The sequence below is a fragment of the Fusarium keratoplasticum genome, chromosome 13 (assembly GCF_025433545.1).
Source record: "Fusarium keratoplasticum isolate Fu6.1 chromosome 13, whole genome shotgun sequence".
NCBI lineage: Eukaryota > Fungi > Ascomycota > Sordariomycetes > Hypocreales > Nectriaceae > Fusarium > Fusarium keratoplasticum.
In genome coordinates this window covers 774,601-1,054,060 of record NC_070541.1, presented here as the reverse complement: position 1 = coordinate 1,054,060, position 279,460 = coordinate 774,601, and the positions used below count along the sequence as shown (strand labels likewise).

General features: G+C 43.7%; 61 protein-coding genes and 2 pseudogenes across 63 annotated transcripts, besides 2 other annotated features; 30 read left to right on the top strand and 33 right to left on the bottom strand.

Annotated features, from left to right (window-relative positions):
• Nucleotides 1-633: 633 nt before the first annotated feature.
• NCS57_01466300 (uncharacterized protein) lies at nucleotides 634-1,155 on the top strand (the record flags this gene model as incomplete). The annotated part of the gene is made up of 4 exons (XM_053064259.1): nucleotides 634-651; nucleotides 717-722; nucleotides 863-910; nucleotides 1,093-1,155. 4 exons carry the CDS (start codon nucleotides 634-636, stop codon nucleotides 1,153-1,155), a joined length of 135 nt encoding a protein of 44 aa, XP_052906542.1.
• Nucleotides 1,156-1,651: 496 nt separating this feature from the next.
• NCS57_01466200 (GH18 domain-containing protein) lies at nucleotides 1,652-1,872 on the top strand (the record flags this gene model as incomplete). Its single annotated transcript, XM_053064258.1, has 2 exons — nucleotides 1,652-1,768; nucleotides 1,822-1,872. 2 exons carry the CDS (start codon nucleotides 1,652-1,654, stop codon nucleotides 1,870-1,872), a joined length of 168 nt encoding a protein of 55 aa, XP_052906541.1.
• Nucleotides 1,873-2,864: 992 nt separating this feature from the next.
• Nucleotides 2,865-5,750, top strand: NCS57_01466100 (uncharacterized protein; the record flags this gene model as incomplete). The annotated part of the gene is made up of 3 exons (XM_053064257.1): nucleotides 2,865-2,995; nucleotides 5,269-5,361; nucleotides 5,417-5,750. The coding sequence occupies 3 exons, from the start codon at nucleotides 2,865-2,867 to the stop codon at nucleotides 5,748-5,750; spliced, it is 558 nt and encodes a 185-aa protein (XP_052906540.1).
• An 8,330-nt stretch (nucleotides 5,751-14,080) lies between these two features.
• NCS57_01466000 (uncharacterized protein) lies at nucleotides 14,081-15,350 on the bottom strand (the record flags this gene model as incomplete). The annotated part of the gene is made up of 3 exons (XM_053064256.1): nucleotides 14,081-14,154; nucleotides 14,465-14,708; nucleotides 14,769-15,350. 3 exons carry the CDS (start codon nucleotides 15,348-15,350, stop codon nucleotides 14,081-14,083), a joined length of 900 nt encoding a protein of 299 aa, XP_052906539.1.
• A 2,827-nt stretch (nucleotides 15,351-18,177) lies between these two features.
• NCS57_01465900 (uncharacterized protein) lies at nucleotides 18,178-20,664 on the bottom strand (the record flags this gene model as incomplete). The annotated part of the gene is made up of 4 exons (XM_053064255.1): nucleotides 18,178-18,602; nucleotides 18,661-19,004; nucleotides 19,060-20,595; nucleotides 20,651-20,664. The coding sequence occupies 4 exons, from the start codon at nucleotides 20,662-20,664 to the stop codon at nucleotides 18,178-18,180; spliced, it is 2,319 nt and encodes a 772-aa protein (XP_052906538.1).
• A 12,593-nt stretch (nucleotides 20,665-33,257) lies between these two features.
• Nucleotides 33,258-37,135, bottom strand: NCS57_01465800 (Chitinase; the record flags this gene model as incomplete). The annotated part of the gene is made up of 8 exons (XM_053064254.1): nucleotides 33,258-33,608; nucleotides 33,664-33,777; nucleotides 33,843-34,105; nucleotides 34,198-34,336; nucleotides 34,400-35,814; nucleotides 35,862-36,475; nucleotides 36,536-36,593; nucleotides 36,646-37,135. 8 exons carry the CDS (start codon nucleotides 37,133-37,135, stop codon nucleotides 33,258-33,260), a joined length of 3,444 nt encoding a protein of 1,147 aa, XP_052906537.1.
• Nucleotides 37,136-38,412: 1,277 nt separating this feature from the next.
• NCS57_01465700 (uncharacterized protein) lies at nucleotides 38,413-42,684 on the top strand (the record flags this gene model as incomplete). The annotated part of the gene is made up of 8 exons (XM_053064253.1): nucleotides 38,413-39,027; nucleotides 39,211-39,237; nucleotides 39,293-39,384; nucleotides 39,440-39,539; nucleotides 39,786-40,472; nucleotides 40,566-40,608; nucleotides 40,668-41,750; nucleotides 41,807-42,684. The coding sequence occupies 8 exons, from the start codon at nucleotides 38,413-38,415 to the stop codon at nucleotides 42,682-42,684; spliced, it is 3,525 nt and encodes a 1,174-aa protein (XP_052906536.1).
• A 303-nt stretch (nucleotides 42,685-42,987) lies between these two features.
• Nucleotides 42,988-43,737, bottom strand: NCS57_01465600 (uncharacterized protein; the record flags this gene model as incomplete). Its single annotated transcript, XM_053064252.1, has 1 exon — nucleotides 42,988-43,737. The coding sequence occupies one exon, from the start codon at nucleotides 43,735-43,737 to the stop codon at nucleotides 42,988-42,990; it is 750 nt and encodes a 249-aa protein (XP_052906535.1).
• Nucleotides 43,738-66,355: 22,618 nt separating this feature from the next.
• Nucleotides 66,356-66,960, top strand: NCS57_01465500 (uncharacterized protein; the record flags this gene model as incomplete). Its single annotated transcript, XM_053064251.1, has 3 exons — nucleotides 66,356-66,586; nucleotides 66,640-66,791; nucleotides 66,846-66,960. The coding sequence occupies 3 exons, from the start codon at nucleotides 66,356-66,358 to the stop codon at nucleotides 66,958-66,960; spliced, it is 498 nt and encodes a 165-aa protein (XP_052906534.1).
• Nucleotides 66,961-68,562: 1,602 nt separating this feature from the next.
• NCS57_01465400 (YCII domain-containing protein) lies at nucleotides 68,563-69,164 on the bottom strand (the record flags this gene model as incomplete). The annotated part of the gene is made up of 4 exons (XM_053064250.1): nucleotides 68,563-68,598; nucleotides 68,670-68,833; nucleotides 68,890-68,945; nucleotides 69,004-69,164. The coding sequence occupies 4 exons, from the start codon at nucleotides 69,162-69,164 to the stop codon at nucleotides 68,563-68,565; spliced, it is 417 nt and encodes a 138-aa protein (XP_052906533.1).
• Nucleotides 69,165-69,533: 369 nt separating this feature from the next.
• NCS57_01465300 (uncharacterized protein) lies at nucleotides 69,534-70,177 on the top strand (the record flags this gene model as incomplete). The annotated part of the gene is made up of 3 exons (XM_053064249.1): nucleotides 69,534-69,741; nucleotides 69,795-69,982; nucleotides 70,031-70,177. 3 exons carry the CDS (start codon nucleotides 69,534-69,536, stop codon nucleotides 70,175-70,177), a joined length of 543 nt encoding a protein of 180 aa, XP_052906532.1.
• A 349-nt stretch (nucleotides 70,178-70,526) lies between these two features.
• NCS57_01465200 (uncharacterized protein) lies at nucleotides 70,527-72,007 on the bottom strand (the record flags this gene model as incomplete). The annotated part of the gene is made up of 2 exons (XM_053064248.1): nucleotides 70,527-71,352; nucleotides 71,454-72,007. The coding sequence occupies 2 exons, from the start codon at nucleotides 72,005-72,007 to the stop codon at nucleotides 70,527-70,529; spliced, it is 1,380 nt and encodes a 459-aa protein (XP_052906531.1).
• Nucleotides 72,008-73,931: 1,924 nt separating this feature from the next.
• Nucleotides 73,932-75,687, top strand: NCS57_01465100 (putative proline-specific permease put4; the record flags this gene model as incomplete). Its single annotated transcript, XM_053064247.1, has 3 exons — nucleotides 73,932-74,088; nucleotides 74,144-74,760; nucleotides 74,815-75,687. The coding sequence occupies 3 exons, from the start codon at nucleotides 73,932-73,934 to the stop codon at nucleotides 75,685-75,687; spliced, it is 1,647 nt and encodes a 548-aa protein (XP_052906530.1).
• Nucleotides 75,688-79,325: 3,638 nt separating this feature from the next.
• NCS57_01465000 (uncharacterized protein) lies at nucleotides 79,326-81,099 on the bottom strand (the record flags this gene model as incomplete). Its single annotated transcript, XM_053064246.1, has 3 exons — nucleotides 79,326-80,810; nucleotides 80,867-80,974; nucleotides 81,043-81,099. The coding sequence occupies 3 exons, from the start codon at nucleotides 81,097-81,099 to the stop codon at nucleotides 79,326-79,328; spliced, it is 1,650 nt and encodes a 549-aa protein (XP_052906529.1).
• Nucleotides 81,100-82,334: 1,235 nt separating this feature from the next.
• On the top strand, nucleotides 82,335-84,787 carry NCS57_01464900 (annotated as a pseudogene). Its single transcript has 11 exons — nucleotides 82,335-82,801; nucleotides 82,861-83,152; nucleotides 83,213-83,393; nucleotides 83,450-83,586; nucleotides 83,642-83,706; nucleotides 83,763-84,061; nucleotides 84,114-84,174; nucleotides 84,240-84,388; nucleotides 84,463-84,575; nucleotides 84,632-84,701; nucleotides 84,765-84,787.
• Nucleotides 82,335-84,787: a sequence feature.
• Nucleotides 84,788-85,749: 962 nt separating this feature from the next.
• On the top strand, nucleotides 85,750-86,853 carry NCS57_01464800 (Abhydrolase-3 domain-containing protein; the record flags this gene model as incomplete). Its single annotated transcript, XM_053064245.1, has 3 exons — nucleotides 85,750-85,869; nucleotides 85,931-86,593; nucleotides 86,665-86,853. The coding sequence occupies 3 exons, from the start codon at nucleotides 85,750-85,752 to the stop codon at nucleotides 86,851-86,853; spliced, it is 972 nt and encodes a 323-aa protein (XP_052906528.1).
• A 406-nt stretch (nucleotides 86,854-87,259) lies between these two features.
• On the bottom strand, nucleotides 87,260-88,141 carry NCS57_01464700 (uncharacterized protein; the record flags this gene model as incomplete). Its single annotated transcript, XM_053064244.1, has 1 exon — nucleotides 87,260-88,141. One exon carries the CDS (start codon nucleotides 88,139-88,141, stop codon nucleotides 87,260-87,262), a length of 882 nt encoding a protein of 293 aa, XP_052906527.1.
• A 621-nt stretch (nucleotides 88,142-88,762) lies between these two features.
• On the top strand, nucleotides 88,763-90,773 carry NCS57_01464600 (uncharacterized protein; the record flags this gene model as incomplete). The annotated part of the gene is made up of 7 exons (XM_053064243.1): nucleotides 88,763-88,793; nucleotides 88,855-89,453; nucleotides 89,516-89,621; nucleotides 89,662-89,805; nucleotides 89,856-90,163; nucleotides 90,218-90,379; nucleotides 90,432-90,773. The coding sequence occupies 7 exons, from the start codon at nucleotides 88,763-88,765 to the stop codon at nucleotides 90,771-90,773; spliced, it is 1,692 nt and encodes a 563-aa protein (XP_052906526.1).
• A 1,540-nt stretch (nucleotides 90,774-92,313) lies between these two features.
• Nucleotides 92,314-94,088, top strand: NCS57_01464500 (uncharacterized protein; the record flags this gene model as incomplete). The annotated part of the gene is made up of 4 exons (XM_053064242.1): nucleotides 92,314-92,553; nucleotides 92,609-93,613; nucleotides 93,678-93,787; nucleotides 93,842-94,088. The coding sequence occupies exons 1-4, from the start codon at nucleotides 92,344-92,346 to the stop codon at nucleotides 94,086-94,088; spliced, it is 1,572 nt and encodes a 523-aa protein (XP_052906525.1). The 5' UTR covers nucleotides 92,314-92,343.
• A 77-nt stretch (nucleotides 94,089-94,165) lies between these two features.
• NCS57_01464400 (uncharacterized protein) lies at nucleotides 94,166-96,207 on the bottom strand (the record flags this gene model as incomplete). Its single annotated transcript, XM_053064241.1, has 6 exons — nucleotides 94,166-94,377; nucleotides 94,424-94,657; nucleotides 94,717-95,080; nucleotides 95,137-95,273; nucleotides 95,328-95,921; nucleotides 95,982-96,207. The coding sequence occupies 6 exons, from the start codon at nucleotides 96,205-96,207 to the stop codon at nucleotides 94,166-94,168; spliced, it is 1,767 nt and encodes a 588-aa protein (XP_052906524.1).
• Nucleotides 96,208-96,854: 647 nt separating this feature from the next.
• NCS57_01464300 (MFS domain-containing protein) lies at nucleotides 96,855-98,600 on the top strand (the record flags this gene model as incomplete). The annotated part of the gene is made up of 3 exons (XM_053064240.1): nucleotides 96,855-97,105; nucleotides 97,156-98,170; nucleotides 98,226-98,600. The coding sequence occupies 3 exons, from the start codon at nucleotides 96,855-96,857 to the stop codon at nucleotides 98,598-98,600; spliced, it is 1,641 nt and encodes a 546-aa protein (XP_052906523.1).
• A 742-nt stretch (nucleotides 98,601-99,342) lies between these two features.
• On the top strand, nucleotides 99,343-100,348 carry NCS57_01464200 (FOX-2 multifunctional beta-oxidation protein; the record flags this gene model as incomplete). Its single annotated transcript, XM_053064239.1, has 2 exons — nucleotides 99,343-99,396; nucleotides 99,452-100,348. 2 exons carry the CDS (start codon nucleotides 99,343-99,345, stop codon nucleotides 100,346-100,348), a joined length of 951 nt encoding a protein of 316 aa, XP_052906522.1.
• An 879-nt stretch (nucleotides 100,349-101,227) lies between these two features.
• On the top strand, nucleotides 101,228-103,444 carry NCS57_01464100 (Cutinase transcription factor 1 beta-like protein; the record flags this gene model as incomplete). Its single annotated transcript, XM_053064238.1, has 1 exon — nucleotides 101,228-103,444. The coding sequence occupies one exon, from the start codon at nucleotides 101,228-101,230 to the stop codon at nucleotides 103,442-103,444; it is 2,217 nt and encodes a 738-aa protein (XP_052906521.1).
• Nucleotides 103,445-105,721: 2,277 nt separating this feature from the next.
• On the bottom strand, nucleotides 105,722-108,024 carry NCS57_01464000 (uncharacterized protein; the record flags this gene model as incomplete). The annotated part of the gene is made up of 6 exons (XM_053064237.1): nucleotides 105,722-105,825; nucleotides 105,888-105,901; nucleotides 106,361-107,011; nucleotides 107,070-107,468; nucleotides 107,538-107,705; nucleotides 107,783-108,024. The coding sequence occupies 6 exons, from the start codon at nucleotides 108,022-108,024 to the stop codon at nucleotides 105,722-105,724; spliced, it is 1,578 nt and encodes a 525-aa protein (XP_052906520.1).
• Nucleotides 108,025-108,615: 591 nt separating this feature from the next.
• Nucleotides 108,616-110,138, top strand: NCS57_01463900 (putative n-ethylammeline chlorohydrolase protein; the record flags this gene model as incomplete). Its single annotated transcript, XM_053064236.1, has 2 exons — nucleotides 108,616-108,924; nucleotides 109,008-110,138. The coding sequence occupies exons 1-2, from the start codon at nucleotides 108,697-108,699 to the stop codon at nucleotides 110,136-110,138; spliced, it is 1,359 nt and encodes a 452-aa protein (XP_052906519.1). The 5' UTR covers nucleotides 108,616-108,696.
• A 2,010-nt stretch (nucleotides 110,139-112,148) lies between these two features.
• Nucleotides 112,149-113,555, bottom strand: NCS57_01463800 (uncharacterized protein; the record flags this gene model as incomplete). Its single annotated transcript, XM_053064235.1, has 1 exon — nucleotides 112,149-113,555. The coding sequence occupies one exon, from the start codon at nucleotides 113,553-113,555 to the stop codon at nucleotides 112,149-112,151; it is 1,407 nt and encodes a 468-aa protein (XP_052906518.1).
• Nucleotides 113,556-114,499: 944 nt separating this feature from the next.
• On the top strand, nucleotides 114,500-115,245 carry NCS57_01463700 (Hemerythrin domain-containing protein; the record flags this gene model as incomplete). Its single annotated transcript, XM_053064234.1, has 2 exons — nucleotides 114,500-114,862; nucleotides 114,913-115,245. The coding sequence occupies exons 1-2, from the start codon at nucleotides 114,527-114,529 to the stop codon at nucleotides 115,243-115,245; spliced, it is 669 nt and encodes a 222-aa protein (XP_052906517.1). The 5' UTR covers nucleotides 114,500-114,526.
• Nucleotides 115,246-119,417: 4,172 nt separating this feature from the next.
• Nucleotides 119,418-120,579, top strand: NCS57_01463600 (NmrA domain-containing protein; the record flags this gene model as incomplete). Its single annotated transcript, XM_053064233.1, has 4 exons — nucleotides 119,418-119,522; nucleotides 119,585-119,814; nucleotides 119,881-120,224; nucleotides 120,329-120,579. The coding sequence occupies 4 exons, from the start codon at nucleotides 119,418-119,420 to the stop codon at nucleotides 120,577-120,579; spliced, it is 930 nt and encodes a 309-aa protein (XP_052906516.1).
• A 1,854-nt stretch (nucleotides 120,580-122,433) lies between these two features.
• NCS57_01463500 (uncharacterized protein) lies at nucleotides 122,434-123,393 on the top strand (the record flags this gene model as incomplete). The annotated part of the gene is made up of 2 exons (XM_053064232.1): nucleotides 122,434-122,466; nucleotides 122,518-123,393. The coding sequence occupies 2 exons, from the start codon at nucleotides 122,434-122,436 to the stop codon at nucleotides 123,391-123,393; spliced, it is 909 nt and encodes a 302-aa protein (XP_052906515.1).
• A 1,077-nt stretch (nucleotides 123,394-124,470) lies between these two features.
• On the top strand, nucleotides 124,471-126,055 carry NCS57_01463400 (Amidohydro-rel domain-containing protein; the record flags this gene model as incomplete). The annotated part of the gene is made up of 2 exons (XM_053064231.1): nucleotides 124,471-124,906; nucleotides 124,968-126,055. 2 exons carry the CDS (start codon nucleotides 124,471-124,473, stop codon nucleotides 126,053-126,055), a joined length of 1,524 nt encoding a protein of 507 aa, XP_052906514.1.
• A 533-nt stretch (nucleotides 126,056-126,588) lies between these two features.
• Nucleotides 126,589-127,844, bottom strand: NCS57_01463300 (Aldehyde reductase II; the record flags this gene model as incomplete). The annotated part of the gene is made up of 4 exons (XM_053064230.1): nucleotides 126,589-126,896; nucleotides 126,959-127,087; nucleotides 127,145-127,303; nucleotides 127,574-127,844. The coding sequence occupies 4 exons, from the start codon at nucleotides 127,842-127,844 to the stop codon at nucleotides 126,589-126,591; spliced, it is 867 nt and encodes a 288-aa protein (XP_052906513.1).
• A 460-nt stretch (nucleotides 127,845-128,304) lies between these two features.
• NCS57_01463200 (NmrA domain-containing protein) lies at nucleotides 128,305-129,411 on the top strand (the record flags this gene model as incomplete). The annotated part of the gene is made up of 4 exons (XM_053064229.1): nucleotides 128,305-128,406; nucleotides 128,458-128,684; nucleotides 128,760-129,106; nucleotides 129,158-129,411. The coding sequence occupies 4 exons, from the start codon at nucleotides 128,305-128,307 to the stop codon at nucleotides 129,409-129,411; spliced, it is 930 nt and encodes a 309-aa protein (XP_052906512.1).
• Nucleotides 129,412-129,815: 404 nt separating this feature from the next.
• Nucleotides 129,816-130,673, bottom strand: NCS57_01463100 (PepX-C domain-containing protein; the record flags this gene model as incomplete). The annotated part of the gene is made up of 3 exons (XM_053064228.1): nucleotides 129,816-130,168; nucleotides 130,235-130,343; nucleotides 130,395-130,673. The coding sequence occupies 3 exons, from the start codon at nucleotides 130,671-130,673 to the stop codon at nucleotides 129,816-129,818; spliced, it is 741 nt and encodes a 246-aa protein (XP_052906511.1).
• A 53-nt stretch (nucleotides 130,674-130,726) lies between these two features.
• Nucleotides 130,727-131,659, bottom strand: NCS57_01463000 (PepX-C domain-containing protein; the record flags this gene model as incomplete). Its single annotated transcript, XM_053064227.1, has 2 exons — nucleotides 130,727-131,170; nucleotides 131,246-131,659. 2 exons carry the CDS (start codon nucleotides 131,657-131,659, stop codon nucleotides 130,727-130,729), a joined length of 858 nt encoding a protein of 285 aa, XP_052906510.1.
• A 466-nt stretch (nucleotides 131,660-132,125) lies between these two features.
• On the top strand, nucleotides 132,126-133,216 carry NCS57_01462900 (uncharacterized protein; the record flags this gene model as incomplete). Its single annotated transcript, XM_053064226.1, has 5 exons — nucleotides 132,126-132,382; nucleotides 132,442-132,603; nucleotides 132,670-132,756; nucleotides 132,825-132,893; nucleotides 132,955-133,216. 5 exons carry the CDS (start codon nucleotides 132,126-132,128, stop codon nucleotides 133,214-133,216), a joined length of 837 nt encoding a protein of 278 aa, XP_052906509.1.
• Nucleotides 133,217-133,262: 46 nt separating this feature from the next.
• On the top strand, nucleotides 133,263-134,060 carry NCS57_01462800 (uncharacterized protein; the record flags this gene model as incomplete). Its single annotated transcript, XM_053064225.1, has 2 exons — nucleotides 133,263-133,798; nucleotides 133,859-134,060. The coding sequence occupies 2 exons, from the start codon at nucleotides 133,263-133,265 to the stop codon at nucleotides 134,058-134,060; spliced, it is 738 nt and encodes a 245-aa protein (XP_052906508.1).
• Nucleotides 134,061-137,175: 3,115 nt separating this feature from the next.
• Nucleotides 137,176-138,238, bottom strand: NCS57_01462700 (NmrA domain-containing protein; the record flags this gene model as incomplete). The annotated part of the gene is made up of 3 exons (XM_053064224.1): nucleotides 137,176-137,498; nucleotides 137,580-137,991; nucleotides 138,065-138,238. 3 exons carry the CDS (start codon nucleotides 138,236-138,238, stop codon nucleotides 137,176-137,178), a joined length of 909 nt encoding a protein of 302 aa, XP_052906507.1.
• Nucleotides 138,239-141,617: 3,379 nt separating this feature from the next.
• Nucleotides 141,618-144,006, top strand: NCS57_01462600 (Fungal-trans domain-containing protein; the record flags this gene model as incomplete). Its single annotated transcript, XM_053064223.1, has 8 exons — nucleotides 141,618-141,641; nucleotides 141,690-141,713; nucleotides 141,778-141,899; nucleotides 141,991-142,409; nucleotides 142,460-142,758; nucleotides 142,819-143,250; nucleotides 143,304-143,545; nucleotides 143,616-144,006. The coding sequence occupies 8 exons, from the start codon at nucleotides 141,618-141,620 to the stop codon at nucleotides 144,004-144,006; spliced, it is 1,953 nt and encodes a 650-aa protein (XP_052906506.1).
• A 3,885-nt stretch (nucleotides 144,007-147,891) lies between these two features.
• NCS57_01462500 (uncharacterized protein) lies at nucleotides 147,892-148,455 on the bottom strand (the record flags this gene model as incomplete). The annotated part of the gene is made up of 1 exon (XM_053064222.1): nucleotides 147,892-148,455. One exon carries the CDS (start codon nucleotides 148,453-148,455, stop codon nucleotides 147,892-147,894), a length of 564 nt encoding a protein of 187 aa, XP_052906505.1.
• Nucleotides 148,456-157,510: 9,055 nt separating this feature from the next.
• NCS57_01462400 (uncharacterized protein) lies at nucleotides 157,511-157,890 on the bottom strand (the record flags this gene model as incomplete). The annotated part of the gene is made up of 3 exons (XM_053064221.1): nucleotides 157,511-157,613; nucleotides 157,738-157,804; nucleotides 157,860-157,890. 3 exons carry the CDS (start codon nucleotides 157,888-157,890, stop codon nucleotides 157,511-157,513), a joined length of 201 nt encoding a protein of 66 aa, XP_052906504.1.
• A 1,480-nt stretch (nucleotides 157,891-159,370) lies between these two features.
• Nucleotides 159,371-160,995, bottom strand: NCS57_01462300 (General substrate transporter; the record flags this gene model as incomplete). Its single annotated transcript, XM_053064220.1, has 2 exons — nucleotides 159,371-160,778; nucleotides 160,835-160,995. 2 exons carry the CDS (start codon nucleotides 160,993-160,995, stop codon nucleotides 159,371-159,373), a joined length of 1,569 nt encoding a protein of 522 aa, XP_052906503.1.
• An 807-nt stretch (nucleotides 160,996-161,802) lies between these two features.
• NCS57_01462200 (Six-hairpin glycosidase) lies at nucleotides 161,803-164,307 on the top strand (the record flags this gene model as incomplete). Its single annotated transcript, XM_053064219.1, has 1 exon — nucleotides 161,803-164,307. The coding sequence occupies one exon, from the start codon at nucleotides 161,803-161,805 to the stop codon at nucleotides 164,305-164,307; it is 2,505 nt and encodes an 834-aa protein (XP_052906502.1).
• An 11,314-nt stretch (nucleotides 164,308-175,621) lies between these two features.
• On the top strand, nucleotides 175,622-176,719 carry NCS57_01462100 (Zinc-type alcohol dehydrogenase-like protein; the record flags this gene model as incomplete). Its single annotated transcript, XM_053064218.1, has 2 exons — nucleotides 175,622-176,383; nucleotides 176,441-176,719. 2 exons carry the CDS (start codon nucleotides 175,622-175,624, stop codon nucleotides 176,717-176,719), a joined length of 1,041 nt encoding a protein of 346 aa, XP_052906501.1.
• Nucleotides 176,720-177,222: 503 nt separating this feature from the next.
• Nucleotides 177,223-178,299, bottom strand: NCS57_01462000 (Epimerase domain-containing protein; the record flags this gene model as incomplete). Its single annotated transcript, XM_053064217.1, has 1 exon — nucleotides 177,223-178,299. One exon carries the CDS (start codon nucleotides 178,297-178,299, stop codon nucleotides 177,223-177,225), a length of 1,077 nt encoding a protein of 358 aa, XP_052906500.1.
• A 2,579-nt stretch (nucleotides 178,300-180,878) lies between these two features.
• On the bottom strand, nucleotides 180,879-182,491 carry NCS57_01461900 (uncharacterized protein; the record flags this gene model as incomplete). Its single annotated transcript, XM_053064216.1, has 11 exons — nucleotides 182,405-182,491; nucleotides 182,305-182,349; nucleotides 182,163-182,253; nucleotides 182,084-182,106; nucleotides 182,003-182,021; nucleotides 181,828-181,950; nucleotides 181,715-181,775; nucleotides 181,524-181,661; nucleotides 181,204-181,466; nucleotides 180,972-181,143; nucleotides 180,879-180,915 (listed from the first exon to the last, which is right to left on the bottom strand). Exons 1-11 carry the CDS (start codon nucleotides 182,456-182,458, stop codon nucleotides 180,879-180,881), a joined length of 1,026 nt encoding a protein of 341 aa, XP_052906499.1. The 5' UTR covers nucleotides 182,459-182,491.
• A 445-nt stretch (nucleotides 182,492-182,936) lies between these two features.
• On the bottom strand, nucleotides 182,937-183,698 carry NCS57_01461800 (Methyltransf-25 domain-containing protein; the record flags this gene model as incomplete). The annotated part of the gene is made up of 1 exon (XM_053064215.1): nucleotides 182,937-183,698. The coding sequence occupies one exon, from the start codon at nucleotides 183,696-183,698 to the stop codon at nucleotides 182,937-182,939; it is 762 nt and encodes a 253-aa protein (XP_052906498.1).
• A 306-nt stretch (nucleotides 183,699-184,004) lies between these two features.
• On the bottom strand, nucleotides 184,005-185,702 carry NCS57_01461700 (Sugar porter (SP) family MFS transporter; the record flags this gene model as incomplete). Its single annotated transcript, XM_053064214.1, has 1 exon — nucleotides 184,005-185,702. The coding sequence occupies one exon, from the start codon at nucleotides 185,700-185,702 to the stop codon at nucleotides 184,005-184,007; it is 1,698 nt and encodes a 565-aa protein (XP_052906497.1).
• A 9,087-nt stretch (nucleotides 185,703-194,789) lies between these two features.
• NCS57_01461600 (DAO domain-containing protein) lies at nucleotides 194,790-196,131 on the bottom strand (the record flags this gene model as incomplete). The annotated part of the gene is made up of 2 exons (XM_053064213.1): nucleotides 194,790-194,982; nucleotides 195,032-196,131. The coding sequence occupies 2 exons, from the start codon at nucleotides 196,129-196,131 to the stop codon at nucleotides 194,790-194,792; spliced, it is 1,293 nt and encodes a 430-aa protein (XP_052906496.1).
• A 1,000-nt stretch (nucleotides 196,132-197,131) lies between these two features.
• NCS57_01461500 (uncharacterized protein) lies at nucleotides 197,132-198,490 on the bottom strand (the record flags this gene model as incomplete). Its single annotated transcript, XM_053064212.1, has 1 exon — nucleotides 197,132-198,490. One exon carries the CDS (start codon nucleotides 198,488-198,490, stop codon nucleotides 197,132-197,134), a length of 1,359 nt encoding a protein of 452 aa, XP_052906495.1.
• Nucleotides 198,491-201,029: 2,539 nt separating this feature from the next.
• Nucleotides 201,030-201,614, bottom strand: NCS57_01461400 (uncharacterized protein; the record flags this gene model as incomplete). Its single annotated transcript, XM_053064211.1, has 1 exon — nucleotides 201,030-201,614. One exon carries the CDS (start codon nucleotides 201,612-201,614, stop codon nucleotides 201,030-201,032), a length of 585 nt encoding a protein of 194 aa, XP_052906494.1.
• Nucleotides 201,615-202,509: 895 nt separating this feature from the next.
• NCS57_01461300 (uncharacterized protein) lies at nucleotides 202,510-203,163 on the top strand (the record flags this gene model as incomplete). Its single annotated transcript, XM_053064210.1, has 1 exon — nucleotides 202,510-203,163. Exon 1 carries the CDS (start codon nucleotides 202,519-202,521, stop codon nucleotides 203,161-203,163), a length of 645 nt encoding a protein of 214 aa, XP_052906493.1. The 5' UTR covers nucleotides 202,510-202,518.
• A 6,321-nt stretch (nucleotides 203,164-209,484) lies between these two features.
• NCS57_01461200 (uncharacterized protein) lies at nucleotides 209,485-210,738 on the bottom strand (the record flags this gene model as incomplete). Its single annotated transcript, XM_053064209.1, has 1 exon — nucleotides 209,485-210,738. One exon carries the CDS (start codon nucleotides 210,736-210,738, stop codon nucleotides 209,485-209,487), a length of 1,254 nt encoding a protein of 417 aa, XP_052906492.1.
• A 6,137-nt stretch (nucleotides 210,739-216,875) lies between these two features.
• On the bottom strand, nucleotides 216,876-218,050 carry NCS57_01461100 (annotated as a pseudogene). Its single transcript has 2 exons — nucleotides 217,845-218,050; nucleotides 216,876-217,785 (listed from the first exon to the last, which is right to left on the bottom strand).
• Nucleotides 216,876-218,050: a sequence feature.
• Nucleotides 218,051-220,230: 2,180 nt separating this feature from the next.
• NCS57_01461000 (MFS domain-containing protein) lies at nucleotides 220,231-221,944 on the top strand (the record flags this gene model as incomplete). Its single annotated transcript, XM_053064208.1, has 3 exons — nucleotides 220,231-221,600; nucleotides 221,650-221,718; nucleotides 221,773-221,944. 3 exons carry the CDS (start codon nucleotides 220,231-220,233, stop codon nucleotides 221,942-221,944), a joined length of 1,611 nt encoding a protein of 536 aa, XP_052906491.1.
• Nucleotides 221,945-239,656: 17,712 nt separating this feature from the next.
• Nucleotides 239,657-243,668, bottom strand: NCS57_01460900 (ABC transporter CDR4; the record flags this gene model as incomplete). Its single annotated transcript, XM_053064207.1, has 3 exons — nucleotides 239,657-239,662; nucleotides 239,716-240,694; nucleotides 240,745-243,668. The coding sequence occupies 3 exons, from the start codon at nucleotides 243,666-243,668 to the stop codon at nucleotides 239,657-239,659; spliced, it is 3,909 nt and encodes a 1,302-aa protein (XP_052906490.1).
• A 485-nt stretch (nucleotides 243,669-244,153) lies between these two features.
• Nucleotides 244,154-246,645, top strand: NCS57_01460800 (uncharacterized protein; the record flags this gene model as incomplete). Its single annotated transcript, XM_053064206.1, has 4 exons — nucleotides 244,154-244,233; nucleotides 244,308-244,957; nucleotides 245,056-245,090; nucleotides 245,215-246,645. The coding sequence occupies 4 exons, from the start codon at nucleotides 244,154-244,156 to the stop codon at nucleotides 246,643-246,645; spliced, it is 2,196 nt and encodes a 731-aa protein (XP_052906489.1).
• A 2,016-nt stretch (nucleotides 246,646-248,661) lies between these two features.
• Nucleotides 248,662-249,714, bottom strand: NCS57_01460700 (A-deaminase domain-containing protein; the record flags this gene model as incomplete). The annotated part of the gene is made up of 1 exon (XM_053064205.1): nucleotides 248,662-249,714. One exon carries the CDS (start codon nucleotides 249,712-249,714, stop codon nucleotides 248,662-248,664), a length of 1,053 nt encoding a protein of 350 aa, XP_052906488.1.
• Nucleotides 249,715-251,299: 1,585 nt separating this feature from the next.
• Nucleotides 251,300-252,227, bottom strand: NCS57_01460600 (uncharacterized protein; the record flags this gene model as incomplete). Its single annotated transcript, XM_053064204.1, has 3 exons — nucleotides 251,300-251,605; nucleotides 252,098-252,134; nucleotides 252,190-252,227. 3 exons carry the CDS (start codon nucleotides 252,225-252,227, stop codon nucleotides 251,300-251,302), a joined length of 381 nt encoding a protein of 126 aa, XP_052906487.1.
• A 2,580-nt stretch (nucleotides 252,228-254,807) lies between these two features.
• Nucleotides 254,808-256,833, bottom strand: NCS57_01460500 (uncharacterized protein; the record flags this gene model as incomplete). Its single annotated transcript, XM_053064203.1, has 4 exons — nucleotides 254,808-255,162; nucleotides 255,246-256,526; nucleotides 256,602-256,659; nucleotides 256,743-256,833. The coding sequence occupies 4 exons, from the start codon at nucleotides 256,831-256,833 to the stop codon at nucleotides 254,808-254,810; spliced, it is 1,785 nt and encodes a 594-aa protein (XP_052906486.1).
• Nucleotides 256,834-257,198: 365 nt separating this feature from the next.
• On the top strand, nucleotides 257,199-258,767 carry NCS57_01460400 (uncharacterized protein; the record flags this gene model as incomplete). Its single annotated transcript, XM_053064202.1, has 1 exon — nucleotides 257,199-258,767. The coding sequence occupies one exon, from the start codon at nucleotides 257,199-257,201 to the stop codon at nucleotides 258,765-258,767; it is 1,569 nt and encodes a 522-aa protein (XP_052906485.1).
• Nucleotides 258,768-259,908: 1,141 nt separating this feature from the next.
• NCS57_01460300 (MFS domain-containing protein) lies at nucleotides 259,909-261,686 on the bottom strand (the record flags this gene model as incomplete). The annotated part of the gene is made up of 4 exons (XM_053064201.1): nucleotides 259,909-260,299; nucleotides 260,371-260,477; nucleotides 260,534-260,668; nucleotides 260,742-261,686. The coding sequence occupies 4 exons, from the start codon at nucleotides 261,684-261,686 to the stop codon at nucleotides 259,909-259,911; spliced, it is 1,578 nt and encodes a 525-aa protein (XP_052906484.1).
• Nucleotides 261,687-269,284: 7,598 nt separating this feature from the next.
• On the bottom strand, nucleotides 269,285-269,671 carry NCS57_01460200 (uncharacterized protein; the record flags this gene model as incomplete). Its single annotated transcript, XM_053064200.1, has 1 exon — nucleotides 269,285-269,671. The coding sequence occupies one exon, from the start codon at nucleotides 269,669-269,671 to the stop codon at nucleotides 269,285-269,287; it is 387 nt and encodes a 128-aa protein (XP_052906483.1).
• A 941-nt stretch (nucleotides 269,672-270,612) lies between these two features.
• Nucleotides 270,613-271,736, top strand: NCS57_01460100 (PKS-ER domain-containing protein; the record flags this gene model as incomplete). The annotated part of the gene is made up of 2 exons (XM_053064199.1): nucleotides 270,613-270,955; nucleotides 271,006-271,736. 2 exons carry the CDS (start codon nucleotides 270,613-270,615, stop codon nucleotides 271,734-271,736), a joined length of 1,074 nt encoding a protein of 357 aa, XP_052906482.1.
• Between the last annotated feature and the right edge of the window lie 7,724 nt (nucleotides 271,737-279,460).

The following is a 279,460-nucleotide window of genomic DNA, read 5'->3' as shown; positions in this document are numbered from 1 at the left end:
TAGATGCGACTAAGCTTTGAGAAGTCTACACACTGGCATTTGTTCCAGCATACGACGCTCTGTGGAACAAAACTCATTCAGGGACGATTTCTTTTGGCATGGCCGATGCAGTTTTTATTGAACAATCCCTCGCCTACAGATGAGGTAGTCGATCAAAGCTGTATGGCGACCTCACTATAAATGGAAGGTACCTCCAAACGTGTAGCGAGGTTTCTAAGAGTGAGAGTAGCGCGTCAATCGAGGACTTGTAAGGCAACTTTTGGTGGACATAGTAATGAGACAGCAAGGCTAGCAAGCCTACGCACTGTCGGGTAAGTCCCCAATTATTTGGGCAGGATGAGAAAGTAGCCAAGATGCCTACAATGATCTACAAGAAAAGTATGGGTATGAGAGAAAAAATCATCTGCATAGGTTTTCCGTCAATTCCAACCCCTGCTCATCATTAGCTACCAGCCCTAACATTTGCAAGACCATAGGCAAAGCCAAGGCTAGGAATCCGGATCTCGGGATTGTCATTACCCTTGGTGGTTGGACTTTTGGCGACCCCAACCCCTGGTGAGCCATCCTCCCTTCGCTCGCCTCCGCGAAGGAGAACACCTTGATTAGCAAACTTTTTGGAATTTGTTTCCCATTATGTTTACGAAGGTGTCGGTAAGTATCATATATTATCATACCGCAGAGGACTCATATCTGGTACTAATTGAGTACTTTTGCAGATTTCGGTGAGTGTTACATCGGTGGCCTGTTCATGTCCTGCCCTCAGGTCATTTCACCCTAGCCATGCGCAACAAGGGTGACGTCTCCGGAGATTGAATTAAGACTGGTGGTATCCTACGCAGAAAGATTACTAACATTGTCACAGACTGCGAATGTCCCAGGACTGACTACCGCAGCGGCTAAGACGGGGATGGTAAGAACTACGTGGCTCTCATAACAGAGCCGCGGGAGGCCATCAACCTGAGTGGCCCCGACTACATTATCACCTTTACCGCGCTCTCTTCATACTCGTACCTTCACCATTTCGTTCAAAAGGGCGTGGAGGCCCATGCTGATTGGATTTAACTCGTGTCCTAGGACTTACACAGCGACTAGGACAGCGATAATCCCACCGGAAACCAGGTTCTGTTTCATACCGACCTGACTGAAATCGACTAAGCCTTAGACCTAGTAAGTGTCACTGGCACACTTAATAATAATGTTGCACCTTTGACTCACACATGAGCATTTTTAGTTCTGGTGTGTTGGCCTTCAGCCTTCTAGCATCGTACCAGGCTTGGGCTTCTATGGTTGATCCTGTGAGCTCGAATCTGCCTCGTGCTGGAGGTCCGGCTTTGCCTTTAGATGCCTGGTACAAACTCGGCTAGAATTCTCTCATATTCTGGTAAGTAAGCATGAAATCACTTGAGTTGAAGGAAAGAATAGTATCTCTTCCTAGTTTCTATAGAATAGAGATCGTAGAAAGACTATATAAAACTGGCGGAACTCCCTATTTTAACGAGGCTGCTGCTGCCTGATACATGGTCTACAATGACTGCAGCTGGATCTCGTCAGTTCAGTATCGAGCCAAATAGAAGCATCATATTTGCTGATCATCTCCCTAGCTTCGACGATGCCGAGACTTTCCAAATGAAGTTCGATTATGCCAGAAAAAATGGGTTTCCATGGTCTCATGATCTGGGCTATCAAGCTCAACGTCCTAAATCTCGAGGCCCTGAGGGCTGTATACAAAGGCGAGCTTATCGGGCACACCCAGGATCCTTTCTCGCTGGTGAGCCTCGAGCACATCTTCTCTGCTGAAATGCTCGCCCTAACAATGCCGAGATCAACTATGCGCTCATCAACTTTAGAGGCAATGCCGATGCTGGTGACTGATCCCAACCAGACTTGCTTTGGCTTCGTCCTCGTCACCGGAGACCCACGCGTGGTTTCGTCGCTTAATAAGCGCGAGGACGAGTCTGAGCCTCTCTGGTTTTCCTCGACTACCCTTCGGACGTGCTCAAACAGCCCAACAACGAGACCCAGACAGCCAGAGATATGTGTCTAACCGAAGACGTTACGGGCTGCTTCCGAGTCTCAGAGAGAGGTGTTGAGCGCACTATTGTTGAAATGTCCGATAATGTGAGTTGAACACTTCAATCTCCGCTTCCTAGCTAATCTTGCTGACGCATGTTTGCATTGTGCGCTCCCAACTCCTTAGCCCAAGCCATCTCACCGAAAGAGCCCAAACGTCGGCAACTTTCCACTAGCCTCCGCCTGTTCTATTTTTTTACTACACTCTTTTCCAGATCCAAGCCTGCCATCTTCCCACTCGCGCAGAACTGTTACGTCAAAGGTCTCTCACTTTACCTTCGACATGAACCTGAGCCACGCGTGACAGGATGCTGGAAACACGAAGATCCGCGACGACTACTCCGACGTCTGGGGCTACTTGAACGCCGCTGTCGGCAATTCCCTCTTCTGGTACACGGTCGAAAATTACGAGTTTAATAGAGAAAACTCCGAGCTTGGCTTGAGAGCCCATATTAGGGGCAAGTTCAAAGCCGATTTAACCTATAGCTTCTCAATGATTGTAAGTCGCAAATCCCATGCCTAGCACAGACTACATGCTCGCTGATCTAATGGGAGCAATACTGGCCTCAATGGGAAACGTGCTCAACATCAAACACGTCAACGGCGGGCTCAACTTATAAGGAGAGTTTGACCCGAACTTTTCCGTTAGAGGCGTCGGTGAGGTTGACTTCGACGAGGTCAGAAAGGGCAACCCAGCATCCACCTAGATCAAACCCATCAAGCTCAAGGGCCACACGCTGCAACCAAACAACAAAACTTCGATAGCCCTCCAGCCGTACTATAAGACCGGCTAAATGCTTGCGTCCTTTAACGACACTGGTGCGAGCGCCGCTAGCACTAGCGCGTCCTACTTTGACGGAAAGCTCAACACCCGCATCCGGTCCGACTTTGGAGTCTTCAACATCAACTTCCCACCCACAGCGATGTATTCGTTGAGTGTCGTTGGCTGAGTTTGTTGCTCTGACGCTTCGGCGCGTTGCCGCTCCTTCTCTCGTCCTTTCTCTGCCTCGGCGCGTTGTTCTGCCTTTTGCAGGAGTTTCTTCAGCTCTTCTTCACGCTTTGATCCATCCATGATGCGTAGGCTTGATGTCGTCGTGAGAATCGATTCAGAAGGACACTTGCATCGCAACCCACATGTTTTGAAGTTAAAGGAGTGGAGCCGCATTTCGTTGCGAGGGGTTACTCGACAGGGCCTTGAGTTTGACCCACCCCCTTGTGCTTGGACAACCAGGCACCAGCGAGCACGGGTAGTGTCGGGAAATGCACTGCATAAAGGGCGTGTAAACCGATACAGCGATATGAACTCACTTGGATGCATAGATGGAAGTATATGGACAGGGGCTGACAGATACACACAACATTACACACAACAATTTATGGAAAAATTATTCTTAGACGGCGTGACAGGAAGGGCCGAGCTCAAGCCAGATTATCAGTGTCCGCCCGTTTCTCGTGTGGCGCGTGGTGTTTCTAAGGTCTGAGTCGGACTGAATGATCAATTCTTGGGCAAAGCCTCGGTGATATGCATTCACGGCGGGGCGAATCGAAGCAGTTTTCGCATACGATCGAGACAAACTGCTACCGAGCCTACCTGTCGAACGAGCTCGTCGTATTTGCGGGCCGACGAAGTGGCTGCAAGTTCTTAGTGTTGACCGGCTATTGGACAGATTGAACACTTCTGGCCTTCAATGCGTGTCTGGGAATTTCGATGCACGGGCTCTCTTCCTCAAAAAAAAATTAAAATTTCGTGACAATTTGTACGTGTGCTAGTCTCTTGGGGCCAGAGACTTTTATGGTCATCCTGCGTGAAGCCTGTTAGTGAGCGAGACCAATCGAAGCCATGTGACGAGGGCAGTACCCAAATTACCAAGGCTGCGCGACCACAGGGCGTCCTCTCCACGCACATTGGGGGACCGACGATAGTGGTTACCTCGACCTTGCACAAAAACCCGCGCTCAATTGCCGTATCTGCTCAATATTGGTACTTTACGGTCTTGTTTCAAAACCGCCAAGGATTTACACTTCTTGAATGCCCTCCCGCCGGGACTTCGATTTAGTGGGCGCTTGCCCCCGAGTCCCTCTAGCCACCTATTTCTTCTCTAAACATCGCTCATCTGTCTCGTGTTTATCCAACATGTCGAATCGAGAGTGACGGCGGTTTTATTAATTTCTTTTCATCTACTAGGCAATACCGTTTCGACAACCGCGTCCCTATCTGACTGTTCCGCAGCGCGCTGTAGCGTGTGTCTCGCTGCGTCATCGGCTGGGCCCAATCAAGGCCCAATCAAGGCCCGTCAGCGACCCATGTCTGCCTTGGACCAGCAGAAGCATTCCTCAACGGCGTCGTTCGGCAGAAACGGTAAGCACTCTCAGTCGACCTCGCCCGCCACATCCCACACACTCCAAAACATCGTGGTACTCCCAATAACGTCCAACAACAACCCCATCTATCGCTGAAACGCCTACAATCAAAAGCATAACACCGCGGAATTACTTTGTGTGGATCTCATCCCTGCAGCGCTGCTCACAAATCAAATGCAATCAAACAAACAGCCAAACAAATCAATCAAATATGCCAGAATCTTATATCAAATCAAACAAATGGAAAACACCAGATTTGAAATGACATTTGATATATTTGATACAGGGTATAAGGTTAAGAGTGTAACCTGCCAGGCTGGTGAGCGTGTCTTTGCTACTTACCCGGAACCTGATGGATGCCAGACAGTGGTCCCGACCAATCAGAGCTATTTTTCGCGACATCTATTAGTGAGCTACGCTTAATGACTACACATAAATTAGCCAAGGAGAAAGTAGCTTCTTACCCTTCCCCGTCCGTCGCCCCCACAACATTAAACCGCGTCGGTGCCAGCCTATTTACTTCTCCCCGACGCGTGCCATTCCTTCCCAATCGACGCCTAACCCGATGGAATCTAACGACATCATACTTCCTTCTCCACCCTCTGCCTTTGCCCTTCTCCGACCACCGCGAAATTTAGCGAGTTAATTTAAGCTGACGACGTAGGTGGCTTTACCTAACCACCCTACTATTACAGATCTTCCGCGGGCAATATAGAGGAACAAACGATATGTTTTGGAAGAGTCCTTATCCCGGAAGGGTTCGAAGGGCCGGAAGAGCTAGATCAAGCGCCATAGATTCTTCCTCGTTGAGATTGACGCTAACGATGTCCCATTGAGTCCTTACTGGGCCTATCGTTTTTGCGACGCGAAGGGCCAGCCCGAGTTCTTCGCCGCTGCTACTACGAGTTCAGCAGCTAATTACCTCCGCAAGTATGAGAATACGACGTCGCGAGCTTAAGCATTATTAACCACATATAGGTCACAGGATCTTCGAGAGCAGTCAAGGTGCCGATACAGACCCGTCAACCGAGGAATCTGACCGGCCCAAGCGACGGCGCTTGCAGTACAGCACCGTGCCGCGTGCCAGAGTCAAGGTGATCCGAGAACTGAGCCTGGGACTTCTGGTCAACACCAATGCTCCCTTTTCTTTCTTTAGCGATGCGTTCTTTCAACAACTCGCCTGGCGACTTGACCCTCACCTATCTGACCAGATATCATGGAGCCGTCTGCTGGATGACACGTACAGGTGCAAGAAGGATGAGGTCAAGCAGGAGCTTTTAGATGCCCTTAGCAAAATTCATCTGGGGTTCGACCTGTAGACTTCACCCAATCGGCACGCTGTCATGGCGGTTCCAGCTCATTTTCTTGGCCGCGTAGGCAAGCACTAGTCGCGTCTACTAGCACTTCGACGCCAGCTCGGGTGTCACAGCGGGGAAAATCTTGCGGTGACGCTTGGGCGAGTTGTGCGTGAATGGAAGATAGAGGATCCAGTCGGAACAGTGATCTCAGACAACGCATCTTCGAACGACACCTGCCTTCTGAACTTCTACGGAGATCTTAACGCAGAAATGGGCCCAGCGGATATTCGGGCGAGACGTATGCGCCGCAATGGGCATACCTTGAACCTGGAGAAAGAGAGGGCAGGTGGGAAAACTCCATAATATTGTCAAGTTTATTAGGTCATCCCCTCAGAGGTGTGAGCTCTTTAAGAGGATTTCGCGCGAGAACGATAAAGTATAAGAATACCTCTTGGCGAGTAAGTCAACGGCGGAGCTCGAGGTCGTCATGAATAATAATACGAGATAGAACTCTACTTACCTTATGATCTCTCGAGCACTCGTTAAGCAAGGAGATATTAGGGCGTTCTTGGTTTATCTAGAAGTGGAGAAATGGCTACCCGAGGCTAATATGTTAAAGGGGGATGACTAGAGGCTCTTAGTAGAAATTAAGTATATCCTTAAGCCATTCTATCTACAGACCATAAGAACGCAGGGGTAGGGTAGCGAGGGAGGTAATGAACGACTTTGGGAGGTAATGATAGGCATGGAATACTTACTTAAATACCTAGAAGATCAGAAGCTATTCTATTAGGCTGCCCTAGATGAGGCAGTAGGGGAGAATACCGATTTATAGGTTAAATTACGCCGAGGGCGACTAGACTAAAATTAGTAGCTTCTTGCTTAATTAAGGGATTATGAGATAGATCTATATCTATAAAAGTTAATAGAAAGCTCTTTGCTAAGTCGCGGCTCGGGATAGTGTAATAATAGATCAAGTAAGTTATTAGGATTATCGGGAATTAATGATATAGGAAAGGACTATTAATACTATCTAAGACTCTTAATTATTACTACCTAGTAGAAACTCAATGAGTATTATACTAAGCTTAGAGAGTCGCTATTATTCGCCGCATCTATTATCTTCTATTCGTCGCTTAGTATAAGCTATCTAGAGGTAAACTAGGCATTAGAGGAGTAGCTTATATAGGTAAGGGATACTAAAATTAGACTCTCTAACTACCTCGACTACTAGTACTATTGCGACGGGCCGGTGGATGAGTAGTAAAAGGCAATTATGGAGATAGTGGCACCCCTAAGTATGCTAGGGAAAATATCTAAAGGTAGTATATTTAAGCAGTGGGTTAAAAGTAGGATAGCAAAGGCTATGGCGATGGGTAGCGAGCTAGAGCAGTATCTGCGGCTGGAGCTATAGGAAACCGAGGATCTAGTCGAGTAGTAGATAACTCGATAGGGGTAGTTTCCTATGGTTAGCTAATTAGCTTTGGATATACTTATAATACCGGCGATAGTAACCGATTACGAGAGGTCATTTAGCCTAGCCAAGTTGATGTTAATGTCGCAGAGGCTTTTAATGACGACGGAAATACTAGAGAAGCTATAATGCCTTAAGAACTGGGTGAGGTATGGCGTAGTGAAGCTCGGCACGGCAGCGGGAGGGAGGGATAAACTCTAGCGGGAGATTAGAAATGGTAGTAGTATAGAGAGCATAGAAACTGAGATTTAAAATACTTGAAATATTTAAATAAATATTTTAAATAATAAATCTAACGTTGAGGGCTATTAAATAAATTAAATATGACCCTGGATTTAATTTATTTAATTTAAGGGCAGCGCTGCCTCAGAATACTCTCGGCTATCCGTGGGTCTTTGGGAAAACAGGACCCACTGGGTCCTTTTTTTAGTCAAGCCCACGGGTAATCAAGTTCACATCTCTCCAGTTGCGAAAAACACACTACAGCCCGTTGAAAGTGAAGGTAGTTGACGCAACAAGGTTGTCATGCAGGTGGAAATCAGACCAGTTGAAAAGCTCGCGAGGTAGCCAAGCAAGCCCCGTTTAGTGCATAGTCCGTTTGAAATCAAGGCCCTAAAGACGTTTGCCCTAGAGGTTCACGTATTAGCCCTTAAATATTTAGGACCGCCTCGCGACATAATAGCAATTAACACTCGCTTTCAAGGACCGAAGGAGAATCGTACCTATGATTATATTCCTTTGGTGGACTTTCTAATTAGTATCTCGATAACTTCCTCGCGCTCGGACAAAATCGATAATAGAGAGCCATCTATTAAATTCCTATCGCATAAAGTGGTTGATATGGGCTGTCGGTAGAACCTAGTAAGGACGGTGGTTTCCGCTGGGTTATGCTGTAGATGGACTAATAGCTATGAATAGTTTCTAAGAGATGTGATATTCTTCTTAGACGCTAAAGCTCGTCTAAGTCGATGCATCTAAGGCGTGCCTAATTTGAGCTTTTATAGATTCAAAAGCTTTCTGAAGCCGCTTGAGCTGCGGTGTAGCCTTCGATATAGTTGTAATACCGGCGTTGCGATACTAACGAGCAGCGACGATCTATGCATCGAGCAAGGAAGGCGGGCAGGTTAGCCCTTTAAGTTATGGCTCGCTAAATAATCCCTTATTGCGCTTAGCGGCTATCGCAAAAAGTTCTTTATTAATATTATACCGCTAGGTATATGCGATGCCTCCTCTCCGTAGGGGGTGCGTTTTACGTATTTTAACCCGTGCGTTACCTGCCTGGCCGGTAAGATTCTAATCGAACTGCCCTGATGAAACTAAGGGTGCCTGGCGGCTGTGTCGCAGAGAGCTAATCTAAGGTTCTAAGCATCGGCTTTTAAATAAAAATATACTGCTACCGTAGGTAGCTGTATCCTCAATGCCAATATCTATCTATATTCTGGATAGGTTAGCCTTGGACTAGTCTAGCACTTAATGGAGGTAAGCCGTTATCTTTGAGCGATACTTATGAAACGCCGATGATCTTGCTTCTAGTTTAATATTTTTCGCACTCATAACAATGAACATCCCTTGGAACTTCATAAGCCCGGGGTCTTCCGTGCTCTTGGTCATATGCCGCTAAATTTCCTCTAGGTACTCGTGAGGGAGATAATAATGTATGTCTATGTTGTTCTGGACGATGCCCGAGCACATCCGCGTTCCTCGGGTCCCTAAGCCACGAGTCTCCATACTCATCCGTATCCAGGTCATCCTCTAGCCTCCAGGCCTCGACCAGGCTAATATCCTTACAGCCCAAGAGCAGCTCGTCGTACAGGAGGCTATATGCCTAGCGGAACTCGGAGGAGACGAGCTGCGGGACCTAGTCCATATGCAGCTTAGTTCCCCGGTAGTTAATCATCTGGCCGTCGAGTGACCAACGAGCCTACTCCTCCGCTTAGGCATCGCGGGAGGCAGAGAAGAGGTAGAGGCGCCACTGCAGGATATGACTAAAGGGCGTCTCAGCCATCTAGTAGAAGTACTTCTGGCATAGCTCCTCGAGTAGGTCTATAATCTCGGCCTCCCTATCTCGCTTCGTAAAGCAGACGAATTCAAACAGGACGAGCTGGGCCGTCTAGATAAGGGCGGATAAGTCGCTATTAAAGTTGCCTGGCTCCCTCTAGGTACGCCGCGGCATTATCCTCGTCGCCGTCGGGGACTACTTACCATTAGCGCCCCGTCCGGCTATATAGACATCCTTCCGGCTAAGCATGGCGCAGAAGCTCAGGACGGGAGACTCAAATAGCTGACCAAAGAGCATCTAGTAGACCAGGGCAAGATATAATTTCCGGATGCCATGCTTCAGTATCAGGTCATCCTCCTCCTTATCCTCGCCCTCTTCCCCCCTCTGCCCCCTCTCTTCATCCTACTCTCGCAGGCGGGAGATAATTACTTCCATAGCACCGGCCTATTACTCTATTATCTTAATAACGTCCCGTGGGAGCACCTAGTTATCGCCCTCCCTAGTAAAGTAGCCGTCCTCGCAAAAGATAACGCAATAATAGAAGACTAAGAGCTACTTTATCCTCCTAAAGTATTATATTAGGGTTAACTAGTTCTTAAAGCTACGGAAGCTAGCTAAAGGGTTTCTAGTCCCCGAGGCCGCGGCCTCACTAAACCGGCTTAGCCTCTTAGCCCGCTGCTCCGTCAGCTTCTACTCGGTCGACCTATTGCTATAGAGAGCATAGGCATCCCGGAGATAGACCTCGGCGGCGGCTACTATGCGGCAGAGGTCAGACTCTAACCCTCGCGAGGCGGGCCCCTCTCCCTTATCTCCTCCCTTATCTTCACCATTGCCATCTAGGCTCCCAGAGGCAGGCTTCATCGGCGGCGGTAGCATATATAATAACCATATCTCTAAGTCCCATAGACCTTATAGGTAGTCTAGGAAACCAGTGCGGATAAGCTATAGCACTTAGTTTACTTACGCGGCTAACTTACCCTCCACGATGCTACCCTTCTCCTCTATGTCCCGCGATGCCTAGATATAATTAGCCCGCATACTAGCGAACCACTTCTTCTCCTCCTCTATTAATAGCGGCCTAGATAATAATAATACTAATACCCCCGCTACTACTACTAATACTATTACTAACGATAGCGATAGTATATCCTAGACTATAAAGTAGTTAATAAGCCCCTTTGCCATGAAGTATATCTATAGCTTATATGCCTTCTATAGCAGAGGCCCCCCGTCTCTACTATGCTTAGACGCCTTCTTCCCATATACTAGCATATAGCTATGCATCTTAGCTAGGCATTGCGTGCTATAGCCGCATTCGCCATAGCCACATTCGCCATAGCCGCCGGCTACATAGCTATAGCCGCTAAGGAGGGTAAGACCTTTAATTAGCCTGCATAGGGGGTTAGTAGCTCGGTTTCTGCCGCTCTACTTCTTAAGCTCGTCAACCGGCAGTAGATCATATGCCGAGAGAAGCTTAAGGGTTAATTATAGCGCTTCCCTAGCTAGCCGATGCGGCTCGGCCTATAGGTACCTCTCCTAGGCCCTCTTATTTAAGACTAGGCAAGTCTTATATTATAGGTAGATAATAACCCGGTGGTCTAGGTTATAATAGAATAGTATATTAATCCCTATAATATTAATTATTATATATTTAGAGGAAATAAAAGAGGGATTAGATTATGGTTTTTACTTATTTATAATATACTTAATAAGTAAGTAAACTATCCAAGCGAGTAAACCACTTTTCCTAGCCCTTATAACTCTAAACTATAATAAAAATACAATAGATCAATTAATTAATTAAAACTACTTGCTATACTCTTCTCTAGAGGTCTTAATCACTACCTAACATATTCTTATATTATATCCGGGCTTACTATATATTCCATAGCGCCGAATGCCCGGTCTGACTAACCTTCCTCGACCACTACTTCTCAACGATTCCGCAGCTACCTATGCATTAATATCTATCTAATTAATTACTTGCCTTCCTTCCTCTATTGTTATTACCCCTCTTTTCTATAGCTGGCTTTTTTTTGCCCTCCGGCGCTGGCTTAGTATCTCATTTGCCTATTAAAGATCTTATACCTTAGCCTTTAATAAGGCATTCTTATATAATATACTTAATGTTCCCTTGGTTAGAGACTTAAGAGTACCTAGAATTAACTCTAGGGAGCTACTTTGATGTCTTTTGATTCGTTACTCGAGGTATTTAGACTAAGAACCGGCCTCGAGTATTATCTTTGGGGTCTTTGAAGCCTAAGGGGTCGAGGGCCTAGCCTCCTCCTTAACCAGCGTTAGGGTCCATAACTATATATTAAGCTTTGAGACTATACTTTCTGGGTTAAGAGGGATAAGCCTAGCCCCTCTGAAAGATAACCTAATATTTTATTCCGTTATGGTAGCTTAGTAAGCGGCATAAAAGGCCGGGAAGAACTTAGTCTTTAAAACGTAGGTAATAGAGTATCTGATTAGATACTCTATTTCTCGACTATATGCCTTCTTTAGTAGGCTAAAATACCTGACGTTAAGAGGCTAAAGTAAATAAGATAAATAAGGCGGCATATAGAGCGTAATAATCTAGTTCTCCTTATAATATCTCTTAAAGTCGATAGAGTAATAACTTTTATGCCTATTAAGGATTAAGAGATAATAGCGACTAATTAATCGCTTAGCTATATACTGATTAAAGTGCTTTAGCTACTTAAAGCCTATCTCATTATCGGTCTAGTTATTTTAAGAGGTTATAATTGCCTAATCGCCCGGGAGGTTACTACCTCGGTACTAGTTAGCGAGGTAATATTAACCCGCGCCTATAATAAATGGCTAGACCGCCTAGCCTTCTGCATTAATCGCCTAAATTACTGTGATCTATTCCTGGTTTCTAGGCTATATTAATTTTATTTATCTATGTCTTTCTAAACCTATGATAATTATTCCGCTTATAATTATACCTATAAGGAAGCTAGTCTTATTAAAGTTATAGATATTATCTGATCGGATGCTATATTTCGCGATCACGTTCGCCATAAGCCGAAACTAATCGTGAATAATGGTTGGATCTTCGCACTTGGCCCTCTGGTAGTCATATTTACGAAAAAAACGCGTCTTTAGCTTTTCCTATCGCCTGACGAAGTTATGAGCCTAGCGCTTGCCGATGGGTAACGCGTCGCGGTCAGCGAGCAATCGATTAGCCATTTCTTTAACCATACATAATCAAAGGGGAAATCCTCGCGAATCTAGGTCGATAATAAATTGAACTATGATCTGTTCCTCTAGATCAGATAGTCGGCGCGAATTTAGGATAGCATCGCGTCGAGATTAGATGCCTTGCTGCCGGCGATATAAGGTTATGCGATTAACCTTATATATATCCGCAGCGCGTCGGAGGCTTAATTTAGGGTTATTTTGAATGGCTTGAAGTGCAAGAAGCATTCTAGCTTTATAATTTGGGTCTGACATGCTTGGTGGTTGATAAATCAATTGATTAAGTGAAAGTTAGGTATAAGAGGGAAAAGTGGTTCACTCGCTTGGATGGTTCACTCGCTTATCAAGTACGTTAGTCTATTCTATAATTCTCTTTTTTTTCCTTTCTTTTTATTCTCCTTCTTTTCCTTCTTTCCTCTCTTTCTCTCTTTCTCTTCCCCCCCCCCCCCCCCCCCCGTTTTACCCGCCCCCTATTATTTATATTAATGCCGCCTCTTCCTTACTGCGTTACTAAGGAAAATCCTAGACTAAAGTACGCCTCTAACCTCACCCTACTCCTTTCTCTATGCTCTATCTGGCTAGTCTTCCTAGCCAGCTGCTTCACCATCTCTTTCTTCCCTGCTTAGCTGCTTACTTTTTGCTTTTTCCCTATCCTTATTGCTCTTAAAACCTAATACTACCATTAGTTAGAACTTTTTCATCTTTCGCCGAAGGAGTACTCCACTATGCCAAGACCTAACCCCAAAGTACCTCTCCCCGCCGATTTTGCCCTGCGGGGTACTTCCCCTGCCCAGCCATAGTGGTTAGCAAAATGCCGATAGACCATCTTGCGCATCTGATCCAGGATTTCAGCTTCCATGCCCGAGTCACAGGTCCGTAGAGAAACATCCAGGTCCTTGGCTCGATAGTACTCCCGATTGATCGTTTTCACACCTTCCCAATTGCTGAAAACACCCTGTAATCCGTTGAAGGTAAAGCTGGTTGAGGCGATAAGCTCGTCATGGAGGTAAAAGTCCCGCCAGTTGAAAAGGTCACTAGGCAGCTAAGCAAGGCCTGTCTGTTGCATGCTGCTTCCAAAGTCTAGACCTCGAAGTGGCTTGCCTTTCTGGTTTTTGTATGTCCCTTTGAACATCTGAGACCGCCGTGTAACGTGGTGGTAGTTGACGCTTGCTTTTAAAGACCGAAGGAGAATCGTGACTATAATCATATTTCTCTGATGGTCTTCCCAGCCAGCATCACGACTAGCGGCTCTTAGATATATAAAACTGATGGCCGAAAGCCATCGATTAAACTCCTACCTTATAAATTTATTAATGTGCGCAGTAGGTAACACCCAGAATAGGCGGTGTGAACCACGTGGATGTGATACCGGAGGCTGTATGCCTACAAAGAGTTTCTAAGAAATTCGGTATTCTTCCCGAGCACCAAAGCTAGTGTGAACAGAACTATCGAGAGCGTGTCGAATTCTGTACTTTATGGCCTCGAATACTTAGCGAAGCCGTCTGAGCTGCGGCGTAGACTTGTTAGAGGTCGCTAGCCCGGCATTGCGATATTGCCGAGCTGCCACGATCTAAGCATTAAGCAGCGATGGTGGGCATATTAATCCTTCTAGATGCAGCTCGCCAAATAAACCGTGATTATATTTAGATGCTATAGAAAACAAATCCTTGTTTATGTTATATCGTTGAGCGTAGGCAATGCCACCTTTGCGTAGAGGGTGCGATTGACGAGGCTTAACTCGAGCGCTACCCGATTAGCCCGTCAGTATCCAGCTGAAATGCTCCGATGCTATAAGCGGGTTCAGGGAAGTATGTCTCATCGAGTCAGTCCAAGACTTCAAACATCGACTTTTGAACAGGAAAGTGCTACAGCCCGAGGTTGCAGTATCCTCAAGGCCCATATCTATCCATGTGTTCGACAAGTCAGCTTTGGACCAGTCAAGCACTTGGTGAAGATGATTTATTATCTTGGAACGTGATCCCTGCAGTGAGAACGACTTTGCTTCCAGCTTGATGTTTTTTGCACTTAAAACAATAAACATTCCACGGAACATACTCATCTCGGGCTTCTTGGTCTCTTGAGCCATGTGTTCCCAGATGGCCTGGAGATATTCTTGGGGGAGATAGTGATGCATATCCATCTTGCCTTGAACCTTGCCACCGCATGTTTCTCGCTGGCGACTATAGGCATTGCTCTCCACGTCGTCAAAAGATCGAGGATGATGTTGAATAATGTCAGGAGGACAAATGTGACGGACTGCTGGTAGAAGAAGTCGGTCGATCCATGTACGACGCTCGTCCTTAGTAAGATACGTGGTTGTTCAGTAGACGTGAGATATTCCAGGAAAGAATATATATACACCAAACTGGGGAGATTGTCTTCCATTGCCTAGCCGAAAGTGGGGAACGAGATGCAGAGGGTCCTTCTGATGAAAGACGTGAACACTGCTGCCGAAGTTCCTCGAAGCTGGAGGGTGATACGAGATATAGAGACCACGGTTGATTGACAAGCAAGAAGCCCATGAGATGATACTGTCAACGTCCCAGGTTCGTTCGATAGCTGGAGCGCCATCTTGAGACATCTCAATATTCAGTATAGGGCGGTCATCTCCACCGCTCAGGATCGCGGACCAATCGAGCTCTGTGTTTGTGTTCATATTTCGCCCTTCGTCCTCATCTTCAACTTCGTCTGCCTCAGAGACAGCAGACGCAGTGCCGATCGAGTCTGGGACACCGAGGCCCCGCCAATACTCAGTCATTCTTCGAAGGCTGAACACATTTTGCCCGTCTGACGCCGTGCTTGTTCCCTCTCGGCAGTCGCACTGTCGACTCCACGTTCTTTCCAGAAAGGCCCTTGCTAAAGCGTGATCCGATTCCAGGAGAGCAGTAGGACCATTTTCGGATTCCTCCTCAGATTGAGCGTTCGAGAGATCCGACTCCATGTCAGAGTCCGGTTCAAAGCTGGTATCTAAACGAAACTGAAAATGCGAAGCTGCTTCTTCTGCGATATGAGGTTCTGCAACTCCTTGCCACGTGCTCGAGCCGTCACCGCTTATACAACGATCCACTGGGTCTCTTCCCTCACATTCTGAGGTTCCCGAGTCGTTCAGTTGCCCAGGGAAGGGCTGCACGCTGTCATCCCCAGCCGTGTCAAATGGCACGAATGCATTGGGCGGAGAAGATGGTGGGCTCTGATTCGTCATGCCATCATCGTCAAGGGAAAACCCGTCGCCGTTCGGTGCGGCCTTCATCAAGGAGAGTGACCTTACTCCTGACGATTCTGGTGTTGTCGCGCAAATATGATTCCTTCCGTATTCCGAGCCTATGTCATGCGACGGTTGCGGTGCCCAGTGGAGAGATAACGGATAATTGGCAGTGGGAATCGCAGACGGGATATATTGTGGAAAGATAGCTACGGGTGCCGTATCTTCGAGTGTGAAATGAAGCGAAGACTGGTTAGCCGTTGTACCAATTCGGTGTGCCGAGTAAGCGGCAGCAGCAAGGATATCAAGGCGATTCACTAATTGCGAATCAGTTCGCTGAGAGATTGAAGCCGATACCGTTTCAGCAGTCTGGTGGTTGTAAGGTCTGAATCGATTGTAATTACGCATAACGGCGCTTCGGAGTCGTCTACGAGCGCGTTTTGCGGCGACGTCATGCATTGCTTTCTCTCCCTAAGAGGCATATTTCCGAGGCCGACCACGCTTTTTGGTTGTTTGGGGCATTGCTGGTGACATGTTGCCCAACGGTGGTTGCGGTCGTGGTGCTTGGTTGTCAAAATCCTCGTGAGATTAGCTTGGGCCCCTGAGATGACCGCGAAATCTTAAATGGGCTAGTACTATGACCGCGAAATTCAAAGGGGTAGGTGCAATGACCGCTAAATTCTGACTGGCTGGAGCCCTGACGGTGACACCCCAAATAGGCTATTGCAATGACCGTAAAACTCAAAACGGAAATTTACGCGAGCCTAACAGCCTCAATGTCAAGACACATCACGGGGTATAGACTATTTATAGGACCGAGAGGTTTAAGGGAGCGCCGTTAGTCCTAGACCGCGTCGTTCCTACTATGGTATGAGGCATAAAGTATGTTAGTTCGCCCCACACAACAGCAGGGGTCAGAGAGGTCACTTTTCGCGTTCTTCGCGTATCTCAACCTAACACCAACACAACACATTTTGAGCCCTTCTTTGATCGCGTTTTCGCTATGGCTTCTAGTCAGGACCTCGAGCTGCAGCTACGGCAGCTTCAAGAGCAACAGCAGCTTATCTTGCAACGGCAAGAACAGCTTCAACAGCAGCTCCAAGAGCAACTTGCCCGGCAGCATCAGGAGCTTCTTACGCAGCTCAGAAGCGCCCCTCCAAGAACCCCCTCGCCGCAGCCTTCAAACCGCGCAAGCAATACAAGCCGCGATACCCGTATATCGATTCGAACGCTTCGATCAGCCGGTTGGACCTATCAACAAATAGCTACGCATCTTCGCCTTACGCTTCGGCAAGTCCAACACGCAGCTACAACCCAAGCAACGCCTCGGCGCCCCTCTGGCCGGCCTCCCTTGCTTACACAAGCTCAAGTAGAGGAATTAATCGAGTTCGTATGTGCCTCTCGGAGAGGAAGGCGGATGGCTTACTGGCGGCTTCCACAGGAGCTAGGCTGGGACTGCTCGGTCTATGCTGTGAAGAATGCCCTTCGTCGGGCTGGCTTCCAACGATACGTAGCTCGCCGGAAGCCCCCAATCACAGAGGCTACCCAGCAGAAAAGACTTGCCTTCGCTGAGCGATGCGTTGACTGGACTCTTGATGATTGGATGGCTATTTTATGGTCTGATGAGACCTGGGTTACAGGGGGAAGACACACACGAACCTGGGTCACTCGTAGGCCCGGCGAAGAGCTTGATCCAACCTGCATCGTTGATCGGCATCAACGGAAGAAGGGGTGGATGTTCTGGGGCTGCTTTTCTGGGCTCTCAGGGAAGGGCCCCGGGGTCTTTTGGGAAAAGGATTGGGGCTCGATACGGGCTTCTAGCTATATAGAACATATCATCCCTATTGTATATGGATGGCATCGTCTTCATCCGGATAAGGGTCATATCTTTATGCAAGATAATGCTCCTGCCCACGCCGCGGCAGAGACTATCGCTGAGCTTGAGGCTCGAGGTATCAGGATCATTGAATGGCCGCCTTTTTCACCGGACTTGAATCTAATCGAGACCGTATGGAATAAGATGAAGGATTATATAGAGAGGCATTTCCCAGAGCAGCAGTTATATGACCAGCTAAGGGCTGCAGTGAAGGAAGCTTGGGAGGCAATTGATGATAGCTTCTTTATTGAGCTATTAGAATCAATGAAGGACCGTTGCCAGGCTGTTATTGATGCTAATGGAATGCATACTCGATTCTAGATGAAGACCATAGCCAATTTTGCAAGAAGCTACATCGCGACCCGGGAAAGTGACCCCTTTGACCCCTGCTGTTGTGTGGGGCGAACTAACATACTTTATGCCTCATACCATAGTAGACCGCTATCGGTCCTCTATCCGTCGGTCCCTCTAGGGTAGGGTGCTCCCCTTGCTTAGCTATTATTTCTTTTTCTGCCGGGCTTCCCCGCCTGGCATATGTCATGGTCGTGACAAATACAATGATCCTTAGACACTTTAACTAAGTGAAGTCATTCATCAGGTTTAAAGTACCTAACTCTAGATGCGAAAACAAGCCGGTTGAATTGGTTTAATGCTACGGTGAGCATAGTATGACCAGGCCCTCATCTACAGTTATCCTCTATATGGTTTTCCCTCAATTGGCTCCGTAATCTCTTGTTCCTCCACGCCAAACGCCAAATGACCGATGTCACCTTCGGACCTTTCAGATGAGACCTGTCCCCATTTCAACTTCCTCGTCGCCATTTTCTCCAATATGTCGGCATCGTGACCAGCTGCGGCCGTATCTTCTACAGGCGCCACTGATGAGTTGGGTGATGCATCTGTAGACATGATGGGTATGCAGTGGCAAGCAGCAGAGATAACCTTTGAGTTGCTAGCCCCTAGAACCATGTTTCCCGGCAGGCGAAACATGGCCACGACCACCGGGCTGAGAGCAACCGATATTGACGTTGCAAGACCAATGAAAATGGCGACTGTGGAAAACTGGAGTCCGCGGTTGATCTTCCAGACCCCATATGGCCATTCTGGATCACGGTCTGATTAACAACAGTCAGAAAACCAGCTTCAAATATTCTAGGCTATGGGAACACTCACATTCGTAGTTGCTGACGTAAAAACAGTTTGAATAGACCCAGTGCAGTAAGCCACTGACAGCAAGGAGCGGGATTGACCAGCGATAGGGCAGCTGAAGCCGGTACGTGGAGCGTTGCTGACCCCTGGGATGCGTAACGCGCAAGGACTGGAAGGCGACGCTGTAACGAGACCATTCGAACTCGGCCAGCATACGGGTCAAGAGCCCGTTGTAAGCCATATAGCATATTGACAGGATGAGCTGGGGCGTGTTAGCGATCATGGTTAGTTCCGCGAAAGACCTGGTCTCCAGTCCCGGGGCTATGACGGCCACGTTCGCTGGGTGGTGTGCAAACCGGGAGGCACCTCTGCGAAGTACGGCATTAGCTTCAAGATTGGAAATGCAAGCGAAAATGGACTTACATAGACTGTTCCCTAATAGCCAGTACGAACATGGCCGCACCGAGAATGAGAGAGCTACCAATGAGAAGGTATGATAGCGTCCATATATTTCTCGGAATAGCGTTGCCGGCTTTGCGGCGTGAGGCCGTCTGCCATCGCCGCGATCTCCCTGAGGTCGCATAAATGTTACGCAATCCATTCGATGATTGCCGCTTGCTCTCCTCTAGGTCCTGGGCACTCAGTGTACACAGACCCTTTGTCTCACTGCCAGGCACCGCAATGAAAGAGGCAATGGCGTCTCCTGGTGTTATCAGAGGCTGCTCCTGCCCCCAGATGCTAATCGTCAGAGTGAGAATACAAAGAAAGCATTTGAAGCCACACATCACACAGACGACCAAAAGAAGTGAGTTGTTGATGCTTAGTCGACAGGGGGCTTGAAACTTTTCCGACAGGCAGTATTGGACCTGCATGTTTTGGAATTCATAGTGATATGCGCCTTCACTCATTGTCAGCCTGCCAGTGGTTGGGTCAAGTGCGCCCGCAGAGAAAAACAATCCGTTATCTTCGCGAGGATCCGAAATGTATTCGTTTTCAGTGTTTTGAGTGTTACTTGTCATGACTCCGTTGCCAGTGCGCTGGAATGACTGTTGCCACCACAGCGTGTTGACTGAGTCAGAATCGTCAAAGTTAGCGGTGTCTTTCAGGACCTGGTCACGGGTCCATCCAGTGCTCGATGTCTCGGTATCGTTGCTCACCACCATGACGACGTGACGGTGAGCTGCCATTATGGCGTATAGATCGTTGTAGCGGCGCATACAATCCTGGAATGCCATCCGCTCCCAGTTGCCAGTGGCCGGTTGTGAGACTGACTGATAGATATCGGTGATAGTCTTGTTCATTGTCTTGTGAGGCCCAAAATATTCGCTGTTCCACAAGTCCATCACGCCTGGGACTGTAAATGGATCACCGTCTAGGAAGGACTCTGCGACCATGACCACCTTGAACCCGTTGGTAGCCTTCGAATCAACTACGCAGCCGTTGAATATTAGGTGTAACGGCACGGAGCTGAGCGCGAAGAGAAGCCAAAAGGCAATTCTACATCGAGATATGAAGCGGAAGTTCCGGATGGACTGGACCCCGATTTCGACCCAGTCGCCGGAGCTATGAGCCCGGTCTACCTCGCGTCGTGTCGGCGCAACCAGGGTTTGCATGAAGAAGTTGGATGATCCGAGGATGCCCGTCGCAATAATGTTGATGGCAAGATGCATCCACAGGTTCGCTCGTGACGTTTTACCACAGCTGCCGCGGTAAAGAACTGTCTCTCCCGAGAGTGTCCCACCATCATTGCTGATTACGTAGAGCGATACGAGTAGTGCCACAATAAGAAGGCTCGTCAAGGTTGCGATTAGGGCGGTAAGAAGTATTGCAGTTCGTCTCCATCCTATCAAGGATGACATTGGTTTTCCTGTAGTCATGGCCCGTCTGAGCCAGGAGTCAGTTAGAAGGATGAGCAGATTTGAATCCTGAGACGTGGGAGAAAAGCCCAGCTGTCCCGAACTCGGGTTTTTGGTGGCAGCCAGCTGAGAGGTAAAAAAGAAATAATGTGGCTTACAATAGAGTTGTCATGCCAACCGCAAGCAGAAAAGGCGTCCTGTGCCAAGCTGAGCTGGCTTAACGCTGACCAATAGTAATAGAAGACTCTAAGCGAGCTGAACGCTAGCTTGTGACAAGGCAATCTTAAGATCTGGGCAAATCCGCCCCCATTGTCTAATTTGCTAGGGAAGTTACTAACTGCAGTCTATTGTCAAACGCTAGCGAAGCGATTTTTATTGAAGTGGGCTCCGTACAAATGCCCCAAGGGTGGTCACGTGCCTTTAATAACCGACCGGGAGAGCTCCGGCTCGTCGGATAGACTAGACCCAATTAGGAAGGCCAGGTCGAGGCCTAAAAGGGAAAGAGGCGATAGCCTGGTAGGAGTATGCAGCGACTATATATGTTGCTTATAATTATAAATAATTTAGTAGTAATATTATACTTATAGTGCTATATATTAAATTTAAATTTAATAGAGTTAATTTATTTTACCTTATTTTATAAGGAGTAAAATTAATTTATACTTGTTATGGCAAACGCCCAGGTCACGTGTGCCTCCACAAAAGACAGCCAATCCAAACCAACGACTCACGGTACATACCGTGAGCCCAACCCGGGCTCACGAAAGGACTCACGACTCACCGTGAGCCGCGACTCACGATCGTGAGCCACGATGTAGTATATAGAACACGCTCATTATATAGCCTTAAATCCAAAGTTTTATAAATATTATTATCCCCGGTAGAGTAATACTAGTTACCATATAGTCCTATCACATATAGTCTTAGCCTTATATCTCCTAATAGGCTAGGCGAATTTAAGCCTGTCTTAATTATTCTATATAGCTTTAGCGTATTATATAGATTCTATAGATACAGCTATATTAATATAGACTCTTCTATTAGCTATAGACGCGATCTATTTCTAGCTATAATAATATTACTTATAATATAGTTTAAAGCTAGTAGAGGTAGCGTCTTAGTTTAATCTAACTAGCTAGCGGCATTTGCGAGGATATTAAGGTAGCTTATTAACTCTATATGATGCTATAGCGAGGATAGAGGCCGCAAAGCTTTTATTAGTTAGGGGATATAGACTTAAAATCAGATATCTCCATATACCGAGCTTTAAAGCTATTATCAAGCGCGTTTAATAATAATATCTTGCCTTACTTTCTTCTCTAGTATATTATACTTTCGAGGTCGCCTATGCTTCTTAAGTACTTCAGGCATAGTAATTAAGATATAATATTATAATAATTGCCTTAGACCGTCTTAAAGTTCCTAGAGCTTAATGAGATACGCTTACCCCTAAGTTAACCACGAAATCCTAATTAAGCTAGTACGTGACCGTGAAAATTAAATAAAGTTAGTATATAACCGCTAAATTCTAGTTAGCTAGAGGTTTTAAGCACTAAGTCTAAAATAGGCTAGTATATTAACTACGAAACCTAAAAGGGTAATTTTAACTAACCTGATAACTTTATATATAAGGCATATCACGGGGTATAAAATAAAAGAAATCTTAAAGTTTTATAGTAAAAGGCGGGTTATATTCTACTATAGTAATAGCTTATAGGGACTATTAGAAATAAATTTTAGACTAAAGCTATAGTAGATAGGAGAGAGGCTTAAGAATATAAGAAAGCTAAAGTATGTATTTATATACGTAAGTAATATATATAGGCTGCTAATAAAAACGGGGAAGGTAAGTTTCTAGAGGGGTATAGATATAGGGGAATAAACCGGAGATAAGAGGTATACGTGAGGGGTAGGCAGGGGTACGTGGTAATTTAGGGTATGCGATAATTAGGAATAGAAGAGTAGGAATTACAGCCTAGCCCCCCATGCTATAGCGGTTTAATATATAGAATTAGCTCTATATCTAGGGGTGGAAATACCTAGTGCTATAAGTTAACTAAATCCTTAATAATATCTAGTATCTCGGTAATCTAGTTATTAATATCCCGGCGTTGCTTCTGTGTAAAATGCTAGTAATAAAGGGGATCGCGAAGATATGCCCTTACTTGCCTAGCTAAGATAGCTATCTTATAGTCGAGGCATATAACTAAGTTTAATTATATAAGGTAAATAAATAGCCTAATTATTAGTAGTATATTATCTTACGCGGGCTTAGCTTTATTTATCTACCTCTTAGGCGGCGAGCTTAATATATTATTATAAGTAGGCGAAATATTATCTTTATTAACTCTAATAGCTAATAAGTCTTTACTAATAGATTATAATACTACTTTAGCTACTATGGGACTACTTATAGATAATAAGTTAGTTCTTAATTATAGTTATTTATAGCCTAAAGGTAATTCTATATAATTTAATATAAATAGCCGCTTTTAAGATAATATAATATTATTACTAGCGGCTAAATAATCTAATTTGCTAGGCTTAGACCCTATAGAGATATAGCTAGTTCTATTACCTTCTTCCTATAAGAAGGCATACTAGCTTATTAAAACCCAGCTATATGCTTAGAGTAATACGGGTTAAAGATAGTCTAGGTAAGTACTATTAAGACTATAGGTTATATACTATTATATAGGCCTATGCCTATTCTACTATATATAAGCTACTTTATATACTACTATCTTAATAGTATTATTAAATTTATTAAAGTATATAATAGTAGTATAAATATATTATTCTATAATAGTAATTAAGATTTAGTAATATAATTAGACCTTAATGCCTAATAAGATACCTAAGGCGGTATTATAATATTATTAAAGCTCTTTAGTAAATATTAAGGTAATCTAAGATATTAATTTTAGGCCTATTTATAAAAGCGGCGAGAAGAGAAGTATTTTAATAAACTCTTATTAAAAATACTAATATAATATTATTAATATAACTAGTTATATATAAATAAGATATTAGAATATAAGCTAGGAGATAAATAAGGAAAAGAAATATATAATATAAAACTTATTATTAATTATTAATTAAGCCTTATAATATTAAATAATTAAAAATATTTTTATACCTTATATATAAACCCCTTACTCTCTTAATAAAATATTAAGATACTCTAGTATTAATAACTCTAAGATTTATATATATTAGCCGCTATTAATATTATAAAGTATTATAAGTACTCTTAGGAAATTATTATATATCTCTAAGTAAGACTAAGTAGCTCTAATATCCTAGGTACTTTAGTCTTTACTCTATGCCTAAAGTAGACTATTAATAGGAGAGATATATGCCCTTAGGAAGAATTTAAGATAGGTATTTATTAGCTTATTAGTAGGGTTAGATATAAAGGAGTAGCCTAGTATTATTATTAATAGCCTATCCCGGATCTATAAGAGATTAATATATATAGGCTCTTAGTTATATATTAAATAAGAATAGGATACTATAGCTAAATATAGTACCTTATGAGCTAGGCCGTAGAAGTTTAATATTAATAGTTATTAGTTATTATCCTAGGAGAGTATCTTATTATTATCGCTTTAGTAAAAGTAAAAGGTTAACCCTTAAGACCGCCGAAGAGTATTACTATATAAGAGGAGGCTTAAGAATTCTCCTATAAGTAATAGTATACTATCGTATATATACTCTTATCGCTCTATATTAAGTCTTTATAATAGCCTATAATATAGCTAATGCGTAATATTATTATAACTTCGCGAGAAATATAGGGCTATTACCTCGAGAAAGACTAGCTAGGAGTAATATATAAGTCTCGCTAGGATAGGAGTAAACCGGTGAGGCTAGAGATATTTTTTACCGTTAGGGGTTAATAACCCGTATATAGCACTAAAGTAAATTAGTATTATTAAATTAGCGGCGTTACCCTTAAAGTCTTTAGTAATAATAAAGTAATAAAAATATAATAAGATATTAGTAATGAGGTCTTAGGGGTAGTACTCTTAGCTATCTAAAGACTAAGTAGAAGTTATCTTAGTATTAAATTAATCGCCTAAATTTATAATTATACTCCTTTAGCTATTATCTTTTATTTTATCTTATTACTTACCCTTATCCTTATTATTTCTTTTATCCTTATTATTTTTATTTTTATCTTTATCTTTACTCTTATTCTTATCTTTATCCTCTTCCCTATTTAGCCCTTTATCCTTATTATTACTAGTATTTATATTAATAAGTCCCTTAGACCTCTAGATATTATTTACCTAAAGCTTATATAGAGCTCTAAATTAATATTTATTTAATCCCTAGCCTATAATTTCTTATATAATTATTAGTAATAGATAGAATAATTAAAGCTAGAAGTAAATAAAGTACTTTAATTCTTTCTAATAGACCTTCTTAGAAGATAACTTAGTAATTAGCTTAAATAGCGCCTTATATAGGTGATCTAGAAACCTACCGCGAAGTTATCTTCTTAGGTAGATATTAGTTCCCTAGATTATCTCGCCGTATTAGTTAAGGAGGCGATCTAGTGCTATTACTATTAATACTAATCTCTATTTATTTCGCGCTAGGCTATAAATTACTTCCCCTCTTAGGATACCTAGCGGCATAAGATAGCTAGTCTTATAGTTAGGTAACTCTGCGAGTAAGATAAGAATATTATGATATATATCTTTAAGTATTATTTTTTAGCTAGTATACTATATTTAATTAATCTAGAGAGTAAAAGAGGTTAATATCTTACTTATAGGTAGTCTCTAATAGCTACTCTATTAGTTCTCTAGATAGGTATATTCCTTTATAAATAGCTTTTAGGTAAGTTATTTAATAAGATTAGGACTAGCCTATAAAAAGATATTATTAGGTATAGACCTATTACTAAAGGAATTATTAGCGCTAATAAGCTATAACCTTCTAATATTATTAAATATCTAGCTCTAAAATAAAATACCTTATTAGATATAATTTTATAGCTAATATTATTAGGTTTATTTTTTAATTATAAGCTCTAACTTATTATAATATTTAGCCTTAAGATAATCCTCTAGAACCTTCTTACTAATAGAATAAAGACTATAGTATTTATAAGAGGAGGCTATATATACTATAAGGTAAAGGTAAGGTTATAATCTATTAGATCTAGGGGCTAAGGTATCTAGATCTAGGAGATTTAATAAGGATAAAAGGGGCTTAAAACTATACTAAGTAGACCTAGTAATATTATATTTCTTACCTAGATACTCTAATATATATTTAGGACTAAGAGCAAAGCTATACTTAGTATATATAATAGCTACTTCCGGCAGATTATAATAAAGACTAAGCCTCTCAAGCTTTTATAGCTTTACTAGGGATAGAGTAAAATAGCTATATTATTCTTATTAGTTATTTCTATTCTTATTAATAGAGAAGCGGGTTATTATAACTAGACTGATAGGATAGATAGAATAAATAGGTAGAAGCTAAGGAGATATTATATATAGAGAAAATAGGTATATAAATATAATAGAAAATAATAAATATTAATATTAAGTTCTTAAGTAATAAAATTATTAAATTTAATAAGGGTTAGAAGATAGAAATGTAATATATTTTATATTTTAGGTTTTTTAATTTTATTAGCGCTTTGTGAGAAATATAATGCGTTTCTAGAAGGGGAAATATAAGATAGAAATACTAGATAGTAATTAATTAGAAAGGGGAAATGCATTGCGTTTCTAGTATATATTCATAAGTAGGGGCCTTTTATTCCTTTTATCTTTTTATTATATTTTATATATTCTACCTAATTCTTTTTTTCTCTTTTCTCTTATATATTTATTACCCTAACCTTATACCTATCTACTCCCCTTATCTTCTTTTCCTTCTCTCTTTTATACTCCTACCTAATATTACTTAACTTAACTACTATTTATTTATATCCTTATTATATGCCTTACTATTTACTTCCTTGCCCTTATTATTATCTTCTATATTAATATACCTTTCCTACCTATAGATAGCTCTTTGCGTATTATACTTTACCTTAGCTCTAATATCTAATTTTAATTAGACTAGCTTTAAACTAAAATATTATAGCTATTATTATTATTCTAGCTATATTATTAACTTAGAAATCTCCCCTTTACTTTATTAAATAAACTATTCTCCTCTAAAGCCCTTATAACTTAATTCTTTAATATATTAATATTATAATTTAGTAATAAGTAAAATACTTATTTCTTTACCTACTTATTATAATATTCTCTTATATTAATAATATAATATAAATCTAGCGTAATCCTCGCCTTTTTAAATTACGCCTAATTTATATTATATTATTTCTCTCTTTACCTCGCCGCCTCTATAGCTATATAAAACTAATATTTACCGCCTTTATATACCTCTTAGATAATTTCCTCCTATAGTATATCTATATTAATTTCTTTTATCTTATAAGTCTATCGCCCTAACCCTAGTCCTATTACTCCCTTATTCTACTTACTTATATCTACTCCCTAGTATTTACTATATATAAAAAAACCCTATATATATTCTATACTTATAACCTACTCTAGCTAATTTACCTCCCTATCTATCTCTATACCTCTTATTACTTAATTCTCTCTTTTTTTAAATTACTCTTTTCCTTTTAAAACCTAAGCCTAAAAAATAACTTCTTTACCTTCTCCAGCGATAATATATATATATAAGTAATTATTAATACTATAATACCCTAATATTAATATCCCCTTACCTAAGATCTCTACTAGCTATTTTATATCTTATCTTTCTCTTACTTAATATATATTTCTTCCGAAAGAAAGTATTTATAATAGCCTCTAAAATCTTCTATTCCTCTTTCCCTCCTTAGATAACTTTATATCTAAAGTCTTATATTAAAAATCTTCCTCCTTAATCCCCTATTAGTCTATACTATCTTATAGTCTATTATAATATAATCTATATTATTATTAATTAAATCTAGCTAATAGTAAAATATATAGCTATTAAATAATTACTCTTAGAGCCTCTCCTTAAATAGCTTAACCTCTCTTACTTCGCTTATAGCCCTATTTATTACTTAGCTTTAAATTAGCTATATATTAATTTCCTACTCCCTTATATTTACCTCCTTATTCTCTTTACTTACCTCGAGATCTTCTAATTTAGCTTCCTCACTAGTGTCCTAATATATATTATATTATTCCTCCCCTTTCTTATAGCTATTCTAATTAATATACCTATCTATCTCTAAGTCTAAGACTATATATTTATATACCCTCCTGCTAATAAAGTCTTTCGCGGACCTATAATTACTAAACCCTATTAATCTCTTTATTTACCCCTTAATTATTACTTATATTATTATTACTTTACTTTACTTATTATCTCTCCTAGCTTATTTATTTTACTATATATAATTTATTATCTTAAATAATATCTTTATATATATTATTACTTAAAGATCTAAAATATTAATTCTTAACCTAAGTATATTAATAGCTATAATTACTTACCCTTTATTATATTACTTTTATTTTATCTTATTTATTTAAGCTTATAACCTTTTTATCTTATTATCTTAGGTATTAATATCTTAATAATAAGTATTATAATTTAGCTTAGTTATAAGAGTATTAATTACTATAATTATATTATAATATATAATTATTTTTACTAGCTATAGATATTTCTTAAGTTTTTAATCTAGAATTTCTTAAACCCTTATTATAATTACCTCGCTAGCCTCTTTAGGGGTTATTACTATTAGTATTTATATATTATATATAATATTTAAGTATATTATACTAATTCTAATTATAGTTATATCCTCTAGTTATATATTAATTAGCTTAAAAAACTCTTTTTTTTTACTTAGTAGTAATATTATTATTAAATATATTATTTATACCCCTATTAGTACTAGCCGCCTAAGCTCTCTTAGCCTTAGTTAAAAGTCTTATATACCCTCTAAGATAATATAAGCTTTATTAAATATATACCTATTAAGTTATATTATTACTTAAAGCCTATTTATATAATTATAAAACTACTTAGTTATTATAGACTTAGATATAATAAAAATAAATAATACTACCCCTAGGGATTAATTATTATACTACTTAGTATATAATATCTTTATCTTTTAATAATATTTTATTAAGTCGCCCTATAGTAATATTAATAAAACTATAACTATAGTTATACCGCCTAGGTAGCTTATTATTAATAATATAAAACCTAAATTTTTCTTATTACTTATTCCTATTATTACTATAATTAAGCTCTTATTTATTATAATTGCCTTAAGTGCCTCCTGCTATATACCCTAGAATATAGCTTACTCTCTATAGAGATAAGTAGGTTTATGGTTAATATTAACCTAGTAGTATAGCTTTTATCTCTTTAATTATAATTCTTAAAGTACTTTATAATATATAGATATATTTTTTTACTTATAGCTTAGCGTAAAAACCTTACTAAACTCTCTTATTATAAATAGAAATCTTAATAATTAATATTATTTTTTACTAATATATTAAAAATTAATTTAGTACTTATTAGTCTTAAAAGCTCTTTTAGTTATTAGTTATTTATAAATTAAGCCTATAATCTTAGACTTATAATTAGCTTATAAATTATATAAATTATCCCTATTATTATTACTATTACTATTATTATTATCTAAGTTTACTTCTTATAATAGTCTTATATAGGCTATAGATATATTCTAGAAGTATTATTATTTAATTATAGTTAATATATACCTTTAGCTATTAATATTAAGCTTCTGCCTATATATTATAATACTAAGCCTTTAGATAATATATACTAAGCGTAGTAATATTTAATACTCCCTAGGTCTTAGCTTCTAAATATCTTATTTGCTCTCCCTAGCCTAGCTAGCTTATTCTTAGCTAGCCTCTATAGCGCTATTAGTTTATTTATTATCTTATAGGCTATTACTCTCTAGTATACCCTCTATAGCTTATAAATTAGTATTAAAGCTAGATTAGTCTTATATATTAGCCTAGATATCCTCTTAGAATAATAAAATAAGTTATAAGAAGTATATTAATAAAGTATTAATTTCTTATAATAAGAATTAATAAATAGTCTTAAGCCTTTTAGATATTAAGAAGCCTTTATATATACCTATAATAATTATAATAAGCCCTTAGCCTATTAAAATATTTTAAATTCCTCTATTAGCTATATTATAGTATTAAATTATAAGAAGCTTATATACCCTTAGGGGAAACCTATTACTTAATTATACTAGAAATAATAATAATTCTAAAGCTTTCTTTACCTAGAGATTATATTAATATACTACCTTTATATTTAACTTTATACTATTATTATTATTACCTATTAATTTAACCTATATAGCCCTTAAGCTATTATCTTATAATATTTTTTAAGTAACTTAACCTTTATTTATGCCTTTATTATATTAAAATAATTTATTAATAAATAAATAATTAATTATTTTATTAATAATATTATCTAAGAGCTTACCCTATAGGATCTTAGGTAAGCTAAGCTTAGCTAGATATTTATTAAAAAACTCTCTATAAAATAATAAGTCCTTATATAATATATCTTCTAGCTAGTAGATTATTATTCTTATTATAGCCTATATATTAAGAATACTAAGATAAATACCCTTAAAGATAATATATTCCTTATCTTAGCTTATTAACCCCTAAGATATTATATTATTATATATAGCTATATTAAAATTTTAGAGTTAGATAATAAATTATATTAGTATTATTTCTTAGCTCTCTTCTCCTTTAACTATAAACTAGCGAGTTATCTTAGATATAAGTATAAAGTTACTTAGGCTATTCTCTTTTACCTCTTCTTAGTTTTAGCCTTATTATATCTTTTACTTAATAGCCTTAGCTTACTAATTAATTATATACTTAATAATATAGAGATAAGATATTACTATAATTATAGAAAGCTTTAAGATAAAATTTATATAGCCTTCCTAAGTATTATTTATATAAATACTTAGAATAATTAAAAAACTAATAAAAATACTATTATATTCTATATCCTTAGTAAAATAATTAAGAATAAATATATAAAGTTTTAAAATATTATTTTTAAGTAAATTAAGAAGCTTAGAAACTTTAAGAGCCTCTAGGTTATTATTATAATCTTTCTAAGTATTTATTAAGTTATTTATATACTTTATTATTATATTATATATATTTTATTATCTTTTACTTCGCTTAAATAATAACTAATTTATTTTATTTTTAAAAGATATATAATAAATAATATAAACAAGTAATTATTTAACTATAAGTATATATTACCTCTAAGTCTTAGGCTTAAATTAGAAATAAAATAACTTATTCTTCTCTTAAGTAAGCTCCTTATAGTTAACCTTAAATAAAGTATTTTAAGAGATATTTTTAGGTATAAGAATAGCCTTAGCGCGGTTAATTATCTAATTAAATGCGATATATATAAACTATAGTTAAGTATTATTTAATTTATTTAGGTTATTTAGATTAACTTTATATTTTATAGAGATTAAGTCTCTTAGAAAGTCCTTTTTCTCGCTAAATTCCTTTAAGTAAAGAATAGAATTAAGCTAATAAAGCTATAGATTTAGCGCTATAAAGTTATTCTTTATATTAATATACCTTACCTCTTAGCTCTAGATATTATTACCTTTTCTCTAAAATATATTAATAGCTATTTAAAGTCTAGCCTATAAGCTATAATCTTAAGACTTTAATTAATTAAGATCTAATCCTCTTATTACCTTAAATAACTTATTACCTAGACCTTATAAGAATAATCTTTAATAATATACCCTAGTCCTCTATAGATTATTACTTTTTTCCTCTTTAGCTATAATAGCTAAATAATATCTATTCTTAAGATCTAGATCTTACTAGTATTTAATCTTAAGATACTCTTAAATCTATTATAACTCTATACCTATATATTAATAATCTAATAGAGATATATTATATTCTATAATAAACTTATATTAAATACCCCTTATACCTAGTAGACCTAATCTTATAATTAGTAATATATTATTAGGCCTTAATAATAGATTATTATAAGCTTTTTATTAATTCTAAAAGACTTTATAATTAAATACTTATTTTTATACCTTCTTAATTATTTTTATATTAAAATAATATAGAATATTATAAAGATATATCTTAATTTACTTATATATAATTATAATCTAATATATTCAATAATAGAAAAGCTAGAGTTCTAGGTTATATATAAAGTATTTTATTATAAATAATTTTAAGAAAATAAAAATTTAAATTTCTTTTTTAAACTCTATTAGCTATTATATAGTCTTAATATTAATTTAAAACCCCTTTATTTTATATTAATAATTTAAGCTAAGTATAATAAAGCTAATAATTAATAACTATTACTATGCTTTATAAGTTAAGAAGCTTTATTATTAGCTATAGCGGCTAAACCTATACTTACTAACTCTATTACTTAATAATTATTAAAGAAAATAATCTTAATATAAATTCGCCGCTAAAGTATAAAATTTATAAATATATATATTAATATTAATATTAATTAATTTATAGATATTTATTTTATATTCTTTTTTATTTTTAGCTTATTATAATTATTATAAGGGGCTATTTTATTGATTATTAGCTAATACTTATTTTAATTATTAGTATATTTATATTATATAAGCGCTAAAGAATTTCTTATATAAAATTAATTATTAATTATTAGCTAATATAAGCTATAATTATTAGGGATATAAGTAAAATAATTTATAATTATAAGACTTATAGATAATTAAGATATAAATAGAGATAAAGGTTAAAAATAAATACCTAAGAAAAATTAGTTTTTATAAAAAAATAATAAAAAGAAAAAAAATAAAAATTAAAGCTTATTAGCTAAGAAGTTACCTTAGTTATAGCTAATATAGTAGTTAATATAGCTAAGTAGCTAGGTTATAGTAGTAATTAGGGATTTTTAATATAATACTAGTTATATTAATTACCTTATTAAAATTTCTTTTTTTTATCTTTAAATAATTCTAGAAAAATAAAGGAATATAATATAAAAAAAAAAAATTAATTTCTAAGATCTTTATAGCTTAATATAATATATATCTTTTTTACGGAATTATAACTATATTAAAACCCTATTTTTTAAAAACTATTAACTAATTAAGAAAAAAACTATTAGCTAACCTATAGTCTATTAGTATAAAAAAAAACTCTTATATAAAAAAACTATTAGCTAGCCTGCCGATAGTTTTAATAGATAATAGGATAAATTACCTTAAAATAACCTTAAATCTAAGGGTTAAATTAATATCTTAAGAATAAAATATATTCTAGGTATTAAGTTAATTAAAATAACCTAATTAAATATTTTTTTATTTTTTTATTAACTTTTAGGCTCTTAGAATAATAAGAATCTAGTTTTTTAAAAAACCTAGGGTTAATAAGATATAAAACTTAGGCTTTATAAGTAAGCTATTAGCATTACGCTAAATCCCTATATAAAAAAACCTTAGGTTAGCTAACCCCTAATTATAATATATAGTAGGGTATTAAAATTTAGTATTAGATATAGCTATGTTTAGTATGTTTTATTCCTCTAAGAAACTATAAATCTATATCCATCTTAATACCACTTCTATATAAGTAGCACGCTCTCTAAGTATCCGCTTCATGCAGCCCAAGCACCTATGACAACATCTCCTACTTAATTTAGGAGCTCATGTATCGGCAAGTTCATCTCAAGGGCGTACCGTAGGAGCGTGCTTAGCCTTGCGAGGAACAAGATGACATCCTCATCATTGTTGCCTCGATATCTATTCCGCGCGTTGCGCACCCACGTCTGCACATAGTCCCGTGCGAAATTGACCATCGCTCGCAACTCGTTGGCTATGAATTGGTTCCACGCCCCGACAATTTGAGACCGTGGCTGGTTTGGAGGCAATAAAGACATCTCCCACTGCTCCAAGTAATCAAACTCTCGGCGGAGACCTCTGTTGATGTGCAAGATTCTACTCCAAACTTCATCGGCCGCCAGATAGTTGATGACCGTGATAACCTTTACAAGGGTTAGCCAACTTATCACGACTCATGTTTGGCTCTTTTCAACGTACCTCGCGGAGGACCAGCAAAAACTCCTCGTTGTTGTCGAAATTGTTCAAAAGGTCTTCCATCGGTCCGTCTCGCATATACCAGCATCTGCGGTAGTTAAGATCTCGCCTCCAGATCTGGTCCGCCAAATCGAGATTAGCCATCACATGCAATACTTGAAACGACCAACAGGGCGACTCACGCATGTCTTGACTTGGTTCAGGCCTGGGTTTAGTAGTACAAAGACACCGCGGTTGTCACTACTTCCCAGCGTGTGAAAAATACGGCTGAGTGGCTCCGTCGGTATGACACCGTTGTCAAACGCAGTCAGAGTCTGGCCATTTAGATGCGGCAGATTATAGTCCAAAAACATGGTTCCGGTGACAAGGTCTTCTCTGATGGCGCCGCTGGCCAAGGCGGCTGTGAGGAACCTTGCGATGGTGTTGAGCTCGACGATGTGTTCAACTGGGATGCAGTGTTAGCGCCTTGGTCAGAAATTCATGATACTTCTTGATAAAGAAGCCGTCATCGCCACGTCATTAACTTCAACAACTTACTATTCACGCCGGCCACGTTGGACGTAATCGTAATTCTAATCGGATAGACATCAACACAACCAGGCGTGTTGGCAGGAATGTAAACCAAAGTCCAGATGGGATGTCCTGCAGGCCAGTCTCTTTGCCCTGCCAGAGGATACTAACATGCAAAGTCAGCGTCCATCCATCTTGTTGGTGAAAAGAAATGCGTCAATATTTTCACCTCCTGGGACCGAATCACCACCGTAGACCCATCGGGGTACGTTATTGTGAAAGGCCTTGGTTGACCTGGCAATGGATCATCTGCCGCTCGATCCTCCAGATGCTGATAGGCTACCCCATGCGTATCAGAACTCTTCTCGGGCCCAGGATCGACACCCCTGCGATCAAAGTCCTCTATTTCTCCCTTTGAGCAATAGTCGCCACCGCCTGGGCAGCAGTACACGGTGCTGCACTCGCAATTCTCTTCCTTGCCCGAGACCATCTTGTTCCAGTCGGCGAGGTTGCAGACAATGAGGTCCGCCAGCTGATGGTAGCCATAAGTGGCAATCATCTTCATCTTCTGGATGAACCTGGCAAGCTTCCCCCATTCCAGACTCGGGAATTCCGGTACAACTTCATCGTTCCATATCGTTCGTTGGTTCAGTGTTGCCTTGCCCTGCAACAACACATACATCAGCGAGATGATCAGCTGTATGTCGTAGGTCCCAGCGCCCTTTTCATCCCGCCTCTCCTGGAGTGCTGCCGAGTGGGAATGGCCGTGATGAGGGCTTCGGCGTCCAAAGAGGTTACCATGGCCATGTTGGTGAACATTGTGAGATCTTCCTACAGAAATTTCCTGAAAGTCAAGAGACCGTTTTGACCAGCCATCGCCCAAGCCAATACCACCAATTTCTCTGTCAATCTCACATATGGGACGCTGGACAAACGCTGCCAGCGCATCCCTCAAAGTAGGATCATGCGGAGACTCGCGTTTGGTGATTGTTGTTGACTTGGGGAGGCAGCACTTGGACTTTGCCCCTCCGAGGCAGCCAGCACCTACGCCCTTTTCAGTGTTCCAGAAGGTGTCCATGGCGACTCTGACCCTATCATTGGGGCAGCCGCTACGGCAGAAGCTGTCATAGTCTTCAGGAGCACCAGGGCCGACGTTGTCGTACCACTTGCAGTCTCCCCAACGTTGATTCTCGTCTTTTTTCTCGCAGCACTTGCGTTCCTGCAAGGTATCCGGTGTCTCGGGGCCCCAGTTACGAGCATCGCAAGTAGCACCTCCACTACCCGTGGAAGATGAAGCCACTTTTTCCAAGTCGGGAGCACAGGCAAACTTGTCGCATTTGGGACCTTCAGTCCAGAAGCACTGGTCATAGAGCTTGGTGTTGCTACTGCCAGTGGAACAGCACGCAGACTGGTAGTTGCTGCGACAGTGCTTGCTGAGAGATCCAATCTCAAATGTGCCCTCGGGGCACTGCTGCTTACACTTGCCATTGTGATGCGTGTACCAGCCACATGTTGGGGTGTCTCCCTCTGGGGGGCAGCATAGTTGATGAACACCCTCGAAGCAACCGGTTTCATCCACCATGTACTCGTTCTCGCGGGCTTTGTCGTCCTTGCGCAACATGCGGATCCAACCGGATGGGCACGCTAGGAATGGTCAGCAGTTGAACGAGCATATCGGGTTCAAGACTTACACTGTCCACAGTTGGTCCATTTGCATTGGGCATGCTTGGTCTCCTTCTCGTCCAAACCATCATCTGTGACCGGCTGAGGACCTCCTATACCAGACTCAGAAAACTTGCGACCGGCAGCCTTGCCAATGGCCTTTGAAAAAGTGCCGTCTTCATCATCTTGAGATACAGCCCAGACCATGACGCCGCTTAGACACTGCTTCTTGGCAAAGTCGACCTTCATCTTGAGAGTTTCCTCGTCATCATAGGCAACCCAATTGTCATCGTCGAACACGAGAGTCTTGACGGCAGCCTTCTTTTCGAGCTGGGGTTTGGCGTTTGTCCTCTTGATGACGTCCATAATCTCAGAGTTCATCATGACGCTGACTTCGTTGCTGCACTTTTGCCTCGGTGCTCCAGACTCGTAGCGGCATCCAGACTTAAGGCAATCCCGACTGGAGGCCGTAAAGGCCCGGCCGTAGAAACCTGTGCCCAGAACGATCTTTTCAGGATCCATCTTGTTGCGCCAGAGAAGGGTCATTGTATCCTCAATCTCGGTGAGGTTGGTGTGGGCGTTGAGATATGGCCCAATCGACTTGATAGGCTTGTCCCAGGTTCCATGGAGGTCATAGGTCATCCTACATATTATGTTAGCAATCCTACTAATGAACAGCGGGCTGATACGCATCATAACTTACATGTTGAAAAAATCGACATGAGGCTCCAGCCTGACAATGTCAAAGTATTGCAAGTACCCTAGCCAAATAGTAAGTGAAGAGTCCCAGAAAGAACATACCGTATAACTTACAGTATGACGCCGGCAGAGTCAAAGAGAGCTCATCACGGCCGCTCGACTTGAGAGCCTTTTTGAGATTGGCAATGAACTTGGGAAAGTTGGCGTAATCCTCCTTGCGCCCGCTGCGCTCATTGGTGACGGGGTATTCCCAGTCGAGGTCGACGCCATCAAAGCCATAGACAGTCATAAAACTAATCAACGACTTGATAAACATCTGTTGATTCTTCTCCGATCTTGAAATATCGGAAAAGGTAGTCGCGGTTGGACCAGGGTCGTTAAAGGTCCATCCGCCAATAGCAATGAGGACCTTGAGATCAGGATCCAGTTCCTTCAACGCGGTGAGACGCTTATAGTACGCCACATCTCCGGACGATGCAGGTCGGACTGAAAAGGTCAACGCGTCGATGGTGGCAAAGGCAAAGTTTGATGTGAGTGTAGACACCACTTGGGATCTGCTCTGGCTTGAAGGCGTGGCAGGACCGTCTGGGAGCCCAGCCTTCATAGTATCCAACAACCCTTTGGATCTTTTGGGACGAGTCACAGCTGGGAGCCTTAACCTTGTTTTTGCCGCAATACTCATCTGTGAAGCCACACCAGCCATCCTTGGAGCAGCACACGTTCAAGGGGCACTTGGACTGTTGGACAAACTCCTTTCCGAAGCCGCCAGGATCGCATTCAGACTTTGAGTCGCAGTTGTTGACACAGACTTCTTTTTCACAGACTTGGTATTTACGTCAGTACTCGTTCATTTGAGGGGTAGAGGTGAACTTGCAGTCTTTGCCATAACCACAGTAGCCGTACTTGCTGCAACAGCCATTCTCGCAAGGCTTGGTTTTGCTACACTCTGGAGTGTCCTCTGCGTAGGCGGGATGAAAAGTCAAGGAAAGGAAAAATAAAACAAAGACCGACAAGTTCCTCACGCTGAGGCGTGACAACATCTCCATTGTGAAGATGCCCTTTGAAGGTGACACGGAAAGAAAACGGGTTTGGTAGGCAATAGAATCTCGAGACTGATCTAATAAGGCAGACAGATATACAGTTGCCTTTCGTAAATAACTGCCGTGCTTCCAGAGATGGACTCGCATAGCCAACATTGCTTGATCGACCAATAGTCTTGGCAACGTTAGAGAGTGATTGCTAACGGCCTGTCTGTCGACAATTTCCGGCTCCTTCCAATCACTCTCATACTTCCGTGCTCAGGAGCAACCACTCACGTCTTCAATCCCTTTTCCATTGATTGCAGAGGACCGTTTCAACATGTCATGGACAACTACCAACACTGGTGTTAGAACCAACAAGCTTCGGTGCTGGAACCAACAAGCCTCGTATTTGAAAAAAATAAAATTTTCGACATCATCTGCCACAATTTTTGCAGGGCATAAATTAAAACCTTTTTGCTCGCAGTCCGATCGTTGTAACCAAGAGCCGGGATTCCTGGTCCGAATCCCAGCACGCCCCATATGACCTGAGACGGCCCCACGCGGGAGATTCCCACGGCCCGCATCCCTCCGAAATATACACCCCTGCGTCCCTGTCTAAGTGTTTTGAATGAATTAGACTCATTTTGGTATATCAAAGTGAGGCGAGCTCCGGTGTCTCAGATTAATATAGTGGGCCTGACGTGATGGTGTTTCGAAGTCTCCTCTCCTCGCCAGGGCCCCTTGTTGTCAACTATCAAGTCAAGTCATCAGTGCTTCAAGGCTCTCTCTCGGATATCAACTCACCGTTTGCTGTTTGGAATTCTCACCTCAACTTTCTCGATAGATCTATCTTTTCAAAATGCTCTGTCCGATGGCGCTGCCCCCAAGATTGGGGCTCGTCGTGATTCTCCTTGCGCTTCTTGGCTTAGCTGCAGCGACGTCTTCCAGCAATGCCAACAGTCCACGCAGTAGCAGTGCCCCAGAGACAGTTCAAGATGCCAAATCTATGGTTCATCAGGCTCTGAAGGCTCTTGCAGTTGTCAACAAGGACAGAATCAACCATCCAGCCTTTAACAAGCACGAGTTCAAGGAAGTAACGGCAGAACAACCGGCGGCCCTGCTTCGGTACAAGTCAGAGCCTGCTTCCCTTTCTCTACGCAATACTGCTGGGGACGATGACAACTCTTCATCAGGGTATCGCATCCCCACCGAGCTCTCTCATGCGGCTCGTGTCCTCGCCGAGTCCACTCCCCAGGAACCCAAAGGCAACCACAGCCAAGTTGCCGAGGCCGCTCGCAAGAAGCATTCTAAGGAAGGCTCTACTGACACGAATACTCCCAAACCCCGAAAGACTCCAGAGGGACTACTATCCAAGTTTGCCGACAGCCCCAAGGAGAAGCGTGCTTCTGGATACTGGATGATCGACGACCAGAAGCACCCGGGCGAGAGCCCCTATGCAACCCCCGACTACAAGGTCTAGCGAAACGTCAAAGACTTTAGTGCCAAGGGAGACGGCAAGACAGATAATACAGCAGCTATCAATAAGGCAATCGCGGATGGGCTGCGTTGCGGTGAAACTTGTCACTCAAGCACAACCACTCCAGCCGTCGTCTACTTTCCTCCCGGCACATATCTCATCAGCAGCTCTATCATCCAGTACTACAATACGCAGTTCCTTGGTGATGTAAGACTTCCTCCAGTCTGAAATGGTATGAGTAGCTAACACTGATGGCATGTAGCCTATTAATGTTCCAACAATCCTGGCGGCCTCCAGCTTTGTGGGACTCGGCGTCTTTACTTCCAACAAGTACGTTGCAGACGACGTGGGTTGGTAAGTATCCCTGACATTACTTTGGTACAAGTGAACACAAAACTAACTAACACAGGTATCTCAATACAGCCAACTTCCTACGGAGTATCAGGAACTTCAAGATAGATATCCGCTTGACCGACCCGGGGGCTTACGTCTATGGCATCCACTGGCAAGTTGCATAGGCGTCATCTCTCGAAAACATTAAGTTCTACATATAATATAACTCGGATATCCTAGGCAATACCTAGCAAGGAATATACATAGAAAACGGCTTAGGCGGGTTCCTCGCCGACCTCACCTTTATGGGAGGTAACTTTGGAGCCTATTTTGGCAACCAGCAGTTTACTACTAGCCATCTCGTCTTTATTAACTGTAAGACCGCAGTGCAGGTTTACTGGGACTGGGCATGGACTATGTAGGACTTTATTATTGAGAGCTGCGAGTCTGGTATGGTCGTGACCGGAGGCTCTGGCGGCCCGAATAGCAAAGGGCAAACTGTTGGCTCTCTTGTCCTCGCCGATTCTATTATTGCAAATACTCAGAATGGCATCGTCACTTTGTTGCATGCCGAGAATGTAACCTCTCTTCTCGTCCAAAACGTCGGCTTTTTTAATGTTAAGACTGCTATCTCAGATTCGGCCGAGAATCGCGTACTCCTTGGAGGAGGCGATGAGGTTCACCTGGATAGTTGGGGATTTGGTAAGATTACTGATGCCAAAGGGATCAGCAAGTTCGTCAACGGTGAAAGAGTTCCTGCCATGAACCGAACAGAGGAGCTCCTAGGCATAGCATATGATAAGATGAAGCCAAACCTCTTTACCAGAAGGCGGCCTAAGTATTATAATGTCCCTAATAATAAGGTTATGAATGTTAAGGCTCTTGGGGCTAAGGGCGATGGAAAGACTGACGATACTGCTGTTCTTAACTCGATCCTAGATGGGGCTGCTAATATATCTTCTATTGTCTACTTCCCCTATGGCGTGTATATCATTAAGGATATACTATGTGTTCCCATGGGCTCTAGAATTATTGGTCAAGCATGGTCGCAGATCATGGCCACCGGGTCCAGGTTTGAGGATGAGCGTAATCTGCATATCGCCGTGCAGGTTAGACGGCCAGGAGACGCACCAGGCATTATTGAGATCTAAGATATGCTCTTTACTGTCTCTGGACCAATAGCAGGAGCTATTTTTATGCAGTGGAATGCCCAAGAAGCGATTAAAGGATCTGTGGGAATGTGGAGTGAGTTTTCTCTAGGATATTAAGTAACCAGCAAACAATAACTAATCGTCACGATGCAGATTCCCATTTCCGGGTTGGAGGCGCCGCTGGATCCAACTTGCAGACCCCAGATTGTGCAAAGAGCACAGGTTCTGTTGACCCCAAATGCAAAGCGGCATCCATGCTTCTTCACTTGACGTCGGGCTCGACGGCCTACCTTGAGAATGTCTGGGCATGGGTCGCGGACCACGACATTGACGATCCAAAACAGACCCAGATAAGTGTGTACGCAGCAAGAGGCATCTTAATCGAGAGCCAGCGAGCTTGGCTATGGGCAACTTCATCCGAGCACAGCACCCTGTACCAATACCAGCTTACTGGAGCCAAGAACATCCTCATGGGCATGATCCAGACCGAGTCACCTTACTATCAGCCTGTACCCAGAGCCCCTTCGCCTTTCCGCATTGGCCACTTCCCCGACGACCCCTGTTTTCAAGACTGCAAGACTGATCGCGTGGGTTGCTACAGCTCTTGGGCGCTACGCATCATAGATTCTTCTGCCATCTACGTACTGGGTGCAGGGCTTTACTCGTGGTTCTCCGACTATGATCAAAAATGTGTCGAAAAGGGCAATTGTCAAGATCGCGCTGTCGAGGTTCAGCAGAGCGACGGCTTGTGGATCTACAACCTCTGCACCAAGGGCACTCTCGAGATGGTTTCGCCATACAACGGTAACGCGACACTTGCCAAGGACAATATCAATGGCTACCGGTCGTCCATACTGGCCTGGCTCGAGGGAGCCAGTGAGGTTTCTGGACCTCGTCCAGTTCCAGGATTCCAGCTATACACTGGAGACGGGCTGCGAAACGTCGACGTGCCCGACGCGTGCAAGAAGGCGTTGAGCTCCAAGATCATCTGCGATCAGTACATCACAAGGTTTCAAGAGCCATCGTACAGAGGCTCACCGGACAATGAGGCTCTTACTGAGTCCATCTGCGGCAAGTCCTGTGGCAAGTCTCTCGCAGATTGGTTCAACGGCGTCGAGGCATGGTGCCATGGGTACAACATTTCTCGGCAGCTGCCCACGACACGGGGAGGACGCATGTGGGCTGGAGTGAATGAGACATGCGTCAAGGATAGCAAGACGGGAGAGTACTGCAATGGTAAGTGACGAGATGACAAGCTTGCTTCTGAAGCATCTCCTAACGCGTGCATACAGACATCATTGACAAGTTCACCGAGGTGGATAGAATCGACGAGATGCCTTATTCCGAAGTGTGCTCCGAGTGTTACATCAAGAAACTCGCCATGATGCAGAGCGGTTCATACTCGGCCTACGACGAATGGTTCCAGGATGATCTGAAGCTCGTGTACAAGACATGCGGCAAACAAGGGCCAACAGACATTCCACCTTCGCTTGATCCCGTCCCAGAAGACGAATCATCCACGTTTTGTATATCCGACAACATTTACCGCACTAGTAAAGGCGAAAGTACCTGCGAGAAGGTTGCCTTGAAAAACAACCTTTCTCCTGCCGCCTTGTACAACCTCAACTCGGCCATCCATGATTGCGGCAGTATTCCTGCTGGCACTGAGCTCTGTCTCCCCCTCGCATGCGCCAGACTCGTCAAGTACTCACAAAAGAGTAACTGCACCGCCATCGAGAAGAACGAGGGCTTGAGTCCCGGCAGCTTGCGGAGATTCAACCCCTGGATCAACCGCGAATGCAGCAACCTAAACTCTGGGGGAAATTCTTTTTGCTGGATCCTCTGCGCAGAACCTCAAGATGGAGAGATACCTCAATTCGGAGCCGGCGATGACACTGTCACTCCGCATCCTAGCACCGACTACACTGCGTTCCCAGTAAATCCCCCAAACAACGCGACGGCTGCCCAAGATACCACGACGCAGTGCGGACGATGGCACGTGACTGAGGAGGGCGACACCTGCGCTTCCATCTGCATGAGCACCGGCATACACATCTCTCTATTGTTGGCGGCTAATCCGTCTCTCGGCAAGCAGTTTTCAGAGTGCAGTGCGAAGCTTGTTGTTGAGCGGGCCTACTGTACAGGACCGACATATGACTGGGGTAAATGAGGTACATTAGATATATAGGGTATGTACTTAGGCATTATGAACATGGCAGGATCACCTTGGTGGTGTTTTACGAGGGGTGTACGTTGTCATTGTATTGAAAACTGTGCTGGTGATTGTCATGACGCTTCTCAACAAAGGCCATCTCAGCCATCATTGACATGTTTGAAAATACCTTGTTTGTCTGTGTATTCAAGACGCCGTTCAACACTGTTGGAAGGCAAACATTCTCTAATTAATAATTGTGCCAAAAACTATCCTCTTCGCTACCATACCCAACATTCCGTCCCCTTAGGCAGAGGAAACTCAACAACGCCAACCATACCAGTTCCGAATCCTCTCCGTCTCGCCCTCCACTCCCATCTCAGTAATATCCATATCAGGCCAATCCCAAGCAAATGACCACAACTGCCCGCGAATACCAACTCGCATCCAGAGCCTATCTTCCCCTTCTTCATTCTCGTGCGAGAACTCAGTCACGACCTTGACGTAAAGATCATACTGGGCGCGGTCAAAGGATCTTTTGGCCCTGTTTACCTGAAGGAAGTGGTCGATGCCCTGCTGGTCCAGCATGATACAGACGCAAAATCGCCCCATTTTGATGACGGGTTGTGGTGGCTGCAGATGATGCTCAGCGACCCAGGCATCAAAGCGTCTGCCCACTTCATCAGGGCTTGCTCCATCCAACGACGCGGCATCTTGTATGATATCACAGTAGAATCGTCGGGCAAGTTCCTCATTGGGGCGAGGATCGAAAGGCTCTTGGCCAGGCTCACGGCGGCTTCGCAGGTCATCGAAGACGTACTGGCGTGCGAGCTGGTTGAGTTCCTCGACAGCTCTAGGAAACGTCTCATCCGACTCGGGCGTGTAGACGGTGCGGAAGATGGTGAAGCCCCAGGTGAACGGGCGGTCGTGCCAGCGCGACCGCTGGTTCAGATCCCTGAGCGTCTTGCGTACCCACCTCTGGCCTTCATGACGTACGAGAAAATGAGGAGGAGTGTTCGGAGGAGGTGAGAAATCAAGTAAAGATTCAGGAACGGGGCCAAAGTCTTCCATGACGATTCGGTATGATAGTGTGAGTGCGGTGAGTGCGGTGAGTGCGAATTGAGAGGGATGGTGAGAGGGTGGTGACTTTGTGTTGGCCCTACAAGAGGCAAAGTGGCTTATTTAAAACCCGAGCCGCCCATACGATGAGTTGATAGCCGGGGTTTGATTAAGGGAGAGAGGCCCCGCTTTCAGCAACGAATGTGGTCTGAGATATCTGTCCAGGGAAGAGGTTGGTTGGTGAGGGCAGCCAACAGGGAATTATAGTGCCAAGCTCAAGCAGGCGAACGAGCCACTGTTATCAATAACCTGAGTACTAATTTGGGAAATGAATAATGTTGGATAAGGGCATGTACACATGATTAGTTAGAACCGGCAAAAGGTCGTTAAAACCTCGGCGAAGCCCCGGACCTTGGGCTGCCTTGGTGGGCAGCCCCTGAGGCAATTAGGAAAGAGGGGAGAGGAGAATATATATAATTCTGGCTTAACCCTAGGTATTATTCTCTAGCGATTTAAGTAAAATCGCCTATATAAATTATGTTTTACTATCTATGCTTTAAAGTAATATTACTTAGAGTTAAATTAAGTTACTAGTTAGTCTAAAATTTCTTAATACTAGGGTTAGGATTAGCTAATAGCTAATTAGGGTTAAGGTTATAGAGGAAAGGGGTTTATAGTTAAAAAGGACTATATAATAGTAGTTTTAATTTATTTTATTAAAAGCTTTAGTTATTAATTAAAGGTAATATAATAAAATATAAATAATATTACCTAACTTAATAAAAAGTACTAAATACTTATTTATTATAATTATAAAGTTATAATCTAGCCTAATACTAGTATTAAGTTATATTTCTAGTATAAGTATTAAATAATTAATAATATAATTAGGGTCTGGGTTAGGAGAGTTATAAATATCTTTATTAAATTTAAGTACTAGCTAGAAAATATAATATAAATCTATTAAAAATCAACTATAGTAAGATATAAGATAAAAATAATATTTAATAATAAGAAAAATAATAATAAATCTACTAATTTATATTAATATTATTTTAATTATAATTTATAGCATATATCTTACTTTTTTTAATATCTTTTATAATTAAATTTATTATACTAAAATATTACATATAAAATAATATTATACCCTTATTAATAGCTTATATTAATAACTAATAAAAATATAAATAAATATATAGTATTTTTATTATTCTACTTAAGCTAATATAATAAAAAATAAATATATATATTATATTTTACTTTTATCCTAACCCTATTATATATTATAATTAGGAGTTAGCTAACCTAAGGTTTTTTTATATAGGTATTTAATATAGCACTAATAGCTTACTTATAAAGCCTAGGTTTTATACCTTATTAATCCTAGGTTTTTTAAAAAACTAAATTCTTATTATTATAAGAGCTTAAAAGTTAATAAAAAAATAAAAGAGTATTTAATTAGGTTATTTTAATTAATATTATACTTAGAATATATTTTATTTTTAAGATATTAACTTAACCCTTAGATTTAAGGTTATATTAAGGTAGTTTACTCTTATTTAAACTATATCTTTTTTATCCTAGCCCTCTAAGACTAATTACTAATTATATTTTACTTAAGATAAGAGTTATAAACTTAGGGTTAAAATTTATAAAGTCTTTTAAAACTATTATTAGCTAATATATAATTTTATAATTATAAAAACCTCTATTTATTTACTTTAAATAAAGTATTTTACTTATATTTTAATTATTTCTTTATAAGTAATTTTATTAAAATTATTTATATAAATAAGTATATAATATCTATATATTTTTATAATATTACTTACTACTAGGCTGAGTTATTAATTAAATAAATACTAGGGTTAGGGTTAAGGTTATATAAAAAAAAGAGTTTATTATTAAGTAAGAAATTATAATAATATTTATTACTTAGTTTTATTTAATAATTCAAGATTAACCTAAGTATTTCTTATAAGTAATATATAAATATATATAATTTAATAAAAAGTATTAAATACTTTTTATTAAAAATATAATATAATACTTTAATATATATATATAGTAAGTAACATAGTTAAGCGAGTAATATACTTTTCTTTACCCTAAGATTAAAAATTATAATAAAAATACTATAAATTATCTAATTAATTAAAATTACTTATTATATTTTTCCCTAAATATCTTAATTACTATCTAATAGGTCCTTATATTATAGCTAGGCTTACCGCAGATATTATAATACTAAATACCTAGTCGCATTAACCTTCCTTAATTACTTTATCTCGATAATTTAGCCACTACCTATATATTAATATCTATTTAATTAATTATCTACCTTCCTTCCTTTATTATTATAACTCCTCTTTTCTATAGCTAGGTTCTTTTTACCCTTTAGCGCCGGCTTAGTATTTTATTTACCTCTTAAAGGTTTTTAACCTTAGCCCTTAATAATATAATCTTATATATATTTCCCTTTATTACCTTTATAAGAGATTTTATAGCCTCTATAATTAACTCTAGGGAGCTATTATAATACCTTTTAATTTATCTTTCGAGGTATTTAGACTAAGATCTAGCCTTAAGCATAGTCTTTGGGGTCCTTAAGACCTAAGGGGTAGAGGGTTTAACCCCCTCCTCGGTAGGTATTGGAGTCTATAGCTATATATTAAGCTTTAAGACTATAGCTTCTAGGTTAAGGGGAATAAGGCTAGCTCTTTTAAAAGCTCCCTTAATATTTCTTTTTATTATAATAGCCTTATATATAATATAAAAGGCTAAAAAGAACTTAGTCTTTAAAATATATATAATAAAGTATTTAATTAGATATTTTATTTCTTAATTATAAGCTTACTTTAGTATATTAAAGTACTTAATATTAAGGGGCTAGAGTAGATAAGAGAAATAAGATAATATATAAAGCTAGATAATTTTCTTTTTCTTATAATATCTCTTAAATTTAATAAACTAGTAGCTTTTATAGCTATTAAGAATTAAGAGATAATAAGAATTAATTAATTAATTAGTTATATATTAATTAAAGTATTTAAGCTACTTAAGATTAGTCTTATTATTAGTCTAGCTATTTTAGGTTATTATAATAGCTTAATTACCTAAGAGGTTATTTTCTTAGTATTAATTAGTGAGGTAATATTAGCTTATATAAATAATAAATAGCTAAATCACTTAGCCTTTTATATTAATTACTTAAATAACTATAATCTATTCTTAGTTTCTAGGCTATATTAATTTTAGCTTTAAATACCTTTCTAAGCCTATAATAATTATTCTATTTATAATTATACTTATAAGAAAGCTAGTCTTATTAAAGTTATAGATATTATCTAATTAGATATTATACTTCGCGATTATATTTACTATAAACTAAAACTAATTATAGATAATAATTAGATCTTTATATTTAGCTCTCTAGTAGTTATATTTTTAAAAAAAATATATCTTAAGCTCTTAGTATTACTTAATAAAGTTTAAAGCCTAATATATATTAATAGGTAGTGTATTATAGTTAATAAGTAATTAATTAGCTATTTCTTTTATATTATATAGCTATAGGGGAAATCCTCGCGAGTCTAGGTTAAGAATAAAGTAAATAAGTATCTCTTCCTCTAGATCTAATAGCTTATATAAATTTATAGTAATATCGCGTCGAGATTAAATGTTATTTCGTCGCTAATATAGCCTTGGCTTAGAGACTTAGTAAGTCTTTATAGCTTTTTAGATACTTAGATATAGATTATTTTAAAGGGCCTAAAGGGTAAGAAGGGTTCTAGCCTTAATATTTAACTATGATATATTTTATGGTTAGGAATTAATTAATTAAATAAAAAGTTAGATATAAGAGGGAAAAGTGTATTACTTGCTTAACTATGTCGCTCGCTATATATGTATGTTAGCTTAATAAATTTAAGAAATACTTTTAATAAATATAATACTTAATAAGTAATAAGCTAAGAGAGATTAATAATTATTATATTAATATAAGTTTAATTAATATAAAAAATAATATATTTTTAATAAATAGTAATATAGCTATTAAAATATATTTAATATTAAATAAATATAGCTATGCTATATATAGATACCTTATAATAATATAAGATAATATTATTTATTATTAAAAAAAAATAAAATATAATATTATAGAGGTTTAATAAACTAAGGTTTAATTATAGACTTAAATAGGTAAAAAATATATATAATATTAAATTATTAAAGATTATAATAATATTAATAATATATTTAATATTACTAATATTATAAATTATAGTAATATATATATATAATAAGTATCTTAGTTAAATAAATATCTTAAAAATCTTAACCTTTTTTATAAAAATCGCAATAAAAATATAATAAACTATTTAATTAATTAAAATTACTTATTATACTTTTCCCTAGATATCTTAATTATTATCTAATAGGTCCTTATATTATAGCCGGGCTTACTATAGATATTATAATACTAAATACCTAGTCGCGCTAACCTCTCTTAATTATTACTCCGCGACGATTTAGCCATTACCTATATATTAGTATCTATTTAATTAATTACTTACCTTCCTTCCTCTATTATTATAACCCCTCTCTTTTATAGCTATATTCTTTTTGCCCTCTAGCGCTAACTAAGTATCTTATTTGCCTCCTAAAGGTCTTTATTTTTAGTAACTAATAATATAACCTAATATATAACTACTTTTATCCCCTTCTTAAGAGACCTTAGGGCTTTAAGGATTAACTCTAGGGAGCTATTTTAATACCTCTTAATTTATTTTTTTAGGTATTTAGATTAAGATTAGGCCTTAAGTATAGTCTTTGGGGTCCTTAATGCCTAAGAGGTTAATTAATTAGATACCTCCTTAACTAGCATTAGCGTCTATAGCTATATATTAAGCTTTAAGACTATATTTTCTAGGTTAAGGAAAATAAGGCTAGCTCCTTTAAAAGCCTCTTTAATATTTTTTTTTATTATAATAGCCTTATATGCTATATAGAAGGCTAAAAAGAACTTAGTCTTTAAAATATAAGTAATAGAATATCTAATTAAATACTCTATTTCTTAACTATAAGCCTTTTTTAGTATGCTAAAGTACCTAATATTAAGGGGCTAGAGTAAATAAGATAAATAAGGTAGTATATAAAGCTAGATAATCTTTTTTTCCTTATAATATCTCTTAAAGTTAATAAATTAATAACTTTTATAGCTATTAAGGATTAAGAGATAATAAGAATTAATTAATTAATTAATTATATATTAGTTAAAATATTTAATCTATTTAAGACTAGTCTTATTATTAATCTAGCTATTTTAAGTTATTATAATTACCTAATCGCCCGGGAGGTTATTATTTTAATACTAATTAGCGAGGTAATATTAACCTATATTAATAATAAATAGCTAGATCGCCTAGCCTTTTATATTAATCGCTTAAATAACTATAATCTATTCCTAGTTTCTAGGTTATATTAATTTTAGCTTTAAATACCTTTCTAAGCCTATAATAACTATTCTGCTTATAATTATACCTATAAGGAAGCTAATCTTATTAAAGTTATAGATATTATCTAATCAGATACTATATTTTGCGATTATATTTATTATAAGCCGAAATTAATCGCAAATAATAATTAGATCTTCGCACTTAGCTCTCTAGTAGTTATATTTCTAAAAAAAATATATCTTAAGCTCTAAGTATTACCTAATAAAGTTATAAGCCTAATATATGCTAATTAGTAATACATCGTGGTCAATAAGTAATTAATTAGCTATTTCTTTAATACCACGAAGCTAGGGGAGAAATCCTCGCGAATCTAGGTCGAGAATAAAGTAAATAAGGATCTATTCCTCTAGATTAGATAGCCGATATGATTTCTAGATTATATCGCGTCGAGATTAGATACCCTTTTGCCGGCGGCTAAGGGTCTTCTAAGAGACTATATAGATATTAGCGGCGCGTCGAAGACTTAATCTAGGGTTATTTTAAAGGGCCTAAAGCGCAAGAAGCATTCTAGCCTTATAATTAGTTTATGATATGCTGGGCAGTGAGGAATTAATTAATTAAATAAAGATAATATAGGTTAAGGGATTTTTGAGATACTTGCTTAACTGAGACACTTGCTATATATATATGTTATTATAAAAAAAAATTACTAATAGCTAAGCTTAGCTTAAAGTAAAAGATATTATAATATTTTAAAAAGGTAATTTAAAAAAGGATATTAATTATAATTTAATATAAGTTAAGAAGCTAAGTTATGTCATAGCCTGGATATACCCAGGGTCACGTGCCACACGTACCTATAATAGGCACCTAATCCGCGTATATAATAAGCCACTCACTATTACGACCATAAGCAATCACATACTACTCACTATAGGCTTAGTGAGCGGTCTAACCTCGCTTACTTAGACCTTAGCAACTAGCTAGGTATATAGAATATACTTATTATACTCTTATATATATTAGCTACCTTAGCTATTAATATAACTTAGTTATACTTAATATATTAAGTATATTACTAAATATAACTTATACCCCCTTATTTAAGATAACGCTAATAACCCTCTACTAATATAAACCCAGTACGACTAGTTTATCCCTTAGGAAAAAATATAATTATTATATATTAATAGCTCTTATTTAGTAGATTACTTATATTACCTTAAATAATATTAAACATAATAGCTACTTAGGCTACTCCCGCTAATAACTATTAGTAGGCTCTACCTATTAACTATCTACCCGCGCCTATCGCACCTATTCCCGCTAACCTAGACGAGGAAATAGATAACGCGGATAGCTCTGACGACGAGGAAGTCAAATAGCTCTATGCCTAAATTACCGCTATGAGCACCGAGATAGATAGACTCCGCGAACTTATCGAAAAGATAGGCGAATCCTAGCGCGCTTAGAATATATAGTACCTAAATAGTATCTAGGATATTAATAATATAGCTATTATTACTATAAGGGGAAAAGATATAAGAGAAGTCCTAAAACTAAACCTACTAGAAATATTCAATAGGACCGCATATAAGCTACTAACTTTCCTTATATAGCTATGGGCCTTTATGACCTATTACCTAACCTAGTTTACCCTGGCCTCTAGTAGGGTCTAGTATGCCGCGGGAAGGCTTAAGAACTACGCCGCTATATAGTTCGAACTAATTATAAGGGAATACCTTATTACCCTATTCGCTAAACTCTTGCTATGAACTAGTAATCTATACTTAGACTATAAAGCCTTCGAAGTAGCGCTCTGATAGGCCTTTAGGACTATCGACGAAAAGGCATAAGCTAAAAGAGAGATTAAAGCACTCTGATAAACCTAATCCGCTTCGGAGTATGGAATAAAGTACCTCTAATTGGTATTGAAACTTAACTAGGACTAGTAGCCGCTAATATCCTTTTTCTTTAATAGACTTAAGAAAGAAGTATAGGCCGAGCTCTATAAAGAAAATTAGCTAAATAACCTTATTGATTATATCGGTAGGGTAATTAAAATTAATAATTAATAATTCTCTTAGAAGAAATTATAGAACCCTAAGTTTAGTAGTAAAGCTAATAGCCCCCGCTTCGATACTAACTAAGGCAAAAAGAGGTAAAATAATACCTTATATAGCACTAACCCAGGACCTATAGAGCTAAGAGTAGCCTAACGAGGGACTAAAGATATTAAATATTACTACTACTATAAGAAAGGCTATAAGGCAAATAAGTATAAGAAGAAGTAATATAATATCTAGGAAGGATACTATAAGCCCCGGGAATAATAATCACTCCCCGAAGGTAAGAAATAATTAAATACTACTAACTAGGACTATAGGCTATAAATAGCTATACTACCTAGACGCTTGGGATATCACGAAGTAGATATAATATCATAATAGATAAAAGGAACCTCTATAGACCTAAACCTAATAATAAGAAAATCTATAGCTAGGTAGGATAAAGGGCAAAAGCACGGGAAGAGGATAAACCTATATAATAATAATTACTCCCCGAGCCGACGATATAGGAAAAAACCAGACTAAGTAATATAAACCAACGAATAGTCACTATTGCGATAACTAGGCGACTTAAATAGAAAGAAATAGAAGTATAAACGAGATAAAAGTAATAACTATTATTAATAATAATAGAATAAGTAGACTTTAAGGAAGCCACTATAGAAGGTTTTAATTATAAGAAATAGATCATAGGGTATAATACGATACCCCCCTATATGCCCTCTATTATATATAGAAGGGACTACTAATAAGACGATCCCACGCGATATAACTATAATCTATATCCATGATACTAACTTAAAGCATTACGGGAATATAACGAAATATATAAATAATAAAAAAGGGAATGCTATATACCGCGACGCATAGACCGGATCTCTAGAAGGGATACTAGAGACCTAGCCTAAACTAACTTTAAATATAACGCGGCAAAGTTATAGAAGGAACTCTAATAGACCTAAAAGGAATAATAATAAGAAAAAAGGAAAACCGATAAAAAACTATAAGGGGAAGAACCCTATCTATAACTCTATAACGAAGATAGTAATTATTACTAGAATAATAAATAAGAACGGTATATCTACATGGCATAGGAATATATAGATATAGCGCACATATAGGAGATCTATCTCTGAGCCTACTACTAGGAACTAGCTAAGAACCTATGATATAAGGAAGTACTATTTAACCCCCGAGATAATATGCGAATATACCCTATGCATAAGGAATATCCTAGTATCTCATAGATATCCTATTAATACTACTAGTATAAAGAATATAGGGAAGAGAAATAGAAATAAGATTACTTCCCCGTTGCCCTATTAGCCTAGCTAAATAGTAACCCCTATATATAGTATAAGACGGAAGGGTACTAAGTATTTTATTAGTATAACTCTATCGGAGTAATATGCGCATAGTACTATAAAGACCTATACTAAGCTATCTAGAAATAAAAGTAAGTAATCCATAGGGTTAAAGACTAGCAAAAGAAGGTTAGCTAGGAAGAACTAAGAGAGCTAAGTAATGCCCGGTATAAAGCAGATCGAGAGGTAAAAGAAAGCTACTAGTAATAGTAAGATAGCTTTAGGAATAACTATAACTACGAGGCATATATAAATAGTAAGTATAAGTTTAACTACCTCGGCTATACTATTAAGAAATCAAAAAACTAGATACCCCATCTAGCATAGGGTAATAGATAGATAAATACGGGAAAGTATTACCCTAGAAGGCTCTTTACTCTATAAATAAAGTATATAGGTAATAATACCTAAAATTAAAAATATGAGTTAAGGGAGAATAGTTAAATGCTTTAGTAGATAGCGGAGCTAAGTAGAACTACTTTAACCCGACGATAGTAAATAGACTTAAGCTACTATAGAGGTATAAATAAACGCCTTATTTAGTTATTAACCTAGAAGGAACCCCTTTTAATTATAATAATAGAGTTATTAACTATAAGATTAATTACCTTAAGGTTTTCGTTAAAGGAAAGAACTAAGAGATATTATTTAATATTATACCTAATAAGTACTATAATCTTATACTTAGGTACCTATGGTTATAACGCTATAACTTATATCTTAACTAGAGAACTAGCTAAGTACTCTCTTTTAATAATAAGGCATCCTTTATAATAAATAATAACTTAGGATATAATATAAGATCTTAAACTTCTACTAAAGATACTAGAGAAGCTAAGAAGAGGTAAATATAAGATACCTCTTTACCTAAAAGGATATAATATAAATACTATAATAAATAAAAATAATAGGCATAGTAAATAATCATATGTGTTATAAAGTAATTCTATAAGTTAGAAGAAAACCTTAAGTAAATTAAATAGATACTAGGGGAAGAATAACTTAAGAATATTTTATTATAATACTATATCTATAAGAAGCTCTTTATGGAAGAACTTAAAATAGGTCTACCTAAGTATATATACTATAACCTAGAAATCGAGTTTATTAATAGGAAGTAACCTAGCTTTAATAAACTTTACCTACTTAATAAAGTATAACTACCTATATTAAAGAAATATATCGAAGATATATTATAGAAAGGATATATTAGGGAAAGTAAGTTATCTATTAGATACCCCGTTATATTTATTCTAAAAAAGAATGGTAAGCTCTAACTCTATATTAACTTTAGAATACTTAATATTATTATAGTTAAAGATTAAATATTATTGCCCCTTATTAGCGAATTAAAGGATTGACTTTTTGGAATAAAGTACTTTACTATATTTAACCTCAAAGGAGCCTATAACCTTATCTAAATTAAAGAAGGATATAAATAAAAAACCGCTTTTTATACTAAGTATAGATTATTTAAGTACCTTATTATGCCTTTTAGATTTATTAATATACTTACCGTATTCTAATAAATAATTAATAATATACTATAAGAATATCTAGATATATTTATTATATATTACCTAGATAATATCCTTATCTTCTCTAAAATAAAAAAAGAATATATAAAATATATCTATAAGGTATTATAAATACTATAAGACGCTAAGTTATTAATAGAACCCGAGAAGAATAAGTTCTATGCCTCGGAAGTAGAATTTCTTAAATATATTATCTCTTATAATAAAATATATATAGACCCTAAGAAGGTCTTAGTAATTAGGGATTAAAAGGAATTAATAAATATTAAGGAAGTATAAGCCTTCCTTGATTTCGCTAATTACTACTATAGATTCCTCTAATAATTTAGGAAGATTACTATATTACTAATTAACCTCATGAAGAAGGATAAAATATTTATATTTAGAGATAAGGCTAGAAGAGCCTTTAATATAATTAAGGAACTTATCCTAAGCGAACCAGTCCTTAAGATATTTGACTTATCTCGATAAATTAAACTTAAAATAGATGCCTTAGACTTCGCACTAGGCGCCTAAATTAGATAATAAGATAACAAAGGACTCTTATACCCTATCGCATTTTATTCCTATAAGCTATACAGAGTAAAACTTAATTACCTTATCTACAATAAAGAATTCCTTATAATAATTAATGCCTTTAAAGAATTCTAGTATTATCTTCTAGGAAGTAAATATTAGATTAAGATATATATAGATTATAAGAATATTACCTACTTCGCGAAAACCTAAGAACTTAGTAGATAATAACTATAATATACCGAATACCTTTTAGAATTTAACTATATTATTATCTATATTAAAGGAACAAAGAATAGCAAGGCAGACGCTATTAGCCGATGACCCGACCTAGATACTAAAAGGATTAGAGCAAAAGAATAACTCTTATAATTCACATAGGAAAGATACCTTAAGTAATAGATAATTACTTATACTAAGTAATAAACGCTGCTATACTACCTGACGGATAAATAGAAAAATAAGATTATCGCTAATATTACCCTTAGCGAACTTAGGAGACTTATTATCTAACGAGTAGACTAAATAGGAAGTTAATAAGGGATAATTATATACTAGAAACGCATCTTTATACCACGGAAATATATAGAAGAATTTATTAAATATTACTACTAGACTATAAAATATAATAAGAAACTTAATAATAGAGATTTCTAGGAAATAATATATTAATACTTTATATAAGAAGACCTTATAGTAAGATTAGATAATTACCTCGATTATAGAATATGCTATAACTATATATAGCTAGGAGATAAGCACTTATTAAAGCTATATAAATATAACTAAACTATAGGGATACCTTATATTACTATAAGGAATACCTATACCGTGGAATAGAATAACCTACTCCTTAAATAAATCTAGGAATATAATATATAACTCCTAGATAATAAGAAGATAAATAAGTAATAAGTTCTAAATAAATTATAATATAATTTAATATATAAAATATATAGCTACTAATTATATAGATACTAAGGAATTAATAAAACTCTAGAATAAATTAAAATAATATTTATATTCCCTAGAATAAAGAAGATTATCTTAATAATTATTAATTAATATAACCTCTATATAAGAACTAAGGCATGATGCTATAAACCCTATGGGAAATTATAACTACTCCCGGTTATAGAGTAATTATAGGATTTAATTATTATAGACTTTATTATAAAATTACCCCTATTAGAAGAACTAGCTACTAGAAACTTCTATAATAGTATTCTTATTATTATAGATAGACTCACGAAATTTTCCTATTTTATACCCTATAGAGAATTAATAATTATAAAAGAATTTATATACCTTTTCTACTTTTATATTACTAAAATATATAGTATATTACTCGAAATTATTATAAATTAAGGACCTCTATTTGCTTTAAAATTTTAATAAAGCCTTATAGGATATTTAAGAATTAATTATAAACTCTCTACTATATATTATAAGGAGATAGATAAATAGACTAAATATATAAATTAAATACTAGAATAATATCTCTAATATTATATTAATTATAAATAAACTAACTAAGTTAAGAAACTACTAGCTGCCTAGCTAGCCTATAATATAGCTATAAATAAAAGCATAAAGATTATATTAGCCTATGCTAATTTTAGATTTACGCTAGATATATACCGATAAATATAAGATACTATTATTAATCCTAAAGCTATCCTTATTAGCGACTAACTAAGAAACCTATATAAGGAAATATAAATAGAACTTAAGTTTATTAGAAATAAAATAATAAATTATATTAATAAGAAAAGGATTAAGGGACTAACCTTCTTAGAGGGGGATATAATCTACCTTATAATAAAAAATATTAAAATAAAATAATAAAATAAAAAACTTAACTATAAATATATTAGACTATATAAAATTAAGTAGAAGATCTTAAAATATAACTATAAATTAGACTTATTACCTAAGGTTAAGCTCTATCTAATCTTTTATATTTTACTACTTAAATTAGTATAAGATACTATTTAGGTTAAAATTAATAATAAACCAGAAGCTAAAGTTAATAGACTAGAAGAATATATTATAGAAGCTATCCTTAATATAGATAAAATTAATAATAAAATAATATATTTTATTAAATAAAAAAACTACCTAGACTTAGAAAATATATAAGAACTACTAGAATACCTCACTAATATATAATACCTTCTAAGGAACTTCTACTAATAATATCAGAGGAGATAATAAAATCATTAAGGAAGCCTAAATCTAAGATATTAGTATAAACCATAGTCTAGATATCTTCTATAAGTAAGGATTCTCGCTACTCTGATTATTTTAATTTATCTAAGGAAGCTAGGCCTTTGCGAGTTATCTCTATACTACGCGATACTAGCTGCCGCTTACGTTTCCGGCATGACTCTAGCTAGGAAAGAGACTTATCTAAGTCTTATTGCGCTTTCCGCAAGGCCTCATGACGGGAAGTAAGTAGCTCCTTAGTAGTGGCCTCCCGCTCGTCTAGACGATGAGCCTCCTCGATAATACGGGATACTAATGATATTAGCAAAGGGCCTAGGCAAAGGATAAGAAATTACGCATAAGAATTTAGAGGGACGCCTATCGCGTTATAAGGACGACCCAAATATATATATAAACCATACTTCTTAGAACCCGAGATTATCTTATAGATAATACCCCATTTCAAATAATAAGAATAAGGTATTACTTCGAAACTAAACTAGTTAATCCCTAAAGTAAGAATATAGCGATTTTTAGTAAAAAAAGGAGTATTAGATTTCTTTTTAGTTATATGGCCTAATATCGCGTTAGTATCACGCGGAAAATAAAAAATATAGGTCGAAGTTAGTTACTTATAAAGAAATAGCTATAGTCATAGGAAATAGCCTTAGGGATAAGACTAATAGAGAGGGGATATTATATTATAGCCTAGATATACCTAGGGTTATATACTATATATACCTATAATAGGCACCTAATCCGCGTATACAGTGAGCCGCTTATTATTATAACTATAAGTAATTATATATTACTCACTATGGGCTTAGTAAGCGGTCTAACCTCGCTTACTTAGACCTTAGCGACTAGCTAAGTATATAGAATATACTTATTATACTCTTATATATATTAGCTACCTTAGCTATTAATATAACTTAGTTACACTTAATATATTGAGTATATTACTAGACGTGACTTATACCCCCTTGTTTAAGATAACGCCAATAACCCTCTGCTAATATAAACCTAGCACGACTGGTTTATCCCTTGGGAAAGAATACAATCGTCACAAGTTAGGTAAAATACTTTAGCTCTTAGGACTTATTTAATATTTATAAAATAGCTAAGTAAATATAAGTAATAATACTAATAGGTAAATAGACCTAATAAGAGAATAAGTAAGTAACTTATAAATATTTATTATTATTATAATATAGATAAAGTTTTAATTATAAGGTAAATTATTATTATTAGTAACTTAATAATATATTAATAAAAATACTTTAAGAATTAGCTAATATTATAATATTAAATTTAAATAAAATACTAGTTAGGTATAAAAAAAAGGTATTAATAAATAAATATTAATTTATTAGCTATTAATATCTAAGCTTTTATTAATAAATTTATTATATTAAATATAAAGAAGTATTTTAATAAGAGGCTATTTAATTTATTAAAAAATAATAAAGCTTATTATATAATATTATAGAAAAGCTAAAGAGAGATATATTTCTTAGTAATTATAATAATAATTTTTATAATAATAAAAATAAAGAAATAAAAAGTAATAATACTATAAATAAAAGCAAGAATAATAAGAATACTAATATAAATAATAATATAATAAATAATAAAAATATAATTATATTATAATATAAAGCACTTAATAAGATAGTTTTTTTTATTTATTATTACTTTAATTTAAGCTTATATTAATAAAAATATTTATATAAACTTTTTATTATATTTTTATATTATACTAGGTATTTAATTATACCTACTTAGCTATATAGAGCTGTATTTATATATAGAGATATTAGTAGTTATATTATAATAGGGCTAATTATTTTTTCTAAAATTAATATTTATAAATTAACCCTATAATTAAAATAAGGTTAGGATTAATATTATATTTATATTTTAAGAGGAATATACTAAATAGATATATATTAATATATATATTATTATAAGTATAATTATTAAGTAAATAGCTTATAAGAAAGGCTAATATAAGAAAATAAGTAAATAGCTATTAATATAATAAGCTAATAATAAAAAAGTATTATTTTATAATAATAAATAAATTAGGGTAAATAATTTAACTTATATATTTTATAATTAGGTTATTAAAATATAATAGTTATTAAATTAATTATTTAAAGAGTTATAATATAAAATTATTTAATAAATTAATATAAGCTAAATTATTAATAATATAATATAGCTTAAGGTAAATTAATTATTTATAATTAACCTAAAAAAATAATTAATTAAAACCTAGGTTAATAAAAGTAATAAGATTAATAAAAATATTATAAAATTAAAGAGTAATTTTAAGACTTATAGCTACTTTAAGAAGTACTTTTTATATTTATATATATAAGCTAAGCTATAATATAGAGGTCTAAAGGTAATAATATTATAATATTATAACTTATAATAGCTTATTTAAAATATATTTATAATAAATAAATAAATTATAACTATTATTAATTAAGATAAAATAAAAGTAATTTATAATAATATTTAAAAAGTAATATAATTTATTTTTAATTAGATTAGGTAAATAATAATAATATATATTATATAATTATTAAATATTAAGTAAATATTATACTATTAGTATAAGCTAGCTAAGGTATAAAAAAGTAATTAAAGTTTATATAAAGAGATAAGAGCTTATAAATATAAAATATAAAATAGCTTAGTAAATAGCTAGTATAAGTAATATAAATAGGCATAGGGGTTAAAATTAAGGTAAAATAATATTAATTAATTATAATTAAGATAAGATAATAAATCTAAGAGCTAATTATAAAATAACTTAAAAGCTAAATAAAAGATAAGATAAAAATAATAATAACGTATATGATAAGCGAGTGGGACAGACAAGCGAGCGGGACAGCTAGACTGTGCACTAAAACTAGGATTTTTAAACTTTAATAAAAACTTTAATAAAATAGCTAGAAACTTATAAAGAGTATTTCTAGCTATTTAACTTATAAATAAAGTATATCTAATTTTTATAGATTTTTAAAAAATCTCCTTTATAGAGAAATAGCTATTTATACAGTGCGAATATACTTTTTCTAAACTACCCTATAGGGTATTTTTCTAATAATCTATAAAAATCAGGGTTGATAATATATTATATAACTAAGCTAACTTCTAATTTTTAGCTTTCCTTAGCTTAATTTGAATTTTCTAGAATTATTTAAAAATCCTAGTTTTAGTGCATAGTCTAGCTGTCCCGCTCGCTTGTCTGTCCCACTCGCTTATCATGTACGTTATTAATATTAATATAATAATAAATTAAAAGGTAATATTATATTATATATATTAGCTTTCCTAGGAAGCTATAATTAGAAATAATTATAATATTTAAGGAGATTAATAAGCTATAATATTAGTTTTAAAAGGAGAAAATATAAATAAAAAGAGGCTAAAATATTAAGCTAAATATAAAAATAAGTATTAAGTAAAATATAATAATTATATTTTTCCTAAGAGGTAAACTAGTCGTGCTAGGTTTATATTAGTAAGGGGTTATTAGCATTGTCTTAAACAAGGGGTATAAGTTATATCTAGTAATATACTTAAGGTAATTAAGTATAACTAAGTTATATTAATAGCTAAGGTAACTACTATATAAGAAAGTAAAATAAGTATATCTTATATACTATATAAATTGCTAAGGCTTAAGTAAGCGAGTTAGGGTTACTTATTGCGCTTATAGTAAGTGGTATATAACTGCTTACGGTCGTTAGAGTAAGCAGCTCACTTTTAATATAGATTAGCTAGATATTATAGGGTACCGCGTATCACATGACTCTAGGTATGTCTAGACTATAATATTATTAAGTAATAATTAAGATATCTAGGGAAGAGTATAATAAGTAGTTTTAATTAATTAGTTACTTTTAATAGCCTTAAGGGCTAAAAATAAAATAAGATAGGGTCTTTATAATAAAATATAAATTAGGTATAATTATAATTTTAAGGCCCTTATATAGATTAGGCATAATTAAGATTTTAGTATAATAAAAAGAGATTAAGATTTTACCTAGGGATATAAGGGTAGGCTAAAAAGAAAAGAGAATATAAAGATAATAATAAAAAAATAAATATATAAGAGGGTAAGAGGGCTAGCGCGACTAGGGATTTAATATTTTAATATATATAATAAGCCTAGCTATAATATAAGGACCTATTAGGTAGTAATTAAGATATCTAGAGAAAAAATATAATAAATAGTTTTAATTAATTAAATAGTTTATAGTATTTTTATTATAATTTTAATCTTATAAGATAAGAAAAGTATATAGCTTACTTATCTATATAGCTTACTTATTAAGTATATTAATTATAATAAGAAAGAGGAGCTTTAGGCTTTTTTCCTTAGTATAATTATTATTATTATTAATTAATTATTTACCTTTATTATTTTTTATAGTATTAAGACTATAGGATTATATATAAGATTTCTCTTTTAAAAGGTTATAAAAGAAATATATATTAAAAGATCTAGCTATATAGTATAGTATGTTTTACTCTTTAATAAAATACTATTTTAATTATTTTAAGAAAAGTATATCTTAACTATAGCTATTAGTTCCCTAACCCTAAGACTTATATTAATGCATAAATGTATGCTTTGTAAAGGTTCCTAATATTAATAAGGCTTATTAGGAGATATTAAAGCTTCTAAAGCTAAGAGAGATATTAGAAAAAGTCAGGAAGTGAAAAAAAGCAGATCTATTTCATAAGTAGTAATTAGAGATTATAGGAATGCCAGATTTAATATTCTCATAATATTATTATGTTGTTAAAATTGATGTTATTTTTAATGCTTCAAATGAGCGATGTTCGTGATGATGGGCGGTTTCTGGGTGGTGGGGCTTAGGGACTAACCCGAGCCCGAAATGCACCTCTGATGATAAAGCTAAAATACTCGCGCAAGAGTCCTAACCCTCTGAATAACTGATATCGCCGGAGACCAAATGAGGGTCCGTCTCTGGGCCTTAACTGGCAGCTGAAGAGTGGACTTTATGGAAGCTAAATTACATAGATTTGCACGTTCACTCGCTGCTGGGCGTGAGAAGCCTAGACCGTAACGTTGCGTAACAACGCCTCGCTGTAGCTCCAACGTCCTCCTCAACATCAAGTCGTTTCCTCCTGGATAGCTCGAAGCCCTACTGGTGGATGGGATATCGATCGCCTTTGAGGGTTGGCTTGGCCCTAGCCTGCTGGGCGTTCGAGGTTGCTTAGTTGTCCATGAGGAGAACTGTCTCTGGTAACTGGTAAGGAGCTTTTCAAAGTCTGCGGGCCGAGCCCGTGAACGTTTGGGGACATTTGCAGAGCCGGCAAGGACTAAAGGGTGAAATAGCCGAGCACTGCCAGGATACACTTCATGAGGTACGGCCCATGACCTTTTGGGACGACGTGTGACAACATTTTGCTCGCCTCGGATTTCCACCCTCTCTTGTACGTGGCACCCACATGCGGGAGTGCCATATGCCATCCGTCCGACTATAGTGCCGTCAAGCACGAGGAATCCAACGCCGTCTGGTAAGCTCCTTTGATATTGGAGCCCAGGAATACGGTACAGTTTGATCGAATGATCCGCACTCTTAATCATGCGAAGAGTATCCTTTCGGAGAAGGAATCTGTACGCAAAATGGCCTTTGCAACCGTCGCAATGAACCGTTCCCACACCATCGTAGTACGCAAATGAGGATCCCGTAGGGATCGTGGAAAAAGTGAGGCGGGAGAATGATCCAGCAGTTCCGGCCAGGGGATCGTGGAATTTGAGAAATTTCGCCAGTTCGAGGGTACATTGATATCTGGACTCCTCGTCTCGTGCCGCCTTATACAGGTGCATAAGGTTACGCAACCTCGCTTCAAAATTGTGGATCGCTTTGTTGTACTCATTGAAAGCAAGGGGAGCCTGGGGATTCCTAATGAAACGAGGGACCGCAAAAGTCCGCTTAAGTGCTGATATGAGGTCTCTCGGATCAACGAGTCCAGATTCATCAAGCAAAAGGGTAAGGGTCCCTTGAAGGTTGGAAAGAGGCACTGATTCGGATATCTCACCGGATGGTTCCCAGACAGAGAATGAATCAACATGACCAACACTCTCGAGTTCCACAGACAAGTTGTTGCCCCTGACATCAATCGTCTCAGATACAGGCGGGGAGACTTGGGTTCCGAGATCCCACATCCATGGGTGCATTGACCCATAGCCCGAGCCCCAGCGCAGTGCCTGTGAGCATGTAGCTGAGCCCGAATCAAGGATATCGCTTATCAGGAGGAGGGGAGAGTAGTCCCCCCGCTCGAGGCACAATTTCATGACCTCTATGCACGCCGCGGCAGGGTCATTCGGAAGGTCAAGTCTTCCTCGTGAGGAGGGCGTGAGGTTGAGGAAGCCGACCATGGCGAGGAATCTGTCTCGATAGTTCTGACATTCCCGGGCAGCGACAAAGCACAGTGCCTCTCCAAAGGTCAATGCCCGTCCATTGTGAACACTTTCTCTCATATCGGCAAGAGGTCCCGTGAGCGGAATCGGAGTATCACTGAAATGTTCCAGCGTTTCCTCCGGGTTTGATTCGAAGACCTTCCGTAGCTTTTGCTGAAGGCCATCCAGTAGATAAGTAAATGGATTGTGCGACTCTGTAGGATTTCCAACGATGACGTCATCCGCCGTGTAGAGGAAGGCCCGGGTACAATTCGCGTACTCGAGGGAAACCCACATTCGCGTGAACCATTGGGCGCGAAATACATTGCCGAGCGCGTCATATTCAGTGTCGTAAGCGGCAGCCCCCGCGATTGTGTCGGCAAGGACATCGGCCAAGTGAAAGATAGTAGTCGTGGACGAGCTATAGATCTCGGGGAGAAGTAGAAGCAGACTTTGCTGGACATCTCGCGTCCATTGGGGGACACTGAGGTAGTCATGCCAGATCTCCACAACCTTGGATGATGGCTCAAATGTCTTTGTAATAACTGGGAGCATTTCCAACACTACTTCTAACAGGCAGTCTGCACCATGGGAAGAGGTTTGCCCGGTGAGGTGGGCTTGGGAAATTGCAGGATGCCAAACGTGCGAGATTGAGATGAAGGGAATCTGTGCCTCACGAATGCAGTCGAGATGCCGGTTGATGACAACAATTCGTGGCTTCTGTACTCGGCCGTTCCCAGATTCCTTGGAGATTGGATCAAGGGCAATGGTGCGAACAGGGGGGTTTGTGTTAGAAAAGTCTCTGCCGCAGTGCGCACATGGTGTGTCCGGCCCGTTCTTCCAGAAATATTTCAATAAATCCAGCTTACTAAAATGGTTCATCTCCGAGTCGACCGCAACACTAACCAATACGTTATCAAAGAGCCGAGTCCTCTTCAGTTGCAAAAGTCCCTGTTGGTCCGGAAGGTTGAACGGTAGAGAGAGATGAGATGAGTCTGTGTCTGGAAGGCGAACCCGCGAGAAATAGGCGTGGAAGGCTCCAAAGTTGAAGTCGTTCTGTCTTCGACCCTCGGAGTCCTGAAGAATGGCCATTTTGATTTTGTAAAGTCAAGTTGAGGATTGACAAACTCTACTGTATGCGAACCCCCGCGTTTTATCCTGACACTTTCGACTTCAGCTGAAAACCCTCGGGTTAGTTACTCGGGGAACGCTCCCTAGGTTCCGCGGTTCCGACTTCTGACCACTCAGAAGGGGTTGAAAAAAGCCACCACCACCAGCTGCCGTATAACCATGTCTCACATTTGTGGGCTGTGCAAGGCTGACATGAAGAACATTTCTTCTCCTTCATTCTCAGTACACCGCTCTGAGTAGAAAAGACGCCTTCCGGCAGCGGTTTCTGACAGCTCTTCGAAACCTCATCACCTATCGTGTCCTGGCCGTTTCGCTTCTATACAAGAATGCCTCTTCGTGTCTCGGAGCAAACGCCTCTCCTTCGGGAGGACCGCTCTGCCAGTGGCGGTCTCTTTTTCACCAAGACTCGAGAATATTCTCTTTTAGCTCTTGACGGAATCATCTTCACCGCATTTTATCCTACAAAACTCAACGTGGATTGGCTGGCGCGAAAACTCGACCCTTGGGGTAGATCACCTGTACTTGACGTTTACACATTATATAAATACCCCTAGTTTCTTTCTAAGAAACCTTTTGCTAAGTAGAGATCTAACTTACATGAAATATTAGTTAGCCCCTGAGGAGCCCAAGAAGACCAACTGGGCCGATTGGGAATGAAGGGATGGGTCTCGACTATATGATGCCGTGGATCTCGGATGACATGGATGGATGACTGGGCGGGCTTCTAAGCAGATACTATGGCTCGTATATCCTGAGGATACGTGTCGTGCTGCCATTGAGGCGAGTGAAATCATCCCATGGTAAGCAACGCTGCAAAGTCCGTTATGGATGCAATGGGTGTTATGCCGGGTAGAGGTTGACAAGGTGGATTTATTGGGAAAGTTCGCGATCCTTGTCTGATAAAGCTATGATTACCATCTGAAAGGCTACGCAGCGGCTGGAGTTGCTTTGTGGTGCTTGAGGTGCTTAATGCCAAGGTTGTTCCGTGGCACTATGTCTATACCTGGCTGAGATAGATGTCATAGTTGGTCAAATTAGCTCTATCGTCTCCGCCCCCAGTCTTGTATTAAAGTTGACGTCATTCAAAGTTTGACGGACTAGCAAGGCGACTCAATCCCGTCTCATGCTGGCACCACCGGGAACGAGAAGCATTGCTGTCAACATTTGGCCAAATTTTCCAAATCTTGTCGCAGCAAGATACCCAATGCAGCAACTGAGTATTGGATCGCCATGGCCTACTTGTCTCTCTTTCTGAAGTCCCGCAGTGGACTCCCTCGGTTATTGCGACGATCCGTGTGTGTTTTCGGACAGGCCAACAGGGATCGACAGGAACACGACCTCTGCCCTGTCAGCAAAGGGTTGTGTATGTAGCACCACAATGAGCATCTAATCTTGAGGTTCAGAAAGAGTCTAGGCATGTAATTGGGTCAATCTGATACAGCCCCAGATTAAGGACTGTCTGTCAGGACCTAGGGGATGGCAATTTGAGGTGACATTGTAGCTTGGTGGAGAGCCCCGCCCGTCAGCAAGTAGCTGAGTTTGTGTGGACTGTGCTAGACTATTCTTAGCTCCCTATCCATACTATCAACGGTGTGCGGGTGTTTGTTCATGCAAATCCCATGAGCTGTCATAAGCACAGCCCCGCCAATCAAAAGGTATTGATCGTCAGTTGAGTCGTCGAGCGCACTATGGTTCTGTTCTGGGAAAGAGAGTCCAACTGCCGTGTCTCGGCGCACAACTTGAAGATATACCGCTCAGACAAGTTTGGAGCCCGGTATATAAAGAAGCCATGACTACCATCCAAGGCTCATTCTTCATCACCATCCACTTCACCACCCCCAAAACACTCAAGAATCGCAACTAGACTTTCATCCCGTCAGTAACAATGGCTCGCCTGACCCTCTCCGCTCTGGCCATCCTGGTCTCGACCTCTCTGGTCACCGCCCTGCCAGCTGCCCAGCCATTCTCGGTCGAAAGCTGGGTGAATGATATCATTGCCAATCCCAACGGCAACCATCTATCTCCCGAAGAAGCTGCCAAGCAATACTCTCAGCCCACTGATGGTTCTTTGGACAAGCGCGCGACTTGCCACGACACTGCCTATGCACCAGCCAATGTTCGTTCAACATCCCACCGCCCTCCCAACTGCTGAATCGCTGACCAAACCAGGTTCCCGATGCTGTGGCGTGCATCAATCAGCTCGCTGGAAAGGGCGAGACGGCCTGTGTCATTGCCGGCGCGAGCTCGCGCTTTTGTGAGATCGGCGGAGCTGCAATCGATGGATTCGTTCCCGCCGGCGCGGAGGGAACCCAGGCTCCCTGGTGAGTTGTTCCAGAGAGTACATGTACGAGACCAGTAGCTAACCCCAGAATTAGCAGCGAGATTGCTCGCGCCGCGGGTAGGATTATGGATACGTGCTTCCGTGCGGACAACACGGTCAAGGGATGGGAGGCTGTGGGCAAGATTGTTGTTCACCTTTACTCTAAATAAGTAGCTGATGGCTGAGTGAATGAGAGGCTATATCTGCTGAGCGAATTAGGGTTGGCATTGTTGTTTCTTTCTTCTTGTTTTGTGCAAGTAGTCTATCTTTCTAGAAAGTCCGTATATTCGTTACGGCCTCGCTCGCGGAAGATAGTCTCTCTCGAAACGTCTTTCCTGCTAGAAATACCCAGTTTGAAATGTTAGAAGAATTTAATCCTCTGCAAGGGCAGGTCGTTAAAAGCATTCATCCCATCAAGGCTGTCCAGTTTCAAGGTTTGAGAAGCAAATATTCCCACACGATAATACTTTCCTGGCTGCTCGCTTTCGTGTATGATGAGTACCCATGCATAGTGGTTGGCTACGTCCAGTGGAACACAGCATCTCTCACAGTAGCCGCATGCCGTGTAGTGATTGTGCTGATCATGTATACACATGAAGACAACAGGCCTTCGAGTCATCTCAGCAGGATTCTCGATCCTCGAATAGATAAGTTAAGTAGCCCACCCACCAGAGGACTGAGCCACTAGTCTTTGTGTGGCTCTCTGTTAGCTGACTTGACCTTCTAATCCAGGCTGCAGCATCCCTGATATGATATTTTCGCTCTGCACAGCCTACTGAAATTCTCTTTTCTGTCTCTGCTTCTTTCTTACTTTTTCCTCAGAACGTGGATCTGATACGGCAGTCACCGTCAGGGGAGGCACCGAAGGCATCATGCTGGTAGAATTCCTGGATGACAAAATGTAGCGGAGTTTGGAGTGAGATGAGACATCGGACCGTGCCTCTTTTCTTGATGTCGCGTAACCTGGAAACGGCTGGATGCGATAAGGAAGAGGCTGACCTCATTCATATCACCCTCGGCGGGGAGTACATTTGAAAGTTGCCACGACAGCGGAAGAGCAGTTCTCTGAGAAGGAGGTGCATTTCCAGGAGGAGTATGAGAGTTATCTGTCACCGAAGAAGGCTCAGTGTAGGACACGATTCAATAGCAAAAGTATATGATTCAATAACAGAACATGAGGCTCTCGGACAAATGAATACAACCCTAACGGCTTCTATTATCCAGGCCCCTCATTGTCGCCCCCATCACTCCAGTCCGTCGAGCTCCCAATGATAAAAGAGACGCACCCATGGCCGCCATTATCAACAAAGCTGCCTCCATAGGTCTCATCTGATGTGACCCCCCAGTCGCAAGTGGTGAGGCTGGCAAAGCCCTCCCTGCAATGGTCACCCAGCACGAACTCCTCCCGGGGCTGACACCCAGTCTCGTTGTAAGCGAAGCTTACCGAGATGACCAGATCAGTCCGGTTGGTCAACGGGGTGGCCACCCAAGACTTGAAGCTCTCATTTCTTGCTACCTTTATCACAGTCCCGTCACAGAATCCGTCTATCGCCTCCCGCTCTTGGTCTCTGGAGAAGGGCTTGCTGATGTTGAAAGCTCCATCGTTGCAGTGCCGAGGGGAAATTTGGGGTATTAGACGGAGATACATTCATTGCACTCGGTGACATCGGGCGTCATCACAGACGAGTCTTTGGAACAGGGTAAAAGTTTTATCAAAGAATAAAGAAGATGAGTCTCTTTAGCCCATACATAGCCATTAAACCCAGCATCACTCACTTGGTAAGCGGCTCACGAACAGCCGCAACATACTAAAGTAACACAAAGTGAGAAGGTTCATCCCTCTCGTTGGGGTAGAATCTGAATGATAATGTAGACGCACTGGAAGGATCTGGACTTTTTCAAGGTCCCAGACGCCACTAGTGGCGTAGACGTCGTTCTCTATGATCTCGCGGACCTGCTCAGCCGTCTCGGCAGAGTAGACAACGACACTGCCCTTAAACTGGGCGGGCTCTCCATCAACAGGATGCTTTTCGAAAATGGCACCTAAACAACAGGTGGTTAATTTAAAAAGACTTGGATCCGCTGTTGTGTAACCTCACCTCCGGCCGGCAGTGCTCCAGACGCGATCAATGGTTTGATGCCTTCGTAGTGGATTCTATCAACAACCCTGGCGTCAGTGCGCGAAAGACGTGAAACGGGAGGCAATGACCTACGGCTTAACCTTCTTCCTAATTTCCAAGACATTAGCCTTGTCTGGCATAATGGCCAGCCACTCCTTCTTGGTAGCACCAGTCGCCATCGTGCGCCGTCCGTAGGCAGAGACTCGGCTGGCTACGGAGGGCCGAAGGATTGAACGCAGAGCGGAAGTAGACATGGTGAGCCTAAGAGATACAATGATAGAATAACCGGGAAACCCGAGTGACGATTATTCCAATTGACCAAAAGGAAGCACAATTCGAGTCTTTATGGGCACTTTCCTCCTTCGATGACGTTCCTCCAAGTCTCCGGGTCTAGCGGATGCCGGAGCCGGGAATCGTGGACATGAGGACGGTGGCTCACGGCGGAATGTGATCCCGGGACAACTGCGGAGTGTGATCCCGGGACAGTACGTACCTGCCGGGGCGCCATTCCGGGCTCTGGCCTCGATATCATATCGGACATCATAACTTAATAAACTCAAGGACTCGGAACTAAAGGGACACTCTCCTAGATTCAGAAAACATCCGCAAGCATTCGCAACACAATGTCACTCTGTCACTCCTCGGCCCGCCTCCTGACTGCCAGGCAGTCCCTTTCTGGCCTGCAGCCAGCCCAAGCCTCTCGGTTGCTCGTCAGCATCAGTGTTCGAAGCCATCGTCCAGGTTTCAAGGCAAGCACACGTAGTCACTTCTTCAGCTCGGTGCCTTTTCACGCCGCCATGGAGCCGGTCTTCTCCCCCAAGGCCGTCACTCGTAGGTGTCCACCCCCTGCATGACGAAGGTAAGGAATAACACGGCATCTTCAGCAATAGGGCCCTACTCTCAGGCCATTAAGGCTAACGGCCTGGTTTTCGTCTCCGGACAGATCCCTGCTGAGACGACGGGCAAGTTGATCGAAGGTACAATCGCTGAGAAGACACACAAGATGTGCCAGAACGCTCGAGCAGTCCTCGAGGCCGCGGGCTCCAGCCTTGACAAGGTCGTCAAGATTACGGTATGTTGAGTATATCCATAGTTGATATATATACTAATCGATGATGAGGTTTTCTTCCAAAATATGGATGACTTCAAGGAAATGAATGACGTGTATGCCGAATATTTCCCCCATAAGCCGGCTCGCAGCTCCTGCGAGGCCAAGAGGCTTCCGGCTGGGGCGGACATCGAGATGGACATTATTGCGTTGCAGTAGATGTGGTGTATTTAGATGTCATAAATACCATGAACACTTTTGCATGGCCGGATTGATTAGCTGCTAGTATTTGCCAGGGGGTCGGAAGGAGTTCGTGATTGGCCATCAATATGGTACAGGCTGTGCGACAGCAGGAGAAGAATACAGGAGTCCAATAAAGCTAACCAACATCTTGGGGGAACATCTCTGGAAGAGGCTTGTGGAACGCATATAGATAGGAAGACAAGAAAATTGGGAGCGATAGTTGAAGGACCTCTTAAATTATTGCTTCGCTAATATATCCGCGATGGGCAAGAGCTGAAAGGCGTGTATGGCAAAGTATCTTCATCCCTTTGGTGTCAACATTCTCCTAGCCAAAAACACGTCGTCGAAACTCCTTCTTCAGTGCATCCACCATGTGCTGCGTCCTCTCGACAGCTCCCCGATTCTCAACTGCCCGACGGTAGAGGTATCCCATGCATTCCGAGACAGATCCCCAAGCCACGTATTTAAACACCCCCGGCGCTGAGTCCTTCTTAGTCTTTGTCGAAGGATCGGAAATGCATTGCTGGCAGCTATCCACAAGAGCACAGCTCAGCTCATCAGCCATGCCGATGATTTGGCCGCACTCCAACTTAGTCGTGGGTAGCCCGTCGGCGATCCTCCGTCGGTGGGTTGCCATAGCCTTCTCTGCGCTGGCAGCATTGTGGGTGGCTAGCATGAGAGCCGCAGGTGGGAACTCTAGGTCGCTGGCACCCTTGGTCTGAGGAAGCTCCCGGGAAATGATCATGTGGGCAATGTCGTTATATGACCTATCTGTATCCTCCTTGGTGTCATGGATCAAGGACCGGACCTCATTCTCGATGTACGCGCCGCGAACGAGCTTGACGCCTAGTGCCCAGCCCTCCCGGGCAGCTTGAAGGATATGCCGCTCAGCGTTTTGTCTAGATCCCTTCAGGTACGCCTGGATGGTATTGTAAACAAGAACATCTCCGTTGTGGTTATACTTCTTCATCAACTCGATGACCCACTCATCGAGGCCGACCTGCAGGATTTGTTGCTCGGCGTCGATCCACAGGCGGGCCCCGCGCTTCTTCGTCTCGATGCAGATCTCATCAAGGGCGTCTGAGACGGCGCTGGGAAGGGGTCGTCGGGCTTGCAAAGCGTCGAGACAGACAGGCCCAGCGCCTGTAAGTCTGAGGATGAGAGTTAGCCTCCAGGGGGTTCGGAACAAGGCTTTGATAGGGGGCGGCTGGTTCTAGAAACCGAAGTTGGGGTTCTTTAAATCTCGACTTACTTGACCGAGAGGAAATCATTAGGAGAGAGCATGCGTATCGTTTCGAGGTTTGCTTCTTTCCACTCATCAATCATCCGGTAGCAAGCCGGGCTATACTTTGCGTCGCCCGAGTGAACCGCCCCCTCAGCAGGCTCAAGGACAACCTCCTTTGCGAACCCCAGTATGACCCCCTGGTAGCCCAGCTGTCTCAGCTCAGCCATTGACCGGGCAACCTGCTCCTTGGTTGAGCCAGCGCAGAAGTGGTTGTAGATGGTCCACCTGAGCACCCGGTTCAAGACTGGGTTACGGTCCGGGTTCAACAAGGCTGACTTGGACCTTGTCATGGCATCGATCACAGCAAGGGAGGGCCGCATGAGCCAGTTCTTTGACATGAGAGAGGTCAGAACCAGCGACCGTAGCAGCGTCTTGTTCGGCAATCGAGAGAGGGCAGTTTTGCTGGGCTGTAGGGTGCCCTGCACCTTTGTTGCAACTCCAGTTGTGAGTCGCTTCTGCAGCTTGGGAGCGGACCGCGAAAGCGGCGGAGCCTTGCCACTGGAGAATCTTGTAGGAGACATGATCATCTGGGTATACAGACTTAAGGATACGAGTGCGAGATGTAGGTGGTTGGTACCACTCCTCCAACATTGGGACGGCAGAGCCGGTAGTTTTACATACACAGTCAACCATCGGCTTATCACGACCCATCCTCTAGTGCCATGATGAAAGTCGTGGTCGAAGGAGGCAGCGGGATTCCCTTCCGCATGCACATTTACACATGATCTTCGAAGAATCCTGTTCATATCTGGAATCCGTCCCGGAATGTCTTCGGCTGGGAGATCCGAAGCCACCGGGTGGAAGCGGCAAACTACGCTACCCTCAAGGCAGAAGCAACACCGGGATTGAAGTCGTCACGCGACGACTTGCGGAATAGCCGAACAGGCAACTTCCCAGTAGGCTCGGGAGCCTGTTCCGGTGCGGACCCCCTCCCCACGTTGAGAAGTGATATCTCAAAGAGCCTCTTTCAGTTCTCTAGCCACCTGACATCTGAGAGTAAATGGGCTTTGAAGTCTGGAATTAGCTCTCTACTATCCAGTCAGTCAAGATGATGCGCTCACTGAACATGTCGCGGAGCGCCCGTGTGGCCATTAACCAGAAGGGGACGGTTGCTCGTCTATGGCGTTGTGCTTCACATAGCCAGTTTTAGTTCATTGATAGGATCGCCGTGCCGCCAACTGAAATCCTCTTAAAGGGAGACTTGTAAACCATTAACGGCTGGGCTGGGGGACTGTGTTCAAGAAATCGCAGAGGGTGTTGGTAGATCTCGGAGTTGAGAGGTTTGATTCAATCAACGCACACGCATTGAAAATCCAGCCAACAAAACAAAGTGAAAGGAGGCACCTGAAAGGTCTCAGTTGGAATCACAGTAGTAAAAGAACTTGTAAGCTCCCTGCCAGTCACTGTTGCCAGTGGGGGGTCTGAGCTCAGGTGTCCCTTCCCCAGATTCATCACTCATGGTCTCGGGTCATAGACAGTACGACCTTCCAACTCAAAGCCAAGTTGGCCAAATCGCCGGATGAAAATACCAAGGACCTCATCCAATGCTCCATGCACCTCTGGCACTCCAGCCGATCTCGGATTCAATGATCCTCCAGCTCGGAACAAGAGCAGCTCCCTCCCAGCTTGCTATTCCTTCATCGACAGATGCAGAACCTTGCCCCGGACTTCAAGATAAGCCCCCTTGTATTCCCCATACTCCCCACAAGCGCCAACCCCGGTGATGGATGGCTCGGGAGTCGCATCCGGCGGGTTGTCTCGTTGATGAGGGTCCACAGTGGACAGGGTCAGCGCCATTCCTATCAGTGAGGTATTAGGACCACTCCCGGATCAAGTAGGCTATCAGTCATCCACGTAGTAGCTTTTTCGTGGCATGACAATAGGAGACCAAGTTCCAGCCAGTGCCACCTTTGCGCAGCTATGTCGGCCGCGGTGAAATCGTGATCTGAGAAGATCTTAACATCTTGTAGGCCAGTTGAAGACTGGCAACTCGCGCTGTGATCGGCGAAGTTTTACCCATTCATACCTGAATACCAGGATGCACCATCTTTCAGGTAGCCTATGAAGCAGAGGCAATGGATGATAACTTCCACGAATACCGGAGACGCCGGGTAACCCGGCCAAGGCTCCCGGACTTACACGCCACTTCAGTTACATAGTCTGAGACGCTTCCCCCTTTCTAGACTTAGTCGTCTGGGCATCGCCTCATAGCTGAATGGATTTCTAGTACCAACAGATGATAAGGGGTCCTCCTTGTCTTCCAATATCCGAACACGGAGGATAAAAAGGGACAGTCGCCTCCGAGTTTGCCAACTTAAGTTTTGGTCTTGTTTCCCCACTACATTATCTCTCCCTCATTCCTCTTCCCCCTCCCTCCCTCGACGAAAACTACTTCTATCTACAGATCAAGTCAATATTGCTCTTCCCTTAGCTGCTCCACTAGCCATGGAGGCCAAACACGAAGCTAAGGACGCCGACGGTCCGGTTGAGCTCAGACCTCAAACCAGTCGCCCAGGAGAGTCAACAGAGTTCAACCTCGCCAACCGGCATGACCAACTGGAACGAGGCCTCAAAAGTCGCCACATCCAGTTTCTCGCTCTAGGTACATGGCATCTCCCCCTTTTTCTCTAAAGCACACTCTTACAGCTGCCACTTAGGCGGTGCCATTGGTACTGGTCTCTTTATCGGTTCAGGGTCCATCCTCGCTCAAGTCGGCCCAGCCCCTCTGTTCATGGGCTACCTCTCCATGATCCTCGTCATCTGGGTCATCATGAATATCCTGGCCGAGATGGTCACCTACCTTCCGATGCGAGGCATCAGTGTCCCATATTTCATCGCCCGATTCGTCGATAAGAGCCTTGCTTTCGCAGCTGGCTGGAACTACTGGTATTCATACGCGATTCTCGTTGGAGCCGAGGCCGTTGCGGCCAGCATCATCATCGACTACTGGAATCCGCCGGCTCACGTTGCAGTTTGGATTGCTGTCGTCTTAGTCGTCAACCTGATTCTGAATATTGTTGCTGTGAGCTACTTTGGCGAGGCTGAGTTCTGGTTCGCAAGCATCAAGGTCATCACCATCATCGGCCTCATTATACTGGGAATCATCATCTTTTTCGGTGGAGCCCCGGGGCAGGATGGCGTGCTTGGCTTTAGATATTGGAAGGACCCGGGGGCGTTTATTGAGTTTAAAACCGGTGGTTCTTCAGGCCGTTTCTTGGCCTATTGGTATGCTTTTATCAAAGCGAGCTATGCTTTTCTGTTCTCCCCAGAACTGGTAAGTCTTGAGGCTCTTCTACTACCTGTGTTTCATACTAATATCAGCTTGCAGATTGCAATTGCCGCTGGAGAGACGGTTGCACCACGGCGTAACATCCCCAAGGCTGCTCGCCGTTTCGTCTGGCGCCTGGCCATCTTTTACGGCGTTTTATCCCTCATTATCGGAATCATGGTTCCGTCAAACAATGATAGACTACTCGGAGGCTCATCCGATGCGAGCGCAAGTCCCTTCGTCATTGGGATCCAGATGGTCGGCATCCCGGCTCTGAACCACATCATAAACGCCGCCATCCTGACGTCCGCCTGGTCTGCCGGAAACTCGTTCCTATATTCAGGAAGCCGAGTCTTGTACTCGCTGTCTCTTGAACATCAGGCCCCTAAGCTCTTCTCCATTACCAATAAGAATGGAGTCCCCTGGGTTGCTGTCCTGACGACCTGGGCAATGGGCCTCCTGGCCTTCCTCAATGTTTCGAATTCCGGAGCTGTTGTTTTCAACTGGTTCGTCAGCATAGCCATCGTATCAGGCCTTCTGTCGTGGATCATCGTCTGCGTCACATATCTGCGTTTCCGACGGGCGATGGAGTTCAATGGACTGCTCCAAATTCTGCCGTACAAGACGCTCTTCCAGCCGTACGCAACTTGGGTCACACTCGTCATCGTCACTCTCCTTATGCTCACGAATGGGTTTGACGTCTTCATCAGAAGAAACTGGGATGTGCGCAATTTCTTGGCCTCTTATATCACGCTTCCGATTTTCTTGGTCTTGTATCTCGGTCACAAGACTTGGTCTCGGAGTTCGTTTTGGATCCCGACAAAGGATATTGATGCCGAGACTGGGCGGAGGGAGATGGACGAGCTTGAGACCATGGATGACTTGCCGATGGCCAAGAATAACCTTCAGAAGTTTTGGAACTGGGTTGCTTGAGTGGGCTGGTACATGATTGTACGGTTGAGAAAGGAATGCTAGCTAGTTTCGAAGTCGTCCTTGCCCTCGGGGACAATAACAGAAGTCGCCAACATATAGCTCATAGTCTTAAATGGTGATTTTATGGGGAGGACCCTAGGAAAAGTCTCTTGAGGGTGTGCCGTCTTATGATTGTGATGATGGACGGGTCTTCTACTTAATCCGGATCCGTTGCAATCGGACAGAAAGCTGGAGCCAGACGTATACCAAACGAGCCACCAATTGAAACCCAAATCCTAGTTCCCTATCTTATCGTGAATGAAATCTGCGGCCTGAGAAAGGGTGGCTTCCGCCTCGGGTGCATTTACGGCCATGAAAACCCATACGTGCTGCATCCCCTCGACCACTTCTAACTGCACTTCAACTCCTGCCGACTTTGCGTGCTTTGCCAACAGAGTTGAGTCATCCCGTAAGACCTCTAGCCCACCTGCTGTTAAACACATGGGCGGGAGTCCTTTGAGGTCTACGGAAAGCAAGTCCACTAGCGGCTCGTCTAGAAGAGTATCACCCAAGTATATCTTGAGCATGCCTTGCATGGCTTCTAGAACCACCGAGACGTCCTGGCTCGCGTTCGTCTGTCAACTCTCCCCGGGCATCCTTATATCGACCCAAGGGGAAAATGCAGTAATAGCTGCCGGAACTTCCAAGTCAAGCTGCTTGGCCGCAAGCGCAACCGACATAGTTAGATTTCCTCTAGCAGAATCACCCGCGAAAGCAATATTATTGCTAGAGAAATATTTTTCTTCGATTAGCTACCTATATGCGGCAACTATTTCGTTGATTTGCTTGGAAAATTGGTGTTCCGGTGCTCGTATGTAATCAACGATGAGGGCTCGACTTCTAACCCTCTTGACGAGATGCGCCACCATCCCGCGATGGCTCGACGGTGAACCCGCTATGAAGCCTCCTCCGTGCGTATATAATATCATACGGGAGGATAAAGCCGACAGCGGCGAACACTAAATCGCCGGTCGAGCTGTTCTAGGACATTTAACCTCCTTATAAGTGACGTCTGTGGGTTCTGCCCCTACGCTGCTAAGTTCTTCTATGAGTAGTCGATGTAGGTCGATATTCACATCCCGTGCTCCGAGAAATTTTGAAATCGATGTTAAACATCTTCTATAGCTTGTGACTCGGGACATGGCATCTTTTGTGACGATTCAGACAGTTGTAATATTCAAGTAGTCAGACTAATGACTCGTGTTATGATGTAAGTTTTTTGACTCCTTTGATTCTCGTTACATCCAACTAGTCTATAGAAAACGCAAGTGCCTCATTCCCCTTTACAGTGTGACGATGAGGCCGAGACCATTATCAGGTCCGAGAAATGGCTTTCCTATCTCGGCGCCTGGTACGCCACGCTGGTGAGCCCGAATGATCAACTCTTTTATCCTCGGTGTAATTTGGATGCAATGATAGCCGAGGAATCCCCCGTATCCCCCAGTCCGATTTCAACCATAGCCTGATGTAGCCGCGGCAACCATCAGCAGATTAGTTCCTTCAACACAGCACTGCCATCCAGTGAATTTGCCATCCAGTGAGGCTAAAACGAAAAGAGGCCTGCTTTGAAGTTCTCGTATTAGTCCATAGGTCCTACCGGTTGATGTTCACGTGGACCAAATCGAGCTGATAGTCAACCTACTTTAAAGACGCCAAACTGTCGTTTCCATATCCTCTTGGGATGTCAAATATACTGCTGGAAGTCCGACATCTTCCTTCTTCGCTGAGTAGCTTTCTCTCGGTAGTCATTGCTGCAATATATCTCCTTTGCCAGAAGATGAATCAGTGGATGAAGACGAAGTTGAAATCTTCACACAAACGGACCCAAAGAACTGCCGAAGTTATTTTGAATTTTTTTCGGAGGCCATCTGCGATCGACAAAGACGTCGGAGATGCTCCTCAAATACTAGAAGTTAATTGCGGTGGGTGGGATTAAAGTTGTATGCCAAATCGTTACGGCGCGCGCCTGATAACGGGTCATAACGAGGCATTGGAATTGCTACCCTACATGAATCACAGGTCAAGGTAGAATTACAATATAAAAATGCTATGTATTCAGTTCGGCACAACTACAGCGTCTAATTGGTATTCCCTGCCCTACTAAAACAAGAGCCTCCTGTAGGTGATCTAATGAAAAGCGATGCGTTATTAAATCTGCAAATTGTAGTTCTGTACCACACTTTTCTGCGATGTCCACTGTTTGCTTGTACCTCTCGACGTCCAAGCCCAAGCTGCCACTAATACGTAGATTGAGGTTGTCGACCCGTACCGGGTCAATTAAAACCGTAGAATTTCCAGAGTATAGGCCTAGAATTAAATACTTTCCTTCCATTCGAAGAAGGTTGAGGCCCTCGGGGAACGCGGCCACTGTTCCAGCTGCTTCCACGACAAAGCTTGCCCCATGGCCTGCCGTGAGATGTTTAACCTGCTCCAGTCTCGATTCCGGGTTAGTGTTGGCGACAGACATCGTGCAGGTCGCGCCGAGCAAAACTGCCGCTGCAAAGCGATGGTCGGGATCTCCGATCACGATAACAGAACGGGCACCAGCAAGGCTCGCTGAAAGTGTGCATGCTAGGCCAACAGGGCCTGAGCCTTGTATGACAACCTCGTCGCCAGGGCTAATGGTGCCGAGCTGCTTTAAACCTCTCAAGGCCGTGGGCATTCCACACCCAAAGGTAATGACGTTCTCGATGGAAACAGCGGTAGGTACTCGAATATAAACGCACTTTTTGTCGAGTGTTGCATATTGCCTGAACCCGCTCCATTTGGCTTTCCAACAGGCGGCGGCCAGTTGACGTCCTTGAATCGCAATGGATTCGAGGTGCCGCATTCCGAGCAAGTACCGCAAGGTGCTTACGGCATCCAATAGAGGGTGTCACCTTTGTTCAGCGATGCGCCTACGCTGTCGGCCTTGACTTCCTCTCTGAGGCTTTCAATAACCCCAACTGCTTCATGTTCAAAGCAAACTCCACTCCACTTGACTGGGAGGTCGCCCTTCGGTCTCTGCACATCACTGTCACAGATTCCGGTTATGGACACACGCACGAGGATCTCATCAGGCGCCGTTTGTCGAATTTGTTCCTCAACAATCTGAATAGGCTCGCCTGGTCGAGTAAAAACTGCAACTTTGCCGTATCGCATTATTGCCTTGTGTTTTTGTCGCCTTGTGGCTTTGTCGTGTCAGATTGATTCTTTGGATGATGGGATATGATAGCTAAGTTACTGCCTTTGGAGAGATGAGAAAGCAATCTAATCTACCTTGACGCCCGAAAGCTAAACGTGAGTCTGACGATTATGGCCTACGACAGCTACCTTTGATGTATGGAAAGCTCTACTCTGTACCTTGGGCAGTCCTTGACGGGAAGCCCAGGTTCTGGTGAACATGATTCACCACTTGAATGCAAAATTGAAACACGCCATCAGATCACAAACGCTGCGCAGAGAGCTTTTCAACCTCTTCAATTGTTCCTAGCGCATCTTTTTAAAGTCTCTTTAGTAACAATCTTGTCCTGTTCAACACCGGGACTCCCTTTTCGATACGGCGTCTCAGCGCAGAACATACCAGAGGCATTTCTGCCCCGGAGCATTGACCGAGTCATTTACACCTCGTTAGAAGGGTACTGGATCTCGTTCAGAGGATTGTATTCCTCCTTGATCGATCTGACGCTGGTAAAGCGCTGAAGATGAGCAACAGTGCCGGTCTTATCGTTGGTGCCGGAATCTCGGCTACCGCCGAAAGGTTGCTGCGCGACGACGGATCCCGTGCACTTTGTGTTGATATATAACATGCCCGCAGCATGCTTGAGCTTCGTCTGTGCTTGTCGTGATGCATATGGGTCCATTGCAAAGATGCTACCAGTCAGACCGTAGCGCGAAGTCGTATCAACAAGCTCAAGGGTCTTCTCCCACTCGGCATCAGGATAGACATAAATGCTTAGGATAGGGCCAAATAGTTCACGGGACATGATGTCATGTCGCGGGTTGGACGTCTTATAGACCGTCGGATGAACAAAGTAGCCGTCCTCCTTGGAGGCCTTCCCTCCTGCAATAAGCTCAAGTTCGGGGTCATTCTTGGCGTCTTCTATGACCTTATTCAGTTTATCGAATGAGGCCTCATGAATAACCGGGGTGATAAAGTTGTCGAACTCCTCCACGTTGCCAACCTTGAGCTTGGAAAGCTGTTCTTGAAGGTGATTTTTGAACTCTGGCCAGACGGATTCTGCAACGTATACCCGAGAGCACGCGGAGCACTTTTGGCCCTGATATTCAAAAGCTCCACGGATGGTATGGAAGGCTGCGCTCTTGACATCAGCCGAGGGATGGACCACACCCCAGTTCTTGCCGCCGGTCTCGCCAACAACTCGGGGGTACGAGTTATAAATGCCCTTGCCCACGCCGTCTCCGATCTTCTTCTGAATCCCCTTGAAGACTTGGGTGGACCCGATAAAGCTGATGGCGGCGAACTCGGGCCGCTTGAGGACGGTGTTGGTGATCTCCTCGGCATCACCTGGGAGAAATTGGATCACATCTTTGGGAAGTCCAGCCTCCAGGAGGATCTGATGGATGAGGTAGGCCGAATGCATGGCGTAGGCCGAGGGCTTCCAGATAACGACGTTACCGAGCAGAGCAGCCGGCCCGATAAGTGTTGCGCCAAGAGCAGTGAAGTTGAAGGGAGCGATAGAGTAAACAAAACCCTCCAACGGACGATACTCCATCTTGTTCCAGTTTCCGTCGGGCTGCTCTGTCGGCTGGTACGAGTAAAGCTTCCAGACTTCTTGAACATAGTAACGGAAGAAGTCGACGGTCTCGGTGGGAGCCTCAATTTCCGCTTGCCAAATATTCTTGCCTTGACCAAGCATGGTCGAAGCAACAACGTCGGATCGGTATTTACCAGCAATGAGCTCCGAGGCCCTCAGGAAGATAGCGGCGCGGTCTTCGAAAGGAAGAGCCTCCCAGGCAGGCTTGGCCTTCAATGCAGCATCAATGGATGCATTGACCTGGTCCGGCGTAGCACAGGCATACTGAGCTACAGTCTCGCTGTGCTTCGATGGATTCGCTTGTGATTGAAAGTCACTGGATTTCAGCTGTCAATTTTTTCTGGGGTCAGCCAAGGTCTAATCTGGTTCAAAGCAGCCCATACCGTAGTTCCATTGACAGTGACTGGGATCTGGACAGGTATCTGGCCTTTAAGCCGTCTCAAGGCCTTCTGGAGTGAGGCTCTCTCTGGAGAACCTTTAGCGTAATCGAGCTATGTAGTTAGATAGGTTAGATAACTAAGGCCGTCTAGATGTATGTAGAAAGGGGAGCCTCGCGTACGAATTTTTCGTTCTGGAACTTTGGAGGATGCAAGACGGTCAGTTGTCTCCGGCCCATGGGTGACGCCACAGCCTTCTGACAAATGGTCGCCCGGGCGTTTCGCGACAGGTTGAATGAGCGCATCATTTCAGTCGAATCGGAGAAAATACAACAAGGTAGTCAGCTCAGCGTCAAGGTCGGGAGTCAAGGCCGGAATGAACCACGTTGTTCGTGAACACTTCTTTCAGTGCTGGCCGAGAGGGAACATTGTCCTTTAAGCATTGCACGCCTAGAAGCCGCCAAACTTAACTTGGTGCCTGCCCATTCGGTGCTTGATCCCGAGCTGATTCCATAGCCTACCCACCACCCAGCCCTGAAGCCTCCGCTTCTAGCCGGCCGTGCGTTTTCGGTTTCGCCAACCGGAAACCCATTCCGAGTCGGATGTTTAGATGCAGACACGATAGACAAGAATCCGAAGATAACGGAGGGAACTTCCGGTTTGACCTTGGCCAAAATTCTCCATCGAGAGGGCGACTTTTGGGCCGGTATAACCCGGCAGCTTGTTCCTGTACGTAAACATACGAGCTCTTGTTTTCAAGGTGCCTTTTACCAATCACCATAATTCTTGCTCTCTGCGGTGCCATTAGCAAGAGCCCGACTTCACCTCGCTATGTCTCTGAGAAACGTCGCCCTTCGACAGGCCTAGGCACCGCCTCCGCGGTCGGCTCCTGTGCTGCAGTACCAGCTTACAGCTGGCATTGCGGCAAAGGCGCAGGATGCAGTGAAGCCCAGCGGAACTGCCCTGTCCAGGGCCTCTAACAAGACTTTGATTCGGTCACTTGTCTTAACTTCGATAATGAGAAGAAACTGGATTATGCGGCCGTCATTGAAGTTCCTTGGCCTGGTCACAACGGCAAGGATAGTATGGTTGAACCCGGATCGAAATCCTGTGCTGAATCGATCGTTGCGATGGACCATCTACAATCATTTCTGTGCCGGTACAAACAAGGCATAAGTTGCGGTGAATTTGGTATGACAGTTGCTATATTGTGTGCCCTTATCTCTCAGCATGCGTCATTCGCTGTTGATCAAGGTCTGCTTGAACACTGTGCTAGTCACCTTCTAGTGCCTTTTAGGGTTAGCAGCTCTCAATGGAGCATCCTCTGTACGAAACCCCAAGGAGAGAAACAATTCCATTTCTCCGTTCATGCCGCCGTCTTGCCGAGCCTCGAGTGCGCTGACTCGCAACTCTGACTCAAGTGGCCCCTCTTCCCCACATCACCCAAATTAGGCATACTAACTCTCGTGATTAGATTGTGATTGTCACCAAGGTTTATCTAGAGGAAGGATATTTACTGCTGTTGTCTCTGGTCTTCAACGTGGTACTAGCCGCTGTGTCTCTGGCACAGACTCTCTCGAGATTACTCCTACAGCCTATTTCGCCCCACCTTCTACCTACTACCCTTCTCACTATGGCCCTTACCAACGGACCTAGTGTTGATGGTTCGCACACGGCCGAAGTACCCCCAAGCTATGGACAATACCCGCTATATGATGTCTCCCGTAGGCCGCTTCACATCATCATCGTAGGTGCAGGGGCGTCCGGTATTGCTACCCTGATACAACTCAAGGAAATTCCCAACATCACCTACCAGTGCTTTGAGAAGAACCGGGATGTGGGTGGCACGTGGTTTGAGACGCGGTACCCCGGGGCCGCCTGTGACATAGCCAGCCATGCGTACCAGTACACGTTCGATTCAAAGAAGGACTGGAGCAGCCAGTGAGAAGAGTCTTTGACATTTGCCGCTGAGTAGTGCTAACAACACATCTTCACATCAGCTTTTCACCAGCCGAGGAAATTGGAAGCTACTTTAAAGGTGTAGCCGAGCGGAACAACCTCTATCCTCTGATCACCTTCAACTCCGCCGTCGTGGGTGCCACTTGGGATGAACCATCGGGCAAGTGGCGCGTGCGTGTCTCTAGATCTTCGTGTCCGGGCACCCCTACCAGCGAAGAGGAGCATAATGCAGATGTTCTTATTAATGCTGGAGGTATTCTCAATGACTGGAAGTGGCCCAACATCGAGGGCCTTGACACATTCAAAGGCAGATTGCTCCATACTGCCGCCTGGGTACCATTAACATAGTTGCACCGCAGTTGAGGGGAGCCATGTTTGCTAATCAAAATGTAGGATCCAACGATAGACTTGGAGGGCAAGTCGGTAGCGGTCATCGGCTCTGGAGCCAGCAGCATCCAAGTCGTGCCTGCGATTCAGCCCAAGGTGTCCAAATTGGACGTCTATGTTAGGTCGCCCACCTACATCCTCCCCACAGTCGGTTTTGGCATTGAATCCTCTTCCTTTAACGAGCCTTGTGAGTCTAACAGATCAGGATCCGCACTACCAGCACTTTGCACTGACTTTCAACAGACTCGGCAGCCGATATCGAACGCTTTACCAACAATGGCGAGTATTATCGCAGCTTTAGAAAAGCTATCGAGCAGCAGATGAACGAGAACTTTGCCAGTAACTACAAAAACTCCAAGGCACAAAAGGACGGCAGGATGGTGAGCACACACTGCAATGTCTGTGTTTCCGACACCTTTGCTGACAAGGCTGCAGTGGGCGGAGAATAAGATGAGAGAAGCCATCAAGTCACCAGAATTGCAGGAAAAACTGATTCCCAGGTAAGTCGATTGTCCGTGCCTGAAGTCCAGAGAGAGTTTCTAATATACCTGAATAGCTGGGAGCTAGGTTGTCGCCGTATCACTCCCGGCCTTCCGTACCTCAATGCCGTCCAGTGCCCAAACATAGATGTAATCAGAACTGGCATCTCGAGAGTCACGGAAAATGGCATCGAGACGCTGGACGGGCAGGTTCGCGAGGTAGACGTCCTCATTTGTGCCACAGGGTTCAACACATCCTTCTCGTCTCGATTCGAGATCCTGGGCCGTGACGGTGTGAGCTTGAAAGATAGATGGCGGGCCAAGGGCCCCGAGGCATATCTTAGTCTCGCCATCGCTGGGCTGCCAAACTATTTCAGTGAGTGCTAAACCGCCGGACAAGGCGTAAGTACGTACTAATTTCCGCGCAGCGATCCTTGGCCCTAATTGCCCTATTGCGAATGGATCCTTGGTGCCATGCATTGAGTGGAGGTGAGCTATATCGAAATCTTTTTGTGATCAGTCCCAAGGTCTCAGCCGTTAACAATCCCGTCAAGCGCTGCATACATTATTCAGGCAATTCAGAAGATGCAACGTGATCAGATCAGGACGCTTGAGGTCAAGCAGTCAGTCCAAGATGCATTTAACGCCTATATACAGGAAGTGCATAAAGACATGGTCTGGCAAGGGTCTTGCCAGAGTTGGTGTAAGTGCACTCCCTCTTCAGACTACGAACATACAGGGAGAGTGTGACTGATATGTTGAATTCCATCTACTTAGACAAGGATCGCACCACCGGCAAGATAACTGCTGTTTGGCCGGGCTCAAGTAATCACTTCATGGAGTTGATTGAAAGTCCTCGATATGAAGATTTTGAGATCCAGTATATTAATGTACGACCACTGGACCGTGTACGCCTTGGTGCGTTGACTTCACTGACTTTGCGCAGGGCAACCCCTTCTGGTTCATGGGCAACGGCGTCTCGCAACGAGAGACGATTAAGCAAGACTTGACCTTCTGTACGTTGATGACCAGACAGTAACAGAGGATTTCTACTTGGCAACTAACAAGTTGTTATACAGATCTCAATACGGTTAAGATGTGAAGGCAATATCCAATCTCTGCGCTGTTGGTGAGTTGAGAAGCGGTGGCCTGGTGGTGTGGTGTTGTGAGAGACTTGTATGGCAGGCAAATGACATAGGAGATTTGTATGGCGTCTGATCACACCTGTGTAAATTCGGTGCCGAGGAAGGTTCTCGCTGCCAATCGCGGGAGATTACCAAGAAGTTGGTGATAATTTTGTAGAGGTGAAGGCTTCATCACAACAATAACCATAGTACACAAGGCTCCATTTGGTTACCTGCCTTGCACCGTCCTTTTGTCGCCAATTAGCAACCTTAATGCTTCTGTTCTTAATAAGCCAAGTTACTTTTGCTGAAATGGGTGCTGTGCATAACTCAAGGGGTATCACGTGAGTAGGCCACTTAGGTCAAGGGGCAATGGCGAGTCAGTACGCTGTGTCAAGGCCCCAGTCTAAGCCCCCCCATCAACAGAGTCAGCTTGCAGAGTCAGAATCAATTAAACAACACGACAGCACCAATACTATTCCGACTTCAGCATTCCCACGAGCAATCGCAGCCTTCTAATAGTCTCGAGGACCTATTGGAGTACAAGACGCCCCCCCGAGAAATATTATTACTTTTTTCCCCAAATACGTCAGCCAAAACGCCCCATATAGTCCAAAAGGCTGCACTTACAATGTTGGCGACAACCTCTTTCCATCTAGGGATTTCCGACAAGTTCAGGATACTGGCCTGCTTAACCCTGCTTTACGGTTCGTCCTCAGCCCTTGACAATGGTTGGATTACATGTCGATCGAACTTCTAGCTAACTCGTACGGCCAACAGGCTATGTCTTACCTAAAGCAAAGCTTCGAGCTTTGCTATTGAAAGCCTTCGGAATCCAAGGACCAAACCTCCAGCACATGCTAACAAATGCCTCGGTGAAGTGGTGGGCTTACTATTCCCGAGATATGACCTGCTCCCGCTCATTCATGATACGCATAGGATGTCTGCTTTTCTTACGATACCGCAATTCCGAAATGTCACCAAGAGCCATCTTGCGGGCCCTCAAGACCTCCTCAAGGGTTGTTCAACCCTGCTTGAAGAGCAAGGGACAACCGAAAAGGCAAGTTAACCAAGCATAGCACTAAATGTCGTAGGTTATGATCTAATTCCTCTGATTACAGGTCGTGAACGACCGATTTAGTGGCATCTACGCCGCCAAGTTCCCCCGTTCAACTCACATCATCATGTATGTACATGGCGGCGGCTTCGTGTCTGGTTCTCCGGAGGGGGCCGTAGGCTGGCTGCTCCAGCTGACTGTTGAGCTCCACGCTCGCGGTATCCTTGCTGACGTCTTCTGCGTCCGCTATGACCTTGCTCCTGAACACCCTTTCCCAGACGGGCTGCGGCAGATCGTCGCGGCATACGAAGAACTCGTTTCAAGAGAGGGCAAGCCCATCATTCTGGCCGGCGAATCGGCGGGCGGCAACCTCTGCCTAAATTTGCTCCGTCACCTCGTTGATCCTCACCCGGAGATTCCACCGGTGAAAGGAGGAGACGGCGGCGGGAAGGTTGTCGCCGCCTGTTTGACGTGTCCTTGGGTGGACCTTCGCAACGAGAGCGAGTCTTTTCAACGAAATGCCAAGTACGACTGCTTGGAGAAGAAGGTTTTGAACAAGTGGCGCGAAGCCTACTTGGGAGGGCTGCGACCCAACGACAACTGGACGAGCCCCGTTGACTTCCCGGGAGATTGGCGAGACATGCTACCACCGCACGTGCTTCTGGTAGCAGGCGGACTAGAGGTTTTTCTTAGCGACATCCTGCGTCTGGCGGATAAAATAAGAGAGGTACCTATGCCCCGTAGATGCCCTGTATTCGCACTACTAGCCGCCTCTGACATGATCTTCGTTCTCGGTAGGGCGGACACAGGGGTCTCGATTTACATGTTGTCCCTCTGAAAGGACATGTCTGGCATTTGGTCGACTTTGGAGGCATAGTTCCTGGCAAGGAGGCAGCCAAGGCCGATACGGGCAATGCTGATAGCTATATGGGCGTCACGTTGCATGCGGATTGGATTGCCGAGAAGCTCCGACCCGCAAGTGCGTAGTTCATAAACAGCATAAATCAGATGTAATGTTGTCTCGCTCGATGTTCGTGGAACATGGCTGCTTCGCGAGGGGGAGTGAGCCGAGGCCCAGTATGCGGCACAAGTTCCTCTTTTCAGGCGAAGCGTCCTTAAGAGCACAACAGAAGTCATGGAATTGTGCAGCACAATGTCACAGATACGAATATGAAGTCCTATGCTAGATAAATGAAACCCCCAATCGATGGTCTTGTGATGCCGTGCGGGAATGGGCCACTGAGTTCCAATTGGTCAAATGGGCAAAACAAGTCAAGCGTCAAAAAATTGCCTCCTTTCTGCAAAAATTCAACTTTGTGCTGCAAGGCACTCACTATGGGATATATGTCTCTCCAACAGTAATGAATCTTTCGTATTCGAGGTGACGAGCAGCCTACATTGGGGCCTCCAGTCTGCTTCCCTCCGTCCCCGGAAATACTGCCGGCATTCCCTGTAGCTCCAGAAAACGTGCCCTTGCTGCCATGACCACCTTGGTTTCCTCTGGGTGTGTCAAGACCCAGAACCCCCCCTTAGCAATTTGTTCTAGTATAATCCTGCTCGCCTCCTCGGCATCCATGCCTTCTTCCTGCGCCATTCTTGCTAGCTTCGCTCGATATGACTGCACCCGATCAGCCCCCCCAGGTGTATTAGGGAATGAGTTGGAGTCAAGGATGTCGGTACGTAAAAGACTAGGAATAATGGAAGATACGTGAATGTTTGCTTCTTGGATTTGAAGTTCCAAAGCGAGTCCCTCTGTGAAGCCTTGTACGGCGTGCTTGGTTGTAGCATAGACTGTCTGCCCAGGGAGAGAACCAAAAGAGGCCAGACTAGCTGTATTAGCGATCCAGCACTCCTCGCCGGATGCTAGCATCTGGGGGAGGAATGCCCGAACACCATGGATTACGCCGTGAACATTGACGTTGAGCGTCGCCTCCCAACGAGCGGCCGAGACCTCTGAGATGTAGCCAAGAGTTTCAATGCCGGCGTTATTGATCAACAGGCGAACCATCCCGTAACGCGAGAAGACATCATCTGCAAACTTATCGAGATCGGTCGGTTTCGATACGTCGACCGCGACCGCTTCGGCACGGCCTCCAGAAGCGATGACATTAGAGGCGACGGACTGGGCGCGATCGTATGCTATGTCGGCGATGATGACGGTCATTCCAAGGGCCGCAGCGAGCTTTGCGAGGCCGGCACCAAGACCACTCCCACCACCAGTAATAACAGCTACGCCGCCCGAGAATGCATATTCTGGTGTTCTTGGATGTGACATAGCTGTAAGAGAATGTTTAAATTTGCTTATTCCTCCGCAGAGGAGGGATTTTGGTGCTGGGGGTTTCGGCTCTGTTAGAGTTGTGCAACACGCTCTTAATGAACTTGGGCGTAGTGGTAAAGTCGAGTGTCAGTTTACCATTATATGGTAAATCAGAGATGTACTTCTTAGCCTATACTGAGTCATTGGCTTGACTCAGAGAGTCATATCGCCGGCAGTACGGCTATCATATGCCCTTGATTGCACCGCCGGCGGTGCAGGTAAGGTTCCCCTTTGAGCTCCGACAACTTCGTGAATTTCACCAAGACCCATAGACTCAAGCCCTCCTATGTCCATGTCCTATGTTTTTCAAAGCTGACATACCCCTCGATCTAATCTTGCATTCGTGCCTCGGACCGAGCTGAACAATGCGGCTTCCGATGTTCGGTCAGAGAACGTACGTGTCAGTTGCGCGAGTCAGCGGAACGCCATGCCGCCTGCATTTCTCCACTCCGCGTCCGAAATGGACACGACTGGAGGCTACGTTGAAGGTGAATAGGAGCCAAATAAAATGTCGTTGGTCGTTGGTGGTCGATTGCTTGCTTTCAAGGAGTGGCTGTTTATTTGCTTTGGTCTCAGAACATGTCATTCTTCGGTCCCTATCTTGAACCTAGTAAGTCACCCTCAATCTCCTGAAGCTTCCGTTCCTTTAAAACAGTTTTAACATCTAGCAGCCCCTAAAGGCCTTTCGGTATGGAATTGGATGTTTGAGGGAAACCTGGCACTGGGCTTGCCCCCAGCAGCTGGCTCCGAGCCAGCCAGTGCCCGTGGGTTCCGCGACAGTACGACGGGGGCATTTCTTTCTTACAGGGATTTGAAGAGTATTGCTACTAGCACCTCTACACTTCTTTCCAGAGACTATGACCTCAAACCAGCGCAGACAGTCGCCATAGTTAGCAGAAATCTGTTTTGGTATCCTGCCGCAATGCTGTCTGCCAGCCGCCTCGGTGCGGTCGTCACAACACTGCCTGCCGAGGCTAAGAAGGACGACCTTGTTCATTTCTTCCGCAATTCTCGCGCAGTTCTAATATTCTCTGATGACACGGCGCTTGATCAGGTCAAGGCAGCTTGCCAAGTAGTTGGTCTGTCGACGAACAAAGTCATTCGCCTGGAAGGATTGAGAAGCGAGGACAGCACGTTTCAGGCTTTACTTCACCGAGCGGAGGCCCTTGATCCGGCTACTTATGCTAGACCATGGGTCCCGAGTAGCCATGGCGATTCGCCGTGTGCATTTCTCTCTTTTAGCTCTGGAACTACAGGCAAGCCAAAAGCTGTATGTTGGAAAATTCCCCATGTCTACCATACTTGCCGACCATTCAGCTTACCTTACTGTAGGTCATCATCTCTCATGAGAACCTAATCAGTCAGGTGCGCCAAATGCGCCAGATCACGCCGGCCAATCGACGAAGTACCCTGCTGGGCATTCTGCCGTTCTTTCACAGTAAGAAGTACAATATTCCGGGAGAACGATGACTGACCAGGTTGGGAAGTTACTGGCCTAGTTCACTTGCTTCATTTGCCAATCGCTTTACAGCAAGACATGGTAATAATGGCCAAGTTCAACATGACGCGGATGATGCAGACCATTGTCGAGTACCGGTGCGACGAACTGTGGCTTGTACCCCGTGAGTCAACTGACGTCTTATGCCAAGAGAGCTCTTGCTGACACCGAAAGCTTTGTTGATCCGACTCTTGAACGATCCATCAGCGCAAGGATATGACTTGTCGTTTGTAAAACAGTTCAATACAGGAGCCGCCCCCCTTGCCGAACAAGTAATCGCGCAGCTCGAGAACCGATTCCCCAAGGTGTCTATCCGCCAGGCTTGGGGCATGACTGAAACCACCTCTTGTTTGACAGTGACACCTTCCGATATCGCCACCTGGAGTAACGCAACAAAGGTTGGGAAGCTTGTTCCTGGAACCGAGATTCGTGTCGTCGACCAAGAGACAGAAAGAGATGTACCCATAGGGCAGATCGGAGAGGTAAGTTGTACGAGACTAGAGCGGAAAAATGAACCATCTCTAAAGATATTATAGATCTGGGCCCGGGGCCCTCAAGTGACAAAGGGATATCTGGACCGCCCAGAGGAAACTGCGGCTTCTTACGTCAATGGAGGGTTCTTAAGGACTGGGGATCTTGGGAGCATTGATGAAGAAGGATTTATAACAATCCATGACCGAATCAAAGAGATGATCAAGGTAATTGTGCCAACCTCGGCCAGTGGTATACAGAGCTGACAGCCAGTTGTAGGTTCGGGGCCATGCCGTTGCCCCCGCAGAGCTCGAAGATCTTCTCCACGGACACCCCAAAGTCAGGGATGTGGCTATCATCGGAATCCCAGATGACTACTCTGGGGAGATCCCTAGAGCTTTCATCGTCCTGAGACCGGGAATAAACAAGGACTCCGAGATCGAGCGAGAATTACAGGACTTTGTAACTTCTCGAAAGGCAAAGCATAAGAGACTTGCTGGAGGCGTAGAATTTGTCTCTGAGATTCCCAAGAGTGCGTCTGGAAAGATCCTTCGACGAATAATCAAGAACTACTGGAAACAGCACCAGACAGTTCAGGGTGGTAGACATGCCAAGTTGTGAACAAGATCAATCTAGAGCTAGAGGACTGTCATTTGGATATAGATAGAGGCAAACATTTCAAAGTCAATAATCTCCCATACTGGCCAGTGCGGGAGGTCACCTGTGATGGTAGGTCTTGTCATATGCTTCCGCCAGCCGGGTCGAGCCCCTAAGGGAGCAACTACTGTTGAACCCCTTGTTATATTACCTACCCTTTCGCGGTAATCAGAGTGTCCCTTTCCGGCTCTCCACAACCGACGAGACAGGGATTCGAGTTCTGGTGGAATGTGGTGGTGGGAATGCGGAGAAGCCGAGTCAGCGAGGTCAGTCAGCCGAAGCCACTGAGAGAGAGTGTGAGGGACTTGACCCATGAGCTGTCAGAAACCTTGGCTCCGTACCTCGCCCCACTGTTAGCCCAATAACGGATAACTTCCAAAAGTGCGGTTACAATCATGTTATCCGTCAAGGTCTAATCACGAGAGTACTCATTGCCTCTGCAAATAACAGTGTATTATGATGCATCCCTAAGATAAATGGTTGTGGTTGACTTGTAATCCCCGTTGTGGCCCATGCGGAGGGCTCTGATAGCTCATGGGATATACGGTGAAACCTCAAGCAATTTGCTCGGCTATAAAGACACGTAGCTCGGCTAGGTGAAGATCGAGACACATCTACAAAGCATCCAGCTGCGGTCGTGTGGTTATGATTACCTGCCAGACAATGAGTAAGACACCATGGCGACACATGAGAAGTGTTATCCAAGAACGCCATTTTGAGAGAGCCTTTATCGAGCCTGCTTGTGCCGAAGATGTGAGCCTCAACTGTATCCCTTTAGAAGATGCAGGAGATTGGGGAGCAGCACAAACGATACCAAAGAGGGACGGGCTACAATCTTCTCGGCGCTATAAGGGATTCTGCCTTGTCATGCTTACGGTTTGAAGCTGATCTTTTGTCCCATCACGCTTTGATAGCACACTCTCAGTCCCTCAGCCGCAGGACTATCTATTCACTCAGGTATCCCACCAAGGCCGGCTTCAACGATAACAGAGAACACAATACAGCCGCAGGACACCTGAAACAAACGAGGCCAATCCAAGTGCCAAGTCGTACCCTATGGGAGAGATGGGATACAAGGGCCACAATCAAATCCTTAAGCAATAGTTTCGTATCGCCAAGTAAAATTTACTCACCTTCTCCGGTCCAAAGGATGTCCATCTGGTATCATTGGTCGACATGTGGTTGATACCAGAAGCCATGGCATCGGGACGCAGCTTGGCCGATGGCTGCGGGGTTTGGCGATGAGAATGCGGGGGTATCGGGGTCTGTCTCCAGCCTAGACTTGTTTGGGGAACGTCAAAACAAGCGTGGCGAGAATCTGTGTCTTCTGTCATGGCGACACCTTGCTCTTCCAATCTCGCCCCTCTTCTGCCAACATCCGAGCTTCCACGGAACGATTCGACCCACGGCTCTACCCACGACCCTGTAGAGAACCCGTCGCTCTTTACGAGAACTGTATTATCCCTAACGGACTGGAGTCAGGCCTCAGAGCTCTTACTAGTAACCAAGATCAGGCGGGAAAGCCCTGACGACAATGAACGTAGACGAGACGCCTGGCAGCATGGAAATGGCGAAGCTACGACGGGAGAGGAAACGCCAGACAGACAGAAATGCACAAAGAGAGCATCGAAAACGCCAAAAGCAGTACATCGAGGAGCTCGAGGCTCAGATCACCCTTCTCAAATCGCCCGGTCCGTCCGAAACGTCCCAACTCGCCACTCAGAACATCAGGCTGCGGGAGGAGGTAGGCCTCTCCGTTGATGGTCTCTATTTAGAGGGGAGTTCTAAGTTGAAAATAGCTCAAACAAATGCATAGCCTCTGGGACGAAATGGAAACCATCCTTCAGCGCCAACGCGAACTCAGACAGCAGTCGATTATCAGTCCGTTTCATAGCTGCGGGAACCCCAGCGACGACGTAGATCGAGACAACGACCCCAACTCCCAAGCCTTCACCGCGGACTCTTTACATATTAAAAATGACCTCTCAAATCATTTTGCGCCTCACCAAGAGCCGAATATGACCCACGAGGCCTCGGAACCAATTGGACTTTCTGGGCTGGAAGACTTCATGCTGCACGAGCCTCCAACGGCGAGCCATATGCCTGAGACCTTGTGTCAAGACACTGGCCTGGATTTAGACACCAACTTTGACATGCTCGCAACAAATGACGACTCAATCGATAGAATACTCATCGGTGAAAGCCATCTATTTGATGAGAGTCACACAGACAATATTTCCGTGACAGAACCTTCGCGGACCGCCCAAATCAGCCCAGGAAACAATCGACAACAATCTTCAAGTGCTTTGGATCAGGTATCGACCATCACAGTCCAGACGAACTGTTCCCGATCTCATGGTGAAACTTGCGCATTGACACAGAATCCGAGGAGGTCGAAGCGCGCTACAGATGTCACGCCGTGTGAACAAGATCAAACATCGTGGGAACACTATGCAACTCCTCGTCAACCCGACACCCTGGATGGGTTCATGGAGCTGTTTGGAGCTTACGTGGAGCACTGCATACCCGCACTCGGCCCGACGATATGGTCCATCGATGGGGAACCTCAGACTCCCATGCTTCTCTCCCCGCCATCGCCCAGAGACCAACCCCTTCACAACATGATCGAGCGTGCCAGCAAGAACCCGGTCGCTATAGGACCACCAACGCTTGTCGACTTCTTATTTGATAACCCGACAAATACGCTGTCGGTTGACCTAAAGAAATATCTGGCACCAGTGCAGAAAGTACGGCGCACCTCCGAATTCCTCGCAACTTATTGGGTGCTGTACCTGTTTCTGAGAGTCAGTTGAAGTCACACACAAACCCGAAACTTTTCTATCGTTTTGTTTACTGACATCAAGACAGTGGCAGATTCTCCGGACTGACGAGGCCTACCAAAGTCTTCCTCCGTGGTTCCGTCCAACACCTCTTCAGCGTACCATTCTCCATCCAGTCACGGCAGATCTCATAGCATGGTAGGAATGACTCGCATCAGACACCTAGTGAGCCCTCGAATTAACAAACTTTAGGCCCGAAATTCGCGAAGGTCTTATCCACATGTCTCTCGAAGATTCAGAGGCCTTACAGGAGGTTTCCGCCGACGTAGGAAAGTATCTCACAGTTGATATTTCGGTGGCAGAACATGATCTACTGAATGACCCCCAGCAAATCGCTTCTCAGATCTTGAACCTCGCCAACTGGACGCTGGACACGAAATTCTTCGACCAGTACCCCCAGTGGAACGGTATCGCTAGCGCTAGACGAAGTAGTGTATGATGTTAGACTAATAGAACAAGATACGTGCGAGAACTCAATTGCACTGAAAGGGGACAGCATATGTTTCTAGGAAACCACTAGTAAGTGAACAATGGCTTTTGAATGTGCTCCAAATCCAGATACCATGCAACGTCCTGCCCGTCTACCTCTAGCAGTGTGAAGCCGTTGCCCATAAACTCGAACCTGTTGCGTGTACGATAGCGGATATTGTAGTCTTCAAACCGAGGATGCTCGAGCAGCAAGCGCCAGTGGACCAAGGATCCTGGATATTGAGCTGTAATCTTACCACCTGGGCGACCTTGGTTATACCAGGATCTGCAACCAGCTGCCCAGACCCTTATCCAAAGTCAGCTTAATCCACTCATGTTGGTAGATGTCAACTTGCGTTCTCTCCAGCCACTTGTGCACATGCTCGTTGTACTCGGCAACGGCCTCGGGCTTGACGTCCATGGCCAGGATATTCTCGGTTTGGATCTTTCTGATGATCTTGCACACGTAATCCTGTGCAGCCTCCAAGACTGTGATGAAAGATCCATGTCCGGCTGGGCAGTTTGGCCCAAGAGACCCAACTATACACGAATAATTAGTTGTGTGTGTTCGAGGCTGGTATTCAAGACAGCCAACTCACTCAAGAAATTGGGAAAGCCGCTCGCAGCGACCGCAAGGTAAGCCGACGGATCATCCTTCCAAGCCTCACCAAGCGAGACGTTCTTCCGACCAATAACTGGGAAAACTGGCTTGAAGCTCACGTCAAATCCAGTGGCGCAGATGATAACATCGGCCTTGTACTCGGTTCCATCGGTGGTCCGCAGGCCGTCCTTGGTGAAGGACTCGATTTCACCCTCAGCTAGTTCTACGTTGTCTTCCAAGAAAGCCTCTAGAAAGCCCTCGGCCGGGCCGAGCCGACGGCAACCCATTGGGAACGTTGGAATAAGCCGTTGGACGAGCAATTTGTCATTTTTCAGGATTTTCTTCATCCGTTGAGTGACGAACTGGACAAGCAGCATGTTAGCAGAGGATGGCATTAGACAGTTTGGCTCAGACTTACATCGCGACCTAGCTTTTGGTGAGGATGGTTTGCAATGTTGTTACGGAAGCTGGTGTTAATCTTTGTCTCTATCTCCTTTCGGTGAGCCAGGTATGCCTGGGGGTCCTTTGCAAAACTGTCTTTCTGCTCCTCTGTGTCTACATATGGGCTTAGCTTCTTTCTTCGACGACTTCTATCATGTAGCTACTCACAGTCAAAGTTGCGTCCCTCAGAGTCCGTGAACCCATCCATCGCGAGGCCAGGACCAATCCACTGGGGTGTGCGGTAGAACGAGATCAACTTCTTCACTGTCGGCCTAATGGCTGGTACAATCTGGATCGCAGAAGCACCAGAACCGATGACAATGACGGTCTTTTCTTTCAAATCGAGGCTAGTGTCATAATCGGCCGAATGAGTGATTTTTCCCTGATAGGCGTCGCGGTTGGGGATGTCGGGCCACTTCCATGTGTTCAAGACACCAGTGTTGGCGATCAGGAAATCGGCTCGGTCTTCAAACGTGCTCTCCTCGTTGGACTCGTTGGTTTGAGAGATGGTCAAGATCCACTGGCCAGTTGCCTCATCCCAGACGGCCTTGTCAACTCGATGCGACAGCTTGATGTACTTGTCCACGTAACCATTCTCGGTGGCGAATTCTTCATAGTATGATTGGATCTCGGCAGCTGGAGAGTAATACCTCGACCAATTCGACTTGGGGGCGAAGTGGTACTGATAAGCCGGAGAGGGAACATCGCAACGACAGCCTGGGTATTTGTTGGCGTACCAGACACCACCGGGTTTGGGATATCCTATGAGCGAGCACCAAGTCAGGTGATGGGATACAGATGCATCAGTAAAAGAATACATACTCTCATAAACAATCAGGTCGATCGAGTCTCCAAACTCTTTCTCTTTTTTATAGCACATCATAATACCAGATGCTCCTGCTCCTATGCAGGCAACTCTCAACTTGCGAGGAGCCCACAGAGTATGCTCAGAAACGGTGTAAGGGGCAGTTTCATCGTGGTTGATGGGCGTTCCGCCAACCCTGTTGTCAAAGGTGACGGAATAATCGTTTTCAGTCGGAGCTGTCATTGTGAAAGACGATGTGGTACAGGAGTAATGCTGATTAAAGAGAAGATCTATTTGGACAGAGAATGTTGCATCTATACTCAAGGGGGGGCTGCAACAGACACGATATCCGTTATATCCGCATTGGACACCGTATCTAGGGAGCGAGATGCCGGGTTGTCAGAGCAATGACTCGGAGCTTGGTCAGCTACCCCCGCAATCCTGTCATGATGGTGGAGTTGCCGGACTGCCCCAGGTTGAGGAAACCGAACTATCGGGGCTACCCTAGCCGAAGGAAGCATGGAACCGCGCGCTGACTCGGCATAAGAGTCAGCTTCTTTGCAAGCAGTCAGGCTTGCCACCCACACTTCCCCGCAATCACAAGGTCCATCCTCGGCTGTGCGATATCTTCCCCACGGGGTTCATCCTAGCCCTCGTCTCGTGTTGTCCGTGCGTGAACCGGATGTATAGGGTAGTCAATGTCCTACACCGGCACACCAACTCATCAGCACGCACAAAGTGTAAGCTATCGAACACTCGCACGACCAAGCCAAAGACAGAGCCGCAGTCACTGAATCCAACTATATTTTGTTTCGCCTCCTTCCATTTGTTTCTTGATTCTGTTCTTATGACATTTCAAGCAAGATTCCCCATTTACAAAGCCTTTTACTATGGATTTCAACAAAGAGGAAAAGCCAATGTCTACTATTGAACACGTTGAGCAAAGTCACATTGGCACGCAGCAAGACATTGCCGATCTTGCTGCCCGCCAGATTGAGTATGAGAAGAGCCTCAGTTTCTTCGAGACGGTGCAGGTGTTCTGGCGAAGCACTCTCTGGATTCTATATGGCCAACTCGTCGTTTTCGGCTATGGCATCGATGGAATCATCGCGGGTAACCTGCTTGCAATCCCCAAGTTTCGGTAGGCTTCTTTGTACATTGTTTCTGGGTCAGGACTGACAATATCACCAGAGAGGATTACGGAACCCTTCTTGGAGAGGGCGACACCGCAAGCTGGATTATCCCGGCAACTTGGCAAAGCCTTTACGGTGGCGTCTCCCAGCTGGCTGCCATTCTCGGGGCTGCCTTCACCGGTTGGATCACCGATAGGATCGGACGTCGATACACCAACATGATATTCTGCGCCATCTCCATTGCTGGGGTTGGAGTTCAGTACGCTTCGGTCCATAACGGGTCACTTGCAATTCTCACAGCTGGAAAGGCAATCAATGGTCTCTCCATTGGAGCATGGCTCATAATTGGACCTCTCTATGCCTCCGAGGTTGCACCACTGAAACTGAGAGGCTGGCTCACGGCCATGACAAACTTTATTCAGTTCTGTGGCACTCTTCTCTTCACCGGCATCATGTATAAGTTAGGCCCTAAGAACGATGCCGACGCCTACATCATCCCATTTGCCTGTCAATGGATCATTCCGTGCTTAGTCCTTCCCACTGCCTGGATCTGGCCCGAGTCACCTGTCTGGCTCGTCCGCTCCGGACGCCGCGAAGCTGCCCAGAAGTCACTTGACCGTCTCCATGGCAACAACCCGGCGATCAACAAGGACGCTGTACTGGCCATGATTGAGAACACTGTTGAGCAAGAACGCGAGCATCGTTCTCAGACAGCGAGTGTGACCTACGCTTCCTGCTTCCGATCGACAGACAGACAGCGGACTTTGATCTGCATGTTCATCTACGGGTGCCAATATCTGAGCGGCCTCATCTTTGTCCTCGGTTATCAGTCGTACTACTATCAGCTTGCCGGGTTTGATGCACAATTTTCATTCCTGCTTGGAATGATCAACAATATCAGCATGTTCATTGCCAACATCCTGTCTTGGCCGCTACTGACCATCGTGGGCCGCCGACCTCTTATCATCTGGGGCCAGCTTGCATGTGCCATCACACTCTTTATTGTGGGAGGAGCCTCTATACCAGGGCATAGGACAACAAACCTTGTCACCATCTCTTTCATGTTTGTCTGGGTATGTAGTAGTCTCGCTCTGAAAGCAACGAATCACAGCTAACAGTATTTAACAGGGCTTCACCTATCAGATTACGCTGGGGACAGTTGCCTGGACAGTCGTGGCAGAGATTCCCAGTTGGCGTCTTAGGTCACGAACCCAAGGCCTATCCAACATTGTTCTCTGTGCAGTGCAGTGGGTAGTGGGCTTTGTGTTCCCATATATGTTCAACCCGGATGCCGGTAATCTCGGCGGCAGGGTTGGGTTCATCTTTGGTGCGACAACCTTTCTCGGCTTTGCGGGATCTTGGTTATGGCTGCCCGAGACAAAGAACCGTACTGTTGCTGAGCTTGATGATTTGTACTCCGCAAAGGTCAAGCCGCGTCATTTTCACAAGACCTTTCTCACACATGGTACTGGGTCCGATGAGGGCAATAACAAGACTGAGTAGAGAGATTGTGCTCGAATTCCTTTAACATATGTTTCAATGTTCTTAAACCATTGACTTCATTATCACATTTCAATATATGTCGAACGTTTCATAGTAGTAAGGACAACTTCAGGACATTATTTGTGACCGAGGCTAGCTCTTGCAGAAACTCCTAGTGATGAACATACTTTTAAACGCGAATTTGTCATTGCCATTTGGTCCAGTAACGTAGACTAAACCGTACTTGCATTCATCAGATAGCCTGATATAGTATGCATATTTCTGTAGAACCTTTCACTCAACTCCAAGGGCTGCCATATTGGAGCATGGTTCCAGCAAATCAGGGTCCCAGAGAAGTGGCTACAACGGGAAACAAAGGTACTAAACACATAGATTAGTGATCTATTTCCCATGCAACCCGGGGATACTACTCCCAAAACGCAGTAAATTCCAGACGTGTCTTTTCAACGGAGCAACATAACATGATCGAAGCTGACTCGCTGGCTGACTCGCTGGGTCGTTCTCCAGCACCATGTCCATTTAGCGGCATGAGTCAGTTAGCCCTGATTGGATTCAACCCGAAATGCGGGGAATGTAGGCGGAGAGCGCGGCACTTGATGATGGTTGAAGAGAACCCGAGATACGAACCTTTAAAACCATTGCTGTGGTACTACCCAAGCCCACCAACTTGGTTTTTATGTCCGGATACCTCTATATTCTCCCTTCTCAAGTTTATTAGCGTACAGAGAGCGTCGAGTTCATCATGCTTTCACTGCCCAAGTTGACGTCCCTGCAAAACCGTGTTGCGATTGTGACGGTGAGTATCGACTCGTGGCACTACAGCGTTTCTGGATATTGATATGCAGTGGTAGGGAGCCGGGGGTGGTCTTGGAAAAGAATACGCTCTCCTGCTTGCTTCATACGGGGCTCGCGTGATCGTAAACGACTATGGTGGCTCTCTGGATGGTCAACGCGGAACCATTTCTCGTGCTCAAGCTGTCGTCGACGAGATACGAGGAAAGGGAGGAGAGGCAATTGCTGATGATCACGATATCTCCATCCAAGCCGAGGTCCAACAACTTGTACAGAACGCCATAAATGAGTATGGGACAGTACATATCGTGGTCAACAATGCGGGGACCGCTGGCCAGGCCAGCTCTCACGACAATGTGAACGTCGACTCATTCCGGCGAACCTGGGAAATTGCTGCCTTGGGAACTATTCTTGTCATCAGCGCGGTGTACCCGACCATGGAGAAGCAGGGCTACGGCCGCATCATCAACACTTCCTCCGACAGCATCTTCGGCATGGGTGCTGGTGGTGATGGAGGCTACGTGTCCAGCAAAGGAGCCACATACGGTTTGACCCGAGAGCTTGGCCGAATGAGCGTCAGGCACGGTATCAAGATCAACGGAGTTTTGCCTTCGGCTGCGTCTCGAATGTCCGACCTCTCGCCTGTTGTCAAGCGTATCACGAGACAGTACTTTGACACTCACCTTGTGGCAGACTTTGTGGTAGCTTTGGCCAGCGAGGAATGCCCCGTGTCTGGGGAATTGTTCAGCGTTGGTGGCGGGAGAGCTGCGAGAACAACCTTGGCTACTGTCCCGGGACATTCTGGAGAGAATACGCCAGAGGGCTACTTGGCCAACTTTGACAAGGTTCTTGGAACAACAGAGGACCTTTTTGTACCGAAGGATACTCTAGACCAGGTTTCGTATGCGATAAGGCATGCAACTGGCATAGATGTAGATGTCAACTCTTTAGAGTGATTATCACTGGCAATCTTGCATACATGGAACAAAACAAACAGTTCATTTATGTAACGTACAAAACTGGCCGATTGGGTCCAAGTTGTATTGATAGCTGAGGTAGCTATTATATAACGAAGTGTGGCGACTATGTTTTATATACTTGCGTCTTCTGAGGGAACCACTACGGTCCCGGAATCATATCCTGGTGATCAAGGAGCTTTGGAACCCATACACGTCGTGATCTGGTGGTGATTGGCGCCTAGGTCCTACCCGAGTTGAGGTAGAAGGGGTCTCGCCGGGCAGTCTCGGATGGTCTCTTTAGCGAATTAGACCTCTGGATCTGTAAGTAGAACAGTGACTGAGGAGTCAGGAATGCTTCCCCCTTGAATTCACACTGCCGAAGTGAGCCGCGGATCATGTGGCCTATAGCCGGTGCTGACTCGCCGATATGGCGATGACTTAGTCAAGTTATCTAAGGTTATCCCCGGCCTGCGCCCATCCCACATCACCAAACGCTGAAGCGGCCGAGCTCTTGGTAATCATAACCTTTCCCACACGTGGCTTGCTTACCCTTCGCTATTATCTAACCCCTGCTTCTTCCTGCGACTACCCTTTCCACATCACCTTTCTCGGTGTATCATGGAACAGACCGAGATCTCAACCAACAGGGTTACACCACCTGGGCCCAAGCCGTCCAAAAAGGGCTGCAGGAGGGCAATAACAGCTTGCCTCAATTGTCGCCGTCGCAAAGTACGCTGCGATGTGGCTCACAGAGGGGGGCCATGCACCAACTGTCTTCTCGATGATAAGCGATGCGAGGTGGTTCCAAAAAGGCACAGAGGGTAGGAAACAAAATCCGTGTTAGTTATGAAATAGTACTGATTCCAGAAAAGAGCTATGCTCGGCCGTGGCATAAAGGCTGTCCCTATTGAGGAGTCACGTTCACCAGAATACAGCGCCCAAGAGAGCTACCCGTCGACTGCAGAAACTCAGACAAACAGTCCCATTGTCAAGACTGTTTCCAACCCAAGCCCTGAAGAATTGGCGGTGGCAGCGGCGGGGGCTACCAGCCTAAACATCATGGACAATGAGACTCACCTATCGCACTTATCGCACGACCCTGCTGGCCCAGATCAAGTGCCTGCAGAAGATGATTCTACCGAAGAGACGATCGAAGAGATGACCGAAGATCCAATGGGCCTGGAGAAATTGCTGGAGTTAAATATGGAGAACTCTATTCGTGCCGCTCTGGGTGAGGTGTACGATTCTAGAATCTTCGGTTTCTTAGCAAGCGTCCAAGTTCCTTTCAGTTACTATCCCTTCGTCGATTTCGCTTGTTTGGGCGCTCTCCCATCGACAGATGTTGCTTTCCTCGAATCTCAGGGTAGCCTGCATCTCCCTGCCCGTATCCTGCTCGACGAATTTATGCAACATTACTTCCTTCACATCCACCCGGTCTTACCCCTTATCGACGAAGGCGACTTCTGGGCAGCCTATCAGCAGAGATTAGGGGGGTTCTCCACGACGACACTATCCTTGCCAGTTCTGCACGCGATGCTATTCGCATCGTGCACTTTCGTTTGCGATACCACCGTGATGCGGCTGGGTTACTCCGACATTCGGTCAATGAGAGCATCATTCTTTCGACGAGCCAAGCTCCTGCTAGACTTTGGGGCAGATTCATCCCATCTCTCTTCAGCGCAGGCGGCCCTTCTTCTCTCATTTTCATCCATGTCAGCCAAGAAGAAAGTCGACACGTCGTGGCTCACTAGCGCCATCGAAAATGCCAGACTCGCCGACGCCCCCCAGTACTCTGCAACATCTGTCTCGGTCGATATTACACAGAAACGTCTACTCAAGAGAGTATGGTGGTGCTGTATCATTCGGGACCGGTCTCTAAGCCTCTTAATGAGGCGTCCAATTCTCATAACAAAGGATGACTTTGACTTCACAGCCAATCGTCTTGAACTCTGTGACTTTGAGGACGAATTCGAAAGATCAAAGGTGTACAACGCTGCTACGAAAAAGACACTTGCCCGAATTCTCATCCGAACAGTTGACCTCTTCGTGGCCCTCACAGACACATTGGCACTGGTATTCTCGTGTGATTGCACCAAGGCAATGTCTCCTGCGCGAAGTGCCGAGGTCTCAAAATGCGTCCATCAAGGTAAACAGCACCTGCATAGGTGGTATACAGACACAAGTAAGGAGCTGCCAGAGCAGGTCTTTGTTACGATGGCGACGACAAGCTCCTTGGTAGAACCAGAAACGCCCCACGATTCGATTCAGCTCTACATGAATCTCATGTTCATGTACTATCACACTGCACGCATAATTCTTTGCAACTTCGAAGTGCTCCATCATTGCGTCTCCCAACGATCTACTGGTATCTCTCAGTCCTCCCTACCCGTCATCTACAAGAACTTGCACGATTTACAAGATGCGACTTGTGGCCTCTCCAGTTGCCACAGCACACTCGTCGAGCGAGACCTGGTCCAATGGCTTCCCAACTCTGCTGTTGGCTGTACAGTCCTGCCCCTCATCCTCAACATCATCGACGATAAATGTTGCGAATCCGCATTCCAGTTCCAATCCCGCTTAGTCGAAGATACTTCCCCAAAGGGACGCCAGTCAGATATCTTGGTCACAGTTATGAAAGTCTATCAAACCAGATATGACAGTGTGGATTGGATATATGACATCGTTTGTTATATCGTCGACCTTGTCATGCCAAAGCCCGATGACAAATTCACAAGTTTCGACTGGATCGACATCCTAGCCTTTCAACCCGCCCTATATCTTCGGCTCATGTTGAGCGTGGATATCTGCCTAAGCAAAGGACGCTTTCCGCATCATGATGAGTTACCTCATCGTCTTGACGACGCTTCTCCGCTAGATATCGATCTGCCGCCCCTGGAACATTTTGACACGAGCGAGATGGAAAGTCTAGGCTCAACCAGTGGAGTCAAAGAGCACGATGATTCTCTTTCAATCATGGCAGATTCAACACCGCAGCATCCATGTAGCAGCTCCGAGGACGGCCAACCTACACTCGATGATTTTGCACACTGGGATTGTCTAGGCTTATTCGGCACCCTGATTGATACTTTATAGCGCTGCACTTGCATATGTAATATGAGCCCTTTCGTGTTGCTATATTATGTTGCCAGGCGTGAGGAGACTCTGGCTCGTCCAGGTTTCTGCATACGGGGCCAGGTTGATTCAAATGCACGAATTCATTCATTGTGGTAAACCTCACGGGTGCCGTGGGGAAGGAACCACTGCACTAAAAAACAGGTAATGCACCAAGAATTACATACAGCGGCTTCAATTCAGTATATATATGTTATTTAACAGTCACTTAAAGTCTTTCACTAACCTATGACACTATTTAACCCAAATATCTATAGCTCTAAAGCCTTCAACTCGTCCTCTAGAAGTTCCTTTTCTAGAACCTTGAAGGTAGTAACAATATAGCCGGTCTTAGTAAATAGTTAAATCTTTTATAATATCTCGGGTAATACCTATATATATCTATTAATCCCATTAGTATCCGTCCTTGCATACTGGTATAGTCCTATAAGGCTAGGATCCTAAGATGGGCAATAAATTAATATACCTATATAGACTACGTAAAAGTATTATTAATATAGGCTCCTTATTAATAATTAAACCACTCTCCTTATCTAAGTCTATATTATTCTTAATATCCTAGGAATCTAAACTAAGCTTAATACTCTTTTCTTTTATATACCTTTAATAAAACGGTTTTATACTTTACTTAGTTAAAGATATCTGGATGTCTTTCGTCAGCATCAACGGCAACTCTTTTGTATCTGGCCTCCGCTTCGTTAGGGACGATGGACATGCCACCTCTCTTGGCTACATCCACGCTGGCAATGAGGTCAAGATTCAATTCTCCCATGACCGAAAAAGCGATCCCTATCTCATCTCTGGATGGCGCCTGGTTATTGATAGATTCGGATTCCGAGCGATCGCTGTTGTGATAGATGAAGGCACCATATCCCTACGGGCAGGGGAGCCGGAGCAGTCCCCAAAGTGGTGTTTAGACGGCCAGGAGAACGAATATCAGTCGTCAAGGCGGAACTCGATGTAAGTCACATTTAATCTGCCATGCACACTTAGAACCCCAGTCACTAACCGCAGTTGCCTTCTAGGCCTTCAAGGTTGTTTCCCTGAGCAGGAGCGCGACTCCCACTGCCTCTAGTGACCAAAGATTATCATGGCGAGCCAGGTGTCTCTGGAGTCCGGATGTGCCCCCTAATCACGTCCACTTCAATGGTACGTACGATGACTTTCCGTCCAAGTCATCCAGAGCCTCCCAGTCACCCTCTCCACGATTATGATAGGGGGCCCCTACGGAGATGATCTATCCCAGCTGATTGAGATTGTGGTCCATATGTTTGGCGTTGACAAGTTAATGGGATTCGAGTTCTTTTACACAGACCCCTCCAGGAATCATTCTATAGGGCGTCTTGGCCCATATGGAGATGGCACCCAGTGGAGGACGAAAGCCCCGTCGGATGATTATAGGCTCTCCGTGGCTATTGCGGGTCCTGAAGGGGAGAGGATCCAGGGTGTCGGGGTTTCTACCAGGCAAGGCGGCATTTGCGGCTTAAAGGTATGCTTTCCAGCCATTCTCACTTGCAGTTGATTTCTGACCATGTTAGATCAGAACAAGTCGTCGTGGGGAAATGCTTTTCCTACCCTCACCGGACCTTCGAGAGGAGAATTTAATAGCCATTGAACGCTGTGGTTCCATTAGTATTGGCTTTTATGTTATTGATGTAGGTTCTAAAGCCTGTGCTTCCTCTGGCGTTTATTAACAATACTAAAAGTTCCCATTTCAGGCTCTTGGGCTTATGTCCATCAATTCACGAGGTGATGGCAAGACGGTTTAGAGCCTATAGAGCACTATATATACAATTTAGAGTTTAATATAACTAATAGATATCTTTATAAGCTAGATTTAAAGAGACTATCTTACCTCTTATTCAAACTTGACTTGTTACTTTAACCTCTTTTTAAGGCAGGGTAGAAAACATGTACTTAAAAGTCTTTATGCTATAATACGTTGTGCTAGGGATTACTGATAACGGCTAATGCTTATGACTCCAGACATAGGTCTACCTGCAATTTAATAATCCTCCGCTTTCTGGACTCTCAAGTCCTGCAAGAACAATGTTTGGATGACAACAAGTAAGAAGACGGAGGTGACCTACGTGCCCGAAACATTAGCTCTCCTGCATCTGTCAAGCGAGTGGTGATACCTTCTGAGGTTCCACCCAATTCATCCAACAAGGTCACGGGGAAGTCAACCCATCAGATCCAGGCTGCATGGGTTTGACTACACAGTGTGCGATAAATTGATCAAAAAGGCGGAACAGTTGGGCCTAGTTGCGAGTGATCATACGTCTGGTAATCGGAATCTGGAAAGGGCCAGTTGATGGCTTTGAGCAGGCCGTGGGAATCTTCTGTACGCAAACGGTCAGCTATATTCCTGCCTCGTAAGTTGATGGGCCGGTGACGAACTTACCTGAGGATATGAAACTTTATTAGATTCATGTAGCTGCGGATGACGCTGCAACTGAGGATTCCCGTCGGGGAATCTCTAATAGAAACGCGTACTTATGGTGGAAATATGCCAAGGGAAGCAGAGGAGAAGTTGGCCTTTGTCGTGGAAGTTTCTCCTGCATTTCTATCCTCCGGCATCTATGCCACCGTGACTCATAACTAGCGGTTAGTCTCAGCAGTGTCAGTTTGTGCATGTCTAGTTTCTACGGTTGATGCAGCAGAGGTGAAGCTTTTGATACAGGCCAACAATCAACGTGGTGATTCCTGTGAGTGCGTGCATTGACGCTCCACGTTTCCTCAATTATGTCTACCAACATCACAAACCAGAATTCTTCAGAGCTCAACCATCCTGTATTGCTGTAGGCCGCTGTGGTTGTGTGTAACTACTAGAGTTGGCCCTGGAGTCTCAATTCCAAGTATCTTAGTGGCACATACAGAATGCCAGTGAAAACCAGGGCAATCTCGAAGCCAAGGTCGCCCGTATGCTGCGCAATTGGCCCTACGAACCAGACTTGGGCCATGCATGGGATTACCAAACCAAAACTCAAAAAGGCAGCCCCAAGTGCTGCAACACCAGCCGGGAGAGCCTTGCGATTGTTCCAGTCCTCCACATTGTAGTTCGCGACCAATCCTTTCCTGAAAACGAAATGCTCCAAGACGATGATGGCAACGAAAGATGAAGGCCAGTACCCAATGATTCCCAGAAAGTTGCTGAGAGAGTCCATGAACTCTGCAGCGACCTTGATCGCAATGGGGATGATGACCGCAGTGATTATCAAAGTGTAGACAACGCGGGGAATTCGGATCCGCGCGAGGTAGAGCAGGGCCTGGAAATTGAGAGAGAGGGCGTAAACAGATCCAGCTACATTTCCAAGAGGGCTCAGAGCAAGAAGCACGAGTAAGAACTTGCCAAAGCGACCCGTCGATTCAAGCATGGCGGCGAGAACACCTCCGACACTGCCCCGATCGTATCCATCTTGCCAGGAGGGCACGTTCGCAATTGCGCCGCCAATGGCGGCACCCAAGATCATGAGGGGGATGCTGCTCATGGAGAGCCCAATGTATGATGGGACAAAGATTGCTCTCCTAGAGTCAGTAGTCAGCAACCAGTGTACCAGTCGATATGAGCACACGGATAGCATACTTCTTAGAACGAGCATCATAGTACGTAGTAAAGTCACTTGCGATCGCCGACCACGGAAGGAAGAATCCTGCAATAACTGCTGCAAACGAGAAGACGGCCGTGACCGATGCCCCCGGAGCGTCGACCTGCTTGTGCATGTGCTTGCCACCGCATCCAACAGCCACTATGATTGCAATCAGAGTTGGAATCCATGCAAAGAGATCAAAGCGGTGGATCCACTTTGCGCCGAGGAAGATGAGAACCAAGTTGATCAAGGCTATTATGACGATTCCGCCGTCGATGGAGAGAGCATCTTTGTTGATGGCTGATAGGGTCTGACCGCCAAGGATAGAGCCGAGGATTCCGTATCCAGCGAGGGTACACATGTTCAAAACCAGAGGGATCGCGCTTCCGTAGATTCTAAGTAGAAGATCTTGTCAATACGTCAAATGGCTTTTTGTGATACAAGGGGTGAAGGACTTCACTGACCCAAAGGCATATCGAGCATGAATCATCTGCCGTAGGCCAAGCCTGGCTCCGAAGATACACATGAATGGAGCGGAGAAACTTGTGAGGAGTCCGAAAAAGACAATGACGAGGGCCGCGTCTCGAAATCCGAGGCCAAAGGAGATGGTGCCAGACATCCCAGTAGATATCCTTTGTTATTACACGGGGGGTCAACCAAAAAGAGCGCGCAGCAAAGACACAACAGGGTGAAGATATAAGTGACTTACGAGATGAGATTGAAGTTCATGGAAAACCAGAGAGTAAACAACTTCAAGTATCGACGGTCGGTCTTGTGCTCAACAGGGGCGGGGTCGCTACCCTGAAGCTCAACACCGAGAATAGATGATACTCTGTGCCAGATCTCTGTAAGTCCACTGGTTTTGGTACCGATATTTTCCCCCTCTACTGTCGGTCGTAGACCGGATTGGATTGACTTTGAGTCACCGGTGGCCGTTTTGAGGTTCATCATGTTGTGCAAGTCGGGAGTAATCGACGGGGCGTCGATAATGAGGGGCACGGCTGTTGGCTTGGACAATGCTACAGACCTGCGAGACGAGATATCGCTTATATAGAGTCTTGTATGTGTCGCCAACCTTATCATACGGCCCTGTAGTGTCTTATCTCTGATCTCTTTCAGTCCATCTCGGAGGAGGAGGAGGACCAGGGTCCAGGTGGCGTGTCCTGCCAGAAATTCCAAAAGAGCAACCCTAGACCAAACATGCGCGATTGGTTGATAATGACCAGGTAGCCCCAGGTCCAATCCACAAAATGGCATTTGCAGACCAGTCATAAGCAATGATACCGGCGTCGTACAGAGCCCCGCAAGCTAAGCCCCAAATAGGCAGTGATAGACCAGATGGTGAGCAAGAGTCCGGATCCTCTCACGATAAGACCCGTGGCACCCACCACAAGTGTCATCAACAGTCCCGGAACTAAACTCAGACAGGAAATTGTAGACCAGTCACATCATCCGCAACAGATCGAGATATCGCCAAACGGAAATATAGTCCAGAACAAAAGTCCAGACCTTTTCCAACAGACATCGCAATTATTGCACAAAGACTTCTTACCATCGGATTGTCAGCCGGTCCCCGTGAATCGATCCCATTCTATCAAGAAACATTCACCAGGCCCAGGAAACATGTCACGTCTCATCATCTACAACGCTTCAATCCTCACGCTTGATGATCATGATACGTTTTACTATCCCGGGACTGTTGAGATTGAAGGCCAGTTCATCTCAAAGGTCTATGCTGGCAACCCTGTGCAGTCACTGCGAGATGATCCCTCGATCACATTTCTCGATGGCACTGACAAACTGGTCATGCCTGGCCTGGTCGATCTGCACTTCCATACTTCGGTCGCAAAGGTGTGAGATGAGATACCCCACGAGCGAGTTCTCAATGCTAAGCCTTCGACTGAGAAATCTGGCGGCTGATGAGAGACGTGCAGGGATTTGGGGACGAGCTTCCATTGAAAGAATATCTTGACCAAGTCTGGTACCCCAGCGTACGAGCCTTGACCAAAGAACGAGCATTCACCGGCGCGATGCATTCGTATTGCTGCGCCATCAAGTCCGGGACCACAACCGTCAACGACATGTACCGCTTTCTTGACTCACTCGCCGATGCAGCGAGCAAGATCGGCATCCGCGCAGTCCTGAGTAACGAAGTGGCCCTTGCCGAACACCAGCTCGACTCGATTGACGACAATGAGGCATCATTCGAGTCGAATAATGGGAGAGAGTCAGATCGCATCAAGGTCTGGATGGGTCACGAATGGATGTGCACGTCAAACCTGCAGCTCATGGAGCAAGTCGGTCAGATGAAGAAGAGACTGGGCACCGGTCTCCATATCCATCTCTCCGAGTCAGTACAGGAGGTTGCTGATGTCCGAGCAAAGTTTGGAAAATCGCCTATTGAGATCGCGTACGAGACTGGCTGCTTAGGTCCGGATACGGTGGCTGCTCACTGCGTGCATCTGACAGATCGTGACATCTCATTGCTTGCAGAAACGGGTACTTCCGTTTCGTACGATCCGGGCTCCAATGCAAAGCTCGGAAACGGCATCGCCCGCCTCCAAGATCTGCTTGCTGCGGGTGTCAACGTCGGTATGGGCATCGACGCTTTTGAATGTGAGAACAGCCCAGATATGTTTGAGCAGATGAAGTTTGGCTCGCTGATTCAACGCGCCCTCCATAAGAATGCTTCCTTGGCGAAGCCGCACGACATCTTGCGCATCGCAACGAGGAATGGTGCCAAAGCTCTCGGTATCCACGCCGGAATCATCGAGCCAGGCAGGAAAGCGGACGTTATCGTGCTTGATCTCACCAAGAACCAGATGTTTACCCCCCTACTTCAAGACCCTGCTAAGCGGAAAACAATGCTAGAGAGTCATCTGGTCTTTGGATGCAACGGCTCTGCTGTTCAGCATTCCATCATAGATGGAGTATTGGTCATGAAAGACTTCAACGTATTGGCTGTGGACGAACAGTCTTTGCGTAAAGAGATGGACACCATGTTTGAGGGGATTGCTGAGGAAATGAAGAAGCTCGTTTTGAAGCCCCGTGAGGTGTTCAACTAGATAGATCATTCCTGTATTCAGAAATCAGTATAAAATCATGTCAATGTCCTCGTCTGTCGTGTCTGAGTTAGCGCGACCTCCCAAATATTGACCCAGCTTAGACACTCACCAACAAAAGAATCCCACAATACAGTGAGATCAGAGTCACCGTGTCGAGTTCTGTGTGTCCAGAGTCTTTTCAGAACCTGGATGCTGTGCCGAACCGTCACGAGCCTATACATCTGGTCCATCGCCTCCAACATACTCCGTACTTGGTACCTATCTGAAACTTGAATGGCACCACAGCCGGCTGAAAACAGGGGGAATAGCAAGACAACGCCAGGGCAAGGTTTAATGGCAAGTTCAACTCCCTCGAGAAGGGATATGATCCGGACCACAGCTTCTTGTATCTCGATGGCAGACGGCGGCAGACGGAGAAGGCGCTGCTGTATATGCAGTATTGCTGCTTGATGGTACGCTTCGTTAACCCTAAGATATTCGTTGTATCGTGATCCAGAGGCCATCTCCGCCGAGATTTTTTCCACCCTCGGCTCGACTTTGACCATCGCTCGAATCCGTTCGATCAAATCAAGGGAACTCTGCTCGATAATCTTCACCTCTCCATTGTCGCTAGGAAGCGCCTGTTGTTTGTACCTGCGCAGCAGTGTCCCAATTTCCTCGAATACTGGTATCAAATCCGTTGAATAGGCCAGAAACTCGTCAATGTAGCCGGGCCGTCTCGTGTACCCCGTCATGCAAAGTGCTTGCTTGGACGCAAAATCTGTCGGAGGTTTTCTAGACAAGTTGGCTAGAGCTGCGATGGAAACGAAGCATCGAGACAGGAAAGCTTTGGGTTGGCTGTCAGATGTCAACGTCCACGAGGAAATGGCTTTGTTCAGCAAAGAAGCGCTTCCTTCGAGATGCATCCGCCATGAAGTGCCTTCACTTCCTCCAGCAATGACCCCGGCGTAACAGAGCAGAAGAACAGTCGCAATGATGGGCTTATTTGAAGAGTTGTCGAGATAGACCAGTTTTGACCGCAATTGTTCCACAGCTACTGATCGTAGCAGGGCGAGCTGCCTCTCGCTCTGGTCGAGGCCAGTGTTGAGTCGGTGTAGGGCACAAAGATAAAGTAGTGAAGCCATGAGATGGGAAGTTTCCATTGCCATTGGAACGAAAGTCGTTAAGAAGGCTTCTTTCACCACCAGATCGCAAGATAAGGAGGTAGAAACCCGCTCGAAATATTGAAATAACGGCTGGTACGCAGGGGGCAGTCCAGGGAAGGAGACTGGCGTTGACAACGGCGTCAAGGCATGTTCTGGCCTAGCAGGCCCCCCTATTCTCCCGGCAGCCATGTCCTCGGAACATGAGCTTAAGATATTCGTTCGCGGAAGAAACAAGGCCAAATCGATATCAACAAGCCCACTGGCATTGGCGCCATGCCATGAGGTAACCGAGGATAGGCGCGCATCTTGACTTGGAGTCACTGGGCCTGGTCGATAGATTGTGAAACCGCCATCGTTGGAAGTTACAAGGGGAGACGAGGTTGATCGTGAGGCGCGTTTCCTCTGCCTGGAAGGGCCTTCCCATCGAATCCGAAGCCCATATTGACAAGCTCGTCCACGGGTCTCGCAAAGACTACATATTGGCCGTCTCTCGTCGCATTTTTGATGATGATCCCCACACTGAAAGCAGCCCGATCGACTCCGCTTGGTGTATCTCTTCTTTCTGGCCGGAATGTCCATTTCTAACTGAAATAATAAGAGGGAAATATGTCGTGAATTTGAAGCGCGTAGGAAGTGACTGAAAGATAAGACGAGATAAGGCAGTGATAAGAGTCCAGTGGGGCGCCTTATCTCGGGTTGTCTATAATTTGAATACATACTAGCGTACAGGACCTGTGCCCCTATCTTTAAGAGGTTACGGACGATCCGGCAATTAACACCACTCTAGATCTAATCAAGTATTCCACTCCCTTCCCCAAAACTCAAACACACATTGCCCTATTCCTAGACTCAGTCATCTTCAGTGTTAGCCAGCCTGGTAGACCGCCAGCGCCGCCACGTGCGGGTTAATCTGGGTGAGGTTGTACGGCGTAACATAAAGGTCTGTATCCGTCAACGCCAGGAACATGGTCCCATTGATTGCCGGGTCGCCTGCCCAGGTCGAGACGTTAGGCTGGATCGTGTAAGCCGTCCTGTCGTCTCTGCTGATATTCTGCAGCGGCGAGTATGTGACGTTGAGTTGTGAGACCCAGGCGGCGTACTTGGGCTCCTTGACATTGGTTGACGTGATGTAGCTATTGTTGGGTCCGATGGCTTGGCCTGGCGCATCCCATTGCAAGAATACTTGGCGGCCGGCGTATGAGAGAGGAATGCTGCGGTTCTGAGTGATTGCTGCGCCACAGTCCAGTGTCTTGTCCGTTGCGTTGATGCATAACTCATCTTCGGGGATATCGGCAGTGGATAGAGTGTTGGCGTATCCGCCGGTCGTCTCATTCCATACATCAGACCCGTTGATCCGAGCCGGATTGGGCTGGTTCAAGATGTGCAGCGCGGGAAAGTTTTGCCAGACCAGTCGGGTTTGATTGTAGGGGCAGCTTGAGATATAAGGGGCGAGCAGAGTCCAGGCCCAGCTCTGAGGGATACCAGGCGTATGCCACTCGGGCATGGCAAACTGGCCTCCAAACTGGCGAAAGATGAGCTGCTGCCGGGCTTCGATTGTGATGCTCTGCAACAGCATCTGTGCTGCAGGACCCGAGTTGAGATGGGGTAGGAAGCCGTAGACGCCAGACTCTCCCCAGCGAGTAAGCTTCTGGTTGAAGTCGATGAATTCTCGAACATTGGAGACTGGGTAGTTGTAGGTGCACTGCTTCGGTGCCTCAGGGCCGAGCATATGGCTGATGACGGTAGCGTGGCCAATCTCCTGGTCAGCCATGTACTGGATGAGAAAGCGGTCCTCAGCGTTAATTCCATAGGCCTCAAACTCTTCCTTGGAGAAGGTCGCCAGCCCCCAGTGGAACAGATCAAGCTCGATCCACTCCTGGTAGAGAGCCAGCGCAAGAGACTGGTAGTCGAAATCACTCTGAACCCGGTACACTGGAGCAGACCCATTGGTGCCAATGCCTCCACTGGGCGTGTAAGGTGCTGGCTGAGGGCCGTGGAGCTTTCCATCTGCCGGGTACTTAAAAGAGTCTGGAGGAGGAGGCCGAGCAGGGACTGAGGATGCAAGAACGGTGTTTGACAGTGCCCCAGTAGTGGTTGGTTCAGGGCCGGTATATGTTGCATGGGAAGAGACATCCGTGACAGGAATCGCCGGCGGGACAAAAGACGCCTTTGATGAGAATGTGGTCTGGGCCTTAGATACCACAGGCACAGCATCGATATGGCCGGCGAGAGCGAGCAATGCTACGCCTCGAAGCAAGCTGTTCATGCCCATGTTTCGTTCAGAAATGCTTTTTGTCACAATGACTGGACAACGCTAATTTGAACTATGTTAGAACGGCTCAACAAGCCATTTTATAAAATCCAAGTCGATCCCAACTCCCATCCCCTTCACGCGCAAGGTCCACTATGATCCGTAAAACTTCACTTTGATGACTGGTCGGAAGTGATTCCGTCATTGAGTACTCCAACAAATGGATTCATGACCAGTGCTGGGGTCGTAATGATGCAGTCAAGGCCTAGTCACCACAATAGTTAGGAAATGCTCCGGCAGCGAGCCGGAGAGCCGAGCTTCATGCGCAATTTTGGTAATGCCTTCGAATGCTATGTCAATGACAGCATGATAAGAAATATCAAAATTATGCGTTCTAGATAATTTAAGTACGGTAGGAATCAGGGTTTAAAGGGCCGCTAGTTGATTTGTATGACGGGTTGATGCGAAGGGCATACATCTGACTTGACAATGGCGTCATTCTTGACGAACAAAGAAGAAATTTCTTGTGGTTTTCAGCAAAAGTCTCTAATATCGATCGCCAGGAAACCTAGATACGTCAATGGATGGGGTGGCCAAAGATACCTGCCTCCTTCCGATGCCCTCCATATTTCCCGATGTGAACATTGGCCTCTTTCATCCACATTGCCCAAGTCTGACACGGCCAGTCTGCCAACCTATTACAACAAGCTGATTACAACGCTGGCTACGTAAACATCACGTCTAGAATGCTGCACTTGGCGTCGTGAGGTTGTGACGTGATGTAACCCTGGTGAATCGCCTGGGAGGGATTAGAATCTCGTGTCCCATCACTGGCTGTTTGTTACATTCTGTCACTGCCGCTTTCGTGATGTTACTCGAACCAAGCCCATCATTCTTGTGTAATGCTGTCTAGCATCATGGTTATATGTGAAGCTGCGTCCCGTGGGCTCAGGGTGAAATGCGGAATCACAACTTCGACATTATACTTAAAGATGTCGTTGACCCGTACTCTTTTGTTGACTCCGCTTAGAGCCGCTATTCGGCCTCAGCATTTACGTGCCGCACAATTCCCTCTTCGGATCCATATCGCAGCCATGTCCTCAGTTTCAGATGCTGTAATCAAAGATCATCGCGAGCTTGAGCAGTATTACAATGAGGTGATCAACTCGGCCGACCGCGACCACCAGCAGCGGTTCGGCAACCAATTTGTCTGGGAACTTGCTCGTCACTCAATCGGTGAGGAGCTTGTCGTCTACCCTGCCATGGAAAAGTACATGGGCACCAAGGGAAAGGAGATGGCCGACCATGATCGCCAGGAGCATCACCGAGTAATAGGTTGGCTTCTAGATTGATCGAGCATACATTAACCACATGACAGGTCAAGGAGCTTTTAAAGATGTTTCAAGGAATGAGTCCCCAGGATTCAAACTATGTTCCGAAGCTCAAAGAGATCTGGACTCTTCTCTCCAAGCACATCGAGGAGGAGGAAGGTGAAGACCTACCAGCGCTGGAACAAGCGCTCAAGGCCGAGGATGGGCAGTCCGAGTCCATGTCAAGCAGCTTCAGCCGCACAAAGATGTTTGTGCCAACGCGCAGCCATCCCAGCGCGGGAGAGAATCCGCCATTCGAGACTGTGATGGGTCTGATGGCGGCACCCATGGACCGGCTTGCCGACATGTTCCGGAAGTTCCCAGATCAGAGCAAGGTTTGAAGGCGTTGAGTGAGGCAGGGAAAGAGGAATGGGTTGGGAGGTTTTTGGTCCAATTATTTTGGAATATCACGTCTATTCTCACGATGTTTGTGGCTCATGGTGGTGGAAGTGCAAGGAGCGGGTCGACAACGTCGCCGCACCAAGACTACGCAAGCACGACAAGACATGAACAAGTGATCCGTCCGTAAGGTCATCAGATTTTGATTTGTTCGAGGGGTAAATACTGAGTATGATGTCTGCTCGCTTATCTAAGATATAGAGAAGGAAACTAATCATTCTTACGATGATATCGTCGTTATGGTGATCTCGCGAAAACTCCCCTAGATTGAGGGCTCCGAGAGGCTGGACTTTCCCTCAGCTGCCCTTTTCCTAGCTACGCACAACCAGGCTAGTTCTGAAAAGGCCGTGGAAATGCAGCGCGTGAGAATCGCTAATGACATCCCTTTGACGACTCTGGAGTGTGGTCAGATCCACGGCATGGCTGACGAGCCGAGCTGCGGACTGCTCGAGAGCCGCGAACGGTGTCTCACTGAACCATCCACCAGTACCTTTGCCGCTCAGGGTGTTTTTAAGTATATTGCATGGGGATTCGTTGCAGAGCGTATGGGATATCTCCATCGGCGGGCAATTGAGAACCGTGGAGTTGTAGAGCGGACACAGCATATGATATATGCCTTGAAGGAGCTCCGTCGTCATGTGATAGGATAGTTGTCTAGTAGCAGTATGGAAACAAAGCAAGAGATTGTTCCTTCTATCGATTCCCCTTTTCACGTGCTTGAAAAACTAGGCACTAGCTGGCGGAAGGTAAGCGAGAAAGCACTGAGGAGAGGGCAAATGTTTGTATTCGATATCTTCAAGCCCAGCCCCCAAGGCACATTTGAACCCCTGGCATTCCACATCCTTTGATTAATACTTCCAGCGTACAAAATCAACTTGAGAGTACTGTAGACTATGCTACACGCTTCACTGCAACGCAATCACATCTATCTCGATGGAGGCACCGGCTGGTAGTCTCGCGGATTCAGAAGCTGTGCGGATAGAAAGATGGGGGAAATGATTGACGTATAAATTATTCACCTCTTTCAAGTCAGCCCACTGCAGAATGAAATACAGAAATAATGTCAATTATGCTATATTGAGCGTGAATGGAACACGTTAGCGTTAACGGGGTCGATGGTGGCTTTGTTACGAGTGAGTAAAGGCCGGAATCGCGTTCCGCTTGTGCTATTGTCTTAGCGAACCTACGGAACTATATTCCGATTGGCTCAATAATAGGGTTGAAGCTCTGAAGATAATACAAGACCTATCCCATCAGTGGTCTTAAGGCTCTAAGTAGGTCACGACGGGGGGTTGGGGCTAATTAAAATGCATTAAATGAAAGGTACTTAGCGCCGCACCTAAATTATATGATGATAGAAGTCCTAATAATTTTAACTATTATAAATCGCGATATTATATAAGCGGCAGCTATACTAAGTCTACTTATGCTAGTTATTGCCGCTGAGCTCCCTAAGAGGCCTTATTTTCCTACCTCTTGACCTTACCTGCCCCTGCTAAAAGCCCTTATAAGCTAGGTAGCTTAACTTTACCTTGCGATTAATATGATTAACCTCTCGATTAATATAATTACGCTATAAATCAGGGCTTTAGAGATTACTCTCGTCGCCCGCGCGGTAATATTGCTATGACTAACTTTTCTAGCTATAAGCGTTAAATAACTCATTATAAATATACTCTCGCTACTCTCTCTAAGTTATAAATCGCTTCTAGCTCGGCTAAGGACCTCGTAGCTAAATAATATAGCTATTTATAAGTATAATATTAAGGAGGAAAGTCTAATAGAGAGCCTACTAAGGGCCGCGGCGCAGGGGATAATCATAAGCATAATATAACCTTAACTAATCGCCTCGATTAATATAATTCATTTTATTATTATAGCCGGCGGTAACCTTAGGGATAGAGATATCCCTAATAGCCTTATCGCCGAAGAAGCGGCATATCTATTAGGCTTTAGGCTTCTTAGAGGTAGGCTTTTTTTTATAGCATTTAATACGCTCTTAGCCGGAAAAAATAATAGTAAAAAAGAGGATAAGGCAATTATCTTTTTAAGCGATTTAATTAATCTTATGAGATAATAGAAAGATAAATTAATAAGGGATTTATATAGAAAAGTATCTTAGTATAATATTATATTATTAGGCGTAGGGATAACCTTAATCTAGTTAAAGTTATAGCTAGTACTAAGCTATTTATCTCCCTTAAGATCATAAATAAGCTCCTTATAAATACTATTATTAAGTCGAGCTATACTTATAGCTCTGTGGCTATATATATAGAGGCTATGGAAGAGATTTATAGATGAAAAGAGGTTATTAATAAAGATATAATATATCACTTTTAGTAATATATTTACTAAGGCTATAATAATACTTTAGGTTAAATTTAATAAGATAAGTTTATTTATAGTATCTCCCTTTATATAGCGGGTATAATAATACTTTATAAGAGGAAGCTTAATATTAATAGCATTATATTATGCGCTTATAATATATTAGAACTAGTAAATAAAAAAGCTATATTATATAATAACCTAGATCTTAAAGCCTCGAGGAATAGGCTTACCCTTAATAACTATTATATTATTAGACCTGCCTATATAGCGGATTATATATTTATCTATAGCGAGATAAGAGCCCGGGATAAAGATCTCTATCGACGTAGCTTATATATAGTTAGACTACTTATTATAAGCTTAAAATACCTTTAGAAGAGGCATAGTCTTATCTATCTTAGTATAGTCAAAGGGGCGAAGATAGTAATAAAGGATATAAAACTTTTAATAAGGTATAAACTTAATAATAAAATATAAAAGGTATTATTCCCCTAGCTTTAAAGTACCTTAATAACTTTAAATAGTCCTTTCCTTATATATACCTATATAAATTAGTACTATAAGCTATATATATACTTTTATAATAGAGGTCCCTTATTAAGCTTATAGCCTTATATTTTTTATTATTAGGTGTTTTTAGCTATTAATAATATTATTTTCCTTAAGCCACGAGAGCTAACTTTAAGTATATTAGACCTATCTCTTAATAAAGGAAATAAAAAGGAAAAGCTAGAATAGCTATAGCGGCATTAGCGGCGGTATATTAATATGAAATTTATATATTTCTACGGGGAAAGATTTAAAGTTAGTGCCGCGGTCCTTTTCGGCCGGAAAAATAGCCACCTAGGTAAGGTTATTAGGGTGCATTTAGTAGCTATGATCTTCCTTAATAAAGCTCTTATTATCATAGGCATTAAGGGCCTATGCCTCTTATGGAATTAATAGGGAATTTATCGTTGACTTGAAAATGATTTTTATAGTGTTTTGGCTGTGATAGCTTTATTGAGCTAACTTTTCGTACCCCGCTTATACTAAGGCTATTATGTGTTTAATATGGGGTGAGGTATGGCTTGGAGCCTTAAGACCACTGATGGGATAAGAATTACATAAATACTTATTAAAAGGTGAGGATATAAAAGAGAGGTTATTTTTCTTTATAAAGGTATTTTTTATATATATTCTAAAATATTTTATTTATAACTTTTTTTTTAAATTATATTTTCTTATTTCTTATTAGCTTATTTAGACTTTTATTTATTAAAGCTGATCTTAGTTTTTAGCTAGAGATACTCATATAGCAATACAAGTACTTTAGCTATGCCTCGTCGACTCTCCGCCAATAGCCGCCTAATCCCGCAATTCCTCAGAGTTCTTGTCGCAGTCAGGTCCGGTCTCCGAGGAAGCCGGCAGTCTAGTGTACATGGGCTAACACCTGTCAACCGGACCCCCATACCACGGACATTTGCTGAGATATCTTTCTATCTCTGGAGAATAACGGTCCATACCGGATGTAAAATGCTCCCGAGGTGTATGGTACCAAACTCATGAAAAGGAATGATGTGCATGTTGAATAATCAAGCGCGCGTTGGTCAAGTGAAATGTACATATGACAAATCCAGAACCCCACGTAGGTGATTGAAGCACATAGAATCTGTCACAGATCCCATTGTACTATATAAAGGTCTTTGTCTACACTCAGCCATGATATTCCTTCAGTCAAGGATTCTGGCTTGTCAACATCGACGCATCTGGAGCCACACTTCTCCGCTACATCTTTACAATGGCGGTCATCGCAGTCGCGGGCGGCACCGGCAGCATCGGCCGATCAATTGTGGAAGCAGTTGTTGAAGCCGGGAACTTTGAAGTCATCGTTCTCAGTCGAAAGGTGCGTGACGTGGGTGGGCTTAGCAAGATGTCACGCTAACGGGCTTCTTCTTTCTGATTCAGGCCGATCCAGAGCTGGAAAGATTATTGGGTGCACGCATCCTGGCCATCGATTACTCCGACACCGCATCTCTCACCAGGCTGTTTGAAGACGAAAATGTCGATACGGTGCTTTCAGCGCTGAGCGTCTCGACGCCCCTTGAATACGAGAGCAACTTAATCCAAGCTGCTGACAAGTCCAAAGTTACCCGCAGGTTCATCCCGAGTGGCTTTGGCGCCAAGTATGGACCTGAGTATGCATCCCTCACGTCGGGTTTTGCCCGACAATAGAACATGTTGAAGCTGATGGGACCTTCTAGACAGAAGTTCTTCGCCTTGGCTGCACCAAAAATCGCGGCCGAAGAAGCCCTCGAGAAAACACAGCTCCAATGGGCCATCATCTGCAACGGCTTCTTCCTCGATTACTGGGGTATGCCTAAGGTGAAGTCCTACCTGGGCCCTTCGGTCCTGGTACTTGATCTGCCAGCCAAGAAGGCTGCCATTCCAGGCTTGGGTGACACTCCAGTTGTATTCACATACTCTGGTGATGTTGCTAAGTTTACAGCCGCCATTCTTACCCTTGATAAGTGGGAGAAGGCATCGTATGTGATTGGAGACAAGGTTACTTGGAACGAGTTTGTCGCTACTGCTGAGGAAGTTCTTGGTGAGTTGATATGTAACACATGAGTCTCCACATCCTGCGGGCCATTATCCCATTGTGGTTTACTCTCAAATAATTGTATCATGGGAGCTAACAAACTTCTTTAGCCGAGAAAATCGACACTGTCCATGATTCAGTCGAACTGCTCAAGTCTGGTCAAATCACCGAGCTTCCAAGCCAGGTACCAGCTTATGCATTATTGCCCAAGGAAGCCTTCCAAGGCATGTGTGCCACTTTCGGGCTCTTCTTTGAACAGGGACTCCTGGACTTTCAGCAAGAGACGGCTGTTAATCGCCTGTTCCCAGACATCAAGACAGAATCTGTCAAGGACATGCTGGAGCTTGGTTGGAAGAATTAGGCAATGGAGATCAGATTAAGTTGAAGAGAACCCTACGTTCACTGCCCTCTGCAGGAGGAGAACAGTACTTGATATGATGATCAACTCATCCCCACTAACAATCTGGTTTATTTTTCTGATAGACCTCGTGAAGCAAGCTCTATCATGGCCGCGATATAAGTAGGTGCTCTTATTAATTAAGCTAGAAATACTTTACACAACCTCATCTTTGCAGCACTTGATGCCGCACTGACTGTATTTGTATACCCGGTACTGCCAGGTTGGCTCTTCTGGCGTAATTCTTCATCCAAGAGAAACTTGATCTTCATCCAGGCATCGTGTAACAAGGCCCCCAAGATTCATAGTTAAGGAAAAGTCCTTAAAAGCCAAAATAAAGGTGATCTTAGATCTAGGGGAGTTTGGCTAGCTTCCGAACCAGTCGTTGACGAGGCGACAATTCTCGAGTGTGAAGGGCTACGACTACAGGATTGAATTCTCTGCTGGCATACTTGGTCCACAAATCTACATGCGTAACCCTGACCAGTTACGCCGGCCTCCTCGGAGCCCGGGCTGCATGACGCGCGCGCTCTATTAATAATTACCACTGGCACCAAAGCAGGGGCAGCTAACCTTATTCTCAGGTAAATTGAGCCGACGACTGAATCTGAATGAGGTAGTGAAACCCCAGTCCTTGCGATTCCTGTATCGGTTTCGGTTTCGGTTTCGGCCTGTGTCCTTAATTTCAAGATCAATTCTTCAACGCACTAGGCTGTTCAAGCGATGTAGAAGAGGTCTCACTATTTGACTTGGGATGAGAAACCAGATCGTAGCTGGTGGTGATTTTAGATGCAATAATGGCGAGTCAGGGGTTTTGATGCCGTCATATGTTGATAACTGTGTCTTTTGTTATTGCAGATGATAAATGCTTTATGACTACTGCTCCCTTATATTCTGGAGGGCTTCCAACTTTTACATAATACCTTGTGTATGGCTGAGAACAAGGCCGTGGTCACCGCTCAGGACCTGTTCCAGGACCCCTAGTAGGGATAGACCCCCCCACTTATAGCTGTCTCGGTTAATGAGATTGTCGTAGGTACCAAGCAGAAGATCTAATTTCCCAGGTCGTTCACCATGTGACATTCTGAAACGTGAAAGGCCCATGACGACCACGGCTTCCAGAGGGTATTCACCCTTCAGTGCTTTGAATTTATGTCTCAGCCGATTTCTCAAGGGGGATTGAGTCTCATTTCAGTCGTCACTTTACCAAGACGGCAAGCATTCATTCCGGCATAAAGCCAGAACAAAAGATGAAACACACCATGATGCCAAGATCCGTGGTGGGGACTATGGTTGCCTGAATAAAGTAGTTAGCGAGCGCTCCTGTGAACTCTCCAAGTATGAGTGTAAGAATCCCATCTTATCCGAACCAGATCGAGGAATTGACCGAGTGGGATGGGCTCTGTTCCTGGGAGTGGGATATCATCGGAGGCAATCTGACGCCGGCGTTCATGTTAAAGCGGAGTTGGATCATCTGAGTTTGGGCGATGGCGGCAGATTTCCAATCATGGGGATCAAACTGGATTTCTAATTGTCAGAATTAGAAATGCATAAGAAGCATCGACTGCGAAATACAGACACCGGCCTCCTAGGAGCCCGACTACCACGGGGCATTCCAGCTTCGAGTTTACGCTGCTCTGTTCTCATCCTTTGTTGTTGTTCCTAGAGGGATAGTTATTATCAGCTCGTTCACATATAATATCTCATCCTGTCCTCTTACATGAGGTAGTCCATGCCTAGCAGTATTCACGAGTAGTACCTGGACAAGTCTCTTTTGTTTTCGCAATTCAAGTTTGACCATCATCTTCTCTTTTTACAATGGCTACATTCAAGAGAGTTGCTCTTCTAGGAGTAAGTCTTAATCTGGCTGCTTATACTGTAATCATACTGAATCTCGTCCAGAAAGGTCTTTTGGGCTCTGCCGTCCTTGAGGAACTCGTCAACAGTGACTTTGACGTAACTGTCTTCAGCCGCAGCCCCCCATCCGGAGAGACGCTTCCCTCGGGCGTCGCTGTCAAGCAGGTTGACTACACCTCCAAGGAAAGCCTTGTTGCGGCCCTGAAATGTCATGACGTTGCCATCTCAACTCTTGGACCCCAGGCCACTCTCAGTCAGACCACCATAATTGACGCTTGTATCTCTGCTGGAGTCATACGTTATGTACCCTCTGATTTCGGCTCATCGACGACCGACCCAGAAGCACGAGGGTTCCCTGTATACGGGCCTCTAGTCCGTATCCAGGACTGTCTGAAGGAGAAGGCCCAATCGGGAGAGCTGGAGTATACTATATTCTCAATCGGCATGTTTCTAGACTTTGTCATCAATACTCCGGCCATTATCGATCCAGATACGCACACGGCCCAGATTTACGACAAGGGAGATGTACCGTTCAGCACAACAAGTGTGGCGAGCATCGGTAAAGCCGTAGCTGGTGCCTTGAAGAACCCCGTCGCAACAAGAAATAAGAACCTTTTCATTCACGATGCTCTCATAACCCAGGCCAAGGTTCTGGCACTTGCGAAGGAAGCCTCCCCGCCTGGGACGAAGTGGACCGAGACTTCCATCGATGCCAAAGCAGAGTTGGAGAGAGCCTTGAAGCAGTCAATCGAGAATCCCATGGATATTGAGGCTCTGATGCCCTTGCTCAAGGCTACCCTCCTCACCGGCGTGTATAATAGTGGATACAAGGAGGTTGACAACGAGCTTGTGGGCCTGCCTCTGATGACGGACGAGAAACTGAAAAATTTATTTTCCCTCAGGTATCATGGGAAAGCTTGATTGTCGGAGTAGACTAGAATTTCTGGTAGTCAAGGTACTACTTCAAAAGTTGTGTGGTTTCATCCATTATCGGGATTATATTCGAATAAGTGTTGAGCTTCCAGCTCGTGACGACGCCCATTCCAATGCCTCAGGGACACATTTGGCGGGTAGAGTCTCGAAATGGCGGTCCTCCATTAGAATGTTCATATCAGACTAGGAACTTGAAGAATATGAAACGAACAGCTGGGTATCCGAGACCGTATGTGCAGTTTGCCATTATTGTCGGGATGGATGGCTTTCAGCTGCGTCATTTCTAAACCTACCCTGCGTTTGCTGCTACGCCTGCATATTCTCCTTCACCCCGACCCCAGCCAGCCTCCTTTCCTCGACGAATCACATGCAAACACATTTCTACTCAACGCCTTTCTCTTTCCATACTTGAGCGACAGAGTACATGTGGCAGGGGTTTCAATGTTAAACATTGGGCCATTTGCCTGCATCTTGCCACTGCAATTGGCTGCTGGCATTGCCACGGCGGGCAAGGTATTATCTATGGCTAGAAGGCCAACAGTGAACATACCTTTTCTTCGGTAGCTTTGCTGTGGCAAAGCGAAGTACTCTGTTAAACATGTAATGCCCCAGCAATCTGTACTAGGAGCCGCTCACCGCAACATACGATCCGGACGTAGCCTCTAAAATCCGCGACGCTAGAATCGGTTAGATAACCAAGGCATGTTGTAATCTCAATGTTTTCGAGTGGGGCGGCCTCCTTGGAGACCGAAACCTTGATGCGAGTTGCCGATGGCGGCCCCGTAAAGAGACCAGACTCAGTCAGGGGTCCACATGCTAGGAGGCGCACGTCTCTGTTGTTGTTATTTCCGAAACATGACGGCTTACCAAGACGCGATGCGGCGTGGTTACACGATGTGCCCAGTCAGCAAGACAAAGCTTCATCCGTATGTTTAACAGCACGACATGTTCGGTCGTCTTGGACTATAGATAGTTTCTCCCTCCCATATATTCACCGTTGGAAGAACCCCAACAAGCACCCCAGATATCAACAATCGTATTCATTTATTTCATCTTCCCATCTCCATGCAAGCCCATCTATCTTCAAGTCAGGAAAAGAAGCCATATTCACGGCTCATCTTGAAAGGAGGCACTGTACTCTTGCATGATGCCGGTGACCATGTCCGGGCAGTGCAAAAAGACATTCTCATTGAGAATAATCGAATTTCCAAAATATGTTCAATCATTGATGACTCCGCTGATGCCGACATCATCAACTGTCACATGAAGATTGTCTCTCCTGGATTCGTCGATACGCACCACCATCTTTGGCAAACCCAGCTAAAGGGGAGGCATGGCGACGAAGTCTTGCTTGAGTACATGGCTTCAGGAAACTTACAGTCTTCTAACTATACCAAAGAAGATATATACTGGGGCCAGCTTGGGGGCTGCCTCGAGGCAATCAATGCCGGAAGCACAACTGTCGTTGATCATTCGCACATCAACTGTTTTCCTGGTGCTGGTAAGTCAAGATTCCTAGAAGAAACATATGTTATACAGTAGTTAGACTAATACTCAGTTAGCATCAACGGCTATCTCAGCTACTGTGTCCTCTGGGTTGCGTTCCATTTATGGATACTGTCCAACTCCTAGAGTCGCTTCCTGGTCGCCGTTTGCACTTGCTGAAGACGTTCTCGCCCCCTGGGTTATGGAGAACCTGGAGGATCTGGCCCAGAGAGCACCTTTTGGTCATGGCCGCGTTACCATGGGACTGGCGTTTGACCAGTGGTTTTTGCCACCATCTGTCATCCAAGACGTCTTCCAACGCGCCAAGGAAGCCGGTATTAAGCTGGCAACCACTCACGCGATCCGCAATGCGCAGATTGGGATGACTGACCTTGTTGAGCTGGTCAAGGGACTCGGACTACTTGATTCTGGCATGTTGTTCAGTCATGCCAATGGCTTGTCTGCGGGAAGCATTCAAGCCATAGCAGATGCCGGAGCGCACATCAGTAGTACCCCTTCAGCCGAGATGCAGATGGCTGCCGGGTATCCGGTATGCCTCGATGACGACCTTCCCCACGCACAGAAGCAGTCAAGTTTGGGCATTGACTGCCATAGCAACCAAGCCTCAAGCATTGTCTACGAAATGAGATTGGCCTTGCAGGCATCAAGAGCGAGGCGCAACCAGAAGAGTATTGATCAAGGAAAGGCTCCCAGACACACCTCGAGTACCGTGGAAGACGCTTTCAATCTGGGAACGATTCAGGGCGCCAGAGCGATTGGGATGGAGGATAAGATTGGCAGCATCGCAGAGGGCAAGTTGGCTGATTTGGTCATCTTTGACGCCAATACCCCTGAAATGCTGTGTGCGGCCGAGCAAGATCCGGTAGCGGCAATCGTTTTGCACAGTAGCGTCGGCAATGTAGAAATGGTCATTGTGGATGGCATCGTAAGAAAACGGGGCAAGCTACTGGATGTGGTAGTAGACGAGGAAATGAAGTCTACTGTTGCAGGGAAGAACTCTCTGCAGTGGACCGAGGTTGCCAATGCAATGAGGAGGTCGAGAAAGGAGCTGCTGGAGCGCGAGGCTGAGGACCAGGATCTTGATGAGGTTAAACGGGGGGTGATCCGCAGCTTCTACGTTGACGAGTCTAAGCTGGTGGGTTGATCTCGGGGCACCTAAGTAAGTGGTTTCGAGTCATGTTATAGGATGTGTGTAATACATGTCTCTTTTCTATTTAGATGTATATCTATCCGCTGCTGAACAAGCAACATGTCCCTGATGAACCTTGTCCCAATCATGAGCAAATGGACGCTAAAACAATATCCCTTGTAGATGTCGCTGCCATGGCCCTTGCAACTTCCTAGAGTGTCTGAATGTGGCGTGTCTCTGGCAGTTTGCTGAGCATGAAAGGCTCTGCTTCCTATCCATACCTTTGAACGGAATCCGAAATGCACGAACCAAGCAAGCTACCCTGAGTTGAGTAGGCAATACACGAAATAAAACTTTTCATTTGTTAATCAATGAGTTTACCCAAGACTATACATCTCATAGTCATCGCCCTGAATGGTAGTTACGTGGTCACCCCTCAGCTAGGTAGTTAAACTAAGGCAAGATGGCAAGCCTCGGAAACTTGACCCATGCATTATTGTTGAGAAAATCAGTTCCCATCATACAGTTCTCAGCCCCACACGCCCGGCTCAATCAGACATGCCACTCCATTGCTTGACGAGACCCTCCAGGCATTCTTTCAACGTAGCCCAGCGTGGCACACTGATCAGTCGCAAAACCTCACCAGATCTCTTGTTCGGCACCTCTGTCCGATCAGGCTTTGTGTCAGCAACATCGTTTCGGAACTTTTTCCCTGGGGACGTGTTTCGGAAGATGCTCAAGATGTCGTTAATTGTGAACCTCGCCGCGTACGCAAAGAGCCTCTCGGACTTGACATCAGAGAGTAAAAGTGCACCCACATGTAACGTGGACACATTCTTGACCTCGCAGAACCACTCTGTTACTCATGTAAGCACCTCGATCAATGCCAGCTCACCGTCCCATCCGAGATGAACTTACGGGCTGTAAAAGCGTTGGCAACATCGTCAGAGTCATCGCCATCCCAAAGCATTTTCAACACTCGGTTTGCTGCAGAATAGCCTTGCTGTGCCGGACACAAGGATTGGCCGAAACAAGGACTCGGAATAACTAACAGAGTTGAGTCAATAACATCTGGGTATATGGACCAACAGAGCATATACTGACCGACATTCAAAGCAAACTCGGGGCTTGTTTCACCGTACCACCTCCAGAGCTCTTGTTCAGCCTTGGTTTTTCCAGCAGCATAGACAGTGTGCCCTCCAACAACCCCCCCTGGGAGATTCTTGGAATAGGCAAGAGCCATCACTTGGTCATTAAATGTGTCTTGAGTTAGCGTTCGGGTTGTACCCGGTTCGGGACCCGTTACGGCGCTGGAAGAGGAAGTATAGACAAATCGCCGACATGTATGAGAATTGGCCGCTGATCTGGCAACTTCCATGGCAGTTGCAATGATGCGTGGAATGACTACGTCCGGATTCAGTTCCAGGCTCGTGTCAGCCGCTACGTGAACGACCCCGTACGCCCCTGAGATGCGACAACTTTAGCCACGCCCACTATCAAAAGTATACCGGGCCCAATAAGGGGAGAGCCTACCAGATACGGCGTCGTCGCAACTTCTAGGCACCGTCATGTCTGGAACTTGAGCGAGCTCGAACACCTCAGGGCCGTATTTCTCTTCAAAGTAGTTGACTAGCCATGCGCCTCGTTCCTTGTTACGCACGATCCCACGCACTCGGTAGCCCAGATGGAGCAACTGATCGCAGATGTGGCTTCCCATAAAGCCATTGGCGCCAGAGACTGCAATGAGCTCTCCAGCCGGGATAGCGATTTGAGATGGCTTGAGGTTTTCAAGAGTCGGCGACATGTTGACTTTTGCGACGATGTTGGAGGCGACAAACTGGCAAGTCCTCACCCTTGATTGACCTTGGTTTGTCTGCCTTCTTTTATCTATACATTGGGCCTGGAAAATTGCCCTAGGCATGGGATGGAGCATTGCAGCCGGCCTCCTCGGGAGCCGGCACTTTGACCCTTGGCAACTACCGGTGTGCAGGTTCTCGGGATATTTAGTGTCGAATGTTTCATAATTTTCCCTTCCAAGCAAATAATTCGAAAGATATTGAGCTAATTACGTCATTGTCACTGGCACACGATAGAATCTCTTGTCTCGGGCTCCACGGAAACCGATCTCTACGTCCGTAGTCAACCGAGGATCCCGAGTAAGGCATCCCTGTCTAAACTTGAGACATTAAAACTCCCGCGTGTTCCTCTTCTTGGATATAGTTGTGAGCCAATAATTCCCATCGTTTCTGTCCAACGCTCTCGATATGTCTGTAGCCATCGCCGGAGGGTTTGGTGGCCTGGGCCGTGCCATTGTCGAGGCTGTACTTGCTCAAGGCAAGCACGGCGTTGTTATTCTAACAAGAAAGGTGAGACTTGAATCGATCGTCCCAGGAAGTGGAACCTAATCAGCAACGCAGGCGCGAGAAAACCCGTTCCCGGCCGCCCGGGTCGAGGTTGTGGACTACTCAAACGTTAACGGGCTCACCTCAGTACTGGAGAAGAATGCCGTGCACACAGTGATCTCGGTTGTCAACAATATCACTGGTGACAACAGCTCCGAGGTCAACCTGATAAACGCTGCCAAGATGTCCAAAGTGACCAAGCGTTTCATCCCCAGCTATTTTGGCGCCCGTTACTCCCCAGAGTATGCAGATTTCTTACCCTGTTTTGTCTGAGATACATGGATTATATAGCTCACCAAGTCCTCACTCTTTGATAGGCAATATGAATCTTTCCCGCCAGCAATGGCTAAGAAGGAAGCACAGGCCCACCTAGTCTCGTCAGGCCTTGAATGGACAACGGTGTACAACGGGTACTTTCTAGACTACTTCGGGACCCCAAAGGTCAAATCTTATGTTGACGACATTGGCTTATTTATTGACATGGCCGCCAACGCCGCCGTGATCCCTGGATCCGGCAAGATTCCAGTCGTTTTCACGCACACTTTTGATGTTGCCAAGTTCGTAGCGGCCGCGCTCGACCTACCCAAGTGGACCGAGGAGTCCTATATTATCGGAGACAAACTCACTTGGGAAGAGATGGTCAAGGTTGCACAGGAAGTCAAGGGTAAGAGCTGATAGTTTTCAACATCTATTCGATCTAACGATTCTGTGACAGGCGTCAAGTTCCACGTCACCTATGACTCTGTCGAAAAGTTGCAGTCGGGAAAAACGACAGAACTACCGTGTCACCGGAAGTTTTATCATCTCTACCCGCGAGAGCAACTACAGTTCATCTCATCTGCCTTTGGTCTGAACTGCGAGAGAGGTCAGGCCAACTTTGCTCCTGAGCATACACTGAATGAAGAATTCCCCGGCATCAAAGCCAAGACGGTAAGAGAGGTCATGACTGAAGGATGGGGGACCCAGTGATAGCCCCGATGAGCCAAGTACTTGGGGAAGCAGACAAAAATAGAGCCGTTCGCAGCATGTGGAATTGGAACAAAGGCATTGAGCATCTATCTCTTACCAAGTGGAGGAAAGGGACCTGGAGTGTCAAGAAAAAGAAAATGCCGCTCACTAACCAACCAATTGTCCCAGGGTCTCTTTCAGCCTACATGATACTTGTGGAGCTTTGAATTTCTTTCCCGTAAAGCTTCAAATGGATATAGACTTAAGAGCTTTTCTATTATAGCCTCACACAACTCGCATGATCAAAGTGTTCCATACTTCAGGGGCTAGATTCTTGGTAGATGACATGTAAGAGAAAAGCTCAGCTATTGCAATCTAGTCGGTGCCTTACCAAGTATTCAGCCTTTTCGTTCTAACTCTCTAGCTCATACAACTGGTAGTACCAAGTACGATTGATATTTTCCGCCCGCATAAGTCTTGTGGTCCCCTATATTCTCATTATTCGCTGATGCCCCCTTGATACGATCCGTCTCGGGAAGACACATGTCATGACCCGCCACACGTAGCATGATGCCTTCACCAGTTTCAAAGGTCATCCCCATGGGCCACAAGGTGATTTCCAATCTTACGATGGACCCTGGGACAATCAATTTTCGCCGATCGTGTCGGTAGAAGATTTCCTGCTCACTAGAGAGAGTGTCGTCCTTGGTGATGCTGTGCGAGGCTCGTAGGAAACCCTGTGGACCCAAGTATTTTGCTGTGTTGACATTTGGAATATCTTGCATTGGTATTGGGCAGGGTTAGTTCAGATAATCCAAGTGCTCACCGTGCTGCGATATCTTACGGATCTGGACGGCAACGTCGAGATCGTCGAGGTCTTCGCAGGACATCCAAAGGCATACTTTCGCATAGCCCGCTATTTTGGTGTACTTGTCGAAATAAACAGTAAAGTCCTGCGCTGTTGAGCGTTGCCAAGTGAGGGGGCACGGCAAGTGATGACATACCGAGCTAGCATACATGTCGTTGGCTGCGTAGGACACGGAGGATTCTGTTCCCACATGCTGCTCCTGCAATGACATGGTTGATACGTCGAGGTAGAGTCGTCTCAACTGTTGTCGGGACAAGGGCCATTCCGGTTCCGGTCTTTCGCGGATCGTCGATGAGATGCCGCCGCTCACTTCAAACCCCAAGAGAGAAAGTCGTACACGAGGGGTGTCCTTCTCCCAACCATTGTCGATGCCCTTGAGATACCGATCAAAGTACCTCTGAAGATCTCCAACCATCTCTGGCCGGTTGAGATCATACCATTCCTGGGAGGGTGGACTCGAAGCCACTTCTAGGCAGACTTTGCAGTCCAGAATGTATGAAAGGCGCCGCGACTATGAAGCTGAGAGGAGTAGGAGGCGACGACGGACATCGGCACCGTGATGTTCTCGGTGTGGATGTATTTGCTGGCCCAGTATTCGTCGTACAGGGGATGCTTTGGAAGCATCGCCGGCATGTTCTCAACCGTATTTGGGCCGGCAAAGCCAGCCAAGAGAAACTTGTGAAGAGCCGGGTTATGCTTCTTGCCCCCGCGTGCCAGAGTGTCCCTGTAGATGTCGTTACGGGACTCCCAGGGCGCCAGGGCCTTGAGGGCCGGATGCGCCAGGCGGGACGCAAAGTTTATCTGAGAGATGGCCAGCCATGATGTACCAGCCATGTCGATGCATCCATTAGACCACGCCTGCTTCGAGGCCCAGTCAATCGCATTGTAGATGTCTTCAGCCTCTTGCTGGCCCTAGAATACCAGGTCTCCTTCGGAATGCCCAGCACCTCGGGCATCCACGTTAACGATGGCATAACCACGCCGTACCCAGTCGGCAGGGTCGGGGCCTTGAAACTTGTCGTATCCGGACGTCTGATCCAGCCGTAGGCCGGCACGGAAGGGCGCGAGGCTCTCGTATTGCTCTGTGCCAGTTCCAGTCTTTCCACAAGGGCTCCATGGAAGAATGGCAGGCACTTTGTGCTGATGATCCGACTCGACAGGTCGGAAAATATCAGCGTAGAGGATGACGCCATCGCGCAGAGGAATGCCTACGTCTCTCTCATATATGGTATCTGAAAGAAATGGCCGACGCCCAGGAGCGCGCATGTGACCCTTCTTGATGGTTGTCTTTTCGGGCATGAAGCCATGGTAGACGTATGCTTGGTGGTGTTTGGGGTCAGGCAGCTTCTGCCATTCCAGATCCGGGAATTGGAGCTTCAGGTTCTCCGTGGTTGAAGACATTGTGACCTTTGAAAGGTAAAAAAGTATCGAATTCCGCCGGGCTCGAGACTGTTTGCGAGGATCGAAGATGTCGTCTACCTGATTATAGGATTGTTCCACGCCGTGACACGTCTACAGCAACATAGATTAGCAATCCTAACGGGGCAGGTCCCACCGCATCATCTTGTTCGCTTGATTCTCCCACAGGTAAATGAGACCGGACATAAGGAAAAAGTGTCCCGCGCCTTGCATGCATGCGGGACGGGACGTGGGGATTACGGGGCCCCCGCAACAAACCCCGGATCCTAACCCCGACCCGGGTGTGTGTCAAAGGTATGTGTGAACAGAGACGGTGGCATAAGAGAGCGTTGCACATGTCGTCTACTTGAGAGCGACCCAGTGCATTCCTACGCAGCTCACGTCTTGTCTATCTTTCTACAACCATTTTACTAGTCACACCTCTTCAACAGTGCAGCTCACAAATGACATGGATTCCCAACATGCCCTGCTCAAGTCAACAGGTGCTGAGAAGCCGTCGAGCTGGGTGCCACTCCTGGATCAGCCCCTGCACGCTGTTCGCAAGCTGCGCCTCGTCTGTGTCAGTGCTGGCTTTTCTGGCTTGATTCTCGCCCACAAGATCAAGTATGACTTGAAGATGGATGACTTCATCCAGCTCCAGATCTACGAGAAGAGCCCTGATGTCGGTGGTGCTTGGTATGAGAACCGCTACCCAGGGGCAGCCTGGTGAGTGACAGGTCCCCTTCTGCGTCCTGATCCGGCATTTGCTGACCTTTGACTGGTAGTGACGTTCCGGCTCGTGAGTCTTTGTATTACTTTGTCATGGCAGCCCGACTAACCGCCCATCAGCAGATTCCTGTGTTTCCTTTCGAGCCGAACCCAAACTGGACTTCCTTTTACGCATGTGGACCCGAGATCTGGCGGTACATGAAGGACACCTCTGTCAAGTGAGGTCTGGAGCAGTTCGTCAAGTTCAACGCCAGGGTCACAGATTCTATCTGGGATGAGGACAGCGGCAAGTGGAAATTGAGCATCAACCAGCTGGGAAACGTGATTGAGGACGAATGTGACATCTTTGTCAATGCATCTGGTTTTCTCAAGTAAGATGTTACCAATTCCCCTTACACGAAAAAAACTCGTTTAGTTTCTTCTAGCTGATGTCTCCTAGCAAGTGGTCGTGGCCTAATATCTCGAGACTCCACGACTTCAAGGGGAAGCTTCTACACACTGCAAACTGGTAAGTTGACAGCACAAAAGGATCAACCATATAGTTCCTGAAAACTTAACTCAGAGAGCAGGGATACAACCTATGATTGGACGGGCAAAAGTGTTGCTGTGATTGGCAACGGTTCGTCAGCCATTCAGCTGGTACCACATGTGCAAAAGACTGCCAAGAGGGTGGTCAACTACGTCCGAAATCCCACTTGGGTAGCAACCAACTACCTTGAAGATTACGCCAACGGAAATCACCATTACTCTGAAAAGCAGAGGAAGAACTTTCGGGAGAATCCGGAGTTGCTCTTCAAGCTGCGGAAGACGCTGGAACATGCGTATGCCTGATTCACAACCCTTCCTGATACAACAGCTCTAATTTTACAACCCGCGCATGTTTAACCAGTACTTCCTGGCGGCGCTTGACGGAACTCCCGAGCAAAAGGCGCTTGATGCGAGCATCCGGAAAACCATGGAGAGGCGGATCGGGAACGACCCCGAGCTGATCAAGCGCTTCGAGCCAAAGTTCAAAGTAGGCTGCCGTCGTCTGACCCCTGGCGACGGCTACCTCGAGGCCCTGCAGCAGGAAAACGCCAAAACCGTCTGGACCCCTATCACCAAGATTACCGAGAAGGGCATCCTGACGGCAGATGGTGAAGAGGAGTATGATCTGATCGTCACAGCCACCGGGTTTGATGTGAGCTTTCGACCATCGTGGAATCTGGTCGGACGAAACGGCGCCTCGCTGGCAAAGGACTGGGAAAGCGAGCCTGAGAGTTACTTTGGACTCTGCGCTCCAGACCACCCCAACTACTTCATCTACGCGGGCCCAAACGCCCCGGTCGCGCATGGTGTCTTGACGAGCCCCCTGGATGTCATGACTGCCTACATCCTGAAGTGGTGCCGCAAGGTAGCCATCGGGGATATCAAGTAAGTTGCAGCAGTCCCCCACCCATAACGCTCTCGGGTGTTCTGATTTGGATGTCTCAGGTCCATCTCGGTGAAGTCAGAGGTGATGAATGACCTCGGTGTCTGGTCGCAGGAGCTCCTCTCGAAGACTGTCTGGGCCGACAATTCTACTAGTTGGTACAAAAATGGGAAAGCTACAGGCAAGATTACTGCGCTTCACCCAGGCAGCGTCACCCATTATCGAGGTAAGGAGTTCAAGTTTTACTGGCTATTTGTTCTATAAACTCCCTCGTCCGTCTCTCCATATACCATGTATATAATTAATGATGCAAACTTTTGTGAGATGCCCGAGTGACCAATCCGCTTCAGCAAGTCATGCAGGTCGCAGAGTGTCATACAATCCAGACGTGTGGGCCTGGTGTGCTTAAATCCTTGCGCCTCGAGGAGTAGCTTCTGGCCGCAGATCCCCAATTTCTTCAGCTCGGGTGCGTCAATCCTTCCTATCGGACCACTATCGGAGTTGTCCTGGCCGAACTCGACATAGGAGTACCAAATAAGGGCGGCACAGAAGAGTGCGCGAGGCATATGGACTGCCGGCTCAGGACCTATCCACATCTTCTCTGCTTTCCGTAGTATCAAGGCCCCGTGAACGGCACATCTACGAGCATCTTGTGACTGGGCCCAGGTCGTGGCATACTCCATGTGTCGTTGTGACGGCCCATGGCCATCTCTCCCCGTGCAAATCTCGAGTTGATTCAAGTCGGTAAGCAACGAAATGTAGGCCAAATGCCATAGAATCCCTAGGCAGAAAGTGTCGGTATCCATAGCTAATGCAGAATCAATGTAGTCATCATGAAACCGGAGTAGTGCCATCTCACGATCGTGGGCGGTTTCAGACAAAGTACCTAACTCTCTTGACTCGAGAATCAATGCACTGATGCCTTCCAATTCGCAGTAGATCGTGAATATCTGTGGCTTTTGGATGCCAGAGTCTATGGGCGACGGTATCATGACGTTGCTCAGATTACTTGACGGGGAACCTTGTGAGGCATTCGTCCTGATTAAGGCATTGGCCGACATCCTTTTCCAGTCCCCAGCTGTAGGGGCCACCCAGAGATCATCAGAACACAGTGGAGGGAGCTTGGATGCAGAATGTCTCAGGAGGGGCTCGGTATTGAACAGCGCCGAGTACTCGGCATCGTGGATGTAAAGTGCCGTGGCAACTCTAAGATGCGTTAACAATCCGAGAACCTCGGCTGGCACTTTCGTGTTCAAACTGACCTAGCTAGCTCCTCCCGTGTTGCCCAGCTTTTCCATGCTTTATCTAGGTCATGTTCAGAAGCCTCGAGCGGCGCTTGCAAGGGCATATTTGGGAATATACCGCATCTTCTTGCCCACTATGGTTTTTGGGTTTTCAGTCAGCCATCACATAAACACATACCGGCGAACTCTAGCCCAATTCACGGGGTACTGATCGTAATCACAGTACCGTGTAATCCCTGTACCTGCAAGAGGTCCCTTGGTCGCTATCAGTGTTGGAAAAACGGCCGAGGAGGAAAGAGGCAGCGAGGAGTTGTCACGTACTCCAGATAACATTCCAACGGTCTGGCTGATCACGCCAGCCTGTGTCATTGCCAAACCTTCTAGCTTGCTTCTCGTCAAGACGGTCTCCCACTTGAGACAGTCAGAGATGGAACGTCGACAAGGCTAACAGAGGGACGCACCGAAGCCATGATGGCCTTGTTTAGCTGCTCAAAGATTCTCTGTCCATAGCGCATAGCATGGGGAGCTCCCAGGAAGAGACTTCCAAGAGAGCATATTGAAAGGAGTAGCAGCGAGCTTTGAGACGAAGGCCGAAAGGTCGGGTCGTGGATAAGAGGGAAGACGGGGTTGAAGCGGGTAAAGTATGTCTGGATGCAAAGGTTCTAGTTGTGTCAGTCATCCCAGCGATAGAGTTGAAGAAAGGGTTAGGTACCAAGAAATCAGTCGATGGGAGTGGTTCCTGTGGCACACGCGGCATGAGTCTCTGGGACAGATTCTGTCGGCATGTCTCGTCGACCTCGTTCCTTTCACTCACGACATCCGCAGCGGTATTACCTGAATCATGTGAAAGGAGAAATGTGAACCAATGCCGACGAACTGCAGCTTGCCTGGGCGAGCGAGTGTTCTTAGTAGGATGATCCGGGTCGACTTCGTCGGAATGAAGCCGACCAACATTACCCTCGAGCGTCGCATTTAGCATGGAAGAGTGAAAGGCACTCAGATCGAAGTCGGTGCTGGTCAGCCAAGCTTCCAGCTGGTCCAGGTTCAGCAAGGAAGACGTCGTGTTGTCAAGACTGTTGGGGTTGTTGCCGACTAACGAGTCAACGACAGGCCATCCCGCGCTCCCGAGAGGAGATGGAGAAAGCTGTGGGAATTTAATCACATTCGGTTGCGTGGACGAGGCGAGGGGTGATGATTGCTGAATATCTCGGTATGCCATGTGCTCAAAGTCAGGTAGTCGATCATGGTTGTCTCCTCCAGCGTGCATTCCCCGAGGCAAGGCGAGAAGGGCGGCAATAGCATCTTGGGGGCCAATCCAAGACCTCGACCCTGGATCCAAGTTGTGTAGAGGCTGACTCATGGTCCCAACTGTTTCTCCACGCGATGGTTGTCGGCCGGAAGCGCAGTGGCCTCGGGCATGTCGGAGGAGGGTGTCACTGCTAGAGTCAGTCGCCAATCAAGACAGACACGGAGAGGTGTAAGCGAGACTCGGTGGTTTATCCCAAGAGGCGAAGAGGCGAGGGATCCGCGGGGGGGACCACTCCTATATGACTCAAACCAGTGACCAAGCAGTTCGTTATGAACCGCTCAGTCCCGCCACTGCCGACTTGGACATCAGCACTACTCGTAAGCTTCCCTGAGGCACAGCGTGACGGTGGGCTCTAACATGCACAAACAGGATAAACTAGGGACGCCATCATGCTGGGCCGCCTGGGCAAACCTGAGGAGATGGCGTCGATAGCCCTTTTCCTTGCATCCGATGAAGCTTTCTACATCACCGGCGCTGGCCTGATTGCTGATGGGGGGGTGCGCTCCTGGTGAGCTGGAGCGGGTGGTTTCAGCTGGTGAAGCTTCTGTAGACTTGTGAGTAGGTAGAGCCCGCGAAATTCAGCATACCTTGTCGTTGACAGTCTTTTGGGTAACAGCCCGGCAACTATGTATCTAGAGGTGACAGGGAAAGAATTCAAGCCACATGCCTTACCCCAAGCAGTCCATCCCGCACCCAACTCTGCCACAAGTTCAACAATTGGCACAGTACATGCGGCTCCCGAGGTCGTGTGCTTGTTGAAATGTCATGTTTGTTTCCGGCCCTCAGCTGTTTTCAACAAGAGACTGTGTTGGAGACCACGGCAACGTTAAAAGGCGCCGCTCTTGGTGATGAACTCCTTCCACGTGGTCGGCTTATCCTCGAGCACGCTCAAACTCTCCTCCAGGGAAGCTCCATTGTAGTAGCCAGGCTCCTCAACAAACAAGTGATTCTCCAGCATCTCCTCGGCCATGGCCGCGGGCAAAAACGACTTGTACTGCTCTGCCGAAACCTGTACATACTTGGTCTTCTTACCAGTGACCTCCTCAAACTCGGACAGAACTCTCTCGGGGGTGTAGTAGTCGGTGGCGGCGAGGATGTGCTTTCCTTTGAACGACTGGGGGTCTTTGAGCGCGGGCTTGACGAATTTGCCTGGTTGAAACCCCAAGTTAGCTATCACTGATATCTTGCAGCCTTTGGAGACGTGTGCACGTGTGTGTGCATCAAACTCACCCGTGTCAGAGGCCGCATCGAAGAGCGGGAACTTGGCCTTGTCGCCAACTGGGTAAGCCAGAGTGTACGACCCATCCTCCTCCCTACGGAGCATCTGGATATAGTTTGACATGAAGTATCCAGGGAGAACAAATGTCGAGGGGACGCCGGTCGATCGAATGTACTGCTCAATCTTTGCCTTGCCGTCAAAGTGAGGGACATGCGTCAACCGTCCTCCAGTCACCTCGGTGACGTTGAGGAGAGAAGAAAAGATGATGTGCGAGACGCCGACCTCCTTGGCTGCATCAGCCACATTCTTGCCTTGGGTGATCTCCGTGTCCGCATTCATCGACTCCCAGTAGTTGGTAACAAGAAAAACGGTGTGCGATCCAGACAAGGCCTTGACGAGGGAGTCCTTGGAGTTCATGTCGGCCTGGGAGGGTTTGTCGGTCAGCTGACGTACTCTTGGACGCCTGCAAAAGCATCTAGCAATGGGAAGGACAGACCGTTGCCAACTCGACTCCTCTCTCGGCAAGCTTCTGAGAGGCAGGCTTGGCTGGGTCTCTGGTGATGCCCCGAATGCGGAAGTCTTTGGAAAGGGCGTTATCGGCCAAGATGTGGTCGATGACCGATCCACCCTGGTTTCCGGTTGCTCCAAAGACGGTGATGATCCTGGCCATGGTCGCGCTGGTTGTGGTTGATGTGTTGGTTTTGGTCAGTTATTTGATGCGATGATGCACTGGATGTCGAGGCAATGACGGTGAGCGAGTCCTTTATAGGTAGGTCTAGTGAGTACTGTACCTGTGCAAGACTGAGCAGAGCATGACGCTCTGAAAGCATCAAGTTCCTTCTACTGCGTTCCCTGTCGTTAGTCATTGGCCTCCCTCAAATGTCGACCCTTGGTATCCATGGCCATCTCTCGTCATGCCGCGCGCGGCAAGAGTTCTACGTATACGTACTGACAGCGTATCGCCGACGCGTCTGTTACGAAAGTGGGGTTCCTACCAGATGCGGGCTGGAAAAGCCAGCCTATTCGCTCCATTTACCTACTGGGCTTGGCGGTGTGGCTGCAGAAGTGGGTTGCTCGGGGGAAGACGAAATACCGAGCACCGCTTCTGCTGATCCTTTGCTTAGCAAACTCGGCCAAGGACGAAGCACCGAAGGCTCCCCTTCTTTTCTAAGTAGGGATAGGGTAACTAATGAGTTCGGTATATCCCGAGTTCTCACGCCAGATGTCTCACCATTTGAATTGCCGTTTGCTAGGGTGGTTGGGAAGCAATGCACCAGAGGAAAGCCTACCGCAGTGGCTTCTAAACGCGACCAACCTTAGGATGAGGCTACTCCCATCCATCGGGAGAGGTGCGTGTTCCGGACCAAGCCAAAAATCATGCCTGTCACGTATGCCATCAACAAGGCTGGTATCATGTTCAAACAATTAACTACCCTACACTACTATGTGCTATGACTAGGTATGCATTACATGGGGATTCTGTCAATCTCCTCCTTGGTCCAGAATTTTCTCATGTTATCAACACTCAGATCAAGCACCTCTCGGTCTAGGTGTTGCCATAGCACCCCGCCAAAAGAGTCCAAAATCTCTTTGACCTTCACCAGCCGGAAATCCTTCCCGCCCACCAAACAGCTTTTAAAGAGGGCTATTGGAGGCAAACTGGGTTCTCATTTTTTTTTACGGAAATCCCCAGCAGTTTCCTCCACGTTCGTTGAGTGAAAGTGGCCACAAAAGAATCCCGGAGAACTCCGTCTTTGTTGGTTGTACCCATCTGTTTAATGGTTGACGCTAAGTGTAAAGGGGGCATTCTTGGTGGGCGACATACCTCTCCACGTCGCATGGATCAATCCGTGTGGCATAGGGCTGAGACCGGCCCTTCTGCCCAAGAGTAGTGCCGAGGCCGAGCGGGACCGGGGCTGCACAACCAATATGCTGGACATGGAATTTCCGGATGTATGTGGCCAAATTGGTCAAGCCATATTGCATGTTTGCGACAAGGGCGGGTTACGGCTAGCAGGTCCATATACTCACTGTCTTCAAACACGAGCCAATGGGCATACTCTGATTCCGTTGTCCGTTGCTCAGACTCACAGGTGCGTGGATAGTATTCTCGAAATTACTACATGATACTTGTGTAAACTTGAAACTAGGCAGTATCCCCACGTAGAAACCCCATGCCCACCTTCATTCCAAAGAAGCTAACCTCTTTAGAGCTGATCCTCACCAGGCCCGATGGCACCATTAGTGACAGCACTGTTGGTAGCCTTGACGGCGTCGCGGAACTGCTGTCTATCCCAGGCGTTGACCTCTCCCTCGCGCGCGACGACAGGGGTATCGGGGTACATGTCGAGGATCTCCTAGAGGTCCGTTGGGTCCAGTCTCGGGGGACGTAGTCAGGATCACTGGAGGTTGAAGACCTTGCCCAAGGCGGTGTGCGCGAGCAACTGGTCACGGAAGAGAGTAGGATCAAAGTCCCGAGCCAAGTTGTAGAGGCCAACTTGATGGTCGACGGCAATGAGCATCTGAAGAGCGCGGGTTTAGTGGCTCGGCCTTGGGTGTACACATCTTAGAAAGAAGCTGGACTTACCGCATCATCCTTGTCAAGTCTCTCAAAGACATACTCTGTATCAGGGTATCAGCCACACACGATAGTCAATCGCCACCTGGCATGGCTCATCGTCCAAGAGACGGACTCACTGTCTGAATTGGCGGCCATGGTCATGGAGCAAAAGCCGAAAGCAAGGAGCGAGAAGAACTTCATGAAGAAAATCCACGGCCGGTTGAATTGCGTTGTGTGTAGGTAGGTAAGGTTGTGTGTGTTGGAGCACAAAGGTTGAGGTTGCTGAGGACTACTCTACCGATTCTACAGTCACCTTTTATATTTATCAGACGCGCTCATGCCGCTTACTACACTGACAACCGGAGAGAGTCAGAACGCTGGGCTTGCCGAATAATCCCATGATGTTGTGGACAGCGTCTCCGCATCTCTCGCCGCAATGGCCAAACTTGACCGCTCAGCAATGGTGTAATCCCATCAACGGGGAGAGTTTCAGTTGCCATTCCCCTCCATCCAATGGCACAGGAGACGCTTCTTTTTTGGACTGTGCGTTAAGGGATGCCATCTACTTGCTTGATTTCTAGTCCTGGTATCTCTACTTTGGATGTATGCGGCTCCATAACTCCTTGACATAATTTCCTCTCAGAAGGCACTACCTAGTGCTCCAACCTCTTGAGAGGACTCATATATCGAAAAAATCGCCTTGGGAAAGAGAGAGACTGTCATTTGCCTGATCACAGGTCTGCGTAGTGACTCTGAGCTAAGACTCCTCCCTGTACATTGTAAGGAAGCTTAAACTACATCCTCTACCCCTGCCGGAGAAGCTATTCTCAACGAATAGGGCTTCGCATCAATCAACAACAGCACTTTCGGAGATGCAGGCCAAACAGGAAATTTTTCGACCGACGAGAGGCGGCCCCCTTTACCAACAAAGCCGTCACTCATGCATCAAATCAGAGGAACCTGCAGCATTGCATTTTGCAAACACGGGCCAAACCTTTCTGCCAATGAGTTTGTAATGCGGGGGAAACTACGAAAGGTCGGTCAATGCCAAGAACCCCGGCAGCCGCCTTATTCTAATGGGGGTCGGTCCGTCTGGAAACCTCCACTGGGGACACATTTACTGGAATGGCCCTTATCATGACTGAAAGTCGTGATGCTGGCCATTAGTTGATCAAGCTTTATATCCGGTTTTCCGTTCTAGATCTAAGGTTCAAACAAGCGCAGTCGTGCCATCGCTCAGGGCATTAGCAAGGACCAGGGTTCCAGACATGGCAGAATGGAGCCTCCACCCCCAACTTCGAAAAAAAAGGTTTGGGCCCCTTGTGTTGGCGACGGCGCTGAGTAATAAGCGCCATGCCCGGCCTCCGAGGAGACCGGTAGTTCTGGTTATAAGTATGCCCGGCCTCCGAGGAGACCGACGGCGCCAGGTTTTCGCCCATCGACGTCACGATACCTTGAAGCCCTCGGGACGCGCAGGATCTGCTGAACCATGGAAGGATCCCGGGTAACGGCAGTAAGTTGGACTTTGTTGGAAGCATCGCGTGACTAAGACGAGTTGTAGTGTGATTTGTGTCGACTGCGAAAGGTATGCATCGAGGCTTCCATGTGCTCTGGAGGCGGTGTGCATGGCATGGCTTACGAGATGGTAGACTCGGTGTAATAGACCGAGCCCATGTTCTCATTGCCGCCAGCTGGGGCAAGAATGTACTTTCACCGGGGCTGGACAAAAGCCCAAAGAGCCTGGACAAAGGATACAAATCTCCAGACGATAGTAAGTATCTTGCTGTTGATGGGGCGGGCCAAGCCAAGATGACAACGACATTTTTCTAATATGACGCCCTTGGTTGCATCGTTAAATATAGTGAACGAAAGATCGACCAGGTTGAGAACCGTTTAGAGGCTATGGAAGCCTTACTTGCTGAGATCAGATCCTCAATATCTCGGCCTCCTCAACAACGTAGCCTTTCCTTGTCTGCTACCCCTGTCCCCGCTTCGAGTGAAGCTCCCCGCACCATAGGCCACCAAGAGGATATGCTCTTGGCAGTTGATGGGCCATCCTCGCTCATGGCCCAAATTGCCATGGCCAAGCATCTTGCGGAGAACACGATTCGACCCGGCCATTCGGGCCCATCAGACTCACGCATGTCGGAAGCCATTAGGTCCTTGGGCCAAGTTGTGGATTCTAACGCTTCACAAGCTCCTCCCGAAACGCCGGCAAGCTCCAGGGAGATACCATTACCACTCGTAGGTGCCATCAGAGAGGGCCTGAGAATTCTCCAAGGTAAATAGACCCCAAAATCGGATCTTCTCAACGCAATTAACAGTGTCAAGATAAGTCGCATGCAAGTTTCCCTATTCTACGCGGCTTGATGAGCGTAGATTCCTTCAGCAAGCTCTGTCGAGATGTTGTTTTCAGTGTAGACGGCTATTGCGAGAGCGATTTTACCGTTATCGTTGGTGGTCTGTACTATTTGTTCAATGACTGCGTTCTCAATGCGGACAATGCAAGTCAAACAGAACAATATCTCTACAATATGAGACTTTGCAGAGAGGCTCTCTATTCCTCTCTAGTCACAGCGAGCGCCCTGTTACCTGCATGCATGCAGAGTGTGCGAGCTCTCGTTCTGGGTGTGAGTAAACAGTCTCGTCCCTAATTATTGTCTTTGTTCGTCACTAACCTCGTTTGCTAGTCAAGCCATGCTATAGAGACATCTAAACCCTGGGTTGCATGGCGACTGATTGGCTTTGCCGCGCATCTCTGTCTTGCTCTGGGCTACCATGACGGCTCTTCTATGCTCAGAGACGATGAAGAGACCAAGAAGAGCAAGATTCACCTGTTTTGGCTTGTCTACGCCGCCGAAAAAGGCCTTGCCTTGCGTCTTGGCAGGCCGTCCATCATTCGAGATGGAGACATCACTGTCACTGACGATCTGCATGTTCTTTCCTTTCCGGACCTGTGGCCCGAGATACTTGATTTCTGGGTTGAGAATGCAAGAATCCAGGGCCAGATATACGGGCTTCTTTATAGCGATGCGGCGGTCTCCGATCCGCAGAACGATATATCAGTCTCGGCGGAACTACTCCTCGATAAGATGAAGGCCATTGGATCTCGTACACCATATGTAAGAGATATACGGCCTATAGTGGCGATGTGGCTGACAATCAATTATTGCAGTTGTTTGGAGCACGAAGTTCAACGCCCGGAAGACCGCGCATGGAAGAGATGCTGGCATTATCTGACCGAGTAGCCTATTTTACTACTATAACACTCATCTGCCGAGCGAAAACCGCAAGGTCACCGTCCTTTGACATCACTCCGGAGTGTCTGACTTACGCCAGGGCTGCGTTGGAAGCCCATGAGCAGTGCTGTCAGATGACACAAGATCACCAAAGTCTCAAATCCATGTACCTCAATTGGTATGTCACAACCGAATCCTCAAAAAGCCTAGCAATTCACGTTCTGGGCTAACGTGATTGCACACGATAGGAGGATCCTCAATATGCCATTCTCGCCTTTCGTCGTCTTATTCAGCAGCATTCTTCATACGCTCGATCAAGAGGACCTTGCTCGGCTTCAGATGTTTGCCGCGTCCTTGGAAGGGTTGACTAGCCTATCATCTTTGGCTCAAAGCTTATATCGAGTTTCCCGAGCGCTGTATGACCTCGCATCTCTACATGTGGAGGGTGAGATAGATCCTAGCTCTCTGCCAGAGTCTTGGACATCCATCAGTGAGATGATGGGGTTCCCCGGATCCGTTTCTACTCCTCCGCTAGCGGAACAGGGTAGACTAGCCGAGATATCTGGATTAGAGGCTCCTATAGGTTCTGGATTGGACGAATGGGTGTTCGGGTCTACAGATTTTCTAGGGTTAATGTAATGGCTGGGTATTGTCTAATTACATCGGGGGCCACGCTTGTCAATTATGATTTCATCTTCCAAGGCATGCAAGCTGAATTCCGGTCCATAGATAATTTGTCAGATGGAAAACCAGGCATCGAGTTTGTCAACTGGGATGTAGCACTCACTTAACATGCATCAACACGTGAGCTGACTCTGTCTTGATATTACTCCGAAAAGCGTCCTATCGATAATCTTCTAGGTAGGATATGCATCACACTCCGACTTAGGTCTTCCAGCCCAGATGATAGCTCGCCCCTCAGATGAGAACATGGCACCCTTTGTAAACGACAACTACATCGACCAGGTATTCATTACCTTAGCTAGCAGCTTCTATCAGGGATAAGATTCCCCTTGCAGTTTAGCGACTCGGTCTCGGAAACAATTAAAACGCCGAGTATGTTCTAGATCAGGGGTGCTATGTCCCGCTTGACATCCCGACAAGTCTTGGCGTCGCTGGAAAGATGACAAGCTACCTGCTGGTCCCCGAGTCCTCAGAGAATGGTCAAATATCAAGGGCAGATAATTACGCTAATTTTATATAATAAGATGTCTTTCTTAATAACCAGGATTAGTTAGAACCTAGTCCCTGATCTGGGCCTAAGGTCGTGGCAATAGATGCTAAGGTCCCTAGTTCTGGATGCCAGGGATGCTAAGGTATTGGATGCCAAGCACAAGGCCACGTCACTCAAGTCCAAGCAATTGAATTCTAAGGTCTTTGGGCGCTAAGCAGTTAATCAGAAGGTTCTGGCAGCTAACTAGACGCTGAGCTTGGATGCTACAGTAAGGCATTGAATGCGAAGGTCCAGGGGTTCGTAATCTTTCACGCCAACCAAGCTTAAGCACGGATGACCGGGCCGGTCTCTAGGCGGCCCCTAAGTACTCCGGCTTTCCCCAAGGCTTGATCGCGTCTGGAGCGAATCGCTTAACCCAATGCCGAGTAAACAGTCGCCATGATTGGCTCTGCTTCCGACGTAACTTTCAGCAATGTGTTGTGCTTGTTCCTACACACTCTGGCCACCTTCATTGTTATCTTTGACCTTTGTAGTTCCTGGCCAATCGTCGTATAATTTCCATTGCCTAATTTTGAATCGAGAAACTTCTAATGCTTTAAATGGCTTGCATTGTTGAAACCCATGAACCGTATGCCTCAGTCTGATGCTGGATGAGCCATTAAATACATATGAGTCTACACTGACCCTGGGGCAGGAACATCGTCGCGTACGGGAGATTCTCCATCGTTTAGTGAAACGGCTAGGGCAAACTGTATTGGCACACTTGATTCAATGGAAAGGGGGTCCCTTCGGGAGTTAAAATTCCCCGTCGGAAAGATGTAATGGAAAGACATTTCATTCTCCACCTCCCTTGACTCTCATTCCTCAAGTCCTTTTAGAACCAATCTCTCAATTTCTGCAGCCGTCCCATCCTCTCAATATGACGGCCGAGGCAGATGCCACTCGGGTTGAGCCCGTGGGACTCGCCCTCGTCCACCTGATCTGCACGATCATCTTTGGAGTCTTTTCTTCCGCCATTGTAGGCTTGAGATGTTGGGTCAGAGTTAGCCATCATGTGTTTGGTACCGATGATGGTCTTATGCTGCTTGGTTGGGTAGGTGCTCGCTCAAATCTGAGGTCTGTCTGCCTGTTACCGAACGCACGCTCATGGATTACTTTACTCCCATCTAGCTCCTCTATATGTTCCTCGTTGGTGTATCATGCCATGGTGTGTACGTAGGGCTTGGCACGCGCGACGAGAGATTGAATGCTACAATAACTAAGCATGGTCGACAGGTGAGAAATACCTCCCATGAATGGATTTGGCTGAAGCTCACGGTATACTATCCTAGTTTCTCTGGCTATTCCAAATGTTCTACTGCTCCTCTCTTGTCTTTATCAAAGCATCCATCTGCGTCACGCTTCTTCGAATCGCCGTCGCACGGACACACCGCATCATAGCCTGGGCAACTCTGACTGCCTCGTGCATTTCCACATGCATTGTCCTTATCGGCCTCCTGGCAATTTGCCAGCCAGTCACTGCCAACTGGGACTTGTCTTCTGGGAAATGTGCTCCACCCAATGTCCTGACGAGCCTGAGTTACCTTGTGTCGGCTTCCTCAGTGGTTACAGACCTCGTGTGTGCCATTCTACCCGGATTCATGCTCTATAAAGCCCAGATGAAGACCGCAACGAAGATATCCATCAGCATTGTTCTTGGGCTAGGTGTGCTGTATGCCAATGGTCTTTGGAGGATCATGCTCCTATTACCCGTTGCATCTAGAAAATCACGCTAATCATGGATAGTGCATCAATAGCCACTATCATACGATTTCCATACATTCCCTATTTCAATCAACAGAAAGAGTACCTATGTAAGTTATCTATCTCACAGCAGATCATCTGTGCACCAATGAACTAAATACCATGCAAGACAATGCCTGCAATATTGCCTTGTGGTCCGTCTTTGAAACAGGGATTGGAATCATTGCCGGCTCCTTGCCCTCACTGCAAAGGCTGTTGAAGACTTGGATTAACCTTGACTTATCAAATGGCCATTCGTCGGGTCATGTTGCCCCATATGCAGGGCTAAGTGCTCTAGGAGTCACTAGCAAGATTGGCACGACAAGCCGATCACAACGCTTGCAGAGATCGATAATGGGTACAAATGCCGTTGGAGGGGGGGATGACGGAAACTGGGAGCAGTTGGACGATGATTCATCAAAGAGACGTATTTACGTCACCGTGGACATGGAAATGCAAACAATGCAGCGTACAGCCACGTCGGCTGGCTCTCATGAGTCTGTCGAGGAGCTTGCAACGTCGACTTGAGTCCCAACGAGCGTGCTAGAACTACGTATACCACTTAGCAGCCTTGGCAGCGAACGGGGTATATGATATGTAATGGACATATTGAGCCTTTCTTTTGGGTACTCCATGCTCATCACTTAATCATGAGTCCGCGACTAGTGATCAAGTACCTTTTCGTAATATTCCAAGCTTTGCACATATACCTATATTATAGAATGACCACAACAGACCATGACAACATCATTCTGTATTCAAATCACTCCATTCATCAATACCTCGACCACACACTGGAAGAATAGTGGCCGCCGGTAGAGTCGTACTTCGCGAAGGTATGCGGCACGTATCTCTTGGGGAATGCCTTTGGGAGCGGACTGCCACAGATTGTTCTTATCACGGCGAAGAGATCTCTAGGAAATAGGCCGGGCTTCAACTGGCGGTGGTCTACTAGTTGAAGCAGGAGCCCATGCTCCATCGAGGGCATATTCTGGACCCGACAGACAGTTGGCACCGCACACCACCGCGGTAAGCTGGCTAGCTAGAGTGCATTCTATGCATAAGGCCGCAGGCGAAGGGAGTGGCCAAGGTACTCCAAGCCAGAGACGATGAAGGCATCGACAACGCATGGTGGAATTCATTCTCTACACATTGCGGTGTTTGATGACTTCGAGAATGCTGCAAACAAGATATGAGATTGAGAAAACCAACATACACTGCAAACTGCAGGCCTTCTCGACTTGCGTCGTATATCAATGCATTCTCCGCAACACTCGTGTGATTAGACGTTGAGTTGATGTCCAAACTCCAAAGGCTCGCCCCTGGCGCTAAACAAATATTGAACAAGAAGACTCCGTGTGCTAACAAGATATCGCTCATGCGATTGTAAAGTATCGGTACTGGCTATCATTAAACCCCATGGGTCAAATGCCAGGTGTGGGTGAGGGTGTGGGTGTGTATGCCAACATGGGAGCCATCGCCGTGGCATAGAAGTAAGAACTTGTCCAGGAATTGGAGTAGTCTTGAGAAGCGTACTGCTGATACAGCATGTCGTTCAAGACCTGCGGCTATGGAAAGTATGGGTTGTACAATTCAGTGCCACAAACACCCTGATACATTGGTGAGGTCGGATATGCTAGTCCCAAGCCGTAGCCGAGGGTTGGTGATGGGGGTGTGGCAAACATAGGTGTGATATTGCCTATGGCCTTTCTCCGATATCCCTTAGGGCGATACTTAGCTTGAAAGAAGCCTCTGTCGTCGCGGTTTCGATGATAAACCACATCAAGGCTATTAGGCCGAGATGGGTTGACGATGAGCCGTGCCGGGCCAGGGTCACCAAAGACATAACGGCCATTCAGGCACAGAGGGTATTCCACCATCGGCCCAGACACGTCAAGCGGAAACCCTTCTTTGTTGAGGAAGTCGTGCGGATACTTGGCTCCAGGTGAAGGGACATCGGGCACCAATTTCGCTTGTCTTCGGACCTCGGAAGCAGGGATGCGAAGCATCCATTCGTCGTCCTCGAGGTCGGTGAGGGAATAGTAAGAACATTGGGAGGAACAATCGTCCATGTCATCGTCGGACATGGAGAGGTGTGACATCTGGCTGTCCAAAATGCTGAGTGAAGACATTGCGGCAGGATGAAGAAGGCGATGCTCCGAGGTTCTTGAAAGAAGAATATGAAGGGACGCGATATCCAAAAGAATCAAAAGCGTAAGCAAGAGTTCGATACAGTTGCTCAAAGATGGAAGAATGTGAAGTGATGTGAATGCTCCAGAGTTTGAGAAGGAGAATGAACGTAAACGCCAGAGTGATAAATCGCAAGCAATAATCCGATAATGTTGGCTGAAGTGGTTCGAAACGACAAGAGAGAGAAGTTGAAGAAGAGAAGGATAACACGAAAACGGAGGGGGCTTGAATCCTCTCTTTATGCCTGTTGTTGTCGACGGTTTGACGTTTCCCCTTGGCCATGACTGCAGCAAAACAAAACATTCCTAATCAAATCATTACGTTTCCAATAAACCCAATACCATGTACGGCATTAATGATTAGGTCCATGGAGTCTGTTCCTAAACATATTTGAAAGTAAAAGCTGTTAACCTTTGCACGGGGAATAATAAACTCTAGTTCTGACTCATATAGCCGAGAACACTTTCTGCCTTGCTTTTGTTGTGAATCTGGTGACGTTCCCTCAAACGAATTCCGCTATAATACAGTCAGAAGATAGTTCTTGATGATATCAACACTCTCTTAACTCTCAGGAATCTTCTCGTCGCTTCGTCGTCTAGAGTGGCATGCGATGCCAGTGACTTGGATATTTCCAAACCTTGAATAAAGGTAATCTATCACGGTCGTCGTCATCACTGTCTTCCTCACGTGCCGCAGCAAAACAATGTCTGTTCTTTCGTGTCCAGCCACACTTGGAAGCTGGGAGGGATGTAGAAGCCATTCTATGGTGGTGTCCAGCATTGGGTTTTAATGCTGTCATGTGTGTATCAGTATGTTCTTTGACATTGCAGCCGATACGTCCTCTTGAGGGCGTCATTAAAATTGAGAATAGAAATCATTTTCCGGCCCTGGATGCCTCCTGTCAAGGAGAAATAGCTGCATGGGGGTGTGGTCGACCAAAAAAAACACCAATACATGATGGACTGGCGGTCATGGGGACGTTGTCGAGAAATTGGTTCTTTATCGGCGATGAGCACGTCCCTAGGTGAATTGCCGACTTCATCAAAATACATCTCGTCCCTGGGGTGGAATATCGCCAAAGTTCCAGAGTCATCCAATTCAGAGTATCCGCCTAAAGCTACCTCCTCCAGGTCAACAAACGCAACTCAACTGGAGTTGATTCACATGAGTTTTGGGATGCGTTCATCGCCGGAGATGTTGATGCCACTTCCAACCACCCGAAAGGGGTGGAAGGGCGTCGAAAGATTGAGTGTGGCATAGATTCCAGGAGCTTCGTACACAACCTGGTATGTGTTTTACGGTGACGATTTCGCAAAAATGTAGAGACCAGGGGGGATATCCTTTTCACTCATCACTCAAGAGTCTGACAATTCCCATATAGAGACGAAGCTATGTTTGTAATAGATAAGCTGCGGCGAAGAGCGTTCTTTGTTTACGATCTTCTGGCTCAGTTAACCCATCTAGGGCCGGGCTCCAACTATAATAAATAACACATTTGTTCTTTGTTTACAGCTCCCCAGCGAGCCCGTAGAGCACGGATAACAATAGGCAGATACCCAAGGCTTAACATCCACTTGAGAGGGCCCCTCAAACACTAAGAAGGTGCGTGCAGCAGCATCTCTTATTAGGTAGGTCACAGGGTTTGATGTGCTAGCTAAAGAGAGCTTTCTCCATGTGACTCTACATAGCCGTGTTATTTCCGTTAGGCTGCTCATAAGAACAGTGACTCTTCCTGATCCAGCTTAGTGTGTTACTTGATGACGGATCGCGAGTGTTTTGTTGCCACGGCAGTTTCCCCGCCCAGCCGTGGTTTGTTATCAACACGCTCTACAATCACCATCATCAACCCCCAAGTACTTCAAATGGCCATGTCTGGAAGGGAGAGGATTTTAAGAGAGAATACACGAAACCTAAATATACTCCTGATGGAAATAGGCAGGAACCAGTGATGAGGGGGCGTGCCTAGCTCGAAGAGGGACGACAATCGAGTCGCACCTTTACGCATTAGATCGAGACCGAAGTGAACATGTACAGATTAATATGTTTATCTAACTAGAATCAGAGCTCTCTTTATCATTCTCCATGCGAATGAGCGCTGTAGCTGCTTCACGGATAGAAGTGTCCAGATATCTTGGTTGCTCATCAACCATCCGCCAGCCAAGCCGGTGAAACTCGTGCAAAAGATGTTCCCACATGGCCACAGCGTCTTTAAGTCGTGCGTCGGGTGATGCTGTTTCACTTCCTCTATTCAATTTGTGTTGAGCAGTCGAGTGGACAAAGGGGTCAAACCCAATTGGGTGGTGAAGGTGCTCTTGCTGCTGAAGAAGCCCTTGACGAACGTTGAGGTGATTCAACGTGGCAGAACCAGTGGGCCCTAGCCGTCTGGGACATATCATGTCATTCCAGGAGAAGTATGAGACGATGTGGTGTTGGGTTTGGTTCCACTGCAAAATGATGGACTGCTTCGTCAAGCCAGCCCCATCGGCCCCATATTCAGAGCCAGTAGATTCAAAGTCAGGGCCATTGATCCGCTCAGCCTGGATGCGGAAGTCTCCAAGCTGGGTCTCTTGGCCCCAAAGGCGAAAATCATCCCAGTGTCTGACTCCGGAGCTCCCAAGCTCGTAGACGAAAATAGCACCACTTTGAACAGCCTGCCGAGCTTCTTCAGCAAACAATCCTCTTGGAGCGTGCAAGAGATGCCCCTGAAGGCAAGCTTCCAACACTAGCAAAGCATCTCTGGCGCTTCGAACGAAACCGTGGCAAGTAGGTTGGCAACGGTTGTGTGGCGATTTCATGGCTTGGCGAGCAATTGCGTATAGCGGGAGAGGGGAAGAAGGTGACGGACATTTCTACGAGAAAACGCGAGGCGGGAAACTTACTTTTCGCACCTTGATATAGGGGGCTGCAGGGGTGCTCATCTCAGGTCGATTCCGTTCAAATCGCCAAGTGATCCAGATCCAGGAAAGCAGTCACTGTTTAGGAGGGACGATGTCGGGCCACATGGGGAAGCAACCCACCAACCTCTAGCTCGATTGTTAAGAGCCCCCGCTCAGCTGAGACCGTTGACTCTGCCAATAGCGTCGGCCAAGGCCGGGACTCGAATTCGGTGATGGATGGAGACGAAACTTGGAACAGTCCAGCCAAGTCCCACATTACACACCAACCCCATTCCATTTCATGTGCAAGGCGTTAATCAGGGAATAATTAAATAAACAGGAGAGGCAGAATGTGAGATTCCGGGTCATCTAGACATTAAACATGAATGGTGACGGACTATGTGGTCTCATAGCCTCTGGCCAGAGGCGGCGTGACATGGAAAGCCATTGTCACCTTATTTCCATTAACATCCTTCTCCGCTGAATAGAAGGGCTTCTGCACGAGAACTATGGGTGTGACGAACGACGAATGTTTCGGGGGGACGGACCGTCTCCGATCAACCCCACCACATTTGGTACAACCGATCGACGTTCTCGATCCTGTAGTTATCCACAATTGATCAGCGCTGAAAGATCCAAGATGCCATTTTTGCCAAGATGCCGGTTCTTTCTTACTTCTTTGTGCGCCCGCCAGCGCGTGGTGCCTTTGCCATGTTTGACTCATGGACAAGGTCCAGGGCAGGGTGGAAATACTGATGATGACAAACCGGGCAGTTTTTGGCAGCGCCAGTCATCGACAGAAGACCAGAACAGGTTCGGTTAGTTTAGGTGCTTGGGATGCCCCATAGTGTGGCCCTCCCTGTCCAGTGGGGGACTAAAAGCAAGGGAATGGGTCACGCCTAAAAGTGAAGATGAAAGGTGTCCGACATTCCCTTGTTTTTTGTCCCCCGCGGGCCTGAGAGATAAGCACAAGGGTGTGACTGAAGCAGAAGCAACAGCAGTTTTCCTGTTGGTGTTCGTGCACACCTCGTGTGGCGGTTCTCGTAGGCCTTGGCACCTATTCGTTGATGAAGGAATGGCGTTGGAACCCCCCTGCTTGCGTTATCCTGGGCTCAGCTGGAGCCGGCTCGAGAACAGACAAGCCTTGAAAGGGCCATCACATCTTGTCACTTGACCCCCTCGTTCCCCCACAGTGGTATGAGCAACAACAGCCCACGCCTAGTTGGAGACTGGTTGTTTGTTATTGCACGAGGAAAGGGTCACTGACACAAATTCTGCTCGACGGCGTGGTCGTGACGTTGGATTGATGCTTTGTCCAAAAGGGAGTTGGTTATCCCTCCTACAGGATCCAAATACTTCCCCTCCTCTTCAGCTTCTGACCAGAGTATGCCGGCGAAGCGGACACAAGCCATCTAGGTAGAGGACACGGCCTGTATCGTAGACTAATCGTACCCATCACCATTAACCCATGGTGACTCCTCAGGCTCAAGCTGTCCGAGTACATGAGCGTTATCTCCCACTGCACCTGTCATTCCTACTTCTATCATGAGTTCAACTTCTGTAACGCGGCTCAGGGTTCGTAGGTCCAGGTCTGTAACATATGAGTTACCCTCGGACAACTCAACGTGGACCTCGTTTTCCCTCGAGAGTACCATGTCTTCAATATGCAGTCGCTCGGTCCCATCAATCATGACCAGTCTCCTTCTTCTCACTGTCGTTTCGTCCATATTGAAGCCCCATGATGGCGGATAGCGGGTGCGGTTCCTGCGCTTAGTCTTGTTGCTCTTGGCCCTGGTGCCCTTGGACACCATTGCGCCGTCTTCGTCTGGTTCGTGAGGGAAACAGTCGGGGGCCGACGCGCCCTCCACGTCATTGTCGGTCAGTGATAAATGCCCCTGGCACAAACTAGTTCCGCAAGTCGTATCGCTGGGGGGGACAGGCCCTGGGAGGCAGGACAATCCGTGCCGTGCCAATGTTTGAAGAACGTCTTCATCGTTTCCAACCGGTGCTAGGTTTCGCGTATTGATGTCGTCGATCGGATCGTCTCGCTCCAGGGCTTCGAGGACACAATCGTCCAAGTGGGAGTAAAACGTCTGGACGTGGATGAAAGCTTGCTGGCAGGCACTGCAGGTGATAGAGCCACGGTGGTCGCAGTTCCCAGGCGCTCTTGACGGCCTTGTGTCGGTTGCTTCTGCTGCATGGACGTTCTTCAAGTGGGATTTGAGCTCGCTCAAACCGAAGAAATTGACATCCAAGCCCAGTAAAGATTCAGGACAGAACTTGCATCTTGTGACGGCCTTCCAGTGTGACAAGGCGTGCCGGGTTTTGTCGTATTTGCGCGCAAATCCTTTTGAAGCATATTCACACCATCGTACAGGGCATTTGAACGGACGCTGACACTGATGGGTCAGGAGATGTGAGGTGAGATCCTTGACATTCTTACCACAGCCGGGCCAGGTACACAACTGTTGTCGCCTGTCGTGGGGATTCATAGGGGACGAGCGGATGCAGCTCATAGCACAGGGCCTGTCGTGGGGATTCATAGGGGACGAGCGGATGCAGCTCATAGCACAGGGAGGCACGGGGAGGATCAATGCCAAAGCAACGCCGTAAGAATAAGGAGAGGCCACCAGCCACAATAACAAAAGGCACACTTATCAATACATGAGAGTATCAAAATCTATCATCATTAACACCGTAACTGAGCTAGACGATTCCACTCAGCGGAAGTAGCGCCATGCCGGGGAAGCCGGTCCAGACCACAGCGCCCGCAAGGAAGGATTAGTTTAGTTTCGGATGAGGCCGGGTCGGTCCATGGTCTGGTCCCATGAACTAAGCCTCGAAGCAGGGGGTGAATGGCCCGAGGAGCCTAGCATCGCGTTTGCATGAGCAGAAACCACCAACGCAAGGGTTGCCAAGCAAATGCAGAGTCAAGATTGGGGAGAGGCGGCTAGTGATCATCATCATCATCGGCGGTGGCAAAGTAGACACAACAACCAGGACAAGGGTGACACGACCACACCAGCAATAGGGGTCGGCGACACTCAGATTCTGATAGACCAGCCACGAAGGACATGACACCACTTCGATGGGGCAAAGGCGATCTTACCGGCTCTGCATGTTCCAACACCGCTAGTCGATGGTGTGCTGAGCCCAAGTCAGTCAACGCGATATGCCAGCTTGCGACAGGAGAAATCGATCTAGGTGCTAGAACAATAGCTGCTCGTGGCCTGCCTATTTGAACACAGGGCAACGCATGACGGTTGGGAGTTTGCTTTGCTGTTGTTTGGGGCTGAATCAAATATGGTAAATCGCAGTCTTTCCCGGGTTTCCATCCGCAACGCTTTCTCCTACTCGAATGCCACTGCCAGCATCTCGAGAGAGTGCCGTGTCGCGACCATGTGCACATACATCTATGTACGTAGAAGTTTTCGAGTAATTTCATATGCTGACTCCTGCATCTTGTGCAGAAAGAACATGGATGTGAACATTACTATTTCCTTGTGAAGGCTTGGTGTTCTGCATATATTCGCACCAAGAAAAGGGGTGCGCCTGTGGTTGTTCGCCAGGAATACTGGTTCGTCGATCCCCCAGGCCACAGACTCTTCATGGCTAAGCTAACATGGATTTTTATCAAATCAGGGGCAGTGATGTGTGTGGTGAGCTTCTTCGCCTTGCATTCGTCTACTTTCGTAGCAGGCCATGCTGACGCAACCGCAATCGATAGGGGCCTGCCAAAAGTCCAACCGAAAACCGTGGAGCACTTCCTGGTGAAGATTGTTGGAACCTCAAGGTCTCTATCCCAAACAATCTCTCGGCGGAACTTCATCCACATCCAGGATACCCGACGGACACTACTGCCGCCCACGCAGAGATGAGAACTGGACTCTGCGCCGCAACCATGTGGGGCCCTTTTGAAACTAAAACAATTTTATTGTTCGTTTGTGGAATTTGACGGTTAAAACGAGCAGCTATCGCGACCAAGTGGTTGATTGAACGGCCAAGAATCGTCGCGCGCACACTGCATAGGGCTTTACTTCTACATGAGTATAGTAGCATTACAAGTCATCAGCTACATTATGCTTTAGACCAATCCACTCTTTTGATGCACTTCTTCCCCCCTCCCTCCAGTGCTTCACCTGCCGCTGCAACTCAGCGTTGCGAATAGTGAGTTCCGGGCCGCTGCCGGCTGAGCTCCCTCACTGTGCGATAACAGAAAGCTTTGCAGGTAGCCCAAATCGTTCTTCGTTCCTGTGTTCCTCCTTTCAGACAGTGGCATCAGATAATAGGGATAATCCTCAGCATGGGCTCAATTTTGCTGTGATTCTCGATGAACTCTCCGAGACAGTCGAGGTATCTAGGTCTGGGCAATTCAGCACGACAATCACCAACCACATGAGAGAATTGACAAGCGGTTGTTAGAATTCGCAATAGGAAATTCACACAACAAACCGTGCATCGCAAAGCTGGTATATTCGGCCGGACAAGATATGGATGGAATTGGCCAGGCTGGAGCGAAGCAGGAATAGAGTGAACCTCTTACGCATGTGCGTTTGGAATTATGGCCCTCCGGCCGAGCCCAACAGATCCCTCCCAAGCCTTGCCCACAAATGGATGCCGGTCTCGTGATCAATACGCAAGCCCCTGGTAGTCATCAATGCTAAAGACTGACAAGACCGCATGACATCTTCTCAGCCAATGTTATCACCTGTGTTAGGCCACAGCGGCCTGCGATGCTGAAGAGTGGGTGGCCTGCTTCTCCACCACGGGTGTGCAGTGAATGACCTTGGCAGGTTGAGGGCCCTTTACTTGCCTTTCCCGTACGATTCAACCAAAAGTTGACAGGGGGCTATGATCGGTGGCAAGATCGAGGCCGTTGCGTATTGCCCCCCGGGGAAAACAATGGTGGGAGGAGCATAGGTACGTATTGTATTGACTCGTTCCCGTTAAACGGTCCGGTCCTTTGCCGCCTGTGAGGGAGAGGCCATGAATGCTAGCGCAATTTATCCAAGGAAGTGCCCGTATCCATCCACACTTAGGGGGTGGGTGGGTAACTTACCGTGCCTGTTTGCCCCCATGGCCTGTTGGTCACTCCGCTTCTCCCCGATGTTAGAGCTATGGCCACAGGGTGCCTTCATTCCCCCCTCATTTCAACAACGGGCCGATCGAGATCAAAACGGCCGGCTGTGTGGGGGGCATAGCTGTTGCCCTTCCGGGAGCGGCATCTAAAGTCAAACTTCCCCTACTTCATCATCTTCTTTCATTGCGTGATCTCATTCCCATTAAGTCACCATAATGTAGCCTGATATGGTTAAGGCACGTAGGGTCATGCCATATCCCAATCGTGTTGCAAATTAAATGGCAACTCAAAGCTATGGGAACAGTCAGCTGCCATCGAAGCTATAATAGTATTGACTTCCGCCGCAAATCACATGATGGCATCGGCAAGTGTTCCACCAGGATCACGGCCGACAGAAGGCAGACGCGTATCCAGTTAGATTAGGCACTTGGCGTCGTGGGAGTTGCTATATGTCTGCCGCATCAACAAGTCCACAACTCCTTTTCTATCTCAGTGTCAACATCTTTGCAGAGTTGTTGATAGCTTTCCCATGATGTTTTAGAAGCAAAGGAAATTCATTCTTCATTTACAGGCAATGATGCCCGGCTGGATCATTATATTTAACAACCGTTCCTTCTACATGCTGTCACGGAAATCTAGGTATACCTGTGGAGAACGAGTGCGTTCCGGTTCGTCAAATGTAGAAACTGCCGTACACGTTTCCATCAAGATCAATATAATGAATGACCAGGTCCTTCCCCTGAAGCAGGCGCTGATCTCTTTCCTGTAGCTCCGCCGTTGCCCTACTATAGTCCTTCCTGTTCCTGATCCTCTCCCCTGGGAGAAACCGGCAACTCTCCAACCACACATAAACAACTCGGACTTGAGAAAGCGGCTCCAGGACTTCCAATGCATGATCTAGGTTATGCCACAGCCCACAGTCCTGAACCAGTACGTGTTGGATGTTGGCAATCTGGCCACCGTACCATCTTCGCAGCTCTTTCGTCATGCTTGCAACCGTATCGCAACTGAGGAAGAGAATATCTAGCCCAGGGCGAAATTCTACTGTGTATGAACTTCCTGACATGTGTTGTGGGCAGGCGTTGCGATTCTCACCACTCCCATGGCCGTGTAACGCAGCTTCACCTGCGAACAAATCGTCGTCCTGGGGCAGGTAGTCAGCATCCAGCTGTAGGAAGCTCGAGAAGTTGCAAGACGGCCGCAAGTGTATGGTTGAAGGCTCCGAGGATCGGCTCGTGATTTTGCCGGAGACCTCGGTGGTTGCGTACAATAAGTTGGGATCGGTCGAGTCACTGAGTTGTAACAGGACTACCCGAGGCTCCTCGACACTCTTGCCTAGAGCCAGCAGTTCAGCCAACAAACTTCATCTTCACGTACAAACAGGTCCTACCTTGAGATTTGGTGTAATTGAGGACTTCCATCAGTAAAAATTGAGTCGTATCGAACTATTACGCGCGAGATCTAGAGTTGATCATCACAACGTGGGTGGGCACCTATGGTCGGATCCCATTAAGGCTCGCGTCACAAGCCGCTCATCACTTTATCTGTTGGAGTGCTCCTTCATGCGGAATCACTTCCGCCCCTAACGCTTAACCCTGACTCAGTCACAGATCAGCAACAGTGTACCGCCCGCATTGTGGCTACGCTTTGACGCAGCCACCATGCCCCCGACAAGATCCGGAGTTAAATGAAGACTACCTCTTGTAGAATTAGCGCCTGCCAACGTTGGTCGGATGCCAACCGTTCACTCGAGTTTGATGCATGACACCAAGGGCGCGAGCTGAACCCATGTCAGGCGACGCCGAGATCTGGCCCACAACGTCCGCTCCAGACGCCCGGTCTCGTATCACTTCCCCAGAATTAGATTCAGAGGGGCGAGAGATCGACGGGCATGGCCCTCCTGGAGTCATCAGTCCACTAACCGGCAGACATCACAATCTAAACCTAGTTAGCATCAAGACCCATTTTCATTATTTCAGCAGTTCCCTCCTCTTGCCACCAGTGGGATGGAATATGATCAGTGTCGGCTACTCGCAAGCCGCCCAACACATTCATATGTCTGAACTGAAAAGATCTCCAGAGGCATGGGCGATGATGTATTCATTGGGAGTGGGATCGTTGGCATTCCTGTTATACGCAAGTGTATGACTGCCGTCCCATTCGGCCCTTCTACGAGGGTAACTCCGGGGGCAGAGATTGTAATGCGGTGGAGTCCATGGGTGATGGACCGGTGTGGCCGAGCCCACCTATTATTGCTAAAAAGGGAAGATTGTGCCACGGCTACTAACTATGTGGCGCGCCTTGTTTCTAGTTATATGGTTAAACTTTTGGTAATTATAAATCCTTTGGGTTTAGTAAAGGCTTATATATTACTAATAATACAAGCTATTATAGAAGTTTTAGTAAGTTAAAAAAAAGCTATATAGTAGCTTAAAGTATTAAGTATTAATTATTTATATTTTTAATTTTTAATTTTATCTTTTATTTAATTTAGGTTATTAAGCCTTATTATAAATAACGAATAAACTAAGATAACTTCATAGGAGAACTATAAATTTTATATAATTAAACTATTATATTTAATTCTTTTTAATATAAGAACTAATATTAAAATCACCTTTATACATTCTTCTTTACCTAATTCTTTACCTTAATAAATAATGAATCTAATATCCTTATATAAAACAACTATTAGGCCTCCGTAAGGCGCAATAACAAAGAACATAATATGGGCTGAGGATTATGTCCTTCTTGAGAACGAGAATATGGCACTGTCCCTGAAAATACCCAGGAGTATCAGTATGACTGGCTCTGCCGCAAGGGATTTTATTAATGGCGCGTTTGTACCAGATAGTAATCGCATAAGCCAAACGTTGCCACTCCCAAGCTTGACGGCTTTTCTTAATTCTGATGTTCAGCGGACCCAACAGCATCACTCTTCCGACCCTCGTCCATCTCCAGGTCTTTGATGCTCTTGGGTCCGTCAAAGATGATGGCAATCTCCTCAAGGGAAGGTCCCTTGGTCTCCGGGTACACGAACCACACGACCACCCACTCAACGAAAACCCAGCCCACAAAGATGATATAGAACTTCCACGCCATCTTATCCAACCCGATCGGGATAACTAGTGTTGAGAAGGTAATGAAGACCAAATTCCAGAACTGGAACACTGCCATACCTCGGAGTCGCAGGTTATACGGCAGGATTTCGGTGACGTAGAGGCCCAGGTTAGGGCCTAGACCGAGGTTATAGGCAGGTGAGAATAGGTAAATAAAGGCAACCACTGCGTAACCGGCAGACTTATTGAGAGGGTCAATTGCAAACATGGCACTTCCTGCGGTGATGGCGACCAGACAGCAAAAAACGCAGACAAGAGCACTCAGGAAGAGAATCCTTCGACCAAACTTTTGTGGCAGAGTAGCGAAAAAAACCGAGGAGAACCAGGACAGCATCTGTGAGGTGGCGTTAATCAGCGTCTGCTGGAGGCTGGTTGTCAGACCGGCGGCTGTCAAGATAGGTGCGAGATAGTAACTGATGAAGGCGTTCCCACTCATCTGTGCCAAACAAGCGCAGAATGTGAGGATAAAGAGACGCAGACGGTTTCCAGGAGTGCGTAGAAACTCCAAGTAGTTCTGGATAAAGTTTCCCTGCCCCGTCTCCTGGTCTAAAGACAAGGCAGTTCGGATCTCGTTGAATTCGAACTGCACAAGGGCGTCGTTCTCGTCTCCTTCGGCGTGGTACTTGGCTAGCATCTTAAGAGCGTCCTCCTCACGGCCAGCTGAAACCATCCAACGCGGGCTCTCGGGGACAAACCAAAGACCCAAGAGCTGAATCACCGACGGAAGACCCTGCAGGGCGGATGGGATGCGCCAAGACGCGGTCGAGTCTATCCTGAAGGTCCCAAACGTGGTCCAGGCCGCCACAATCGAACCTAACGCATACGAGGTATGAAACAGGGCAGTAGCTGTCGTTCGATGGTTTGGGTGTGCAATTTCAGTGATGAGAGGCGAGCCGGCAGCTTGAATCAGCACAGATCCGCCGCCAATGATGCCTCGGGCGACAACGAACATGGCGAGGCTCTGGGCTCCTCCTTGGAGGGCGGCACCAACGCAACAGGTGATGGCTCCGGATGCTATTCCCCATTTTCGGCCAAAACGATCGCTGATTGTTGATATGAACGGCACAGCAACAAGACCGCCAATGGGGTAGGCACAGTTGAAGAGGCCGAGAGTCGCTCCCTTGGGTTCACCAAAGTATTCTCGCCATCTCTCAACAGCCTGAAGACCGTTCATTAGAGAACCGTCGAAGCTTTTTACTTATTTAGCCGTTTTCTTCAGCAAAGACGTGCTGGGATTGCCACCTACCCAAGGGTGAAGATCGACAGCATGGGGAAAAACAGGAGCAGGTTCAACGTGCGCAGGTTCTTGTACCTCCACCAGTGGTCTGTGTCCACGGAACTTCGTGGAATAGCAGAAGCCGCGGCCTGACGCAGATGTGCGTCCTTGTCTAAGGTGGCAGGCTTCATTGCGTTGGCTTTGACGCAACCGTGGTAGCGAAAGAGTATGTCGGTCGATGCGATGGTTCAATGAAGCAACTTCAGTCAGATAAATGAGACTGAGTGGGTGGTATATGCTCGAAATAAACAGTTAAACAGACTGCTGGATGATAGCAGTTATATGTGGAAGGATTACTGGCATATCGGCATTTTTCCTTCGTCCCTATTTCTCCCGACTCCCAGGTTAGTCGAGACCTCCAGCTCGGCCCTTCTAATGATCTTCGCACGAGCCATCGTACTATCTCGGTCTACTCGTGACAATATGCGCGTTCGCTAAGGCAGTTTTGCCAGGAGATTTCTTCGAGCTGACATGACTAAGTGGTACGTTGGCTCTAGAAAACGGACCTTGTCATGACCTTCCATAAATTAGTTCCCCGGGATTCAACCGTTCATTCAATCAGAATTGCAACGTTCGCCGGGGAATACCCGTGACTCAATCAGAAGCTGGGGGAGGACGGGGATTCGTCCGGGGTCTGGGGAGGATCCGGGGTTGGGTCGCGGGGTCTATTGACCCGAGTCTGTGATCCGTATATCCGGCTCGCCTTACTCTAACTTTACTCCCCTGATAGACTGGGCATGTCGTGTAGTGATAAGCATCTCTACGTCCACCTATTCTCAACTCGGTTTTGTGAAACCACAAGCGTACGCCGAAAGTCGTGGTCTGATAACCTTCAAATCAGGTATGACCACCATTCTTCCTTGTCCCAAAAACGCCTGAATTTCTGACCGGGCTCTTTAGGCTGTCTAGTTACCGAGTTCCTTTCTCTGTCCACCTCCATGGCTCCCCTCAACTTTGACACCTCTTGGATCTGGCATCCAGGCTGGATTGAGAACGCCTCCGCTTCAGCCGGAGGCTTTGTTGATTTCAGAAAAACATTTTCTCTTGATCGAGTCCCCGCTATCCCTGTCAAGATTCACATCTCGGCGGATACACGTTACAAACTTTACATCAACTCTCGAATCGTAGCTGCAGGCCCCGTCAAGGGTGACCAGCAACTATGGTTCTTCGACGAGCTAGATGTCCAGCCATACCTGAAACCAGGAGAGAACCATATCGCCATCCGTGTGCTAAGATTTTACTATTCGACTCTGCTAGCGACGAGTTTCCCGAGAACGCCTACCCCTGGCCTCTTTGTCCGACATGCACCGTCCGATGATCCTCTAGTTCAGAGCATCAACTTTGAGACGAATGAGTCATGGGAAACATCAATTGACCTCACTGCCCATCTCCCAAAGTCCAAATTTGATCATTTCCTGCATGTTTTCGAGGACATCAAGCGGGAACCCGGCCAACAGCCTAAATGGGTTCCCGCCGCCCCTCAGAAGTTCCTCGTGGACTTTGGGCTCTCGAGGCCTTGGAGATTATCACCGAGGATGATTCCATACCCCAGGCTGGAGCGGACTTGCATCCAAGCTATCAACAACATTCGCAGCAGCGTGCCCTTCGAGTCCTGGAAAAAGCATCTCGTGCAGCAAGCTGCGCGAGGCTTGAGAGAGGGCATCCTTCTGCCTGCTCGAAGTACACACCACGTTGAACTCGAGTTCAAGTACCACGCAACTGCCAATGTCGAGTTTCAGTTTCTCCGGCCAAAGTCCAGTGGGAGCGAGTTGTCCATCACGTACTCCGAGTGTTACGAGGATGGTCCGGTCACCTCAACCGGCCCTCGCTTCAAGACGGACCGCTGCGACTACTCAAAACAGCTTATCGGACCATCTGATTGCTACGTCTTTGGCGGCCCATTGGATCCTACAGCAGCCACTCGACGCTATGAGGCAGAAGAGATGGAAGAGGTTTACGCACCGTTCCACTTCAGGACCTTTCGGTTCATTTCCATGGATATCCAGGTAGCGAGCGATTCTGATCTCGTTCTCCTAGGTGTCAACCTCACAAAAACCAACTATCCTCTCCAAGTAGTCTCGGAATTGAATGTGCCAGGGGACATGTCTTGGGCTAAAGAGTTGTGGACTGTCAGCCTCCGAACACTCGAGAATTGCATGCATGACTGCTACGAAGACTGCCCCTTCTACGAGCAGCTACAGTACGCCATGGATACTCGCAGCTCTGCTCTCTTTACCTATTGCGTCTCTGGGGATGACCGTCTTGCCCGACAAGCCATTGTTCAACTTCACAACTCCTTCCAACCAGCTGTTGGCCTCACATCCAGCCGCGCGCCATGCCATCACCTTCAGATCATCCCGCATTTCTCTCTCTTTTGGATTTCTATGGTGGCAGATCATCACGAGTACTTTGGCGACGCCGAGTTTGTCAGCCAGTTCTTTCCCGTCTGCCACGCGGTGCTTGAAACGTTCCATCGTCGTATCGACGCTGGGACTGGTCTTGTACGCCACGCTGAGTCGCCAGGTGAATGGCATTTTGTCGACTGGACTGAGGCATGGAAGCCATTTGGAATACCAACTGCTGCTGGGAGAACCGGATTCCTGACCTTTACAAGCTGCCTCTATGCCTATACTTTACGACGTCTCGCCGGTCTGATGATCGCCATAGGTCGAGATGGTCTCGTCAGCGAGTACAGCTCTCGTGCTGATGCCTTGGCACAAGCTGTCCGCAATCATTGTTTCGACGGTGAATTCTTTACTGATGGGCTTGCCAAGCAGGCTGCTTCAACAGACTATAGCCAGCACAGCCAAGTATGGGCAATTCTGAGCGGAGCAGCTGCTCCTGACGCGAGCGCCATTCAATTTTTGACCCGGTCACTTGCGGCTGCGGGAGACGTTGCACCAGAGGCAGAAGGAAAGGGGTTGGTGTTCACTCCTACCTCCACAGCCATGCCGTTCTACACCTTGCGAGCCCTTTCCATGGTGGGAGGTGATGCCTACGATGCCCACTTCACAAGTTTCTGGGATCCCTGGCGAGCCCAACTCTCGCAGAATCTCACCACTTGGGTCGAAGACAGCGTCACCCAACGATCAGACTGCCACGCATGGGGGAGTTTACCACTCTACGAATTCATCGCCGAGGTTGCAGGCTTGAGTCCTGCAGCCCCTGGTTGGGCGACCGTCTCTTTCAAGCCACGCCTCAACTTGTTCCGGGAGCTTGATGTCAAAGTTCCTGTTGGAGGTCACCTTGGGTCAAGAGTAGTTCGTGTCCAGTGGTCGACTGATGAGGAAACTGCTGCTGTCAAAGTCACTCTTTCACTGGACAAGTGGGATTCTTCTGATGTTAACATTCCTATGCTTCTTCAACTACCAGACAGGGACGAGACTGTTACACTTCAGGAGTCGATCGAGCTTACGGTTAAAAGGCCAGACGTCACAGGATGACGATTGACCTTCATTTTAGTGTGTTTCATTTGAATGTTGAAGGGAGATGAGGGAGTTTGCAACCATGTCCATGTGCCTATCTCGTGATGGACAACTCCTGATCAAGCAGCCATCCCACGCTATGTCAGCCACTTAAATAGATCCCGCCTGCATGTAAAGTGTGTGCAATCTAGGTAACTGAAGATCGCAAGCCCTGAGTGGCAGGCGTTGGCTAAACCCTTTGCATTTCATATGCACGGCGTCTGAAAGAGCCATTGCAGTTGGTCGAGCAATGTGATGAGCCTCGGCTGAGGCAGCGAGCTTCAGCATCGAACCGAGCTCTCAATGCCAACACTTCCCGATGATGTGGTCCAGCTGCTGTTCATCTTAATAGTGTAATTCGGGGGACTCCATCTTTTGGAGCAGTTCCACTTGAACTCGTCCGCCCCATAATCCGCCCTCGAATGGTTTTCGGCCTTGATTCATGCAGTACACAATTGACCCGGTGGCAAACTGCTCAGTCCGGGGCCCATTCAGAGGATAGGATCCAGCATGCCCTGCCACTTAGACCAAGTGTATGGAGTATGTACAAGGCAGAACAGCCCAACAAACATACCAAACTCCATGACTTTGTTAGGCATCTTTCTGGCGTACCAGGCTCTACATGGAGTCTTTTACGGCGTTTCAGATCCTAAGAACACATATATTCAAGGCAGCTTCGTCTCTTGGCTCTTCTTGTCCTCTCCTGTCACTCATCCCAGGCACTCATCTAGTTACTTGTTCTTCCGATATCCTATTCAGACAACCGCCGCTGCCAGACCCGACACCCAGCGATAAAAGTTATTTAACCTTACAGAAAGTCTGAGTTATAATATCTTAGCTTTAGTTAGTCTTGGATAATCTTAAATATAGTCTTACCTAGACCTTTCTTATATTTATAAGTTAATATATATATCTCTTAAACTTTTTTAATATTACTTATTATTAATAATATCTTTTATTTTAATATATTTTATAAATGTATTTAAGTTTTTCATATTTAAATTAAGAAATTAATATTTATATTTATATAATATTTTAATAATATTATATTTATAAAAAAATAATATATTAGTTAATATATATATATAGTAAGTATCTTAGTTAAATAAATATCTTAAAAATCCCTTAATTTTTATTATTATAATTTAATTAATTAATTCTTAAGCGCCTAATATATTATAGTTTAATTATAAGGCTAGAATACTTCTTATTCTTTAGGCCCTTTAAAATAACCTAAGGTTAAGTCTTTAATATACTATAAGTATATATATAGTCTATTAGAAGACCCTTAGCTACTGGCAAAAAGGTATTTAATCTTAATATAATATTATTTAGAAATTATATTAGCTATTTAATCTAAAGAAATAGATTTTTATTTATTTTATTCTTAACCTAAATTTATAAGGATTTCTTTCTTAGTTTTATAATATAAAAAATATAATTAATTAATTACTTATTAATTATAATATATTACTTATTAATATATATTAAGTTTTAAATTTTATTAAATAATATTAAGAACTTAAAATATATTTATTTTAAAAATATAACTATTAAAAAGCTAAGTATAAAGATTTAATTATTATTTATAATTAATTTTAGCTTATAATAAATATAATTATAAAATCTAATATCTAATTAAATAATATTTATAATTTTAATAAGATTAGCTTTTTTATAGATATAATTATAAATAAAATAATTATTATAAGTTTAAAAAGATATTTAAAGCTAAAATTAATATAATTTAAAAACTAAGAATAAATTATAATTATCTAAGTAATTAATATAAAAAATTAAGTAATTTAATTATTTATTATTAATATAAACTAATATTACTTTATTAATTAATACTAAGATAATAATTTATTAAATAATTAAGTAATTATAATAACTTAAAATAATTAAATTAATAATAATAGTAATTTTAAATAACTTAAGTATTTTAATTAATATATAATTAAGTAATTAAATAATTATTATTATTTTTTAATTTTTAATACTTATAAAAATTATTAATTTATTAAATTAAAAAAATATTATAAAAAAAATTATTTAATATTATATATATATATTTTTTTTATTTTAGCTTTTAAATATTAGGTATTTTAATATATTAAAAAAAACTTATAATTAAGAAATAAAATATTTAATAAAATATTTTATATTTATATTTTAAAAATTAAGTTTTTTTTAGCCTTTTATATAATATATAAGAGTATTATAATAAAAAAGAAATTAAGAGGGTTATTAAAGAAATTAGCTTTATTTTATTAAACCTAGAAAATATAATCTTAAAGCTTAATATATAGCTATAAATATTAATATTAATTAAGGAAGTATTTAATTAAATAACTTCTTAGGTCTTAAAAACCCTAAAGATTATACTTAAGGCCTAATTTTAATTTAAATACCTTAAAAGATAAATTAAAAGATATTAAAATAGCTCCTTAGAGTTAATCTTTAAAGCTTTAAGATTTCTTAAGAAAAAAATAAAAATAATTATATATTAAATTATTTTATTAATTATTAAAAATAAAGACTTTTAAAAAATAAATAAAATACTTAATTAATATTAAAAAATAAAAGAAACTTAATTATAAAAAAAGAATTATAATAATAAAAAAAAGAATTAATTAAATAAATATTAATATATAAATAATAATTAAATTATTATAAAATAATAATTAAAAAAAGTTAATATAATTAAGTATTTAATATTATAATATTTATAATAAATTTAATTATAATATAAGGACTTATTAAGTAATAATTAAGATATTTAAGAAAAAATATAATAAGTCATTTTAATTAATTAAATAATTTATTATATTTTTATTATAATTTTTATAAAAGATATTAAGATTTTTAAGATATTTATTTAACTAAGATATTTATTATATATATATATTATATAAAAGTTTATATATTATACTACTAAGATATATAAGATATTTAGGTATTATATGTTAAATAACTTATAAAGAGTTATAATATATAATATTTTATAAATAAATATAATTTATTTATAAATAATATATATTATATAATATATTATATATATTTAAATTAAATAAATATATATAATATATATAATAAATAAGTTAGCTATAAAAATAAATTAATTATTTTTTTTATTTTATAAAATTAAAATTATAATAAAAATATTATAAATTATTTAAGTAATAGAAATTACTTAGTATTTTTTTTATAATATTTTAATTATTATTTAATAAATTTTTATATTATAATTAACTTAATTATAAATATTATAATATTAAATTTTTAATTATATTAATTTCTCTTAATTATTATTTTTTAATAATTTAATTATTATTTATATATTATTATTTATTTACTTAACTATTTATTTTTTTATTATAATAACCGCTTTTCTTTATAATTAAGTTTTTTTTATTTATTAATATTAATTAAGTATTTTATTTATTTCTTAAAGGTTTTTATTCTTAATAATTAATAAAATAACTTAATATATAATTATTTTTATTTTTTTCTTAAGAGACCTTAGGGCTTTAAGAATTAATTTTAAAGAGTTATTTTAATATCTTTTAATTTATTTATTAAGATACTTACTCTAAGATTTAGCCTTAAGTATAAACCTTAGGGTCCTTAAAACCTAAGAGATTAAAGACTTAATTCCCTCCTTAGTAAATATTAGAATTTATAGCTATATATTAAGCTTTAAGATTATAGTTTTTAAGTTAAGAAAAATAAAATTAATTTTTTTAAAAGCCCTCTTAATATTTCTTTTTATTATAATAGCCTTATATATAATATAAAAAATTAAGAAAAACTTAGTTTTTAAAATATAAATTATAAAATATTTAATTAGATATTTTATTTCTTAATTATAAGCTTATTTTAATATATTAAAATACTTAATATTAAGAAACTAAAATAAATAAAATAAATAAAATAAATTAAATAAATAAAATAAATAAAATAAATAAAATAAATAAAATAAATAAAATAAATAAAATAATATATAAAATTAAATAATTTTTTTTTATAATATTTCTTAAATTTAATAAAATATTAATTTTTATAATTATTAAAAATTAAAAAATAATAAAAATTAAGTAATTAATTATATATAAATTAAATACTTAAGCTATTTAAAATTAGTTTTATTATTAATTTAGTTATTTTAAATTATTATAATTACTTAATTACTTAAGAGGTTATTATCTTAGTATTAATTTATAAAATAATATTAGCTTATATTAATAATAAATAGCTAAATTACTTAGTTTTTTATATTAATTACTTAAATAATTATAATTTATTCTTAGTTATTAAATTATATTAATTTTAATTTTAAATACCTTTCTAAGCTTATAATAATTATTTTATTAATAAGAGTATTATAATTAACCCTATAGATTATTATAGCCTATTAGAAGCTAAGTTTTAGTTAATTTTAATAAGCCTAAGGGGTAAAAAGTATTCTAGCCTTATAATTAATAAATAATATATTAAGTAATTAAGAATTAATTAATTAAATTAAGAAAATATTAAGTAAGGGATTTTTAGCTAACTTACTTATATAGCTAACTTACTTATTATATATATTATATATATTTTTATTTTTTAAGTATAAATTATAATAAAAGAAATTATAAATTATTTAATTAAATAAAAATTATTTAATATATTATTTCTTAAATATCTTAATTATTACTTCAAAAACTTTTATATTATAATTAAATATATTATATATATTATAATATTAAAACTTAATTATATCTTTTTTTATTTTATTTTATATATTTATTATTATTATTCTTATATATATATTTTTTTTATTATATATTAATATTTTTAAAAATACTATTTATTTTAAAATTAAATTAAAAATCTTAATAATATTTAATTTATATAAAATATATAAAATTAAAATTATATTTTATTTATATTTTATTATTAAAAAAATATAACTAATCTTATAATATATTTAAAAATAAATATAAATAATTATATAAAATAATATATTTTTATATTTATAATAATTATATCTTTCCTAAGGGATAAATTAATTATACTAGGTTTATATTAATAAGTGGTTATTAGTATTATCTTAAATAAAGGGGGTATAAGTTATATCTTATAATATACTTAAGGTATTAAGTATAACTAAGTTATATTAATAACTAAAGTAGCTATTATATAAGAAAGTATTAATAAGTATATCTTCTATACTAAGGGTAATTAGGTTAGATTATAATAGCTTATAGGGTATTAATTATAATCTAATTATAAGCCTACTAAGGATTATAGAGGGATTATATTAGCTTAGTATTAATCTAAGGTAATCTTATAATAATTAGTTAATATAATAAGTCTTTTTCTTAATTATATATTATTATATTATATTAGCTATAATATAATATCTCTTTTTTATTAATCTTATCTATAAGGCTATACTTATAACCTTAGGTTTATTATTAATATATCTTAACTTAAACTTATAATTATTTTTTTATTAATTATATCTAATTATTTTCTTTTTAAAAAATATCTAGCTATTATTAAATTTAGTAATATTATTAATTATTTAGGTTTTAAAATTATATTATATTTATTTTATTATTTATAAGGCTTTTATTATATAGCCTTACCTAAGAAATCTAATTATTATAATAAGTATACCTATTAGGGTTACTTATATAATATATTAAAAAATATATCTAATACTTATATATATTTTTATATCTCTTTATTTTTTTTTATTTATTAAGATCTTAGTAAATTAAATTATTTATAAGTTAGATTATTTTAATTCTAAAGAAGGGTAGGCTAAGGAAGATTTCTTTTATTTATAATAAGAGGCTTAAGAGGCTTAAGCATAGGTAAATAAGGTTCTTACTTAGCTAATTTATCTTTATTATTAGAAATATTAGCTATAGACTAAGGGCATAGAGATAACTTCTTAGGGCCTTTAATTATTAAATAAGCTTAAGATAGTAAAGAAGGTAGAGTTAGAGGCTATGCTTATAGCATAGTTTATAAGTGCTATAGATATTATTAATTAGAGTATTATTAGTTTTAAGCTTTTTTTTCTTATTAGTATTATTAATAAAAGTCCTTTAAGAAATATTATATATTAATAAGGTATTTAGGTAACTCTTAGGTATTTTCTTTAGTCTAAATAGTTTTTCTATTTAATAAAATATATTATTTTATTATTAATATTATTTATATTAAGGATAATTTTTATAATATATTCTTTTAGTTTATTAACCTTAGCCTTTAATTTATTATTAATTTTAATTTAAAGAATATTTTATATTAATTTAAGTAAAAAGATATAAAAGATTAAATAAAGCTTAACCTTAGGTAATAAGTTTAATTTATAGGTATATTTTAAGATTTCTTATTTAATTTTATATAATCTAATATACTTATAATTAAGTTTTTTATTTTATTATTTTATTTTAATATTTTTATTATAAAATAAATTATATTCCCCTTTAAGAAAATTAATTTCTTAATCTTTTTCTTATTAATATAGTTTATTATCTTATTTTAAATAAATTTAAGTTTTATTTATATTTCTTTATATAGATTTTTTAACTAATTATTAATAAAAATAGCTTTAAAATTAATAATAATATCTTATATTTATTAATATATATCTAATATAAATCTAAAGTTAATATAAGCTAATATACTTTTTATATTTTTATTTATAGCTATATTCTAAGCTAATTATACAACTAATAGCTTTTTAACCTAATTAGTTTATTTATAATTAATATAATATTATAAGTATTATTATAGTCTTTAATTTATATATTTTATTTTTTTATTTATTTTTTTATAATATATAATAAAGAGCTTATAATTAATTCCTAAGTATCTTATAAGATTTTATTAAAATTTTAAAGTAAATAATAGCTCTTAGTTTATAATAATTTTAAGTAATATATTATATATTTTAATAATATAAAAATAAAAAAAATAAATAAATTCTTTAGCTATAATTAATTCTTTATAAGATATAAAATATAAAAATTTTATAAGTTTATTTATAATAATAAAAATATTATTATAAAGGTTTCTAATAGCTAATTCTTTTAATAGAGGTAATTTAGTAATAAAATTTATAATAATTAAGTCTTATAATTATTTTATAACTAAGAGTAGTTAACGTACATGATAAGCATGCGACGCATCCAAGTATGCGACGCACTTTTCTTAAACCTTACTACTATAAACTAAGATAAAAACACAACAAATCAATTGATCAATTAAAACTACTCACTATACTCTTCCCCAGACGTCTCAATCACTACCTGATAGGTCCTTGCATTATGACCGGGCTTGCCGCAGATACCACAATGCCGAACCCCCGGTCGCGCCGACCTTCCTTGACCACCACTTCTCGATGATTCCGCCACTACCTGCGTATTAATATCCATCTGATCAATTGCTTGCCTTCCCTCCTCTACTGTCATTACCCCTCTTTTCTGTAGTCTAGTCCTTTTTGCCCTCCGGCGCCGGCTTAGTATCTCATTTGCCTCTCGAAGGTCTTTATTCTCAGACCTCAATAAGGCATTCTCATGCATCATTGCCTTAGTCCCCTTAGTAAGCGACTTAAGAGCTCCTAAAATTGACTCTGGGGAGCTACTTTGATGCCTTCTGATTCGTCTATCGAGGTATTCAGACTGAGATTGGGCCTTAAGGACGGTCTTTGGAGTCTTTGACGCCCAAGGGGTCGAAGGGCTAGCTACCTCCTCGGCAGGCGTTGGAGTCCGTAGCTGCATATTAAGCTTCGAGACTACACTTTCCGGGTCAAGAGGAACAAGCCCGGCTCCTCTAAAAGCCGCCTTGATATTTCTTTCCGTCATAGTGGCCTAATATGCGGCGTAGAAGGCCGGAAAGAACTTAGTCTTTGAAACGTGGGTTATAGAGCATCTGATCAGATGCTCTATTTCTCGACTGTAAGCCTGCTTGAGTAGGTTAAAGTACCCGATATTAAGAGGCTGAAGTAGATGAGACGAATGAGGTGGCATACAAAGCGTGATAATCTTATTTTCCTCGCAATATCTCTCAAAGTCGACGGAGTGGTGACTTTCGTGGCTATCTAGGATCAGAAGACGATAGGAACTAATTGATCGATTGCTTGTACACCGGTCAAAGTGTTTTAGCCACTCGAGACCAATCTCATTATTAGTCTAGCTATTTTGGGTCGTCGCAATAGCCTAATCGCCCGGGAGGTTACTTTCTCGGTACCAGTTGGCGAGGTGATATTGGCCTGCACCGATGATAAACGGCGGGATCGCCTAGCCTTCCGCATTAATCGCTTAGATCACTATAATCCATTCCCGGTTTCCAGGCTACACTAATTTTGGCTTTCCACGCCTATCTATGCCTGTGACGACCATTCCGCTTGTAATTAGACCCATCATAAAGCTAGTCTCATCAAAGTTATAGATATCAGCGAGGTCAATACCATATTTCGCGATTATGCTCTCCACGAGCCTAAACCAATCGCGAATAATGGTTGGATCTTCGCATTTAGCTCTCTGGTAGTCGTATTTACGAAAAAAACGCGTCTTAACCTCTTCGTGTCGCCTGACGAAGTTATGAGCCCAGCGCTTGCCGACGGGTGACGCGTCGCGGTCGGCGAGCAGTCGGTTGGCCATTTCTTCAACAGCACGCAGTCGGGGGGGGAATCCTCGCGAATCTAGGTCGAGAATGAACTGAACTATGATCTGTTCCTCTCGATCAGATAGTCGGCGTGATTTTGGAATCCAATCGCATCGCGATTGGATTCCCTGTCTGCGACGACGCAGCCTTGGCTCGGAGACCTTATAGATCTTTGCAGCGCGTCGGACGCTTAGTTTTGGGTCATTTTGAAGGGCTTGAAGGGCAAGAAGGGTTTTAGCCTCAGTATTTAGGTCTGACATATTTAGTGGTGGAAAAATCAATTGATCAATTGAAAAGTTAGGTGTAGGAGGGAAAAGTGCGTCGCATACTTGGATGCGTCGCATGCTTATCATGTACGTTAATATAATAAATATAATTATAGGTTTATAGATATTTTAAGCTATTTTTAGAATTTTAAGGGCTTTTTTTATTTCTCTTTTTAATATATAAATACCTTTGTCTCGCTCACTTGACTGTATAGCTCACTTATTAAGTATGTTATAGCTATTATATTATTAATAATTTAAATATTATTTAGGTATTTTATATTTTAGATATATTAGTTTTTACTTATCCTTTTAATAAGGTTATATATATTATTTATTTTAGCGCTTATAGTAATAATTTAAGCCTAAAGTTATTTAATATCTTTATTATTAGAGCTATTTATATTATTTATTTCTTTATCTAGGTTAGCGGGGATAAAAGTAATAGATATAACTAGGTAATTAATAGTTAGAACCTATTAATAGTTATTAGCGGGAATAGCCTAGGTAGCTATTATATTTAATATTATTTAAGGTAATATAAGTAATTTACTAAATAAGAGCTATTAATATATAATAATTATATTTTTTCTAAGGGATAAACTAATTATATTAGGTTTATATTAATAAGGGGTTATTAATATTATCTTAAATAAAGGGGGTATAAGTTATATCTAATAATATACTTAAGGTATTAAGTATAACTAAGTTATATTAATAGCTAAGGTAGCTATTATATAAGAAAATACTAATAAGTATATTTTATATACTAAGGATAATTAGGTTAGATTATACTAGCTTATAGGGCATTAATTATAATTTAATTATAAGCTTACTAAGAATTATAAAGGGATTATATTAGCTTAGTATTAATCTAAGGTAATCTTATAGTAATTAGTTAGTATAATAGGTTTTTTTCTTAATTATATACTATTATATTATATTAGCTATAATAATATTTAATTAAGTTTTTATTATTTTATTATTTTATATTACCTAAAATAAAAATTAAAATATCTTAATTAATATCTTAATAATTTTAATAATATAAGCTTATATTAAGTTATTATATTTAATAAATTTTTATATAGATATTATTATAATATAAGCTTTATAAATATATTTTTATTTAATATTTTATTTTAATATTTTTTATTTTATTAAAAATTTAAATAATTTTTATTATAAAATTACTAATTATTATATATATTTATATAATTATATTTATTTTTCTTATAATTATAACTTAAAATATATTAAAAAATAAAAAATAAAATAAATTAATATTTATTAATATTATAATAATATATATTTTTATTATTTTTATTTTTATTTTTAAATACTTAAATAAATAAAAAATCTAAAAAATATAATAAATAATAAGAAAAAGTAAATTAATCCTAAGATATTAAGGCTATTATAAATATTTTAAGTTAAATATTTTATTATAAATCAGGGCTATCTGTATAGATCCCCTTAATCTATATATATTGCTTTTATTATTCTTCCCTAATAATAATTCCCTCTTTCCCTTTTAGGCAACGACGTGGCCTTCTTAATTGGGCCTAGTCAGGTCACGAGCCGGAGATCACCCGGCCGGCCACTTGCTCACGTGACCATCCTCAGAGATATTGTACAGGGTGCGATCCGCCATATTTAGTTTGCCCTTATTACTACTATACCTTAAGATTAGTAAGTAAGGAAACTCCGCAAGCGGAGTTCAGGACCATTCTAGGACGCGTTTTATTTTCCTAAACAACGTATCCCGAGATTCGTAGCCACTAACCTCATAGCTTTCCGGCAATGCCGGTGCGTCGGTCTAATACCACGTCCGTCGGGGGTTCTTTATCCTTAGGGAGCTAGCCCGATGAGTAATAGTACTACTGCGATGGAAAGAGTTAAGCCATACTAGTCGGCGTGGCGAGTTTAAGTAGATATTTTTACTGGAATAGTAATATTTAATATGTATTTTAACCTCGGCATAAATTAACTATCATGTAAGAGTTATCTATCGCTATAGAATATTCCTGAAGGTGAAGTCAGTATCCGACGGAGGCGGGCCTACTCTTGCCGACGGAGTCTAGCCATGCCTGGATGGAATACGGGATTAATGATTTGGAATCCGCCGACGGGGAGAAAAGAGATGGCGAGATGGGCATGACAATTTTAATTGACGGCATTTGTGTATTGGCTGGCCGAGGCTGATAAAAATGAATTGCCGATTGCAAGTCCGCTCTTGACATTACATAAATAGTGCATCTCATTGAGGGCGCTGAAGTTTCATGCAACCTACCCCAGATCTTTACCACTCTTTCGCCACATCAACTACAGTTTTGAGAAACAGCAGTCTCAATATGAGTAACAACAAGACCCTCATTTACAAGAAAGTCCCCAATGGACTTCCAGTCCCTGGTGAGGACCTTGCCGTTGAAGCACGAGCGATCGATCTCGAATCGCCTCCAAAGGGCGGCCTTATTCTCGAGATTCTACAAGCATCTTTCGATCCGTATCTCCGGGGCAAAATGCGCGACCCCAAAATCAAGTCGTACTCCGCTGCCTTCGAAATCAACCAGCCTATCGTCAACGCCACTGTATCTAAAGTCCTCAAAACCGATAGTCCCGAATATAACGAGGGTGACTTGGTAGTTGCTGCCACTCCCATCGCCGAATATGCACGGGTGGAGGACCTCAAGGCGCAGATGGTCCGCAAGATCACGAACCCGTTCAGTCTCGACATTGGCCTCTTTCTCGGGCCCCTAGGGATGCCTGGTTTGACAGCTTGGTCTGGCTTGCATAAAATTGGACAACCCAAAGAAGGCGAGACGATCTTCATCAGCTCAGCCGCTGGCGCTGTTGGCCAAGTTGTCGGGCAGGTAGCTAAGCGAGCGGGTTTGACTGTGATCGGATCTGTGGGCTCAGATGAGAAGCTAGACTTCATAATTAATGAGCTAGGGTTTGACTCGGGGTTTAACTACAAGAAGGAGTCGCCATCGAGCGCGCTGGGCAGACTTGCTCCTAACGGCATCGACATTTATTTCGAGAATGTCGGTGGAGACCACCTCGAAGCCGCACTCGAAGCCATGAACATTGGCGGCAGAATCCCAATGTGTGGAATGGTAATCTCACAACCGCACACATAATCTAAGGAGCATGAGGCTGATTAGGACTTCTAGATTAGCGGCTATAATACGCCTATAGCAGAGCGCCCAGGGATCAAGAATATGGCGTATGTCGTCAGCAAGCAGATTCTCATGCAGGGCTTCATCGTTACCAACCCTGACTATTGGGCTGTCTACTTCAAGGAGCATCAAGAGAGTCTCCAGAAGTGGTTTGCGGACGGGAGCATGAAGGCAAAATTATCAGTGACAGAGGGCATTGAAAATGCGGCTGAGGGGCTTGTTGGCATGCTTAAAGGCGAGAACTTTGGTAAAGCTGTGTTGAAGATCAAATAATGTTTTCTGCATGGGGAAGGACGTGGTTCCGTCGCCAGTGCGGATTTTCCATTACTGGAAATGAATTCACTATGTAATTGCATCTTGTTCGTACTGGCAGCTTTGGATCATTAGTATGAGCCAGTGTAGGAAGCGAGATAGCACACCACTACTTTTGCCTCACGCGCCTAGATGTTTTGACAGGCAGCATCTAGCTAAGAGAGAAAGATTTATGTCGTATTACATAATAATATGGCCAGTTAGACGAAGTGCATTGCCTAGGAACTCAGCAAATATAAATCATATAAGTGTCAAATTCATCTTGGCTAGATTAAAAGGACGGCTAAACTCCCATCTAACCATTCGCCAACGCAGTCTCTAACAGGGAGAGTCTAACACCCGATCAAGCAACACAACCTTTACGAATTAACTAGGTCTAGAATGAAAGCACCAAGCAAAAAGAAGTCACGGCTCACAAATAATCGATATTATGAATGGATCCTGAATACAAAAGAAATGTTCAGCTAGAACTTTACTCTACCAGTCCTTTTCATGCTCTCAGCGCTGGCCACCACGGCATCTCGAGCGCTGCGTGGGGCCCAGTTCAGCTCTCTCTTAGCTTTTCCATTGCTCGTTGGTCTGACAATACCCAATTCTGGGACGATTAATGCAACGGACTTGTCAAAAGCAGCGACAATGCGTAAGAGAAAATCGGGGAGCATATGAGTTGGAACTTTCTTCGTTTCCCTTGCCGGCAACCCCTCTTTCAAGTATGTCGATATATCCTTTGTCGAGACCGAGAGTTCATCAGATATGGCCAAGTATCGTTGACCCGCTGCTTCCGGAGCCTCCATGGCCTTGATATGCAGGTCGGCGACATCCCTGACATCGACAATGCCGAATGAGAGGTTCGGTAATCCGGGAAGATCCCCATTCAGCATCCGGGTAGGGAGCTCCAAACTGGTGTTGATTTCGTTTCCAAGTGAAGGGCCCCAGACGCTCACTGGATTGACAGTCACCAGTTCCAAACCCTCCCCCTCATTCCTCAGCCACTGCCACGCATCTTGCTCCGCCAGAGTTTTGCTCTTTTCATATGCCCCAACAGGACTTTTGGGGTCTTTCAGCACCGTCCAGTCCGTCTCGGTGAACGGGTCGTTGTTTGTTCTCTTTCCGTGTCCGTAGCCGATGGCTGCAAAGGAAGACGTGATGACAACACGCTTGACGGTCCCGGATTTTTTCGCAGCTTTGAGTGCTCTCAGAGTCCCTTCCCGAGCTGGTTTGATGATGTCGTCTTCATTCTTGGGAATACTCGACGGGTAAGGGGACGCAACGTGGATCACAAAGTCGCAGCCTCTACAGGCCTCGTCCCAGCCTTTATCACTGAGGAGATCGACTTCAAAGAACTCAACGCTGTTTGCCTGTTTCTCTGATATCCCTCCGCTGCGAACCTTATCCCGCACAAAGTTGGAGCGGCTTAAAGATCGCACAGTAGTTCGGACAGCATAACCTTTCGCCAGCGCCTGAACGATAATGTGAGCGCCGACAAAGCCAGATCCCCCCGTGACGAGAACAGTTGTACCCGTCATGGGTGCGAAATTCATGATTGGAGGAGGTGATTAAAGTGAGGGTCTTGACGGGATCGTTTACCACTGAGTTGGGAATACTATTACCTGCACTTGACCGTAGAGCTCGCTTTAATACTTGGTTCCAATGTTCAGCTGGTTCTGAAAGTTCCGCCGCCGTCGGCACGCTAATATGAGGATGGAGTGGGACAAGCTGCGCTCCATCGGTTACCGATTGGACCGTCGGGTGAAATCACTGTTCCGGTGGGCAACATAAAGATATTAGGTTGCCTTTATTAGATGTTTTCTTAACCTTTCTGCACAACGGGGCTTATATCTTGGTTCAAAGATGAGAGAGATGAATGAAAAGATAGGGTCATCGAGGGCAAAATGTGACCAACTGCCCTCGGAATGCCCCGATCAAACCCCAAGCCACGGTGCCATCTCGAAAAACGTACACGATAAGAGAGCGCACAATACAAGCTAGCACGCGCTTTCTCGCATCTAATCACTCTCACGACTGGCATTGGGGTACATGTACTCGATCCAGTTGGTAAATGACTGCCATACCCAGTTTTGGTACTCATCTACATCATCAGAAAACCCGTCTTCCGACTTGAAAGTATAATTGGCCCCAGCGCCAGCTTGCTGCAACATCGCGTTCCGGCCCTCGATATCGCTTGTCCCTGTGTTGCTGCTAGGGAATTCGCAGAAATGGTTGGGCTCGCTCGGAGTTATTCCAAGCCCGTTGGCGATTTCGATGTCGGCACATGGCACAGCTCGTCTAGAGATGTTCGGTTCATCCACCATGCTGAGTTTCGGACCCTCGAGGGTTCGTCGCCGCTTCTCCACATATAGCAGTGACGGTGCATTGTGGGTATCAGGGTAGGTCATCAATGTCTCGTTGTTTGCGAATGTTGTATTTTGTGGTAGTTTATTCGACGCATAATTTTGAAGTGAGAGCTGCGATTCACTTGGAGAGGAGGAACATTCAAAGTTCCCTTCCTCTGTCTCATGATGCAGCATGCAAATGCTAGCCAACGGAGAGCCAGTAGCACATGTATACCTCTTGTGTGGGGGCTTTCTTCTAAACCGTCTAATCACTGGCGCGCGATTGCGGTTCAGATCTTGGTCCTTCCATAACCGCGTGTGGACAGCCTGACTGATTGGCGCGGATGCCGGCATATGGATGATTCGTTAAGCAGCTGGAGCGTGGAGTATAATTGCGCCGCCTTCGGGGTGTAATTGCGGATTCTGAGAGGATGGGGACCATGAACGAAATGAACAGTATGTGGGCTATAGCAGCCGCGGCCCTAAAGAAGGACGGCCGAGCCATGACTTCCGTACACACTGTTGCAGAGTCCCCCCGACGGACGTGGTATTGAACCGACGCACTGAAACCCGTCTTGGAATGGTCCGCTTGCGGAGTTTACTAGTGGGGCTTCAAATGAGCCTCCACAATGAGTTACAGCACAATATGAAATCCGTCTCGTTCTCACATGCCTTAAACGCCGCTTACTTCTCTATTTCTTGTGCTCTGTACCGAGGCTGCGTTTGGTTATTCAGCCTCGGCTTCTCTCGGTTATCACTTCATGTCAGTCTATCCGATGGTTTTAGGGTTTCCAAACTCCGCAAAATTAGCCACAGCCATACAGCCATGGCGTTGGTCGTCACTCTTAGCATTCGACTGGTCAAAGCACAACAACTCGGAGCGATTCATAACAAGCATGTTTTCCAAACGGCATTCACACCTTCCCCTTCTCAATTTGTACCGCAGCCAAACTTAGGTGTATTCAAAGAGTGACTCAGCATAACGACCGTCACCGAAGGTACGTTCAAAATTAGATCGACGAGCTTCTACTCCAAGACGTGGACGGTAAGTAGACCTGAGACAAATGCAAAACCCAAGTCCTAGATCATTTAATACCGATAATCCAGCCTAGAGGTGTCCTTAAGGCCAAGCTCGTGTTTGTACATGGATTCGGTGAACATCTAAATCGTTACAACGATTTTTTCCCCAAGTTGGCCAGTAAAGGAATTGTGGTCTCTGCATAGGATAAACGCGGCTAGGGTAGGAGCGTCACTAAGGCATCGGAGGAAGAGACAGATAGTATTCAGGATAGCCTCGATCAAGCCTTCTTTTTCAAATAGGCTCCTTCCAGCGAGTACAACTACGGTTTATTGGCGTAACTCATTGCCGTGCATCAGAAAGATGGAAAAGAACATAATACACTCCAAAGTTGCCGAAGAGATCACCAGGGGATGGGTTTTTGTATGCCATGTCAAGTGGCCTCGTTTGACTGCTTCTTCCATCGTTGATCAAGTTTTCATGCAACAGCCGAGATGTCTAAATAGAGGGGCCCGCTTAGAAGGTAACAGCGACAAAAACGCAAATGCAGCGATCTCTCTTTCTAGCTTGGAGAGTAGCCAGCATCTGATAACGGAGTAGACGCAATACATCTCTGCTAAGCAAGCCACTACCAGATAACCAGCACTTCTGACTTGACACAAACGGTCTGCCATACACGCCATCTTTCTAAGGCCTACTTACTCCTTGGTGGAACTGCATCACCGGAATCTCCATGTGTTGTTTTCTGACTGCCAGAACTGGGGTCATGCTACTGTGACTCTGGTTTCGTAGCGTATACTGACCAGCTGAGAGCAGTTAGCTCGCCCCTAGACACATTCTCTATCCAGAATCAAGGACTTACATTGGCCAGTACGAGTGGATATTCAAGTTCCTTATATCCTTACGGACGGCAGGCAGGAACACCTCCAGTTCCTCGTTGCTCCAGCCAAGACCACCTCCACCTTTAGGGCGCGTAAACACAGCCAGGCTCAACGCCGACAGGGCATCCATGGTGTTCTGATGCGCCCAAATTCCTGGAAAGCAAGCGCTGCGTGAGCGTCATCACTACCATGACCCGCTCAAGAAAGGCTTACCGATTTGTTTGTGTTTCTGGTCCTTGGGCCAACGATTCAGCGGCCACTTGCGCTTCACCACGTGGATGTCGACAAAGCCAGTATCTTTGAGTTGTTCCTGGTACTTCAGCGCGCTGTCCATAGGAGAGCCGTTGGCAGTGAAGGCGCTCGACAGCAGAGTTGACCACTTATATAGCGCCGAGTCTTCAGCGAGCGTGCCGTCATCGGACGTAAGGGGATAGATGATGTCGATGAGTTCAATTATGCCACCCGGGCTCAGGTTCCTGAGATTCCATAATCAGCGGCATCCGTTGTGTGGGTCGAGAAAGGCCATGTCATACTCCCATGACTGCCTGAAAAACTTGGGCCAGTCACGAATCGATCCTGTTAGAAAGCGAGCAAAGACAAAGTCAAACTTGGTTGAGTAGCCCCAAGGTTCCTCTAAATCATCTACGTAAAAAGAAACGTTGGGAGGGATACTCGCTGGAGCGTCAGCATAGCATTAGGGATATTGCGTTTGTCGATGACATACGCTGTAGGTTGGATCGGGCTCAGATCAACGCCAGTAACTTCGCACTCGGGATGCTCGTCCGCTACAGTTGTTAGAAGACTCATTTCTCTTGGTGATGAATAGAGGGAATTTACCGAACTCGATGGCCCAGATACCTGTGCCACATCCGGCATCAAACGCGCGGCGGAGCTTCTTGGGCAAAGGGGCTGCATGAAGCCTTCCATCGAAAGTAAGAAGGAATAAGTGGTGCTGAAGGTCTGTGTTTGGTCAGACAACCTGCAAAGCGGCTTACGAGCAGGCCTGGCATACCTAGTCGCTCGTTCTCGGTCTTGGTAACGCGTCAAGTCAGTAACTGGAGCCGAGCGTGGGAGTGGTGAAGGCGAAGAGTACCTCGTCATTGGGTAGGACATACGCTGCATCAGTCAGTCAGATATTTCGGCATCGCTGAAAAGACGAGGGCATTTCTTACCGCCATCCTTGTACGCATGATATGTCCTACCATTCTCCTCGCGATACTTTAAGATGCTTGATCTCAAAGACGTAGTATCACTCCCGGCATCCTTGGTGACCTATTAGACAGCGACGATCCCCCACGATGGGGCCACACTTACGTCTCCAAGGGCCGAGTCGCCATCATCGAACGCGTCTTGGACAGCCTGTCATGTTTGTTAGCAGGTTCATGAGACGCCAATATCCGCGGAACGTCCTCACATTATCATCGGCGACGAGCGGGGGCGTCTCAGGACCGTCTTGTTCTTCGGCCATTATCAAGTGGTCACTTGACAGTGGCAAGATGTGGGCGATCGGGCGAGGAGCCTAACTAAACTAGCCCGGGGAATGCGCTATTTAAATCAGAGCTGACAACACACCACTGTTGACCCCTCTTGCGAAGGTCGGAAGCAATTCCGCCCAGCGCTACGGAACATAATGCTGACACCCGGTTGGTCCATTTTTATTGCCAGTCATATGCTTCCAGCGAAACAATCGAATGAACCGTTGATGCTGCCTTCTGCAGCTACTTTCGGATCGCCGTTGGGATCAAGGTAACAATATATTTATCACCTAACAAAGACGCTGGCTTCTGCATCTGTACTCCGTTATAACTATTCTTCTATTCAAACGCGATATCTGCTTGAGATATTGCTCGAGAAATTTCTTAGTAATATATACCTGTATGAACTGCAATGCTAAGGCTAGTATCTCGAAAAGGCGTCTCGCACTTTACATCCAGGGCGCTATGCCTCTATGCCCTTGCCATAACAACAACAAAGTTAGGATCCTTGACATAATCCCCCCAAAAGCTCAAATCATTCTTGACAATTTCCGTGTCCTCTGGCCGGCAAACCTGAAAGTCGACTAGCCCAAGTTCGCGAGCAATATCGTCGGAAAGCGAATAGCTCGACTCCATCGACGTAGCCTCAAAGGAAAAGGGCGGCTGGGTCACGCATCCAACCTTGTACTGCAGGCCATTTGGAATCTCCTTAATCTCCGTGAACGTGACGCCGTATTTCCCGTAGCTCATGTATTCCGCACGCACACTCTTCGCCCTCACTCCGATGAACCTTCCACCAGGCTTCAAGCCCGCGATCACGTTTTCCCACATGTTCTTCAGATCCGACATTGAAGCGGCATGATCAAATACCCAGTTTGCCATGACTATATCGTACCCATGTTGCGGCAAGTCGAGCTGCTCACCCAACGGCCGCGTCACGTCGGCCTCGAGCCAGCGGATGCGTCCCTGCCGGCCTAGCTGCGTCTCGACGTCCTGACCCGCGTGCATCATCTCGGGCGAGATGTCGACGACATCAACGATGGCGGCACCGGCATCCACTGCGCGCCGGGCGTGGAGCCCGCTACCTCCACCGAGGTCAAGGACTTTGAGGTCGCTGCAGTTGCCTAGGGCGTTGCGGACTAGTTCGGCCTCGAGCTTTGAACAGGGGAGCTCCTCGACTGAGGCATATTTCGGAGCGAAAGCATCGTACTGTGTTTTCTCGGCGGTAGCCATTGTGAGAAGATGTGGAGGAAGTCTGTTGGTTGTGTTGGTGTGTCTGCGAGTTGCGTTGCGTGCTTTTCCTCACCGTGGGATACCCCGCTCTTTCGAGGACGATGGATTAAAATCCTAATAAGCGAGCTAATCACACTACACTACTTCCCGTTAGGCTTTGGAGAAAGGTGGAGTCGCGGATTCGCTTGGTGGCAGTGCAATATTAAAAGACATGAGGGAGCTCATTCACTACCTAAACCTACATGTGGTACTATTACAAGGTGGGTATGTAGGGCAACGGCAAGACTCCATTCTCTGGTTCTCGGGCTAACCAACATGCGTAGCAGTTGGGCCGAGTTTGTCGGTCTTGGCCTCATGCTCAACATTCCTTAAGATGGTATCGACCTGGGTCTTGGAGAAATTTCTAGCGGAAACGTGATTCTCAAAGAGAATATCCAGCTCAAGGAAAGTTCTACCCTTAGGTTCAGGGAGGCGGAAGTAAGTCCAGATTGCGCATAAGAGGCAAAGACCAGCCCAGAAGAATCCGGCTCTCGCTCCCCAATTCCATGCCGAAGGGTTCACCATGCGCGGGGTGATGATATTGATGACAATACCGCCAACGTTGTACGTATTCCTGGCAAGCACAATAGCCTTTCCCCGAAGACGAGTGGAAGGAATCTCGGATACCAGGGAGTAGCAGACGGGGCCGACGCTAAGGTTGTAGACGAGGGCATGGCCGAGGAGGAGACTACCAGCGGCCCATTGAGATGCCGAAGTCTTGCCCGAGAAGGTAGTACAGCCGATGCTGAACAGTACCAGTGTCAAGCCAATCTGCCCGAACAGGTAGAGGTCGCGACGACCAAATTTGCTGACAAAGAACCAAGATCCGATGGTGCCGAAGAAGCCAATGCCGTACTGACCAAGTGACAAATTAAAGCTGTTAGACACATCTAAACCTGCATTTTGGTAGAAGTACGTTGAGAAGGCTTGCAGAGAAGTACCGCAGAGCTGCTGGACCAACCAAGTAGCACAAACGATCTCGGTTCTTCGTCTAGACACCGACCCTCTGAACAGGTCCAAGTATCCTGTTCCCTCAGTCTCGGCCTTCTCGACCTCATTGGTGTAGACCATCATGGAAATAGTCTTGTCAACATCGAAGCCAGGTACGGTACTGGGGGCTGCCCGCCCCTGCCCGTCGACAACACTGGTCTGCTGATCGGCTTGTTGGACGCTGGTAGTAAGGCGGAGTAGCGAACGCTTCGCCTCTCCCAACTTGCCCTTGCGAACAAGCCACCAAGGAGATTCAGGAGCCAAGAAGATCCCGACAATCAACGGCACTGGCCACATCCACTGGAGAGCAAAAGGAATGCGGTAACCCCAAATGTCGTTGCGTGATAACATAGCGCGCAAGACACCAGAAGCGATAAGCTGTCCCATAACCCAACAGAGGTTGACATAGGTGGTCAAGTAAGCTCGAAGATGGGTCGGGCAGACTTCCGAGGCGTATTGGGTTGTTAGAGTTTGGAAGATGCCCCACGGGACACCAAGCAGGATCTCTCCGATAAGCAGTTGGACCAGAGAGCCCGCGAAGAAGACAATGAAGACAAACCCAATGACTGCAATAAGTGCGCCAATGAGAGTCCAGCGATAGCCGTACCTCTCCGAAATGAAACCACAGATGTAAAGACCGAAGATCTCGCCGACGAGAATGCCGTTCGAGAGACCAGATTGCCAGGCCGCAGTCAACTGGTAGCTGCCATCGGCCTGCTTGATACCGAAGTCTCGTTGGAAGGGAGGGTATGCATAGAGGGTTCCGATGAGAACAGTATCGAATCCTTCCATAATGATGACTGTCGAGAGCAGGATGGACCAGCCCACAGCCTTGGGGTAGAGCTTCAAAGAGGCCCAGAGCTTCAAGTCTCGCTCAGCTTCGCCAGCTGCATGGGCATCTTGAAGCATGGCATCGTCAATTCCGTAGGGGTTGACAGGCTGGACTGCCCCGGCGGTTTCGGTGTCTTTGGCCATCGTTGATGTTGGGTCCGTTCGATTCAAAGAAGTTGTCGGATATGGAGCGGAGACTCGTTCAACTCGGTTAAGGGGAGAGGATTCTGTTAATAATCCAAGTTCAGATAAACTGTGTCTTTTATGAAGAAAATAAAAAAGGTTGTATCGAGGGTGTGATGCTACAGCGCCTGACTGCCACTGCTCAATGCTCATGAAGGTTGACCTCCGCTGGCTTGGCTTCTTATATAGCCAGGATCACGGTAATCATTTCCCCATCATGAGATTCCGGAGCGTGGCCAACCCCAGAAAGTCGACTATGGGCTCCACGGTGAATTGAGTTCCCCATGGGGCACCTGATGAAATTGCGCAGACAGCTCATTGGACTGTTATCGATCCGAGAACAAGCCCGGCTTTACCAAAGCCGCGCTAGAGCGCCGCGGCCGAGCTCGGAGTCGTTTCCGACACAGCAGAATGGGATGCTTTTTGAACAGCTTTCTGGTGCAAACCTTTAATCTCTCGCTTCGGTCAGGGTCTGGATCTGGGTCAGAAAACGTGGGTTTGAGATGCTAAGGACCTGGAAGTTGGCTCCAGCCTTGACTAATCTATGCCTAACCCTAAGCCTAAACTCTGTACCCCAGAGACGAAAACTTCTGCTGAATAATTTTTCTGTAAATATAATTAATCTAATTAAATAAGAATAGGATATAAGTTGCCCCATATAAGAGACGACTAAGTTTTCGATCTGATAATAAGCTAATAAAAAGTCTGCGGGCACCGCTATGGGCATAGACGATCCGACATTAGTCCAATAACGCTTCTTGCCGACGAGGGCCCCATATGAGCGGTCAGGCATCGCCGGTTCATTGCATTGTCTCTTTAGTCCGTGCCCTAATAGTTAACCCGAAAGCCGCGAATGCCGGGATTGTCTTCCCTGAGAAGCATATGCTTATTAAGAAAATATAGCTATATAAGTAAGAATACTAATTTATAACTTTATAAATTATATTAACGTATATGATAAGCGAGCGACGCAGTCAAGCAAGCGACGCACTATACTGTGTAACTAGAAATTACCTACCCTATATTACTTTTACTTCCTTAATAAAATAGCTAGAAGGTTAGAAAGAGTATTTTTATAAACCTTATTTTTTATAAAATCTAGAAATATTTATTATAGATTTTTAAAAAAATATCCCTTATAAAGAAAAAGCTATATATATAGTATAAATAGACTTTTCTTATACTAGCTTATAAGGAATTAAATTAGATTTTTTAAAAAACATCCTAAAATAATATAATAGGTAATAAGCCTAACTATAAAATTTTAGCTATTTTAGGCTTAATTTTAATTTTAGAGGGCTTTTTAAAAACCCTCTTTTAAGGTGAAAATCTAAGTGCGTCGCTTGCTTGACTGCGTCGCTCGCTTATTATATATGTTAATATATAAAGTAATATAATTAAAACTATATTTTATTTTAATATATATTAGAATTAAATATATTATAATTTAATTATATTTTATAAGCTAATTATTTATAAATTATAATAATAATTTATTATTATTATTAAAATTATTTTATATTATAAATAAATAATAAATATTATTTTTAAAACTTAATTTTTTTTATTAATTATAATTTATTTATTTTTAAGTTTTATATTATTAAATTTAATAATAAATTTAATATTGATTTTTTTATATTTTATATTATATATATTAAAAAATAATTTAATATAAATAATTTAAGTATTAATAATATTTATATTATAATTTTATAAAGTATTATTAAATTTATTATTAAATATATTATTATTTATATATTTATATAAGCTAGGATATATATATTATATATATAACTAGATAAATTTAATTAATTAAATCTATAAACCTCTATCTACCTCTAAGTTTTAGTCCAGCGCTAAGCCTTAATATTAATTCTTTTTAGGTTTAAACTCTAATACTAATTCTAAGAACTAATCCCTCTAAAACCTATAATACTAATAATCTTTATTTCTTAATATACTTATACCTATAGCTATATAGCTAGATCCTAGTTAATTAAAATAAAACTTTTTTTATTTTTTTATTTAGTATTATAAAAAGTCTTTATAATTATTATAAATATTATAACTTATGCCTTATATTAAATAATATTTTTTAAGTCCTTAAGAAATTTAATATTTTTATTAATAAGATATTTCTTTTTTTATTACTTTTTTTAAGAGCTTTTAATAAAAAAAGTATTTTTCTAAGAAAATTAAAACTTTTATTAATATTATAATTAATTAAAAAAAATAAAATAAAAGATAATAAATTTAATTAATAATAAATTATTATATTATATATTTATATTAATATTCTTAAGGCCTTTATTTAATATTATTATTTATAGCTTATTATAAGTATTCTTTATACCCTTATAAAGCTTATAAACCTTTTTATTAAGGTTATTTTAGTTATATTAAATAATATATTAATAAATATTAGCTATAACATATATGCATAGCAAGTGTCTCAGACAAGTAAGTATCTTAGCATACTATATACTTAAAAATAGCAAGTTTAAATTTTTTAAAAAGTGCTATAGGGTAGCTATAAAGATAAAAAGAGTATTACTATAAATCTAACTCTTTATAAAATATAGAAATATTTTTTTTAGATTTTTAAAAAAATTCTATTATATAGAAATAGCTATTTATATAGTATAAATATGCTTTTTTCTAAACTACTATATAAGGAATTTTTCTAAAAATTCTAAAAAATTAGAATAAGGTTTAGACCTTATAATGAGCTTATATATAAGCTTTAAGTATTATATATCTTAATTTGGATTTTTTAGAATTTCTTAAAGTAATTTTAAAAATAGTAGAAATCTTACTATAGGGTAATTTGAGACACTTGCTTGACTAAGATACTTGCTATGTATATATGTTATTACTTTAAATATTTTATTAAAGGTTTTTATAAATAATAACTAATATAATATCCTTAATATATTATTTATTAATTAATTAGTTACTTATAGTTATTATTAATTATAATTTAAACTCTTTTTATAAGGATAATAAATATATAATTTTTTAAGATTTTAAATTCTTTAAGTAATTAAGAATTATAATTAAAAGATTAATATTAAAAGAGAGAATTATTAAGTAAAGGTAATTTTAATTTCTTTAGTTAATTAAGATATAAGCTATTTATTATAAATAGAGCTAGCTTTAATATATTCATAAAGCTATTAATAATTATATAAATAAATCTTATTAATTTAAGCCTATTAAGACTTCTAGCTTTAGGTATAAAGCTTTTATAATAAAAATTACTAAGATATAAAATATAATACTTTAATCCTTATTTTAAGTAATATAAAGTTAAGTTATAATATATATTAGAGATTAAATCTCTTAGAATTTAAAGGATATTTTAGGTAAATTAAATAACTAAGTTTATAGCTCTTTATAATAATAGATATATCCTTAGTTATTTAATTAATATTATAAAACTTATTAAGTCTTTATTAATCTTAATTAATTTTATTTAATTATATCTTAAAAAGAAATCTAAAAATATTAATATCTTATCTATAATAAAATTTATAAAGAATTTATTATAGCCTAGAGAGATAAAGCTATCTTATAGTATATATTTATTTATTAATATAACTATATTAATTAATTAAAATTAAAAAAATTTTTTTAAATAAAATGAAATATATTTTTATAAAGCCTATAATTTTTATTAAGGATTTTCTTTTTATTTAAGTTATTAGAAATTTAATAATTTCTTTTTTATACCCCTTAAGGATAAATATATCTTTTATTTACTAAGCCTTATATTTAATTATTTTAATAACTTATAATAATTTAATAAATAAATTAAAATTTTTATAACGTACTTGATAAGCAAGCGCCGCAGTCATGTAAGCGCCGCACTTTTTTTAACCCCCTCTATAGTTATCGCGATAAAAACACCATAAACCATGTAATCAATTAAAACTACTCACTATACTCTTCCCCAGACGTCTCAATCACTACCTGACAGGTCCTTGCATTATGGCCGGGCTTACCGCAGACACCACAACGCCGAATACCTGGTCGCGCTGACCTTCCTTGACCACCACTCCTCGACGATTCCGCCACCACCTGCGCATCTATATCCATTTGATCAATTGCTTGCCTTCCTTCCTCTACCGTCATTACTCCTCTTTTCTGCAGTCTAGTCCTTTTTTTGCCCTCCGGCGCCGGCTTAGTATCTCATTTGCCTGTCGAAGGTCTTGGACCTCTGCCCTCATGAGAGCCATCTCATGCATAACTGCCTTTGTTCCCTTCGCAAGAGACTTTAATGCTTCAAGAATTGACTCTGGAGAGCTACTTTGATGCCTTCTAATCCGTCTTTCAAGGTATTCAGACTGAGATTGGGCCTCAAGCACAGTCTTTGGGGTCTTTGAAGCCCAAGGGGTCGATGGTTCAGCTGCCTCCTCAACCGGCGTTGGCGTCCGCAGCTGAACATCAAGCTTTGAGACCACAGTTTCTGGGTCAAGAGGAATAAGGCCAGCTCCTTTAAAAGCCCCCCTGATATTTGTTTCCGTCATAGTGGCCTCGTGTGCTGCGTGGAAGGCCGGAAAGAACTCGGTCTTTGAAACGTGGGTTATAGAGCATCTGATCAATCGCTCTATTTCTCGACCATAAGCTTGCTTTAGCACGCTAAAGCACCCGACGTCAAGGGGCTGGAGTAGATGAGAGGAATGAGGTGGCATACAAAGCCGGATGATCTTATTCTCCTCACAATATCTCTCGAATTCGATAGAGTGGTGACTTTCGTGGCCATCAAGGATCAGAAGACGATAGCGACTATTTGATCGTTTGGCTGTGCATCGGTTAAAGTGTTTTAGCCACTCTAGACCGGTCTCATTATCGGTCCAGCCATTTTGGGTCGTCGCAATAGCCCAATCGCCCGGGAGGTTGCTTTCTCGGTACCAGTTGGCGAGGTGATATTGGCCCGCACCGATGATAAACGGCTGGATCGCCCAGCCTTCCGCATTAATCGCTTGAATGACCGTAATCCATTCCCGGTTTCCAGGCTGCACTGATTTTGGCTTTGAACGCCTTTCTGCACCTGTGACAACCATTCCGCTTGCAATCATGCCCATAAGAAAGCCAGTCTCATCAAAGTTATAGATATCATCTGATCGGATGCCGTACTTCGCGATTGTATTCGCCACAAGCCGAAACCAATCGCGGATAATGGTTGGATCTTCGCACTTGGCTCTCTGGTAATCGTATTTACGAAAGAAACGCGTCTTAAGGTCTGGGTGCCGCTTCACGAAGTTATGAGCCCAACGCGTGCCAACTGGTGGCGCGTCGCGGTCGGCAAGCAATTGATCAGCCATTTCTTTCACACCACGTAGCCGTGGGGGAAATCCTCGCGAATCTAGATCGAGAATAAAGTGAATAAGGATCTGTTCCTCTAGATCAGATAGCCGACGTGATTTCTGGATGGTATCGCGTCGAGACTGGATGCCTTGCTGGCGGCGACGTAGTCGTCGCTCATCGACTATATAGGTGCTTGCGGCGCGTCGGATGCTTAGTTTTGGGTTATTTTGAAGGGCCTGAAGGGCAAGAAGGGTTCTAGCTTCAATAGTAATAGCTGGCATATTAGGTTGTTGAGAATCGATTGATCAAATGAAAAGTTAGGTGTAAGGTAGAAAAGTGCGGCGCTTACATGACTGCGGCGCTTGCTTATCAAGTACGTTATTTTAAAAATTCTTATATTAAATTTATTTTTTTATTATATATAAATTTAAGAAATATATTTAATTCTTTATATATAAAGGTATTATTTATCTAATTAATAAGTCCTTAGAGTTATTTTTTATAAATATAGGTTTTTTATTTAATATTTAAGAACTTTAATATAATATAATCTTAGTATTTTAAATTATTTTATAATTTCTTTTTTTTTTATTTTTTAGGTTTTTATTTTAAGTTTTTTTTTAAGATATATCTATATAATAACATATTATCTCTTAGGTAAATCTTAATATTTATTTCTACTAAAAAATATTAATTAGAATTCTTTTTAATTTATCTTAATTAAATATATTTTTTTTTTATTTTATATTTTTTTCTTATTTATTTTCTAATTAAATAATTAATATCTTTAAGAGCTATATAATATTACTTAATTATCTGTATTTTAATAATATTAATTATTTTTTTTTCTTAATTCTTAATTTTATTATTATAATAATATTAAGATATTATTTAGCGTTAAATTACTTTATTAATTAACCTTAGCTTTAAAAAAAAGCTTAATTTTTATATTAATAATATAGTATTTTTTATATTATAAATAAAGTCTTTTTATTTAATAAACCTTATAGTAAGGGTAATAGTATAAATATTATTTAACTTATATTAAAAAAATATAAAATTATTTATTATTAAATAATTAGATATTATTTTTATTAAGTAAATAAATAATATATTAAAAATAAAAGGAATTAAGATTTCTCTAAAGGGTATTATATATATTTTTTTTTAGATTTATATATTACTAATATATAAGTAAATAATAATTTAACTTAATATAATAATATTATCTCAGAAAAAAAATACAATTAAAATATATACTTAAATAACTTTAAGGCTATAGGCTTTTATAAGCTTTTATAAAATAATATTCCTTTTAGAGCTTATATTTATTATAGCTTTAATAATTTTACCTTCTAGGTTATTAAGTCTTATAAGAATATAAGGTAATTTCTAAGACTAAGTAATTCTCTTATCTTAGCCTTTAATTATTAGTTTTATAGTATTAATTATCTATTTAATTAGTTCTATATCTTTAGTTATAGGTATAATTTTTCTTATAGTCTTTCTCTTATCTTAATAAATCTTTATTATTATTATTTTTTACTTTAGTATATTTATATTAATTATAATAATATAATCTTTAAGCTAAAAGTCTTTTATATAATTATTAGCTTAATTAATTTAATTTATTTTATTAATAAAAATTATATTTATATTAACTTTCTTATTAATTATTACTTAATAAGCCTTTTTTTAATTTTATTTATTAACTTAGATTATATTAGTGCTATAAGTATTATAATTAAATAATTTTTACTTTTTCTTAATAATATATAATATTAATTTAATATAAGTAAGTTATTTTATATTATTAATAATATTTTAGTAATCTTTTAATACTTTTTTACTTAATTAAGGTAATAATATAAATAATATATTAATTAGAATTAAAATATTTTTTATTTAATAATTATTTCTTAGTTTTTATATAATTAAAGCTTATTTTTCCTTAAGTATTTAAAACTTTTAGTTTTTTTTCTTTATTTATAATAATTAATTTCTTAATTTACTAAGTAATTTCTTATATTTTAATAATATTTTTAATATAAACTCTTTTTCTTATATTAATAACGTACTTGATAAGTGAGCTGTACAGACAAGTGAACGAGACAGCATACTATGCACCTAGAAATAGCCTACCCTAGACCCTCTAACTCTTTCTATAAAATAGCTATAAGCTTAAAAAGAGTATTTTTATAATTCTAATCCTTTATAGAGTTTAAAAATGATTTTTTTATATTTTTTAAAAAATGCCTTTATAGAGAAAAGGCCAAGTATACAGTGCGAATAGCTTATTCTTTAAACTACCTTATAAGAAGCCTTATAAGATTTTTTTTAAAAAATATATATAAATAATATATAATATAATAAATATAATTATAGGTTTATAGATATTTTAAGCTATTTTTAGAATTTTAAGGGCTTTTTTTATTTCTCTTTTTAATATATAAATACCTTTATCTCGCTCACTTGACTGTACAGCTCACTTATCAAGTACGTTAAGTAATTTAATTATTTATTATTAATATAAGCTAATATTACCTTATTAATTAATATTAAAAAAATAATTTTTTAAGTAATTAAATAATTATAATAACTTAAAATAATTAAATTAATAATAAAATTAGCCTTAAATACTTAAAATATTTTAATTAATATATAATTAATTAATTAATTAATTCTTATTATCTCTTAATTCTTAATAGCTATAAAAATTATTAATTAATTAAATTTAAGAAATAATATAAAAAAAAAAATTATTTAGCTTTATATATTATTTTATTTCTTTTATTTATTTTAGCCTCTTAATATTAAATACTTTAAGTTATTAAAAAAAGCCTATAATTAAAAAATAAAATATTTAATTAAATATTTTATAATTTATATTTTAAAAACTAAATTCTTTTTAGCCTTTTATATTATATATAAAGCTATTATAATAAAAAGAAATACTAAGGGGGCTTTTAAAAAAGCTAGCCTTATTCTCCTTAACTTAAAAACTATAATCTTAAAGCTTAATATATAGCTATAGATTTTAATACTTATTAAGGAGGGATCTAAGCCCTTAATCTCTTAGGTCTTAAGGACCCTAAGGATTATACTTAAGGCTAGATCTTAATTTAAATACCTTAAAAAATAAATTAAAAAGTATTAAAATAGCTCCCTAGAGTTAATTCTTAAAACCTTAAGGTCTCTTAAGAAGGGGATAAAGGTAATTATATATTAGGTTACCTTATTAGCTACTAAGAATAAAGACCTTCGGGAAGTAAATAAAATACTTAATTAGTACTAGAAAGTAAAAAGAACCTAGCTATAAAAAAAGGGGATTATAATAATAAAAAAAGAAAAATAAGTAATTAATTAAATAAATACTAATATATAAGTAATAACTAAATTATTAAGATATAGTAATTAAAGAAAAATAATATAACTAAGGGTTTAATATTATAATATCTATAATTAGCTTAGCTATAATATAAGGACCTATTAAATAATAATTAAGATATCTAAGAAAGAATATAATAAGTAGTTTTAATTAATTAATTAATTTATTATATTTTTATTATTATATTAATATAAAAGGTTAAGATTTTTATTATACTTAGTTAATTATTATATTTATTATATATATATTATAATAATAAATATTATATTTAAAATTTATATTTAAAATTTAAATTAAACTTAAATATTAATTCCCCTTAACCCTAACCCTATTTACTTAACTAATAGCTACAGTTTAGCCTGCTCCTCGACACAGAGCATTCGCCAAGGCTGGCCACCTCGGCTTCCATCTCCCTTCTTAATAAAAGCGCCCTGCCCATCAGGGAGCCTTAGCCTCCACTTCCGGCGAATCTGCTCGGACGCCTTGCCCTCGAAGCAGTCAGTGATATACTTGCCCAGCACTGGCAAAAACTTGAAAGCACTATGTAGTTGTTAGTTAAGACTTTGCAAACGACAGTGTAAATACTCACTGGCCAGAACCGCCGGTAGCAATAAACAGTCTATCTATTTCAGGATGGTGGTCGGCGATGAAGTCACCGTCAGGGGTATCAGAGTACCAGCACATGCGCCTCCTCAGCCAAGGCCGAGCTCCGAACCGGGGCACAAGCTGGGCCAATCCCGCTCGCAGATGCTCGTCAGCATCATCAGGGAGATATCCAGCGTCGGCGTTGTTACCAGCCAGCTTGGGCGACGAAACAACTCTTTTTCCATTGTCAACGGAAACCTGCGTGGCGACTCCAAAACCATGGTGGGCAACTTTGAGGAGATTGTTGCCAGGGTACGGGGGGAAGACGAAGACTCCAGTGCTGAAGTTCATGATGACGGGCATCCCACGCAGGGACTCTGCCTCTTCAGGTGATAACTCGACGAACCCGACAGATTGACCGGAGGCGGAAGATGCATGGGCGATGGGCAACAGTTGACCGGACCAGGCTCCGGTCGCCAGAATGACCTGAGTAGCAAAGTGAGACTCTCCCTCAGCAACATTGACACCGACAATGCGCTTCTTGTGAATCCGGAGGGATGTCACCCGCCCTCTAGGGCCAGTAATGAAGCTGACGCCTCGCTGACTGCACTCTTGAGCCATCTGTCGAACAGCAGCCTGTGCATCCGCCCAGCCACCTCTGGGGTTAACATACGCAGTTAGATTTTCAGTGTTGGAAGGAAAGTGTGGATACTGAGATTTGAGAGTGTCGGCGTCAATAATGTCGCCGCTGGAATCACCGAGCTTGTCACTCATGGCCTTGCTCTTCGTGACATAGGTGGCATCGGCGTTCTTATCGGCCATCAAGACGAAACCGGAAGGGTAGAAGTGCTCCTTATAAGTCGTGTTCCACTCCTCCAAGGCCTCGCGGGCCATCTTGGCGTATGTCTCATCTGCATACTCAACACGGATGATTCTGGAAATGTCGACACTGCTTCCATCTGGGACGGGAACGTTATACCGGTCAAGAACGACCACGTTCTCGTATCCCCTCTTCTTCAGTTCCAGAGCAGTGCCGAGGCCAAAGATACCAGCACCAACTATGAGAATGGAGTCGGTCTTGAGATGCTGAGTGTCGGGAGCCATGACTGGTTTGGGAGGTAGGGTGTGGCTGTGGACGAGAGGCAATCGAAAGAAAACAAGGGGTATGGTAGACGGAGGATTAAAGAGCCTGGGATAGGTAGGAACGGCGTGAGTTCTATTCGCTATTTATCCTGTCAACTTGCGGGGGACGGTGTTAGATTCCGGAATCGGGTCGGTGATAGTGGGCACGGATTGAGGGCGGAGGTCCACCGTCCCCACGTTTGGGGCCCGGAGCGGGCTCCGTCCCTACTCCGATTCGCGAACTCAAGCCCCATGCATTAGATCCTATCTGGCTTTTATGGCATTGGGTTCTAGGGCCAGCATGTGTCCAGAACTTACAGTATTGGGTTTTGATGCCGTCATGTACCTATTGATAACTGTGTCTTTTGCTGTTGTGGCTGATGGCTTCTTGTCATCATCGCAGATAATAATAATAATGTGTCAAGAACTGTGTTCTTTGTTATGGTGGCTGATGCCTCCTTTTGCAAGCGTCACCAATTTCACGACAATGCTTTAGATCAAAAAATACATGTGACGATTGTGTGTTTCCCAAGGAATAATAAGACTGTGGGAAGGATGACTTCAACTGTGTGTATTTTTGGTTGTGAAACATCAGGTTTGTTCGTACTAGCATGTAGCAGACCCTCACTCTAAAATCTGGCATACGGTCCTCCCACCACTCTACAGTAACCTTGGTTCGAGAATTGTCCAAAAGCGCTTACTTCCTGGCTTTCATGTCGTGCTCATAGTTAGTAGAAGCATCCCTGTCGGTAAACAACGGCGCTATTATTCCGACTGCTTGGGTGTTGGGTTCTGGGTAGGAGGCCATTCAAGAAATATAATTGTCAGCGAGGAGCATTCAAATAACACCGCCTGATCACAGAATCAATCTCTGCTGATAAGCGTTGAGTGGTAAGGACAGCACACGACTGGCTGACTCATGGCCGGCCTCGAAACGTGCCAACACTTGAATGATGATCGAGTAGATTATCTTGAAATTGACTTAGGAGATGTCAAAGTTGAACCAATTGTCAATAGCCTTCCCCCAGTCTTCAGCCTGCAAGAATGAATTGTCCTCGCCCATCATCTGGTTCATATCTCCAAAACTCTCAAAGAACCGGTCCTCAGCAACATTTAACCCACCCACCATCGTCCCAGCCGGCGTGCTTGAGTGGTTGATTCTGATATTACTTCCATTATCTTCTGGGGCATACGCTGTGACCTCCTTAGGCACCGTCTTATGGCCTGAGATTCCAGCAGAACCAACCATGGCAAACTCTGAAATGTCTTGCTCGCGCTGGTCGGCCTCCAAGGTGATGGGCTCGCCAAACAGGGACTTGTCCGCGGCCGCGTTGCTGCGGACTGCCTTTTCGTAGATAAGAATATCCCAGAGCAGCTGAGCATCGATTGACCATGACATCTGAGGCTCGCTGGCATGAGTGCCTTGGCCAGAAACAGACGGAATCATGGTGATGCTGTCTTGCAGTTTACGCAAGTTTTGCGCCTGGGGACAAAGATTAGCTTCTTCATCTCCAACGGAAGGAATCTGACATGCCATTGAAGCAACGCAAGGCCAGATCAAGCCCATACGGTCCAGAAAACTCATGCACTTATCGTACCCCTTCTGTGCCTTCTGACGCAGCACATCATCCTTGGCAAAGCTGTGCTGCAAGTGAATGGTTGCTACGATAGCCACGCAGTGTGCGACCACTGGGTCTGACACCTGAAACTGCTGCTTCTCCACGAGGTCGATAAAGCAAATAATCCAGGTGCTATGCCTGGATATCTGATCAAAAGACTGGTGAATGAAGGTTTGCGGCATCATGCGCCGGAACCCCTTTAATCGCATCGACAGTAAGAAAGGGTGGTTGACGAGGGCTGGGACGGCCGAGTAGATAAATTGATGAAACAGCCACGGGCCCCAGTAGTCTCTCCGTTGCTGCAGCGCCTCAGGAGTGAGGCCCCCAAAGTTATTAGTGGCAAATCGATACTTGACGGGATACTGGCAGTCAAGCTCCGTGTGACGCAGCATTATGAGCGAGTAGTCAGACTGGGGGTCCCACGGCGGAGGCTCGTCGGGGCCAACGTGTGATGCGGCATATACCCGAGCCATCTGCCAAGCTTCGGCGGCCTGAGCTATATAGGGGAGGATACCCGAGTTGGGATTCACGTCGTGGCCTGGGTCCCGCGGAGAGGGGAGTATGCTAGATCGATTGTTGAAGGGCCCCAGGACATGGTTCCTGTCGGATATGCATCCCTGGATGTTTTGCAGGAGGGATATGCCATGGATACACAAGGAGCATTCTGCTGGATCACCGAGAGAGGCGCCAGGTCGGAGGCTGCTCGCAAGGTACTGGGCCATACTGAGGTCGAAGCCAGCCTGCATCACGTCTCCATCTAAACACATCAAGTCAGAGGAATCTTATTAGGATAGTCAACATAACGAGACTTGCCTGCGGAGCTAATCATGTTGAGAAGACAAAGTGTTTGCAAAGTAGAAAGCTTGACTGTTTTGTTCGCAACGCGGTCCATGACCATTTTCCGGCACATTTTGACCGTTCCGTTGATAGCCAGCTGCTTCTCGGGTGTCAAAGATCCAGGTGGGAATCTACAGCTGAGGGCCTGAAGGGCGAGGCAAAGCTCATGATCGCGATGCTGCAGAGACTCGAGGAAGCCTTCTTGACGAAAGAGCGACAGCGGTTGGTTGTGACACCATGTCTGAAACAGCTGACCAGCCTCGAGTAGACTTTGGTCTTCAGAGTGTAGTCTAGGCCGGCCAGTCAGCTCCTGTCAGCTGGAAAGTTGGTGCGTATGCTTTTACGTCATGAATTTGCCATCTGTTTGGTCTCGACTGCTCTGGGGTGCGTCAGGCAAGTCTTCAGAATACCCGGGCGGTAGTGATGAGATTGATGGGCCCGCCGAGTGAGTCTTTGTCTTGGGCTGACTATGCTCGCTTTTGTTAGGGACTCACCCTTGTTGGAAATTATATGCTCACTCTTGCCTCAATGACTGTATCAGAAGATCCAGTTTCCCTTCAATGGTTCCCATCCGCTGCTCCTAGACACCTGGTTAACCCAATGTCGTACTATGGATAAGCTCAACGGCCTAGAAATCCCAAGTTACAATTCTGCGATCCTGAGGAACTTGGACTGGATCCGGCTCATTTGAACTATAGTCACATGGCTGGCCCAGGCGTCGACAGAAGGAGCATATGGGCCGTTCTCCAGGACATTTCACCTTCTTGCGGCTTACATTACATCATCAGAACTAGGCGAAGCAACTGAGTCTCGAGAAATGAAACTCACCGGCAAGGCTCGCAGGCCCGTCGTGCGTTTCGATGTCTTGTCTCTTCCATTGTGCGTGTTTGGGGGAAACTCGGCAGCGGGGTCATACCGCGGCCGTGACAGGATTTGACCAACGGTCAGGTGGTCAGGAGTGGCAGAACGGATAGGCTTATTCAGCCGAAGGCTGACTCTACGTTAATCCATAAGGTTTCCCGAATAATGAGGGTTTGGTGCAGACAGGAATAAAGAAGTTTCTCGGAATCTGATTGGTGCAAATTTGTATGGGCAGCCGCAAAATAACGCGCGCAACTGGCTGATGGCACCAAAAGAATGGAGCCAATGGGTGCTGACCCCTGATGGTTCATGCTCGGACGACCACATCCCAACGGCGCTTCCAACACTTGCTGACGGCTCAACTAAAGCCTTGTCTAACGTCTCGAGAATAAAGTAATGGGGTTGAGCTATAAATAGAACTTACGTATAAGGGGCCAACGGGGTTGCTGCACGAATCCGGATATCCTTTCGAAGTACTAAGATCCGGTGACGACAGAGAGAACTATGGTGACCAGTCCAATCCGTTTCTCAGAAAGATTGACAAATTATCCAGCATAGTATAAATAGCATGTTCCTTTAGCCAATGGTAGCTTTCAATGAAGCCTTGTGCCATTTAATACCAACGAATGACGGTTCTCGCAGTTGACGATCTAAGCAACTGGAACTCGGACAACAGGCGCAACCTCACCTTCATCGCCAACCCGGCCTCCCACATGCACGACAGGGTGTGGTGTTTGACGAGTCCCACCGAGCTGTCTCCCTCAAGAATCGCATTTGGATATCATTGTGGGATGCTGTAGCTCGTGTGGCCACCTATGCGCTGACAAAATTTCCGTGATGGGGACCCCAAGAGTCCTACTTGATACCTACGGCACAGGTGAATATAATGGCCTCAATAGATTCATTCGCCACCATCGGTATATTCCAGTGTATTCGTGTAATGATCGTGCATGGCTGGCGCTCCCTCAGCGCTTGACCCTTTTCCTGAAGTTATAAGGCTATGAGATTCCTGAAGAGTTTGATGCAGAAGCACATCCAACCACCCATTTCCCGAGGATGCTTAAGTATCGGGGACCGACGTTTTGGGGTGTTCAATGTACTACTTGCCTTCTATTGTTGCTTCTCGGCCTAGTATTCAACATCTTGTTTTACCATCGTGTGTAAGACTCGTGGCGTTTTCGACCATCATCAACCTCGTGCCCGTCCAGCAATGGGTGCCAGCCAGGCATGGAAAAGCTAAGTCTGGCGCCATTAAGTCTCTCACCGTGAGATTGACCAGATTAAGATCGAACGCCGCTAAGCCTCTCGGAATGACAGGGGCAGCCAGGTTACTTGACAATATCAACGCAGGGCCACCTCGGACACAATGGCTGCGGCGGTTAGCGATGAAGCTGACATCATAGCCACATGCGCGGGATATGCGATCAGAAGACTGGTTCAGGTAGCTTATTTCCTTGTATCATTCTAGCTGCAACTTGCCTAAAACAAATAATCTACCAATCCCGTCAGGGTCAAGGCTTTCGACACTTATTGCTCCATACATCAGGAGCTGCTATAAACAAATCACGATCCTCCAACAGTAATGGAAACTGCAGTGCGCAGAAACTTTGACCAGCTGTCGATGTTCAGTTCTCCCCCAAGAACCTTCCAAATGAATCGGTCCATATCTTGCAGCCTACATTTCTCACCATTCGGTGCCCAAACAATGGTGTAGACCCTCATCGTGTTGTACTCTCTCTTCTCGATGAGTATCTTGTCCTCATTGCGTTCCACAAAGGTCCTAATCGAGGACCCTTCGAACCCTCCCCAAGGCCCCGCAGTAATGAAATTCTTGTCTCCCAAGGCCTCTTTAAAGTCGTCCGGCGGAAGCATGCGCTCGGGAGCCTTCTGCTCTAGCGCGGTATAAGCCCCATCTGGCGTGGGAAGCTGAACCTTGAGAAGAACGTAGTTTGCTTTGATGGGAGTAATGTGAGCCAGCGCCTTGTTGATAGTGGCGGTGTTGGTAGTGATGCGATAAACGATGGAGCCATCCTCACTCCATGAGCCGTAGTACACGAACGTGTCGTCCTTGAAGCCGCCATCGAGCAACCACAGCTGCTTGTATGGCGATTCTGAATGAGAGTGTAGAAAGTCCCAGAAACCGCCCATTCTGGAATGCGCAAAGACACGTAGTGTCGACCGACTGCGAGAAATCGAGGTGTCGTCTGTTGGACTTCGGATGGTTTGGCGAATACAGTAGGGATACAGGTGCGTAGAGTGTCAGGGTGGGTTAGGTTAAATAGACGAGGGAGAAGACGTTCAGCAATTACTCTAGCCATCTACCAGAGCGGCCACTTGAAAACAATGATTAGGCGGCCTGGCTGCCTCGCGAGGCGGTTTTGCGCAGGTCAAACGCCTTGCACAACATAGTTAGGGGCTGAACGCCATGCTTGCCTGATTGGACATGATCAAACGATGCAAGCCTCTCCGTTCGCACACGGAGTTTCCACCTTGTACAGAATAATAGCTTCATTCAAGGCCCAAAGTCAAGCCATGGATTGTGGTTAACAATAATGGGTGGCGGTTACGCCTCCAGGCCACATCCCTAGCCACCGCGGCAAGGCTTTTATGTCGTGATCCTTGATGGTGTGGTCAGCAGCTGACCACTCCCCAGATTTATCAGGCCATACCGAACACCTTGGCATCGGTGGTATTAGGCTTTGGCTCGCACGGGCCCTCCAACCTTGGTGGTACAGTACAGGGTAGTGCCCCATGATGTGCCTTCGTCGCGTGCCAATGTTGTAACGAGATGTATCACGCAATGGCTGTTAAGCTGAACCTACTACGTAGTGACAATAACCAATGCGAGCTTAGCGTACACCTTCCATATCATGGGCTGGTGAAGTAGAAGCTTCACCCATGATCTGATGGAGTCGTGTGACCATGAGCCGAGGTTTCCGAATCGGCTATAATAGGGTTTCATCTTGACTAACAGCTTCTTGGTCTTGGCCGATAATTTTGCAACCACTGCCAACATCATCTTTTAGGAATCTTTCAAGACACAAATTCCATCATGTCCAATTACTCTGATCTTTTGTATCATACCACGCTGACCGTCATTGACTACCATGAGGACCCCTCAGGAGCCAAGCACTCGGCCTATGTCCTCGCAACACATGCCAGCATTGAGGCGGCCAAAACCTTTGCCCGAGACGCTCTACAACTCCTCAAGTATGAGCCTGATGACTTTGAGGAGTACTCCGTCTATTCAAGCTCTCACGAGTGGAAGCATGGTGATGGGGTAGTTGTCTATGCTCGTGCACCCGCCGGCCAGGTCTTTCAAATTGGAGTCCGTACAACGCCGAACAATGAGTCTCTCCTGGCGAACCCCAACGGCACCATAGTTCTTCCCAAGGGTGCAGAGCTTTTGCACTATGTGGTGCAGACTACGGTCGACTACAACAAAGACCGAACTGGCTGCGCGCAAGAAGTCGACATCGAAGGGTCATATGTCCTTCGTGCCGATGCTCTTGCTGCCGCTAAAGCGTGCCTTGCACAGGAAAACTTCGTCGAGTATGATTTGCGGGACGAGTTCAAGGACGAATGGCCGTTTGGGGAGGATGTCGTTGTCCATGCTGTATCTGAGACCGGCCAGAACTACACTGTGGCTGTGACAACAGTTCCAGGAGCGCACAGGAGGCACAGCAAGAAGAACTAACTAGTATGGTTGTGACTGAAGACTGTTAATTATTGCGATCAGGGCTGGGGAATTAACGGAATGGTATCAGGGGACACGGAGGTTTGAGATTGCACCTAATCGTGGATCTGTCTTTTAACAATCACTACTTTAAACTAAATAGTAAAACAAAGTTAGCATATCTATAAATCTCTTTTCTTTCGTATTATTAAATGACTATAATAATATTATAATTCAAGTATCAAGGCACACTGTTCTACCTTCTTAAGACTGAAGTCTCCTAACACAGTATCTACTAATATAATGCCTGGGAGAACCATAATCAATCTAGCAATAAAAGTCACTGGGCCATAGGACGTTGCCGCCGCTCATAAAATCATATTAATCGATGGACAGAGCCTCCTGCTTGACCGGCAAATGCAATGTACCCGCCTCATTATTCCGACAAGACTAACTTAGTGTCTACGAGGGATTTGACTCGCAGTGTGATGTTAAGACCTGCAACATAACACTCCAAGTTCCCAAAAAAGAGTCAACCACCACCTAGCCACGAATCCTTCAACAACTCTTTGATAAGCAAGAGGAAGCAACCGAGAAGTTCACGAGATGTTTACATGTGGATTGTAAGCTAGAGGGCAAAAAGGATGGTTCCGCCCGGGATCGAACCGGGGACCTTCTCGGTGTTAACGAGATGCCATAACCAACTAGACCACGGAACCCGTTGGTTGATGACGTCAACAGACACGTTTGCTACTCAAGTGTAGGCCAAGCTTGAGTGGAGGAGGTGAAAAAGGAGGAGGTGAAAAGGGAGGAGGTGAAAAGGGAGGAGTGTAGGGTCTGGTGGGAGTTGTGGAGGAGGGGGGAAAGAGCCGTTACCTCGTTACGGTCTTGTCTTTGCGTCTGGCTTTGAACCTCGCTGAAGGTAAGATGCAGGATTGCCACCTGATTGTCCGCTTCAAATACTCTTCCTCCAAAGCCCTGAAATTCAAGTATTTTTCTGCTTCACCGGGGCCGCGAGAGAGTCCCTGACGGGACGGAGGACGCGTTCGAGTCCCGAGTAGCGACCCAGATTCAGTCTCCGAGGAAACTAAATTCAGTGTCGCTCGCTGGATGGTCAGCTGCCGTGGTCTTGGTCCTGGTCTGGCCTCATCGCCAGCAGACTTGGGGTTTTGCCTGATAGAGATTATATATTCGGTTCAGGATCATCGACAGTCCGAGTATAAGTCGTGCGTTCCGATTAAACCATTCTCCACTTGAGTCGGAGACTCTGTTGGTGTATTATCGATGTCTACTGCAGCGTCCGCTTGGGTTTGACTGGGTTTGGTGCTTATAGTCTCATGCTGGCTGTTAGTGTCTGCCCTGGGAGGAGTCCCAAAACGAAGAATCCCACCAGAATGGTTTGCCAGACTGGTCGCAGTTGTGTATGACTGCAACCACTGTTGGCCGCCGGGCCGGCGCCAGATGCTGTCGAGGTCATATTGGAGTTTCTGATTGTGTAGGTTTAGGCAGGAGGAGATTACTCTAGCAGTACGCTGAGGCGCAAGATGGGCGTAATTGGTGCGGCTTATATTTTCGCACCTGAACTGCACGGATCTCACTGCTACTGGAAGGCCTAAATAGCTGCTCAACCCCTTTCTACTGTCTTGGTGCATTGCCAAAATAATAATGAGTCAGGTGGAGGGGGTGAGCATGTAACCCTCTGTGCCAATCATTCCACTCAGATGTCCTGGGCTGAAGGTTTCCCCCACAACTCGTCTTCTCGCACATCACCATAGATCTATCCAAGCCGTTTGTTGACAGGGCAAGACAGACTTCTCGGACATACCTGATACGACAGGTCTTGGTGGTTGTTGGACTATTTACGCACGGCGTGAAATCACCTCTAGCTGGCGAGAGAGCATCGGGATGAAAGTTTCCGGCAGTATCATTGAATAAATAACACAGGGTTTTTACTTCACGTCGTGCATATTCCGTACTCCGCTTGATATTCGACTTGATGCTTCCTCTAAGGTTCAAAAACAGCGCCCCTTCGTCCATGCATCCAGTATGTGACATCCGGGTTGATCTTTCTGTCGCGTCTCGAAGAAGACACACCTTGTCAAGCATGCGCGCGGGACATTTGACTCCTATCCAAACACTCGGGTGGTTGGTTATTGTACAGGGACCCCACGACGCTGTCGTAGGCCACTCAGAGCTGCTTGTTCCGGCGCATCAAGCGTTCGACTCCCCGACTTTCCTGTACTATTGTCCTCGACTAAGGTGGTATCCGCTGACAAATCTTATCATCTCCGATAAGTGCGCCCCGAAGATTATGGCTCTCTGGAGTGAATTACATGAGAGTTTCACGACAATGTGGAGGGCTTGGGAGGGCTTGAGCTAACTGTCGGTCAGACAAAAGGAATAATGAGAGATCTAACCACCAGCGAGAGTAGTCCCTCTCTCTCCTCCATCGTCCTTGATTCCAGTGCGCGAGCTTACGCCCCTCGAGTCGGTGCTGTTTCAACGGCTGTGATAAGCGTATGCGGCTTCTGGGCCAACTTGATCGCCAGAGAATATTCTGAAGTGCCTGTACGCATTTGTTCCGATATAGAATTTGAAGCCGATAACCATTGACTATTCTGTCCATTTGCTGTGTCTTTCGTTTGACTTATCCTAGAACTTTGTCTCCGAACGAGTGAAGTCAAGAATCGATCGTGCTGACGGTTGGGTGGGCTCAGAGCGAAGCGACATAGGGGATGGGAACGATGTCGCATCTGCAACTCTCATCTCCGTGTTTTGACTTTGAGGAACTAACTTCTCAGCATCTTTCTCCTCTCCATCAATCTTTCTGGGCCTTTGCTGCACCGGTGCTTCAATGTAGGACCACCAGTTCATTCGCCGTTGGTATAACGCACAGTCAGATTTCGTTGCCAAACGCCATGCAAGATTTGCAGTCTCACTTGTGCTCTCTCCGCATCAATAACTTTCTGATTTCGATACTAACGATTGGTCTATACTCGAGCCTAGTACAGCAGTCGTGAACTACTCCCGGCTAAATCCAATTTCTCGACTCACTCCTAGTCTTTTGGCTTGCTTTCAGTTCCTTCAACAGCACCAACTACTGGTTGAGTCGGCTATTGTGGATTATCATCCGTTACTGGTAGAGCCCGACACTGCGGAGACTTTCCTGGCTCTGAGTTACTTGCCAGTGTGATGCTTGTGGTTCAAAGAATTTCGGATGAGCGTGCAGGGTGTGCGGGCTCTCCTTAAAAGTAGGAGGACCACTATTGGGAAAAACTAAGTCAGCAAGCATCTTACCCATCAACAAAGCTAGAGCCTCAACTCCAACCAATTTGGCAGCCCCGACTGGGTATCTATGATTAATAAACCAAAACACGAAGCCGCCGAGGAACCCGGCGATGTTGGTGTCAAGCAGTGGAATGGGAAGTCACAGTAGTGCTGGGATCCTCTTTCACTCGTTTCGGCTCCAATCGAAAACAAATAGACCTGAAGGGAGCTCAAGATGGCCGAGCGTTCTTGTCAATTTGGACATTGCAAGAGTATGTGCCATAGGGACGTGGATAGAATCATCTACTTCAGGTCCAAACCTAACCAAGAACATGTTTCCTCCACCAAATTGCGACACTGAGCAAACTACAATTCTGTTACCGCTCAGCACCATTTTCACGGCCGAAGGCCACTTCAGTCAATGCAGCGCAATCGAGGTTCAATTCAGTTTCGAGACTTGTTTCGCAACCAGCCTCGAGGACCGAGGCAACTTCAAGCATATCCCGTCATGAACATTAATCTGGCTTGATCTTTTATCACTAGATTCTCAAACACCGTCCCTAACACTGTGGTACCAATAATAGTGCTAAATATATTTACTAAGCCCCTCTTTGTTCTTTATAGCGCGAACAAGATCCCCGGCGGCCACTAGAGCGCTTCCCATAGCCTACATGAGGCAATGTCGGCCACTCAAACTATGTTGCGTCCGCCAATCGCCTTCCCTATTCCATTCCGTCTCCCTGAGACGTCGAGCTTGACGACATCTGTTGCAGACGGAGCGAGTTGGGGATAATCCCAGACCAGTAGGATGGCGGCGGTGAAAGCAAATGTCGCAACGGTGGTATTGCCCAGTGGATGTCATTTTCCTGGGAGCCATATGTCCTATTGCGGAACACAGACAACTCCCGTGCCCTTTCTGTGGCATAGGAGAAACAATACCAGTTTGCTCTTAAAATGTTGCCTTGCTTCTGGTAGAGTCCCGGCTACAAAAAGGGATAGAAGCCAGAGACATATGCCGCCCCAAAAGTTTCTTCTCGATACAATCGACGGACTCCCATGTAGTCGTTAGCTCTGGGTCTCGAGATGTTGCTATCCCTCACTTCCAACTCTGAGAAGCTGTGGCATCTGACTTCTACATTAAATCCGTGGTCCAAACGTGCAAATCTCATCATGTTAATTAAGTTTCAAAAACTCCATCAGAAATCTCAAAAGCGCCCCGAGAGCCTTAATTTAGACATAGATCATCAAAGAGAAGGCGACGAGTGTTTGCTCCTGAGCACTGGCGCTCTTCCTAGCTCCAAGTGGAAGGAAAGTCTTCAATGCTGCGAACCAGAGACGGAGACCTTCATACCAATCACGATATCCCGCATCGAGCTAGAAAGTACTATTTTCTTTCAGCTTCCGAAGCCCTTTACTGGTGTTTTCTGCTTTTACTCCTATGGGCTTCTTGACTTGGCCAGAAGTTCGTGATGCAGGCTCTCACCCCTCGGTAGGACACCTCAATCTTTTGTTTGGTAGGGCCTTTGAGTCTATGCTAAGCTCCGGCGGTCGATCTTACAACCTCATTGGCCCTACTCGCCAAGATCTCCCTGTTCCAGCTCGGTTGGATCACCTCACAAATTTCTGGACCAAGTACCATCGCCTGATGAAGGCTTTGGATCTTGTCCACAACTGCGCTTGTGTTAGAGCCTCATCCACAGTGACCAAGCAGTGATTTCATAGCAAATGCACCCCAGAAGACTCTTCGGCGAATCTCGAGGTCCTCGTCAGAGAAGGGATGTGAGTTTGTCAGATTCACGTGCAGGCCCAGATCGATGAGCATGCGAAATGCCAACCCGGTGTATAACTACGCCGCGCTTCTCTCATCACCCAGGGCGAACAGGGAATTTGTCATGACCAGCAAGGCCTGGATCGTTGTCATGTCACTCCGATCTAGAGAGCCCCCGAGCAACTCAAGCACCCTGACGCACTAAGTCAGTGTAACTGGCTCACCGTATCATACCCGATGCCTCACCTCTGTGTTACCAAGTGGTAATGAAGACTGCCTTCGTTTATGTATGTACCTTGGGTATAGATGGCTTCGGTAGATTCTGGGGCCGGTTCTCATTGAAGCCTTTCAAGAAGAAGATATAAAATATAATTCGAGGAAAGGAGGATAGCAAAAGCTGTCATGTATCAAAGACAGCTGCCGCGCGAGTGACGTCGTAGTGCCGGGCCTGGCCGGCGAAGCAGTCCAGAACAAAATCTACCAGTGGCTTATGCGCGCGAGAATTCCAGGCTGCCTCTGAAAAGTGTTCCCGTTTGCATTCCCTAGTGTTGGTGACCACCTTGGACAAGACTTCCAACTCCCTGTCTGCCCTCCACGGTCAGAGTGTCGCCCAGGTCGCCCATTGCCCTGCATCATAGAAACTTGCCTACTCTTCCAACAGTTCTTTCGAAAAGTTGCTGCCAGGTGCGAACGCAGAGATTGCCGTTGGCTTTGCTTCGACGGACAAAGAATTCCAGTTTGGCCGGGTCCCTTCCCATTGAACCACGCCCTTGGCCCAATCCATCGACTTTCGCCAGCCTTTTGACGAACTTCATGACAATGTGAGGGTTTCTAACGATAGCTAACTTGAGTGGTGTCCAACCAGAGATAGTTTCGTAGTAAACAGGCTCTGGGCCTTTGGATAGGAGAAGCTTGGTAGATTTCCCGGAGAAATTGCATAGTGACGTGGAATCTTGCCATCAGGGTCGGGTTTACAGGCTTCATATTCGAAGTCAAGAAGTGGTTGGAACAGATTCGGTCGATTCTCAGCCCAGTACGTTAGATCTAGTCCCTCAGATATGTCACCCTCTTCAAGGGAACTAAGTTGTCGGAACAGAGGCATTTCGTACGATAGAAGTTTGAGCCCGACTATGACAAGCTACGTCACAGATGACATGGAACATTCCTGGCAAAGATGATTTGATTGTAGTTTAACGATAGACTTGAGTATACCTGTTGAGGACGAAAGTCCTAGGTGCTCAACGAAAGTTAAAAGAGAAGATAAGAATCCTCCACTGCCCATCCAACGGTCCAAGCACACTCGGCCTCTAACCCTGCTGAACCTCACGTCCAGTGGGACCAAAGTTATGGATCTGCTTGTCCTCAACACCAACAGCGATGAACTCGTTTCCAACATTGAAAATATAGAACGCCTGGTCGACGCCTGGGACTAGGGGCTTGCGCAGTGTAACCGCCCCGACAGGCTGCTGGTACCCTCCCTTTCGGAGGATGGAAAAGGCCTGATGAATCTCCAAAGGCACAGGCCAGGAAATGACATAGTCTCCCACAAATGGAGACTGGATGACGTCGACTGGGCCGAAAGAGCCCCAGCCGTTGGACTGGATGATTGCTGTCCTGTTACCGTCGAGACTCGCCACGATGCGGTTGTTGACAAGACCCCACTCATTCTCAACCGGCTCGGTTGTCGCGGGGGTGGCATCAATTTCGTACAACTTGGCATCGGGGAATTGCTGCTTGATTATGTTGAAGCCAATGTTGACGAACCCATCCCACGACAGGGGGAGGCTGGCAGCGTTCTTCTTGGTAGCAGCAACCTTGGAGCCGTTGGAGGAACCATTGGCAGGGGAAACGGAGAAAGAGGCAAGGGGCTTGGCCTGTGTAGCATCGTTGGGCGGCACAATGCTCACGTCGTAGACCACGCGGTACATGAAGGGGGGGTTGGACTGGCCGACGAAGACGCCTACCTCGGTGGTGCCGACCTGTTGGGAGGTGAAATTCCACTCAATGTTTCCATTGTCGATTCCAGCGTTAATCAGGCTGATGTAGTTCCTATCAAAGGCAACGTTGACGGTTCCCCCCTGACCTTTGAACGAATCGGACTGCTTGAGGGTGAAGGTCTGCCCGAGCCCCGTGACGATCTCCGAATTGCCGGATACAACCTTGACCTCAGGGATGTTAGGTGGGGCCTCGCCGTCTGGAGCGGCTTGACTCTCCTGGCGGCCATCCTTGAGGAGCGGGCGGATGGGAATGACCCAGCTCTTCTTGTTCTCAGTGTTCACGACCACGGTGTTGGATGGGAACACACGACTAGGGAGCTGGATGTTGAAGCCCTGGGTGATGGAGTAGGGCGACTCGTTGTTGATGATGGGGCCGACCCAGCCTTGTAGCTGAAAGAGGAGTCCACCCGTGAACGGCAGGCGGTGGAAGGTAATGTCCCGGGTGATGTCTACGTGCTTGCCGGAGGCCTTGAGGAAGAGCGTCTCGGTGTCGTTGTCGTAGAGAGCGCTGATGCTGTCAGCTGCGATGAGCTGAAGGTGGGTGAGAGGGGCTTGGGCTGGCATGATGAAGTGGAAGAATTGGATGTTAGGTGTGGTTTGTGAGATTGTTTGATGATTGTTGATGTGCTGATGTAGGGTGATGGAGGAGAGTTATTGCCTGGGCTCATGGCCCTTTATAGCAAGAAGAACCGGGCCTGCTGGTATTAGAAACACGATAGAGCGCGTTCTGCCCTTCGGTTTTGCAAGGAATGCCTGAGAGCGCCAGCTTTCACTTGGAATTCTGTCTTCCAAAGGCGAATACAAGGTCGTCCACTCAATGTGCGAAGGCTTGCAAAAGTCTAAACATCTTGAGAACATCGTACGACACTGGCTTGGCCATTCCAACTCATCACATTTCCTGGCCGGCGGATTGGCCACTCATACTTTACCCTATCGTTTGCATGTAATTTCACATTTGACAGCATGGAACAGGGCTGAGTAAAGTGTGCATCATTGGTGAGGCTTTGGGTCGCATAATACCCGCGCCCGCTTACGAAATAGTCGCCTACATTCCATTTGATATTTGTTGCATCTGTTAATCTAGTATGGTCTCCATTGTCATGCCGAGAAGGTTTGGGAGGAGGCTTGGCCCACACTTGTGTGTGTACTTCGTTACTCACAGCATTTAACTAAACAAGCATTCTTATAACAGCATAAAAGTAAAACAGCGATTACTTGTAACTTTAAAGGACGTGGCGTTCAGATCACATACTCAAACGTTGGGATATTGATAATAAACCGGCCAATCTTTGGGAAGTCTTGGGCCATATAATTCTTTTGGGCAAGTAGGTAACGAACACATGCATGGCAAGACAAGGTTTGCCAAGGGCTTGTGCTTCCTGAGGCCACGTCTCGTTACCAGCGAAGGGATTCGGGCTGATGCCATGTTTTGAGCAACCCTCGCTAGCACGGCGCCTCAGGAACTGCCAAAAAGAAAGAAAAAAAAAAAGAAAGTTGCCACACATGCACAACAAATAGCGAGCTAGCGAGCCAGAGATGTCTTTTTGTAAACATGTTTCTTACTTTCCTTTGAACTAGCAAAGAGCTCCGGCCCATATTCTGCCCCAATGATATTAAGACAACTTAATTATGCGGTAAATATAATCTCATTTGTTACGATACTATGATATAAGGACTTATTCTCTTAAGGTAAGACTCAATGATTCAAGTATGGCTTAGAGAAGGAGATGTAATTGACTTAGCCCTCCGAAGTGACCAGGCCGGAACTTCTTGCCAGCTTAAGGGATAGTAGTAACTATGTCCCTAATAGAACAAGATGCAATATACTTAGACAGATAAAGGCTAGGCTGTGTGCATGGTTGTGAGCCTCAATGGGAAAAAGCCACAGCTAACCATGAATGTATTATCGCAGTTTTCCATCTGAATCTCTTAAACCAATACAAGAGGGATCCTTTTCTGGCATCGTATGGTATCCGTTAGTCGCTGGTTCGAAGATGGTTCATATAACCTCTGCCCCGTTGGCATAGAAATCGTGGGAAAGTTGCCACCGGGCTTGGAGCCACTACTCACGGTAAAGAAGGTTTAGAGATTGCATGGAAGAAGGATTAGAAATTTGGTCTTTGCAATGTCATCTAGGACTCTTTCCACTCGTACAATATATGTTGCAAGTTGGCATTGACACTTTGGGTGATGAAAGCTGATCTGGGTATTATGACGCAGTCTATTTCGAGAGAATTGCAGGTTTCTCCCAATCCAAGGTAGTTTGGAAATGTATCTAGAGGTTGTCGGAATGATGGTCTTCGAGGTCAGGGTTGCCTAGCATCCCAGGTCCTGGGTTGAGGCTTGCCACGGGGTGTGCTTTTTAGGTGCCCAGTGATGTATGGAATGAGGTCTTTTGGCGGGTCGTTGACGAACCTGCTGAGAAAGACCCCAGGCCCCTCAAAGTCAACAGGCTCTCTTCGCACTGGCTACTGGGGAATGGCGGCTGAAACCGAGTAGGCATCGAACCTGAGCCTAAACCTGAGCCCCAAACCATTGAGACGGAGCAAAAATAATCTTAAAACAATTCATTGGTTCATATTATGGCATTGTATGTAGTAATAGACTGAGAGAAGCCTGGTTCTGGCCTAGTCCAGCGTTTGATGCATCTCATGCAACAAAGCGCGCTTCAGAAAGTGAAGGCGAGCAGGAAGATGTCAAACCACGAAAGAATTTTCCCACGCAAGCCCCGCGCGCGTCAGAAAAGACTAGGGGCAAAGCCGTAACCGATCCCTGTCACGTCCGCGTTTTGAGTCTCCCTCAGTAAATGCAAGCAATACGCGGACTGACATAAAAGGTTGCGCAGGCAACAAGACCCTGACCAGCCATTGCTTTCTCGCACTTCAATTCGGTTTCTCAACTACTCTGGCAGTAGCATCTTTACTTTTACTTTGGATACACTTTGTTTGTTTCTCAATTATTCTTCCAACCTGTGCTTTTCTTCTCATCCCTCCAAGTCGCCTCATTCTGTCAAGCACCACTCAATTTCCACCACAATGAAGTTATCTGCTTACACAGCCATGTTCCTAACCGGAATGGCCATGGCGATGCCGCTACCGCAGCTCGGAAGCCTCTTGGGTATTGGCAACAGCGACACCATCTCCCAGCTTGAAGAAACCTTCGATCGGAACAACCCCAACGGCACGCCCGCGGCCCCAGGCGACCCTGCTGATCTCAATGGCGACGGCGTCATTAACTTGTTCGAGGCCGGAGCGCAAATCAGCAAGCGGTCAAAGGAGAAGCGCCAAACCGGTAACGACATCATTTCCCAGCTTCAGGGAACCTTCAACCGGGACAATCCCAATGGCACACCTGCCGCTCCGGGTGACCCTGCTGATCTCAATGGCGACGGTGTCATCAACTTCTTCGAGGCTGGTGCCCAGGCAGGCTAGGTGAGCTGGCTCCCACAAAACCATTGCCAGTGTTTTCCAGAACTGACAACTAATCGGTGCTCCAGATTACCTTTCATTTCGTTAAATACATCATAGCCTGTCTCTCCAGCAGCTCATGCTGATGCTCCCCCTTTGAGCCGTCATCAGCTATGAACGGAGCTAGGCTGACCTAAAGTTGCTGCAGACGTCTCCGAACACTGCTATAGCTGAAAGGTATACGAGGGTATGTATAGAGGAGAGATGGGTCATGGAAGTTGAGAAAATAGGACTGGGTTAGAAGAATAATACGAAACAAACTTGGCTATCACGTCCCTTTATCCTCTCAAACTTCTATCACTCTAGCATCTCGCTTGGGGGACGCTGGTGGGTTTGAGGCCGCACATTTCGCCTGTGTTCGAGAAAGCCGGGTCAACAAGATCGCGGCCAAGGCGAACAGCATGCTCGTAGGACCCGAATGTCACCAGACAAAATGAGGGAAGAACCTTTCAAAGGTCTCTGCTAATGACATCATTATACCAGGTGGTAATTTCAGCAGTCGCGACCGCAATTCTGGTCAAAGTCCATTCAACACTTTACCATGGCTGCGCCTGATGCCAATCATGAGCATGGTTATCTAGATAAGTTTAAGTCTTGGGGGGAACTAACAACCTAGAAACTCTCAATCACAACGTCAGCTTACAAGCTAGTAGATTGCATGTTACTTACTACGTGGTGCGCATTTTAGCCACCGGTCACTCATTGTTATTGGAAGCTGCCAAGTGACTGGTCATGACACTGTTCCTGGGTCACCACTTCAAGCTCCAGTCAATCGTATCGGTCTACAAGGAAGGAGAAGGTTTTCATAAAAGTGAAACTTTACTTGTCCGCCCTTTGCTATCTCACATGTCACAGAGATATGATGTATATCGACGGCCAGGTTCGTCCTTCCCTATCAACCCTCTTATCAACGAGTGTCCATGTTTCCCGCCTAATTGAAAAGTCAAGACTGAAATCGGTCAACCTTTGTTGCTTCGCATCGGTGCCCCAGCAGAATAATCTCCTCACTGTTCTCATAACCCTTTCGGCCAGCAGAGCACCTGGATCACAGGTTGACTCAATATCCTCTACACAGTCAGCACCAAGACCTGCTAAGAGAATCTTCAGACGGCTAAACTTACATTGTCAACACTTATAGAGAAGCACACTCTAGTAGGCGTGAACTTCGGGGTCCGAAGGGTTAGCGTTGGCGTTGGTGGTGGCTCGTTTGTTCCTGCAGCGAAGCCCGGTTGCTGCAGCGGAATCAAAGTCGGCCTGAGTCTCGCAGTCGATGAAAACCGAACCCTGCCGCTGCGCGTTCGAGTTGCTTGAATTGCCATTCCCTGAGTTGGCGTTGCCTGAGTTAACATCACCAAAGTTGGCATTGCCTGTATTGGGGTTGTTCGAGTTGGTGTCGCCGGGATTATTTCTGCATCGGAGTCCAGTTGCAGCGGCGGAATCTACGTCGGCCTGGTTCTCGCAATCAACGAAAATAGGGAGGGCGGTAACAGCTCCGGCCAGAAGGGCAGTGAAAATGATAGAAAGCTTCATGTTGAAGGAGAAGACTTGTCAGAAAAGAAAATCGAGAAAGGTCGGTGTTCGATGAAATAAAACAAAAAGGATTGCAAGAATTGAACGTTCACTGCCAGAGTGAAAGTATTAGTACCTGCAACTATAGAATAATTGATATGCTTCAGGCGGTTGGGTAGGTAATGCAGCCTTTTATATAAAATGGGCGGTTCAGAGGCTTGGCCAGCAGGTATAGGCCAAGGAGGTGAGTATAGGTGCAAGAGGCTGGCATCAATGTTATGCCTTGCCGCCAAGGTTCCAGATATTGTTTCACGTCTGGTCAACCCAAAACCAAAACAGTAATAGCCGTCTCGGCTACATTTCAAACGCCGGCCCTCCTCCTCAGACTCTATGTTCATCATTGTCGCTGAATCCGATGTACCCGCTTATTTCATGGGCTAGTTACGTTTTACCCCGTAATATCTCCTCTCAAGCGGAGACTGCCACTTCAGGTTTCTATTTTGCAACAAACTCAGCTTCACCCCGGCCAGTACCAACTTGTTTCGGTGAGTGGGCCGCCGGATGAGACTCTCACGGCAGGGCAGGTTCTCGTATACGCGTATACAAATTGGTTTTTATTTTCATATCTTTTTTTCTTCTTCCTTTTTTTCAATAGAAGTCAGGGATTGAGCTGCAGGCTTGTCCCTCACTGGGAGAAGAGAAGTTTCGCAACATGGATTTAGTTGTGCTGGGTTTTTGTTAGCAAAGGATTAGGTTGGGTTGCTCTGAGAGGGGATGTACGTCGCGTCTGGCACTATGCTCAAAGGTATTGAGTGTAACCAAGCTGAATTCATAGCTGAGGCAGCTACTACATAAGAACGTTCAATTGCCCGTGTGTTGCATACTTTGTCTAATTCCTGGACCCGAGATGTCAGTAATTCGGTCTAGGGTAGGACCGAAAAGAGTGACATCCCTACATCCATCTGACTTGGACAGGGGCGTCCAGCCATCCGTCACACTCACAGCCATGGAGGGACCCCAGTCATGGTGTTGGCTGAAAATTTGACGTTGCGGCCTGGACATGCGATGAGGAGGGGGCGCCATTTTCTCGCGCTCTCGCGTGCGAGCATAGTAGTATAATGTGATGTCATCGATGCGTGATTACTTGGCTCGACTGCGAGGTTGTCAAGCAGGTGGACCAATGCGTTGGGCGTGAATGCCTCATCGATGTCCATAAGAAGGATTGGTGCAAGTATTAATACCACAGGAAGGCTGCCCGTCTCGATAGCTCTGCAGACGCCCTCATACATCCGGACTTTTCCACTTCCCTCAACCAAAGAGGTACAACTTTGACATCTTGCTTTTCGGTACAAAGAATATCATGGGCGACAAAAAGAAGAAGAGTTCTAAGCCACAATCCAAGTCGTCTCATTCCCATCGCCCCTCTCGTTCCGACAAACAGAGTGGAGAGGTGCCAAGGGATCCCAACGTGGACCAAGCAAAGTACAGCGAGCTGCACGAACCTGCTCTGAACAACAACTATTTTGAGTCTGAGTATGACAGACGTGTTCAGGAGTGAGCTGCTCCGAAGAGCGATATCGAGACAGCCGCGTACTTGTACAGGATCCTCATCAATGTCGACTTTCGACTGATCCGAATCATATCGAGCTCCGCACATGCGGCTCGGGAACGCAGGGGCGTGGTTAATAAATACCCCGATAGTATTTTTTCAACTTCGGCGGCGTCTCAAGAGCTTTTAAATGATGCCCGGTTCACCGGAGTTATCGGCTCCGCACGAATCTCGCCATCGCTGCCAATGACTTCGAGTATGTTCTTCATGGCATTCAACTCAAAGTTGATCCGCGTTGTGATGGCAGCGCCTCCGTTATGACATGTCATCGTCACGTTGTCCATCGCAGCCAGTACCTTTGACACCTGTGGCTCATGGTAGTGAACGTCGATACCAGCAGCAGAGATCTTGCCGCTCTCAAGTGCCGCAATTAAGGCATCTTCGTTGACAACTTGTCCACGCGCAGTATTAACAAGACGTGCGCCGTCCTTCATGGCCGCAAAAGCCTTGTCATTCATGAGGTCCTGGGTGTGCGCGTTGAGCGGTGTGTGGAGAGTGACACAATCCGCGACCCCGAGAAGCTCATGCAGCGTCGCATGGTAGGTAGATTGGAGCTCCTGCTCAACCTCGGTTGGTGCGCGTACGACATCATAGTAGTGAATCTCCATACCCAGTGCGACTCGTGCCTTGTGTGCTAGCAATTTGCTGATGTTTCCTAGTCCCACGATGCCCAAGATGTGACCGCGTGGGTTGAACGATATACTTCCAACTAGCTTGTGTGTGGCGACAAAGTCATCTGGATTGCAGGTGCGGGCGCCCTTTTGTGATCGCCAAAAGTTTCGAAAGACGGACAGGATCATGAACAGAGCTGTGTCGGAGACAGCCTCGTCACTGCAGCCAGCGCCGTTGGCATACCAGATGCCGCGTCGACCGAGTGCGTCGACGTCAGCCCAGTTGAAGCCTGCGCCAGCAGATGCGAAGATGCGAACTGACGGTGGGAGGAGACTGATGAGTTCGTCGTCCCATTGGCCCATCTCACCTCCCGTCTGAAAATGCGGTCGAAAGATGGCCGAGAAATCACCATATCTAGACAAGGGAGTCAGGGATGGTTCTCCTCAGGGTGGCTTTAGATCAAGACGTCTCACTTCTTTTCTTTTAGCGCCTTGATAAATGATGCTCGGTCGGGCTCTTCATTGGCCACGACCTGGAATCTCTCGGTAAACACGTCTTCGAAAAACTCGTGGTTATACTTGATGTCCTCTCCAAGACGGAGCACAATGGGTTTCTTTGAAGTCATGGTAAAGCAGTAATAATCAATGGTACTTATCACGGCGATTGCGACATTAACAGTCTGAGACGGACCAGGTTAAATAGATGGTTAACTCACGCGGAAATGGTCAAGGCTAATAATACCCCGCAACAACAAGCACCTATCAAGAAGGGGATGAGGATCCACACAGATGCAGCATTTTGGGACGGACATCTGGCCGTTGCGTCGGTTTTCGAGCCGGAGAGGGGCGTGGCCGGGAATAAGAGACATCCATCAGACAATCTCAGTGAATAAACTAGACAAGCAAATTCAATGCTCAAATCTCTTGGCGTCAAACGTTTTGGAGGTGATACAAATGACATTTACTTTGGCCTCTCTCAAGGATACTCAATGTATTCTTTCGCGCGTTGATATATTGCTCCGAGTTCTCGTTGAAAGGGGCGGGGCCTAACCAAGACCCTGGTTATCGTAGCACGTAGTTGCTCCATGAGCCGCATCGATGAAGGCGATAGAGATCTCGGAATCACCAAGGCCACGGAAGATGTGGAAGAAGAAGAGGTAGAGCTTTGCAAACTGCAAGTGAAACAACGCTCCTTTACGAGGACAAGTTCCAAAGTTTTCCTGTTGGTTTGATGTCAAGAGAGCATGTGAGAATCTTGCCAGTTCAAAAATCAGCCGTTGAGACTCACCTGGGAACGTGCTTGTCCAAGGGCCGACCATTGATCTAGTTGACGCGAAAAGTTGTTGATCTAGGTATCCTCGATAAAGTCTGGTGAGCCCAAGGTAGTTAACTTTGTGAGATGACAGACCGACTCGATTGGAACTTTGGGCAATCTCGCTCATGCTCTGGGGAGAGCTTCGGAGAGTTATCACACGATGGCCTGCAGAAACAGGAGTATGGATGAGGTGTCTAGTACATTGAAGTGGACCAAGGTCAGGGACGTTCAAAGTTCTGAGAATGTGCTGGACACTGGAGCACACCATCTCAAGGTCTTGGACAAGGGCATGTCTTTGTCTGCCTGGACTTAGCGGTGCAACCCGCATCCACAGCTCTACCACTTACGGCAGCCGTTCACTGATCAAGGTCTGCAGGCTCTTGTTAAGGACAAAAGAAAGGCCTCTCTCGACACAGTATTTACTTGGAGGGCCGCCATAGCCCATGTAGCAACAAACCTAGGAGCGTGCGTCTGAGCGTCCCAGATGAATACTGGGTCCGAATGCCTTTTGCTTTCTGCATAAGGTGCACGCCGTGACCTTGCGTGACAGAGCGGGTGCCGCGCGCGGAGGCAACTGCGTCGACACCCCAGGTTGGCTTCTGTCCAGTCCAGGTGCGCTTCAACATCGTTCCCGTGCCGCAGAATGCCTCGGTCAGTTGACTGATGCTCGGATTGCTCGCAGCATCCAGACCATTCTCAACCTGCGCCGATCGGCGGCTCAATTATCACCCAGGTGGGAAGCGGATGGACTCATCTCACTGGGAGCTCTTTACTGCTCCTGGATCCCTCTTGGGAGTGGATCTCCCTTGGCACGCCCACCAATTGGACAATTGACCGTCCTAAAACCTCCCTTGAATATCACCATCGGCTCATTTATCCTCTTGCCCAAGTAACCGCCAGACACACACCAACGCGTGAATGACATTAGGACCCAATGACCCCCGCCTCACCAGCGAACAGGCCACGCGGCATTGATGCCGACACTAATAAGCGAGGTTGTGACCAACGGGTTTAAGCCGGCTATGGCCTCACGGGACAGCGACATAATGGTAGGATAGGGAACATGTTTCCTGTCGAGGTTCATCCCAAGTTCGGCACCAAAGAGTCGAGGATTCAACGTAAATTACAATATACTTAGTCGTTTCTTCTGGCTATATCTTCTAGGTAGAGTAAGCAGGAGAACAAGTCCAAACATGAACCATTTCTGTCCAGAGTATTAACACGATCGGGCCTCTGCGGGGCTTAAGCTGCAGCTAGCTAGCTTCTGCCGTGACCCGCCCAGTTGGGGTGAAGATTGACATACTGGTGTAGCCGGACATCGTTCCGACGTAGCAGTGTGTAAGTCAAGGACCAATGGGTTACTGCCACCCTTACCCCAGGTTTTCCCCAGGTTAACTGGGCACGAGAAAGGAGCGTATAAGTATAGGATTTGAAGCCACCTGGGTCCTAACCATCCACTTCATCACATCCCCCTCAAAGATCTCCCCTCAACACACCCCCTTGTAAATCCCCCATTCTATTACTTCTCCCGCCTTACTTTTCAAGATGTTCAAGGCTGTGACCGACTTCTTGAAACCAAAAGCGGCTAAGAAGATGCATTTCATGCATCTCAGAAACAACACCCACCCAATATGGTACAAGGATCCGGGCCTGCGCAAGAATGTCTGGCACTGCGTGGGCTTCTACTTTGCTGTATTCTACTTAGGATACGACGCATCTTTAATGAATGCGTTGCAGGCGATCCCCGAGTGGGAGGAATACTTCGATTATCCCTCGGGGAACACGCTCGGCCTCATATCTGCGAGTTTGTTCCTCCCTGCTATTGTTACACCCTTTGCAGCTTCTTGGATAAACGGTCTCTGGGGTAGAAAGTGGTGCTTGGCCATTGGATCTATCCTCCTGATCCTCGGTGCCTTCCTCAATGCCTTTGCTAAGAACATTGGCACCTTCATCGGTGGGAGGGTAGTGATTGGAGCAAGCGGGCCGTTTGGGAAGATAACAGGCATTGCACTGCTTCAAGAACTCGCCCATCCTCGTCTTCGACCGTACGTTGCCACAGCTTATTACAGCAATTACTACGTGGGCCAGATTGTTGCCGCCTGGTTCGGCTATGGAGCCCTATCCTGGCCGTCAACCGAGTGGAGATGGCGAGCGCCTTGTTTGTTTCAGGCTTTTGCCCCAGCAATTGTCCTGATCCATCTTCTCTTCGTTCCTGAGAGTCCACGATGGCTGGTCGACCACGACCGGTCCGAAGAAGCACTCAAGGTTCTTGCCGACGAACACGCCAACGGTGACATCAACGATGAGTTGGTCCGATACGAGTACGACGAAATTTGCCGCGCTCTACAGCTTGAGAAGGAAAACAACAACGCCAAGTATACCGACTTCCTCAAGACTCCTGGTAACAGGCGGCGGCTGCTTGTTCTAGTCACGATGGGCACGGGCTCCAACTGGGTTGGCAATGGCATCATTGCCTACTACCTCTCGCCGGCACTCAAGCTTGTGGGAATTACGTCATCAAGCGCGATTGCTGGCATCAATGGTGGCATGGCAATTTGGTCTCTTCTCTGGGCCTACGCTGGAGCCATGAGTGCAGAGCGCGTCGGTCGCCGCACGCTCTGGATCACGGGAACCGCTGGAATGTGCGCTGCTTACGCTGTTATCACTGGCCTCAGCGGTTCTTTTGCCGAAAACCCCTCCCGCAGCGTGGGAATCGCCGTGGTTCCGATGATGTACATCTTCAAGACCTTCTACTGCATGAGTTGGTCACCGCTGCCGTTTGCGTATGGAGCTGAGATTCTGCCGTATAATCTGAGACTCAAGGGCCTCAGCATCGAACTCAGTGTTCAAAGTGTTGCGCTGGCTTTTAACCAATGGGTCAACCCTGTGGCCCTTGAAGCCATTGCGTGGAAATAGTAAGTTTGGATCCACTCACCACTTGACATTGTCACTAACTCCCAACAGCTACATCGTCTACATTGCCGTCATTGCCATGTATCTGGTACTCATCTTGTTCTTCTTCCCCGAAACTAGGTAAGTCTTGTTCCATCCTTTGCTTCCTGGCGCACAGCTAACCCCATCTTCCAGAAACATGACCATCGAGGAAGTGTCTGTTCTTTTCGACACTGGACGAAAGGGCGACGCTGCCGCAGCAACTCGCAAGTTTAATAACGATAGGTCGGAGAAGGAAAGAGAAATGCTTGGAGATGATGACGACGTTGAGAAAGAACCAACTATATCCAAGATTGAGCGGATCTAGATTATAGATCTTGAGATCTTTTAACTCCGCTGCCTATTCTTTATAAAGTTATTGGTTATGGAGAAGCAGAGATACGGCCGCATCATCAGCACTTCCTCTGACAGCATCTTCGGCATGGGTGCTGGAGGTGACGGGAGCTACGTGTCCAGCACTGGAGCCTGCAAATCGATCCGTACCTCAGAATTGAGAGTCGTGTGCTTCAAATACAACCGCACACATTTACAGCCGCTGGACTCCATCCGGAGACAATCACCATTGGTAACGAGATCCCGTCAGGCTTCCTTTGGCCGACTGGACACATTGACAATCCCAAGAATCTCTCTCGACTTCTACATACCGCTGCGAGTGCTGTTCGCAGCTCGTCGCTAGGAACAGGTACCAAGATCGTAACCCACCTAGCCCATGGATGGAACCAAGAACTGCAAAATTGGTTCTACGACTTGGTTTTGGCGCCCGGTCATCTCACCGTCAGAATTGGGGTGTTATTGCCGTCTCTTTCTATCCCTTCTGGGGCGAGGGTGCCAGCATGGCCAATTTGTCTGCCACCCTGAACAGCCTAGCATCAAAGTACAACAAGGAGGTTCAGGTTGTAGAGACAAACTGGCCCACGTCGTGTCCGAACCCGGAGTACCCGTTTCCTAAGGATTAGCTTGATATTCCTTTCAGCAAAGCTGGTCAGGCCGAGTACCCTCGCCGTCTGGCTTCTACCCTCAAAGCTATTCCATCAGCTACTCGTATTAATTATTGGGAGACAGCATGGATCCATAATGCCGTTTTGGAGTCTTCTTGCGCGAGCAATGTTCTATTTGGCCCTAACGGCAAGGCCTATGACAGTTTGTCGGTGTTTGCCTTGCTCTATTAGCAATGAATTGGGGGAACGGTTCAATCCCTTGAGGAAGGAAGAATGAGTTGCCTTGGATTGATGGCGACATGAGGCCACGTTATTGAGAGGCTGGTTGTGTGATCCAGCTCAACTTGATCAGGTTGCTGCGTTGTGGTCCAACACCTCCTTTATCATACTCTGTATGCAATTGTTGGCGCAATTCTAGGTGCTTCCTATCATTGTGGCTAGTTGACCAACTTATCACCTCCTTTTCCATTGCTCTGTACTTTTCCTATCTTTATTTCTGTCTGGCTCGTTAAGTAGGCATGAAACCTGACGTCAAGCGTGTATGTATGTGTATCTCTTGCTTATCTTAAACTGCCTTTGGCTTAAAGCTATATGGATTCTCATGACGTAACTTTTTTCATAATCGATGCATCTTGGCTCAAGCTGCAAAAGACAATTTGGTTCTCTACAATCTTGACATCTTTCCACATCGACCTCTCCAACCTGACAAGGATGTGTCTTTAATCTCGAGTACAAAATACATACATGAATGACTTTCGGCCTCGACGGAGTTTCGAAGTGGATACAAGCCGAAACACGGATAACTTTGATAGCCGTGTTCCGACGGGTACATCCCCTCATGGATACTCATCCGAAAGATGCATAATCGTCTGACCGTCCGAGGGTTAGACTTTTCATGCCCCTAGCAACATACCCCACGTTCAAACGATCGATTGGGTTTGCAAATCGCAGACCATTACTCCGTACCCATTCGTTACCCGGGGCACCCAGACTCGACGAATTGAAACAGAGTAGATCTCGGAGCAAAACAAGGAAACTCACCATTTGAGTGGGATGTATGGCTGAAGCATGGATCTTCTATACTCATAAAGGTGCCTGAAGTTATCGGGCAACAGAGGTTTCCGTTCGGGGCGACGTGACCCCAACGCGGAGGACCTTGTTTGGCCATGCACTCGTACGTGAATGAAAGGAGGGGATCCGGGGAAACAACCCAGATTTGCCGTTATTGCGATGATCATGCTTGTTGATGCGGAATGTACTTCATATAAAGACTGACCTTCTCATGACCACAACGCATCGGACAGCAGCAAGAGTCGCTTTGTCTTTTCAATACAACCCAAGCCTGCATTGCATTGTTCTCCACAAAAATATTTAGAGTTCTGGAATTTAAAATATTGCAAGCTCTGATCCTTTATCTTTGTGTGAGATTGAACATGGAATTTATCCCGCGGCGTACTTGACAATGATGTATATCTAGAGGCATGATCTGGTTCACGGTTTGGATGTTGAGCAATCAACCGTCGACTGGTTGTGCGACCGAAACCCAGCCAGCCACTAATGGGTCTCTATACAACTCAGGTTAGGAGGACAAATGACTTACGACCTGGAATGGATCTTCGTGTTAGTAGTTCTTCCTGCTAGCACACTGAACTGTGTGCTTCTCCTTACGGGCGCCCATGTACATGTACAAAGGTTTTTAGTAGTTTAACTATCCCTCGGGTTGTTACTATCCCTCGGGTTATTAATACTAATAAAATAGAATAGAGCTAATAGATAGGTCGGTATTAATTAATTAATGCTATAGTATTATAAATATATATGCTAAGTATAAGAATAGACCTAATTAACTCTTAACTAGCCTTTTATTAATATCTACATATCTAAGCTATGCTATAGCTATAATAATACTAATATTACTTATAAAAGCCGTATCTCTAAAAGCTATAGCGACCTCTTTAAATAAGTAATTAGTAGTCTTAATATAAAAGAAATAAACTAAGATAACTAAGAAGAAATAGAGTTAAATACCTAGTTTAAGTATATAGCAAGCGCTATGCCTTTGCTTTAGGCGCATAGGGGGAAGATCTCAGCGGGAAGTAACTAGGAAGTAGGGCCCTAGGTAAAGCTATAGATAATATTATATATTATAATAAAGGCATAAATACTATAAGCATATATACTTAGGTTTCTAATCTTAGCTTTAATAAAGGTATATATAATATAGAGTATTACTATTATTAAGATACCTAGTAATTATATAGTTAATAAAGCTATTTTTAGAGAAATATTAAGCTCTAATATTAATCTACTTCTAAGGATTAAAAAAAGTTATTATCCCTACTTATTAGCTAGCTACTAAGTTAGGAGAAATAAGTACTAAGCTATTTTAGGCTATTAGGTAATTTCTTATATATAGAAAAGGGTTAGAGGCTATAGCCTCTAATTATTATTATTATATTTATTAGTTATAATAAGAAAAAAAAGCTTTAAGCTTTCTTTTTTAATATAATTATTATTACTATTAATTAATTATTTACTTTTATTATTTTTTATATTATTAAGATTATAAAAAAGAATATATAATCTCTTATTTAAAAAGTTATTAAAGAAAATATATTAAAAAATCTAGCTATATAATTAATATATTTTATTTCTCTAATAAATTAATACCTCTATATAGGATTTTTAAAATTTTTATTTTTTTAATAATTAATATATATTATAGCTAATTAAATTAATTAATTAAATAAGAGAGTATATTCTTATATTATTAATTAATAAATTATAAATATAACGTACATGATAAGCATGTGCACCAAACAAGTATGTGCACCAAAAATCCCTCAATCATCACCAATGCCATTTGATCAATTAATTATCAACCAAAAATCATGCCTCAACCCTATTCTGAACGTCAAATCCTTCTTGCGCTTCAAGCGCTCCAAAATAACCCAAATTTAAGTCTCCGAGGCGCTGCTAGGCTATACCAAGTTAACTATTGGGCCTTACGTCGCCGGCACAATGGCATTCAATCTCGACGCGATTGGATTCCTAAATCACGCAAACTATCTAATCTAGAGGAACAGATCATTATTCAGTTCATTCTCGACCTGGATTCGCGAGGATTTCCCCCGCGACTGCGTAGTGTTGAAGAAATGGCCAATCGATTGCTCGCCGACCGCGACGCGCTACCCGTCGGCAAGCGCTGGGCTTCCAACTTCGTTAAGCGACACCTAGACCTTAAGACGCGTTTTTTTCGGAAGTACGACTACCAGAGAGCCAAATGCGAAGATCCAGCTATTATTCGTAACTGGTTTACGGTTGTGGCGAACGTAATCGCGAAGTACGGCATCCGATTAGAAGATATCTATAACTTTGATGAGACTGGCTTTATGATGGGTATAATTCAAAGCGGAATGGTCGTCACAGGCACAGATAGGCGTGGAAAGCCGAAATCAGTGCAGCCTGGAAACCGGGAATGGATTACAGTCATTCAAGCGATCAATGCCGAAGGCTGGGCGATCCCGCCGTTCATCATCGGCGCGGGCCAATATCACCTCGCCAACTGGTACCGAGAAAGCAACCTCCCGGGCGATTGGGCTATTGCGACGACCCAAAATGGCTGGACTGATAACGAGACTGGTCTCGAGTGGCTCAAGCACTTTGACCGGTGCACAACCAATCGATCAATTGGTGTCTATCGTCTCTTGATCCTCGATGGCCATGAAAGTCATCATTCTATCGATTTTGAGAGATATTGCCAGGATAACAACATTATCACGCTCTGTATGCCGCCTCATTCATCTCATCTACTTCAGCCCCTTGACGTCGGGTGCTTCAGCGTGCTTAAGAACGCTTACGGTCGAGAAATAGAGCATCTGATCAGATGCTCTATAACCCACGTTTCAAAGACCGAGTTCTTTCCGGCCTTCCACGCCGCATTTCAGGCCACTATGACAGAAAGAAATATCAGATCAGCCTTCAGAGGAGCCGGTCTTGTTCCTCTTGACGCGGAAAGTGTCGTCTCGAAGCTTGATGTGCAGCTACGGACTCCAACGCCGCCTGAGGAGGTGGCTGAACCCTTGACGCCTTGGGTCTCAAAGACCCCAAAGACCGTGCTTGAGGCTCAATCTCAGTCAGATTACCTCGAGAGACGAGTTATAACGCACAAAAAGCAGCTCCCCAGAGTCAATTCTAGAAGCTATACGGTCTTCTTCTAAGGGAACAAAGATAGTCATGCATAAGCTTGCCTTACTCGAGGCTAGGGTCAAAAGACCTTGAACAGGCAAATGAGATACTAAGCCGGCGCCGGAGGGCAAAAAGGACTAGACTACGGAGAAGAGGGGTAATGACGGTAGAGGAAGGAAGGCAAGCAATTGATCAAATGGATGTTGATGCGCAGGTAGTGGCGGAATCGTCGAGATGTGGTGGTCAAGGAAGGTCGGCGCGACCGGGGGTTCGGCATTGTGGTGTCTGCGGCAAGCCCGGTCATAATGCAAGAACGTGTCAGGTAGTGATTGAGACGTCTGGGGAAGAGTATAGTGAGTAGTTTTAATTGATCAAATGGTTTATGATGTTTTTATTGCGGCTTCTATCTTATGGGTATAGGAAAAGTGGTGCACATACTTGTTTGGTGCACATGCTTATCATGTACGTTAATTACCTTTATAAAATTAAAGAATATAATATATTAAAGAATTATAATAAAAAAATAAATAAGTATTTAAGAGGACCTTAAAAATTACTTAGTTATTATTAAAATTAGTTATAGCTTAATTTTATTTTTTACTTAACGTACTTGATAAGCAAGCGCCGCAGTCATGTAAGCGCCGCACTTTTTTTAACCCCCTCTATAGTTATCGCGATAAAAACACCATAAACCATGTAATCAATTAAAACTACTCACTATACTCTTCCCCAGACGTCTCAATCACTACCTGACAGGTCCTTGCATTATGGCCGGGCTTACCGCAGACACCACAACGCCGAATACCTGGTCGCGCTGACCTTCCTTGACCACCACTCCTCGACGATTCCGCCACCACCTGCGCATCTATATCCATTTGATCAATTGCTTGCCTTCCTTCCTCTACCGTCATTACTCCTCTTTTCTGCAGTCTAGTCCTTTTTGCCCTCCGGCGCCGGCTTAGTATCTCATTTGCCTGTCGAAGGTCTTGGACCTCTGCCCTCATGAGAGCCATCTCATGCATAACTGCCTTTGTTCCCTTCGCAAGAGACTTTAATGCTTCAAGAATTGACTCTGGAGAGCTACTTTGATGCCTTCTAATCCGTCTTTCAAGGTATTCAGACTGAGATTGGGCCTCAAGCACAGTCTTTGGGGTCTTTGAAGCCCAAGGGGTCGATGGTTCAGCTGCCTCCTCAACCGGCGTTGGCGTCCGCAGCTGAACATCAAGCTTTGAGACCACAGTTTCTGGGTCAAGAGGAATAAGGCCAGCTCCTTTAAAAGCCCCCCTGATATTTGTTTCCGTCATAGTGGCCTCGTGTGCTGCGTGGAAGGCCGGAAAGAACTCGGTCTTTGAAACGTGGGTTATAGAGCATCTGATCAATCGCTCTATTTCTCGACCATAAGCTTGCTTTTAGCACGCTAAAGCACCCGACGTCAAGGGGCTGGAGTAGATGAGAGGAATGAGGTGGCATACAAAGCCGGATGATCTTATTCTCCTCACAATATCTCTCGAATTCGATAGAGTGGTGACTTTCGTGGCCATCAAGGATCAGAAGACGATAGCGACTATTTGATCGTTTGGCTGTGCATCGGTTAAAGTGTTTTAGCCACTCTAGACCGGTCTCATTATCGGTCCAGCCATTTTGGGTCGTCGCAATAGCCCAATCGCCCGGGAGGTTGCTTTCTCGGTACCAGTTGGCGAGGTGATATTGGCCCGCACCGATGATAAACGGCTGGATCGCCCAGCCTTCCGCATTAATCGCTTGAATGACCGTAATCCATTCCCGGTTTCCAGGCTGCACTGATTTTGGCTTTGAACGCCTTTCTGCACCTGTGACAACCATTCCGCTTGCAATCATGCCCATAAGAAAGCCAGTCTCATCAAAGTTATAGATATCATCTGATCGGATGCCGTACTTCGCGATTGTATTCGCCACAAGCCGAAACCAATCGCGGATAATGGTTGGATCTTCGCACTTGGCTCTCTGGTAATCGTATTTACGAAAGAAACGCGTCTTAAGGTCTGGGTGCCGCTTCACGAAGTTATGAGCCCAACGCGTGCCAACTGGTGGCGCGTCGCGGTCGGCAAGCAATTGATCAGCCATTTTTTCACACCACGTAGCCGTGGGGGAAATCCTCGCGAATCTAGATCGAGAATAAAGTGAATAAGGATCTGTTCCTCTAGATCAGATAGCCGACGTGATTTCTGGATGGTATCGCGTCGAGACTGGATGCCTTGCTGGCGGCGACGTAGTCGTCGCTCATCGACTATATAGGTGCTTGCGGCGCGTCGGATGCTTAGTTTTGGGTTATTTTGAAGGGCCTGAAGGGCAAGAAGGGTTCTAGCTTCAATAGTAATAGCTGGCATATTAGGTTGTTGAGAATCGATTGATCAAATGAAAAGTTAGGTGTAAGGTAGAAAAGTGCGGCGCTTACATGACTGCGGCGCTTGCTTATCAAGTACGTTAATTATTAAAAAAATTAAAATTATTTAATTAGATTACCTTAAATAATTAAAGTTACTATAGACCTTTCTTATACCTTATATAAAATAAATATTAGTTATAAAAAGAAGTTATTTATTATAGTAGTGATTTCTTAAGTTATAGAAAGCTAGGTAGGTAAAATAGTTATATTATACTAAAGCTTGCTAAAATTAAAATAATGTTTTCTATAGCGAAATATAAAGAATTCCTTTATATTACCCCTCTGAAAGGGTAGGGGCATATAAACCCAATGTTCCGCAGGTTTATATAAAGCCGCATAATATTATTTATTATAAATATAAAAAAGAAATATTATAAACCTATAGTTTATATAAAAAAGTCTCTTTTTATTATTTTTATCTAATATATTTATAAAAATACTTATAATATAATAATAAATAGTCTTAATTATTAAAATACTTACTTAATAACTTATAAGAAATAAAATATTTATTACTTTTATTTTAATCCTAATAATATTTAAAGATACCCTTATAATAAGATCTCTTAACCCTTTTAAAAATATAAATTAAAATTAAAACTATAATAATAATTTAATATTATTTAATTAAATAAAAATAATTATAAATATTATATTAGTAGCTTAAAATAATAAAAGCTATAATTTTATACTTAAAAATAATATTAGCTAAGATATAAAGGCTAAGAATAATATTAAAATAATAATTAATAAGGCTTTTTTTAATTTATTTTAAGAATTTATAATCAAAAGATTAAAAAGTCTTTTATTTATATTATTATTTTATTTATTTCTTATCTTTAAAAAAAAAGATATAACTAAGTAACGTATATGCATAGCAAGTGTCTCAGATAAGTAAGTGTCTCAGCATATTGTGCACTTAAAAATAGTAAGTTTGAATTTTCTAAAAAGTGCTATAGGGTAGCTATAAAGATAAAAAGAGTATTACTATAAATCTAATTCTTTATAAAATATAGAAATATTTTTTTTAGATTTTTAAAAAAATTCTATTATATAGAAATAGCTATTTATATAGTATGAATATACTTTTTTCTAAACTACTATATAAGGAATTTTTCTAAAAATTCTAAAAAATTAGAATAAGGTTTAGACCTTATAATAAGCTTATATATAAGCTTTAAGTATTATATGTCTTAATTTGGATTTTTTAGAATTTCTTAAAGTAATTTTAAAAATAGTAGAAATCTTACTATAGGGTAATTTAAGATACTTGCTTGACTAAGACACTTGCTATGTATATATGTTACTTATAAAACTTTAAATATTTTTAAAATAAAAAACTAAGATTTTTTAAATTATATATTAATCCTAGGATATAAAAATAAGTCTAATAAGCTAAAAAAAGCTTTAACTAAAAAGAGGCCTAAAAGAAGTTAAAAAAATCTTTTATAAATAAAGACTTTAATTAAATTAAAATAGTTAAAAAAAAATTAAAATATTTAATAAGATTTAATTAAAAATTAATTTTTATATTATTATTAAATAATTAAATAAATATTAATATTTCTTTAAGTAATATATATAATAAGTAAGTACTATAATTAAATAAGTGCTATACTTTTCCCTCTTATACCTAACTCTTTATTTAATTAATTAATTCTTAATAACCTAAGATATTAGCTATTACTCTTAAAGCTAGAACTCTTCTTACTCTTTAGGCCCTTTAAAATAACTTAAACCTAAGTATCTAATACACTGCAAGGACCTATATAGTTAATAAGTAATAACTATATCGCCGCTAATAAGGTATCTAATCTTAATATAATATTATTTAAAAATTATATTAGCTATCTAATCTAAAGGAATAAATCCTTATTTATTTTATTTTTAACTTAGATTTATAAAAATTCCCGCCTTAGCTTTATAATATAAAGAAAATAGCTAATTAATTACTTATTAACCGCGATATATTACTTATTAATATATATTAAGCTTTAAATTTTATTAAGTAATATTAAGAGCTTGAGATATATTTTTTTTAAAAATATAATTACTAAAGAGCTAAATATAAGAATCTAATTATTATTTATAATTAATTTTACCTTATAAAAAATATAATTATAAATTATAATATTTAATTAAATAATATTTATAACTTTAATAAAATTAATTTCTTTATAAATATAATTATAAATAAAATAATTATTATAAGTTTAAAAAGGTATTTAAAGCAAAAATTAATATAATTTAGAAATTAAAAATAAATTATAATTATTTAAAGAATTAATATAAAAGACTAAGTAATCTAATTATTTATTATTAATATAAGCTAATATTATTTTATTAATTAATATTAAGAAAATAACCTCTTAGGTAATTAAGCTATTATAATAACTTAAAATAACTAGATTAATAATAAAATTAGTCTTAAGTAACTTAAGTATTTTAATTAATATATAATTAACGTATATCACAAGTGAGTGAAACACACAAGCGAGTGAAACAAAAATCCCTCAACCTACACCTTCTCTATTTGATTAATTAATTCTCAACCACCCAGCATGTCACAGTCAAATTATGAGGCTAGAATGCTTCTTGCCCTTCAGGCCCTTCAAAATGACCCAACCTTAAAGCTCCGACGCGCTGCAACAATCTATACAGTCAACCCAACAACGCTCTGGCGTCGGCAAAAAGGCATCCAATCTCAACGCGATATTACCCCAAAATCACGTCGACTATCTAATCTAGAGGAACAGATCCTTAAACACTTTATTCTTGACCTAGATTCGCGAGGATTTCCCCCCCGGCTACGTAGTGTGAAAGCAATGGCTGATCAATTGCTTGCCGACCGCGACGCACCACCAGTCGGCACAAACTGGGCCTCAAACTTCGTCAGGCGACACCCAGACCTCAAGACGCGTTTTTTTTCGTAAATATGACTACCAGAGAGCCAAGTGCGAAGATCCAACTATTATCCGCAACTGGTTTATGCTTGTGGCGAACATAATCGCGAAGTACGGCATCCGATCAGAAGATATCTATAACTTTGACGAGACTGGCTTCCTTATGGGCATGATTGCAAGCGGAATGGTCGTCACGGGCTCAGAAAGGCGTTTAAAGCCAAAAATCAGTGCAGCCTGGAAATCGGGAATGGATTACAGTGATCCAAGCGATCAATGCGGAAGGCTGGTCGATCCCGCCGTTTATCATCGGTGCGGGCCAATATCACCTCGCCAACTGGTACCGAGAAAGCAACCTCCCGGGCGATTGGGCTATTGCAACGACCCAAAATGGCTGGACCGATAATGAGACCGGTCTCGAGTGGCTCAAGCACTTTGACCGGCACACAACCAATCGATCAATTGGTTCCTATCGTCTCTTGATCCTTGATGGCCACGAAAGTCACCACTCCATCGAATTCGAGAGATATTGCGAGGAGAATAAGATTATCCGGCTTTGTATGCCACCTCATTCATCTCATCTACTCCAGCCCCTTGACGTCGGGTGCTTTAGCATACTAAAGAAGGCATATGGTCGAGAAATAGAGCATCTGATCAGATGCTCTATAACACACGTTTCAAAGACCGAGTTCTTTCCAGCCTTCTACGCAGCACACGAGGCCACTATGACGAAAAAAAAAAATCAAGGCATCATTCAAAGGGGCCGGGCTTATTCCTCTTGATCCAGAAAGTGTGGTCTCGAAGCTTGATGTGCAGCTACGGACGCCAACGCCGGTTGAGGAGGCATCTGATCAATTGACCTCTTGGGCATCAAGGACCCCGAAGACTGTGCTTGAGGCCCAATCTCAGTCTGAATACCTTGAGAGACGAATTAGAAGGCACCAAAGCAGCTCTCCAGAGTCAATTCTTGAAGCATTAAAGTCTCTTGCAAAGGGAACAAAGGCGGTTATGCATGAGATGGCTCTTGTTCGGGCAGAGGTTCAAGACCTTCGACAGGCAAATGAGATACTAAGCCGGCGCCGGAGAGCAAAAAAAGGACCCGGCTACAGAAAAAGAGGGGTGATGACGGTAGAGGAAGGAAGGCAAGCAATTGATCAAATGGATGCTGATGCGCGGGTAATGGCCGAATCGTCGCGGAGTGGTGGTCAAGGGAGGTCGGCGCGACCGGGTGTTCGACGTTGTGGTATCTGCGGCAAGCCCGGCCATAATGCAAGGACCTGTCAAGTAGTGATTGAGACGTCTGGGGAAGAGTATAGTGAGTAGTTTTAATTAATCAAATGGTTTGTGGTGTTTTTATTGCGATTTTTATAAAAGAGGTTGGGATTTTTGTTTCACTCGCTTGTGTGTTTCACTCACTTGTGATGTACGTTAATTAATTAATTAATTCTTATTATCTCTTAATTTTTAATAATTATAAAAATTATTATTTTATTAAATTTAAGAGATATTATAAAAAAAATAAAATTATTTAGCTTTATATATTACCTTATTTATCTTATTTATTTTAGCCCTTTAATATTAAATACTTTAATATATTAAAATAAGCTTATAATTAAAAAATAAAATATTTAATTAAATACTTTATAATTTATATTTTAAAATTTAAATTCTTTTTAGCTTTTTATATAATATATAAGGCTATTATAATAAAAAAAAATATTAAGATATTATTTAAAAAGGCTAGGCTTATTTTTCTTAATTTAGAAAATATAATCTTAAAGCTTAATATATAATTATAAATGCTAATACTAATTAAGAAGGTATTTAATTAATTAACCTTTTAGGTATTAAGGACTATAAAGATTATACTTAAGGCCTAATCTTAGTTTAAATACCTTAAAAAATAAATTAAAAGGTATTAAAATAGCTCCTTAGAGTTAATCCTTAAAGCCCTAAGGTCTCTTAAGAAGAGGATAAAAGTAATTATATATTAGGTTATTATATTAATTATTAAGAATAAAGACCTTTAAGAGGTAAATAAGATATTTAATTAATATTAAAAAGTAAAAAAAACCTAGCTATAAAAAAGAGGGGTTATAATAATAAAAGAAAAAAGATAAGTAATTAATTAAATAAATATTAATATATAAGTAATAGCTAAATTATTATAAAGTAATAATTAAGAAAAATTAATATAATTAGGTATTTAATATTATAATACCTATAGTTAGCCTAATTATAATATAAGGACTTATTAGGTAATAATTAAGATATCTAAGGAAGAGTATAATAAATAATTTTAATTAATTAAATAATTTATAATATTTTTATTATAATTTCTATAAGAGAAGTTAAAAGAAATATAGCGCTTATTTAATTATAGCGCTTATTTATTATATATATTAAGCTAATAAGAATTAAATAGATTTTTATATATAATTTTAAGCTATTTATAAGGTATTATTAAAGGAGGTTATTAATAAAATTTATAAAAAATATAATAAAAGTATTAAGGAATTTATTATTATAAGTTTATATAACTTTATAAATATAATTAAATAATATTATAAAAATATAAATAAAATTAAAAAAACTTATTATTTTAGAAATAAAAATAATAATTATAAAATTATTTAAGCTCTAACCCCTTTAAAAAGCTTTAGCTTTTTTATAAAAGATATTAAAACCTCTAAGACCTTAAAAAAAAAAAAGCTTTATAAAATAATTAACTTAAAAATTAATAACTTTATTATATAATTAGTTTAGCTCTTAATTAATTTAATAAAATAATAAAAAATATACTTATAGCTTATATAAATTATCTAAAGGGAAAATAATAAATAAATTATTATAAAAATAAATTAACTCTTTAAAATAAATATTATATTATTTAATTAATCTTAAAATTATAAAAATTTCTATATATATATAACTTATAAATTAAGAAAAAATAAGTATTAAAATAATATAATATATTAATATTATAAAAGAAAAAGTATTTTTATAATACTTATAATATATATAATAAGTAAGTATTATAAATAAGTAAGTATTATAAAAATCCCTTACCTTATATCTTTTTTATTTAATTAATTAATTCTTAATTACTAAGTATATTAAGGCCTAATACTAAGGCTAAAATCCTTTTAGCTCTTTAAACCCTCTAAAATAACCTAAAACTAAGTATCTAATACGCCGTAATAATATATATAGTTTACTATTATACCTTATATCGCCGGTAGTAAGGTATCTAATCTCGATATAATATTATCCCTAATTTATATAAGCTATTTAATCTAAAAGAAGATATTTTTATTTATTTTATTCTTAACTTAGATTTATAAGGATTCCCCTTATAGCTATATAATATAAAAAAAATAGCTAATTAATTACTTATTAATTATAATATATTATTAATTAGTATATATTAGGCTTATAATTTTATTAAGCGATACTTAAACCTTAAGATATATTTCTTTTATAAATATAATTATTAGAGAGCTAAATATAAAGACCTAGCTATTATCTATAATTAATTTTAGCTTATAATAAATATAATTATAAAGTATAATATCTAATTAAATAATATCTATAACTTTAATAAGACTAGCTTTCTTATAGGCATAATTATAAGTAGAATAATTATTATAAGTATAAAAAGGTATTTAAAGCTAAAATTAATATAGCCTAGAAACTAGGAATAAATTATAATTATTTAAGTAATTAATATAAAAGGCTAGGTAATCTAGCTATTTATTATTAATATAGGCTAATATTACCTCGCTAATTAGTACTAAGAAAGTAACCTCTTAGGCGATTAGGCTATTATAATAACCTAAAATAGCTAGATTAATAATAAGATTAGTCTTAAATAGCTTAAGTATTTTAATTAATATATAGCTAATTAATTAATTAATTCTTATTATCTCTTAATCCTTAATAGCTATAAAAATTATTATTTTATTAAATTTAAGAGATATTATAAAGAAAAGAAGATTATCTAGCTTTATATATTACCTTATTTATCTTATTTATTCTAGTCCCTTAAGATTAAATACTTTAATATATTAAAGCGAGCTTATAATTAAGAAATAAAATAATTAATTAAATATTTTATAACTTATATTTTAAAAATTAAATTCTTTCTAGCCTTTTATATTATATATAAGGCTATTATAATAAAAAGAAATATTAAGGGGGCTTTTAAAAAAGCTAATTTTATTTCTCTTAACCTAAAAATTATAATTTTAAAGCTTAATATTTAGCTATAGATATTAATATTAGTTAAGGAGGTAATTAAATTATTAACCTTTTAGGCTTTAAAAACCCTAAAAATTATATTTAAGGCCTAATCTTAATTTAAATACCTTAAAAAATAGATTAAAAGGCACTAAAGTAGCTCTCTAGAGTTAATTCTTAAAGTATTAAAGTCTTTTATAAAAGAAATAAAGGTAATTATATATAAGATAGCTCTTATAAGGGTAAAAGTCTAAGACTTTTAATAAATAAATAAGATACTAAGCTAGCGCTAAAGGATAAAAAGGACTAGACTATAGAAAAAAGGGGTAATAATAATAGAGGAAAGAAGGTAAATAATTAATTAAATAGATATAGATATATAGGTAGCGGCTAAATTATCGAGGAGTAATAATTAAGGGAGGTTAATTAGATTAGGTATTCGGCGCTATAGTATTTATAATAAGCCTAGGTATAATATAAGGACTTATTAGGTAGTAATTAAAATATCTAGGAAAGAGTATAATAAATAGTTTTAATTAATTAGATAATTTATAATATTTTTATTATAATATTCTTAAAGAGGGTTAGGATTTTTATAATACTTACTTATTTATAATACTTACTTATTATATATATTATTAACTTAGCTTATAATAAAAGTATTAATAATATAAGTTATAGCCCTTAAAATATAATAACTCTCTTTAAAAGAGATAATATATTATTATTATTAAATCTTATAGATTAATTTAAGAAATATAAAATTTAAAAACTTATTTATAATTAATTAATATATTTATTAAAATTAGATTTATACCTATTAATAAGATAACTTAAATAATATAATAAAGCTAGACTTAGGTTTATATTAACTTAGCTTAAAAATAATATTATTAATAATCTTATATAAAAAAACCCTAAGACCTTAGATTTTTATTATTAAAAATATAAATTCTTAAAATAATTTAATTAATTACTTAAGGAAATTATATATAAAAACTAAGATATCTTAGATAATTAAAACTTATTATTTAAAACCTATATTAATATAATATTAATTAATAAAAACCTTATATTATTTTATTAAATAAGAATACCTTAAATACTTATTATTATAATTATTATTACTAGTAACATACTTGATAAGTGAGCTATACAGTCAAGTGAGCGAGACAAAGGTATTTATATATTAAAAAGAGAAATAAAAAAAGCCCTTAAAATTCTAAAAATAGCTTAAAATATCTATAAACCTATAATTATATTTATTATATTATATATTATTTATATATATTTTTTAAAAAAATCTTATAAGGCTTCTTATAAGGTAGTTTAAAGAATAAGCTATTCGCACTATATACTTGGCCTTTTCTCTATAAAGGCATTTTTTAAAAAATATAAAAAAATCATTTTTAAACTCTATAAAGGATTAGAATTATAAAAATACTCTTTTTAAGCTTATAGCTATTTTATAGAAAGAGTTAGAGGGTCTAGGGTAGGCTATTTCTAGGTGCATAGTATGCTGTCTCGTTCACTTGTCTGTACAGCTCACTTATCAAGTATGTTAGCTTTTTATATTAATTATTTAAATAATTATAATTTATTTCTAATTTCTAAGTTATATTAATTTTAGTTTTAAATATTTTTTTAAGCCTATAATAATTACTTTATTTATAATTATATCTATAAAAAAGCGTATTTTATTAAAATTATAAATATTATTTAATTAGATATTATATTTTATAATTATATTTATTATAAGCTTAAATTAATTATAAATAATAATTAAATCTTTATATTTAGCTCTTTAGTAATTATATTTATAAAAAAAATATATTTTAAGCTCTAAATATTATTTAATAAAATTTAAAGCTTAATATATATTAATTAATAATATATTATAATTAATAAGTAATTAATTAGTTATTTCTTTAATATTTTAAAGCTAAGAGGAGAATTTTTATAAATCTAAGTTAAGAATAAAGTAAATAAAAATCTATTTCTCTAGATTAAATAAGTAATATAATTTATTAAAGGTATTATATTAAGATTAGATACCTTACTATTAGCGCTATAGCCTTATCTAATTAATATTATATATCTTTATAATATATTAGAGGCTTAATCTTTAGTTATTCTTAAGGGCCTAAAGTATAAGAAATAATTTAGTTTTATTATTTAATTAAGATATAATAAGTTATTAAGAATTAATTAATTAAATAGAGATAATATAGGTTAAGGGATTTTTATTATACTTAGTTAACTATTATATTTACTATATATATATATTATTTATATATTTATTTATTTTTAAGTAAAATATTATATAATTATGCTTAATATGCTCTTAGTAATATTAGGCTCGTCAAGGCAGAGTATTAAGCATTAAAGCATCTATAGAGCTTATTTAATATTAAGTCTTGTGTTAAAAGGTATTAGGCATAATGGCTTGATTGTGTATAAAACTATTTCTCTTGCTGGGTTGCCTTGATCTAACTTTGGGTATGCTATGAGGTTGGATTACTCTATAGTATAAGTATAATTATTAAAAAAGTATTAAATAGAGTAGATTTTTAAAATACTATAAATATAACGTACATGATAAGCGAGTGGGACAGACAAACGAGCGGGACAGCTAGACTATGCACTAAAACTAGGATTTTTAAATAATTCTAGAAAATTCAAATTAAGCTAAGGAAAGCTAAAAATTAGAAGTTAGCTTAGTTATATAATATATTATCAACCCTGATTTTTATAGATTATTAGAAAAATACCCTATAGGGTAGTTTAGAAAAAGTATATTCGCACTGTATAAATAGCTATTTCTCTATAAAGGAGATTTTTTAAAAATCTATAAAAATTAGATATACTTTATTTATAAGTTAAATAGCTAGAAATACTCTTTATAAGTTTCTAGCTATTTTATTAAAGTTTTTATTAAAGTTTAAAAATCCTAGTTTTAGTGCACAGTCTAGCTGTCCCGCTCGCTTGTCTGTCCCACTCGCTTATCATATACGTTACTAAAACAATTACAAGCTAATTACTATAATCTACCCCTTTTAACCTGTTGAGCGCGTACTCTAAATAGGTAATAAAAGCTAATAGTACATAATACATTAAAGATAAAATAGCACCAGAAAATCCCATAGTTGCGCCATCGGTCTTTCCAATAGATTCTCCGCGCAGCGAGGTATTGATCTGCTGACGACAGAGGACAATACTCGCACCCGGATGTGGCATTCGGGTTGTATAGTTGACCGCTCGCGTTCTCTAAAAACTGAGCCAGATATTCGCCGCAATTCTGACTGGCGGGGGGGTCAATGACTCTCAGCTCATTTCTAGAGCACTGTACTTCCCGGCCATGGAGTGCAGTGCTGCCTATTCCGCTAACGAAATAGGTAAAGGGAGAGACACGGTACATGAATGTCCAGAACCCAGGTAGTGCATCGGGTGGTTGCATCACACCGTTGAAGACGAACGACATGCCAAACATCAAGGTAGCTAACATAGCTGCCAAAGTGGCGTCTGAGATGGCGGCGATGACCATTTGAGCCATGCTGGCGGCGTAGATGTAGAACTGGACGACGAAGAGCAGGATAAGCCCCCGGGTTTCCGCATCTGAGCTCGAGCCAAACACGGCGAAGTAGAACGATGCCCAAGCACAGACTCCAACGAAAAGCTGCCATGGGATCTCAACCAGTACCTGTGATAGGATAAAAACCTTCCACGAGTACACCCGAGATGGCCGCTCCCGAACCTCATAGAGAGAGCGCTGGGAAACAAACTTGGGCATCACCTGGTTGACAAGAGTTGAGAAGATGGTGCAAAGCAGGAAGACGCTGAAGAGAGCGTTTTGAAAGCCTTGCTGCGTGTGATCGGTTTTCCAGAACGAAAAGCCGATGAAGAGACCAGAAAGCAAGCCTAATAGGAGCTTAGCGAATATGTACTCGGGTTGCCGGTAGTACTGTTGGAAGGCACGGAGAGCGACATAACGAAGCTGACTATGTAAGGGCAAAGCAAATTCGGCGTCCAGATGCTCCATGGTGGAAGTTTCGTCATCAGTCGATTCAGCCGAGCTTTCGAGGCGCGTGAGCTCGGCAAGAACTTCTCGTAGCTCAGGGCTGTTGTTCCACTGTTCGACCCAGTTGACCAAGATGTCATCCTCCCCGGCAACGACGTCAAGGATATACTCTGCAGGGTTCTCCTGTGCCCCGCATCGTCTCGCACCGTTGCGGGCAAAGTAGTTGAGTAGAGTCTTTGACTGTGCTCCGATATCGCCAAAGTACACGGTCTTGCCGCCCGCGCCAGGAAAAGTAGACGATCGAAGGTCTGGAAGAGGAGGGCGCTTGGCTGATGAATGGTTGCTAGGACTGCCTGCCCGTTGTCCGCCAGCCTTCGGAGCAGAGCACATATCGTCCACGAGCTCTGAGAGTCAAGACCGCTTGTAGGCTCATCTAGGAATATGAGTAAAGTGGGTTTCGCCGAGAGCTCCACGCCGATACTCAAAAGCTTCCGTTGCTCGACATTTAAGCCCTCTCCTTGTGAGCCTACCACAGCCTCGGCAAAGTCTTCCATTCCTAGTAGTTGGATGACTTGCTCCACGTAGTCATACTTCTCTTCTCTAGAAGCTGACTGGGGCTGTCGTAGAACTGCGCTGAAGCGGAGGGCTTCACGTACGGTGGTTGTCTCAAGATGTAGATCTTGCTGCTGGACGTAGCCGGTCCTTCTGGGGAGTCCATGGGTAAGGAGCTTTCCATTGATGAGAACGTGACCCTCAACCACGCCGATGGGAACCCTCTGAGCGAGGACATCTAGAAGAGTGGTTTTGCCAGCACCTGATACTCCCATCAGCGCGGTCAAAGTACCTGGCTTGACCCAACCGTTCACGTTGTCCAGGAGTCGCTTCGTGCCCTCTTTGACGGGAATATCGTAGTTGACACCTCTCCACGTGAGCGTGTCGGTGTGCTTGGGTAACGGCATGGTTCGGTCATCCTGAGATACAGAGCTTATGGTTCCAGTTTTTGGAAGGGCTTCACCATCACTTTGGAGAAATTGAGGGGGAGCGCGCCCAGGACGAAACACCAACGCTTCGGCCTTGGACTGTCCAGTCCTCACGTATTCTGTGGCAACCAGGTAGAAACAATGGAAAGCTACCATGAAGGCAGTTAAGATTCCGTAGTTTCGCCAAAGGTGTGCGTGAGTGTAGCCATAATTGTGTTCGATAAAGTTGTCTCCAGAGATGAACCGCTGACCAGGGACTGAACCGACGGCTTCACAGATGAACGAATCACCCGATCCATACGGTGGGATAAACGCTGCACATTCGAACTCCCGGCCATGAAACTCATTGCTGACCAGGGCTTCGAAAGCGTAAAAGATGGGATTGATCCACTTAATCCAAGAGAACCAAGGACGCATGTAGGTCTGGGGCAGGGTGAAGCCGGTGTACACCACGATGACGATGACGATGATCCCAGCTAACATCATGGCCTGGCCCACAGTCTTGGTGACGGCGGCGAGGCTGCGAAAGATTGCCGACATTGTCAAGATGGCAGTGACCAGAAAGAGATAAAAAATGAAGAATTGGGCTGGGTCCCGCCGTAGGTTTGTCATGAAGTACAGGACAAGGCTAAAGACGGAACACCGTATAAGCTTGATTGGCAGGTCGATGAGGACACTGGCGAGAGCCTCGGTGAAGGGGTGTACAAAGGCGTAACCCGCTTGCTTCTCCACTATCGGTCGCTGGCTGTATAGCTGCATGATTTCGTTGATTGTGATCAAAGCATTCATGAGCACGGCGAAGAAAATCACGGCGCCTCTCTGGAAGAAGGCACTGCTGGTGTTGGGCGAGTTAAAGAAGATGGACCCGATGATCAAGGAAAGCACAATCTGTACAACCACTGTGGATAGGGCCGTAGGGACATCGTTCCGTAGTCGTTGATATGCTCTTCGAAGGCAGAGTCGAATCTGCATTGGGATGGAGAGGAGATAGGGACTGGTAGGCCTCGTGTGTTTGGCTTGTTGCCTGACGTGGTGTGTATGGTACTGTTTGGCGCCCTCTCCATCCGTTGGATTTTCTAACTCGAACCTCTCAATCTGTGATCTGAGCTCTTGGAAATCCCGACTCCGCTTCCAGTAATCTGCAAACTCCGTTGCAGTGCGTGGGACCTTCTCTTCCATGCCTGGAAAGGGTTGTCGCTCTCCCGGATTGGTGATGGCGGTTAGAAAGTCCGAAACAACCTGCTGAGGATCGCGTTTCCAGCCCATCTCTTCAAAGTAGTCGACTGCACGATCACGAGGACCATAGTAGATTTCATGACCTTCGTATAGGATCACGACCTTGTCGAATAGGTCGTACATGGACTGAGAGGATTGGTAGGCCGCAACAGCATGACAAGTCTTGCCCATATCCGCCGAGAGACGTAAAGCCTTGACGAACTGCAGAGCAGATGCAGCGTCCAGCCCTCGTGTGCTGTTGTCCCAGGCTCCAATGCGAGCTCTGGCAAGAAACATCTCGGCAATACTGACTCGCTTGCGCTCTCCACCGCTGACGCCTCGCACGAAATTGTCTCCAACTTTTGTGTGACGGGTATTCTTCAGCCCAAACACGGCCAGAATGACATTGACGACCACGTCAATGAACTCGGATCGGGACAGACCGTGGGGACGATGGCGTGGGGCTCTCGCAGCTGCGGCAAAAGACAGCGTTTCCCCCACAGTCAGATGAGGGAAGTGCTTGTCAACCTCCTGGTTGTAACACACTTCCCCACGATGGTGCTGGATCATGTCCTCGAAGCTGAGACCCCGGTAGCGGATGTTGCTTTCGGGCTCGAGTGTGAGGCCCCCTAGGTGCCCGCTAATGGTCTTGAGGAAGGTAGAACAACCACTGCCGGGGCGACCCAGGACTAGCAAAAGCTCACCGCTCAGCAGGAGACCATTGAAGCCATGGAGAATGCGTCGTCGGGCGGTTGGCCTGCGACCGAAGAATGCGCGGGCGGCCTTGACGAACGGAACTCGTAGGCTAGAGACGACAGTTTCTTGGTACTGCACCGAGTTCCCTGCACCGGATACGCGAATATTGGAGAAGGCTACCGCTTGCCGCTGCACATCAATGATTGACTCATCCATCGACGACAAGACCATCTGTGCCCAGCGATAGGGGTCGAACTGCGGCTTCGTAGGATCGAGGCGAGGATCGCGCTGATCGTAGAAGGAATTGGGGGCGAGGGCAGGCGTTGTGCGAGCGTCTAGATCAGTGGCGAGACGACGGAGATCCTCCAGGTCCGTTTCTTCGACGGCCCCAAGACTGTCCCCTCGGCTGTCGTTGCTATTGCGCCCGTCCATGTCTGATGAATTAGACAGCACCAGCTGCTGTGAGGCGGGCGTCAGGGAGAAGATGAAAGGAGGAAACAGTGTTGTGCCATGCACATGTCGGACCCAAACTGGACAAGAGCGCGGTGGAACTTATAACAGGAAACGCAAGCGGGTTATGGCAGTTGCCCCAAGGACCATCACGAATGCATCCCCAGGTTGTCGGGGTCCAACTTGGCCCCGACGAGCCTGTAGAGTGGAGTTAATCATGGATCGGCGCGCCACATCAGGAATAGCCAGCATGCTTGGCCCGGTTGTGGGACGGAGGGTCGGACGGACCATCGGACTTTATAGGCTCCGCTCGTTTCGTCATATGACACTTCTCAAGTGGATGCCAACGCGTCGAGCTTGATCCTTCTCAAGCAACCCTAGCAGTTCCATCTACACACTGCCCCCTATGATCCTGAAAGCTATGTGAAAATTGTTCTTGCCGCTGTATCTGAACACTATCTTTCACAATGGTTGGAAATTCACGGCCCCCTCCCAGCCGCCGCAGAGACAAGGCGCAGCTGTCATGTGATTTTTGCAGGAAGAGAAAGTACGTGGCCGTATCTTCTCACGCTGACTCGAGAGTCATGATGGTCGGGAATCTCGCTGATATCTGAACTAAAGACTAAGATGCGATCGAAAGCAACCGTGTGGGACATGCTCAGCTCGGGGTCTGCCATGTCCTGGCAACTGCCCCGCCGATGCCTACACAGGGTCTCAACAGCAGCCTACCATCGCGTCGACAACCATCCAGTCAAGACTCAACCAGCTTGAAAGCCTTGTTGTATCGCTAGTTCATGCCTTGTCTGGTGAAGGCGGCGAGACAGCTTCCATATCCTCCCTCCTCCATACCACCCCTGAAATCCATTCGCAGGCGCTAAAAACCTCGTCCAGCGATGGCTATGACGCCCCCAGAATGCCGACGACTCCCGGGTCGTCGGAACCGGGGGTCATACGTGTCGGCTCTACGGGTACAGTCTATGTCAGCAGCTGTCACTGGTCCGCCATTCTGGACAGCATAGCAGACTTGAAGCAGCTGCTACCTGAGCAGGAAGAAAACCAATTGCAGCCTTCGCCTGCCCAGCTATCGAGGCACACTACCCCTGAACAGATCGAGTCCCGGCCTGGGTTAGGGTTAGAGTTGGGATTTCCCGACCTTCTTTGTGCCTGTCATAGGTCACGATCGAGAGATGACTTGCTGCAAGCAATGCCAGATCGCCGTGTTGTCGATCGTCTTGTGTTTGTGTACTTCAATGAACTCGCTCTACCCGTCGGTCAGTGCACTGGCTCTATTTCTACCTCGGCAATGACCTCCCCTCGTCGACAAGTTTTCATTTTTTTTATGGAATGGCTAACCGCTGTTGGCCTTTAGTAGCTATCGTTCATCCACCAAGCTTTCTCCAGCAGGTATGTAATCATCCACGAGCTGACCTTGGGGTTCCTCCCAGTCTTGATCGAAGCGCAACTCGAGTCGGATGAAGGAACCTCTTTCTCTCTCGCGCATTAACACATCTGACTCTTTTCTCCATAGTACCACAATTTCTGGGCAGACCCAACCCAGGCGTCTCTGGCCTGGATCGGGCTTCTCTACAGCATCATGTGCTTGGCGACACACTTTCGAGGGGCAGCTGAAGCACATTCTGGCCGCGATTCGAATCAGTCCAAAGCCAGCTCTCAACCCCCGTCAGTCCGACCTAGATTCCTCGAGGAAGTGACGCAGTGTCTAGTGCTGTGCGACTACAGCTGTGGAGGACCTCATGCGATTGAAGCCCTACTGCATTACTTCGCGATTGAGCATACAAGATGGCCCGACTCAAAGGCGAGGAATTGGCTCCTCTTCGGCCTGATTCTACGCCTGGCTGTCCGAATGGGCTACCACCGAGACTCATCACACTTTCCTGCCATTTGTCCTTTTCAGGGCGAGATTCGAAGACGGATTTGGGCTATGCTCTATTCCCTGGATATCATTTTATCCTTGCAAATGGGTCTCCCTCGAATTACTAAGGACGGGCAGTGGGACACCAAACCGCCTCGCAACCTCTTGGACACCGACTTTTATGAAGACAGTACAAGCCTTCCCCCCTCCCGACCGGAGAACGAGATCACGCCTGTTTTTCCACTGCTCTGTAAACATAAAATCCTCCTGGTCCTGGGACAAATCGCGGATTGGACCATGACTGCAGATGTGGTGCAAGGGTCCAGTTCTGGAAAAGACGAGATGGTTCTCGAGGAGAGGCTCCGAGCCGCTTATGACAGCCTCCCTGGGCATGCAAAGTTCACAGCTCTCACAGACTGCCTGGCCCAAAAGCCGCAGGACATTGTGAGCCGTATCAGTACCACTGCTCTGCTTCTCAAGGGACTAATTGTTCTTTATCGCCGCCGCACGATGTTGGAGTCTGCACCGCTATACACCAGGCGGCCGTCAGGCCACAGGGATTCCGAAGGAGATGAGCACAACAACGACGCTGGCCTTCGGAAATGCATCGAGGCCGCTTTACAGTTACTCGAGTACCAACAAATTCTTGATGCAGAACAACAGCCTGGAGGCACTCTTCATTCGATCAGATGGCCTGCCACCTCCACCATGTCACATGAGTTCCTCATGGCGACAGTAGTTTTGTCCAGCTACATGTTGCGGGTTACCACCCTACACTCAGATTCACTGTATGCCAATTCCCATGACGGAGGCCAGAAAGACGGGTTGGATTTGATTGAATCCGTATTGAATAGGTCGTATGACATATGGCTTCGAGAAAGCACCCAGTCAACTGAAGCAAGAAGAGTGTCAGGACTGCTCGCTCTACTGTTCAGAAAGTTGGATATGATGAGAAACGGGCAAAAGGATGACGGAGAAGAGCGGGGGAACTTGTCAACTATGATGTATGAATACCAAGATATAGGCATGGGTAGCGACTGGGCTTCACTGGAAGGACTAGTTGAATGGGGCAGACTGGATTGCTAGCGGTTGAAATTTAGTTAGACAGAATAGCCAAAAACAAACCGCCGCATCGTCGAGAAGGGCACAAGAATTCTATGCCTCAAAGAGAAGAAGGGACGCCGTACTCTGACTTTTGATCCTTGGTAACAAACCTCAGAAGGGCTTCCGGCTGAGCGTCCGCGAGGTGGGTTTCTTCGGGGGAGAAAAGGTGGAGTTTGTCACAATCCAATCCAAGCGACAAGGCAGTCAGTCCCAGCAGAAACACACTAACAGCCAGCTAATTAGCGACCTAAGGTAGGCGACCAGGATGGAGACGTTACTTGCTGGCTCACCCCGTCGCTTTCGGTGGCCCAAGCAACCCCGATCCTCCGCGGGCGCTATGCTATGGGACGGAGATTAACAGGCGTGTTTTTAATTCTCGGCCCTCGAAGCCAACGCCTGGTGTTTAAAAGCCCACGTGTGTGGCACGTTGGAAATCTGATGGCAACTTCTTGACTTTTCACTCAGCCACTCGTCATCATCTGTTACCTTCGGGCATTTACTCTGGAAGATCAGCTGAACAACAACCCCGAGTAAACTCAACATTCGACGTGCCAAGTTGCCATCGTCAACAGACCTCCCAACATCAAGCCCGGAACTACAAGCCAACAGACCGCTGCTATGTCCGCTAGCGTAAGTGTTCTCTGCCAGAGATGGCTTTTCTGGTACCACCGTCTCTCAGACAGGCCAGCTCATCAACCCTCACAGAACTCGCCTAATCCTGCCCCGAAAGCCACCCTAGGTGGCCGCCCGGAGCCCTCGGTCGACGATCCGATCCTTGCCGTGTTTATCGTCTTCTATCTGGCCGGCGCAATCTTCAACATGACCGTTTTCCAGCTCAACCGCCGTCGATCCCACAAGTTCCCCCCCTCGGCAGTCCTTTTTTCCTTCTGCATGGCGCGAACCGCAGCCAGTATTATGCGCATTGTTTGGGCCTCCCACCCCAACAACACAAGCATCGTCACGGCCACCCAGATCTTGACCAATGCAGGCGTTGTACTACTTTTTATCGTGGACATTATTCTCGCTCAGCGCCTCTTTCGGGCCCATCAGCCGTATATCGGGTGGTGCAAACCCGTGTCACTCGCATTCGCCTTCATTTTTTTCAGCATTGTCGCCTGTTTCATTATCGGCATCGTTACCACCGTATTGTCCGTCACCACTGACAGTATTACGGTCCTCTCACAGATTCGCGATATCTCACTGTTCACCATAACGTACCTCGCTATCCTCGCTTTCTTGCCCGTGCTTATTGTAGGGTTGGGTCTCCTTCTCCCCCGCAAAGCTCCGGTGGACGAGTTTGGCCAAGGCCCTATGCGCTCGAAAGTCATTCTAGTTGTTTTCAACTCGCTGTTACTTACTCTTGGGGCGGGCTTCCGGGCAGGAGTCTCCTATGAAGTGCGACCCGCCACCGCCCCAGCTTGGTTCCACCACAAAGCATGCTTCTACATCTTTAATTTTGTTCTTGAACTTGTTGTCGTTTATTTGTATGCTTTGTCTCGATTTGACCGCTGCTTTTATATCCCTGATGGTAGTAGTGGCCCAGGTGATTATTCTAAAGGGCTAAATGTCGCGATAGGCTTTGAAAGTTTGGTTTATAGGGTAGATACTGAACCTAAGTCATAGAGATTATAGTTGATTATGATATTAAATTACTTTTAGTAAACTTGCTATATTTAAGTTTAAAAAAAGTGATTTTTAAGTGAGTAACATATGTATCGCCCGGACCGAAGACGAAACATGTTATTTGTGTTAATAGTCTTCTGCTCAGGCAGCAGAAACGCTAAAAAAAAAAAGGCCCCTGTGCTAAAATGGGAAATGTTACTATGATGTGTTGATCTTGTGTTTTTTGATATCGTTAAAGCCCGACCCGGCCCTTGATGGGATAACTGAGCCAGAAGACAGACAGGGATGTTGCGACCTTTAAGCGTCAACTGCCACTTTACAAGGCGCTGTTAGGAGATCAAGTGTACGTAGGTGTTTCTCTATCGTGTCTATGGCTTATTCTCTAGAATTTTCCTCGAATACCCCATAAGCATCAATCCTCAATAGGAACTGGCTCTGTATCTTCTCCGGTAGAAAACTCGCCGTGATGGAATTCCGAGCCAACCCCCGCATCGCCTCAAGATCTAGGGAGAACACATCGCTAGCTAGGACGTACTCATCTAGACATGTAGAGCCAAACATGGCTGGGTCATCCGAATTGAGCACACAGAGCATACCCTTCTCCAGGTACTTCGGTAGAGGATGAGCCTCAACCGACGAGCAACAGCCAGTCAAGATATTGGAGGTGATATTGATCTCCACTGGAACATGCTGCTTAGAGAGCAAGCGCATGAGACTCTCATCATGCTGTGCAGCCAAGCCATGACCGATTCTCTCTACTCCCATCTTCAGTGCAGCGCGGATCTGCGATGGTCCCCGTTCAGGGCCGGTGGCCTCTCCCACATGAGCCGTGAGCCGCAGGCCCGCCTTCTTGGCGTCAGCGTAGACTTGCTCAAACCATTCAACAGGTCCACCGACTTCATCACCACCTAGACCGATTCCAACGATGGTTGGAAAGCGCTCCTTGAGTTTGGCTGCAAGTCCAAAGACTTGGCCAGCCTCTTGAACACTCCAGGCCCGATTTGCGTCTGCAATCCAGAAAATAGACGGACCTCCAAGGTCGCGGAAAACTTCAGTCCTCGCAAGCTCGATTGCAGCCATCACATCTTCTATGTCAAGGTGAGGCTTCCGATGCAGGATGTTCCCCCATGAAATGTAGACCTCGGCGTGGACAACGCCCTGATCACGCAGGTTCCGCATCATCTCTTTGACGATCAGGGCATAGTCCTCTGGTGTCTGAAGACGGTCGAGAACCAGCCGGAATGTATGTAGAAAGTGCACAAAGTCCCTGTAGGCGTACAGCTCGCGGGCTTGCTGCAGAGTGAGCGGTGTCGAGTCATGGCGTGCTGATAGTGTAACTAGGGTCTCGGGCGTGACGGTGCCTTCAAGGTGGAGGTGAAGCTCGGCTTTGGGCAAGCCTTGCAGCCAGGATCGCTTGGAGATAGTCATGGTGATATTCTAGAGGACATTTGCTGGCTTTGGATAAAGGACTGTTGTGTTGGTAACAGGTTTTTTCAGTGGGCGAAGTCATGAGTAGTCGCGCGATCCGTCACGGGAATTGCGCCATTTATCGATAATCCAATGACTCATATTTCAGGACTTATCTTCTATCATACTATGTATTTATCATTGCCACGCAAAGCTGAGAGGTCCCCACTGGTCTTTACTAGTGTACCCGCTTAGCTGCACGATACAAGAGTCTCTGAGTGAGCTCCATCTTGACCTGCATGCGGCTAGCTGCTAACCAACAAGGCTAAGTATAAGAAGGTTTCAATGCTATAGGTATTATCATTAAATAAGACCGAGAAGAACCCTGTTTCAAAGAATTCCCAATGAAGCAGTCATAGGATTGATCAAGTCGGGGGACAATCCTGGTGCTCTTCCAGCAGCTTGACAAGTGCTTCGTGCCGTTTTTCCTAGGCTAGCAAAAGAGGCAACCAACCATACTTTCCTTTCAAGTCTGGTGCTGCCCCCTTTCAAAGAAGTATCTCGACAAGAGGGGAGTGGTTAGGCTCTATAGCCCGTAACAGCGGCGTCTATAGCTCATAGGTAGACGGCACAGCAAACCATTTGGCAGTGCCATCTGGCTTTGTAGATAACACGGGAAAAGACGAAACGTCGCTATCCTAGTCCGCAACGCCAACGTCGACGGCAATATTTATGGAATATTAAGACCTAGAGGCGTCTTGACACGGCAAAGACTGCAATATACACTGCAGTGCTTCTACGTGCCTGGGCCTTTTCTTTTTGGGTCCTTCTCCCCCTGAATCCCACTCTTCTTTTTGTCTGCTCGACATCACTGCTGTTCAATATAGCCGCCACCCTCTACATAAACGCGAATAACAAGACGTGATTGAGCTTTTGGTCGCGCACAGGGAGGAGTTGTCGGCCTGCGAGCGAAACAGTCAGAACGATCTTGCCAGCTGAGAGTAGTTCTAACGATCCCGGGATGCTTGTGCTAAGCGAACATGACGTGAATCTCCCTGCTTGCTTTGGCCGTTTACCCGTGAACAAGAACTCAAGGGCCAGGCAAGGAGCGGCGGACTCAAGGTTAGCAGCTCCTTGGTCAGGATAGTGACCTGGATATGACAATCAGGACGGAGTGGTGACCTTTGAGCGGTACAGGCGGTCGGAACAAAGTTGATGGGAGTGCTGCACCAGTGTGAATGAAATGGCCGATGATAGTGGTACGGAGCCCAAATGTGGCTCTTAGAACGGTGTCAAATTTTGTGCGGGGGGTGTTCATTTTGCTCGCAGCTCAGCCTGCCAGGGGCGGCTTTGAGTGAGCCTCCCAGAGATGTTACGCGGGTTGCTGTACATGGTGACAGGCCGTGTACGGCCCAAGAGGTAAAATTGACTCTTTTCCAGATGCTTGAGGGCTACCCAAGTGGTGGTTCCCTTGACGATATCCGCACTTGCATCAAGGTGGTCGTACTGGCACTTAGAAGCATGACTCCAGGGACACGCACATGTCTGTTGGCTATTCGCTAGTTCGTGATCATTATCATACGGTCATAAACTCATAGAGATACGTCTAGGTGCTATTCTCAACCTGCTCGTCCATCCCCAAAACCTCGGCGCGAAATGCAGGCCAGTAGGTTCGCTCGATCCACTGCTGCAAATACTGCAGAGAGATGACAAGCTTGTAAATGCCAAGAACCGTCTTGGTGTCGCCAATTGAGATGGAGTGGTACATGATCGCCTTGTTGTTCCTCATAATGGACGCCACAAATAGCCAGTCATGCCCTTGAATGATGATGCCTGGCAAAAAGTCGATGGAAACCCGCTTGCTTCTCCCCCAGTCTAAGCTTCGCCATTGAGCAGAGTACCAAGTACTCAGCTGCAATACCGCAGTGTCCTAGTTCTCACCATGCCGTTTTGTCTCGATAGACATAGCGACTAGATTTTTGCAGAGGTTGCCCCAGTCGGTATAGTTTATCGTCTGCCCAGGTCTCTAGCAGCAGAGGTTCTCAATCATATCTTACTCATCAGTATCGTCACCGGGGCGGACGATGATGCAAAAGTTAACTATTTTCGAGGGGGCATTCTTGGGTTTGAATGTATATATGATCTGGGCTGAAGTGCTGGTGTGTGTTAGCGATTGATTGGGTTAGTTATGGAGGGTCGGGGCTGGTTTACTAATATCTGTAGTCTATGAGAGACTTTTGGCTTTATCGGCGGAAGACCCAGGCAAGAAGAGGCGCATGAACTTCGAGGCTCCAGGAAGATTCACCTTCCCGCTCATCCAAACATTGGGCTACTCATTCGAGGGTATCTTAGACGAGGGAGGGAGGAGGATACTTCCATCCTTTTTGGGCTGCATCATTCATACTATAAGATGAAGAGTCCGGGATGTCGGTGTCGGCGAGCTATTATTACATGGTCAGAATCGAAGTTTAAATTCACTGGAAACATTCTGCTCACTTAACCCCGCAAGGTGTCCAGGAACAGCTTTTCTCCATGACCGATCCTCATGAGCCCTCGACAGATGGCCTTGAGGGAAAGTGGCTGCTGCTCTTGTTGGAGAGAAAAGCTCACGGGTTTAAAGCCAGTCTTCTGCAACTCGGCGTTCCGGGCCTGCTTGGATGGTGAAGATTGACCCGATACAGAAGAACGCTGAGATGCTGACGAGTGATACGATATAGACGATGAGGCGCGAGACAGGTTGGAAGTCACATCAGGTTCTTCAACATAGTATTTATCTCGAAACAACCGGCCGCCAAGTTGACTCGCTCGAGGTGTCAAGTCGAGAGGGTTGCCAGCAATGCCATCTGAAGGCTCGTGCTGGTTGGCCATGTCACTCTCCTCGTCGCGACGTCGCTTCTTTGATGATGATGATGCTGGTGAATCTATATTGTGCACGTATCGATCGTTACGAGCAAGGCCCAAGGTATGCGCCTCCGACTCGGTCGGAGTCGGCAATCGAGACGTATAGGCTTCGTGGCTGATCTTAGCTCGTTTCGTGCTTCGCTCGATGGTTTCGTGGGCGGGCGCGAGGCTATAGCCGCCAGAGGGGAGTTCGAGAGTGTCCAGCCACTCCAAGACTGGGCTCTAGTGCATTTTTGGACGTGGGAAGAATTGAATAGAAGCGTATTACTTGCGCGTCGATGAATGGAGGTGGTAGTGATTGAGGTTAATGGCTGGCTGACGTGACGTGACGTGGGGCAGTAAATCAATAGTCACTGGTTGGCAAGGCAATGTGGGCACGTGACATCGCGCCGATCTCGAACCTGCTCTAATGCTACCCGGTACTCAAAATGATAAAATTCATAACAATTCACAATTGGTTGAAAGAAGCTTCTCTATGATCGACACTGGAGACAATATTTCATGTCTTGTTTCCCAATCATTCTTGAAGTGATCCATGTGTTTCATCCTAGAATGCTTGAAGGTTTGCCCATGAACACAACAATGGGTGTGCGTGGATGATAGGCTTCATCGCCCGTAGTACTGCTTGAGAGGGAAAACATGTGGGTGATGGTATGTTACGGTAATGAGTTCTGATGACGGATTAGAGGCTGATGATTTCTGTTCATAGAGGCCTTGTTCTATGTACTACTGCGAGCAATAACTTTTCACTCGTCCGCTGTCTACCACCAGATTGTTGCAAGATGCGCTTCGACGCGATCTTCAGCCTGAACCAGCTTGAACCAGCCTGAACAAAGGGCCCGTCGAAGTTTTGGGTGTTTTAAGGCATTGGATTTTAATTTTGTTATTGCTCGATGACTATGGCTTTCGCTACTGTGGCTTTTCCCCTGTTTTGAAGATGTCATAGCTCAAATTCGCCTGTTGCTCAGATTCGCCTCCTGCTCATGAGCTACACTGGTTTACCAATTTCGCTGATGTACACCAATGATGTCTTCTTGAATCTGCGCTTTTTATTATAGTTCAGCTCCTTGTTTCGTTCATGAAATTCTCAGAGGAGGCTATCAGCCACGACAACCAATCATGCCGTAGCCAGTACATGAAGGCATTAGAATCCAATGTCGTAAGCCACTGTACGAATGCCCAATCATCAAAGCCGCGCCAGACTGTCCCAGTATAACTTCCAGCCGAACCAGGGAGTCTTGATCAACTAGTCATGAGACATGTCCCAACATTGGCCTTGATCGTTTTGTTAAAAACATATTCAGGACAAAGGGGCGCAGGCGCCTTGAGTGTTTCATCCATCATGGAAATTCCATTCAGTACATTCCAGACTGGATAAGGACATTGGCATGTGCTTCGTTGTTTGTTGCGTTTTTACCTTAGGGGCATCTTTTCGGAACCGATTGATGTTCCAAGCTCGTAGGGAAGAAGCCGAAGATCAAGGCTGATAGCTTCGTTATTCTGTGGAACTAATTTAAAGATTAGTTCTGAGCGTAAGTATGTGATCATAGATCATCATGTAAGAAAGGGGGCTTTCCGCCCCTACCTCGGCGTTGTTATTTGTTATCGGTGTTCGTGGTAGCTCCAAATGAAACCATTAGCCATAATCGCAAATAATACAGTCATTTACACCTAACAGCACTCAACCACAGTGCTGGAAACACCATAACCTATTTTTTATCGTGAGGTATGCGTCGCTACCTCCATCTCTACGGAGCAACCTTAAAGCATACCAGTCGAGGAGCAAGAGTGAAAACAGATGGTATACTTAAACCCTACAAGGCTTTTAGGCTCCTCAACAGGGCAGACGATGCATAGTGCCGACCCAGCACCTTCAGTCAATTTTCTTATTATGACGACTTAATACTGAGTTCATCAAACTTCCTCAAAAAGCCATGCATGCTTTCCATGTAATCGCTATCTGCAGATCCCTCACCCTCATTTCTTAACAAAGGGCTATTCTCTTGAAGGAGCACGGTTGCTAACCACCAAAATTCATCGGCTTTACTGAAGAACCCATAGCCAATATTCTCTAGATCCCCCATTTTCTCGATATTAGAATTCCACAGGTATTTCCATCTGTCGAGGGCTCGGCGCAGAGCAGTCTTGGTCCCCGGAAAGGAACGGTCGGTATAGCTGCTAAAGATGATCTCATGCAGCCCTGCGCTGAAAGATTAGCCCGTAGAACGCGAAGCCCTGAGAGCGGGGTGCTGGTTTTGGAACAGCAAAGATTTGCAATACGAACCAGATACTAGAATGAACAAATCCAGGTAGCTGAGTTGTCCAAATCGAGATGGGATATCACTTGTCCAGACTTCCCGCATAAGGAGAGCAACGCCGTCCACTATAGACGTCATCTCGCCAGAAGGCTCTCTCGGGTTGTGGGGAGTTTGAGAGTCGGTGAACCGGTGGGCAAATAAGTGCTCAGAGCACGGGAACGAGCCAGTCAACTCAGACAGCGCAAGAAAAGGGCGAGTCCGGTGAAAGATGGCCTGAGAAGAATCGACGAGGAAGATGTAGTTCATGAGTCTGCGGGAATGTTTACTGGTCAGAAGCAAGGTCGCCAAGGGCGGACTGATAAAGGCTAAGAATGAGAAAGAATTCCAACTCACCTGATGGACTCCTCTGTCTTGATAAAGGTCCCCCAGCGCTCACCTACAGCTACATCCGATGCCTCACCATGCAAGCAACCCTGGTGTCTGAGTGATGGGAGGCCCATGTTCCGCGCTGCCCGAATAATATCGGGGTACCTGTGCTGGCGGATCTGCCTCCAAGCCGTACCGTGGTTATTCCAGTGCTGCAACAGAACAACAATAAACGCCGCCTGAAGAGGTGTGGCATCTAGGAGCGGCTTCTCCCCACAGGCCGGATCGACAAGCTGTAGAAAGTCCTGGTGGCCAAAAATGTACTCCTCTGCGGCGTCCAGGCAGATCTGGGCCGCCATGGCAGCCTTCTCAGATGAGAAAGAGGCCCCCATAAGAATGACGGCCGCAGAGAGAGGAGGGAAGGCGTGCGCAAAGTCAAAAGACGCAGGGTGCAGCATCGGACAGTGCGGGTGCCAGTTGTCAAAGTAGGATTTGACAAACGTGCGGGCCCTCTGCGGTGCAAAGATGAACTCGGTTGCCTCGACGAGCATGGAATAAGCGGTGAATGAGAGTTGACCTTTACTGGTTGCGCACAATGCTGAGGAGATGCTGCACAGGTTTATCTGTAGCTGGTCTAGGCTGCTGTCGGAATTTGTCCCGTGATGCGGTAGCCACTCGCAGGGACTATCCAGCCGGTCCGCTACCCAGAAGTCGACTTCGCCAACGAGGTCCAGGTCGCGGAGTTCTTCGGTCGAGGCCCCTCCCATGCCATCTTGCGTAGGGATCCAGGGCTGGAGAATGTCTCTGCCTTGGTCCTGAATCATGACTCCGTCGCTCTCGACCACAGCCGCCTTGTGTGATAGCGAGGAAGGCGACATGAAGTAGTCTTGGATGTTGTCATTCCGCGGATTAGTATAGTGCAGTAGGAAAGTCACGGTGGTAACTCGGGATGATTTCCGGTGTGTAGAGTCGTGTGGGAACTTGATCTCCACAGCGCATACCGTCAGACCCATATCTGCTCGAGGATCAAGGTCCGCGTGCCCCCGCCGGCCGGATTCCAAGGCAACATCCAGAAGGCTTGGGGACCCGTTGGCTCTGCTTCCAGTGGGCAGGCTCTCTGACACCCGGCTGTACGTGCAGAGCTGCTTGCGAGCCCAGCAAGAAGAACATGGGAGCCGGCCGTCACAGCCTATCCTGGACTGGGCACAGCAGTCACAGGCGTGGTACCTGCGGCCTGGTTTAGACGTCACGGGGAGCGGCCTTCCATGCGCGTGGCAGCACGTCTTGGAATGTCGGCGGACAGCATCTCTGAAAGTGTTTGTCTCTGGGTTAGAAAGGAATCCCCATTCCTTTGACGGACGACTTGGGCCTAGCTGCACTCACGATCGAGTGAACTTTCCATGGCAGAACGGGCACTTGAAGTCGGGTTCCTCGTCCTTGTCTGTATAGAATGAGGGATGATGAGTAAGCATACGGTACCTTTTCTGATTGAATTTACGGGGAAAACTCTAGAGTCTTGCTTACGGCTTCGTTCGTGGCGACGAAGGTGTCCCACTTGCGTGTAGCTTCTTGGGCAAACTTGACAGACATAACGTCTCCTGTTCTCATTCTCCATCACGGCGAGGCATGAGGGGATAAAGATCTTGGTTTGGTCATGGCATCTTGACCCAGTGAAATCTCGGACTCTTGTTTCAATCTCCATTTCCCCGCGGGGTGGCGCCCTGCCACATGCATCGTCATCAGGTAGGGAGGGGGTGGGATTTGTCCGTCCCACCGAGACGCTTCTAGCCAATCCGGGCGAAAAGATTGATAAGTAGCTTTCATGTCTCCGTTTTCTTTTAGCACCAGCATCACATAGTATGTCTTTGAGGTGTGACTTTGAAAGTATTTAAGGCAGCTGGATCTCGATCTTGGACCATGAATAATAGGATACTCTGATCTGATAAAATACTGAAAAATATCGAGTTTGTCAACACCACAATGACTGCCACGTTCCAGCATGAAAGGCTCAAGGCGAAATGGCCTATGGCCCTCGACCTGGCTGGTTCAAACCTCCCCTGTCGCATCGAAGGAGAAGTCGGCGACCTCGTCGTCCTCGGCGAGATTCCTTCGGCAATCAACGGCACCTTCTACCGGGTTATGTGTGACCCTTTTGTGCCTCCCGATCCCAACAATGTCCCTATCGACGGAGATGGGAACATCTCGGCCTTCAGAATCCGCGATGGGCGGGTTGACATGAAGATCAAGTACGTCGAAACCGAGCGCTATAAGCTCGAGCGGAAGGCCAATAAGGCCCTCTTTGGCCTATATCGCAACCCTTTCACGCATCACCCGTGCGTGCGAGCGGCCGTTGATTCCACAGCCAACACGAACCTCATCTACTGGGCGAATCACCTGTTGGCGTTAAAGGAAGTCGCTCTACCGTATGCCATTGACCCGGACACTCTCGAGACGAGAGGCTACGACCCGTTCGAAGGCCAGGTCAAGTCCAAAACCTTCACAGCCCACCCCAAGGTCGATCCCTTCACAGACGAGCTCGTCGTCTTTGGGTACGAGGCCAAAGGGCTCGCCACACGGGATATTGTCATCTATGCTCTTGACAGAGACGGCAAGAAGCACGATGAACAGTGGATCCAGGCGCCGTGGTGTGCCTTCATCCACGACTGTGCCCTGACGCCCAATTGGATCATCCTTGTCTTATGGCCTTTCGAGGCAAACATGACCCGGTTGAAGGCCAAGAAGCAGCACTGGGCGTGGGACTACAATCTCCCCGCCACATTCATCGCTGTTCCGAGGCGCAAGTCAACACCCCTGCCTGACGGCTGGAAGGAGGGGGAGCACAGGGTTTACTCGTGGAGGAACTGCATGCCCATCCACACTGCGGGTGCGTGGGAGGGTCAGGATGGCAAGCTCTACTTTGAGTCTTCCCGCGTCCACGACAACGCCTTCCCGTTCTTCCCCCCAGACGACGGCAGGATGCCGGCAAAGGATGCGAAGGCCGACTTTGTCCGGTGGGAGATCGACCTCAACCAGCCGAGCGGGTCAGTGGTCTCGGACCCCCTCGTCGTGCTCGATGTACCCTCCGAGTTCCCGCGCGTTGACGAGCGCTTCCTCACGCACTACCACGAGTTTGTCTTCCTCAACGTCTTCATCCCGGAGAACTCGGACGGCTCGGCAAACATCTTTCACGGCCTCAACGGGTTGGCCATGCACAGCCACAAGACGGGACAGACGCGCTGGTTCTATGCCGGCGACGACTCCCTGGTGCAGGAGCCCGCCTTTATCCCCCGTGCGCCTAATGCCGCCGAGGGCGACGGATGGATCGTGGCCATGGTTGAACGGCGGGCCGCCAGCCGCAGTGAGCTGGTCATCTTAGATACGAGGGACTTTGAGAAGCCCATCGCCATTGCACAGCTTCCACTGCACGTGAAGGCGCAGATCCACGGGAACTGGGTCGAGGCGGCCGCCTTGCCGGAGTGGAAGAGTTTGGTCAGGGAGGTTCCAGTGGACGAGATCAGTAACAAGGGAGCACTAGAGCCTCTCGGTTGATGGGCGCCGGGCGTGTCCTGCTTAGGAAATGTTGTCGATAGCACCTTGTCTTTCCTGGCTTAGAAGAATGTTCAATGTTAGGGGGTTCCAGATGAGCCAACAAGATTTGATATTGAGGTCAAATGTGGTGAGCTTTAGCGTCTAGAAGAGCATCGACCCTCGTGTTTAAATACCAGACGGAACATACCCGAGACGGAGCCAGGATGTCGCTCCCATGAATGGCTGAATTCAGCGCTGGAATCAGTGCAGCACGGTTTTTGATGCTTAATTTAAGGATATAGGTTTTGAGTCTGATTTGACTCCCCATAGCAATTTCAGACTGAATTACAAATGAGATTAAAGGTATCATCACCTTCTTTCCTCACAGGAAGACGCCAGGTACTGTCTTTTTGGGGATAGTAGTTTGCTTACCTTAGGTTCAACTTGATAGGATCTCGTTGGATAGTGGCTTATGACGTTATCAGTCTCTTGAGCATTCGAGGAGCTTTTGGCTTACTGCTCAAGAGATTGTCGAGGTAGCTAGAGTCGAATAGCCTGTTGCGCTTTGTGCGTCTTGTCGCAGCCTTTGCCCTATTGCTTGACAACCGAGCAGATTGCTCCCTGTATTGGCTGTCTTGTGAGTCACACGTTAGGATGCCACCTGCCACTGACGGGTCGCCATACGCTGTCTCCCAAGAGAGGATCAGACCGCCTTTGGCTCGACGTGTGTTAGACTAACCCAACGAAGGCATGGTGCATCCCAGGGTTTATAGGAGACCAAGTGCCGAGTGACGAGCCGATATTTTGATCCGCCCCCACATTCCGCTCCAATGGACGACCCACAGGAGTTCGAGACTCCTCGTGGTCAGCATCCAGCGGAAGGACTTTGCGGTGTAAGGACTACTCATGCCAAGGAAAAATCCGAAGCTGTTGCCGCTTTCCACTGACTCTAGATACTTGATGCATTTGCTACCTATCTTATCTTATCATGATAAACCAGTTCAGACAAATTCCATTGGGTCAGTCATAAAGACTTTTGGCTTTCCAACTTGAAATTGTCACCGTCGTTCTAGCTTGAGTCCTGCGCTCACTGGTCCGAACGGTTGAAGATGTGCTGCTACTCAGACTTGCCCTTCCTCGAAGCGTGTCGTGTTGCCATCATTTATCTGGCCTTTGGCCCGTCCGCACTCTCCGCCTTCTCCAGATGAGTCATGTTACTCATCTTGATCGCGTCCTCCGCCATGGTAACGGTAGCGGCTGCTCTATCCCCATCAAAAATCCAGGCCATGTTCTCTAGAGTATGACCTCGAGTTTCGGGGTAGTAAAACCAGACCGTCACGAGCATTGCCACCAAGACAATGATGAACACGAAGTAGTACTTCCACTGAATGGCGTCAAGCGCAATGGGGTTGACGAATATGTTGAAGAAGACTGCGGCAAGCGTAGTCAGAAAGGTAACTGAGAGCCCCTTGGCACGCAGGCTGTAGGGCCAAATCTCGACAGGATAGGCAACCAGAAGTGGAGTGAGGGCGATGTCATATCCAAAGAAGTAGCTGTTGATCCCGCGTAAGTAGTTGAAAGAGAGGAGTGGGTTTGAGAAGGGGTATTCTTTGATTTGACATACACGAAAAGAAAAGGGATAACGGCGATACCCGTCGAAGAATTCTGGGTCGCAGCAAATCCTGCCGAAAGGCCCGTGATGATGATATACGAGATTAGCATAATGGTTCCCTATCAAGTGGAGTCAGCGACATTTTACACGGCCGAACTGGTGCATCTTGACTTACAGAAGCTAGAAACAAAGCTCGGCGGCCAACTTTGTCAACGAGTGCCGCAGCGGTGGAGGCCCAGATGAGGTTCCAAAGTTGGAGGCATGCTGAAATCAAGGTCTGGTCTGTGACAGATTTGATTCCCACGGTTTCCTGTTCAAGGTCTTGTCAGCACCTATCCTACCGACCCGAGTCGTTAAAGATGGCCGGTCCAGGGACAACATACCAAGACCATGGCCAAATAATAACTGACGACCCCATTACCACTCCACTGTGCAAAGATTCCTAGGCTGACGCTGATGAACAGACGGTGCCTGTTACCAGGAGTGCTATACAGGTCAGACCACGAGGTGGAGTCACTGGCTTCCTTTTCGGCCCTGAGTGTCGCTTCGATTTCGGTCATCTCAAATGCGATGAGCGGCGCATTCATGTCTCCTCCGGTATGGATCTTAGCAAGGATTCTCCGTGCTTCTTCTACCCGATCGACAGATACGAGCCATCGAGGGGACTCGTCAATCATGAGGAAGCCTGGCAATGCGGCGAGAGGAATGGCAATCTGCAGCAGAGATGGGATCCTCCAGGACCAGTGATCCATGTTTCTTGTGCCAAAAGTCGTCCATGCAGCAACAACAGAGCCTACGTACCAGCCACAGTTGTACAGACTGGAGGCAACGCCGCGTTGAGGAGGGTAGGCATTCTCGGCGATGAGGAGCGGCACCGAAAGGAAGAATCCCGAGGCAGAGCCCAGGAACAATCGAGCCAAAACAAAGGCAACGTCGCCATTAGCTGCCGTCTGCAAGGCGGTTCCAAGAACGAGGAAGGAATATCCAATCCAGATGCCGAGCTTTCGACCGTATTTGTTGCAGATCCATGCCGCGGTGGGGTAGACGATGACACTGCCGAGCGAGTAGATCGCGTTGATGAATCCCAACCACGCACCCGTTGGACTATCCATGAAGCCATGCCACTGGGGCAGGGCCAACAACCCATTCATCAAGCTCCCGTCGTATCCGTTAGATGAAGAAAACATGATGAGCGAAAGAATGCAAAAGTTGAGCTTGATGAGATGTTTCTGCTTGTACCATGGCCCGTCGTTTGGTAAGACAGCAGCTAGTTCTTCACCAACCGCATTAGCCTTTGCAGACTTTTCGCCTGAGTTGTCTTTGGCCATTGTCATCAATTGGCTTGTTGCTAGGTGTGGGTTTTCAGAAAGATGTTGTGGGTGCGAGAGTAGTCACAGCACGGCTTAGGGGGGTCTGCCAACTGGAGTCGAAGAGAGGCGGGATTATCGCAACTTATACTACATTATTTTGGTCTCTGATGTTGATAGACATGACTCGAGGATACTAATAACCACCCAACAACTCCTGCCGCTTGCCAGATTGGATTCATTGCCGTCCTCATGGTGTGACGGCACAGCTGCCGACAGCTCTGCCGGGCTTACTGCGCCGCATCTTGGCCACTTTCTCTCCTCAAGTTACGCACTTCAATCCAATCATGCTGGGCTAGGACTCCAGGAGCGCGTGATCGATGATCAATTTGAGTTTGATGTCCATCCCCACTCCTTCGCGATTTAGTATTATTTCCCCAGAAACTAAGCGATCCGTTCTGCAAAGCACAGACGGACGAGTGGCCCTGGCAAGGAATGAGGGCTTAAAGTTGCCATATGCAGCGGTCGATATAACATGTTGCCACAAGCAAGTCTATGAAGCTTGACTAGAAATGTGTCCCAAGTCCGAACGTTGGCCTCGCGTGGGCCTACAGGGGGGAAAGTGGCAGCATTGCGGAGACATAATCCGGGGTAGTCTGGGGTTGGTGGGCGGCCTTTAGGCTTAGAGAGGAATAGCTTTATTACCTTATGCTTATATAGGAGCTGAAACCCACGGCAACTAGCCACACAATACGATCGGCCCGAATTGAAGTCTGGTCCTGGCTCTCTTGAGGACTGCGATAGGTCGAACTGAGCCGTAGATCTGCCGTGCTCTGGAGTCCCGCATAGGACTCTTTCCAAGATCCCCAGTTCGCTTGTCGATGGCGATGGCGGAAACTATCCGCTTATCCTTGTTTGCGGCGGAGCGAGGCATATTCACTGATCTTGCCCGAACGTCGTGTGATTGGTTGTACCTACCATGGCAGACGCGGCCTTGTTATGTAATTTCTCACCTGCAATTCCGTCAAGTTGAGTAATTACTGTCAGAGGACACAATTTATATCGAGGCCACATATTCTTGCTGCGGTTGATTATTTTCGTCAGGCCGAGATGTCAGTCCGATAAACGATATGTCCACACTAGCCCAGGAAACACTGGGTTGGGGGCTACATCACAGAGAAGAAAATGAAGATGGAGGTAGCCTCACTTTCAGCAAATTCACGTTTTCCTCTCTACAAGAATCACATTGCATCTTGAAATTTTGGCATAGGCCCCCCCTGTATTTTCATCTGAAAAAACCCATTTCCTCCTGCCAAGCCGTCACTCATGACAACAACATCGAGTTATCGGACGGTTGGTCAGACCAACCCGATACTTTCGACGAAGGTCATGAGGACAGCATGACAAGAGGAACTTACATGATCACCGCTCGTCACATCGCAACCTGCAGCGCTGGTCTCGGGTCGTCGAATGGGTCGCCAGACTACTCAACAACCCAAAACACAGGCCACAGGAGGATGTGGCGAGAATACAGGAAACCCCAACTCTATGACCTGGCTCTATGGGGTTTTTTAAACGAGCCAATTGATTGAATGTCATATTCACACATGTCTCTTTTGTCACCTTGCCGACGGTCCTATAATTAATGCGATTTCAGTTTTAATTCTGCTCGGCAAACGCATCGAGGGCTTTGCCTTTGGGTGATGATAAAATACAGTCAGAGTGGTCATTCAAACCTAGGTAACTTGAGGCGATGGAGGCTTGAAAAAACCGCCACATTTAGCTCACTTAAACAGTTGACAAGAGGTCGGGCCTTCAGATCTACCTTGATGACACAACCTCGCCATCATACCTCCAAAGGTCTTGGCATCATGTAGAGCTTGGTTTAGACCATCTCACCGCTTGGAGGCCAATCTGTGCTACGCATACTTCAGTCGCATCTCCAGACTGAGTGTAGAGCTCACGTGCCATGTACTTTGACACTGATTCTCAAACTCGGCAATCATATTTGCTGCTATCCTCTCCTGACGACTCAGCAGGTTTGGGCATCACGATGCCTCATCTGAAGGCCATTTTCAGTGCCTCGTTCCTTTCGCCTGCGGCCACCACCTACATGTGATCAAAACGAATTAAAAGGAATCTATTAGAACTTGGAGTTTGAACATTACCCCGTATTCGTCGGGATAGCAACAGCAGATACCTCGGTTAGCATTCAGATATTACAACCTAGATCCGGTTGTCTGGGTCTAAGCTGCAGTTGCATTAGCAAGACAGCGTGATTCATTAGTTTTTAGCGCACCCCTGCTTGAAATGGGGATTTAATGTCGATTGATTAACCCCAGCACTGACAATCGCCCTTTTGCGCCCTGTGCCATAGCATTAGACTGCATTGATGATTTCTGGGGCGACTTCTCAGAGCTCCTAACTGAACAGTATTGCAGGGCGATCTTGTTTCGGAACGATACAGGCATCGACTTTGGACTCACCAGGCTGTCCTCCATGCGAAGCCTGGTCCATCTCATCTAGCAAAACAATAAAGCCACCAAGCACATAAACAAGTGATCGATCGTTTCCATTCATGTTTCTATCTACACGCAAAGTGGCCCAAAGACTAGATCTGGGACCGGCCCGAAGTAGAGAGAGCGAGGGTCAAAGAAGGCCCAATTCTCATTAGCCAGCTGACCCTGCAACAACATTCATCCCGTTTTCCAGCGTGAAGAATCTCTCCTCAAGGAAACTCAAGCTCCGATCAAGCTCCGAGTTGTCAGTGAGTGAACATTCGTTCCTGACAACCCACCCCCACCAAGCTGCAACATCTCTGTTGTAATGCTGCACAGCCTCGAACACATCATTGGTGACGCGCCGTTGGTATTCCTCTCCCCATGCTCGACGCTGGAACGTCTCGGGGAGATTCCTTGGCTTGAGGTCGTAGTCGATACTGTCAGATTTGACAAGCGCAAATGCCCCCTCGATCTTGAGGTTCCGCGAGTGATCCGGCTCGGTAGACAGGGAGGACGTAACAAGTCCGTGAATCTCGACCTTGTTGTTGTGACCAAAGTAGTCAACTTTACTTTGTTATTATGTATTCCAGAAAGAAGAAAAGGAACAAAGAAGAGGAGGAGGAAGAGGACAAAGGAAGACCTACTTGCATTCCATCCAAGATGGACGCGATGCCCACCAGGGGCATAGTCAAATTGAGGATGTTCTGACGAATTTAAATGTTTGCGATCGTCCATGATCTCTTCTAGGTCTTCAATGGAAATGGAATCTTCTGGCAACACATTGTTGAAGACTGTCACAATTTGGCACAGTCGGTCGCCGACCAACAGACGCACCCGATCGTTGTAGCCGATAGTTGGCCCAAGAGGCCAAAGGTCTTAATGAGCATGCGGCCGGGTGTTCATGGTCATTCTTTGCCTTGCGGGAAGGACAGAGGAAAATAGAGGTTAAACCAGGGGAGCTGCTCTTCTTATGTGTGACGATTTTTAAATCACAAGAGACCAACATTGAGTGGCAAATCCAGCAACACAGATCATCACTGAGTAAGCACGGCTTGCCCTAGCCGCCCTGCGAGATAGGAGGCTTCTTGAATGGAGAGGGCCTCTTGAAAAGGATTGAACGGATAAGAGCATGCGACGGGCTAAGAACAGCCAAGTTGGATTGAAAATCCATGCATGTGTCAATAGGCTTGCGCCGTGGAACATAATGCCGACGTTTCATTGAGACCTTATTGGATAGTATCCATCGCCTGATGTTTCGGCTGGACGCATCGAGCCGGAATCACAGTGCCTTTGACGGGAGCATCACACAGAAGACAAGTTCATCGCTGACTGCCTTCTGCGTGATCCCGCTTAAGCCTGGCACTCATTACTGGCCACCTTCTGTGCGATCCTATCTATGGGTTGGCATGGCAGCCGAGGGCTTGCTGCATACAAGTGTGTTCTTGATATCTTGCGGGAGACCGAGCGGCGGCACGCAACATTCCATGTTTCCGCGATTATTCACCCAACGACCCTGGGCTGTAGTGAAGAGACAGGGCAGAAACCACGTAGTACTTGCGATGGCGTGATAGACAGGTCAGTTCTGCATGCTCAGACCAAAGGACAAGTCACTTGACGGGAAAAAGGCAACTCCTTTAGTCGGTCGATCAACAGGGTTCCTAAAGGATATCCCTGCAAATGATTCGTTTATACAGTCTCGGTCGTTTGATGTGTGTGTGCCACCTTTCCTTTTGTCTCGACTCTTCTCAACAAGATTAGGCAGCCTTGGTGTGACTTGCGTAACTCTGGGTTTCAATGTGAATCCTTGGATGGGTGGCCGGCCCCAAAACGTTGAGCACATGTCGACGCAGCCTCCCGAGAATATGCAGCGTGAAATTACACGCTCTACTACGCAGTCGCCATGGTTTGGAGGGGCCATTTCATATATGATGCGTGCCAATAGCCGATTGAAGGTGTGTCCTCAAACAGCCGTTGAAGCCACGCATCACTGGGGTGCAACTACCCGAGAAGGTTGAAGAATCTGACAGCTCAGGGGAGCAACCGTTGACCGATACACTTGTGTTCACACGGCATGATATGATCCGGTCTTGTACGGAAAAGAGATCCAAGCACATCATCTTGCGTCGTATCTAGATGTTTCACAGCATTCAAGGGTGCAGCATCGGCACAACTTTGGGGAGGTCTTGTGCGATGTCGCACGGATGGAGCAAATCATGCAAATGATACGTGGCGCCTGGCCAGCCAATTACAAAGAAGATGCCTCCAAGCGCCTCTCAAGGTGCCTTGACGAACAACGATGCTGTTCCGTGGCCAGGCCGAAAAGAAAGAAATTGCGGGAACAGGGGAACACTTGCAAGAGACAGGAGAAAGCCTGGCTCAGGCCGCGCTCACTGTTTGCTCTCGGCTGGCCACACTGCTTATGGGCCATCTGCAGTCGGCGGCTGGCACTCCTCCGCACCGTCGTTGTCAGAAAAATGAATGCCGAAGTTATGGACCCTGTGCCGCGTTGTCAAATGTCGGGCGGCTCAGGCGTATGAGCTGGTCTGGCTGGATCAGAGGTTACCAACGGCTGGGCATGTGTGACGGCTTGGCCTCACCGTCATTCGTGCGCAATGGATGGCTGCCCTGAGACTGCCGTGATGGCTGAGATTTGGCAATACCAGGCCGTGTCTTGGCCAGTTGTGGCTTGAAATATGCATCACATAAACTGCCACCCAGGTAGTTATGCAGCGTCTCAGTACTCACAGCACTTCCCGCCAAGGTACCGATACATTCAGCGCCTTGGCCGTCGAGCCGTCGCCTAACACAGCCCCTGTGGAAATGAAGTCTCCCATAGCAAACGAAGGCGCGCCACCTCCACGGAGTCTGGAACTTGCTACCCCAATACCTTGTATAGGGTATCCTTTCACGTCGTTTCAGGGCGACAACGAATTGACGCCTGTCAGGTGGGATCATAGGGACTGGAAGTGTTAAAGAAGTATGCTACCTGTGAGAAATTATTTTACTTAGCGTGGGATCGTCTCCTGGCGAGTCTGGCGGCCTCGCTTCTCAAAGGACCACTCAGAGAGCCAACCCTAGCTTTGTCACAGCATCAAGGAATCAAATGCTATGGACCATGAAGACCTTTGACGCGAATCAGTCCTTTTAGAAAACAGTGGAACTCATATAGTTGCATTTAATCCGGGCTGTCTGCATTGAACGTCTCGATCACCCATTGAGCTTGAAGATAAAAGCCGGCAATATCAAAATCAAAGCACGAAATCAACACATCCTTATCCCCACGACGAACCTGCCTTCGTGGCAGCTTTCTGATCTGTGTGGTAAAAATGAGCACGCACAGCATGCTACCAGGTTAAAAAGATCATGCTCTTCTTTGATAAGGGGAACGGGTCTATATGAGCCGTTGTTATCATTATCTGAAAGCCTCCTTTGCGAGCCAATGATTGACCAACCAGCCCATAGCAGCGAAATTGAGCCACCGCACTCAGCCGCTCAAATTTAGTTATCGATAAAAGCACCAACCAGCAGCCAGAGTCATGTGGTTGGCCAAGATTCGGCAGTTTCTGTTCGTGGCTGGCCAAAAGACCAACACAATCTTGACTGGATCGCCGCTTAGAGAGTGACGAGAAGTCTTGCCGTCAAGCCATGTCTTGCGGGCTCCTTAAACTGATAAGGGCCCGGGTTCGCTACATCAAAGAATGACACATGCTGTCTTTTGACAATAAAGATTGACCGAGATTGGAGGCAGTGGATGATTTGCATGTGACCACGCGCTCAGCCCAGAATAGCGGAGTTGAAGGATAATGCAAAGTTCGGAATCGGTGAGTATAAAGGCCAGAATGGACTCACGTACAATGTAAGTTAACTTGATCGTGTGACGGATTAACAAGTGATCGAGTTAGGGTCAAGGGAGTCATCGTTGGAACGTAGTAGTATTCAAGGTGAAGCGATTCGATACTGCATTGGGGGTTGACAGACGCACTGGCAAGCGTTGTGCATGCAGCTAGCTAAGTATGACCGCGACAGGACTGGATAAAGGATGGGGAGTCAGCCGTGAGATGATAAAGATTGGCATCTGGGATATTTTTTTCATCTCTAGTACTTGGACATGAAATGTGTCCGCCTGCATGATATTCTACACTGGGATTGTAAGAGGACATAGCGCCGAAATGTCTGCAAGTGACAAAGTGGCCTGTCTGAGTAGCCTTCTAGACGAGTATGCCTGAATGTCTGAGACTTAACGACCAAGTCAGTAACACAAGGAAGGGTCGCACTATGCCTTGCATAAAAAACACCGAGTTGGAGACACAGCTCAATCCTCTTCTTCCCCTGACTCGCCCTATCGACTTGTGGTCCCAGTGAGGAGGGCGAAGAAGAACACCGCCATCACAGGTAAGGTCATTGCAATTTCTTGACATATATACTTCAAAATTTTAAACGTGTTTGCGGTATTGGTGATGTGAGTGACGTATTGAGTGGTTCGAATGGTCTGAAAACGGTGCTCTGAGCACTTCCACTTATCTGTTGGTGTAGGAACTGGGATGAAGTGCCTTCTATTGATGGCTCTCGTTCAAGTGGCTCTCTGAGCGATGTGTTCTCCCGTAGAGGCTCAGAGCGTTGGTATAGAACCTTTGCATACCTGAACGCAGCTCCAGAGCTGGGGGAGTGTCCCATCCCCGACACACGATATTGACCAGCTGTGAACCATAATCCTAGCTGGCTTTCATAAGCACTACCAATCCAGTGAGGTAGTAATCTATAGCCACTTGACAAAGGGAATGCCTCTGAAAGAGGAGATGAACAACAGCGAGCCTAGGGCCATGGATGACTGCCCTTACATCCCATCAGCAGCTTGTTGTTCTTGCCACATGCTTCCAAAGACCTCAGCCAGCCGCACCAAATGCCAACCTGCTGGTTTAGACTTGCATTTGACATGCACCCAGTCAAGCTTGGGTTCAGGTGAGATAAAGCACTGTTCGTAACCCAAGGTAGGCTGCCCATACAACTGATCGCAAATTCTAGGAGATATTATGAATTAATTAGATAGATTCCCCTAGGATAATCTAGCGGGAGTATTTTAACAATTGAGATGAAGTCTTTCTATGTCTAGGGATGCGCTTAGAGACCCGCCGCTGCCTCAATAGCATTAAGGACCTTCGGTAAAGCCTCCGTATTTAAATGAACACAATGCCCGGAGCGAACTCTGACTTCGGTAGTGTTTTCAAGGGCACCAATCATTGCCAATTGGACATCAACAGTCACAGCATGGTCCTCCTCGCACACAACGTATGTCTTGGGAACTAGAACATCTGCGGCAGCGAAGGCAGTAGGTGTCTCAAAGCTCGCTGCACTCTGGTAGGCGGCGCCAGCGAGTAGCTGATCTGCGGTTTCCGAATCGCAGTCATTGAACAAGGCATCTTCGGCGCAACGACGTCTCCCTGTGCCATTTATCAGTTTTCTATTCGTCTTGACCAGTGGTAAGGCAAGAGTGGCAACATGAGACATGCCTCCTTGTTCATAAAGGGAGCGTAGGAGCCACCAATAGCCTTCAAGAGGGACAATCCTTTCCCCGGGAACGCAAACGCTGCCAAGTATTCGATGTGATTCCTCCAGGCAATCCGTGCTCGCGGCGCTCATGAACTTGGTAACCCTCTGCAGCCGCTGATGCAGGAATGCCACCGTAGCTGTGACAAACAAGGATAACTTCCTTTCCAGCCGCCAGTGGTTCTTCAATGGCCCCGTGAGTAATGGCTACGTCATTCAGATATGCCTTCCCGCGAATTTCGATGATGGCATTGCCGCTAGCAGCGCTCTCGGGCTGCAGCACGCTGAAGCCCTCTGCCAGCCAAGCCGAGCTTCAAAGACTCGTATTGCGCCGGACGCTGCCAGGCGCCATGTACAAGAACGATGACGGGTTGTTGGCAGTCATAGTAGAGGTCGTGAGTGCTCAGTGAGATATTTTGCTACGACAGAAAATATGTTAAGATGTTTTGTTGCCTCGAGTCTTGTGAAATCTGCATACCTATGTTCCTCAGAGAGCGAAAAGCGGCGTAAAGCGGCGTAAAGCGGCGAGAGCGGCGAGAGCGGCTTTTTGGGTGGATCCTATAGGCGGAAGTTTGAAATAGAGCTTTTCAACAAACCTGGTTTCTATGGGGCCGGGTAAGGAGTAGCGCGAAGATAGCATTTCGGCTTGGTGGGCGAGCCCAAAGAATGGAAGGGAACGAGGCAACCTGATTTCAAAGCAACGCCGAGACATTCTCCTGACAGAAGTGACGTAGTTCTGGGGGACCGGGAAAGGGATTTTCAGGAATGTCACCATTAGTCAGGTTGTCGTCAAATCGACCTGATCGTCTTGTCTCCAGCTATATAAGGAGGGGTTGTTTCTTGAAAATCTTGACCAACAGATTTCATCACATCAGGCCCCTCCCACTCACTACACCGCAGCCATGAAGTCCGCATTCTACGATAAATCTTTACGGGTCCAGGTTCGTGATGTTCCCGTTCCCGTTCCCGGTCCCGGTCACATCTTGATTCGAACCGTTGTCTCCGGCACCAATCCCAAGGATTGGAAACAACCTCAAATATGGGCACCTGAGGCAGAGCCTTTCAACCATGGTGATGATATTGCCGGGTATGTGGAAGCCGTTGGAGAAGGTGTCCTTGGCTTCCGGCCTGGAGATCGTGTTGCTGCTTTTCACGAACTGCGTGCCCCCCATGGGAGTTTTGCCGAGTACTCGGTCGCTCGGGCAAAGTCTACCTTTCATTTGCCGGCGCATACTAGCTTTGAAGGTTTGTATCCTAGGTCTTATACTTGAACCAAGTTTCTAACATGTTTACAGAAGCTGCGACTATCCCTCTCGCCGCCATGACCGCATCACTCGGCCTTTACCAGAGACTGGGTTTACCCCTCCCTTGGAAGCCAGCTACGACCCGACTGCCCTTTATTGTATACGGAGGTGCCAGTGCGGTAGGAGCATACGCCATCAAGCTTGCCGTATTATCTAACATTCACCCCATTGTCGCTGTGGCCGGTAATGGTGTATCTTTCGCGGAGTCCCTGCTGGATAAATCGAAGGGAGATACTGTAATCGATTATCGGAAAGGCAATGATCATGTCGTTGAAGGCCTGCGCACAGCTGCCGGAAGTGACGTTAGATTTGCCTTCGATGCAGTGTCCGAGAAAGAGAGCATAGCCAATCTCGATAGGGTTTTGGCAAAGGGCGGTCAGATTGCGACGGTTCTGACGCCGGACATGGTCGTTGGTGGTCGAGAGGATTCCGGGCATACGAAGATTCTCTTTACCCTGGTTGCAACGGTGCATTCCGACGTGCCCGAAGAAGCTCAGTCCGCGGGCCAAAAACTAGGGGACAGTGAGTTTGGGGCCATGTTTTTCCCCCTCCTGGGACGTGGCTTGGCGGAGGGTTGGTTTACAGGTCACCCGTTTGAAGTCGTTGATGGCGGTCTTGATGGTTTGGAAGCCGCCTTGGGTTTGCTGCAGGGGGGCAAGCTTTCCGCGAAAAAGGCGGTTCTGCGCATCGGCGATACCAATGGGGTAGAAACGAAGGGGTAGAACACCATCGACTGTTTGTAATTCACGCATGAGGCAAGACGTTGCTACTACTCACGATCCAAGGATGACAGAAGGCATAAATACTACACTGTTAACCGAAAGAGTAAGACGCAATTCCACTCTTTGGGGGCTATTGACACTACACGCCGCGTTTCTAACTCTGTTACGCATTCTAGTTATCTCTTAGATAGGTGAAATGCTTGTAAATCAACAAAACTGCATTGTCGGTCAGCCAATCTCCCACAAATGCATCTAATCCGTCTCAGTGGGGAGTATCGAACTGCGGCCCAGCATGTTGAATATATGAACAGAACCTAACAAGCTGTTAGCAATGATAACTTTTAGATAGGTAACTAGACTCACATCTGTATAGACTAGGCTAAGTTTCTTACTACTAGTATAATAGGTCTTAAACTAAGCGAATAGGCTTCAAGTTAGATATGGATTTGTTTCGCTCTATTTATAACCTATACTACTAATCTATTTTATAACCTAGGGTTAAAATTTATCTAGTCTAATTACCTAACCTACTTACTATAAATTACCTACTTACTACCTTAACCTACTTCTATTATTACTTTTTAAACCTAGGTTTAAAATTTTTATTATATCTTATTAGTCCTTAGCCTTTAGCTTTTACCTTATTATTTATAAAAACTATTAATTACTAAGTAAAATCTATTTATTTATTTAATAAGGTTAAGCTTAGAATTATAATAATTATATATTACTTAAGATATAAACTAATTATATTTAGTTTATATTAATAAAAAATATTAGGTATAATTTAAGTAATATAATATAAGTTATATTTAGTAATATCCTTAAGGTATTAAATATAACTAAGCTATATTAATAGCTAAAATAATTAATAAATAAAAAGTATAAAATATATATTTTATATATATATAATATAATCTTAAATTAATATTTCTTATATTTTATTTAAAATAAAATTAAAAATTTTTAAAATTAATTTTAAAATTAATTAAAATAATATTTAATCCTTTTAGTTCTTAGCTTAATTATAATTACTTTATTAAGCTTTTTTATTTAGCTTATAATATAATTATAATAAGAAATATATCTTTTTAAAGTTTTTTTTTTATTTTTAATATTAAAAATAAATATTTATATTTATTTAATATTTTTTAAAAATCTTATAATATATATATATAATAAATATAATAATTAACTAAGTATAATAGAAATCTTAACCTATTATATTAATATAATAATAAAAATATAATAAATTAATTAATTAATTAAAATTATTTATTATATTTTTCCTTAGATATTTTAATTACTACTTAATAAGTCCTTATATTATAGCTAAGCTAACTATAAATACTATAATATTAAACTCTTAGTTATATTAATTTTCCTTAATTATTATATCTTAATAATTTAGCTATTACCTATATATTAATATTTATTTAATTAATTACTTACCTTCCTTCCTCTATTATTATAACCCCTTTTTTTTATAGCTAGGTTCTTTTTACCCTTTAGCGCTAACTAAGTATTTTATTTACCTCTTAAAGGTCTTTATTCTTAATAATTAATAAGGTAACTTAATATATAATTACTTTTATCCCTTTCTTAAGAGACCTTAGGGCTTTAAGGATTAACTCTAAGGAGCTACTTTAATATCTTTTAATTTATCTTTTAAGATATTTAGATTGAGATCTAGCCTTAAGTATAATCCTTAGGATCTTTAAGACTTAAGAGGTTAAGGGCTTAGATCCCTTTTTAATAAATATTAGAGTTTATAGCTATATATTAAGCTTTAAAATTATAATTTCTAGGTTAAGGGGAATAAGATTAGCTCTTTTAAAAGCCCCCTTAATATTTCTTTTTATTATAATAATCTTATATATAATATAAAAGGCTAAAAAGAATTTAGTTTTTAAAATATAAATTATAAAGTATTTAATTAAATATTTTATTTTTTAATTATAGGCCTTTTTTAATAGCCTAAAGTATTTAATATTAAAAGGCTAAAATAAATAAGAGAAATAAAATAATATATAAAGCTAAATAATTTTCTTTTTTTTATAATATCTCTTAAATTTAATTAATTAATAATTTTTATAATTATTAAGAATTAAGAGATAATAAGAATTAATTAATTAATTAATTATATATTAATTAAAATACTTTAGTTATTTAAGGCTAATCTTATTATTAATCTAGTTATTTTAAGTTATTATAATTATTTAATTACTTAAAAAGTTATTTTTTTAATATTAATTAATAAAATAATATTAGCTTATATTAATAATAAATAGCTAAATTACTTAGCCTTTTATATTAATTACTTAAATAATTATAATTTATTTTTAGTTTTTAGGTTATATTAATTTTAGCTTTAAATACCTTTCTAAGCCTATAATAACTATTTTATTTATAATTATATTTATAAAAAAGCTTATTTTATTAAAATTATAAATATTATTTAATTAAATATTATATTTTATAATTATATTTATTATAAGCTTAAATTAATTATAAATAATAATTAGATTTTTATATTTAGCTTTTTAATAATTATATTTATATAAAATATATCTTAAGCTCTAGGTAGTACTTAATAAAGTTTAAAGCTTAATATATATTAATTAATAATATATTATAATTAGTAAGTAATTAATTAGTTATTTTTTTAATATTATAAAGCTAAGGGGGGAATCCTTATAAATCTAAGTTAAAAATAAAATAAATAAAAATCTATTCCTTTAGATTAGATAGGCGATGCGATTTATTAATGTGACGATCGTACCTTTCCCAAGGGATAAACCGGTCGTGCTGGGTTTATGTTAGCAGAGGGTTATTGGCGTTGTCTTGAACAAGGGGTGTAAGTCACGTCTGGTAATGTGCTCAAGGTATTGAGTGTAACTAAGTTGTGTTGATAGCTGAAGTAGCTAGTACATATGAAAGTGCAATGAGTGTGTTCTATATACTGGGCTGGTTAAGTTGGATCATGATGGCTCACGGAGCATTAGCTGTGATCCGGTTGTGATCCTGCAGAGGATCATGGATGGATCACGACGGCTTGGCATGATCCAGATTGATCCTTTGGTGATTGGTCGGCGTAGTGGGTAGGGTCTTTGGTCACGTGCCGGCAGAATGTGTTGGCCGTGATAATTAAAGATATCGCATTAAGATTAGATACCTTATTATTAGCGCTATAGCCTTATTTAATTATTATTATATATCTCTATAGCATATTAGAGGCTTAATCTTTAGTTATTCTTAAGGTCCTAAAATATAAGAAATAATCTAGCTTTATTATTTAATTAAGATATAATAAGTTATTAAGAATTAATTAATTAACTTAAATAAAGATAATATAAGTTAAGGGATTTTTATTATAGTTAGTTAATTATTATATTCGCTATATATATATATTATTATTAATTATTTTATTTTTATTATTTATAAAAAATATTAATTAAGTTTTTAATATTTTTTTTATCTAAATATTTTTATTTATATTAATAAAATATAAAATTTTATTTTTTAAAAATATAATTTTATAATAAAAAAATATTTATTATTAAAATTATTCTTATTTATATATTTATATAAGCTAAGATATATATATTATATATTTAATTAAATAAGTTTAATTAATTAAACTTATTAATTTTTATTTACCTCTAAGTTTAATACTAAGCCCTAATATTAATTCTTTTTAGGTTTATAAAATTTTAATATTAACTCTAAGAATTAATTTTTTTAAAACTTATAATATTAATAACTCTTATTTCTTAATATAATTATACCTATAGCTATACAGCTAAATCCTAGCTAATTATAATAAATCTTTTTAATATTTTTATTTAATATTATAAAAAGTATTAATATTAATAATAAGAGTTATTAATTATATTTTATATTAATTATTTTATAAGCTCTTAAGAAAGATTTTACTTTTATTAATAATATATTTTTTTTTATAAATTTTATTAAAAAGCTTTTATAAATTTTTTAATATATTATTAATTAATTAATTAGTTATTAATTAGTTAATTAATTTATTATAATAATTATTATTTATTTATTATAATAATTATTATTAATTTATTATATTCATTAACGTACATGATAAGCATGTGCACCAAACAAGTATGTGCACCACTTTTCCTATACCCATAAGATAGAAGCCGCAATAAAAACATCATAAACCATTTGATCAATTAAAACTACTCACTATACTCTTCCCCAGACGTCTCAATCACTACCTGACACGTTCTTGCATTATGACCGGGCTTGCCGCAGACACCACAATGCCGAACCCCCGGTCGCGCCGACCTTCCTTGACCACCACATCTCGACGATTCCGCCACTACCTGCGCATCAACATCCATTTGATCAATTGCTTGCCTTCCTTCCTCTACCGTCATTACCCCTCTTCTCCGTAGTCTAGTCCTTTTTTTTGCCCTCCGGCGCCGGCTTAGTATCTCATTTGCCTGTTCAAGGTCTTTTGACCCTAGCCTCGAGTAAGGCAAGCTTATGCATGACTATCTTTGTTCCCTTAGAAGAAGACCGTATAGCTTCTAGAATTGACTCTGGGGAGCTGCTTTTGTGCGTTATAACTCGTCTCTCGAGGTAATCTGACTGAGATTGAGCCTCAAGCACGGTCTTTGGGGTCTTTGAGACCCAAGGCGTCAAGGGTTCAGCCACCTCCTCAGGCGGCGTTGGAGTCCGTAGCTGCACATCAAGCTTCGAGACGACACTTTCCGCGTCAAGAGGAACAAGACCGGCTCCTCTGAAGGCTGATCTGATATTTCTTTCTGTCATAGTGGCCTGAAATGCGGCGTGGAAGGCCGGAAAGAACTCGGTCTTTGAAACGTGGGTTATAGAGCATCTGATCAGATGCTCTATTTCTCGACCGTAAGCGTTCTTAAGCACGCTGAAGCACCCGACGTCAAGGGGCTGAAGTAGATGAGATGAATGAGGCGGCATACAGAGCGTGATAATGTTGTTATCCTGGCAATATCTCTCAAAATCGATAGAATGATGACTTTCATGGCCATCGAGGATCAAGAGACGATAGACACCAATTGATCGATTGGTTGTGCACCGGTCAAAGTGCTTGAGCCACTCGAGACCAGTCTCGTTATCAGTCCAGCCATTTTGGGTCGTCGCAATAGCCCAATCGCCCGGGAGGTTGCTTTCTCGGTACCAGTTGGCGAGGTGATATTGGCCCGCGCCGATGATGAACGGCGGGATCGCCCAGCCTTCGGCATTGATCGCTTGAATGACTGTAATCCATTCCCGGTTTCCAGGCTGCACTGATTTCGGCTTTCCACGCCTATCTGTGCCTGTGACGACCATTCCGCTTTGAATTATACCCATCATAAAGCCAGTCTCATCAAAGTTATAGATATCTTCTAATCGGATGCCGTACTTCGCGATTACGTTCGCCACAACCGTAAACCAGTTACGAATAATAGCTGGATCTTCGCATTTGGCTCTCTGGTAGTCGTACTTCCGAAAAAAACGCGTCTTAAGGTCTAGGTGTCGCTTAACGAAGTTGGAAGCCCAGCGCTTGCCGACGGGTAGCGCGTCGCGGTCGGCGAGCAATCGATTGGCCATTTCTTCAACACTACGCAGTCGCGGGGGAAATCCTCGCGAATCCAGGTCGAGAATGAACTGAATAATGATCTGTTCCTCTAGATTAGATAGTTTGCGTGATTTAGGAATCCAATCGCGTCGAGATTGAATGCCATTGTGCCGGCGACGTAAGGCCCAATAGTTAACTTGGTATAGCCTAGCAGCGCCTCGGAGACTTAAATTTGGGTTATTTTGGAGCGCTTGAAGCGCAAGAAGGATTTGACGTTCAGAATAGGGTTGAGGCATGATTTTTGGTTGATAATTAATTGATCAAATGGCATTGGTGATGATTGAGGGATTTTTGGTGCACATACTTGTTTGGTGCACATGCTTATCATGTACGTTATAATTAAACCTCTTTTTATAAAAATACTAAAAATAATTTTAATTTCTTTAAGTAATTAAAAATTATAATTAAATAATTAATATTAAAGAGGAGAGTTATTATATAAAAGAGATTTTAACCTCTTTAGTTAATTAATATATAAGCTATTTATTATAAATAAAGCTAGCTTTAATATAATATTAAAGCTATTAATAATTATATAAATAAACCTTATTAATTTAAGCTTATTAAAACCTCTAGCTTTAGGTATAAAGCCTTTATTATTAAAATTACTAAGCTATAAATTAAGATATTTTAATTTTATTTTTAAGTAATATAAAATTAATTTATAATATTATTTATTTAAATATTAAATTATTAAATTAAAAATAATAAATTTAATAATTATATTTTATTTTCTTTTTATTTTATTTAATATATTTCTTAATAAGTCTTAATTTAATATTAAGTTTTTTATATTTTTTATTTTTTATTATTTATTTTAATTTTAATATTTATATTTTTAATTTTATAAAAATTAATTAATAAATAATTAAACTATTTAATAATATATTAAGCTTAAAAAAACTTTTTAAAAGCTTAATAAGTTAATTTTATTTATTTTAATCTTATATAATAACTTATAATTAAATAGCATAGCCTAGCTATATTAGCTAGGAAGAAGATATTATTATTTATTATTATATCTTATATTTTAAAAGACTTACTAGAAAGGTAATTACTCTTAGTAAAACTAAAATAACTTACTAAAAAGAGTAATACTTATAAGAGTAATAGGCTCCTAAGAAGCTATGCTTTAATAGATATATATATAGATAGGTAAATACTATAGATAGACTCTAGCTACCTTAGCTATTAATATAACTTAGTTATACTTAATACCCTTAAGTATATTACTAGATATAACTATACCCTCGGCTTAGAAGTACATAACCTAATCCCCTGCTAATATAAACCCAGCACGACCGGTTTATCCCTTAGGAAACATATAATTATCACATCTATAGAACTAAAGACTATAGGCGGCAGTGGGGCTAGTTGAGTCCATGGACATAGGTAGACGCCCTCAGCCTCACTTAAACGATCTATCCAGCTAAGCCAGAACTCAGGACACCGATCTCTCTCCGACGAGAATAGTTTCTCGGCGACCTATGCCTTATGGTATCGTTGCACCTCGTAGTATATATAACCGTCCTCTTCTAAAATAATCCAGTAGCTGACCATGCCTTAATGCCCAGCTGGTCACCTCGTCTGCCATTGCTGTTATGTAAGCCGGCACAACTCGATCTTTAGGTTAATCAGCCTTTCGAGTCAGGCCATAGCCCAGAGTAAAGCCTTAGAATATAGCTAAGCTATGACCGATGCTTGAGTAATAGTGCGTGGTTGAGCCATAGCCTATGGTTAAATCATAATCTATATTTAGGCCATAATTAATTCCTTTTACAAATGATATATGCCCTCGCAAGGCTCCCTCATGGCACTTATTTTTAATAGAACCTTGGCCGCTCGCCACAATGCCTCTAAGAAGGGTGCGTGTGATCCTAAATGCTTATGAGAACGCCGTCCATAGATAAACAAGAGTCGCCCGAGGGAATCGAGGATAGTGGAAACTCCGAGCCAGGGCGGCCAGTATCGTCTTGGTCGTCCTGAGGGACGTGTTAATAGAGATGGTCGTGGTTGGAGGAAGATCGAGGCATCTAAAAAGACTGTAGCTGGGATGCACCCTAGGGGCTAGGTCGCCGTGGTTCTGGGCCAG